The sequence below is a fragment of the Lissotriton vulgaris genome, chromosome 10 (genome assembly GCF_964263255.1).
Source record: "Lissotriton vulgaris chromosome 10, aLisVul1.2, whole genome shotgun sequence".
NCBI lineage: Eukaryota > Metazoa > Chordata > Amphibia > Caudata > Salamandridae > Lissotriton > Lissotriton vulgaris.
In genome coordinates, this window is record NC_141698.1 from 888,960,992 (window position 1) to 889,204,784 (window position 243,793).

A 243,793-nucleotide genomic window follows, 5' to 3' on the forward strand; every position below is an offset into this window, starting at 1 on the left:
GACATAGTGTAGCCTGAGGATAGTGTTAGAGATGCTTATACTTGTTGTTGTCAATGGTAAGGACAAGGAGGACAAAGGCCACTTGTCTGTAGTTCCAGGCCATCGTTGACATTTTTGTAGAGGTGTAGGAAAAGTTACTTACCTTCAGTAAAGAAATATCTGGTAGAGATATAGGGCCATATGTATGAAGGGAATTTTGCGATCCCAAACGCCGAAATTCGCCGAATTTCGGCGTTTGCTATCCCAAATCAGCAGTGTCCAATGTATGACACAAAACACCCCTCGCAAAATAAGGAATCGCAAATTTTCTGATTCACTATTTTGCTATTGCATTTAAGGAATTGCAAATTGCGATTCCTTAAATGCAATGTAAGAAGCACAGAAAAAGTGCAATTTGGACTTAAGGAATCGCAAATTACCACCAACTTCAAATTGGTGGTAATTTGCAATTTCTTTGAAAAATGCACTTTTTTAGCATTTTCCGAAGAGCCAGGTGAATCACATACATGCCCTTAGGACATGTATGTGCGTCACATCTGCACCCATGCTCATTTCAGCGGTTCAACAAGGTGTCCTTTTCTTACCCTGGCACCCTTGAAATTGCATTCTCAATTTGCAAATTGAGAATGTCTTCCTATTCATTCCTATGGGCCTCAGAGGCCCATAGGAATGAATGGAGAGGTATTCCTTAATTGCAAATTGCAATTTGCGATTCACAATTGAGGAATATGTAGGATTCGCAAAATTTATTGCAAATCCTACATACATAGCGTTTTGCGATTCTCAAATAGCGATTCGCAAATAATCGCTATTTGAGAATCGCAAATGGACATTTTCATACATATGGCCCAAAGTCTAGCCGCAGATTCCTTAACTTTTGAATTCCTCCCAGGCATTAAACTGGATCAGGAAATATTTTAGCAGTACCTCTGCGCTGGGGCGACAGTGTCGTATGGCTCCGTGATGACGTGGACTCCAGTTGTGACATCAGTGGAGCCATATAAGCCCCCTCCGGCGTGCAGACATCAGTTTCTTCTGTGAAATAACAGGTCAGGTCCTGTACCAACAGACACCCACACTTACTGAAAGGAAAAGGCAAGAAGCCTACTGCAAATGTTTCTACAAGCAGGTAACATAGGTAATCAATTTCACATGAGAAGAAACCCTAGAACCAAATTTCTCGAGTGAGGATCTCCTTAGCAGAGATAACCAAAAAACCTACCAACGGATAGGAAAAACCCCATGTAGGGTCTCAAAGAAGGACAACCTGTCATCGATAGCAAACATACCCTAAAAAATAAGAGCACATTTGGTGATGTTACACTGCAAAAAGCATATCATAATTCAGTTTTGAGCCAAATTACAAACCAAGATGATCCTTCTGTACACGATCATCTCCCCTAAAATAAAACACAATTTGAAAGAAGGGAACAGGGCTAAGGGTCTGAGCCACCCAGACTGTCCCTAAACCTACGCAGGCAGCATCTGCATGGGCACCAAACAAATTAACGCCATCAAGCGGCATGTCAATTAAAACTGACTGGACTGCCTCTGAAAATCCAGTAGAACGAAGCCAAGCTAGCTGGCATAACGCCACAGAAGACACCATGGCTCGACCAATCGAATCAGTGGTGTCCATTCTACACCTAGTGATTAATCTAGCTGCCTGTTGTCTATCCGAAATCGGTTGACTCAGTTTGCTCTATTGGCCTCCGGAAACAATGGCAATAGCTGTTGCAACAAATCCCTAAGGCATGAGATAAACGGCCAAGGACACAAGTTGTGTTAATGGAACGTAACGCCGCTATGATGGAAGAGAACATACATTTCCCACAAGAGTCTTGCTTTCGGGAATCATTATGAATCGGTGTATGAGGAAGATTATCCACATCCTGGGAAGCTGTAGCGGCCTGAACCATAAAATTGAGTTGTGTCAGTTGACGAAAAAGACCAGCAGGATCGTCGGGCAGGATGGTGCTTGTGGGCAATAGCAAGGTCCACAGGCGCCCTAGTATCCTGTCTAGCCCATGCCCCCAGTAAAATATCATATAATGTCTCACAATAGGGTAACCCTGGCTCAATCCCTGACTGACCTGGATAAAGAACCTCAATGATTTCTAGACCAAAGACAGAGTCAAATGTAAAACATCAGCCACCCTTTTTAACATATCTGGCAGGGAAGAGTTGGTCCCCAAGGCAAGGCCAGTAGGAGATAGAAGGCCAGAAGCCGGGGATGATTCTAACCTGCTTGCTTTTCCTAACACAGAAATCCAGCTATCCATCAAAGAAGGATCTGTTGGCACTGGTTGCCCAAAAATACACCTTCCTCATTTCTTTCCACAAACTGTTCTTGTGAAGCCCCCACAGAACCATGAATTATGGGCTCCATAAACGACGTAGATCGACGTTGACAGAGCGCCATATCGACCTCGGAATGAGAAAGTGGAAGGGTGTCGGACAGCGGCGATGCCGACAAAGTGAGTTGAGGGGATGTCAATGCCTCAAGACTCACAGCAGGGTTGTGCACCGACCCCGGTTCGGACCCCACCGGCGCCATTAATCATATTCTGGCGGAACAACCGGCGTCGCTCCAGAGTCAGTCGGCGCCACGGGTGTGAACCCTGAAGGGCTGTGCACTATCGTCACTGTGTCCAAGGGTCTAACTGCAGCAGAGGATGAATCTGCTGGCTAGGACACAGTCAGTGCACCCATCATCTGGAATTCTGCGACAACCCCGCTATCAGGAGCTTCATTTGTTGCTCCCGCAGCTCCTTTAGTTTCAGCCTTTGTCGGGCGTCACACTCTTCAGCGTCGTGGTGCTCGCCCAAGCACCACATGCAAATAGAATTGGGATCTGTACCCGACATCTGTTGAGCACAAGATCCACAGAATTTAAACCCCAAAGCACAGAGAGCTGGCACACTTTCAGATGAAAAATCGTCACAGCCGGACAAAATACGGCCAGAGATACACTTCTCTGGATCCACATTACAGCGAGGGAAAGAAGAAATTGACGCCGGCCCGGAGGGGACTTACACGGCTACACTGACCTCACAAATGGAGTCGACGTCATCACGGAGCCGTAAGACGCCATCTGCCAGTGCGCAGAGGTACTGCTGAAAAATGTAAGGAATCTGCAACTAGAAGTCTCTTTCAGGTAGTTTGTTACTGCATAGAAGCATAAGCCATTTTTTAGGCTTGCAATGGAGATTTATTTTAGAGCTGCAGTAAAACTGCTTTGTGATAATGTTGCCTAGGAGAGGGAGGGAAGTAATGGGCTGATAGTTTGCATGAGCATCAGATTCCAATTTGTGCTTTTTTGAAGGTGTGTCTCGTATTCAGCACTTTTAGTAAGGTTCTCATCTGGAGGAGGGTGGGAGAGACAGCTGTGTGACAGGAGGATTTGATAGTAGATGAGGCAAGTACATCATCATACGTTGTTGCTTTCAGCAATGGAAGGATGTCTGTTAGATCATCTTTGGTAAAAAAAAAAGTATCAAGGATTGCCATCGTAGGGTATTCCAATCCTGGTGTGTGTGGTGTGAATGAGCTTGACCAATTAAAGAGCTCAATGATATTGCATATGGTTTTAGTTTTGAGGCTGCATAAGTGTTTTTCTAATGTTGGTTTTCTTTTCAATTGAGTGGGTGGATGACAGAGCGTTTTACAGCTTTAAATATAGTTTTGCTATCATTTTCGACTTCCGTATATGTATGTATTCTCTATATGTATTTATTTTAATATTTTTTATCTTTCCTCCCAGGCTCAACTAGCGTTCACAACCAGGTGCACCATGTGACAAGAAGATAATGAACATCCAGCACTTGTAGTGGCATCCTACGATTTGCCTTTTGTAAATGTGTGCTTCTGTTTATTGTATTATGTGTATATTGTGGGACCAACATGAATGAACACAGGAGTACTGTTGACAACAGATCCTTTAGGAATATTGATGCCTGAGAGGACTGGAAATGATGTAAATAGACAAAAGGGTTGTTGTGTTCATACAGAATCAGCCATTAAATTACATGTACATTTGTGGAATGCTAATTTAAATGATTAACTTATGTATTTATCAAACGGGTGAAACGACGACACTTTTGTGGGTTACTGAATTGCTGATTGTGTAGCCTCGCATGTACCGCTCTCTTCATGCAAGGCTGCCAGAGTTACACTACTCTGTCCTAATATATTTGCTATGGCGCTGCGGACGGAGTATATCCTTTGTAGAGAACTATTTTTGTAATGGTAGAAGTTTTGAATTTTATGGGTATTTTGTCAAGCAACTGAAATAAAACTGAATTCCACCATTTTATCTTTGTATTTGTTTAAAGTTTTAAATGTGTTAAAGAATGTGATTGAATTTAGCTAATTACCTATTCGCGGCCAACAATTGCTCAACATAATAAAATCTGAACTTCTAAAATGAAAACCACTAAGGCTCTCATCTTGAGGAAGAATCTTGAGAACGGTGAAAGGCTGACGGGTAAGATGCAAGGTTAGTTAAGGCAAAGTCAATCTGAGGAACGTAAGGAATGGATGATCCTCCGGTCTCAGATCTATTGAGGAAAATGATCAACAGTTTTACTTTTGGAACTTTCTTCTAGGTAAGGATGTGGCATACATCATCCCTGGGGTGGCTTCATACCATTCATGTTTTTTACTCTCATAAATGCATATAGTGCACCACGGTTATTTAAAATTTACTGAGTGAAAAAAACTAACTTATGCAGGTGAATCTATGAAAGATCCTGTGTTGGAGAAACATTATCAGAGAGAAAATACTCCTAGCCTAGTATAAACATTCCTGGTCCATGTTCCTCATTCCCCAGTGATCAATAAAAACTTGGCAACTCTTGGTCACTCTGTTTTTCCAGCTGGCCCTTTCCCTGCTAAGTGATTTAAAAGCTGTGGTACAACAATTTTCAAGACTAAAGGCTTCAAAGTGAGTCCAGCAGATCATATCCTCCATTCTCCGTGTGTTGTTCGTGACACTCAGCGTTTTCTACATGGACTGCTCATTGAATGCTGATGGCACATTGAGGTAAGCCCTTGCAGCTTCACCCCTTCCGTGTAATAAGCCCATGCCTTTTTGTGTCACTTGATTGGATGTCTGCCCTTAATATGCCCTACGTGCTGCCTATGATCTTCAGTCGGGAATTACCCTCTTTTCCTCCTTCTTCATGTATTTGTTTCTCTATTCCTCATCTCATACCTAAGTACGCTTACTTGCCCTACATGTTGTGACATCCTTCTCCCCTACTTCTGCTAGGCCTCGATCCACAAGCAACTTCTCCTCCTTTCAGACTTCCACCTAGCCCCCTACCTTGTTAATGTTCTATTTCTAACCTTACGAGTAAGCACAGCTTTATTGTACAGCCATCATATTGCAGAGAGCAGTGCCCTCTAAGGGGTCATGACTGGATGATGGAGCTCAATTCATCATCAGAATTTACTTCTGCTGTCAATTTGAAGATGATCATTTTGTTTGCTTATCAGCTGCCTGAGCCAGCGAACAGTATGGCTGCCTTGAGAAGTGGAGCTTGACATTTCGAGGACACACACAGCAATGTAATGCTGTTAATGTGTCTTAATAAGAAGATAGTCTACTGTGTTTGGTTTTCTCTAGCAGCAACACAGATGGGAGGAGGGCTATGAGAAATGTATTGCTGTTTTCCAATCCTAGCACTTTCCCTTTCCCTTTTTAGAGCTCGGCCTACATCCCACGAAGTGGGTGTGGCTTCAGAGTCCTTTTGAGAGGACTTCAAAAATCTAACCTACGAATTCCAGAGAAGCGTGTGAATTTTGTTAGTTATTTATGGCAGCTGCATGGCAATTGGCCCTCGCATGGCTGTGTTTTTACAAGGCAGCACGCAATAGGCCATAGTCTGTAGAGTTGCTCCACTTCCTGCATATTCCGTGCGGACACGTGCAGCAGAAGGCTATAATTCATCAATTACCAGCTGTCAGGGACCGCCGCGCATACACCTCTTTCCAGTTAATTTTTTTTTCAGCTGTGTGTGCGCGCATGCTGGCTCCCTGCCAAAGCTTGTGGACCCGTGGTAATTGAAGCCAGATGCCGGGCGCGCAGAGGCCTCTGACATCGCCTCTCCCAGCCTGCTCCTCACTGCAGCCCCCACCACTGGAAACGACAGGCTGGGAGCTCACAGAAGCCTCTGACATCGCCTCTCCCCGCCTCCTCGTCCTTTCAGCCCCCACCACTGGAATTCGAAGCCGGACCACTACTCCTCCATGTGGACGGCCTCCCAGACGAAATCCCCTCAGCCAGGCAGACACTCACTCACCTTCGCCCCTGTCTCGCAGGAAGGCACACCACACCACATCATCTGGCGTGACTCTCGGCCGCAGTCCTCCCACTTCTCAGGGCTCACTGCGGCTCACTGTTCCTCAGTGGCACCGGGGGCCCAGCGCAGAGCATGGCCGCGGCTGCTCCCCACGGGCCAGGTGGGTCGGATCCCTGGCCGCCATACATGTCCTTTCCGCTCCTCTCTGAACCGCCATCCAGCAGGCTCACTGCACACTTCACCGATCCGCAGACAGTGCAGTATCCCCCATTTAGCTTAGGCACTCCAGCCCACCATCTTGGTGCCAGAGGCCACACTCGCTCTTCAGCTCCCCTGTGAATTTCGCCCTCCTCAGTCCGCCACCATCGACAAAACTGCTATCAGCCGCTTCACTGACAGGTCAATTACATTTCCTGTCTTTTTCAGGTGCTGTCAGTGGCCCGATCTGCAGGATAAAGTGTGGATGATCCGTCCAGCCAGCAGAGCCTCACTAGGTGGTGGCCATCTTGCACCTAGTGACAAGATGCCCCCCAGTCAATGACATCCTTAATGACATCACTAATGACATCTCAAGTGACATCCTTGATGATATCAATGATGGCATCATCCGGAGAATGTGAGTGCAGAGTTCAGAGTGCAGAGTTCAGAGTGCGGAGTGCAGATTCAGAGGGAAGAGTGCAGATTGTGAGTGCAGAGTGCAGATTGTGAGTGCAGAGTGCAGTTTGTGAGTGCAGAGTGCAGATTCAGAGTGTAGAGTGCAGATTCAGAGTGCAGATTGTGAGTGGAGAGTGCAGATTGTGAGTGGAGAGTGCAGATTGTGAGTGGAGAGTGCAGATTGTGAGTGGAGAGTGCAGATTGTGAGTGGAGAGTGCAGATTGTGAGTGGAGAGTGCAGATTTAGAGTGTAGAGTGCAGATTCAGAGTGCAGATTGTGAGTGCAGAGTGCAGATTGTGAGTGGAGAGTGCAGATTGTGAGTGCGGAGTGCAGATTTAGAGTGCAGATTGTGAGTGCGGAGTGCAGATTTAGAGTGCAGATTGTGAGTGCAGAGTGCAGATTGTGAGTGCAGTTTGTGAGTGCAGAGTGCAGATTGTGAGTGCAGAGTGCAGTTTGTGAGTGCAGATTGTGAGTGCAGAGTGCAGATTCAGAGTGCAGAGTGTGAGTGCAGATTCAGAGTGCAGATTGTGAGTGCAGATTCAGATTCAGAGTGCAGATTGTGAGTGCAGATTTAGATTGTGAGTGCAGAGTGCAGATGCAGAGTGTGAGTGCAGAGTGCATATTGTGAGTGCAGAGTACAAAATGTGAGTGCAGAGTTCAGAGTGAAGAGTGCCGATTGTGAGTGCAGAGTGCAGATTCAGAGTGCAGAGTGCAGATTGTGAGTGCAGAGTGCAGATTGTGAGTGCAGCTTGTGAGTGCAGAGTGCAGATTGTGAGTGCAGATTCAGAGTGAGAGTGCAGAGTGTGAGTGAAGAGTGCATTTGTGAGTGCAGGGTGCAGATTAAGAGTGACTGTGAGTGCAGAGTGACTGCAGAGTGATAGTGACTGCGGAGTGACAGTGACTGCAGTGTATGAGTGTGCAGGGTGAACACATGGATAAAACACATTGCCATTTACAATGCCATTACCTCTAACTCAAAAAAATCCGAGACCTATTGCATTTCCAATGCTTGTTGTCACTTACTTTAGACATCAGAGTGCAGTTTTGTGTTTGAGAGCAGTATGGGATTCCCATGGCTTCACTAATCTTCATGCATTTATACGTTTGGCTTGACACTTAGCTGCTGCTGACCTTACCTAATCAACAAACGAGTACTTTTAATGTACTGCTGAGAGAGGGTCTTAGTCTCCTCCCACATATGGGTTCCCCTAAGTACAGGATTTGATTGGGCCAGATATTATGTCTTTCCAATATAAAGAGGTCTTGTATTGCACTTTTTGGCTTGTGGCAAATCTTATACTCCATGCAGCTGGAGTTGGTTATGGTGGTAAGACAATGATCGTTGCTATAGGCCTGATCTGTTTATTATAAAAAGGTACGATAAAGCCCGTAGGCCTCACATATTGATTGTGAAAAGCAATCCAAGAGTGGGGTGTTATTACCCTGTATTAGAACATTAGAATGTGGAGCATACAATGGAGTGCTCCATGCTTCTGCGGCCCGTAAAAGCATACAGGACAACATTCAATGTTGTGTTTGTTCACCGTTGTTGCTGTGAACAAAGGCCTCTCGGAGCCCGAGGGGATTTAAACCCCCTTGGGCTCCGAGGGGCGTTTGTTTTATTTGTTAAAACATTCTGCCCTCCAGTGGCAAAATGTTCTAATAACCTTATAGCCCTCTGTAGCTGGGCTATACCAGCCATTAAAGTCTGCTACCTTGATAAAGGCCCTTGCCTTCGGCTCGCTTTAACGCTGGAGCGGGCCTTTAATGACCGGTATAGCCCACTACGGCGGGCTATAAGGCTATATCAAAGCCATCAGATAGGTATTTAAGGCTGGGTTGTTATTACTCTATATTAAAGGCTTCAGATAGGTATTTTGTTACATGGAATCTCAGAGATTACCGCCGTCGGCAAGGGTTTTGGTATTGGTTACCCACTGTGACAAAGAATGAATTTAGAAAATTTGTTTAGTGATAATCCTTGTTAGGACTTCTATGTGGAGATAGTAATTATGACTGTGTGCTGGATGGGTGCCTTTTGGAAAAGCATAGCTAAAAACAGTGGGCCTGAGCTTGTTATGGTGACACGTTATAGCCCTCTAACAATAAATTGTTCTACTATGATACAGAATGTAGACAGGTATTTTGTTACATGTAATTCACAGATTACCGTAGTAGGCAAGGGTTTTGCTGTTGAACTCTCACCTGACAAATCTCGGGAGTAGACGGGTTTCACTGTAATGATTCTTGTAGGGCCCTATTGAGATATTGAGAGGGGTTGTATATTGTTTTGCCAAATTAAATTCTGTACGTATTTGTAATTTTATAGCTGTATGCATGATGGGTACCAGCTTGTACTTCAGAAGGCCTTTGTTGGATATAGTGTTAAACCAGATGTAAAGGCTACATGCCATATGAGTACTCTGGGAAAAAGTTATGTCACATTTCTTCGATGTGATCTGTTTATAATGAAATGTTATGACAAAGCAATTTGGCCTGACTTACTTTTTGTCAAAAACATATGTTAAATATAATACAATTTTAAGGGTGGATTGTTATTACACTGTGCTAAAGTGTGTAGGCAGGTGTTTTGTTAACTACTTCGATGCTGATGACGGAACCGCTCCGTCATCAGCTGCGGTTGGGCTGTGCTGATGACGGAACGGTTTCGTCATGGTCCGGCCGCCGCGCCTGAGCGGCGCGTTCTATTAGGCGGGCGGGGCCATGACGGAACCGCTCCATCACGAGCACAGCCCAACCGCGGCTGGTGACGGAGCGGTTCTGTCACCAGCATGCGGTTGCCGCGCGGCTGCCCCGCCCTTTTAGCGCTGCGGCGCGGAATAGCAGAATCTTGCAGATTGCAGTGGTAGATATGGGTTTTGATGTTGGTGGCATACCCAAATAAACAAGGGGTAAGAAGATTTGCAATGTGTTAATCCTTAATAGGCTGTACAAAAAGGAATTTTATATTGTTTCGACAACTGTCGTTTTGTATGTATTTGTGGTGTTATGTCCTGTAACAGACCGTTGACAAATTCCAAATGTTTGGATAAGTACAAATAGAAGAAAAAACACAAGCAGTCCAAGCTGGCCTAGTTCCAGCCTCTCCACTCGATAATTCATGAGGACATCACATCAGTGTGTCCTGAGGTTGCGCTCCTGGTCCCCTGCCGAGGTGCTGATTCTTATGCATGCACCCCGAGTATCCGGTTCCATCAGCGCTGATGCAACAAATGTAGGCTTTTAAGGATGGTATGTTTTGCATCTTTGGCACCTCTGGTGTGCCATCGGGTTCCATGGTTGTGTGGGGCCTCCAGCGAGATTGCCACTAGCGGGTCCCCCGTCAATAACGGTTGTGCTTCCTGGCATCACACTTCATAACAGTTCTTGTCACAACCGTCACTGAAGGAGGATGTCAGGTCATAATTCTCTCCGACTCCAAGCACAAGTCATTCTAATCTCAAACGAAACTGCATGCAAGTTCAGTTACTAGGTGCCCGGACCACTTTTCTTCAGACACAGATTAGACAATGCCTTTGCTAAAGGTCACCCTCCAGAACTCCAGCAACTCTTTGGGTAGGAGGAGGCCCTAGAAAGTCAGGCTGGAAAATGGCTGTCCTCAGGGTCAGGCTCTTCTGCAAATTGTTAATCCAGCATATATCCTGCATTTTCAGTGCCCACTGATGCACATAAACATGAGTGACACTTTTTATGCTGGTGATGAAGTGATATTCGACTTGCCTCGGACCTCTCGGAGTTGTAGTCCGCTGTAGAAGGAGGCCTGGGAAACACTTGAGCCTGGCCTGCATGCTGTTCTGGGCCTGTGGCGTGGAAATACATCAGCCTGCGCCTGGAGATCAGCGGGGGAGGCCCTATGCAAGAGAGTACAGACCCCAACGCTGCTGCGACAAAGCCGGTAAATAGTGGGATATGCTGGTGGGCTGCATTGACCGGAGGCTTGGTCTGCCTGTTCTGATGTATACTCCTAACTGCTGATTCCTCACCTCTTGAATACCCCCAGGTGCCAGGCGAGAATGAAGTCATGCGGCTCAACGTTGAGTCTGTCCCACAAGAGAAAGAAGAACAAGAAGTCAAAGAGGTTTTAGACTTCACCCCATCTATCAAAGTCATCCGATGAGACGATGGAGCATTGTCACTGGAGGCCTGAGTCTTCGGTTGAGCCCTTGTCTGGGCCGTCTCTACACCTCCCTGAATTTCCAGAAGCCAGAGTGACCCCTCCTACCTCCAGGAATTTTATGACACCATGCACCTTATATTTGGGTGTCCCGTCCCGGCTGGAGCACCTTCGGGCCCCGCTGGTTCGGGAGGGTTTCCTAATGGATACCCTCTGATGCACCCCTCCCCGCCCCCCCACTCCCCAGACAGGACCCTTGAATTTATAGATGATCTGGACTGGGTCCGGTCATACCACCTCCAGTGCTGTCCCCACTCTCATCCCCGATTCTGACACGGAGCCGGAGGGGCGTCACCCAATGCCAACTAGGGCCATACCCTCCAGACTGGAGCATGAGCCCTATTCCTATGGGCTAGGACTTAGGGACTATTGGGAGGGGCCATTGGACCCTGAAGAATACCAGCCCCAAACCCCAACATACACTGGTGTGAGGAATTGGTGGACGGTTCACCTCCCCAGATACTGCCTTCCTATATCCTCTAACCATGGAACCTCCTTTACTATGGTGGTGAGAAGGGCAGCTGAAGTCCTGTACCTTAGCTTGCCCTCTGTGGCAATCAAGACTAACGTCTTGTCAGAGGTGCTTTAGCCGGGAGTTATCCCCTCAGAACCTCTTCTCCTGACGGTAGTCCTGCTCTGGGACTGGTGCAAGTGCTGCACAGGGGCTCCTGTGAACAGGACAATTTCGAACCACCATTGCCCTCCCCGGGCACCTCAGTTGCCACACCCTATCCCGGAGAGCTTGGTGGTCCAAGCTTCCACTTCCTGTGTAAATCCTGGTGTATTCCCTACCACCCCACCTGATAGGGAATCCAAGAGGCTGGAGACTTTAAGCAAGAAAGTGTTTTCATCTGCCAGCCTAGCACTGTGTGATCACTGCTTGCCTTTTGGGCCGTTACTCCCATTCACTTTGGGATTCGGTTGCGCACGTGCTGCCCATGGTCCTGGAGGTGGTCCAGGCCATACTCTTCCAAGCTGTGGCAGACAGGAGAGACTCAGCTAAGTTCACCATTCGATGTGGGCTGGACACAACCTACTCTCTGGCCAGAGCGGTTTCATTGTTGATGGCCTTACGGCACCACACCTGGCTGAGGGCGACTGGCTTTTTAGGCGATGTTCAAGCTTCGCCTATGGACATGCCCTTTGATGATTCCTGTCTCTTTGGAGACAAGGTAGACTCAGCTCTGGAGCACTTCAAAGATAGCAGAGCTACGGCCAGGTCTTTGGGCTTTTCATGGGCCCCGCCAACCCCATTCTGCCTTTCACTTCTTCCTGGCCACGGAAAGCGTTTCCAGCTGCATCTTTACCCACCCAGCCACCACGCCACGCAAGCTTCCCAGCCTCTGCGTGGCTGATGACTTCGTACCCCAGACCTCTAGGTCTAGCAGCCAGAAGTCGGGCCAGTCCACCATTTCTCCTTCGCCTCCCCCACAAACCCCTTCCCCCGGCATACACAGCCTCCAGACCTCTTTAGTTCGCTCTCCAACTATCATGGGCAATCACTGGGAGGCAGGATATGCCATCACCAGCACCACTTGAGGTCGGTCACATCATACCGTTGGGTTGGAGCTACTCTTTCCCTTTCATGACTACCCCTCAACACATGTCACCCACTTGCAACAAGCTGACAGAGGACCATCTCTCCTTATTCTGTCAAGAAATGGCAACTCGGAGGAGCTTCGCGCGGATCCAAGATGGACGCGTGAGCACAGGGCTCCCGAGACTCTTTCCGCCTCCCGCATTTATCCTGCCACATATCCTGATTCTGACGACAGGTTCTACTAGCTGGCGCCCTGCTGACACGATATCTTCTTTAAAAAATCAATTTGGCCGCCGGGAACCGGACTCTCTGCATCTTGAAACTTAGAGGCCTACATTGACGATTATCCGCGGACTCGAGTCTTCGAAGTACCCAGGTGGCAATTGAACAACAACGGTCACTAAGATCCGACCGTCGCCCCTGTGGTACTTTCGGTTTCGTTTTTGGTCACCATCTACAGCGACTTGCTGTCTGTTGACACTGCCGGTATACGTGCGCTTTAAAAGTACTTTTAAACTCAAACTCAAACTGCTGGCCTGTGCCTTGCTGCCAGCCCCAGGCCTATCTCCTGCCTCTCGCCCTCATCCCTGACTTCACAAGTTGGTTCTGTGGAGAGCCATTCTCACCAGATCTCAAACGGCCCGGCTGGGCTCGCTACCCAACATGGCAGGCAGGTCGTATGAGTGAGAAGCGGGCCACCAGGGGCACTTTCCGAGGGGGTGCCGCCCAAACCAATACTATTGATCGCTTCGCCCGCCCGAAGGGATCCCCTGGTGGAGTGGATAAAGTCTCAGATGAGACTGGAGATGGCTCTCCTGGAACGGAATACTTGACATTGCGGGATGTCATGGGCGCCATTGCCAGTGTGAAGACCTCGATGGGTCAGCAGTATGAGACCCTGGCTTCAAAGATAGACACTGTGGCGATTGAAGTCAACCTCATCAGGACGGATCTCGCAAGGACCAACGAGCGGGTCAAGTCGCTGGACATTAAGACTGCAAGTCTCACTACCGATGTCTCGGACCTTCAGGCGGAAGTTCGTAATCTCCGGACATCAAATGACTTGTTTGCCCGTCGGCTGGATGACTTCGCGAGCCGGGCCAGGCGCAACAACCTTCGCATTATTGGTGTTCCGGAAAACTCCTCGGAATTATCTACTGATCTTTTGGTGGAGGACCTTGTGCTGCATCATCTAGCTCCTAAGAGCCTCAGCAACTTTTTCACCGTGGAGCGCGCCCACAGAGTTCCAGGTGGTAGGCCTAAACTGGGCGCCGCACCAAGACCTATCATAGCCAGGATTTTTAATTTTCGGGACAGAGACGCTATCCTGCAAGCATCACACACCAATGGACCCACAAAATTTGACAATGCGTCGATCAGTTTTTATCCAGACTTTACGCAAGCGGTGCAAAAACAACGCATGGGCTTCACTGGGGTGAAACAGCGCCTTAGAGACATGGGACTAAAGTACGCCATGCTTTTCCCGGGTCGATTGAGGATTGAATACGAGGAGCGTGCACTCTTCTATGACCGCCCAGAGGTTGTCACTGACTGGCTTGATACTCTGCCGGCACACCGTAACCGACCGGAACAATCAAAAGGCGCTGAAGGTTGCCTGGAGGAACAGGTGGAGTGAGTCCCTACCGGTGTGCCAACTATACGGACTTACGGCGGGCGTTTGATTATTCCTATGTACATAAATCGTTGATTACCCGGGGGTGGGAGGGCTCGGGATTCTTCCTCCTCTAGGTAGATTAGTTTAATGGGGCGACAAGTTGGGGTGGCTCTCGGGTCTAACGCAGGGGTGCAGGGTGGGGGGGGGGGTGTTCTAGGGACTTTCCTGGGGGTGGGGGGGGGCTCTTTGTTTCCTTGTTTACTCCGAGGCTCTATTTCGCTGCATATTTTGTCCATTGTGCCTGTTTCTTTGTGGGGGGAGCACAGTTCATGTTTCTGGAATGGGGGGTCGGGGGCTGAGGGTGCTGAGTTGGAATGTTAATGGTCTGGGTGATAGGATCAAGCGGGGGATAGTTTTACAATATTTGAAGCGTCTTTCACCGGATATAGTGTTGCTGCAGGAGACACATCTGATAGGGAATGCTTGCCATGCATTGAATAGAAAGGGATATCGTCTGGCGGCACATTCAGGTTTTACTACTGGGTCGAGGGGGGCGGGCGTCCTGGTTAGGAGTTCCCTCCCCTTGGAGATAGATGATACTGTGCTGGATGATAGAGGCTGATATGTGGCCATTACGGGCCGCTGGGAGGGGAAGACGGTCTCCATACTCTCTGTATATGTCCCGCCGGGTTTACAGTCCACCACGTTCTCTGATTTGGGTAGGGTGGTTTTGCACTTCCCTGAGGGTATGTTGGTTGTTGGTGGGGACTTTAACTCGGTTGTTTGTGGCAGCGAGGATCGTAGCCCCCCAGGACTCTTTTGAGATCACAGTTATGGTTGGGCAACTTCCTGGATACGCTGGGTTTAGTGGATTGCTGGAGGCAACTGCACCCTGGACAGGCACAATATACTTTTTATTCGGGAGCGCATGGGAGTCTCTCGAGGCTTGATTATATCCTTGTGCCAGCAGTGCAGATGGTCTCTGTGAGGGAAATTCGACATCTAGCTAGAGGGGATCTAGCATCACTCCCCTCTTTGGCTTACAATTGATGTGCAGCTTGGAACTGAGGGGCGGGTTGCTCCAATTAACCCCTGGCATCTACGTAATCCGAAAACTAGGGCTGAGGTGGTTAAATGTATGGATCATTACTTTGCCGAGAACGTGGGGTCTGTGTCCTCCTCCATCTCCTTGTGGGAGGCCTATAAGACAGTTATTCGGGGTCAAACCCTGTCCCTGATTGCTAGCGCGAAGAAAAGCAAGAATGAGGAAGTGGTGTGTTTGGAGAAGGAAATCACAGCTTTGGAACAAGAGTTGGAACCTGGGGTTACATCTGAGGGGTTGCATGTTTTGGCCCTTAAACAGGCCGATTACAGAGCTCTGGTGACGGATGCGGCCAGGATGATGAGTCGTGAGCAGCAGGGGCGTTTGTATGATGTTGGTGACCAGGCCGGGAAGTTGATTGCGTGGTTGGATAAGAGAGAAAGGTTGAATCGGGTGGTGCCTGTTGTGGAAAGAGAGGACGGTGCGCGGGTTGTGGACCCGGTTGAGATAGTCGCGGTCTTTGCTCAGCACTTTCAGAAGGTCTACGTGCCGGTCTCGGACAGGCCGGAGGAGGATTCACATTTGCTACTTAGGGATATCGCGTTGCCTAGCCTTTCGGAGTCAGACAGGGAGCTTATGGAGGTGGATTTTTCCACTGATGAAATAGCGCTCGCTATCCGCTCCCTTCGCTCGGGGAAGGGCTCCGGCCCGAATGGTATCCCGATAGAGCTGTACAAATTGTGTCCAGCCAAGATGGCGCCGCACCTTCGCCAAATGTTTCTGGAATCGCAAGATCTTAGAACCATTCCCAGGGATCAGAGACTGGCGTCCATTGTAGTCATCCACAAAGACCGGAAGCCCCGTGACCAATGTTCGTCATACAGGCCGATCTCGCTTTTGAACGTTGAGCCCAAAATTTTGGCAAAACTTTTGCCAAATCGTCTGATTACAGTGATCAGTGATTTAATGCGCCCATATCAGTCTGGGTTCATTCCTCATCGCAATACTGCTCTCAATCTTCGCCACCTTCATGGCGTACTGGCAAGGGCGGGGTCACTTCGTGAGCCGGCCATCTTGGTTTCTTTGCAGTGAGTAGTGTTGGCCCTTTTTAAATTCATTTATTTTGATCGCCTTGAACACATAAAAGAAAAAACCAGCTCCACTGTAATCAGGTGTCGCAGCACACCCTATAGGCACTCGGCCTATGGGGTGGGACCCCGATGATGAAGCATGTCACCAACCAGGTTGGTGAGTGAGGGGTCTTCTAGTAGTGCGACTGCTGCCACGGGATGGACGGACAAGCTGACCAGAGCCACCCCGCTTTACGCGGCGGAGAGACTGGGCAGTCTTTGGACGACGAAGGGATTTGACAAATGGGATCTTATTGGCATCAGTAGGGTTGGAGACCTCTGGGTCAAGGATAGGATCAAAACCTTCGCGGAACTCCAACGAGAATATACACTGAGCGATAGGGAGCACTTCCGTTATATGCAGATTCGTCACGCACTTGAATCGGTATTCCCTGCCGGTACCGCTATCCCAGAATCCTCTCCCCTGGAAGACAGAGTGCTTGACGGGTATGTCCCTGATAGTATCATCTCTCTCATCTATAAAAAGCTTATCAATGACCGCTCGGATCTTCTTGTACAGCTTCGTGGGGCCTGGACCGGTGATGGGCTGGAGTTGGATGATGAACATTGGCAGGCCGCAATATCATCCCCTAAGGAAGTCGCGATTCCGGCGCGTCTCCGGCTGGTGCAATTGAAGATTTTACACCGCGTGTATGTCACGGGTCCACGCCTGATGAGTATGGGTCACTCTATGGATGGGTTGTGTAGACGCGGCTGCGGTATGCTTGCTACTTTTCTCCATATTTTGTGGGAATGTCCGGACGTTGTGGTATACTGGAGACGTGTGCATGCTGTTATGGAAGAGGTTACGGGTTTTTCATTATTGCCTGAGGCCAGAAGGTGCCTGTTGAACGTTTGGGAGCCGAATGATTACAGCGTTGCGCAGACTCAATGGGCCACCCTCGGCAACATGGTAGCGAAAAGAGACATAGCCCAGCTGTGGGGGTCTCAAAGGGCACCTCTGGTTTCAACATGGAAGGAAAACATGGACTGGTGCATGTTTAGAGAAAAAACTGTATACATCGCCCGTGGTAGGCCCAAAAAATGGGGGAGGATATGGGGTCAATGGAATTCGTATCGTGGAGAGATCTTCACCCCCCCTTTTGTAGAAACCACTGATATTCCTCTGTCCCCGTGACCGAGCATTCCACACATCCATATCCTATTGTATATGGCTTGCTTGCCTACTCTCGACCCCCCCTTCCCTCCTTGAGACTCCTTATCCTTTCTCACATCAGCTTTTTTAGCTGGGTCACTCCCCCTGCTATCTGAGACAGCCACTTATATTATAGATATTACCTCGGATTTTTGTTGGTATGTTTATTTTAAAAAATGTAAAATGTGAAACCTTTCATTTATCCTCTTACCATCACAAGATCATCGCATTGGCATATAATATCGCTCCCGGACCCACGGGTTGTCGACTGATGAGCTGTGTACTATTTTTGGTTTCGATATTTACTGCTACTGACCGGCCCCTGTGGTTGTAGGTCTGTATTTGTATTACTTTTCTTGTTATAAAGGTTTTCAAAAAAAAAATGGCAACTCTCTTGGCAAACGGAGCCATAGAGAGGGTGCTGATGCCAAAAGTAGGTTGTGTTTATTATTTCTGCTACTTTCGGGTGCCCAAAAAGGACCGAGGCCTTCGTCCTATCCTAGACCTGCCCCCTTTTGATTTCTTCCTGAAAAAGAAGAAATTCAGAATGTTCACTCAAGTTCTGTCTGCCTTCGACCCGGGAGACTGGCTGGTAACATTGGACTTGCAGGATGCATACTTCCACAATCCCGTCTTGCCTGCCCACAGACGTTATCTGCGGTTTACGGTGGGCCACGAGCACTTTCAATTTGCAGTGCTGCGTTTTGGCCTTGCCAGCACCCATTGGTGTTCACCAAGGTGATGGTGGTGGTTGCCGTTTATCTGCAAAGATCAGGGGTACCAGTTTATCCCTATCACGATGAATGGCTGTTGAAGGTGGGCTTGCCCCAGGCAGACGACTCCCACCTCCAAACTATGGCGGGCCTCCTGCATTCGCTTGGGTTCACTATCCATGTGCCAAAGTCACACCTGACTCCCTCTCAGAAGCTTCTTTCCATTGGAGCTGTTCTGAACACAGTGCACTTTCTGGCTTATTTATTTATTTATTTATTTATTTACTGACATTTATAGAGCGCAAACAATTACCCGTGGGCGTCTCGGCGCTAGACTGCAATAATGTCTCTCCCTAAGCAGAAGAGGATGTGAACTCGAGAGCTATATTTACTGGTTAAATAGCCACGTCTTCAGTTTTTTCCGGAACTGAAGGAGTGAGGGGCTTGTTTTTATATGGTGTGGCAGAAGTATTCCAGATTTTAGGAGCCGCAACTAGGAAGCGGCGGTCGCCCCAGGAGACTGTTCTGCTGCGTGGGACCACTAGTTGGTTAAGTGATGTCGATCGGAGTGTTCTGACCGGGTTGTAGAGTATTAGTTGATCTTTAAGGAAGCGAGGTCCTTGATCCTGCAGTATTTTGTAGACTGTGCACAATGATTTGAACTTTATCCTGTTTTGGACGGTTAGCCTATGGTAGCTTTTCAAGGTATCCGAGATGGGCACAAATTTAGGTTTTTTAGACAGCAAACGTGCAGCCGCGTTCTGAACAGTCTGCAGCTTTTTGGTGACTCTGTTTTGTGCATTAAGAAAAAGTCCATTGCAGTAGTCTAATGATGTCAAGACCAGAGAGGTGACTAAAGTCTTGGCGGCCGTGTCTGGTAGAAAAGGTATGATTTTCCTTATCATTCTGAGTTTGAAATGGGCAGTGGCTGCCACCTTATTTGCATGAGCCATAAAATTGAGCTGGTCATCAAATGTAATGTAAGGGGTTATTTATACCGCGCAACTATCGCTCCAAGGAGCATCTTGGCGCCCACTTGTATGGCTGATCAGATAGAATTCTTACACTAGGGATCTGGCAGTAGTGTCAGGTAGGGTAAAGATCCAGGTTTTTAATTGTTTCCTGAATTCAGTTTCTCTATCCAGAGCTCTTATGTAAGGTGGAAGGGTGTTCCAGGCTTTTGCACCTAACACCGCGAGGGACTTACCTCCGCGGGTCTTAAGCCTGAATGATTGAGCTGCCAGAAGATTGGCATTGGACAAGCGGAGAATTCGGGTTGGATGATAGCTGGTGAATTTTTTCCGCAGATACAATGGTCCTCGTTTATGAAATGCTCTGAAGGTGATGAGCAGTATTTTAAATAGAATTCTTTTAATGATAGGTAGCCAATGTAAAGTCTTAGGGCTTCTGTCGCTGATGATCTTCTGGGCCACTTTAAAATGAGTTTGGCCGCCGAGTTCTGCACCATTTGGAGCCTATGGATGACCTCCTTATTGGTACCTGCATATAGTCCATTACAATAATCAAGGTGAGATGTAACCAGTGCGACCACTACTGTTTTCCTGGCCTCCAAAGGAAGGAGATCGAAGAACTTTCTCAGACTCTTTATAACACCAAAGCACGTACCTGCCACTTTCAGTGCCTGCTGTTTAAAGGACAGATTCCTATCAAAGGTCACTCCCAGATTGCGGGCCGTGATAGCAGTATTGGGTGGTATTTCTGCTTTCTCAGGCCACCACAGTCTGGGTATGAATTCATTGTTTGGGCCCATCGGTATTATCTCCGTCTTCCCGGTGTTACATTTCAAATGATTAGTTCGCATCCATTCAAAGGTCGCCGTGAAGCAGCCCTTGAGTTTCTCTTCCCAGACCTCGTTGTCTTTATCCATGGTCAGGATCAGTTGCGTGTCGTCGGCATAGGCTATAGCTTCTATGCCAAACGATGCAATCAAACTGATTAGGGGTGCGGTGTAGACATTAAACAATGTCGGGTTAAGACTCGAGCCCTGAGGTACTCCTGTCGTGAGTATTCTCTCCCCAGATTGAAATTCTCCTAGCGTCACTACCTGTCTCCTTCCACTCAGGAAGTTCTTGAGCCATTCAAGTACCACGATCCCGTGATGCCAAAGGATTTCAGACGGTCTATCAGGATGATATGTGAGACCATATCGAAGGCCGCCGATAGGTCTAAAAGAATCAGGACGGCCTTCTTCCCTTGGTCTAGGGCTGTACGGATGGTATCTGCAGTATGCAGGAGAGCAGACTCCGTTGAGTGCTGTGCTCTAAAACCAGCCTGGTTAGGATGCCATACTTCACTCTCTTCTAAGAACCTGGTCAGTTGTTGGTTGACCATAGTCTCCGTAATTTTACATAGAGCAGGAAGTAATGAAATGGGACGCAGATTAGATAATGTGGTGGGATCAGGGAGCTGTTTTTTTTGTAGGGGTCTCACTGCTGCAATTTTCCATTCTGAGGGGATATTGGCTGTGGCCAGGGAACTATTTACAATGTCGTTAATGACTGGGTTGGCAGCCTCCACAATAAGGTGCAGAAGTTTAATAGGGCAGGGGTCAAATGGAGAACCTGATTTGGTGCAGAGTATAGCCCGCCGAGATTCCTCTAAGCCGACAGGTTGGAAGCGCATGTTTCCCTCTGCCAGCATTGCTGTCCGTTCTGCCAATTCCAGCTGTCGACCGTCTGCTATTGCGGGAGACAGCACATGACTCTGTGATGCTGTACATGGCAATAACAGAACTATAAGGACCCTGGAATGTGAGTTGCCTACAGCTGTTCCTGGTGTGAATACTGCTTTAGTGGAACACGTAGTGATGTTTACCTTCTAGAAGAAAGTGTGGATTTAAAAACCACTGGACTGTGATATGATTAAAGTATTTGGACGCACACCACTTGTGATCTAATCAGGAGATATACACAGTGATCCCTGAATGAGACATAAAAAAAACATTTCTTCATCAGAAACTAATTTTGAATTGCATGTGCTTTTAGAACGCTTATACTGCTAACTTCTTACCCAGGGTTTTTCTCACGCTCCCAGTGATTCAGAGATTTTTTGGCCCTGATGAAGCCTTTGTAATGTGAAACGTGTTGACAGCGCTATTTTGGAAATATATACTAAAGAACAATTCTGCATCAACACTCAAGACTTTCGATTTTATTATTATACTAAATGTGTTCACCTATAATCATTCCTGTTGCCTCTCATTTTTTGGTTCATAAACGTTCTGCCAATTCTAGCAACCTCATGGGTCATTGTTCACATGCCTTGAGAGACATGGTGGTGGAGATTCTGCCTGCAATCCTGGAGGAACTCCGATCAAACCTCCAGCAGAACATTTGCAATGTGTAGGACTCATCAAAGTTAATCACTCTGGACCAGACACTACTAACTGTTTGGGTAGGGTAGGTGGGACCAGTGTGCTGCTCCGGCCCCACACTTGAATATGTTCCACAGAGTTCTCCAGTGACGTTCAACAATCCTTGATGGACATGCCACTTGATGGCAGGTGTCTCTTCAGAGAGAAGGCTAGCTCAGTTTTGGAGTGCTTTAAAGAGTGCAAGGCCACATTGCGCTCACCTGAACTGACATCTCCTTTGCGTAAATTCCCACAACAATTTCACCTCTTTGATGCTTCAGAAGAAGGTCCCATCTAAGCCCAGACTTTGCCTCAGTAACAACAGATGTCCCGGGCCTTTTGAGGCAGAGACCAGTAATCAATCCATCAACATCTAGATCCCAGGAGCAACAAACTACCCAATCCGCTGCCCCTGCCGCCTCAGCCGTCCAAAAAACACTTTCATTTGCCCGTAGCAGCATACAGTCACCCGTAGGAGGTCAAACACCTTTTAGCTCCCAAGGGTGGCAGAGCATATGATCAGACCAATGGGTGCCCCAAATTGTCCACAACTGATACGCCTGTCAGTACTTCTCCACCCCTCAAAAAATGCCTTCTACACCTCCCAGAGGACCACTTGACCATTCTGAGAGGGGAGGTTCCGGCTCTTTTGGAGAAGAGAGCTGTAGAGAGGGTACTGACATCAGAGGTTGGTCTGTTTACTCCTGTTCATTCCTGGTGCTGAAGAGGAAAGAGCCCTCTGTCCTATTCTCAACTTTTTCCTTCTAAATTTCTTTCTCAAGAAGGACCACTTCAAAATGTTCACCCTGCCCTGTGATCAGGTGTCTGGGTGGTGGCGTTGGACCTGCTGTACGCCTATTTCCACATCCTATCCTGCAGTCCCCTAGGTGTTACCTGCAGTTTCAGGTAGGCCATGAGCATGTTCAGTTCTCAATGCTCCCCTTCGGCCATAACAGTGCACCTCAGGTGTTCACAAAAGTGATGGTGGTGGTCACTGCCATCCTTCGGAGGTTGGGAATACCAGTCTTCCCATAGCTTGATGACTAGTAGTTGTTGGAGGCGCATTCGCCTCAGGCAGTCATGGAACACCTCCAGAGGACAATACACCTGCTGACATCACTATGGTTACCATCAACATGCCAAAGTCACACCTGACTTCTTCACAGAGGCTATCCATCCTGGACATGGTGTGCTTCTGAGCCTTCCACCTCAATGAGTCCAGGGCATTCGGGCTATGATCCAGATGTTTAACCTCTGACCTTAGGCTTCTTGGCCTCCTGCATCCTGTTTATGGACTATGCCAAGGGGCACATGCAGGTTGTGCAGTTAGTTCAGCACCAGAAGAACCTTTAGGGTTCCACCCAGGTGTTGGAGGGGACTGGTGGAAAACCATCTCCCTACACCACCCAGAGCTAATGGTTGTGACAGATACAACATTGCTGCTTTGGGGATGTCATCTGGGAGAGATGGGGATTAGAGGCCTCTGGTGGAAACATGCTTTCACTTCAGCTTGTTTTCTTGACATTGAAAGCATTCCTCCTTTCCATCAAAGGGGAACGGATACAGGTGATCATGGACAACACCACTGTCATATGGTACTGCAATAAACAGGGATGAGTGGGGTTTGTGCCAAGAGTCTCGGTACCCTCGAAACTAGCTTAATCATCATGGCATCTCCCTGATCATACAGCACCTGGCATGATCTTTAAATAAAGTACCAGGGCCGAAAAACTCAGCAAGCATTGCCAGCGGACCACGAACATTGACTACATGGGGAGGTGTTGCTTTGGTATCTATTCACAAGGTGAGGACTTTGTGGTTAGAAGTATTCATCAGAAGAACAGGTTACTTATCTTCAGTAATATTCTTTCTAGTGGATACTCTATTTAACCACAGATTCCTCACCAGCCTCCTACCTCCCCATTCTGTGGAATGGACTATAAGGTTCCAATTCAAAGGTTTGGACACTGGAACAATCTGATCACATAGGCTCTGTGTACGAAAGCGTGGACAAATATCAGTAGCAATCTGACCTTAGCGTGCAGAGGTGGTGACTATGTGGGGGCCTTGACATTACATCGATGGCAAGACGGGCCCGACATGAAGCCACACGCCACCTACCATTGAGCAAAGGAAATTTCTAAGGAAAATCTCTCTGGACCCAGTATAGCATCTTGTGAGTATTTATAAGGTAACAAATCTGCAGTTAGAGTATCCAGCAGAAAAAGCATTACCAAAGGTATGTGACTTATTTATCTTGGGCAGGGTGGTTTGACGGAGGGGTTGTGAAAAGGGACCAGACTCCTCCTTTGGTTGTAGCTTTACCAGCTTAGGGCCAACTTGTTCAAATAAATTGCTGATCTATGCATCCTTCCACTCATTTGCACATGTGTTCCAGTTTCTCATCTCCTGAACCAAACAGCAGAATCTGGACAGTGCGGGGTCAGAGACTGGTCTGTTTCCGCCACCTCCATCTGCTTAGGACTAATGTAGTGAAGCTTGCACATTTCCCAGCCCGCACCGTACGGTGGTGCAGGGGCCATACATGTGGCGCTTGATTTGATTGCAGAAGTTGCATCCACTAGTGCTGAGCTATGCACTTGATAGGGCGGTGAAACAAAGCAAACACAAGGAGATGATGGACGGGCGCTGAAACTTTTCAGACCCTCACCCCCAGTCACAGATCTGGTTTGAATCGATCATTGTTCTTTAACTCACTGGCCACGCTAGTTCAGACACAGCTATATGGAAATCAGTCTTGACCGTGTCCCTTCAGGGAACAGTCCAGCCCGAACTGCCAAGCCAGGTCTTCCCTGGACCGGAAACAAGCCTCTTGGGACTGGTTTCGGGGTAACACCTCAGCAGCCAGGCTAGCTTGAATCCAGTGGCAATGTTATCAAGGGACCCACGTCTGGGCATACCCTGCCAACATAGGGCGAACAAAGCACACACAAGGAGATGATGGACGGAGCGAGACTGATTTGCATATGGCTGGGTTCAAACTGGAATGGCATGGGGAGCAAAAAAATGATGGATTGTGGCCCAAATCTCTACTGGGGTAAATGTTTGACATTGTTCAACATTCTGTCCATCAGGTGTTCTTTTTACACTTGACAGGGCGGTGTACATGCTTTAACACAGCATCGCATTTTTTACGACGCTTTGTAAATTAAAGTTTATTTTTTATTTCATGCTTTTACTGTCGGTACTTTTTAAAACTGTTTGCTTTCAATTTAGGGGAAGAATTTGCTCTGTTTAGTTAATAAATATTATTTTCTAATGAAATATTGTCCCTTAATTGAACGCTAACAGTTAAAAAAAGTACTGACAGTAAAAGCATGTTCCCCACAATTTGCCCCATATTGCTTTAAAAATTCCAAACAATAGAGTCAAACTCTAATTCAGATACATTAGAAATACTTAAATAACTTGCTTCCAACCCTTTGCCCCTAGCAATTTTATAACTCAATTCTAAAATGAATGATATTCTTGAATAGATTATAATATTAAACATTAATTGAAAGCAAATAACTATGAAATTTCACAGCATTGTAAACATTTTAATGTGAGTCTTTGTAAATGTTTGCGATGTAAATGGAATTTCCATAGAGGTACATTGCAATGCGATGTAAATGTCGTAGTTGATGTGTCGTAACATACCTGTATTTAAATGCTTTCGTTGAAACATCTGACAACCTGCGAGGTGGGGGATACCCCAATGTATACCTGACCGCAAGACCCGGTGCATGCTGGGATGAGGCTACTATGTCTCAGCACGCGCGTTGAGGGCTGTGCGTGCCCCCTGCATCACTCGGGTTGGCGGACCTGGACACCTGGTCCTCTTGTGGTACGAACACCATCTGCCTGCACCTTTGGAGCACAAGTTGAAGAGGTTATCTTCATATAGGTCCCCCAATACAGTTTTAACGATGAGTAAAAAGGACCACAGACATGCCAAGCTGGTCTTTGAAAATAATTCCAGACGAGGTCTACAACTTCTCTCTGTCGAGACCCGGTGATGAGCCCACTCTGCACCACTACCTGGCCTGCGCAGTCTACTAACTGAAATATAGCAACTCTGATAATTGATCCAAGATAGCTAGGGGCAAAAAGAGCTGGATCATATGAAAGAACAGACTGATAAGCATGATGGGCCGTATCAGATGCGGAAAATAACATAACGTGTATTTGTACATTTGTTATCCAACTTAATAGTACTCATTTTATCGACCTCCGAAGGATGAAATTCCGAGTGGACCCACCGGGATTTGAACCTGTGACCATGAGGTCGAACACATGCCCTTACATTGGACACGTTAATGCTCCCTCTCCTACCTGATCAAGCAAAAAAACTGTTGGTCCAGGCACTAATTCTCTCCAGGATTGATTATGGCAACTCCCTTTATTTAGGAGCCCCAAACACATTGATCACGAAGCTGCAGATCGTACAACACTCTGCAGCAAGACTGCTTATGGGAACCCACAATCGCTGCTCAGCAAAGCCAGTGCTACGCGCCCTGTGTTGTCTACCGGTGCAAGAGAGTTAATTTTAAAGCCCTCTGCATTGCCCATAAGTCTCTGGGAGGAAATTGACCTCCTATTATCAAATCCATGATCTGCCCTTATAAGGCTAACAGAAGACTCCGCTCAGATGAGCTTCATCTCGCAGTGGTTCCCGGGATTAAGACAGCCAGAAGTGGCGGTCGGCTTTTTTTTCATACAATGCTGCGAAACTCTGGAACACCCTCTTGCTGCATCTTCGTAGGGAATCCAACCATTTCACATTCCGGAAACAGCTAAATATTTGGCCTTTTCCGTAGGGGGTCTCGTTCTTCTCCAGTGGCCGCTTCAGCGCTGGGATGCTCCTGGGTAGCCATGCGCTACATAAAAAAAAGTTTTCATTTCATTCACTAAGCTACTAGACCCAGCCTATAGAATGAAATTGACAACCGAAATTAACTAATTGGTGTGCATGGTAAAGGTAATGAAATCAAAGACTAAAGACCTCGAAGAGCGCACATATCTTGGGCCTCCTGCAACTTACTGTTATAGATTGTATGTAAACGTATGTACAAAGCATGCTCCATCTCATGTTCAGGAGGCAGTCACTCTTATGTTTTCAGTGAAGCACGTCCACCATTCCTTTGGCCCGCACCGCCCTCCGTAGTCTCCATCCCGCCCTAACATTGCTAAGCCTTATAGATCGTGATGCAATCCTCCGGCTTGGAGGAAACAGGGGGATCGCTGGTACTGTGGCAATCGTATATCCATCTGCCCAGATTCCACCCTGTCGCTACACCCAGAGAACTCCTCCTGGTCAAGGGCACTGACGAAGGCTGGAATATCATATGCACCAGTCTACCCAGCGGAGCTGCGCATTACAATCCGTGTTAAAGCGCATACCTTCGTGGACACGAAGCAAGCCACCAAACTGTGTTGTAGGCATGCCCAGAAATCACCACAGGAGATGGGGAGGAAGCCTAGGACTCACCTCAGTAACCATGACTGATGCAGACCACTGATGGGAGCGACAGCCTGCTAATCAGTCTTGACCCAGTGCCTCATGGGAACAGTCCAGACCGAACTGCCAAGCCATGTCTTCCCTGGACCGTAATCAAGCATCTTAGGACCAGTTTCGGGCTTTCAGCCCGCATCAGCCAGGATAGCTTGACTCCAGTGGCGTAGTGAGCAGATCAGTTGACTGGGGGTGAGTGTTTGATTTGCTCCAATGCTCCTTCCATCATCCCCTTTGGTATCGCTTTATTCGCCCTAAGTTGGCAGGGTATGCCCAGACGTGGGTCCCTTGCTCACTTTGCCACTGGATTCAAGCTAGCCTGGCTGATGACGGCTGATTAGCCAGAAACCAGTCCCAGGATGCTTGTTTCCGGTCCAGGGAAGACATGGCTTGGCATTTCAGGCTGGACTGTTCCCATGAGGCACAGGGTCAGACTGATTTGCATATGGCCATGTCTGAACTGGGGTGGTGGAGTGAGCTAAAGAATGATGATGGATTAAACCCAGATCAGTTGACTGGGGGTGAGTGTTTGATTTGCTCCAACGCTCCGTCCATCATCCCCTTTGGTATAATCTTTAAAACAGCAATGCAAGGACGATTTGTCTTTCATGACGGCTTGTTTGGAAAAATATGCCAAAGCCATTATGTTCTCCATTGTTGAGCAATTTGGCCTGAATCCTGACTGATAAATTGATAAGATTTCTTTTTTTTACCCATGACTCTCACTCCTTTAGTAAAATACAGGCCAATGCCTTAGCTTCTACGTCAAGCAGGACTACCAGCCTGTAATTAGCTGGGTTTGCTCGTTCACCTGTTTTGTATATGGGGTGTACGATTGAACCTCTTCAGGACTGCGGTGTGGTTGTTGTCAGACAAGCCTGTACAAATAATGGGGTCAGAAACAGAGTGAAAAATGCCTGGGCTGTTTTGAATACTGGAGCTGGGATACCGTTGGGACCTGGGGCACCATTGTTCCTCATTTTTTTGATGAGTTTCGGGACTTTGCCCTCAGTGATTTGAGTGCCTTCGGTGTTGAGGGCAGCTGCTCTCTCGCCGCTACTATCTGGATTGGTGGCTTCACCTTCCGTAGTTGGAATGCCTTCGATGTTAGGGCTAACATCTTCTGGCCTACTCCCATCAATGGGCCCCTCGGCAGGATCTTTTATTTAATGTGTCTTTCCCAGTCTTTTTCGGCTAGACCATTCTCCTTTGACCAACCCTGATTTTGTAGCCAATTTATATACCTCCACATTCTGGAGTTTTTCTCTTCTTTCAGCATGAAAAAAGTTTCAACTATTCCCCATCCAGGTGTTCCTTTTTGTTCTCTCATAATTTCTTTTTATATGCTGATATTACAGCAGCTATGGAGAGCCCCTCTAGCGCTTTGCCTCCTTTTTTGTTTGCTCTCAATGCCCTTTGGAGGGCACGTTTGCTCTCAACCAGGCCTTTATGTTGACCGGGCCCATGATGTGTCATTTCCACATTCCTTCTCTGGGTCTTGCTTTGAACTTTCCCCAGGTTCTGCTGCAACTCTGCATTTCAAGGCTTCCCATTTGCTTATTGCTGAAATTAGAGTGACTTGCTTTAAGCAATTTTTTCGCGTTTCTAACCACACCTTCAGGTTATTTCCGAGATTAGTTGGCCATTTGATTCTTCTGAGAACATTTTGCCGCTCTTCACCCGTTGGACCCCCTATCACTTGGAGTGTGACCGCTTGGCTTACTGTTATTCCACAGTGACACGCAATGGCCTGTGATCACTTTCACCTCTGTCATCCACTTCAAAGTCCCACAGTCTATCTCCTAACTATTCGCTGACTAATATATAGTCGATTGTGGATGTGTCTTTAAACGTGGGTTTGTAGCGCCATGACGGAAAGACGAGTAGACTGCCTGGCTACCTGGCCTCTTAGGATATGAACCCCCTAGATTCTTGCATTGTAATTGCTCGGTTGGTACTCTCCATTGAGCGATCGCTTGACCTTATTGTCCTACACTTTCATGTTGGTTTGATTATGTGCTCATTGTTGTCCTTTGCTCTCATCTTGTCTGCGGGCGTGGGAGGGGGGGGAGAGGGTGGGGGGGGTCTTAGCTCTGTGACAAGTTGGAGATGGAGTGGGAGGGGGGAGGAATTTCTGTGTGACTCACAGAAATGCATGTTTAACATTATACCACATGGACCAGGCATTTCAAGACTGCAGCTGGATAGTCCTATACCCTCCCTTTGCTGCTCATAGGTCAACTGCTTGTGCCCCATGTTCGTTTACACCCTTTAATTCATTTCCTGGAATATCAATGTTATGAAAGAGCCCCGTAAAGCACAATCTGTATTTACGTACCTGAATAAACATAAAATAGACTGTGGGCTCCTCCTGGAAGGAATTCCACCTCGCCAAGGATATTCCATCTGGAGTGAGGAGACTCACTGCCTTAATGCTTTTGCTGGATAGGTACAGAGTGGCGATGCACTGGGACAGGGTCCTTCTCAAGTAAACCATTGTTCCACAACGTTACAAATCGCCATTAACAGCTTGATTTTCTTGGTGAACTGGTACAGACTCTGAGACATCTGGGAGCCTATCAGAGTGTAACTGAGTCCTGGAGGAAAGAGGGGAGCCTTTGAAGCTGGATGCGGGGTCGGAAGCATGCTTATGAAATCAGTGACCACCTGATTCATTCATTCATTCATTGACAACCTATTGTGAAGCTGACTTGGAACTGTTGCATTGGTAACTTAAACATAGGTCCAGGGTAGTTATTGATGTGCCATCTTATCACTGATGATGGGCATGGGTGGGAGGTAATGTGGAGGCCGTACTTTGGGATTTATCAATGTTATCAATGTTCTTCACTTGCTAATTACATTCTACCTAGGTAATCTGACGTCCAGTGTTGTACGGTGGTGTTCAATGTGGATTTGTCAATCTTGTCATTTGTTGTAATACATGTATATATAAAAAATGTCTGTTGGTCGGACACTGGTGAGAGCTAACCTGCATTTGGTGGAGATGAACTTTTACCACAATACGATAATAACAATTTCTATATGGTCTTACAAGATGACAATGGGCTAGATGTGAACCCCTAACACAGATATTGTGTTCCCCTTGTACTTCTACAGAAGAGTCAGCGTTCTAAGCCATTGTGTACAGAAGGGCAGCCGAATCCCGGATTTGCAAGATTAACATACTCACAGAGATCCTACAACCCGGACAACTTTCCTTGGAACCTCTGTTACCATTTAAAGAGGCAATTACTGATACCCTTATGGGCACTTGGTCACAACCTTGTTCATGCCCACAAGTTACGAGACAAGTGACCCTGCCTGCCTTACACAGCACCCTATTCCGTCGAGGCTGGTGGTACATGCCTCCACCAACACTGTCCATTACAATTCCTTACCCTTGACCCTGCCAGACAGTCAAGTAGGATGGAGGAGTCTTCCTCAGCCAGCCAATCCCTCTGGTCAGTCAGTGCTGTCTTCTTACTAGAATGCTACTCCCATTCATTTTGGGACTCTGTGCCTGAAATGTTGCCAGGAGCTCCTGAGGAGTTTAGGGCCAATTAGGCTCACACCGTTCAGGATGGAGAAAATGCAGCAAAGTACTTCATCTGCTTCTGGGCTGCACACCACTGACTGCTTAGGCAGGGTGGTCAGTACCAGTGTGGTGCTTTGGTGGATTGATTCCAAGGGCTTCTCGGGTTATGTTCAGGCATCATTAATGGACATGACATTTGACAGCACCCATCTCTACAAAAGGAGTTAGACTCAGCCAAAAGCACTCCAAGGAAAGTAGGGCCACAGTGTGCTTCCTTTGCCTTTTTGCACACATGCAATAGTATCCCAAATAAATTTCTCCCTTCCAAGGCTTCGGAAGTGGCAAGGCTCAAAGACAACACCTAGGCCCACCTCCACAGTAACAGACCCCTAGTCCATTCAAGGTCATCGCTGGGGATCCAGCGGAGAACGTCTGGGCCCTTAGGGGCAGTGCACTGCTCAGTTACAAGTATATGTGAAAAGAGCGCTATCACCAAGCATCTGGGATAGTGGTTAAAACATGACACTAGACTTTTGGAAAACATGGAACGCAGTGTCACTTGGAATGCTCTGCAAAAAAGGTTTTTTCCAAGTTAAACAAAGATTGGAGTGATATTGTTTGTATTTGCAGTGATTCAGCTACGTATATAAAAAAGTTGTGTGATGACCTGTCAAAATTGATACCTGAGCTGAAGTGCTTCCCTGTATGAGATCCTTGCCACTTGTTAGATGGTATGCTGAAAGCATCTTTACAATCTTCAGAGTTAATTAGGAATGCTATTGACTTTTTAGTCCATTCTGGTGCACTGTTTTCTTATGCACAGGAACTAAAATGCAAATATTTATCATTTTGTGCAGCATCAAATAAAGAGTCATCTCAACTGTGTCCGTTTACTGATGGTGCTCAGTCCAAGGGGCTATGAATGTATATTATCCATGTGGCAACCGTTTACAGAATTTTTGCTGAGTGATGATGCCAAAGGCAAGAAATGTGAGGATTTGTGGTCACATTGATTGGGATCTGAAAAAAGTACACTCTACTGCATTCTTAGACTTTTACAGGAAAACCTAACTGCTGCGGTGGACATAATAAAAAACTAGAATCTGAAAACACCCTTGTCTGCCAAGTGTTCAGCATAATCGGTGTAGATGTGAAACATCTCCTTGAGAGTAGACTGGGCGACACCTTTAGTGACTTTGACACAGCAACATGTTCCGCAGTTAGAGTGCTTGCCACTTGGTAAGCAAAGTAATGACAAAGAGCAATTCAGGAACTTTTATTTAACAATGTATGAGAAATGGCTTGCAATGATGCATAGAAATGTCCCTTCATCACCAATGGCATTTGAAGTAAATGAAACCTCACTGTGGTACTCTGTTCTAGCTCCCTTCTGTAAAGGGTAATTTCCTCAGTAGTTTCAAAAGTGCTACTTCATTTTTGATCGCTTCAATAACTCTGAGGACATAAGTGCTCAGATCAGCGCACATGCCTGAGAACATGCCCTGAGAATGGCAATCTTCAAGTGAACCAGTATTGACATGGAAAACTATGTTAGTGGCCAGAGTTAACAAATTGTGTACTGGCTGTTTTGGCATTTCCCATCTCAAGTGCCAATGTTGAGAGGGCCTTTTCACAGAAGTTTACATGGGAAGGAAAGAGCAAGCACACATGACCAAAGACTCACTGAAGAAGTATTGTATGGTGTACTACAATAAGTTTAATTTGCAAAAATCTGTTTGGACCTCATATACACTATACTTACACTGTCTATGTACCAGGCCCTATCGGTGCAGAAAACAAGCAATAATAAAAGCGAAACGTTCTATAAACACCGGAAAAACACTGTTTTTAATGGCGCGAAAATGTACAACCACTGATAACCACTGTTTTTTAAGGTATTGAAATCACTTGAAAACACTGAAAAAACCCCACCAGAACTTACCAAAAATAGAAACTGAAAACAGGAAAGCCTAGGTATGCCCTACCATTCTTCTCCAATCGGCCGCATCTTCCACCTGCATCAGAGCAGATACCAGAGGACTGTTTGTCCATTTTGCTGCAGGATGTCCATGCTCTTTTGAACAGAGGCGCCAGAGAGAGGGTCCTGGCATCGGAAATAGGGACTGGATGTTACTCCAGTTATGGATGGAGGTCTTTGTCCTATCTTAGATAATTGTCCTCTCAATTTCTTCCTGAAAAACAACAAATTCAAGATGCTTACATTGGCCCAAGTTATGCCTGCCATGGATCCCGAAGACTATACTAATTTCACATTTCTCTCCTGCATTTCCACATACTTTACAAGGTGGGCCAGAATCGAGGGGGGCATGGTTTCACCGGCTGCAAGATGGCTGCACCTTGAGTGAACTCTGCCAGCCAAGCGAATAATCCATCATTATTTTGGGTGCCTCGCAGCTGCGATACATGTCCTGCTATTCCAGGGGGCACGAACCATATAAAATCGGCTGACGACTGGCCTGTGAGGTGATAGTAAAATGACTCTGTGAAGGTGAGGGCTTGCATGCTTCCTGGATGGCAAGATGTGAGGGTGGCGGGCAGAGCGGCAGCGGCACTGCTGTCGGGCCAGGGGTGGCCTACTGACCTCGCACGGTGTTGCCATCCTGCGGGCTGCGGAGGGTGTTGGTGGGCCTGCGGCCATTGATCCAGTTGCTGGTATCCCAGTGAAGCGAACGCTGGTCTACAGCCTGGTGGGTGGAGCCGGGCCGGCGGCGGAGCGTCTGCTGAAGCCTGCAGGAGAAAACTGCTACCGGAGAGACTGTGGCGGTACGTCAGACCGCGCAGACGGCTCAAGAAGAAACACACCGGGTCTGAGGCAGGCACACAGCAGGTGAGGAGCTGTGGCCCGAGGTGCAATGAGCGGAGGTGCTGTGGGGGGAGGAGAGGGGGGCGAGGGAAAATATGTACCCCAAAGCAGTGGCCCGTTGTAGGTGGCCTGTGCCTCCCCTCCTGCCCTGACAGGCCCCTGTTGCTGCGGTTTCTCCCCCCCTCACCTGGTTGAGGCACAAAGGACTGGGCTGACTCGCCATGCGAGAACATGGGCTCTGGACCGAGGTGGAGGCTGGTGATGGGCAGGTGCTCGCTGATGTCCCACGACACAAAAGCAATCTCAACGAGAGCGGCCTCTACATCCGAGGGTTACAATACCAGTCTAGAGGAGATCACCTAAGGGTGCGTGACCTACTGGGCTGGACAGATCTGAAACGCACACATAGCACTACCTCACCTTCCTGAGTATCCTTGTTGGGTGAGGGGGCAGGAGACTTCCGGACCTGGATGTGGCCCTGGAGGAGACCCCCCCCAAAAAAAAGAGTAACAGACTAGACCCCTGAGCTATTGCTGCCCACCCACCTTGACATCAGGCGGTGATCGGGGAGAAAGCAGAGCACCCTGCCTGATTGGCGTACAAATTTCTGGCGATCCGCTGGCGAGTGGTTTGCCCTCTTCTAAGGAGTACACTGCTACCTACCATAGGGACAGCTGACACCAAGCAATCCAAGCTCTCATTTGAGGGTAGACGACACATGCGGCAAGAGGAACCTCCTACAGAAGCTGAAGAGTTGGCCACACAGACTGACAGCGAAGCAACTCGTGACGACGAAATTTGCTTCTACTGGAGGTCAAAACCAGCCTGAAAACCCTGGATTCCAAACTGGATCACTTCACTGCTCGTCTCGATCATGTAAAGCAGTGGGTGGATGAACATGATACTAAAATTACGCAGCTAGAATCCAGAGTGTCTGATACCGATGACATGCTTACGTAAGATAAGCAGTGACTGTTAAAAATGGATAAAGTGCTGGAGCTTATCAAAGCGAAAATGAGGTCCTTGACTCACGCTCCAGAAGGAACAACCTCCACATCCCAGGAATACCTAGGCCCACGACAATCTCTTGGATGGAAGACTATATGGAGACATTGCTCCAAGAGCTCTTTGGGACTGAACTCTCCATGTTCTTTATTGTGGTGCAAGCACATCGATCGCTGGAGCCGAGGCCACAGTGGGCGCCCCAGCACGTCCAATAGTTGCCATTCTACTGAACTATCAGGACCATGATGCAATCTTGAGAAAAGTGTGTGAAATGGGCGAGGTCAGACACCATGGAAATACCATCTCCTTTTTCCTAGACTTTACTTTTGTTATACAAGCTGCGAGGTGAAAATTCCTGCAGGCTAAACGCATCCTACAGCAACACGAAGTGCCTTACACCCGCCTCTACCCGGCTGAGCTACACATCAGCCGGGGTGGCAGGATGCAGTTCTTTTCGGATCACAAGGCTGCTCTAATCTATGCAAAAAAAACTTCATAAAGCGTGCAGGTCTCCGTCCAAATCCCCAGGGCAGTTTGAGGAAGGCCTTACTAGTGACAATGACTAATGAAACTTGAGACCCCCCTATACTCCCTATTGGACGCTTTCCGGGCCGGCCGGCTTGCAACTACACCTAAAACTAACCCCCAGCAGAGCACCTTAGGAGGGCGGGACACTTACTACTATGTGACTTGGTCTTCATCAGTCCCCGCAAGCCGCTACCTCTTGGCCACCCTGTTCTCAGAGACTGGGATGTCTGCTGGAAGAGGCCGTGTCCCCCTGAGATAATTCCCTAAGTTCTTGAGATGTTCCTTATTGATTGGGTTAAAGTCAGGGGTGGTGGAGGGGGCGCAGATTGTCACAACGTGATTGAGGGGTTGTTGTGGGTGGAAGGGTGGCTGTTGGAGGTTTGCAACTAGTTCTTAGTGAGGCTAAGTTGGGTGGATGGGAGAGGGAGGGGGGTGCTTCTCTGATCATTTGGGGGCATTCTGATTCTTATGGCATACTGTCAAATTTGCTGCCTTTGTCTGATTAGGACACTCGTCACACGTCGTACAAGCGCATCACTACATCCAGCGATACACTGCGCATCTCACTGCATCGCAACACATTATTGCTAACTTTTTGGCGGCATGGCTAGCGTCACATACCTGACATGGAATGTCAGGGGCCTCAATGACCATTAGAAATCCCGCTTAGTGCACGCGTACCTTGCTTGGCAAGGAAGAGGTGTATGTTTCCTGCAGGAGACGCACCTGAAAGAGAGCCCTGCATCTCACCTCCAAGCTCAATAGTGCAGCAAATCCTACTCGTCAATATACTGTAATTACTGCAGAGGCGTCACAATCCTGCTCAAGAGGGGACTGCCATGGCACAACACACTCTCTTATAGATAAAGGAGGACGCTACGTAATCCTGGTGGGCACTCTGTACAAACAACCCATGACCTTGGTAGCAGTATACAGGCCAAACTCCGATGACCTCAACTTCTTTCTAAGCATCTGGAGACAGGGGGCAGACTATGGCCCGAGGACGGCAGTTTGGGGTGGAGATTTCAATGTGGTGCTGCATGGGAAGCTGGACTGCTCGGGAGCCAGGCAACACCACCCACAGGCTCCAGACATCTTAAACACACTCATCACTGACAATTCATTGATCCATATCTGGCAGCTTACTCAAAGATATGCGTGACAGCACCTGCTATTCCTCTTATCACTGTTCATAGTCCCGCATTCATTCCTGGCTGGTGACCAAGTATGTATTTACTTGGACCATGGCAGTGGAACATCGCCCAAGTACGTTCTCTGGTCATGCACCAGAGTGACTGGTCGGGACGATCCCGCAGACCCTTCTACAGGCATTCATTTTTTTTTTTTTTTTGAAAACCTTTATTTCAACAAAGCAATACAAATACAGACCTACAACCACAGGAGCCGACCAGTCGCAGTGGATATCGAAATCAAAAAAAGTACACAGCTCATCAGCCGACAACCCGGGGGTTCGGCGGCGATATAATATGCCCATACGATGTACTTGTGATGATAGGAGGATTAATGAAAGGTTTCACATTTTATATTTTAAAAACAAACATAACAACATAGTTCCAAGGTAACATTTATAATGTATGTGGCTGTTCCAGATAGCAGGGGGAGCAACCCAAGTGAAGTCAGATGTAAAAGAGGATATGGAAACACGAGGAGGGAATGGAGGGGTCAGGAGCGGACAACCAAGTAAAGCACATTAGGATATAGACGCATGGAATGTCCGGTCACGGGGACAGATGAATATCATTGGTTTCTACAAAAGAGGGGGTACAAATCTCTCCACGATATGAGTTCCATTGACCCCATATCCTCCCCCATTTCTTAGGTCTTCCACGGGTGATGTACACAGTTTTTTCTCTGAACATGCACCAATCCATGTTTTCCTCCCAGGTTGAAACCAGGGGTGCCCTTTGAGACCCCCACAGCTGGGCTATGTCTCTCTTCGCAATCATGTTGCTGAGGGTGGCCCACTGAGTCTGCGCTACACTATAATCATTCGGCTCCCACACGTTCAACAGGCACCATCTGGCCTCAGGCAACAACGAAACTCCCGTAACCTCTTCCATAACCTCATGCACTCGTCTCCAGTACACCACCACGTTCGGACATTCCCACAAAATATGAAGAAAAGTAGCAAGCATACCACAGCCGCGCCTACACAACCCATCCATAGAATATCCCATGCGCATCAGGCGTGGACCCGTGACATATACGCGGTGTAAAATCTTCAATTGTACCAGCCGTAGACGCGCCGGAATAGCGACTTCCTTAGGGGAGGATATCGCGGCCTGCCAATCTTCCTCATCTAGCCCCAACCCGTCACCAGTCCAGGCCCCACGAAGCTGCACAAGAAGATCCGAGCGGTCATTGATTAGCTTTTTATAAATGAGGGAGATGGTACTATCAGGGACATACCCGTCAAGCACCCTGTCTTCCAAGGGGGAGGACTCTGGGATAGAGGTACTGGCCGGGAAGACGGATTCAAGTGCATGACGAACCTGCATATACCGGAAGTGCTCCCTATCGCCCAGTTTATACTCCTGTTGAAGTTCCATGAAGGATTTGATCCTATCCTTGACCCAGAGGTCTCCTACCCTACTAATGCCGATAAGATCCCATTTGTCAAATCCCTTCGTCGTCCAAAGACAGCCCAGTCTCTCTGCAGCATAAAGCGGAGTGGCTCTGGTCAGCCTGTCTGTCCATCCCGTGGCAGCAGTAGCAGCGCCCCACACTCGTACCGCAACCCCAGTGGGACCGGTGAGATTTTTGCCCGCCGACCTAGAGTAGAGCGATCTATTGTAGTCTCCTCCCGGCAGCTGCCATTTATCCATCGCGAATGCCGGATTCGGGACCGGACCATACATCGCATGATTGATAGCACTCAGTTGCGATGCCCATAGTACCGTTTTATATCGGGCAACGCTATACCACCGTCGTACCAGGGCAAAGTCAATTTCGCCAGCGCAATGCGAGGCCGCCCGCCCCACACCAGCTTTCGCTGGAGGCCCTCGATCTCCCGGAAGTAACTAGCAGACACCAAGTCAAGCGTGTTTTGAAGGGCATACAGAAATCGAGGGAGGGACATCATCTTAAACAGGGCCGCTCTTCCAACCGGGGACAGCGCAAACCGCACCACGCTGTGACGTCAGACCGAAGCCGGCGGAGTGGCGGAAGCAGATTCCTCGCATACCGTACGGCTGAGTCCAAGGAAATCTAAATCCCTAAGTATTTAAAGCCGTCACGGGATACCGGTATTGGACAGACACGGGGCAACAGTGGCATTTCTGCAGTCAAGTCAAGTCAAGTCAGAGGATTTATATAGCGCACTACATACCCAGAGGGTCTCAAGGCGCTTAAGGAGGGGTGGGGAATTACTTGTCAAATAACCACGTTTTAAGTTGCTTTCTGAATGCTAGGTGGTTCTGGGTGAGGCGAAGGTAAGTGGGAAGTGAGTTCCAGGTTTTAGCTGCCAGGTAGGAGAAGGATCTACCTCCCATGGTGGTCTTGTTGATGCGAGGTACAGTGGCAAGGGCTTGGTTGGAAGATCGAAGCTGGCGGGAGGGGGTGTAGAAGGACAGTCGTGTGTTGAGGCATTCTGGTCCGATTTCGTAAAGTGCTTTGTGTGCGTGGGTTAGGAGCCGGAAAGTGATCCTCTTATTGACGGGGAGCCAGTGGAGGTTTTTCAGGTGACCAGAGATATGTTCTTTACGCGGGATGTCTAATATGAGCCTGGCTGAGGCGTTTTGGATTCGTTGGAGTTTTTTCTGGAGTTTAGCGGTAGTCCCGGCGTAGAGGGTGTTTCCATAATCCAGTCGGCTCGTGACCAGAGCGTGGGTGACCGTTTTCCTAGTTTCGGTGGGGATCCAACGAAATGTTTTTTTGAGCATGCGAAGAATGTTGAAGCAGGATGAGGAGACGGCGTTGACTTGTCTGTTCATTGAAAGTGAGGAGTCCAGGATGACGCCCAGATTCCGTGCGTGGTCTGTCGGGATGGGTGCTTTTCCAAGGGCTTCAGGCCACCAAGAGTCGTCCCATGCGGAGGGGGAGGTACCTAAGATGAGGACTTCTGTTTTATCTGAGTTCAGTTTCAGACGGCTGTGTTTCATCCATTCGGCTACTTCTTTCATTCCTTCGTGTAGGTTAGTTTTGGCGGTGCTAGGGTCATTGGTGAGTGATAGGATCAGTTGAGTGTCATCCGCGTAGGAGATGATGTTGAGGTTGTGTTGGCGGGCGATGGCCGCGAGGGGGCTCATGTATACGTTGAAAAGGGTGGGGCTGAGTGAAGATCCTTGTGGTACGCCACAGATGACTTCAGTGGCCTCCGACTTGAATGGTGGGAGGCGGACTTTCTGGGTTCTTCCGGAGAGGAACGAGGTGATCCATTCCAGTGCTTTTCCTTGGATTCCGATGTTTCTGAGGCGTTGTAGAAGGGTGCTGTGACAGACTGTGTCGAAGGCTGCGGAGAGGTCGAGGAGGATGAGGGCGACTGTGTCTCCATTGTCCAGTAGAGTTCGAATGTCGTCTGTTGCTGCGATGAGGGCGGTCTCAGTGCTGTGTTTTGCTCGGAAGCCGGATTGTGAGGAGTCGAGGGATTTGTTGGCTTCGAGGAAGGCGGCGAGCTGGTTGTTGACAGCTTTCTCGATGACTTTGGCCGGGAATGGGAGGAGGGAGATGGGGCGGTAATTTTTGAGTTCGGTGGGGTCCGCTGTGGGTTTTTTCAGAAGGGCGCTGAGTTCGGCGTGTTTCCAGCTTTCCGGGAAGGTGGCGGATTTGAAGGAGCAGTTGATGACGTCTCGGAGGTGCGGTGCTATGATGGAGTCTGCTTTGTTGAAGATGTGGTGAGGGCATGGGTCTGTGGGGGATCCTGAGTGGATGGAGTTAATCAGGCGGATGGTGTCCTCAGTGGAGATTGTGTTCCAGTTATTAAGGATGTTTGAGGGGGGTGAAGGTTCATCAGATGGTTGGGTGGGTTGATCTCCGGGTTGGTTGTCGAAGCTGTTGTGGATGTCTGCAATTTTGTTGTGGAAGAATGAGGCTAGGGAGTCTCAGAGGGCTTGAGAGGGGGTGATGTCGTTAGAGTTGGCCGATGGATTGGTGAATTCCTTGACGATGTTGAAAAGTTCCTTGCTGTTGTGGGCGTTGTTATCTAGTCGTTCCTTGAAGGCGGTTTTCTTGGCTTTTCGGATCAATTGGTGGTGTATGCGGGTGGCGTTTTTGAAGGCGTCCTTGGTGCTGGTGGTTGGGTCTTTTTTCCAGGCCTTCTCAAGGGAGCGGCAGAGTTTCTTGGATTTCTTAAGATCATCGTTGAACCATGAGGCCTTCTTGCTGCCAAGTTTGTTTTGTCGTTTTTTCAGTGGTGCTAGGATGTCGGCGCTGTTGGATAGCCATTGGGTGAGGTTGGTGGCGGCTTGGTCGGGGTTTGAGGAGTGGGCTGGGGGGTTTAGAAGAAGCGATGAGGAGATCTGGTCGATGGTGATTTTGTTCCAGTTTCTTTGCAGAGTTGGTTGGGGGTGGTTGTTGGGTTTGGGCTTGTTGTAGGTAAAGTGAACGCAGCTGTGGTCAGTCCAAAGGAGGTTCGTGGTGTGGTTGAAGGAGACATGGTTGCTGGAGGTGAAGATAGGGTCGAGAGTGTGACCTGCGATGTGGGTGGGGGAGGTGACCAGTTGTTTAAGTCCGAGGTTGGCGAGGTTGTCCAGCAGGGTGGTGGAGTTGCGGTCGTTGTTCTTTTCAAGGTGAAAGTTGAGGTCTCCCAGAAGGATGTAATCTTTGGAGGGGAGCGCGTGTGGAGTGATGAAGTCCGTGATGTCTTCACTAAATTGTGCGCGGGGTCCTGGAGGCCTGTAGAGGAGGGTGCCTCTGAGTGTGGTCTTGGGGTCGATGTGGATCTGGAAGTGAAGGTGTTCAGAGTTGGCGAGGTTGACGTCAGAGCTGGTTGAGATTTTGATGGATTTCTTATGGACGATAGCGATTCCTCCTCCTGTGTGGTCGGTACGGTCCTTGCGTATGATCTTATAATCTTCTGGGATGGCAATGGTGATGTCAGGGGCGGAGGAGGCGTTCATCCATGTTTCAGTAAGGAAGGCGACGTCCGGAGAGATGGTGTCTAGTAGATTCCATAGGTCAATGGCGTGCCTGTGGACCGAGCGGGTGTTGAGCAAGATGCATTGTAGATGGTTGGTGTTGGGAATCTGAGGTGTGATCGTAGCGGAGTGGTTGACGGAGCAGAAGAATTTGCAGGAGTAGCATGAGAAAGGTCCATGGGTGTGTCCAGGAGCGGCTTGGACGCAGTTGGGGGAGCGGCCGGGGTTGAGGGCTAGGAGGGTGGAGGAGTCGTAAGTAATGCGGGCGGGCTGGGCATTGCGAGGGGCAGGGGGTCTGGCGCTGGGCGCGGTCCAGGCGCGGACGGGCGTAGACGGGCTTACCTTTGGCGCACCTTCGGCGCGAATGGGGCGCGATCGCTGCGCGTAAACGCTGCGCGCGGGAACTACTGTCATATATGGAGAGAGGAGGGGGAGGGGCGAGGGCGGCTCAGCCGGGAGCCGTGGCGGGCTCAAGGGAACGGAGCACAACAACAACAAAATCAAAATGGAGGGGAGGGCAGAGCAGGGCGCCGGGGGATATCACACAAACAATGCGCAGGTCAAAATCACAGCAAGCAAGCAATGTAAACGCTATAGAATCCTGGCGCTATTAAATCATAAAACTTTGTCACAATGCAGCTTCTAATACGATACCACGTTGCAGAGCGCAGACAGGGGAGCGATCACTCAAGGCAGAAGCGAGGAGTGAATCACAGCGCTGCGAGGTCCGGGGACGCTCTTTATTGCTAGTGGGAGGGCGGCTCAGCTGGGAGGCGTGGCGGGCTCAAGGGAACGGAGCACAACAACAACAAAATCAAAATGGAGGGGAGGGGAGGGCAGAGCAGGGCGCCTGGGGATATCACACAAACAATGCGCAGGTCAAAATCACAGCAAGCAAGCAATGTAAACGCTATAGAATCCTGGCGCTATTAAATCATAAAACTTTGTCACAATGCAGCTTCTAATACGATACCACGTTGCAGAGCGCAGACAGGGGAGCGATCACTCAAGGCAGAAGCGAGGAGTGAGTGGGTAAATGCAGGACTTAGACCAATTGATGGCCAAACCCGAGTTCCTCCCAAAGGAACGTAACACATCGAACAACACTCCTAGTGACTTACGCGGGGAAGTAAGGTATAACAGAATGTCATCGGCGTACAACGATATACGGTCCTCGAAGCCAGAGGACCAACGAATGCCCTTAAGCGACAGCTCCCACCTAAGCCACGTGGCAAGGGGCTCAAGAGCAAGCGCGAAGAGGAGCGGTGATAACGGACAGCCCTGTCGCGTGCCTCTTCCCAGGATGAAAGGCTCCGAGGCCCTACCATTGACAACCACCTGGGCCATCGGTTGTTCATAGAGGAGTCTGACCCAGCCAATAAAATGAGGACCAAAACCAAATTTTGCGAGGGCCGCCCACAAATACGGCCATTCTATCGTGTCGAAGGCCATTGAGGTATCTAATGAGACCAAAATGGCCGACTCACGAAGTGACCCTGCCCTTGCCAATACACCATGAAGGCGGCGAAGAGAGCCGTATTCCAATGAGGAATGAACCCGGATTGATCAGGGTGTATCAAATCACCAATAACCGTGATCAAACGATTCGCTAAAAGTTTCGCCAAGATCTTGGGCTCGACGTTCAAAAGTGAGATCGGCCTATATGAAGAGCATTGATCACAAGGCTTCCCATCTTTGTGAATGGCAACAATGGATGCCAATCGCTGATCCCGGGGAAGAACCCCGAGATCTCGCGATTCCAAAAACATTTGGCGAAGGTGTGGCGCCATCTTGTCTGGACATAACTTGTACAGCTCTATCGGGAGACCATTCGGGCCGGAGGCCTTCCCTGAGCGAAGGGAGCGGATAGCAAGCGCTATTTCATCAGTAGAAAAATCCACCTCCATAAGTTCCCTATCTGACTCCGAAAGGCTAGGCAGCGCGATATCCCTAAGTAGCAAATGTGAATCCTCCTCCAGCCTGTCCTAAACCGGCGCGTAGACCTTCTGAAAGTGCTGAGCGAACCCCGCAACTATCTCATCTGGGTCCACAACCCGTACACCGTCCTCTCTTACCACAACAGGCACCACACGATTCACCCTTTCTCTCTTATCCAGCCACGCAATCAACTTCCCGGCCTTATCACCAACATCATACAAACGCCCCTGCTGCTCACGACTCATCTTCGCCGCATCAGTCACCAGCGCTCTGTAATCGGCCTGCTTAAGGGCCAAAACATGCAAACCCTCGGGTGTGACCCCAGATTCCAGCTCATCTTCCAGAAACGTGATTTCAGTCTCCAATCTCACCACTTCCTCATTCTTGCTTTTCCTCGCGCTAGCGATCAGGGAAAGGGCTTGACCCCGAACAACAGTCTTAAAGGCCTCCCATAGGGAAACCGAAGAGAACACAGACCCAACATTCTCCACAAAGTAATGGTCTATACATTTAACCACCTCAGCCCTGGTTTTCGGATTGCGTAGGTGCCAGGGGTTAATTGGGGCAACCTGGCCTCCGGCTTCCAGTTGTACATCAATCATAAGCCAGAGAGGAGAATGGTCTGAGATCCCCCGAGCAAGGTGTCGAACTTCCCTCACTGAGACCATCTGCGCCGCTGGTAGCAGGATATAATCGAGCCTCGAAAGGCTCCCATGTGCTCTCGAATAGAAGGTATATTGCGCCTGCCCAGGGTGCAGGTGCCTCCAGCAATCCACTAAACCCAGCGCATTCAGGAAGTCGCTCATCCATAACTGTGACCTCAAAAGAGTCCGGGGGGGGTGACGATCCTCGCTACCACTAACAACTGAATTAAAATCCCCACCAACCACCAACATGCCCAGAGGGAAATTCAGCACCACCCTACCCAAATCAGAAAACGTGATGGACTGTAAACCCGGTGGGACATACACAGAAAGAACAGAGATCGCCTTCCCCTCCCAGCGACCCGTAATGGCCGCGTACCGGCCTCTATCATCTAACACAGTATCGTCTATCTCCAAGGGGAGGGAACTCCTGACCAGGACACCCGCCCCCCTCGACCCAGTAGTGAATCCCGAATGTGCCACCAAACGGTAACCCCTTCTATTCAGTGCCTGGCAAGCATTTCCTATCAGATGCGTCTCCTGCAGTAACACAATATCAGGTGAAAGACGTTTCAGATACTGTAAAACAATACCCCGTATGATCCTATCACCCAGACCGTTAACATTCCAGCTCAGCACCCGCAGCCCCCTACCCCCCATTCCAAAAACATGAGCTGTGCTCCCCCCATAGAGAAACAGACACAGTGGTGAAAGTGTGCAGCGAAATAGAACCTTGGGATAAACAAAGAAACAAAAAGCCCCCCCCCCAGGAAATCCTTAAAACACACCCCCCCACCCTGCACCCCTGCGTTAGATCCGAAAGCCACCCCAACTTGCAGTGTGCCTGTCACCCCATTAAACTAATCTACCAAAAAAGAGAGAAATACCCCTTAGAGGAGGAAGAATCCCGAGCCCTCCCACCCCCAGATGATCAACAGGTCATGCACACAGCAATACACAGTAATAATCAAACCCCCGCTGCAAGTCCGTATGGGTGGCACGCCGGTAGGGACTCACTCCACCTGTTCCTCCAGGCCACCTTCAGCTCCCAACGATTGTTCCTGTCGATCACGGTGTGCCGGCAAAGTATCTAGCCAGTCACTGGCAACCTCCGGGCGATCAAAAAAGAGCACACGCTCCTCGTACTCGATCCTCAAGCGAGCCGGGAACAGCATGGCGTATTTTAGTCCCATGTCTCTGAGGCGCCTTTTCACACCGGTGAAGCTCATGCGTTGTTTTTGCACCGCTTGCGTAAAGTCTGGATAGAAGCTGACCGACGCATTGTCAAATTTAGTGGGTCCATTGGTGCGTGATGCTTGCAGGATAGCGTCTCTATCTCGAAAATAAAAAATCCTGGCAATAATAGGTCTTGGTGCGGCGCCCAGTTTAGGCCTACCACCTGGGACTCTGTGGGCACGCTCCACGGTAAAAAGGTTGCTGAGCCCCTTAGGCGCTAGATGATGCAGCACGAGATCCTCCACCAAAGGATCTGTGGAGAGCTCCGAGGCACTTTCCGGAACACCGATAATGCGGACGTTGTTGCGCCTGGCCCGGCTTTCGAAGTCATCCAGCCGACGGGCAAACAAGTCATTTGATGATCGAAGATTACGAACCTCCGTCTACAGATCAGAGACGTCTGTCGTGAGGCTTGCGGTCTTAATGTCCAGCGACTTGACCCGCTCGTTGGTCTTTGCGAGGTCCGTTCTGAGAAGGTTGACTTCAATCGCAACCGTGTCTATCTTTGAAGCCAGGGTCTCATACTGCTGGCCCATCGAGGTCTTCACACCGGCATTGGCGCCCATGACATCCCGCAATGTCAAGTCGTCCGTCACAGGAGAGCCATGTCCAGTCTCATCCGAGTCTTTACCCGCTCCACCAGGGGATCCCTTCGGGCGGGCGAAGCGATCAATAGTATTGGATTGGGCGACACTCCCTCGGAATGTGCCCCTGGTGGGTTTCTTCTCACTATCCGACCTGCCCGCGTTGGTGAGTAGCGAGCCCAGTCGGGCCGTTCGAGATCTGGTGATAATGGCTCCCCGCAGCACCGACCAGTAAAGGCAGGGATGAGGGCGAGAGAAGAAGAGATGCAGGGCCAGCAGCAGGGCAGGGCCAACAGTCGCAACAGACAGCGAGTCACTGCAGAGGATGACCGAAACCGAAAGTACCTCAGGGGCATCAGAAGAATCTCAGTGGCCGTTGTTGTTCAATTGCCACCTGGGTACTTCAGAGACTCGAAGCCGCGGAGGTTCGTCGGTGTAGGCTACAAAGTTCCAAGATGCAGAGAGTTCGGTTCCCAGGGGCCAAATCAATTTCTGAAAAGAGATATCATGTCAGCAGGGCGTCAGCTAATAGAACCCGTCATCAAAATCAGGATATGTGGCAGGATAGATGCGGGAGGCGGAAAGGGTCTCAGGAGCCCTGTGCTCACGCGTCCATCTTGGATCCGCGCGTAGCTCCTCCTCCTCTACAGGCATTCTTTTTTTTTGTGATAAATTTTTATTTGGAAAACCTCAGCATTACAGCATGTGCAAAGCAAGTATAGGCCAAGGGGCCACCAAACAATATCATTCCAGATGTCAAAATATTGTGCAACAAAGGGAAACAATACGGTGTACCCCGGCCCGACCAGCCACATTAAATCAGGATCGACGTGCAAAATTGTCCACATTATCACAGGATATGGGAGGATTCCAATTTATAATAGAGTTGAAGGATCAAACAGCAGGCAATAGTACGACGTCGCATACCAATCAAACCACATGACAGGATATTAGCCTTCAGTCGAACACATCATTGGGAGAACAATAGGAAGATATTAAGCCAAAAACGATCGAACTGAACCACAGTGCCCCACTCATGAAAGCTAGCAACGACAGCAAAATTCCGTAGCTTTAAAGGACACAAGCAATGATCCTCCCAAGGAACCCGAACCCCCGCCTCCAACTGTAAATAAATATATAAGAAAGGAAGATACACCAAGAAAGAACGAGAAAAGAAGAAAGAAAAGTAGGGCCATAGAGACAAAGAAAAAAACAGAAATACGTCCCGCCCCCACCCTGCATGCAGCGGAAGGCCACGGCCCACCCCCCCCCCCCATAGGCATGCCTGTCGCCCCAGAAAACCCCGAAAAAGGGAAATTAGGAGGAGGGCCCTAGCTCCGGCCCCAGGCACGCCCCCCCCCCCACCCCTCCCGAAAAACATGTAAGCCCGCCGTGATGGAGGGCAAGCAGCAATGTACAGTCATCCCAATCACCCCAAATCACTGTCACAAGCCATGTTACAGTCCGGCACCAAGAACATCCAACAAGTACATAAACAGCCCAGGTTCAGCCCTGGCCGGTCCGAACTGAGTTAGTAAAGCGCCGCACATCATGGAAAGGCAAGTACAATGAGTCCACAATCTCTGTTGGAGCCAATCTGACTGCGAGTAAGAACAAAAGCATCGATGCGTTGATGCATCTCCATGTCACACTAGCCATCGGGAAAACTGGGTGTTGCAAAGCAGGAGAGGAAATAACCAGCTGGAGGGTAGGAAAGTCAGCAAACACAGAAACTCGGCCACATGATCCGCTAATTCCACTGTTCAGTTTTACGCACTCCAGGGAGTCCTCAGCATCGGCAAACTGGGAAAGATCGGGCTCTCGATCGACATTTTGTCCGCCCATCATTGTATAACTTGCTGCCGCCTGCAGGTCGTCCACGACCATCCATCGACATCTCAAAGCTGAGTGCAGATCTGTGAGGGCCAGCAGGATGTCCTGCACTGTGGGTTCCATCGCCATTTTAACGATTTACGTAGCGCACCCCTCTTCCAGGGAACCTCAAAGCAGGAGAGGAAGCAAGCCCCACAGGCAGCCGAAAGAGCAAGCGCTGTCCGTAACACACGCACGGGTCATATCAGGCACACTCGAGTCCACGAACACCCACCGCGCTGCCAATCGCTTACCAGCCGTAGCCGGAGACTCCCATAAAAAACAGCATTGCAGGGAGATCGTTCGGCCGCCAGTAGTCCCCGAGGTAGGTCAAATCCTGACAGTGTGTCGATAGATGTAGCTGAGTTTGCACGCAATTACAGGCACCAACGTAAACCTTAGGTGGGCTGCTCGGGGGCGCCAGCGCCAAGCTCCGATCGACCGTCTATGGCCGCGTACAGTCACAAGTCCCAGTCTGGGTCACCGGACAAACATGGCCGACCGGAGCCGATGTTGATCAATCCTGTGCCGGCTGCTGCGTCACTCGAGGTCCCGGCTCGCTCACTCCAAGGGCCAGAAAGTTTGGGTCGACGGATCCCGGCCATCAGGGGTGGATTTCACGCCGGAGTCACACAGCCGGGCCCCACACGCCTTCACCAATACGGAGCCACAATCGGGATGCAGGATATACGCCAGGATGGTGCGGGAGGCGAGGGCGAGCGGCGGAGCCGGGCGTCTATGCGGCCATTTTGGCCGCCGTCTTGGCTCCTCCCCCCTCTACAGGCATTCTTGAGGAGACTGCCCCTGCATTCATTCCAAGATGCGACATTTAAGGAAGACATCTGCTTTGCCATTATAGACTATTTCGTCTACAATGTAGAGTTGGTCCAGTCGCCATCTACTTAATGGGAGGCGTTCAAAGTGGGGTTGCGTGGGACTTGCATTGTTAACCAATCCAGAGTGTTAAAGGCGATTAGGGGATTCTTGAGCAGGTTGGAATCTCAAAGTCGCAGCTTGGAGCAGATGTACATTACTGACCATAATCAGACTGTGTTGGCTGACATCAGAGACAAGATATTGCAATACAGCGCAGAAGCGGATAGGAAGGTGAAATATTTGGGGAAAGAGGCACAGGCACGGCGTAGGCCTCATGCCTCTACCTATATGACCGAAATGATGAACAGTAGTTTCCTGCTAGTCATGCCTTCTTTCTATGCTCACCTTTATACTGCTTGGCCGACGGGTGACCTGAAGTCCCTATTAGATTACTTTGATACTATCTATTCCCTGTGTCTGGCAGAGTGAGGACACAGGGAATTTATTGATGCCCCGATAACGCCAGAAGAGGTTGCCCAGGTTATAGCAAGTCTGCTAGCCGGTAAAGCCCTAGACTCGGATGGGCTCACACCCACATTGTATAAAGAATATGCAGACATACTTATCCCACATCTAATAGAGAACTAACCAAGTCACTGACATTGGGACAGCTTCCTCCATCCCTCATGGAGGCTATTATTGTAACTATCCTCAAACCAAAAAACTCACCAATACTCTGCGACTCCTACCGACCCCTGTCCCTAATAAATATAGATAATAGGATTTACGCGAAAGTCCTGGTGAACCGCCTGCTGCCACTCATGCTCCTAATCATCAGACCGGTCGGAGTTTATGCCGGGGCGCGCCACGTCACATAATCTCCGTACCATGTTGTCCGTCGTGCATCATATCCACCCTTCCAGGTGCAACAGCTCTTCTCAATGCCACAAAGGCATTCGATTCCCTGGAGTGGCCGTTCCTTTTCTCATTACTTAAACAACTGGGTTTCAGGCCCAACTTCATTCGAAAGATTCAAATCCTTTATACCCTCCCCACTGCTCGTATTAGATTGAATGGACATGTGTCCGAGCCAACTGAGATTACTTTTGGCACTAGACAGGGGTGTCCCATGTTTCCACTTTTGTTTGCTGTGGTCATGGTGCCACTAGCGGCCAGACTACGCCAACAAATGCTGAACATGGCATCAGTTTTTCCACCCGGGGACTTGTGTCAATGTACGCTGATGACATTACCCTCTATATCCGGGAGCCACGCAAAAACCTCAAGCCCATGAAGCGTGAAGTAATGCAATTTGGCGGATATTCAGGAATACAGTTCAATTGGGGGAGGTCGATACTTTTCCCGCTCACGGAGGCCACCACGCCATACCAGACAGAATACCCCTTAAAATGGGCAACAGAGCCCACTAAATATTTAGGTATCTGGCTGAGCAGGGACTCGGAGGTGCTCTGGAAGGTAAATTATAGGCATGCAATGGACTGGCTGGACTCGCACATTCAGATATGGAATAAACTACCATTATCACTCGCCGGGCGACTGGCAATCTTAAAAAATGGTTGTGCTCCCGAAATTCTTATACCTATTTGCCACTCACAACTCTGTTCTTCAAGCGGCTGAGATCCAATTTATTCACGCTCATATGGGCCGGCCATCTGCCCAGAGTAACATATGAATTACAAATATTGCCCCTCACGCGCAGTGGACTTGGTGCGCCAGACTTACGATTATACGCCTTCTGCGCTCAGGCAGGGTTCCTGCATTGGCTCCATCCCACCCCTTTCGAGCCGCATGCGGCAGGGGAACATGACCAGGTGTCCCCATGGCCATTGGTAATGGCATTGTTTCATCCATACAAAGCACCCAAGGCTGAAATAAATGCAGTAGAATGCATTCGATTGGCATGGGATGGTTTCCACCGGCGCTCTCTACTTGCAATATTATATGCAACGTCAGCTCAGCTGGCAGATAATCCCATGTTCCCCCCACTGCAGGACAGGGGTGCGGCGGGTCGAGCTGCCGCACTCAGAGTGAAAACGGCTGCGGATTTATTCCCAGATGGCCAGTTCCTCCCCTTGCTTACCAACTCCACCACGTGTGTGCTCTCAGCGGTGGACACACTATTGTACTATCAAATCAGAGCCACTTGCAGCCCGACATACAATACATTACCGACCCCCCGCCTCCACAGCACTGGAGTACATTTACACTAGTACGTCTCCGCGCAAAATTATCACAGACTCTACTCAATAACAATGACGGCCTCCATTCTTGGCAGCTTGGGAAAAGGAGCTGGGCTATGAAATCCCAGTGGACAAGTGGGAATACTGTTGTGGCCAGACGGTGCGACTATCCCCCAACTATAGGCTTCGATTAATACACTTCAAATAAATACACAGAATGTACAGCATACCTTCTTAACTACACAAGAGGGGTCTGCTACGGAACTCGAATTGCTCACACTGCTCTGCGACCAGGGCCACGTTCTTACACTTGGCCTGGACCTGCCCGTTGGTGACGAACCAAGCCAATCGGTGTGGCATTATAGGTGACATTATAGGGACTCCTATCCTGCCAGACCCTCTGATCTGCCTCCTTGGCAATGTAAAAGAAGCACTTGCCATCTTGTGGTAATGATGCTTCTGCTCGCGAAGCGCAGGGTGGCAATGCACTGGGGTTGGAAGCCAAAACCCACCTGCACTGCGTGGCTGATGTCTCCAACTGTCAGGAACAACTCACTATATACTGGAATTGGGGGTGGGGTCGCACACTACTCACACACGATGCATCTTCTTTCGATTCTCTGCTATCTTCGTTATCTTCGCCATCCCTGGACACATGTTTCGGGGTATTTACCCCTCATCAGCAGGGATTAGGCCGTGTTCTGGGGTTGCCGGTGGCTGCCAAATATTGCCAGGTTTAGTACCACTCAGGCGCGCAGGTGCGGGGTCCCAGGCTCGTCAGCCAACTGCTCGAGGGAGCTTTAACATTACAATTGGGGGTGGGGTCGCACACTACTCACACACCAGCGGGATCGCCCCTAAGGACTGTGGTAAGTGTAGTTCGTGTTCCGCGATGCATCTTCTTTAGATTCTCTGCTATCTTCGCCATCACTGGACACGTTTTTCGGGGTATTTACCCCTCATCAGCAGGGATTAGACCGTGTTCTGGGGTTGCCGGTGGCTGCCAAATATTTCCAGGTTTAATACCACTCAGGCACGCAGGTGCGGGGTCCCAGGCTCGTCAGCCAACTGCTCGAGGGAGCTTTAACATTACAATTGGGGGTTGGGTCGCACACTACTCACACACCAGCGGGATCGCCCCTAAGGACTGTGGTAAGTGTAGTTTGTGTTCCGCGATGCATCTTCTTTCGATTCTCTGCTATCTTCGCTATCTTCGCGACCCCACCCCCATTTGTAACATTAAAGCTCCCTTGAGCAGTTGGCTGACGAGCCTGGGATCCCGCACCTACGCGCCTGAGTGGTACTAAACCTGGCAGATATTTGGCAGCCATCGGCAACCCCAGAACACGGCCTATCCCTGCTGACGAGGGGTGATACCCCGAAACACGTGTCCAGGGATGGCGAAGATAGCAGAAGATCGAAAGATGATGCATCGCGAACACGTTACTACATTAACCAGAGTCCTTAGGGGCGACACCGCCGGTGTGTGAGTAGTGTGCGACCCCACCCCCATTTGTATCAATATATACTGGGACCTTATGCCTGCAAGATCCAGGTCCATAGACATTTGGGAACCTTTTATTACATACCTCAGACATAGGACTGCCACGGCCATGGATGGGCCAGATCAAGCTGTGCCTGGTGATCTGACTGCCTCCTCGGAGCACCCCCGGAGTGGGCTAGGAGACCTCACAGTGTCGCTGGCTGTATGTTACCAGGCCTGAGTAAAGTTACCTGACATATTGTGTTTCAATTGCAATATTGTAAAATGAATATATGCAGTGGGTATATAAGGTGCTTGAGAACCTGTAACATCAATCCGCTGGATGTTATGATGCTGGGGTGACCTGTCAAGCCTCAATCTTGTAATGTATGCCCTTATTTCAGCTCAATAAAGTTAAAATAATTTTTAAAAAAATGTGGGCCAGAATCATTTTCGGTTTTCTGTGCTCTCCCTCGGATGTTCAATAAAGTAATGGCCATGATTGCAGCACATCTTCAGAGGTTGGGGATACCAGTCGTCTTCTACTTAGACGACTGGCTGACTGTCTCACCCTAGTCAGTCGTAGATTCCATCCAGACCATGGCGAGACTCCTAACACCTTTGGGGTTCCGACTCAACACGCTGAAGTCACACATGACTCCGCAGAAGATCCAGTTAGTCGGAGCCATCCTGAATACCGTGCAGTTTCAAGCCTTCCCGTCGGTTCAACATGTCTAGGACATTTGGGTTACGATTCCAATGTTTCAGCCGCTTTGGGTCTCAGTGAGAGTGGCTTTGAGACTTTTTAGCCTCCTGCATCCTGATTGTGGCACATGTTTGCTCTGCAGTGGAATCTAAAGTCTTAGTGGGCTCAGCACCATGTAAACCTGTCAGATACCATCCAGATTTCTCCAGAGATTAAAACAGAATTGCAGGGGTGGCAGCTCTACCGATATAAGAACGGCAGTAGATCCATATTCCACCCAGAGCTGACGGTGCCGATGGACACGTTGCTGTTGGTAGGTCATAGGGGAGAGGTGGAAATCAGAGGCTTCTGGTCTCTGGGGGAGACCCACCTCCACATCAGTCTGTTGGAGTTGTAGGCCATTCACTTGGCGTTGGAGGAGTTTCTACAGTCCATCAAACTGAGGTTAGTCCATGTTCCCACGGACAACACCACTGCCATCTAATACTGCAATGATCAAGGCAGAGTGAGGTTGTGGGCCGGGTGCCAGGGGCTCTGGAGCTGGCAGGGTTGGCTGTACATCTCCCTGGTTGTAAACCATGTGAGTCTTTAAACACCAGGGCAGAAAAGCTCAGACGGTGACACCTAGTGGATCATGAGTGGCAGCTTCACATGGAAGTGCCGCATGGTGTCTTCCAGCATTGGGAAGAACCATGGATCAACCTGTTCACCACTGCTGAAAATGAGCAATATCAATACTTTTGCACACTGGAGTTCCCAAAAAGCTGCTTTATCTGAGACAAATTCCACCTAGAGTACAGCTCAAGACTTCTGTATAGCTTTCCACCTCAGCTTCTCCTTCCCAGAGTTCTGAAGATCAGGATTGACCATCCCAAGTTATCCTAATTGCTCCAGACTGGGCTAGGAGAGTGTGGTAGCTAGAACTTCTGGGGAGGACTCCCTTTTCTCCGAACAGGGTTCCACTTTTGAAGGCTTTTCTGTTGCAGCAGCAGGGAAGGGTGCTGGACCAGGGCCTGCGCAATCTACACATGCATTCGAAGAGATTGAGTGGTAACGTTTGACTGCCTTTGATTTCCTTCCTGAAGTGGTGGATGGCATTCTAGTAGCCTGCTGTCCATCTACGACAACTATTTATGCTGGACACTGGGATACGTTTTTTCCTTGCTGTAACTCCCAATGGAGAGACCCATTACAGGCAAAGTTGTCAGACGTTTTGCTTTTTGTGCTGTGGGAACTTATTTTGGGTCTGTGTACCCTATTTGAGCCGATTCGCACCTGTTGTTTGCACCTAGTGACTTGAAAGTCTTTCTCATAGCAATAACTTCAGCTTGTCACGAGTTATTTCTAGGCTCTGTCCGTTCATCCATCATACTCCACATTTCCCCCCCCCCCCCCCCTAACAAAATGGTGCTGCGGACGGGGGTAGCATTGTTGCAGAAAGTTGTGATGCCTTGTCGGAAAATCCAGCATACTTTTGGCTTCTTTGCTCCAACTCACCCCTCGAAACAGGAAGAGAGAGTCCATAAGTTAGACCCCAAGAGAGCTTTGCCCATTCAGTCCTGCAGGAATTGTTGGTCTTGGCCATTCCACAAATCCAACAACTTGGCAAATGAGCACCACCCCTGTATGCTGATGTCAGTTTTTATCTTCTCCCTTTCTGCATACTCAGAGGTGGCGCATGAGAAAATGTTGGTTACAGTGTGCTAAGTACCAACACATGAACTTTTTTAACTGTTAAAAAGAAGCCACTCCACTGACTGGGGCAGTGAGGAATCTGCAGGTAAAGTATGCACCAGAAAGAACACTGCCAAAGGTGAGTAACTTGTTTTTCTGATGGATACTTCTAACTGCAGATTCCTCACCTTGTGAATAGATACCAAAGCAGTACCTCCAAAGGAGTTGGGAGGTACTGCTTTGGTAGCTATTCACAAGACGGTGGGGGGTACTGCTGTGGTATCTAACTTTCTTTAACCATCACTAAAAAATCTTATCTATTTTTTTTTCTCATCCAACCAGCAGTTAGTTACATATCATGAAATGCATCATACTTTGCATAAATTAGCATTACACATCACATGAGAGTACAATCTGTGTTATATACACGTCATGCATCACTTCTAGCCCTTCATTTCCGGCAGATGGCTACCTGTTTCATTGAGGAGCCCCCCACCGTCTTTATTCGCGACAGCACTCCCAAGTATATGCGCCGTCTACAATTTTTTTTCGCCTATCTCGTTTGGTTTTTTAAAGTGCGGTCTGGTAAGTCAGTCTGTGGGCGCGGGCTCCGAGTGCGACTGCAGATATGGGGTAAGTGGTTCCCAGAAATCCTTGGGCCTAGAAGCTTCTTGAACGTCCTCTGCATAAGTCTCTAATGTCGCCTTGCAGTAAGTCATATCTCAGTGGCGTAACGAAACATGAGGGGGCCCCCCTGCAAACTACATGGAGGGGGCCCCCCTCCCATTCTCCGTGCCAGTCTAGAGCTCTCAGGCCAGCGACCCGCCATACTGCAGGGGATGCGGGGCGATTGTTACGCCACTGTTACCAATACAGCCGTTATAAGTAACACTGGATGGTGGAGTCAAAGGTTGGGCTTAGTCTGCCCGCAGGCTATCATATGTGGTGGTCCATTCATTACAGGGTCCCTGCCATGAGTAGGCCGGGAAAGTTTGCCCAATTTTAGGTGGGTTTCCTGATGCAGACTCCTGTCATGATATACAACATCGGGCCCACTCATCGTTTAGTTTTGATAAAAGTGCATCCACTGCTCCTTCTCGTTTCCGTTTTAAGACATTGGACAAAGCTTCAATGCAGTATTTCAAAAGCAGATGTAACCACAAAGAGCACATTTTGATAATACATTTTTATTTTTATTAGACAATAGCAATCTTAAGAGGCATTGCATAGCTTCATACACACTTTGACCCCAATTCCATCACAGTCTCTCTCTCTCTCTGTCAGTCACTCTCTCTGTCAGTCAGTCAGTCTCTCTCTCTCTCTCTCTCTCTGTCAGTCTGTCAGCCAGTCAGTCTCTCTCTGTCAGTCAGTCTCTCTCTCTGTCAGTCAGTCTATCACTCGCTGTCATTCAGTCTCTCTCAGTCAGTCTCTCTCAGTCAGTCAGTCTCTCTCTGTCAGTCTCTCTTAGTCAGTCTCTCTCTGTCAGTCAGTCTCTCTCTCTGCCAGAGTCTCAGTCTCTCTCTGTCAGTCAGTCTCTCTCTCTGTCAGAGTCTCAGTCTCTCTCTCTGTGTCAGTCAGTCTGTCAGTCAGACTCTCTCACTCAGTCAGTCTCTCTGTCTGTCAGTCTCTCTCTCTGTCAGTCTCTCACTCAGTCAGTCTCTCACCCAGTCAGTCTCTCACCCAGTCAGTCTCTCACCCAGTCAGTCTCTCTCTCAGTCAGTCTCTCTCTCAGTCAGTCTCTCTCTCAGTCAGTCTCTCTCAGGCAGTCTCTCTCTGTCAGTCAGTCTCTCTCAGAGTCAATCAGTCTATCTCTCTGTCAGTCAGTCTCTCTGCCTCTCTCTCTCAGTCTCTCTCTCAGTCAGTTTCTCTCTACCTCAGCCAGTCTCTGTCAGTCAGTCTCTCTCTGTTGGTCAGTCTCTCTTTCTCTGTCAGTCTCTCAGTCTCTTTCTCTCTCTGTCAGTCTCTGTCAGTCAGTCAGTCTCTCTCTGTCAGTCAGTCAGTCTCTCTCTCAGTCAGTCAGTCAGTCTCTCTCTCTCAGTCAGTCAGTCAGTCTCTCTCTCTCCCAGTCAGTCTCTCTCTCTCTCCCAGTCAGTCAGTCTCTCTGTCAGTCATTCTCTCTCTAACCCAATCAGTCAGTCTCTCTCTCTCTGTCAGTCAGTCAGTCTGTCAGTCAGACTCTCTCACTCAGTCAGTCTCTCTGTCTGTCAGTCTCTCTCTCTGTCAGTCTCTCACTCAGTCAGTCTCTCACCCAGTCAGTCTCTCACCCAGTCAGTCTCTCTCTCAGTCAGTCTCTCTCTCAGTCAGTCTCTCTCAGGCAGTCTCTCTCAGGCAGTCTCTCTCTGTCAGTCAGTCTCTCTCAGAGCCAATCAGTCTATCTCTCTGTCAGTCAGTCTCTCTGCCTCTCTCTCTCAGTCTCTCTCTCAGTCAGTTTCTCTCTACCTCAGCCAGTCTCTGTCAGTCAGTCTCACTCTCAATCAGTCTCTCTCTCTCTGTCAGTCAGTCACTCTCTCTCTCAGTCAGTTTCTCAGTCAGTCAGTCTCTCGGTCAGTCAGTATTCAGTCTCTGAGTCAGTCAGTCAGTTTCTACTCTCTCTCCACTCTCTCCATTCGCTCTCTCAACTCTGTCCACTCTATCTCTACTGTCTCTCTCTCCACGGTCTCTCCTCTGTCTCTCTCTCCACTGTCTCCCTCCACTGTCTCCCTCCACTCTCTCTCTCTCCACCCTCTCTCCCTTCTCTCTCTCCCTACTCTCTCCACTCTCTCTCTCCACTCTCTCGCTCCACTCTCTCGCTCCACTCTCTCGCTCCACTCTCTCGCTCCACTCTCTCGCTCCACTCTCTCTCCACTCACTCTCCACTCACTCTCTCTCCACTCACTCTCTCTCCACTCACTCTCTCTCCACTCACTCTCCCTCCACTGTCTCCCTCCACTGTCTCCCTCCACTCTCTCTCTCTCCACCCTCTCTCCCTTCTCTCTCTCTCTACTCTCTCCACTCTCTCTCCACTCTCTCTCTCCACTCTCTCGCTCCACACTCTCTCTCCACTCACTCTCTCTCTACTCACTCTCTCTCCACTCACTCTCTCTCCACTCACTCTCTCTCCACTCACTCTCTCTCCACTGTCTCTCTCTCCACTGTCTCTCTCTCCACTGTCTCTCTCCACTGTCTCTCTCTCCACTGTCTCTCTCTCCACTGTCTCTCTCTCCACTGTCTCTCTCTCCACTGTCTCTCTCTCTCTCCACTGTCTCTCTCTCTCCACTGTCTCTCTCTCTCCACTGTCTCTCTCTACTCTCCATTTTCTCTCCACTCTCTCTCTCCACTCTTTCTCTCTCTTTCCACTCTCTCTCTCCACTCTCTCTCTCCACTCACTCGCTCTCTCCACTCGCTCTCTCTACTCGCTCTCTCTACTCTCTCTCTCTACTCTCTCTCTCCACTCTCAATCAATCAATCAATCATCGCATTTATATAGCGCACTACTTACCCAGAGGGTCTCAAGGCGCTGGGGGAGGGGGATCTGCTACTGCTCGAACAACCAGGTCTTGAGTTGCTTCCTGAAGGCGAGGTGGTCCTGGGTCAGGGGGAGGTGGGTGGGGAGGGAGTTCCATGTCTTGGCGGCGAGGTAGGAGAAGGACCGTCCCCCTGTGGTGGCTCTACGGATGCGGGGGACGGCGGCGAGGGCGTGGCTGGTCGATCGAAGCTGGCGTTTGGGAGCGTAGAAGTTGAGGCGGCTGTTGAGGTACCCTGGACCTTGGTTGTGTAGGGCTTTGTGTGCGTGGGTGAGGAGACGGAAGGTGATTCTCTTGTTGACCGGGAGCCAGTGCAGGTCTCTCAGGTATCCGGAGATGTGGCTGCGACGGGGGATGTCCAGGATGAGTCGTGCTGAGGCGTTCTGGATCCGCTGGAGTCTCTTCTGGAGTTTGGCGGTGGTTCCGGCGTAGAGGGTGTTGCCGTAGTCCAGACAGCTGGTGACGAGGGCCTGGGTGACCGTCTTCCTGGTCTCGGTGGGGATCCACCGGAAGATCTTACGTAGCATGCGCAGGATGTTGAAGCACGACGAGGAGACGGCGTTGACTTGTCTGGTCATGGAGAGGGAGGAGTCCACTCTATCTCTCTCTCCACTCGATCTCTCTCTCCACTCTATCTCTCTCTCCACTCTATCTCTCTCTCCACTCTATCTCTCTCTCCACTCTCTCTCTCTCTCCACTCTCTCTCTCTCTCTCTCCACTCTCTCTCTCCACTCTCTCTCTCTCCACTCTCTCTCTCTCTCCACTCTCTCTCTCTCTCCACTCTCTCTCTCTTTCCACTCTCTCTCTCTCTCCACTCTCTCTCTCTCTCCACTCTCTTTCTCTCCACTGTCTCGCCATGCTCTCTCCACTCTCGGTCTCTCCACTGTCTATCTCCACTCTCTCTCCACTCTCTCTCTCTCTACTCTCTCTCTCCACTCTCGGTCTCTCCACTCTCTCCAGTGTCTCTCCATGCTCTCTCCACTCTCTCTCCACTCTCGGTCTCTCCACTGTCTCTCTCCACTCTCTCTCTCTCTTTAGCCACTCTCTCTCTCCACTGTTTCTCTCCACTGTTTCTCTCCACTGTTTCTCTCCACTCTCTCTCTCTCCACTCTCTCCCACTCTCCCTCACAAAGTAGTGTGCGTTCCATGGGTGTCCGCAGAAATGTTTCCAGGGGGGCAAATTTTTAACTTCATCACCATCCCCCTTGCACCCTTCTCCCCTCTGCCTTGCACCCTTCTTGCCCTCCCTCTTGCACCCTTCTCCCCTTCCCCTTGTACCCTAGTCCACCTCCGCCTTGCACCCTTTTCTACCTTGCACCATTCTTCCCTCTGCCATGCACCCTTCTCCCCTCTGCCTTGCACCCTTCTCCCCTCTGCCTTGCACCCTTCTCCTCTCTGTCTTGCACCCTATTCCACCCCGCCTTGCACCCTTCTCTAACTTTCACCCTTCTCCTCTCTGCCTTGCACCCCTTCCCCCCTCTGCCTTGCACCCTTCTCTACCTTGCACCCTTCTCCTCTCTTCCTTGCACCATTCTCCCCTCTGCCTTGCACCCTTCTCCCCTCTGCCTTGCACCCTTCTCCCCTCTGCCTTGCACCCTTCTCCCCCTCCGCCTTGCACCCTTCTCCCCCTCCGCCTTGCACCCTTCTCCCCCTCCGCCTTGCACCCTTCTCCCCCGCCGCCTTGCACCCTTCTCTACCTTGCATCCTTCTCCTCTCTGCCTTGCACCCTTCTCCCCCTCCGCCTTGCACCCTTCTCCCCCGCCGCCTTGCACCCTTCTCTACCCTGCATCCTTCTCCCCTCTGCCTTGCACCCTTTTCCCCTCTGCCTTGCACCCATCTCCCCTTTGCCTTGTACCCTTCTCCCCTTTGCCTTGCACCCTTCTCCTCTCTGCCTTGCACCCTTCCCACCACTGCCTTGCACCCTTCTCACCTCTGCCTTGCACCCTTCTCCCCCTCCGCCTTGCACCCTTCTCTACCTTGCACCCTTCTCCTCTCTTCCTTGCACCCTTCTCCCCTCTGCCTTTCACCCATCTCCCATCTGCCAGGCACCCTTCCCCCCCTCCGCCTTGCACCCTTCTCTACCTTGCACCCTTCTCCCCTCTGCCTTGCACCCTTCTCCCCTCTGCCTTGCACCCTTCTCCCCTCTGCCTTGCACCCTTCTCCCCTCTGCCTTGCACCCTTCTCCCCTCTGCCTTGCACCCTTCTCCCCTCTGCCTTGCACCCTTCTCCCCTCCGCCTTGCACCCTTCTCCCCTCCGCCTTGCACCCTTCTCCCCTCCGCCTTGCACCCTTCTCCCCTCCGCCTTGCACCCTTCTCCTCTCTGCCTTGCACCCTTCTCTCCTCTACCTTGCACCCTTCTCCCCCTCCACCTTGCACCCTTCTCTACCTTCCACCCTTCTCCTCTCTTCCTTGCACCCTTCTCCTCTTTGCCTTGCACCCTTCTCCTCTTTGCCTTGCACCCTTCTCTTATCTGCCTTACACCCTTCTCCCCTCTGCCTTGCACCCTTCTCCCATCTACCTTGCACCCTTCTCCCCTCTGCCTTTCACCCTTCTCCCATCTGCCATGCACCCTTCTCCCCCTCTGCCTTGCACCCTTCTCTACCTTCCACCCTTCTCCTCTCTTCCTTGCACCCTTCTCCTCTTTGCCTTGCACCCTTCTCCTCTTTGCCTTGCACCCTTCTCTTATCTGCCTTACACCCTTCTCCCCTCTGCCTTGCACCCTTCTCCCCTCTACCTTGCACCCTTCTCCCCTCTGCCTTTCACCCTTCTCCCATCTGCCATGCACCCTTCTCCCCCTCTGCCTTGCACCCTTCTCCCCTCTGTCTTTCACCCTTCTCCCATCTGCCATGCACCCTTCTCCCCCTCTGCCTTGCACCCTTCTCTACCTTGCACCCTTCTCCTCTCTCCCTTGCACCCTTCTCCCCCCTGCCTTGCACCCTTCTCCCCTCTGCCTTGCACCATTCTCCCCTCTGCCTTGCACCATTCTCCCCTTCACCTTGCACCCTTCTCCCCTCCACCTTGCACCCTTCTCCCCTCCGCCATGCACCCTTCTCCCCTCCGCCTTGCACCCTTCTCCTATCTGCCTTGCACCCTTCTCCCCTCCGCCTTGCACCCTTCTCCTATCTGCCTTGCACCCTTCTCCCCTCCGCCTTGCACCCTTCTCCCCTCCGCCTTGCACCCTTCTCCCCTCCGCCTTGCACCCTTCTCCTCTCTTCCTTGCACCCTTCTCCTCTTTGCCTTGCACCCTTCTCCTCTTTGCCTTGCACCCTTCTCTTCTCTGCCTTGCACCCTTCTCTTCTCTGCCTTGCACCCTTCTCCTCTTTGCCTTGCACCCTTCTCTTCTCTGCCTTGCACCCTTCTCTTCTCTGCCTTGCACCCTTCTCCTCTTTGCCTTGCACCCTTCTCCTATCTGCCTTGAACCCTTCTCCCCTCCGCCTTGCACCCTTCTCCTATCTGCCTTGCACCCTTCTCCCCTCCGCCTTGCACCCTTCTCCCCTCCTCCTTGCACCCTTCTCCCCTCCTCCTTGCACCCTTCTCCCCTCCGCCTTGCACCCTTCTCCTCTCTACCTTGCACCCTTCTCCCCCTCCGCCGTGCACCCTTCTCTACCTTGCACCCTTCTCCTCTCTTCCTTGCACCCTTCTCCTCTTTGCCTTGCACCCTTCTCCTCTTTGCCTTGCACCCTTCTCCTCTCTGCCTTGCACCCTTCTCCTCTCTGCCTTACACCCTTCTCCTCTCTGCCTTTCACCCTTCTCCCATTTGCCTTGCACCCTTCTCCCCTCGGCCTTGCACCCTTCTCCTCTCTGCCTTGCATCCTTCTCCCCTCTGCCTTGCACCCTTCTCTACCATGCATCCTTCTCCCCCTCTGCCTTGCACCCTTCTCCCCCTCTGCCTTGCACCCTTCTCCCCCTCTGCCTTGCACCCTTCTCGGCCCCCCTTTCCCTCTCCCTGCGGACGCCCATGGTGTGTTCTAACAAGCGTGCTTACCTGAGGGCACCATTTTGCTGCCTTGTCCCTTTTCATGTGAGCTTTGCCCTGGAGAATACTCTGTCTGGGGGCCCCCACTCCCACCCTTGTCAGGGTCCCGAGCACTGCTCTGTGCTGTCTCTTGCTCTTGCTCTCTGAGGCCCCCATCCCATCCTTGTCCCTGTCTCTTCTCTTCTCTTGTGGGGTGGGCCCCCCACCCCATCCTTGTCCCTGTCTCTTCTCTTGTGGGGTGGGCCCCCTACCCCATCCTTGTCCCTGTCTCTTCTCGGATGGGGGCCTGTCCCTGTCTCTTCTCTTCTCTTGTGGGGTGGGCCCCCCACCCCATCCTTGTCCCTGTCTCTTCTCGGATGGGGGCCTGTCCCTGTCTCTTCTCTTCTCTTCTCTTGTGGGGTGGGCCCCCCACCCCATCCTTGTCCCTGTCTCTTCTCTTTTCTTGTGGGGTGGGCTTTGTTTATCGAGAGGAGAGAGTGGGGGCCGGGCTCTGTGCTGCCTCAGAGGAGCAGTGGAGACTGCTGTCTCTGGTGCCCCCATCCTCTTTCCGGGACTGCCTCTGGCTCTGACTGAAGAGAAACAATGTATATTGATACTTTGTTTCTCTTCAGTCAGAGGGAGGGGGCGAAGGGCTCCGAGCAGGCTGCACCTGCTTCAGATGCAGAGGGAGAGAGGCTTGCTTCAGCGCAGACCTCTCTCACAGGAGAGCTGAGGGGGCCGGGGCCCCCTGGGGCCCCTTTCATTAACTGTAGAGTGTGAGGCCCCCCGCACAGCAGGGTCTGCGGGGGCGTTTGTTACGCCCCTGCCCCCCACCCCATCCTTGTCTGTCTCTTCTCGGATGGGGGCCTGTCCCTGTCTCTTCTCTTCTCTTGTGGGGTGGGCCCCCCACCCCATCCTTGTCCCTGTCTCTTCTCTTTTCTTGTGGGGTGGGCTTTGTTTATCGAGAGGAGAGAGTGGGGGCCGGGCTCTGTGCTGCCTCAGAGGAGCAGTGGAGACTGCTGTCTCTGGTGCCCCTGTTCTATGATCCGCTGCTCCCATGATTGAGCGCACCCCCTGTCATTGTGCGCATGCGCACAACCTTTGCGCATGCGCAGTTCCATTCTCATGACGTTTACACTACGTAGCCATAATTGGCTGCTTCCCCCTTTTCTGCGCAGTTTGTCGCAGACAAATCACAAGTCGTCTTACTGACAGTCCATCAGTTGTTCTACGTTGCCATGTGTAAACACTTCATTCATTGGCTCATCAGCTTCTAGTCAGCGCGCTCTCTTTAGACGCCGAACTTGTAAGGGTTGGAGCTGTGAGTGAGGCGCCGCGCGCGCGAGCGAAGGTGCTGGCACTCCAGGATACTGCGCCTCACACCTCGGTTACCTGGGCACCGGGCTAAGGCAGCTAAGAGACCGAATCACCAGTGGCGGCGTGTGGCCTGGGGTGGCGCGGGCGTCCCTATCCTCTTTCTAATAAATTGGTCCGCCGGGGAGAAGGCTCCAGTGTCGCCCCAATATGCAGCGCAGCGGCGGCTGCCCTGAGCGTGTGGCCTGGGGTGGCGCTGGCGTCCCTATCCTCACGCCGGGGAGAAGGCTCCAGTGTGTCCCAAACGGCATCCCCCGACCTGTGTCTCCTACTCGGGGGATGCCGCCGTCGTTCTATCTGCGGACTGCGCCTAGCGGCGTGCACCACTCCCGCCGCCCCTGCACACTCTACACCCCTGCCACAAATCGTGCGCCCTAGGCCCCTCACTTTAGAATCCACACATTTTGTTTATTTTATTACTCAGCGGGTTAATGCATCTACCGCAGAGATCAGTCTCCACCAAGAAGATTACAAGGTTAGACCTGGGTAAGATAATTCGGGATCCATAGGCGCTGGCTATATAGATCAGCGTGTACCCTGCAGGACACATGAGGGGTCCCTGCAAGGCACCACTTCCCACCTAGGTCGATGAAATTAATACAAAACACGCATTTGGTCAGGTTCGACAAACTTTATTAAAAAGACAAGGATGCTTACTGTGTCTCATATATTAAGGCCAGGTTTTGAGGTAGAATAACAAGCAATCACCCCGTCCACCCTTGAGTGCCATACAATAAGTATGCAGACTAAAACATAGATGGGAAAGTTGATCAACGGGTATAGTCAGCACAATGATGGAAGGCTACTTAGGCAGTACGTGCATATTATATTCTTTTTGCAGCGTGCACAGAGCTACCACGCCTAACAACTCTGCATACAAGATGTAAAGACGCCATCTTGAGGCGTGTCAGCTTCAAGAGAAGCGCGAGTGTCTTTAAAGTGGAATACTAGGGGAAGGCACTGTTTAGGTGTAACCAGGTCACAAGGGGCGCCAAACCAGTGACATTTTTTTTATTTTGTCGTTTTAGCTATAGCACGGTAGGCTGAGACACCAAGGAGGAACCAGTCTGCTAATTGTTTGCAAACCTTGAGAGCCAAATCATGCTTTTAGCTTTCCAAGGTCGATAACATGTGGACAACCCAGCAGGGTTTTTATATATTATTGAAGACACCTCAATTACGAGTGTGTTCTTCCGGGCAGGGGCCTGGCCAGTCCTATCCGTGGCACTGGCCCAAACAGCATCTCTCTGCAGAATCCTAATCACCCAAGGAATACTAATATTACGCAATAAGGAGGGTGCTTTCAAGACACAGGTAGGCCTGGGCAGCCCAGGTTTAATATACAAAAAGGTGCATTAAGGCCACAACAAGGAAAAGTCAAGAGCACATGAAACGAGGAGATAATGGAGTGCGTAAGACAGGGAAATGTCTCCACACTTCGACATCTCTAGCTGCCCATATCTGGGGGAAGTAGCCCACAGAAGCCAGAAATCGTAATTTAGCCTGGGTCAGACGTGAGTAGTTTAAAGAGCCTGGAGCTTATCTGAAGCTGTTCAAGGTATGTATGAGCAGTCCATACCAGGCCAGACATCAAGCCAGCTCTTGTCAAGTGTGAGAAGCTCACCCAACTTGCAGATCTCAGACTGCCCGAGGTCAGGCCTGTGTAGCTCATTCATTCCAGAGGCCTCGAGCATAATGAGTTCACTCGATTTTTCTTTACATTTATAGAATTCAGAAAAAGGCCCAATTAGCAGGGAGTGTTGTATGAAGAAACCCGGATGTGTGTCCTGCATGAAGGATACAAAACGCAAGTAATCTACGTGTCATGAGCAGAGCAGGAGACCTAGAAGTAATTATGCGACGAAGACAGGGAAGATCAAAAGAAGTGTGCTGGATCTAACCACCTGACGACCAATTCCTCCTTCATCCCCTGGGCCAGATTTCTAGGTCACATGGCTCTCTTCATGCTATTTAAACGGCTTTGATGCCACCCAGTACAGAGTGCTCTAGTTGCTCCATGTCAAGTGTGAGCTGCTGCCTCCGTCCAAAAATCTCAAAGGGGTCTCCTATCAGGTATGAGCAGCGCAGCCACACCACAGAGTTCATGCTTACACATGTCAAATAGAAGTTACTCTCTGCCCCCTCGGGAGGCTAAGGTGTTCTGAAGCGTGTCCTCTGCACCTATAACCGTTCTTGAGCCCTCCTCCCTCCCAGCACCTAAGGCATGTATAACCCTTTAATACAAAGGCCTCATTGCTGCCTTTTGGATTAAAGGATAGAAACAGTAAGGCTCCTTGCGTGTATTCCACAAAAGTATCAAATAAGATAACTCAACAAAACGAATGCCACCTACAGAGGTATCCTCCTAGGGCTGGCTCTGTTTTTCCTCCTTATGAGGTTGGTAATACATATGGGTGGCAAGTGACTATGTCACGAAGACACAATCTTTTTAGTACTGGGCTTTCGTGCATGTGTAAAGAAGCATCGCAGTTCAAGGAAGGTGGTCCTGTTTAGGCAAGGGGCTGCGCCTTCTGCTCATTGGGCACTACCACCTCAGCCGCCCCTTGCACACACTGCACATTGCCACTAGTTCTGCGAGCTAGGTAAGGGGCAGCGTGCGGCGTATGCAACACTCGCCTTCTGCACACGGGGCGCTAACACCAGCGGCACGCAGCACCTCAGCCGCCCCTGCACACTACACCCCTGCCACTAATCCTGCGAGTTAGGTAAGGGGCAGTGCGTGGCGTGTGTACATGTGGCATGCCGTGGTACTCACTAACCTCCTGCACCAGGAACACCAACTCCAGCAGCATGTATCATCCCAGTCACTCCTTGCACACTTTAGGTGTTGCACACTTTAAGTATTTCACACACGGTGTGTACATGTGCATAATAACATTCTAACGAGAGGCGCCTGCCACTGGTTCTGCGAAGTAGGTGAGGGCTTGCACACTGTGTGTGTACACCTGGTATGTCATGCCAGATTCCAGCCTCGTAGCACACTAAACACTAGTCATCCCTCAACAATACTACAGCTGTCTATGCGGGACAGTTAAAACCATGCACTTACGCACATGCAAGTTGTAATACTTTCGACATACCGTCATCCTGCACACGAACACTACCCCTCAGGACAGGTCCAACATGGAAAGATTTGACAGTGCACACCGCCACCCGATGCTTTCCATCATGTGTGCACACGTCTACCATGTGTGCAAACGTCCCATAAGTGTCCTCTCTCTATCGCCCTCCCTCTATTTATCTATCCCGCTCCCTCTATCTATCGCCCTCCCTCTATCTATCGCCCTCCCTCTCTATCAATCGTCCTCCCTTACTCTATCGCCCTCCCTCTCTATCTATCGCCCTCCCTCTATTTATCTATCGCCCTCCCTCTATCTATCTATCCCCCCTCCCTCTATCTATCCCCTCCCTCTCTATCAATCGCCCTCCCTCTCTATCTATCGCCCTCCCTCTCTATCTATCTATCGCCCTCCCGCCCTCTCTATCGCCCTCCCTCTCTATCTATCGCCCTCCCTCTATTTATCTATCGCCCTCCCTCTATCTATCGCCCTCCCTCTATCTATCTATCGCCCTCCCTCTATCTATCTATCGCCCTCCCGTTATCTATCTATTGCCCTCCCTCTCTATCTATCGCCCTCCCTCTATCTATCGCCCTCCCTCTATCTATCGCCCTCCCTCTATCTATCTATCGCCCTCCCTCTATCTATCTATCGCCCTCCCTCTATCTATCTATCGCCCTCCCGTTATCTATCTATTGCCCTCCCTCTCTATCTATCGCCCTCCCTCTCTATCTATCGCCCTCCCTCTCTATCTATTGCCCTCCCTCTCCCTCTATCGCCCTTCCTCTCCCTCTATCTATCGCCCTCCCCCTCCCTCTATCTATCGCCCTCCCTCTATCTATCGCCCTCCCTCTCTATCTATCGTCCTCCCTCTCTATCTATCGCCCTCCCTCTCTATCAATCGCCCTCCCTTACTCTATCGGCCTCCCTCTCTATCTATCGCCCTCCCTCTATCTATCTATCGCCCTCCCTCTATCGCCTTCCCTCTCTATCTATCAATCGCCCTCCCTTACTCTATCGCCCTCCCTCTCTATCTATCGCCCTCCCTCTCTATCGCCCTCCCTCTATCTATCGCCCTCCCTCTATCTATCGCCCTCCCTCTATTTATCTATCGCCCTCCCTCTATCTATCTATCGCCCTCCCTCTATCTATCGCCCTCCCTCTATCTATCTATCGCCCTCCCTCTATCTATCTATCGCCCTCCCTCTCTATCTATCGCCCTCCCTCTATCTATCGCCCTCCCTCTATTTATCGCCCTCCCTCTATTTATCTATCGCCCTCCCTCTATCTATCTATCGCCCTCCCTCTATCTATCGCCCTCCCTCTCTATCTATCGCCCTCCCTCTCTATCTATCGCCCTCCCTCTCTATCTATCGCCCTCCCTCTCTATCGCCCTCCCTCTCTATCTATCGCCCTCCCTTACTCTATCGGCCTCCCTCTCTATCTATCGCCCTTCCTCTATCGCCCTCCCTCTCTATCTATCTATCGCCCTCCCTCTCTATCTATCGCCCTCCCTCTATCTATCTATCGCCCTCCCTCTATCTATCTATCGCCCTCCCTCTATCTATCTATCGCCCTCCCTCTCTATCTATCGCCCTCCCTCTCTATCTATCGCCCTCCCTCTCTATCTATCGCCCTCCCTCTCTATCTATCGCCCTCCCTCTCCCTCTATCGCCCTTCCTCTCCCTCTATCGCCCTCCCCTTCCCTCTATCTATCGCCCTCCCCCTCTATCGCCCTCCCTCTTTATCTATCTATCGTCCTCCCTCTCTATCTATCACCCTCCCTCTCTATCTATCGCCCTCCCTTACTCTATCGGCCTCCCTCTCTATCTATCGCCCTCCCTCTATCGCCTTCCCTCTCTATCTATCAATCGCCCTCCCTTACTCTATCGCCCTCCCTTACTCTATCGCCCTCCCTTACTCTATCGCCCTCCCTCTATTTATCTATCGCCCTCCCTCTATCTATCTATCGCCCTCCCTCTATCTATCTATCACCCTCCCTCTCTATCTATCGCCCTCCCTCTATCTATCGCCCTCCCTCTATCTATCGCCCTCCCTCTATTTATCTATCGCCCTCCCTCTATCTATCTATCGCCCTCCCTCTATCTATCTATCGCCCTCCCTCTATCTATCTATCGCCCTCCCTCTATCTATCGCCCTCCCTCTCTATCTATCGCCCTCCCTCTCTATCTATCGCCCTCCCTCTCTATCTATCGCCCTCCCTCTCTATCGCCCTCCCTCTCTATCTATCGCCTCCCTCTCTATCGCCCTCCCCCTCCCTCTATCTATCGCCCTCCCTCTCTATCTATCTATCGCCCTCCCTCTATCTATCGCCCTCCCTCTATCTATCGCCCTCCCTCTATCTATCGCCCTCCCTCTATCTATCAATCGCCCTCCCTCTATCTATCTATCTATCTATCGCCCTCCCGTTATCTATCTATTGCCCTCCCTCTCTATCTATTGCCCTCCCTCTCTATCTATTGCCCTCCCTCTCTATCTATCGCCCTCCCTCCCTCTCTATCTATCGCCCTCCCTCTCCCTCTATCGCCCTCCCTCTCCCTCTATCTATCGCCCTCCCTCTATCTATCAATCGCCCTCCCTTACTCTATCGCCCTCCCTCTCTATCAATCGCCCTCCCTTACTCTATCGCCCTCCCTCTCTATCTATCGCCCTCCCTCTCTATCTATCTATCGCCCTCCCTCTATCTATCGCCCTCCCTCTATCTATCGCCCTCCCTCTCTATCAATCGCCCTCCCTTACTCTATCGCCCTCCCTCTCTATCTATCTATCGCCCTCCCTTACTCTATCGCCCTCCCTCTCTATCTATCTATCGCCCTCCCTTACTCTATCGCCCTCCCTCTCTATCTATCGCCCTCCCTCTCTATCTATCTATCGCCCTCCCTCTATCTATCGCCCTCCCTCTATCTATCGCCCTCCCTTACTCTATCGCCCTCCCTCTCTATCAATCGCCCTCCCTTACTCTATCGCCCTCCCTCTCTATCGCCCTCCCTCTCTATCTATCGCCCTCCCTCTCTATCTATCGCCCTCCCTCCCCATCTATCGCCCTCCCTCTCTATCAATCGCCCTCCCTTACTCTATCGCCCTCCCTCTCTATCTATCTATCGCCCTCCCTTACTCTATCGCCCTCCCTCTCTATCTATCTATCGCCCTCCCTTACTCTATCGCCCTCCCTCTCTATCGCCCTCCCTCTCTATCTATCGCCCTCCCTCTATCTATCGCCCTCCCTCTCTATCTTTCTATCGCCCTCCCTCTATCTATCTATCGCCCTCCCCCTCCCTCTATCTATCGCCCTCCCTCTATCTATCGCCCTCCCTCTCTATCTATCTATCGCCCTCCCTCTATCTATCGCCCTCCCTCTATCGCCCTCCCTCTATCTATCAATCGCCCTCCCTTACTCTATCGCCCTCCCTCTCTATCAATCGCCCTCCCTTACTCTATCGCCCTCCCTCTCTATCTATCTATCCATCTATCGCCCTCCCTTACTCTATCGCCCTCCCTCTCTATCTATCTATCGCCCTCCCTTACTCTATCGCCCTCCCTCTCTATCTATCTATCGCCCTCCCTCTCTATCTATCGCCCTCCCTCTATCTATCGCCCTCCCTCTATCTATCGCCCTCCCTCCCTCTATCTATCGCCCTCCCTCCCTCTATCTATCGCCCTCCCTCTATCTATCTATCGCCCTCCCTCTATCTATCTATCGCCCTCCCCCTCCCTCTATCTATCGCCCTCCCTCTATCTATTGCCCTCCCTCTCTATCTATCTATCGCCCTCCCTCTATCTATCGCCCTCCCTCTATCTATCGCCCTCCCTCTCTATCAATCGCCCTCCCTTACTCTATCGCCCTCCCTCTCTATCTATCTATCGCCCTCCCTTACTCTATCGCCCTCCCTTACTCTATCGCCCTCCCTCTCTATCTATCGCCCTCCCTCTCTATCTATCGCCCTCCCTCTCTATCTATCTATCGCCCTCCCTCTATCGCCCTCCCTCTATCTATCGCCCTCCCTCTCTATCAATCGCCCTCCCTTACTCTATCGCCCTCCCTCTCTATCAATCGCCCTCCCTTACTCTATCGCCCTCCCTCTCTATCTATCGCCCTCCCTCCCTATCTATCGCCCTCCCTCTCTATCTATCGCCCTCCCCCTCCCTCTATCTATCGCCCTCTCTCTCTGTCGCCCTCCCTCTCTCTATCTGTCGCCCTCCCTCTCTCTATCTGTCGCCCTCCCTCTCTCTATCTGTCGCCCTCCCTCCCTCTATCTGTCGCCCTCCCTCCCTCTATCTGTCGCACTCCCTCTATCTATCGCCCTCCCTCTATCGCCCTCCCTCTATCGCCCTCCCTCTATCGCCCTCCCTCTATCGCCCTCCCTCTATCGCCCTCCCTCTATCGCCCTCCCTCTATCGCCCTCCCTCAATCTATCTCTCGCACTCCCTCAATCCCTCTATCTCTCGCACTCCCTCAATCCCTCTATCTATCGCACTCCCTCTGTCTATCGCCCTCCCTCTCTATCTGTCTATCGCCCTCTATCTATCTATCGCCCTCCCTCTCTCTATCTATCTACACCATGTAACTTGCCTTATCTGCATACTCTCTGCTAATTTTATGTTATCAATTTGCAGGATTATGGCGGTATGCAGAGACCTGGAATTGTTGTCGACTACCAGACAAATCTGGTATTTGGTGGGACTGCTGGAAGGTGGATGAAAAGAAAGATGATGCAATCGCTTAATAAACCCATTGGAGGGGCGTTTGTCGGCAAAAAACCTAAATTGAGAAAACCTGGATCAAATGGCAATGCAGTCAAAAAAGGTATGTTTCTAGATAGAGGTTTCGCCTGGCGATCCGCTGCACAGCAGCGTTCGCGCAGGCGAAAACTTTTGTTTAGCAGTATGGGTTCTTTGTCCCACCTGCTCTTCCATTGGCTAGCTCCATAAATGGAGGCTAGCCATTGGAAGGGACATCTGTCTGTTATTGCCCTCCCTCTATCCATCCATCGCCCTCCCTCTATCTATCTATCTATCGCCCTCCCTCTATCTATCTATCGCCCTCCCTCTATCTATCTATCGCCCTCCCTCTATCTATCTATCGCCCTCCCTCTATCTATCTATCACCCTCCCTCGATCAATCTCTCGCCCTCCCTCGATCAATCTCTCGCCCTCCCTCGATCAATCTCTCGCACTCCCTCTATCTATCTGTCGCACTCCCTCTATCTATCTATCGCACTCCCTCTATCTATCTATCGCACTCCCTCTATCTATCTATCGCACTCCCTCTCTATCGCCCTCCCTCTCTATCGCCCTCCCTCTCTATCTATCGCCCTCCCTCTATCTATCTATCAATCTATTGCCCTCCCTTACTCTATTGCCCTCCCTTACTCTATTGCCCTCCCTCCCTCTCTATCTATCGCCCTCACTCTATCTATCGCCTCCCCTTCCTCTCTATCGCCCTCCCTTCCTCTCTATCGCCCTCCCTTCCTCTCTATCGCCCTCCCTTACTTTAACGCCCTCCTTCTCTTTCTTATCTATCGCCCTCCCTCTATCGCCCTGTTCTCTTCTCTTCTCACGTACTGATCTGCTGCTCTCTTCCACCCTGCCTCCTTCTCTAACTCCCTGTTCTCTTGTCTTCTCACGTGCTGAACTGCTGCTCTCTTCCACCCCACCTCCTTCTTTAACTCCCTGTTCTTTTACTGTGCTGATCTGCTGTTCTTTCACCCCGCCTCCTTCTCTAACTCCCTGTTCTCTCACACACAACCACACCACACACAACCAAACCACACGCGCTACCAGACCCAACCACACACATGTTTATAAGCATTTTATCTTCTTTATTTCTCAACTCACTAATGCAAATGAAAACCTGTACAGCAGTGTCCTTACTGCAGTTTTCATAATTGTAGCCAAGAAGTATCTACACCTACCAGAATGGCAACAACTGCTGCTTAGCCTACGAATTCCTTGACCACCCAACATTGGTTCTTGGATTATGCCTGCCATTATTATAAAACTGTTAACACATTTTTGCACACCATGTAACTTGCCTTATCTGCATACTCTCTGCTAATTTTATGTTATCAATTTGCAGGATTATGGCGGTATGCAGAGACCTGGAATTGTTGTCGATTACCAGACAAGTCTGGTATTTGGTGGGCCTGCTGGAAGATGGATGAAAAGAAAGATGATGCAATCGCTTAATAAACCTGTTGGAGGGGCGTTTGTCGGCAAAAAACCTAAATTGAGAAAACCTGGATCAAATGGCAATGCGGTCAAAAAAAGGTATGCTTCTAGATAGACAGCTTCTGGTTTTTAGGTTTCGCCTGGCGATCTGCTGCGCAGCAGCGATCGCGCAGGTGAAACCTTTTGTTTAGCAGTATGGGTGCTTTGTCCCGCTTGCTCTTCCATTGGCTAGCTCCATAAATGGAGGCTAGCCATTAGAAGGGACATCTGTCTGTTATTGCCCTCCTTCTATCTATCGCCCTCCTATCTATCTATCGCCCTCCCTCCCTCCCTCTATCTATCGCCCTACCTCTATCTATCTCTAGAGATTGGCTCGTAAGGGAGAATGCGGTTCCAAGTCTAGCCGGTGCCATTCAGCCGCCGCTGTGTGGCTGGCACCAGAGGGTAGGTCCGACGACAGGGTATGTGGGGTCCGGTTAAACAGTTTTCGTTTAGCTGGCACCGATGGGTGAGGCGCACAGCCTGGGATGATGACGGGCTGGGTAGACTGGGTGTGTGCGCTGCTACCAGAGGGCGAAGTTCGAAGATTATGTCGCTGGCGGGCAGAGATGGGGTCTGATGGCCAGGGTGCAGCTGGCATACGTCTGTGGCTTTCACTCGATTATTGTGCACCCCCTGCCTGCCATGCTCTTCTGCGCTCTTCTCCCTGGCAGGCTACGGCAGCCAGGGCAATGCCTCATTGTCTTTTGGGAGTGGTTGGCAGGTTGGCGCTCTCTTGTAAACGCCAGGCGCGCCGCCCAGCGGCTGCTCTCTGAACTGCCTCCTGTTGAGTTCAGACGGAACCAGCCTTTCCCTTTTCTGCCTGAACCTGGTGCCCAGAGCAGGCGCCCGTGGCCCGCCCGCATCCATCCCCCCCGAGGCCTGGGCCGAGGCTGCGCCGGTGGAGCCGCATTCCAGAGGAGCCAGACCCGGCCGGCTCCGAGCTCGGATTCCTTCAGAATGCAACTTCCGGTTGGGCGAAGTTTGCTGTGATGGAGCGCAGCAGGCAGGTGTTGTAGTTACTCAGTGAGTGTTTGTCTGTCGGAGGCGTCCTTAGCCGGGATATGGCGGACAGAGAGCTCACCCCCTCGCTGCTACCCCTTCGGCTCACGAACAGGTGGGCGCTGGATTATTTTGTAATACTGGGCGGGTGAGATGCGGAGTCGGTGCTGGATGAGAGCGAGGTTTAGACGAACGAGTGGCTGGGATGAACCTGAATCTCTCACCCTGCACTGGACCTCCACACCCGTCACTCACACTGGACCCCGGCACCCGTCACTCACACTGGACCCGATCACCCCTCATTCACCCCCGCACACGTTATGCACCCCGCACACGTTATACACCCCCGCACATGTTATTCACCCCCGCACTGGTCCTCAGCACCAGTCATTCACCCCTACACTGGACATTGCCATCACCACAGGACCTCTGCAGGAATCACTCACAACTACACCATGTCTGCCTCCCGCCACTAAACATTGAATCTGAACACCCCCACTCACCCCTAGATCTGAGCACCTGCTACTCACCCCTGGACCAGAGCACCCGCCACTCACCCCTGGACCAGAGCACCCACCACTTACCCCTGGACCAGAGCACCCGCCACTCACCCCCTGGACCAGAGTACCCCTACTCACCCCTAGATCTGAGCACCCGCTACTCACCCCTGGACCAGAGCACCCGCCACTCACCCCTGGATCTGAGCACACGCCACTCATCCGTGGACCAGAGCACCCCCCAGTTGAAAATTAACTTAGGTGAATCTGAAGGAGCTACATTTTAAGGTGTATTTCAGAGTGCACAGTCTGTTACGATGAGACCCAGGGGCTTATTATGTCTGTGGTGCATTGAACCTTGGGGGCAAGTCAGAAGTGCTCACTATATCCTCGTTGGCTATTCTTACTAAACCTTAGGCTTGCATTAGAGTCTAATGGGCCTCTTTCACTTGGACGCGACGTGTTGCTTGTATCTGATTTTGGATATTACATAAAATGTGACAATCGTGGCAGATCTGGTATTAACATTGGTAAATATTTCAGGAGTTACTGGCGATTAAATTGTGGAAACATGATTTCTGGTATTTATGATGCAACTCTCCCCCCAGCAGCAAAGGGAAACTGGAAACCGTCTCGTAAATTAGGCACGTTTGCTGTCCTACCTCCAGGCTATTTCAAGCAATAATTGTTTAATAAATAGTTGAAATATTGATTTGTGACAGGAGGAACACGCTGTAGAAAATGTGACTCTAGTATGTAAGGCATTATGTATTGCGATAGGAATGGGGAGCTCACAGAAGTCCGCACATACTTCTTATCCTTTGAATACACACACACACCCACTAAGCAATCTGTATCCTGTGCTCTACTCATTCCCAACACGCCAGATTTCTACTCACCTTTCACCCTCAGCTCTTACCCCTTTGCCCTCAGCTCTTACCCCTTTGCCCTCAGCTCTTACCCCTTTGCCCTCAGCTCTTACCCCTTTGCCCTCAGCTCTTACCCCTTTGCCCTCAGCTCTTACCCCTGTGCCCTCAGCTCTTACCCCTGTGCCCTCAGCTCTTACACCTGTGCCCTCAGCTCTTACACCTGTGCCCTCAGCTCTGACCCTGCCCTGTGCCACACATTGAATTGGAGATCTCTGCCTCGTTCACAGTTGCTAGATGGACCATATCAGTAATATTCATTGGCAGTCTGGGATGGGACAAAAACCTGACTGGAGGTGGTAGGGGTTTTTTGGGGAACTTGGACGATCACATTGTCACTGTTAATGTGTACTCTCCAGCCTGGCACGCTGCTGCAGCCGGTGACTGCTCCTCTGAACTCTTCTCTCCTTCCCAGAGCTTAACACCAAGAAGCTTGGCTTTGACGAGTTCTTGCCCATGCTGCAGACAATTGCGAAGAACAAGGACCAGGGTACCTACGATGACTTTGTGGAGGGGCTGAGGGTCTTCGACAAAGAAGCCAATGGCTCTGTGATGGGCGCTGAGCTGCGACATGTACTAGTCACTCTGGGTAAGAGGCCATTTTGGCACAGTACTATTTTCAAGGCAGAGAGTAATTGACTGCTGAACTCCCCAGCCCCCCTGCAGTATTCAGGGCCCCCCTTTCTGATTCCGAGCTTAGATTTCTACCCGCGTCTGGATATTACAGTTAATGTGCCCTGTTTCAGCCTTACAAAGTGTCCTATCAATCTCATTTAACTGTACATTCTTTTGGGGCGAGGGAGGACGGGGACATGGTTGGGTTACAAGTGGTTTTTGGATTGCCCATTCTACAGGCTAGAGCTTTGACTGACTAATAGTTAGTCTTGGTGAGCCATGTCCTGGAAATTGGTGGCGCCCTTGTCTTGTGGGTAGCTGCCTCTTCAGAACATCTGCTCTGTCTGGTTTTACCCTGGTGGCTGGCTAGTCTCACCAGCCAGTGCTGCTTCTGTGGCGGAAGTGTATTTGGTGGGTAAGTGCTGGGTCTGAAGCTGTGCGTGCTGCTGCATTCTTGGCAGTTAATCTGGAAGGTGTTTGATCGAAGCCTGTGTGCATTTTTGTCCTTTCCTTTGTGCAGGTGAGAAGATCTGTCTGTGTGTGTGGCTCTGTGTGTGGCTCTGTCTGTGTGTGTGGCTCTGTCTCTGTGTGTGTGGCGCTCTGTCTGTGTGTGTGTGTGGCGCTCTGTCTGTGTGTGTGTGGCGCTCTGTCTGTGTGTGTGTGGCGCTCTGTCTGTCTGTGTGTGTGTGGCGCTCTGTCTGTCTGTGTGTGGCTCTCTGTCTGTGTGTGGCGCATAGCGCTCTGTGTGTAGCGCTCTGTGTGGATAGCTTCTTTTGTCGGCTCTGTGTGTGGGTGGCTCTGTCTGTGTGAGAGTGGCTCTATATGAATGTCAGTGCAACCCATCACGTCATTAACAATTACAGACCTTCACATCGCCAACACCTTGGCATTGGTTTGATAGTTGAAATAATTGGGCAGTGTGGTGGTTATAATATTAATTATGGGTATCTCAAATAAAGGCTTTGTCAATGTGAAGGGCATGTCTTTGAAATTGGATGGCTTCTTCTCCCTATTTCATTTTTTTCCAAATCCTTGGGCTCTCTCATTGACCAATCTGTGTCCTTCAAAGGGCATGTCCTGAAAAGAGCACAGACATCGGAGTCCCAGCTTACATTAAAGCACATTATCTGCTCGCCTGGTCTCTTGGCTGTGCTCTTTTCCCCTTGGGGGTTTCAGGTCACGGCCTGCTTGGTGGGGTTTGATTGCTTGCTTGTGGAGGGAGCGAGATTGCGGGTCATTCCCTAATAAGAGTCCCTGGTGTTTTTTAAACGCTTATCTGGCACACCCTGGTGGCAGAGTAGTTTCAAAAGGGTTTCTGTCCACATTGAATGCCTTCTCTTCTAGGTTCCAACCAAGTTATTGTAGTTGAACTAGCAGTATGTGTATAAATTAACGTTTATTTATCTAAAAAAAATTCCAGGCTTACAAGGAACAAATAAAAAGGGAGAGCGTACTCACTGCTACAAGTATCCTAAACAACCCAACAGTCAAGTCCCGGTACGAACAGTATGCAACTGTAAGATTTTTAGGAGCCATATCTGAAGACATTGAACCTATTGACTCAAGTTGAATAATTGCTTGGCCAGTTAAATCGGCAGTCCAACTTTTTCTATGAGAGTTACCACAATGGTGAGTGACCATGCCTTCCAGAATTATTGTTCTGACTACTCAGATGTCTGTCACAATTAAAGTTTTACAACCCACTGAAAATGCCAAAGGTTCCAGGGACGTTAGTTTCATTTTTACCCACACAACCATAGAAAAGTCAGCACTTAAAATTTTAATAGGTTTTTAAAAAAAAGCAATTGCCCATGAGGGGGTCCCTCCATGTGTCCTATAGGTTCAGGATACCTGTATCCTGACTCGTGTTTTCACACTGTCAAACCCCCAATCTTCCAGGGTATTGGTGAGCTGCCAGTAGATTCAGAGCTATCCGTTGGAGATGTCTGCTTTAAATATAAATGTAATCCAGCAAATTCTTTATTGGTATTTCTAGTAAGTATATTTCTGTTGCAGTCTTGTATTCAACCAGAAATATGGCCATTCTGCAGTTCTACTTAAAAGCGAATTTCACACCACACATGGGTAACCCTTCAGCCACAGGCATAAAAGCATCAACAGCTTACCTTCTCTTTCAATAAAACTTCTCAATCTGCCCAATCTACCTTCTCTTTAGGAATGCTGGAAATCTGACTGGATGGAAAGCAATTTCCTCCAGCTGAACGCTGCAAAAACTGAGGTTCTGCTCTTTGGAGATGCCCCCTCCTCTGGTCACCTTCCTGGTGGCCCCCAGAACTAGGCACACCCCGACCCCGGCAACCACAGTCAAAAACCTCTGTGTTCACCTTCAACAGTCCCTAAACATGAAGAAACACGTTACTCACACAGTCTGATCCTGCTTCCACACCCATGGCTTACTAAGGAAAGCTTTTACTTATGTCCCCGACACAACAAGGAAAACCCTAACACAGGCCCTGATACCAAGCAAGCTGGACTATTGCAACGCCCTATTGATTGCAGCAAATGAGTCCTCCTTAAACCAATTGCAAATGATACCAAACACAGCCGCCTGCACGGTTCTGAATGCTCCCCCCAGATCAGCTTCCTCTCCCCTCCCTCATCAGCTACACTGGCTGCCCATACGACAGCGCGTGAAATTCTAGATCTGCTGTCTCACACACAAAGCTATCTGGGGCAATGGCCCTCCCGATGTAGTAGAGAAACTTCGCCGCTATTACCCGGCTCGGACTCTGCGCGCCAGCTCCCAATCGCTCCTCAAAAGCCCCAACATAAAAAAGGCTAGACCCGGAGGCAAGTCCTTCTCGCACCCTTCATCTGGAATCAACTACAGCTGGCCCTAAGACAGTGTCTGGACCATCTTAAATTCGGAAGACTCCTGAAAACTGCCCTGACAGAGTGAGGGAGTGAGAGTGGGAAAGGGAGACAGTGAGGGAGTGAGAGGGAAAGGGAGGGAAAGGAGGGAAAAGGAGTGACAGAGTGAGGGAGTGACAGGGGGAAAGGGAGACAGTGAGAGGGAAAGGAAGGGAGGGAAAGTGAGTGAGGGAAAGGGAGACAGAGTGAGGGAGTGAGAGAGGGAAAGGGAGACAGAGTGAGAGGGAAAGGGGGAAGGGAGTGAGTGAGAGAGGGAAAGGGAGACAGGGGGAGGAAGACAGAGGGAGGGGAACAGAGTATGGGAGAGGTAGGGAGAGTGAGGGAGGGAGACAAAGAGAGAGCAAGAGATGTGTGTATCCCGGGTCTGGTGGCTCAGTGGACGAAGGTGTCCGCTGCAGGGACCAGTGATCAACCTCATGGTCAGTTGTTTTTTTTTGTTGCTCTAGCCCTGCCACCTCCCCCACTGACCCCGCCCCCACTGGTGCGGCCCTCGGACACAAACCACAGTGTAAATTTGGCCCCTGGGAGAACGTTTGTGAGTACCCATGACCTATGCTGTGCTTCCAAGCGCTGAGATACCCCCCTGGGGGTGATTCAAGAGCTATACAAATTAAATAAAATCATTAATTAAATCAAACAGGTACACATGCTGCAAACTGATAAGTTAATTACCATCAACAATTAGCTTGCAGCCTGTAATGCTGTGGATGCACTTCCACCCTTCCTGCCTCCAGGGCTCACACTGCATATTGAATGTTCAGATCTGTTTACTCCTAACTCAGCTTTGCAAATAACACTTCTTCCGTACTGAGTTTCACCCAAAAAATTGTAGTTTCGCAGGAAATTAATTTCTTGGAAATGTGATGCCCACCCTCAATATTCCAGTCATCGCCCCCTCTGTACAAGGACTCCTCGGAGCTCATGGGCGTTCATAGACCTGGCATGGATTTTTCCATCCTATGGCCTGTCTGGACATACTCTAAAATTTAGAAGTCCTGCATATGTTCTCCCCGTTGTAAGATGCCTTTTCTAATAATACATTCTTTCTGCTTTTTTGTGATCTGAAATCTGAGTTCTTTACTTGCACTGTACACAAGACTTTTGCTGTTACTTTTGTAATAGTTAGTGTGCATTTGTTCTGCAAAATTTTGCTAAAGATGGTTTAAAACTTGTGTTTACTTTTAGGGTGAGAATCCCTTTGAAATCGTTGAACAAACAGGAGAATCGGTAGTTGAGGAAACAACTGATGCGAATGATGAAGACAATGAGCAAAACGAAAAGGAGGACATTGATGGTGAAAACGATGAAAATGAGGAGCAGATAATGTGGAGGCAGAAAGTGCAGATGCGGATGATGCTGCTGACCCAAATGATTACTCTGGGGACTTAACCACCACTGATGAAAACTAGTTGAGAAACTGCCCTGAAAGACCAAACACTTTAGCACACTGCGAATTTTTCCAGTTTTTAGCGCCCAATGTAGTGTTGTATATAATTCAAGCTGTTGTAGCAAAGAAACCCTGATTATGTCCTGCAGAAATAAAGGCTTACAACAAGATTATACACTTATTTTGCACCTCTCCTATATGGTACTGTCTACCTCAAAGAACGGGTACACTCAAGGTGGTGTTGTATGCCCGGAGGTAGCGCCCCAGGGGGGAGCACTTGCCTGTTTAATGCTGATCAAAGGCTCTTTGCTGAGGTGTGAGATTGGAGAGGGTGCCGAGGGTATTCTGGGTGACGAGGTGTCACTGTAAGGCCTGGTAGCCTCTAGATAATCAGCAGAGGTGGGAATGGCAAGAAACATCCGCTCTGCCTATGGGGGCCTTGTGACACCAGCTGGGTGATTCACCCACCAAGGTGTTCCTTTCTTGCTTTAAAGCGTTCGATTTGTCTTGTGTTTTTTCTGCACTTTTATTTAGCGCGAACTCTTTCGGAAGGTATTGCAGCGCTTTAAATGAACACTACTTACATCACACAAGGTCACTTTTTAAACAAGAAAAACAAGCATTTTCGGAAATTATGTAGAATATTCCATTTGTGGAGTGCTGCAGTCGGGGCCGGAGCTGAATTTTAATCAGGGGGGACTGCAGTGATGGACTGCAGTGTGTCTGCTGTTATACCAATGGCATAAATCACGCCGAGCCAGACTCTGCACCCACAGGCACCAGCTCCCGAATGTCAGGGTGGTCCGGAAGCAGCAGGAAAGGTCAGAGGTGCCAGGGAGAGGGGGCTGGACACACAGGAACGGAGGAACCAAGGAAGCAAGAAAGAGCGGGGAAGACGAGGGAGGAAAGGAGAGGAGGAAGAAAATAATATGATAAGGAAGAAGGAAGAGGGGCGAAGACAGGGATAAACGAAGGAGGGGGTTATGAGGGAGGAGAACAGAAGTGGATTGACAGAATAAAGACTACGGAAGTAAAGCGCGAAAACGAAGGAAGCAGTAGAGGCGGGCATGCAGGGTGGAAGGAGTAGAGGGGAAAGATCAACAGGATAGAACGAAGAGAATGGAAGGAATAAAGACTGGAAGCTGCACATTGGGGACAGAAGAAATAATGAGCAGAAGTAGAGACGGAGAAAGGCAGACGGACAGAGAAAGAGACTGAAGAGGATGGGGCAATGTTGGAAAGAACGAGGAATGAGGTAAGAAAGAGAAAACCGGAGCGAGAACAAGGAAGGTGGAATGAAGAAGAGGAAATCAAATACGGAAGGCAGTAATAAAGAAGATATGAGAATACAGGTGATGAAGTTGTAGAAAATATGGAGGAAGGGGAAGAAAGGAGAAAGTACACCAAAGCATGTAAGAAAATAAGAGATGCATCGAAGATGAAGAATGGGAGACAGGGAGATTGACAGAGGAATACATGAAGGAGGAGACTGAGAGAAGGAGATAGAAATGGGAGGAAAGTGAACAAGTCGGTGTAAAGTGGTAGGTGGAATGAAGCATGGGCCGCAAAGAACACCAAAAAAAAAGCGAGAAAAACGAGCTCTGGCATTGCGCGGAGTGGGGCGGGGGAGCGGCTTCCTTTCAAGTCTGATGCCGAGGCATGGTGTGGGATGTGGCTGGCGATGCGCACGCGCCTGGCTCACATGAACTGAATTGAATCCGCAGTTTGGGGAGACTTTTCGGAAGCCTTACTATAATCTCGCCGAACAATGCTTACGCATTGGTTTAGCGAGACCTAACAATTAATGTGTTCGTCTGTAACACAACTGGTGCTCATGTAAAGCGCTCTGATGCCTTCAGGTCTAGTTCACACCCCCCCACCCACAAATGTATAAACTTCACACAGGATGACTTCCTTCAGGATGTCCTGCACTGCTGCAAGCTCCTCAGTCCAGGGCGGCACCTCTGAAACTCAATTCTTGCAAGAAGAATTGACAACCACCTCAAATTGTGAAAGCCTTCAAACCTGGCTGTTTATAGTTCCTTGAAGCTGTGAGACAGCATGCTGCTGAAGCACAGGGGGCACGGGTTTTCAGTCACAGAGGTGTAGTTTGGTCAGTAAGATTGGGGGTGTGAGCTTCAGATTTCCCAACAATTGCGCTGGCATTTAATGTTATAGTACATTATACAACAAGCAGGGTGCATGAGAGGGGCTAAAGTGGCAGTGGAAAGGGAGACAAATGAGGATGGGTAGCGGTACTAAGTGAGAGAAAACACAATATTTTGTAAAATAACCAACATTTATGAAGACTTTTAAAACAGAGAGGGAGACAGTGTATTGTTTGTCTGCATGTATGCAAACATTCCTGGTGAAATCCGACCGACACCTCACCATACCAGACTTAAAGCATCTGTACCCAACTATTTACCAGAAAATGCATTTATTAGGGAGCTGTAGCACCACAAACACCCCTCCTCCTGAAGGTACGTCCCTGTGCAGTTGCATGCACGACCCTATCTGTACTCACATCTTTCTCCAGAATTTCAGATTTAAGGGCAGGTACATATTTGCCGCACAATGATTTTACAATGTCTCTTATTCTCACACAAATCCCGCTCAGTACTTCCCGTAAAAGCCAGATTACATCCCACATTCTTTCAGCCATGCACACAGAAAGAGCCTCCCTAGACCGTGTTGGCAATCAGAGGGCATCTTACATCATCGCTAGTGGTATAAAGTGCTACATTAATTCTGCAATACAGAACAAATCAAGTCAAGTAGCCAATAACCGAGGTAGAGGGATAGGGGCAGAGAAAGAACAAGAACATGAGAGAAGGCAGAGAGACAGCCAGATAAGCAAAGACAGAGAAACTGAAAAGTGGAGTAGAGCAAGAGAGATAAGCGTTAGGGAGAGGCAGAGAGAAACAAAGTGAGGGGGTGAGTGCAAGGGAGGCCTGGACAATAGGATTCCTGCCTGGAGAGGTGGGAGCACCACCCCAGACTGGACTTTCTGTATTGGGACAAGGAGGGTTGACAAGAAACAGACACTGCCTGGAGCAAACTAGGTGCTCCATGCATAGCCCCAGCTCTGGCGCCAAAACTGGACGAAGGAAAGGGGGTGTAACCACCGCCCTTCCTGGTCCCACCCATATCAATCAATCAGGAGTTTGTTAAAGCGCGACTACTCACCCGTAAGGGTCTCAAGGCGCTAGGGGTGGGTGGGGGGGGGGGGTGCAGGTTCCATTCCATCAAGGAGGGGGTCTGTCGAAGAGCCAGGTTTTGAGGTTTCTTGCGAAGATGGGGAGCGATGTTGTCTGTCTGAGGTGGAGCGGAAGGGCGTTCCATGCTTTGGCCGCGAGGAAGGAGAAGGAGCGGCCTCCCGATCTGGTCTTTCTGGTGCGGGGGACCACGGCGTAGGAAAGCTGGGCTGATCGTAGGGTCCTTTGTGGTGCGTGGAATTTGAGTCTGCTGTTCAGGTATGCTGGTCCGGTGCCGTGGAGGGCCTTGTGTGCGTGGGTGAGCATCTTAAAGGTGATTCTCGCCTCGACGGGGAGCCAGTGGAGTGTGCGCAGGTGCTGGGAGATGTGGCAGTGTTTTGGCAGGTTGAGGACCAGTCTTGCGGCGGCGTTCTGGATGTTCTGTAGCTTGCGGATGAGGTTTTTGTTTATTCCGGCATAGAGTGCGTTGCCATAGTCGAGTCTGCTGGTGACCAGGGCGTGAGTGACTGTCTTTCGGTGTTCGAGGGGGATCCATTTGAAGGTCTTACGGAGGGTGTGGAAGCAGGAAGATGAGACAAAGTTGATCTGGTGGTCCATTTTGAGCTCGGAGTCCAGGATGATTCCCAGGTTGCGTGCGTGGTCTGTGGGGGTTGGCGGGTTTCCGAGGGCGGTGGGCCACCAGGTGTCGCTCCAGGAGTCGGGGTTTGGGCCCATGATGAGTACTTCTGTTTTGTTGGTGTTTAGTTGAAGGCAGCTGTTTTTCATCCATTTGGCGACGGCTTCCATGCCTTCTCGAAAGTTGCGTCTGGCGGTGTTGGGCTCGTTGGATAGGGAGAGGATGAGCTGGGTGTAGTCTGCATATGACACGATGTTGAGTCCGTAGGTTCTGATGATGGGGGCAAGTGGAGCCATGTAGACGTTGAAGAGCGTCGGGCTGAGGGAGGAGCCCTGGGGGACTCCGCAGGTGATCGGTGTGGGGTCCGAGAGGAAAGGGGGGAGTCTGACCCGCTGCGTCCTGCCGGAGAGGAAGGAGCAGATCCAGTCGAGGGCCTTGTCCTGGATTCCTGCAACGTAGAGTCTGCGTATTAGGGTGCGGTCAAAGACTGTGTCGAACGCCGCTGATAGGTCGAGGAGGATGAGGGCTACTGTTTCTCCTTTGTCCAGTAAGGTGCGGATGTCGTCTGTTGCTGCGAGGAGGGCGGTTTCCGTACTGTGGTTTTTTCTGAAGCCGGATTGGGAGGAGTCGAGGATGTTGTGTTCTTCAATGAATGTGGCAAGTTGGCTGTTGATGGCTTTCTCGATGACTTTCACTGGGAACGGGAGCAGGGAGATGGGTCTGTAGTTTTTGAGGTCGGAGGGGTCCGCTGAGGGTTTCTTTAGGAGGGGGTTGACCTCGGCGTGTTTCCAGTCGTCGGGGAACGAGACGATCGCCAGGGAGCGGTTGATGGTTTGGCGGAGCATGGGTGCGATGGTGTTGGCGGCTCTGTTGAAGATGTGGTGGGGGCAGGGGTAGAGTTTTAGATTTGGAGGCCAATGACCTAATTTTAGCGTGATGAGTGACCACTTGCGCAACAGAGGAGCCTTGTGATTGTGTTAGTTCCTGATTATGTGAGGCAGAAGATATTGAAATCGGATCAGGCTGATCTGTGGGTATCAGAGCGTGGGCATGAGTACTACCAGGTAAAATGTTATCTTGTGCCCACGCACTGTAGAGGGTTGGATTATCTACACGGGGCATTTCATGTTCCCGAATGGTTCTGACAGCACTACTTCCCACAGTCCCTTGCCCTTCAGTCCCTTGCCCTTCGACATTCACCTGAGCTGAAGACTGAAGACTCTCCCTTGTGGCCAAGGAGTGACCACCCTGGGCAACCAGGCACCATCCAGCGTTTAGTTGCTTCGACAGTGAAATGGATCCCAAACAAAAAAAATAAGCTCCTGAGTGGCGCTGTGTCTGGCTGCCATAATTGAAGACACATGGGCTTTGGTGCGCATAACAAACACCAATAGGCCGTAGGCGGAGTTAAGCGACCGCCTATGGCCTATTGCGTGTTTTGTTATATAACAGCACGCATGCAAAGCCCAATCACAATGGACCTTGAAATGCACATGCACGACCTATGTGGAATTTCAAGGTCCATTTTTGAAACCCTAGTAAAAGTGCTTTTCGCTCGCTTCGCTTGCAAGCCCTAAACAGGTGAAAAAGATATCGTACCTGATGAGAAGACACTGGGGTAACACTCTTTTGTCCAAAACTGAAAAGATAGTGCAGAAATTATATGTTAGAATGATTAAGGAGCTGCAAAGAGGGTATACAAACACCATCACCCTAGTCAACACACACTGTCAACCAAGATTAGGCCTGTATACGTTCCCTTTTGACTTAGGGAGTACACAAAACAACGGGGAGCAGAAATACTACCTGCTACCCATCAACGCCAGCAAAACCCTAGTCAACGCACACTGGCAAACTAGAACAGGCCTGTATAAGCTCCCTTTTGAGTTAGGGGGTACAGGAAACAACAGTGAGCAGAAATACTACGCCAGCCAAACCCTAGACAACACACACTGGCAAAGTAGATTAGGCCTGTATAAGCTCCCTTTTGAGTTAGGGGGTACACAAAACCACGGGGAGCAGAAATACTACCTGCTCCCCATCAACGCCAGCCGAACCCTAGCCAACGCACAACAAACAACTTAAACAGGCATGTATAAACTCCCTTTTGACTTAGGGGGTACAGAAAACCACGGGGAGCATAAATACTACCTGCTCCCCATCCACGCCAGCCAAACCGTACACAACGCACACTGGCAAAGTAGATTAGGCCTATCATCACTGGATAGTATGTATGAAAAGGCCATTATCAATAAGGGAAAGTAGGGAAAAACCCTTCCCCTGAGGAATATTCTGATTTGGGAGGGAGTGAACGGAATACCTAACGAGAAATATTGGCTCAAGCCTATCCATTCACCCTCTGTTGGAAAATAATAGTCTAAAACCCGGTCCATTGGAAAAACCGAGCGAAAAATCAATATGCACACATTTGGTATAAGAGCGCCCGCCATGTGGGGAAAATTAACCCCACAGCAGAGTCGCGTGTCATATATCCACCAGCTAACCTGGCCCTCCCACGTTGAATGAATCGCAAGGGACTGAAGAACCTGGAGTTATAGGGGAGCGCCAGCAACGCAGTTAAGCGCCTGACAATTTTCAGTTGTTATCGGAAACCCTGAACCCAAAAAAGGTGATTGCTTACTTGACGGCGGACATGCCAGAAACCTTGGTAATCAGGACACAACCCTTGGCCATGGGTGTTGAAGTCGGCATGGAGGTCTTCATACATCAGAAATGCTAGGATCTGTTTCTGCTGACAGTGAAGGTGTAATAATAATTCACATTGGCAAAGCGCAAACGATCACCCGTAAGGGTCTCGAGCTGTAAATGTAAATGTAAATGTGTTTCGATTTATATAGCGCACTTTAACCCAGGGGCCTCAAGGCGCTTGCTTAGGGAACCCGTCCTGGTATTCCCCTGTGAGATACCCCGGCCGGGTATCCACAAGGTGAAAGCCAGGCATCCCGCCGCGAGGGGCCGTAGTGGAGATTAAGCAAGCTATTACCCAGAGTCGCAGAGTGTGACCCCGTGAGTCGAGTAGGCACCAGAGCGAGAATTGTAAGCACGGGCGAATTTTGCGAATCTCGCGTTTGCGAATTTTGCGGATTTGCGAACTCGCAATTCGCAAAATCCGCGAATTCTCACGAATTTGCGGATTTTTTTTGTGTGTTCGCGCGGGTTTCTGCCAGTTCGCGAGGGTTTTGTACAATTTCGCACACGCGAACTTACCTGTCGGCTCGCAAGTTTTGCGAACTTGTTGTTTCTACGTGTCCAGCCTGTTTGGGACACTCTTCTTCATCACTGCCACTCTCTGTCACCACTGCCACTCTCTGACTACTCATGCCACCCTCTGGCCCACCCATGCCACCCTCTGTTTCATCACAGCACCCTCTGGTTGTCCAGTCAGTGTACATTATTGTGGCAAAGCAAAGCACACCTTCCCTGCCTCAAGTGACCTGAATTAATTTGGGGCTGATTAATGTGTCACAGAATATTTTTTTAGCTGGCACCTGCTTCCTTAGTGCTTCCTGATTAGTGATCTTTTGCACTTGCTAAGTGCTTTCATTGTTGCAAAATTAGTTACAACACCTGCCCTGCCACAACTGACAATAATGAATTAGGGGCTGATTAATGGATTTGAACTTCCAGCCTGGCTCCTGCTTGTCTCCCTTAGCTGTAATTCAGGACCTTTGTGGCATATGTGTAACTATTCTGAGGTTCAGAGCAGGGTCACATAATAGTTGCAAGTAGGCAACTGAACTCTGGAGGGGCCCCTCAGGAAGCACTACAGGAAATGGCTACTAATGATGAGCCTGAACTTTTGAACCTGGTAAGTAGTTTCAGTTTTGCTAAGATCGTATTTCTGCAATTTAGCGCTTATTCGCGGGCGCGAAGTTGTACTGGGAAGCCGCGAACTCACGCGAACAGTGCGAGCAAAATCCGCTGCTCGCGGATTTGCGGATTTTGCGGGAGATTCGCGAATCTCGCGGATTGCGAATTTACCGAAAATCCACAAAATCCGCGAGCGAAACGGATTTTCCGCCCATGCTTAGAGAATTGTCGACTCCGTGGAATTTTTTTTTTTGAGCCCGAGACCCGCCGAGGCGGGGAATCGAACCCTGGTCCACGGCTGATCTCAGCTTCTAGGTCTGCCGCCTCTAACCACTGAGCCACGCTTCTCCACTCCACCCCTCCACTGTAGGGGTCGTCAGGAAGATTAAGCAAGCTATTGCCAGAGTCACATGGTGCCAGGCTAATCTGGCGCCGAGGATCGAACCGTGATCCCCAGATTCCAGCGTCAGTCGCCTTAACGCCACACCCCTTTCCAATATAAGGCCTTAGAAGTGTGTCTAAGGGAAAAGGAGTCAACCCCTCCTTTAGTAGGAGGAACAGGAACCTACTAAGTTGGCGGTAGCTCCGTTTACAATATATTGGAAAGAGCCAAAGAGGCTAATGGGAACGAAGGTAATAATACCAGCACACCAAGGCGCCTGAAGGAACCCTTGCACGGAGAGCTCCAGAGTGAGCTTCAAGGGGAAGTATGTGAAGGATTGCACCCTCAGACAATGCCAGAGAACGAGATAATGGATGAACCCCCTGAGGCATAGGGGAACGGAAGTGCAGCTGGAACCGGCCCTGATATTGTGTATTCCCGAAAAGGGACCGGAAGCAGAAACCCTGAAGCATAAGGGGTTATAGGCGAAAATGGCGATAAGAAGGTGCAAACGTAAAGGACCGTTATTATGACGTATCCCCGGGGGTCTAGGGGAAGGCTAAACTTGCCCCAAAAACTCCAGATACCTTGCCACAAAGTTAATGGTGAACGACCCCCCATGTGGCATGGATAAATCATCCATTTCCCAGAAAAGGGATTTACATCTCTTGGAGGAGAAGGGGCGAAAAACGTACCCAAAACCGTATCGTGGACCCTGCAACCCGCGGAGTCCCCAGAGAGACCGAACTATCTAGTACGACAGTGCTGGATAAATCCATCGTATTTAAGATCTAGAATCAGGCGGGAGTGGATGTCAATGGTAGGAAGAAGACCGACCTTGGCGGTAGGAGAAATGAAATAGGAAAAAAGAAAAAGGATAAGAAACAAGACAAAACAACAACGCCCAAAGGATATGCGTAAATAATAATGATGGGCGGTCATAGGGCTTACCACACCGTGTTGAGGACTGTATACCTGGGGCCCTGGTGACCGACACTGGGATGGAAAAATCCCGATTGGCACCAAGTGCATTCTGGGGCGAATGCTCCTTTAATGTACGTTTCATCCTCCTTGTAACTCACCCAGCCTTGTAAGGGTGTCCGAATGTAATATTGTAGTGCCAAGCACCAATCACGCCCGTGTAAGGGTGTCAGAATGTAATATTGTAGTGCAAGTCACCAATCACGGAGGAGTAAGAGGGGGAGCCAACCCTTTGCACACCAGAAGTGAAATTAATAATATAACCGGCTCCTCAGCAGAGCTGTAGTCAAAATCATTGCAGCCCACAAGGGCGTAAGAGCCATGTCTAGTTATAAGGAGCGTGTGCGCACTCCGAGGGCCCTCCTGTTGTTACAGCCGGTAAGGCGTAAGTCAAAAAATTGCTCCGTCTGAACTTGAAGCATTAGGAGCCTAGGAGCAATTTGGGAACACAAGCGAAGGGCGTAATCCAAACTGGTATAAGTGGAACCTGATTGGGTTACGCCCCCCGGCTCGTAATCGTCTCTAATCCGCACTCAGCCACTTGGGAAGGCCTGTCGCGGATAAGCGAGAAACTGCGCCATGATAGGAAGTAGTCCCCGATGTACTCATGGAAGTACATTGTGAAGGTACTAGTTTGGGACAATATATAGTACCTACCTGCACTGAATACGTAACCCTTGGCATTAGTAAGATACCTTACCATCACCCGACAGTGGTGTAGTAGTAACGCTGGAACCCCAGAGCGGGGCCAAGCTCTCCCAGCCCCGTCTGGATTTAGCGTCCAGTTGGGCCATCGTATGTAGAGTCAATCTATAACATGAGAGCACGCCATCTCCACACCAACGTGAGCGTCTTAAGGCTGCGTGACTGGAAGTGTTAACCATTTCGTGTTATGACACAAAGACATCGTCTAGGCAGTTGAGGCATGAAGCTTATAATGCAAATTGCACAGGCATTGCAACTAGAAGCACACATTGGTAAAACCCCACCGGTCAAGGAACATTTCAAGTATCCCGCCCGTGGGCGAAAACAATTCCTGTCGGGAACACTTAGTAAGCGTGAGAAACCAAGGCACAGTAAATAACACAGAAAAGCTGCAAGGTCCCTTCTATTACAGGTGGAAATACATATGAACACATATAACAGAGATCCGTCAGGCCTTTATTGTAAAAGGGGTGTAAAACGGGTATAAAAACTAAGTCTAATAAGCCACCCGCGTTGAGGATAGACCGCCGTATTTTGATCTTAATTTGATTTTGATTTTGACTTAAGACTGACTGCTCCTCCAAAGACACCTCCAAATCTAATTCACACCCTCGCTATCTTCTGAAGGAAGACCTCCCATTATCGAAAAGTCTATTGTCCTGGACTATGGAAGTTCCTTCCGAGTGTGTTCTGGTAGTTTGAATGTTTACCATTTTTTCCAGTATTATCCTTGTACCGGTGTATGGTACCCTTTTGTAACTTGCACATGTCACTTTTCTCTTGTAACACACTGTTTGCTACCTCGCACATTTTGTTTGCTTTAGATACTTGCACAAGTGCCACCATTGCCTACGTAACGTTTGTTCTTGTGCTGGAGTGTCTGTCATTTATTGCAGTATTATACCTCTACTTGTACTTTGTATGCTTTTGTAACCTGCACACATATCACTTTTTAGGTTTCGACCTGGCGAGGGGCACACAGTGCCCCTCCCAGATCGAAAACTTTTGTCTACAGTAGGGATGTTCGGACCGCCTCTGTTTCCCATTGGCTAGCTCCATAAATGGAGGCTAGCCATTGGGAGACAGAGGCTGTCAATCACGCTTTCTCGGGAAAACGCGATTCGGGGGCGTTTCTCTGGCTTTTTTTAAGTCCCGCCCCTTTGTCCCGGGCCGCGCTGTGATTGGCTGCCGGCCCGGGACACCCCCGTGACGTCATTTCCCGGGCCGCGCTGTGATTGGCTGCCGGCCCGGGACACCCCCGTGACGTCAGCCAATCACAGCACGGCCCGGGACCTGACTTGTTTTATTATCTCGCCCCCTCACCAAAGCAGGACCACCTTACACTTATGACACATCTCTAGTGTGTTAGGAACTAGGTTTAGCGCCATGCCTCCAGAGGACTACAAACTGGTAGAACATTAATGCATGGCCAGGGATTGTGAAATCCACTGATGCGAGTACTTTTGAGATGGCCCCTGAGGCTCGTAACAGGCCATCTCCTACGTAAGCGATTGCTTGGCTTACTGTTCTTGACAAGTGACCACGCCCACCTTGTTTCATTTTGGTTCCTGGTTGCTGCGCGTTTGGTGTATTGTCCAGCTCTCCGTCCCGTCTTTAATTATGAGTTTATCCAGCCTTGGCCCCGGACTCCTGCGGACCTCCTTGGCCCCCTTTCAAGAGAGGTACATTCCTGTTGGCGTGCACGTCGCTGTTCCGCTCCGCCCGCTTCTACGCCGGTCAGCGCACCACACCTTTAATTTTGGCATCTCCCTTTCGCCTTTATTCGAGTTGCTGCTCCGCTCCTGTGAACTTGGAGCCGGCCAGCACGCGACCCCCCCAGCCTCATATTTCTTTGCTCGTGAGCTCTGCCTGCACGCGCATTGCTGCTACGCTCCTAATTCCTGAGCCGGTCAGCACGCCGTGTCATAGGTGTCACTCCTCAGAGTTCCCATCATTTCTTTTTATCGTATGTTTTGCTGCTCCGCTCACGTACTCAAGCTGAGCCGGCCAGCACACTACGTTTTGGAGAATTGTTTCCTGTACACACTCACGTTGTTGCTCCGCTCTGCCCGCTACTTTGAGCCAGTCAGCACATGATTTTTCAAAGGCACTTTTTGTGTAGTTTCCCAGTCATATTATCCCATTCCCTTCGGCCCTATAACTCATCTATAGAACCTTGAACCTTCCCTATCCCTCTCAGTTGTTTTATACACCACCACCCAATATCCTCCTACAAACCTGGCAGAGTGATGGATGAGAGTATCCCCTTAGTGTAGTACATGCAAAACAGAAACATCCTAGATACATCAACTACTGGCTCCTGTTTCTTTCACGATGTTCAGGGATTTTCCTCTCTCCCTTGGCCTTGTTTTTTTAGCCGTCTCTCTCCCGCCCGCCCACTGTCCGTGCCTCCTCCCTCCCGCCCGCCCACTGTCCGTGTTCGATGCCTTCATAAATAAAAGAAATAAATAAAATCCCCCTCCCTCCCGTTGTCCTGCCTTCTCCCTCCCGCCCGCCCACTGTCCGTGCCTCCTCCCTCCCGCCCGCCCACTGTCTGTTTCCGATGCCTTCATAAATAAAATAAATAAATAAAATCCCCCTCCCTCCCGTTGTCCTGCCTTCTCCCTCCCGCCCGCTGTCCGTGCCACCCCCCGCCCGCAAGCTGTCCGTGCCACCTCCCGCCCTCCCACCCACTGTCTGTGATGCTGTGAGGAGAGGGGAAGGTGTGTGGGAGGGGCAGGCGCAAGACGGCGCGTGCCGTGCCTGGAGAGAGGAGCGTGGTGCGCGAGACCGGGGGACATGCACTTCTCCATCCCAGAGACCGAGACCCACAGCGGGGAGGGCGGGTCCTCCTACGTGGTGAGTGATTGGGTCCCTGAGGGCGCCCGTGCCTCTCACCTCTCTGCTTTACTCTGTGCCCTTCTCACCCCACCTATCTCTGGCTGTCCCGCTGTCTGTCTGCGGGTGTTGTCACCCTCTCCTCCTGTGTCCAGCTGGCGGTGCTCCTTTTGATTTTGATTATCCTGCATCTCTCGTGCCTGTCACCCCTCTTCTTACCCCGCCCCCATCATGCCGGTACATGAGCATCCTCCTGTCTGTACCCCCACTCCCCCTCTGCAGGGCCAGTCTCCCCTTCTGCCTACAATAGACTAGAGTCGACTCTGCACTGGCGTGGCTTCCGTTCTGTTGTGCCCGAACACCATGCAGCAGCCGGTGCCCACGTGAGGGCCACAGTGCCCGGGAGGCTCTCAGCACATCCCTTGGCGCCTACCTACCGACTGCCCCCAGTGCCACGTTAAGGAGGCGGAGTCATCCCCCACCTGCCCCCCAAGTCTGCCCCGTTCGTCAGAGCATCAGATGCATTTTTAATATTATTTACATAGCGCTACCCGTACCCCCTTGTGGCCTGAAGCGCTTCCTCACTTCTTAAGTGGCTACTCCGTGTATGTCTAGCGCTTCCTGGCCCTGTCCTGGTCACGGAAGCGCTACCGTTTTCACTGACCCCCTGGGCGCTTTTCGTGGTGCAGGATTCGTAGCGTGTTGCTTGTACATTGGCCTCTGTGGGGTAATTGGGTGCAGCATGGAAGGTTTTGTATGTAGTGCTCGCAGCTACAAGTTTTATCTTTGAAATGCTGCAAAGAGCGAGTCATCTTATAATACAAACTCGGAGCGCAGCATTTTATTAGCCTCAGAAGGATGAAAGGCCCAAGTGGCTCCTCCAGCGTGTAAGCTGCAGGTTGCAGATACGTCTCACTTTCAGGCGCATTAACCCACTGAGCTATGCCGACGGGCTTTCCTGCTGTTTCTGTTTAGAGATCGGATGCCTGATGGTGAACTTTAACTGCAAGTCCTGCCTGGCTTCCTCCCGCCACACTGGCCCCGGGGATCTCACGGGCCGTTTACAAAATATGAACCAAACAATGCAATCCACTAAATATACCATAATGCACCTTGACACCGCGATCTTCGCCCTGCTCACCTGGCTCCGGCCTCCATCCGGAAGGCCTGTCCTGCAGCGCTCCGTGGGCCCCCTGCCGGGGCTGCCCCCCTCCTTCTGAGCGCCTCCCCCCGTCACTCACCTCTTGGTGGGAGCTGATTTAGAGGCTGTTCCAGTTTATTTACTGCCTTTCACTGAGTGAAACGCAACCTTTGACCCTGCGCACTCGCCAGGATCAGCAGGGGACGACCCTCACCTGGGAGGGAAGGAAGGAACAGGGGGCTATAATTACAAGGAAATGGCGCAGCGGGGTGTTGCGGCCAATTTAGCTGTGCCATGCCGCGTCATTTAAAACAAGCGCTGGCGTTGCCAATAGGTTTCGCATTTGGAAATTTGGAGCTATTGGTTTTGTAAATGACATTTTATATTTATATATCGTTATTGGCATTGTCAATAACAATATATAAATATAAAATGTCATTTACAAAACCAATAGCTCCAACTTTCCAAAGGCGAAACCTATTGGCAACGCCAGTGCTTGTTTCTCCTGTAATGTACCGATTGCTACCTCATGTATTTGGGTTGCTCACTATTGTCATTTTTTATCATGTAACTTAACGTTTGCTTTTGTAATTTGTTAATTTGCAATTGTTTCCTCTTGTATCATTACTGGTCCTAAAGTGAAGCGCTCTGACACCTTCGGGTAAAGTCCGCGCTATATAAAATCGCATAAATAAATAAATACATAAATAAAATAAAAATAAATGCCGAAATTGCAACTATGCCGAAAGCGGGATTGAACCCGGGTCCTCCTGCTCTGCAGTCACACGCTTCTCCTAACTGAGCTATTGAAGCGTGCTTGAATTATGACGACGCACGCCTGCCCTTGTCTGGCTCCGCCATGAAGCCTCGCGCACCGAGACTTCCACAGACTCTGCAGCGGGAGAAGGCGCAACACCAGTACGCCGCTTCCCCGGAGCACTCCACCACGCAAGCAGGCCATGGGGGGAGTTAAACCTGGTCGAAGGGGCCGCACTGTCAATGTACGCAACGCTCTGCGGACTACACCGCGCGGGGGCCGCTCCGCCCTAATTAATCATAAAAACCAATAGCGCCCGCGAGCGCTGTACACTAAAGCACCTGAACAGCTCCTCCCCCGTGACGTAGGGGCAGCAGCCGCTCACGGGGGAGCGACGCATAATAGCTTGGTTCTGAGAATCATTGCACCCTGTGACGTAGGGGCAGCAGCCGCTCACGGGGGAGCAGCCATTCTCAGAACACCCCCATCCTCTTTCCGGGACTGCCTCTGGTTCTGACTGAAGAGAAACAATGTATATTGATACTTTGTTTCTCTTCAGTCAAAGGGAGGGGGCGAAGGGCTCCGAGCAGGCTGCACCTGCTTCAGATGCAGAGGGAGAGAGGCTTGCTTCAGCGCAGACCTCTCTCACAGGAGAGCTGAGGGGGCCGGGGCCCCCTGGGGCCCCTTTCATTAACTGTAGAGTGTGAGGCCCCCCGCACTGCAGGGTCTGCGGGGGCGTTTGTTACGCCCCTGCCCCCCACCCCACCCCATCCTTGTCTGTCTCTTCTCGGATGGGGGCCTGTCCCTGTCTCTTCTCTTCTCTTCTCTTCTCTTGTGGGGTGGGCCCCCACCCCATCCTTGTCCCTGTCTCTTCTCTTTTCTTGTGGGGTGGGCTTTGTTTATCGAGAGGAGAGAGTGGGGGCCGGGCTCTGTGCTGCCTCAGAGGAGCAGTGGAGACTGCTGTCTCTGGTGCCCCCATCCTCTTTCCGGGACTGCCTCTGACTGAAGAGAAACAATGTATATTGATACTTTGTTTCTCTTCAGTCAGAGGGAGGGGGCGAAGGGCTCCGAGCAGGCTGCACCTGCTTCAGATGCAGAGGGAGAGAGGCTTGCTTCAGCGCAGACCTCTCTCACAGGAGAGCTGAGGGGGGCGGGGCCCCCTGGGGCCCCTTTCATTAACTGTAGAGTGTGAGGCCCCCCCGCACTGCAGGGTCTGCGGGGGCGTTTGTTACGCCCCTGTCATATCTGTGATACAGTCTTTAAGTCTTGGGGGTCTTTTGCTCCCCCACTGTATAGCTATACGTCTCTTGGCTAGCAGTAAAGCAACTGCCAGAAATTTCCTGCGCCTGGCATATTTGAGTTTTCTAACGCCTAATATACACACCAAGGGGGTGTTGGGAATCTGTTCCGACAGCATCTCAGTTAGTGTGGCCGTGACGTCGCTCCAATATATCTGCAATTGGGGGCATGACCATGACATGTGCAAAAAATCAGCACATGGTGCATTACATATTTGGCAGTTATCGGTCTCTCTAAGACCAAATTTGTGTAGTTTAGCCGGTGTATTGTATAGCTGATGGAGGAACTTAAAGTGGATAATCCGCAGGTTGCAATTGGACGTGAGAAGCGTGAGTTGTGTACAGCTGTATTGCCAGTCATGTTAGTCTATTGTACCACCCAGTGCTATTTCCCATCTGTTTTCTGCAACATTGGGCATCTCAGCCTGTTCTTCTTGGGCTGTATTGTATAGGCGCAACATTAAATTCTTACCTGTAGTTGCAGTTAATAGTGTTTGTAATGTGTTCAAGTGCATGGGTTCTTCTGGAAATGTAGTGTATAGTGTTCTAATTGCTGCTCGTAGTCTCAAATACGCAAATTTCTTCAAGGGGGATTGATGTGCCCCAGATGGAGGGGTCCGCCGAGTCGATAAATTTATTATGTGGAAACATATTGCCCATAGTGGTCAGCCCCATTTCAGTCAGTAGCGTACACATTTTCTTTTCCTGCGTGACCGTAAGCTTGGGGTGTCGCGCCAAGGGTAACGTCCGTGCATAAATCGGGAGCTTGTGTGCTCTGTGTGCCTGTGCGAGCCACACCCTGGAGGTGCACTGAGCAGTTTGTATCGTATCACGTGGCGTGTACTTCATCGGGTCCGCTATAAGAGCAGTCAGTGGCCTGGGATGTACGTTATCTTTTTCTACCGCAATGTGTGGGATATGCGCGTGAAGTTTCATCCATAATGTGCATGCTGAGCCTGCGCACAGAGGTAGTATAAGTGACGGTCTGGCGCCTCGAAGCCCCCTAGATGGTATGGTTGGGTCAGAATCTTCCAACTAGTCCTGGCCTGCTTACCTGCCCATGTTAGTCTTTGCAAAGTAGAACGTATACGGACAAAGAATGCCTTATTTAACCATATTGGTATATTCCAAACCAGGTATAGAAACCTAGGCAGTATTATCATTTTCTGCAGAGCTATCCTATCCGCCATGGAGAGAGGCATTTTAATCCATTTATCCACTTGCTCCTCTAGTTTCACCATCGCTTTACCATAGTTCTCTCTGACCACTAGCTCTGGATCACGGTGAATCCAGATTCCTAGATATTTCACTGGATCTGTGCGCCATTTTAGTAGATATTCCAGAGTAGGTTCTGTGGTGTCAGCAGTGAGAGGTATCACAACTGATTTGTCCCAGTTTATACAAAGGCCTGAATATTGCTCATATCGGATATATTCTCTTATGAGCGGATTTAGATTCTTATCTGGGTGTGTGGTGTAAAGGACCATGTTGTCCGCATAAAGCGATATTCCGATAGGTCGGAGGTCGAATTGCAGGGCTGTTTCTGCCTGATTTTGCAAGCTAGTGGTTCCAGGACTAATGCAAATAACATTGGTGATAGGGGGCAGCCCTGTCTGGCGCCTCGTGCTATCGCTATTGGGCTTGATGTGTTCCCATTTATCCTAACGCACAAGTTACTACTTGTGTAACAATATATCTGTAAGAAACATTAGTTAGTGATAGATTCCTTACCTTAGAATATCCCCAGGCGTCAGACTGGATCCGCAAAATTTTGCGTAGCAATACCCCTGCGTGCCGGCAGGCGTCGTCCGCGGCTCCGCGTCCATCGTCGGCGTCGTTAGCGCCGGAATGACGTCGTCGGAGTACATAGACGCCACCCATGCGCGCTGACGTCAGTTCTGATACACAGCTTTTCCGCGCCAGATGTGCAGAGCCTTGATAGAATCAACACTGGTGCCATGAAATTAGGGCCCTGAAAGGGGATGACCTTAACCCTAGATATCGGTTCGCAGAACGGGGAGGATGGGTGGGTCGGTAAGGAATCTATCACTAACTAATGTCTCTTACAGATATATCGTTACACAAGTAGTAACTTGTGCATCTGAAAGAGACACGTTAGTGATAGATTCCTTACCTTAGAATAGATACCCCAGCAATACCAACCCGGGTGGTGGGTCTGCGAACCAATAATCACACTAGAAAGTCCTGGAGGACGGAACGGCCAAAGAAGCCATCCCTACGGACTTGGCTATCCAGGCAATAGTGTCTTGCAAACGTGTGCAGCGAGGCCCACGTAGCTGCCTGGCAAATGTCCTGCAAGGGCACTCCCAGGGCAGTTGTAGTCGCCGTGGCCCGAGTGGAATGAGCCCTCAGTCCAACAGGGTGTTCCTTCTTAGCCAAGGAGTAACACGCCTGAATACACAAGATGATCCACAGCGAGATGGTCCGCTTGTACACCGCCTTTCCCTTCTTAGCGCCCACGTAACCAACAAAGAGTTGGTCATCCACCCGGAACTGGCGTGTGTGATCCAGATAGTAAGAGAGCGCATGTTTTGGGTCCAGACGGTGGAGCCTCTCTTCCTCTTTCGAGGGATGCGGAGGCGGAAAGAAGGTGGGCATGGTAATGGACTGCCCGATGTGGAAGGCCGTGACAACCTTGGGCAGGAAAGAGAGTCTTGTCCGCAACACAACCTTGTCCGGATGAACAGAGAGGAAAGGAGGTGTAGAAGAAAGAGCCTGGAGCTCACTCACTCTCCTGGCAGAGGTGATGGCAACCAGGAAGACAGTCTTCAAGGTAAGAAGATGGAGAGGACAGTTGTGGAGCGGCTCAAAGGGAGCACGCATTAGGTAGGTAAGCACAAGATTCAAGTCCCACTGGGGCATCACAAAGGGAACGGGAGGAAACATGTGAGTGATGCCCTTTAAAAACCTGTTTACAATCGGGGACTTGAACAAGGAAGGTTGATCGGGTAGCCTTAAGAAGGCGGAAAGGGCAGAAAGGTAGCCCTTGATAGTGCCCAGAGCAGAGCCCTGCTGGGCAAGAAAAAGAAGGAAGAGGAGAACCTCAGAAAGGGGTGCAGAGAGTGGATCCACAGCCTTTGCTGTGCACCATGCCACAAATCTGTTCCACCTGCAGGCGTATACCGACTTCGTGGAGGTACGCCTGGCTGCCAGAATGACATTTACAGACTTCGGGAGGCAAGTCAAATGGCCTCAACTGTCACCGCTCAATCTCCTAGCTCGTAGGTGGAGACTGGACAGGTTCGGGTGGAGGACCGTCCCCTGCTGCTGCGACAGAAGGTCCTCCCGAAGAGGCAGACGAATCGGGGGATCGACTGACATGCTGAGTAGCTCGGGATACCAGTATCTTCATGCCCAGTCCGGAGCCACAAGGATAACCTGGGCCCGATTGCGCCTGATCTTCTTCAGCACTCTGGGCAGAAGTGGTATAGGCGGAAAGGCGTACAATAGACCGCAACTCCACTCGCGACGAAAAGCGTCTCCGAGCGAGTGTCGCCTTGGAAACTCCAACGCGCAGAACTGATGACATTGCGCGTTCTCTTCTGTGGCGAATAGATCTAACCAAGGCTCTCCCCACTGCTGAAAGAGGCCTTGCGCCGGTCCGAGTTCAGACGCCATTCGTGATCCATCATGCACCGGCGGCTGAGTTCGTCCGCCCTGGCGTTCAGAGAACCTGCCAGGTGTTGAACCACCAGGGTCACGCCCTGATGTTCCAGCCACTGCCAGAGGCGCAGAGACTCCTGGCATAGGGTCCACGACCCCACCCCGCCCTGTTTGTTGCAGTACCACATGGCGGTGTTGTTGTCTGTGAACACCTGCACTACACTCCCCCGGACAGAGGGGAGGAATGACTTCAGTGCAAGACAGATCGCCCTCAGCTCCAGAAGGTTGATGTGGAGCCGGGACTCCGCTGGAGACCAGAGGCCTCTGGTCTCCGCCTCTCCCATGTGGCCCCTCCCCCCCCAGCCCAGGAGGGACGTGTCCGTCACAACTACGTGCTCCGGTGGGGTAGGGAGAGGGATCTGCCACTGACCCAATCGTGGTCCGTGAGCCACCACTGCAACTGTCTTGCAGTGCCCTCCGAGATCAAGACATGGTCGGACAAGTTGCCCTGATGCTGGGCCCACTGAAACTTCAGGTCCCACTGCCGAGCCCGCATCCGCCGCCGGGCGTGATGCACCAGAAGGATGCAGGAGGCCATCAGCCCCAGAAGCCGCAGCGTCAACCTGACCGAGACTCGGGATAAAGGCTGAAAGATCGGAATCATAGCCTGAATATCCCGAACCCGCTGTTCGGGAGGATAAATCCGAAACTGCACCGGGCCAGAACCGCTCCGATGAAGAGGAGCTTCTGGGAGGGACACAGGTGCGACTTCGGCACGTTGATGGAGAACCCCAGCAGGTGCAGGAGATCGGCCGTAGTCTGGAGGTGGCTGACGACTGTCTGGGCCGAGCCCGCCTTCAACAACCAGTCGTCGAGGTAGGGGAAGACTGACACCCCTAACCTGCGCAGATGGGCTGCGACCACCGCCATCACTTTCGTGAACACCCGTGGGGTGCTGGTAAGGCCGAAAGGGAGCACGGTAAATTGAAAGTGCTCGTGGCCTACCGTGAACCGAAGGTAACGCCGGTGGGCCGGCAGGACAGGGATATGGAAATAAGCGTCCTGCAAGTCCAACGCTACCATCCAGTCTCCGGGGTCCAGGGCAGCTAAGACCTGAGCCAGAGTCCGCATCTTGAACTTCTCCTTCCGGAGGAAGCCGTTGACGTTCCGTAGGTCCAAGATAGGGCATGGGCCCCCTTTGCCCTTCTTGGGTACCAGAAAGTAGTGGGAGTAACAACCACACCCTACTTCCGGCCCAGGAACGCGCTCGATGGCCCCCTTGGCCAAGAGGGCCGTGACTTCCTCTTGCAGAAGTTGCAAGTGATCCCCCGACACGCGGTGGAATTGCGGTGGCATGGCTGGAGGGGTCGCCTCGAAGGGGAGGGAGTAGCCCCTTCGGACGATTTGCAGCACTCACCTGTCCGATGTGACAGTGCGCCAGTGGAAGAGGTGATGGCGAACCCTGCCCCCCACTGGCGTCACATGGGCCTGAAAGCAGGGACTAGGAGGGTTTTGAGACAGGTGCTGCGAGGGAAGGTGTGGACTGGCCTCGCCGTGGTCCCCGACCGCCGCTACAGCGGTTTCCACGGCCGCCACCGCGCTGTTGAGCGTTCTGCGGCGCGTGGCTGGCGGCACGTGTTGGGGGCGCCCCTTCCTTGGCCACGAAAGGAGCGAAAGGCACCCGTTTGCTGGCGTGGGGCCGAGAGGCCCAAGGACTTGGCCGTAGCCCTGGAGTCCTTAAAACGCTCAGGCGCAAGGTCCGCCTTGTCGCCAAAGAGGCGACTGCCATCGAACGGCATATCCAGAAGGGTAGCATGGACATCGGCCGAAAAGTTGGCGGACCTCAACCAGGCGTGGCGTCAAACCGCCACCGTCGTTGCCATCGCCCTGCCCAGTGAGTCCGTTGTATCCAGCCCACACCGGATGGAATACCGTGCTGCATCTCGACCCTCCGCAAGGGCTTGGGCGAGTTTTTCCTGGGGACTCCTCCGGACATTGTGGCAGCACTTCCGTGACCGTGTCCCACAGGGTGTGGGTGTAGCGGCCCAAGAGGCATGCGGTATTGACTGACCGCAGTCCCAAACTCAGGGACGAGAACACCTTCTTCCCGAACTGTTCGTACCTCTTGGATTCCTGATCGGGCGGGGCCGTCCGGAATGCGGTCTGGGAAGTGGATGCCTGGATGACCAGGCTCTCGGGGGTGGGATGGGTGGACAAAAAGCATGGGTCGCCCGGGGCCAGGCGGTAGCGTCTGGCCACATTCCTATCCACAGGCGGACCTGTGGGTGGCTTGGACAAAGTGCCCACAAGAACGTCACACAAGGCCTCATTGAACGGCAGTAGAGGCTCACTGGAGCCTGCCTGCGGTTTAAGGACCTCAGTGAGGAGGTTAGTCCTCACGGCTACGACAGGGAGCTCAAGGTTTAGGGCCTTGGCTGCCCTCGTCAACACTACACTATAAGCAGCCCCCTCCTCCGTAGCCACGGTTGGAGGGGAGACAAATCCAGTGTCTGGCCAAGTGTCAATTCCACTGGTCTCCCCAAGCTCATATGTCCAGTCCTGTTGAGACTGGCACTCCAGTGCCAGAGGGTCCTCAGACCCCTCCCAATCATCCTCGTCACCCATCTCCTGTAGTTCAGGGTCAGCAGATGGGGCCAGTTCATGGAAAAAGAAATCCCCAAAGGCCGTCGGTAGCGGCGCCCAGCGGCGCCGCTCCGACGCCGGAACCGGACCGAGATTGGATCGGGGAAGGCGCCCATAGCAGGCGCCGGGGTTGACACCCGCTGGGCCGGCGCCGGTGAGGTCGTGAGTTCGACCGGCGACGACCCGGATCCGGAAGCGGATCCAGGGAGGGCCTGCGGGACCGGGACCGAAGTCGCCGGCGGCGCCGGGGCCGAAGCACCCGACGGCGTCGGAGCCGAAGCACCCGACCCGCTAGGCCTTCCAGCCGGGGCCGTTGGGCCCGGAGGCGCCACGGAACCCGGCTGAGGAGGGAGGGACTTCATGGCCATGAGGTACCGCTCGACCTCCTCAGGCGTCGCGTCATGCCCAGGGACCCGAAGGTGTGGGGCAGGCGGCGACGTCCGCGACTCCGTTGGAGCCGCGTGGGTGGTGTCACCCGAACCCCCGGCCGCATCGCGCAAGCGTCGGGGTGGGTCAGAGGAACGATGGTGTTTCTCCGACCTCTCATGCCTCTTACCTGAGGACTTGGATCCTGACGACCGATGTCCACTCCCGGAGCTGCGAGGGCTCCGACCCCGCGACCTGTCCCTCGACCTCCTGTGGGACCGGGACCCGGCGCAGGCCCGACTGCCGGAGTTCCAGTCGCTTGCAGGACTGCTCCCGCCTAGCTTTAGACGTCAGGGCCTGGCAGAGCAGGTGCGGTCGTCGTGGTCGAGGCCTAAACACTTGAGGCACCGGCGATGGAGGTCGGTAACCGACATCAGTCGGTCGCACTTGGAACAGGGTTAAAACCCGGGCATCCCTACCTGCACCATAGGAGTCGAAGACTCGAGCAAAGAAATGATCAAAAAGTTTAGTCAAAAAAGACTAAGGGGTAGAGCTTCTCCGGGTCTGCGCTAGCTGGCGCGGAAAAAAGAACTCCGACGACGTCATTCCGCCGCTAACGACGACGACGGATGTGGAGCCACGGACGACGCCTGCCGGCGCGCAGGGGTATTGCTACGCAAAATTTTCCAGATCCAGTCTGACGCCTGGGGATATTCTAAGGTAAGGAATCTATCACTAACGTGTCTCTTTCAGATTCGTGCTTTAGGTGCAGCATATAACAGTAATATCCATTTTAGAAATGGTTCTGGCAACCCCATCCTCCGAAGAGTGACAAACATGAAGTCTCACTCCACCGAGTCAAATGCCTTGGCTGCGTCTAGAAGAGCAGCAGCTGCTGGTATTTCCGGATCTAACTGGTGGTATAATGCGAATATAGTACGTCTATTGTGCGTGGTGGATCGTGTGGGCATGAAGCCTGCCTGGTCCGGTAGCACTAAATTACACACTAGCGGTTGTATTCTGGTCTCGATTATTTTTGCCAGTATCTTGGAGTCTATGTTTATCAGAGATAACGGCCTGTACGAGTCACATTCAGTAAGGTCCTTACCTGGTTTTGGAAGCGCTATCAGGAGTGCCTCATTTAAGGATGCCGGGAGTGTGCCCTCCTCATAGGCCTCTTCATACATCTCTGCTAAATGAGGTATCAGTAGATATCGGAATTCTTTATAGAATTCTCTGGGGAGGCCATCAAGGCCCGGAGCCTTATTATTGGGGAGCGAGTTAATGACATCTATAATTTCGTCTTTAGTAATATGTTGGCAGAAGTAAAATGGTGTGTATCTGATAACCACTCCAGTGCCACGTCATCGAGATAATCATGTATGTCAGGTATAGGGTCAGTTCCTGGGCGGTGTACAAGTGAGCATAGTATTTTGTTAAGCAGTCTAGGATAGCTGGAGTGTCATATACTGATTGACGCTGATCGTTTCGGATCTGTGTAATGTACGCCGTGGCATGGGCAGGTCTGATTTTATATGATAGCGCTCGACCAGGCAGCCCGCCCTCTCCATAGTTCCTAGCCGTGTAGTTGCACGAAATGTATTTTATTTCATCGTCTGCAAACGCTGTTATATTTATCTATCAGCCTCCTAATTTCAGCCAGTAGTTTTTTATTGTTAGTGTCCCCAAATTCTTGTTCAAGTCTGGTGATGTCGGCTTCTATCCTATTCAGTTGTTGTTTGATGTCCTTTAGAATGCCTGCGTGTTTACTGATATAATGGTCCCTGATAGTTACCTTGAAAGTCTCCCAAAGTGTCTTTGTGCTGGTGACCGAGCCTGAATTGTGTTCAAAGTATTCTAGTATCGCCTGCCGCAATTCCTCACGGAACACCTGGTCCTGCAGCGCTGACTGTCTCAGTCTCCAAGTGAATTACCACGGGGTATGTGTTGGGATCGCCAGTCCTGGGTGCCTGAGCCTCCATAAATCTGCCATGTTCCAGTCCGCCAATCCCTCCCTTAAGTCTTTAGCCGATTGTTTGCCATATCTATCATTCCCAGTTGACCTGTCTATTGTAGGGTCTAAACAAGTGTTAAAGTCCCCGCCCCATAATATGGCATTGGGTTGTAAATCCCTTAACTGTGCCCAGATTTGTACGAAAAAAGAGGGGTCATCATTATTTTGGCCATACACATTGACAATTGTTAACACTGTGCCGCCAAAACAACCCTTTACTATGACATATCTTCCCTGATCATCTGTTAAAGACTGAATGATTGTAAAGGGTGTGTTACGTTTCACTAATAAAAGGACCCCCCCTAGCATATGAGGAATAAGACAATGAGAGTTTGTATGCAGCCCGTCGGACACCTATCCTTTGCCCTCTGAGGTCTGTCAAATGTGTCTCTTGTATACAAGCTACGTCCACTTTGTGCTTATCTAAATATGAAAACACTTTCCGTATTTTCTGTGGGTGGTGAGGTCCTCTGACGTTCCAGGTCAGGAACGTCAATGTTCTGTGCTGATTCAGAGTGCGGCCATCAGCCATATCTCTACCTTCTGTCCAGTCGTGATGTACGAAGTGTCTCATATAATCTGCCATGTGTTCATCTGCCTTTATGCTGCTGGTTGGAGATTTTTGCTTAACTCCCTTACCCTCCCCTGCCCACTCCACCATTCCCTTATCAGTGGAGACAATCCCAGCGAATGCAACAAACATTTCCCAGTGCAAAAAAAAGGGCAAGGAAAAAAAAGAAAACCGTAAATAACTTGTGTGGTTCACACAAAGGGGCCAGAGTTGCCTCCCCGTTTCTTGTGGCAAAAGCCACATGGGTAAAAGCCCAGTCAAGGCATATAACAGAACTCAATAATGTACTAAATGTTTTAATCATTACTTGGAGGACATCATCCATATCAGCGGCCAGTAACTCCAAACATGTCTATAATACGTGTGAAGTTCTGGTATTACAATTGGAACGTTAATAAAAATATTGTCTGTCGACTTATCTGATCCTGCAATGCGAAGTCCGTTGTGCATCTAAGCTTCTTCCAAAAGGCTCACCGCTGTCCGCTCCACAGAAAGAGCACCTGCGCTTCAAATCGCCGAGAAGTAAATGCAAAGTCCGCTGTGCAATTATGAAGCGTCCACTCATTCAACATCTGATGTAGTAGATTGGTCGCCTTGCTCCCCTCTCGGCGATCTTCTCCACATGTTCGTCGGACCTCTCTGCTGTACAAATTTCAGGACTTCCTGTGGTTCGGTGTAGATCCGCAATTTACCGTTGTCTGTGATTTTCAGTTGTGCTGGGCACAGCATAGCATACGGTATGTTTAAGTCCCTCAATTCCTGTTTCGCTACGCAAAACTTCTTCCTCGCTTCTTGCACCGATGCTGTAAAGTCTGGGTACATGGAGATGTCCATTCCTTCATGGGTCAATGTGCCTAGTTCTCTGGCCTTACGGAGCGCTGCGTCCCTGTCTCTGTAATGTAAGATTCTGGCTATGATCGGCCTCGGTCGGGATCCAGCTGGTGGCTTTGGCGCCAGTGATCTGTGAGCCCTTTCGACAATGAAGATGTCGGAAAAGGTGTCTCGCCCCAACATTTTTATGAGTAGTTGCTCCACACAGCGTTTCATCGGATCGGTGTTTGTCGTTTCTGATACTTCCGTCTGGCGGATGTTGTTTCTTCGGGATCTCGCTTCTAAATCCTCCACTTTCGCCGTCATTGCCACCAGTTGCCTCTCCATTCTGATCCGTTTCGTGTCCATCTGCACGTGACCTCAGCTTCAGATATCCTGCACTCCGCCATGTCTATTCTCTCGGTGTGTTTGTCTATGCGTTCAGACATTCTGTCCACTCTGTATGTCAAAGAGTCTATCTTACCATCGATGTTAGTCAGTGCCGCTTGGATCGTGGTACACATAGTTTGTATATCAACATTCGACACCCCGCCCGATGCCCCTGCCGTCGATTGCGCCGCTGTGTGTTCTTCTGGATTGTGGTCTTGTTGCTTCTTTGCCTGCTCAAAGTTTATTTTGGGCTGGGTGCGGTCAATCTTACCCATGATGCGATTCGTTTTTTATCTTGCCCGCAGTACCCTGGTGACGCCGATGCAATAGTTGGGTCCTGCCAATCTTCTGTGGTTGTCCAGTAGTACCAATGCAATGTATTCCGTTCAATTTACTTGTCTTATATTTGAATGCCTGTCACAAATTCAGTTCCGTGCCAGAGCGTAGTCCCTGAGTACATCCCTGGGTAATGCTACCCGAGAGCGCTATAGATAGAGTTTCTTGAAGTACTTAAATTAGTCTCTTACGTTAGGTCGCTGCCCCAGCTGTGTCTTCAGTGCCCAGATTTGACGAGCTACGTCCGGCACACTGCGTCTCTCATCACTCAGAATCGCAGCCCCATGCTCACTCTGCTCACGCGACACCCCACCAGAACTATGGTTGTGCCCGGTGTATTCTCTCTAGTTGTTGTCGCTGTTTCATAGTACACTGGCTAGTCAGGGACAAAATATTTAAAGCTGTCCCATAACTCCCGGGAGAGTTGCTGCATTGGCGTTCTTTAGATGGGTGAAAGCTGTGCCGCATTTCTGTTTCCTGTGGCGTCCATTCTTTTGCTCTCTCTCTGAGGAAGCAGTGAATACTCAAGCTGAGGCACGTTTTCTTCTGACTGCTGTTAAGATGATGGAATCAGGATTTGGGTCAGCTTTAAGGAAGTCGTGTCTTGCTGGGAAAGCTTCTACTTCTTTAGAAGTAGCACTTTTACAGTTGCAAGAGTGAGACATTTCTCTTCCTCAACATCCTGAAGATCTGGTACAAGAGGCAAAAGGGGTCTCATTGTTGCTCTTAAATGAAGTTTTTTTTAGAATAACAGACTGCTTGTTGAAGACTGCCTAAAATGATGTTTAAAATATGTAGCCGCTCTAATTAAGGCATCCTAGAACGTCAGTATGTCCTCTATGGAAGATAGTCTAGACCGCGACTCTTCTACTGAAGTCAATGTATAGGATATATGCGTTGACTCCATTTAAGGTGATCTTGATCTAGAGCGAGGGTAGGATCAACCCCTCCTATTGGAGGATGTTCTGGGCTGCATAGTTGAAATTGGTAAAGGGGGTTTCAATTTTCTGATTGGAGACATTGAAGTTGCTTTTGAAGCCCTTCTGATAACCGAATGAAGTAATGGTTCTAGATGTGTTTGCCTAGGATCTTCCAGTGGTTTTATCGGGTTCAAAGGGCAAAGCAGTAAAAGAGCTGAATCTTGACTTTCATCCACTTGCAAGTTCTGTTCACTGGGATATTGTTGTGAAGCTGCAGAATGGGTGGAAGGCGATGCAGGCAATCTTGGAGAAGAAGGTAATATAACTGGAGTGCTTCTCAACATCTGAAGGTGGTCGAGTTGACCACGATCTACATCATTTTGACTTCATAAATTGCAATGCTGATGTCGGCCAATGACTAGGCAATTGTAGGAGAACGCTGTTGTGATCTTTGGTGTTGCAGATTGTCTTGCAGTCGACATAAGAGTGCCTTGAGGGCGCGTGTTGTTGACATTTATGTTTTGCTTTTGATCCATCTCTAGATCGCGAGCAAGTAGCCGTTGATCACCTTTATAGTGACACTGTGGGTTTCGTCTTTGTTGATCTCTAGATGACGATAGTTTGTCTGAAGATCTCAGTCTGTGGGAAGCTTTTTCAGATTGAGGAACACTTACAGAGGAAGGATGAAAGGCAGATCTTTCCAGCCTTTTCCTTTTTCTGCTTTCATATTTTGCAACAGACCTCTAACTTTTATGACCTCTCTGTCTTTCAGTGGCCTCTTAGACATGTTTCTATAAATATTGCAGCCTTTTACCTGATGAGATAAAGACAGACATACCACACATACTTTGTATGCATCAGATAAAAATAGGCTTTCTCAACAGGAGAGGTGATCAGATGTCGAGTAACACTAGTTTAAAAATATTCCTGACTTGAAAAGTGTATTCCTTTAGAGCTGTGAAACCCCCAGAGTTGCACTGGGGTCCTCCCTGAAGCAAGCTAGAAAAAAGAACTGGATCTGGCAGGTAACTGCGGGTACAAAGTATAGTGAGTAGGGGTTCATCAGAAATCCTAAAGGAGCAGTCTGTTTTTTAGGAGCATCCAGAGGTGAGTTTAATTCATCTGTGCATGTGACCAGGCCACTGGTGTTTTATAGGTCAATGTATAAGCCAGCATCAGTGTAATGAGGGACAAACAGATCAAACGCCTCCTCATCATTTTCTTTATTGTGGGGATGATGCTCAAAATATTGTAAAGCATCAGAGAAAGAGGAAAAGAGGAATTCCATTCTTCTGAAATACTCCCTCTAAGACAATTGAACAGTAGGGTACCACAACATGGAGCACACTCTAACCGAAGGCGGTTCCACAGTGAACATCATAGCAAAACCGGTACTGGCACAAACAAAACAACAACTAACAGCAATGCCTGGTGCCAACACAGGCTGCGGTGGCACATGAAATGTCGGGTAGGACCCGGCGGCAGAAGTTAAACTTGATCCATGATGGATCTGTGGGGTTTTGGAACCATTTTGAAGAGCTGTAGCACAGACTCTTTGAGGGCTGTGGTTTGCTGCAGTCAATGATGGCCTAGCGAAATCGGGTGCATCAGCTCCAGAACGGGATCCCAGTCTGATATTGTAGCCAGAGTTTGGCCTCTTGAGCGCTGACCATGAGAACTCTCCCTGGAGCAGGATTATCAAGGCAACGAAAAGCCTTGCCTGGACTTTTAGGAGCATAATTTGAGCCCCAACTAAAATGAATAATTTGATTTATGAAGCCAGGCAAGGTCACCTTGCTTGGCTTCATAAATCTCCAGCAATTTAACACAGCACAAATTGCTGTGTTGCTTTACACTGCTCCAGAGAGGTGTTTCTATGCATGTTCCCATGCAACATCAATGGTTTTGAAGCATTCCCAGATTTACAAGAACGTGTAAACCTGGGAATGCACCAAAAAGATTCAACTCCCAAGGAGAGGTGTAACAAGGAGAAATATCTCTATTTCGCTCGTGTTTTTTTCTTTCTATGTGTGCGGCAGTTGTGCTGCTCCTTTCTGCACAAAAACAATCCTGTATGCAAAGCAGGCAACCTTGCACTGTGGTGAAAGGATGCCTGCATTGACACCCTATTGTGCACCAGCGAGGGGGAAAGGACAGGAATGTGCCGGGTTGCCTTTAATACGGCACATTCCTGTCCTTTCTCAGAGACGCAGCACAGCAAGGTGACTTGCTGCGCAGTGCCACTTTTTCATAAATATGCCCCCTTGTGTTTTCTTTTCATTTAGTCTCTCAACTTCGGCTTGGATTAAGTCGAAGATGGTAAGTGGGATTGGAAACAGCCTCAGGACAGAGAGGGACCAGCCACATTTCTTATGCTCTATCGTGTTTTGCTTTTTCCTCCCTACAGGCCTTCTGATTCACCAGAGAGTAAATGTTGCAAGACTTGGCATGGGAATAGAGAAACCTATGTCAGCATGTAGGGGGAGCGATATAAGCAACTCAGTCGTAATGTCTGAAGTGGAACAGAGATGCAGCAGACACAGGTGGATGGCATGCAGGAGCTAAAGATCACAAGAGTTCCCGTTGCCAGCATGGGGAGTATACACCAGAAAGAGCATTAGCAAAGATAAGATCAGACTTGTTCATCAAGCAGTTTTTTTTTTTGATCAATCACTTTGCTCATCCTCTCCAAATAAAATAAGATAGTGAGCTCTAAACTGTTATTTTCATCTAACAGTTGTCTTGTAATGTGGCTCAATCAAATATTAGTATTTTTAAATCAATACCACACACATATTTGTTCACAAAATCATTTAATACATACAAAATGAACAACCGTGAACGTAACCTGCATCAATTACTAGATTAAGTAATGTATAAAGCAAAAATATTTGACTTCTTTACCCAATTTGCAGGTGTAGTTCATTGTACTCAGTAAATCAATACTCGACATAAAACTGGCGTTTAGCACTCATTCAACATACTATTTTTAATAAAAAAAATATTTTGCTTCAAATGCCAATATTCAACTCAGAACATTTGATGAAAGCCTTTGTGCCATTTAAGGAAACAATCCATACATATGAGAAGTTGAACTTACATAATGTACACTGCATGAGGAAAGATCATGAAAGATCAATTATTTTTGTCTCAATTATTTTGTACACATATTTACAAAACATTTCCTTGAGGCTCTACTTTTTGTTCGAGATACAATGCACTTCTAATACAAACCAATCCTCCCCACCAATATCTGCAAACTTCACCATCGAGAAATAAACATTTGTTTGTGAGATAGGTGGTGTATCAAGACAGGATACCAAAATATTGAGGAAGGTTTAACTTTTGAGGAAGCTGTGTGACAACAATAGGAAATACTCATTTCGCAACTGAATTCTGTATTTTACTAGGCAAAATACATATCAATATACCTCACCTCTTCTAGTACTGTACTAACAAAAACTACATTTCAGTATTTTCCAACATTTTTAGAAAAGGGAGCTAGGACTTGCATGTTGATAGTCATATTTAAGTAAGTAGTAACTGCAAAAAGTTTGTTTTCAAAACAAGTTACTAAACATGTCCAGGAAGGTCAGTCACATGCTTTCTTCAATGGAAAGAAAACCATGAATGGATAGCACATACGAGATATTATCCATTCGATGTTCAGCTTGTCAATACAATTGTAGTTCCAGTGGAGAAAATGTTCTTGACCACGTTCTCTGTTGAAGAGTCATTTTATTTTCACTCCTCAATGTGACCTCCTCTTGTATCGGATGACAGGGTTGTTGGGTGTATGGATCATTGTCGTGTAGTTAATGGTAGGGAAATAGCCATCTACAAGATCAAATTCATATAAGCGAAGCATAGTAGACCAGATTGTCTTTATCTGGGTGTATGCAAAGTTTTCCCCAATACATCGATGACGACCTACAAAATAATAAAATGAAGATGTAAAACAAGTGAAGACACACATTATCTATAGTATTAATGAAGTGATCATAATGAGATTGTTAGGAGATGGGGAGTGTGTGCTGTCTGTAGGCTGCAACTTTAGAAGTGATTGCAAATAGAAATTTGAAATATATTGATCTGCAAAAGAAAGTACACAGGAAAAAACAAATAAAGGTTACAGGGACGTGATAGGTAGGTTCAGATTTTACACACACAACACCATATACATTCAGCAGTAATTAACTCAAGTAACAATAACTTGTGCACTAAGGTGATTATAACTTGGGCCCTCCCTGCACATTTTCTCATCAATAATGTCAGTGCAAATGTGGGAGTGATATTATTAATGATGTCATAGAAGATGTCATGAGTGATGTAATATGGGAGGTAATTAGCAGTGCATGGCTTTTTTAAACTCTATTTCCTAACTATAACATCCCTGTAACTTTTGTTTTTTGTGTGTGAATTTCACTGTTTTATTTAAATATAAATTGTATTACGATTTGACCTATAAGTTCAGTTTACTGATATACATTTCCACAAGCTTATAAATACATTTTATTCACATATTTATTCTTATTATATATTTTTTTTAAACTAAAAATATAAAAATGAAGGTGAGGTAACATTTAGTCTTTTTATAAATGTAATGCATCAAGTTTGAAAAAAAAACTTTTAGGGATCCGCCGAGAATCCTCAGACAATTAAGGGGCCTGCCGGTTATATTGCATGCATTCCATACTAAAATAGCAACACATTTAATGCAAACTAGAAGTGTATCACTGCCTGTATGTGGATGTGTGAGTGGCTGTGGGTTTGTGAGTCTCTGTGTGGGTGTGTGGTACAACTATCTGATACTGCCACAGAGTGCCCACCTCAGTCCCTGGAAGACATGCTCTGAATATTCCACCCATGTGCCAGGAGTAAACAACCCAAGCTACTCATCCTTAAGGTTGTACTCAAGGCTTATCGTAGAAGTTAGTATACTACGTGCACAACAGTTCTGTATGCTCCGGCCCTACCGCTACAGGGTACACCTCTCTGAGACGGTGGAGTGACCGCTGCAGAACTAGTAACATGGCTAACTGCAGGAGTGTAAATGCTGCAAGATCTTTATCAGGAAGGGGTGCTTATACCATATGAGGACCTGGTGGATATGAACGACCTACCGCCTGGTCAGTTTTTACAATACTACTCTATCCTAGCAGCCCTCTTAAATGGGTAAATGGGGTGAAATGAGCGCGGAACAGCCCACAAATCTTACCATACAATACTTGCATGTTATGGGCAGGTGTAGGCACCTTACCCGATGATTTCCAGAATCGCTACGCTTCCACACAGCAATATCGATGACACCTGTTAGACAGAGGTGCGATGGCCCTTTTTCAGATAAGGAGTGGAGAGAGGCACTAAATAGTCCCATTTACATCCTGCGTAATTCACGCTTTAGGCTCATCCAACATTATGTACTCCAGTGGGCCGACCTCACTCAGGAAAAAAATTAATTAACATATTCTATAGGAAGACAGATGTGTTGTGCCCCAGATGTCAGCAAACAGATGCAGACTTACTACACATGCTGTGGGCCTGCTCATCTTTACATATTATTGCCACCAAGTTTGTGACACCCTGGCAGCGTTCACCGACCGCCAACTGGAGTGCACATGAGAGGAGGGCATATTGCACCTCTACCCAAGAGGCTAAAGGTCAACTCCAGCTTCCTTGATTTAGGCATGCTGACTGTTAAGCGTATGATTACAAAAAGATGGAAGAAACCTGATCGCCCTGTATTGTTAGCGTGGAGTCAATCGCTACTAGTGTGGGCCACGGCGGAGGGCAAAGCTCTTCAAACCTAAGACATCTGAGGCCTCCTCAAATAACCTATCGCAATGCACTGGGAGGCCATAGTACAAGAGTTTCAGGGGTTGCAGATAGATGACATGGGGGCCCCCGCCTGGCCTGCTCTGATGTTCTTGATAGCCGAGGTAGGGAGTCACAGGCCGTAGAGCCCCCTCGCTCAACAAAGGGTCCAGGCTGCTTGCCCACCACGCCCTTTATAGACGTGCCTTGTATATCTCTGTAATGGGTAGGAGGGCTTGTGGAAGCAACTCATGTCACCATGCTCCCAGTGTGCATTCATATAACAAGAGCACTGTATTGGGTCGACTGTAGGCCGCTAAACATAATTGTGGTGCAACCCACACCCCCAAAAATGCAAATTTCCTGGAACATGCCTGTCAACAGTTGGTTATGCAGACAATGCTGCACATAACACCTACTCAGCTGGTATAATATCTAGAAACCAAAGGGGGGGAAATTGCATGCCAAAGATATCCCACAACATGTTTTGAAGGGAAGTCATTGACAAATGCTCCGATGTTATTGTTATTTATGTTAAAACATGTTGTAACAATCTGTTTAAGTGCAAAAAAACAACCTAGACTTACTCAGACATTGAAAGCATGCTGGAATACACAATATAGGGACAGCTGTGGCAACTTTAAGGCGTGTCTATGTAACAAGTCCACAAAATGGCCTAACACTGCTACCCTCCTGTAAACTCAATAAACAGATGTTGAGGCCACAGAGCTGCCAAGCCCTATTTTCCCAGATAGAACAAACGCGCCCTCTGTACAAGTTCTGACAAACATCAACGATGCACCAACAGGGAAGCAAGCCCCACAGAAATTAATGATAGATCAACCAGCGAGTAGGCTGGTAACTGTAACTGCACAGGTGCACCAGTTTAAGTCCACAACAAATGTAAGGGAAACAACTAGAAGCTCAGTAATCAAGGGAAGCGTTGAGGAATCCACGGAGGAAAAACTAAAACTAAACAAATCAACTAGAGCCGTAGCAAACAGAAGCATAGTAACCGAGGGAAACATAAATGTAAAAGAACCTATGGGGGAACCTTCAGAGGAAATATTAAAGTTAAGTGAATCACCACAGCGGGTAGCCATTGCGGAAAAACCCTGGTCAAACTCATTCTCCTTATCCAATGACCCCAACTTTTTAGAAATCATTGAAATTATAACACAGCAGGACGTTCCCTTGGGGTTCTTTTTTCTATCAGAAACTCGTATGGGAGCACAACAGAGCAGACTGGGAATGGCGGTATCAACCCCACGAAGCCCGTCGCCCAGTAATGATCAACAACAGATTGCACCAGAAGATAGCAGAAGTTTTTCAACAAATGTAAACCAATTAAACCTGTCAGCACCAATAACAATCCCATCTGTCAGTATGATAGATCGCGAGTCAGGGGTTTCGGGGAAGTGCCGTGAATAACAGCCAAGCACACAATGGAGTCAGACCTTGCTAAGCACATTGGACCAAGCAATAAGGGTACTGAATTACCAATCCGATAAAATGGAAGTACAAATAGACCTCATAAATCTAATTGCTGCCCACATCTCAGGCATAAACGCCAAGATGGACTTAATTACGTCCCTACTAACACACAGTGGAAACCCGGAGCAACAAACAAGTAAAAGTAAACAACTGCCTAATTGCGGCTGTGGGAGTATAATTGAGAAATCGGCAAGTCTCCCTGATATTTTAAAGGACATTCTAGGGGCAGTAAAACTAACCTGTAACAACAAGCGGAACATGGAAATTCAACATATGACTGATATGAAGGTAACATCAAAAATGTAACAAATCAATAACAAAGTCAAGTAGCAAAGTCAATGGTGAACTAGAGCAAGTGTAATTTGATGAGCAACCAGACATAACAGATAACCAAATGGAAGCAACACAGAATTCCCTTAAGATCTCGCCTCCTGTAAAACCAACAAAAAGGCAAAGAAAACGTGCAAGGAAGGAAAGGCTTAAATATAAAAAACAACAAAGCATAGGTTCAGAGAAAAACTTTTCAATATTTACAATCAAAACATCCCAAGGGGGAAAAAAAAAATCACTGAATGTGTCCACGTGTGGGGCAGCATTAACAGACGTAGATCAATTGAAACATACTCCAGAACCCAAGCCAACGGAAGAAAGTTCATTCTTCGCTGTTCACATCGTCCCCATCCTCCAAAAAATTAAGACGAATCAATGTCTCCTTACAGATGCAGGACGCCCACCAACAAAAGAAATAGATCAAAAGCATAGACAGGAAACTCAAGGTACCTGAAAGAACTGAAGCTATTAAAGGTGCAGGGCAAGTAGCAACATCTCAAATCGTAGATAAAAACGCTTCTTGGAGTAATACAAGTCCAAACACAGATATAGGAGACAAATCTTCATATCAGAATGAGGAAAGTAAAATAAGGAACGAACAAGGAAGACGGGAAGATTCAATAGGCAATAGGTGGCCGGAGAAAACAATAATCAAACCTCAATTCCAGCATAATCCGATAAAGGTCACAATAATTGGAAAGGACCAAAGATGCATGCTTCCTCTCATGGAATCAGAACCTGAGCCAACAGGGATAAGGATAACAAAAAACCCCGGAAAAATAGAGAAGAAAAAGGAGAAGGTGAATGAAGAACTAGTGGAACAATAAGTCCACGTTGTGCATGACTAACCCTGCAGCTGGTAAAGACGAAATCTTACAATCTCCCGGTAGCTTCCAAAACCAGTCAGATGTGTTCGAATTAAAATTGACATTCGTGCCTAAATATATCCTATCAAAGGGAGGCAGGATATTCTGAACCGGGGAACTTGTTAAAGTTGTTTAAAGAAATCCCAGAACTAAATGGAATAGCCTCACAAGACTTAATAGCTGTTGAATTTCAACAAAAAAAGATCAAATCCAGACATTGAAGAATCCTTGACAACTTGGTCCTCAAAGGAACTAGTGAACAAGATATACTCAACAAGATCAAGATTCGGAGCCTGGGGAATCATACTGATGCTACACAAACATCCAAGGTACCCCTACCCCCTCTTAAATAGTCCAAGAAACTCAAACAAAAGAAGACAGACTCGGGAAAAGCCAGAATATATGCTTACGTGGTGCTCGATCCACTACGCCTGCATGCCTTCCATCGGAAATGGGGCTAATATATCAGCAAGCCCACTAAATGCGGGAAGCCGAACACTGGACAGGCTGGATTGGTCTTGGGTGCCAAAGTCGTTAAGTAAAAAGCATACCTAACGAAGAGTTAAAACCCATAACGCATGACCGGACCTCGGAGGAAATAAGGCCCGATAGTATTACCATCTGCTCATGGAAAGTCCACGGATTTAAAAATATGGACCAGAACTATGAAACTCTAGCCTTTATTCCAACAACAAAACATAATCCTGCTTCAGGAAACTTGGAATATGACTCCATCTTCAATTCCAGGATTTAAAGAACACCACATTCTCTCAGAAAGATTTTCAACTTTTGGGCACCCGCGAGGCGGTTTATCGATATATGCCGCCCAAAAGTATGATTGGTCAATAGAAGAACTGGACGCTGGGGTTAATTGGGTACAAGCGATTAAAATTAGTGTTAAGTCCCCGCTTAATAAATGAAAGTGGCAACTGCTACTGATTAATGTTTACATTCACCCAGAGAGAAAGAACCAAAAAGAAAAATACTCTACTTTAATGACCTTGATAAAAGCAATGCAAGATCTCATGAGCGATGCTCTATGTTCATCTCCGGAAACTTCAATTGTAATCTCCCAACCAAAAATCGGAATGAAGGAAAGAGGCTAGTGAATCGGGGAGGATGAATAATAACGAACAAACTGGAAGACCTTGGATTGACAATTTTCAATGGTAACACAAAGGTAGACTCACCAGTGGCAATAACACACTTGAGTGGTAAAGTTCGTTCAACAATAGATTTTACAATTATCAGCAATAAGTTAGTCCCTTGTACTGATACATTTCATATCGTCCAGCGTATAGAAAGTGATCACTTCCCCCAAATTACGAGAATGAGTACCCCTCTCACAAAGGGCCCAAAAAATAAACTCACTTACACGGCATGCAGAAAAGTTTAACCTAAGATAATTAAAATGGCGAGGTGGGGACGTGAAAAGCATTCAGGAGACCGCAAGGTATTACGTGAGCAAATTGGGGCCACAGACAGAGGATGTACGTGTAAAAAACTGGAAACAGCTGGCCCAGGCCCTCATCCGTAAATTTCCAGCCTTGCCGGGTAGCCAAAGAAGAATAAACACCAGGAGGGAACCATGGTTCAATATTGACCTACGAGACCAAAAGAGAAGGATCGCAAGAGAGGTACGATTACAAACACGGGCGAGAAGAATGGGGAAAAAATCCAATAAAAGTAAATTGAAGGAAATAAGGAACAACTGCAGGAAGATGTTGAGGAATGCTAAAACAGCGTATAAGGAAACCATCTGGACTAAATTACTGTGTGCAAGTAAACTGCCAATTAGCAGGCACTTCTGGAGCATCATAAATAACTTGACTAAAGGAGCAACACTTCAAGAAGAAGCAGGAATTGGAGAGGAAATGTGGACTCAACATGTGCGAAATATGTACAGTAGTACGGAATTAGAGACCATAGAAGGTTCCTGAGGGCAATCGTGGTAGTGGGAAAAAAAAAAAAATCCAGTCAGGACAAGGCAGAATGCGAAGACTCAGACAAGAGAAATGTGGTAATGAACAAAATACCCTGACCGACATTAAACAATTACGAGGTTTAATACAAAAACTTAAGACTAAAGGAGCGGCAGGTCCAAATGGGCTGCCCAATGCGCTTTTTAAGAATGACCCAGATTTCTGGTCGAAGAATCTTATGCCTCTCTTCTATCACATTTATACGCAAATCGACTTTCCCGATTCTTGGAAAGGGAACATAATCTACCCAATATTTAAACAGGGAGATCACCGCAAGCCAGGGAATTACAGGCTGATATCTCTAATTGATGTAGAGGCCAAGCTTTAAACTTATTGTCTCCTAGTTCAGCTGCGAGACTGGATGGACGAAAAGAACATAATTCCCAAGTTCCAAACGGGCTTTAGACAAGGGATGGGTACAATAACAAACTTGGCTATCTTGGCGCTTTTAACCGAAAAAGCAGTAAAAAAGAGAACACGCCGGAAGCTGCAAAAGAACTGGAGGGTGACCTAACGATAGACGAGCTGCAAGCAGCCATCGGGGCGCTGCAATCGGGCAAGGCTGTAGGTCTGAACGGAATCCCGATTGAATTTTATAAAAGAACGGCAGACACCACTGCACCGCACCTGTTAAATATGTTCCTTGATAGTTTTGAGAGGGGAGAACTACCCCCAGACCAACGCACGGCCACAATAGTGGTGATCTTAAAACCTGGTAAGCCGGCGGATAGGTGTACCTCGTACCGACCCATCTCCCTAATAAATGCGGAAGCCAAAATCCTCGCAAAATTGTTGGCTAGCCGACTCACACCGCACCTAACAGCCCTCATACACCCGAACCAATCTGGCTTTATGCCGGGCAGGAGCACGGCCTTGAATTTGAGAAGGCTGCGGAGAGGAGGGACCCTCTCTCCATACTATATGGGAATGTCCCAGAATAGCAGAGTACTGGACACAAGGGATGCGTACTATGTCACAACCACAGGGGGTGTCACTTACGCCAGAACCACGCAGATGTCTGCTAAATATATGGGAGCCAAATGATCTCACACGCCATGGGCAGAATTGGGTTACAATCGGAATAATGATAGCTAAGAGGAATATAGCACAAAGGTGGGGGGGGTGGAGGTGCCTTCTCTTGCAGTGTGGGGCAGAGACATGGATGAGGCTATGATAACTGAAAGAGCGGTGTTTAGTAATAGAGGAAGCCCCAAAAAATGGACTAAAATTTGGGGGACATGGAATGACTACAGGGGGGGGGGGGGGGTATTTGCGATCCACCAACAGATAACCAGAATGATACCTCGGGGCTGGATGAAGGGTGAGGAGTGGTGGTGTGGGGGACGGGGCTTGACATCGATTGCGAATAATTGGCAGAACAATGTAATTGTGCTATTTGAAAGGCTGTGTATTGTTGTACTGTGGTATAATGAGGGTTTGTTATGTATAAGACTGACTCAATTTGTTGACAAGATGGAAAAGAATAAAAAGTTTAAAAAAAAAAGAGAACACAGCTGTATGCATGTTTTGCTGATATAAAATCCGCCTTTGATCAAGTGAGTAGAAAGCGTCCCTGGGAAAAACTAAACGCATGGGTATTGCCAAGTTAATTACTAAATGCAATAATTGCCCTGTACAGTGACACCTGTGCAAGAGTGAAACTAGGCGATGGATGCTGTACAACTTCGAGCATCGACACGCAGCAAGGCCTAAAACAAGGATGCGTGTTAGCGCCAAGCCTATTCAACTTGTTTCTCTCAGATATCAGCAACAATATGGAAGCAGACGATTGTCATCCGCCAAATATGGCCAACAAGCTGATCTCTTTTTTACAGTACGCGGACGATATTGTAGTGTTAAGCCAAACCCCCCTTGGTCTAAAAAGAGCGTTAAATAACCTAGTATCCTATTTGGACCAGGAAAACTTGGAACTAAATAAAGAAAAAACAAAAGTCGTTTGCCTAGTGGATTCCCAAAAAATTAAGTTTAAATGGTCGGTGAAAGGGGCAACGGTGGAAGAGCAAGGGTCCTACAAATATCTTGGCATAACAATAGGGCAGGGCATTACACACAATAAGCACAAATTGGCCATAAAAGCCAAAGCGCAATCTTAAATGTTTGCATACAGACTACTAAAAATAAAACTGGATTGCCTGAATTATAACCACCTTTTAAAAGTGACACTACTTGCGGTTAAAAGTAGGATTGGAGCACTTCCAATGTGTTGTGGTACCCTTTGCCCCTACCTTGGCCTCTCATGTTCACAGAATTAATAGCAGTGGTTGTAGCTCATCTTTGGGGATAGAGGATACATATATTCCAATACTTCAATGACTAACTGTTTAAGTTGGGTTTGCTGCAGTCAGTCACATTCTACCTCCAGATGACAGATGCTCTTCCTTTGGGATTTTCCATCAGTATGCCGGCATCCTAATTGAGCCCTGCACAGAAATTCCCTTCATCTGCCTATCCTGGACACAGTGCAGTTCAAGGCTTTTTCACTGGGCACCAAATCTGGGAAATAATCTCACTTAGTGCGGGTAACAAGATCAAGTGGCTAAATAGCCTCAGACAGCTGGTTCTAAAACTAGGTCTGAATGACGCATTCAGTAGCCCCTTGGAAAGGGTTTGTGGGTTCCACCACTGCAGAGAGTTGTAGGCACGACTGTCTACCAACACTAGGTCTTTTAGTAGTCCTTGAGCTTGGTTCCACTGTCTTGCAAGGCACTCTTGCAGTGGACGCATTTGAAATCGGGCATGGGGGACAATGAATATGCAAGAGGCCATCATGCCTATGAGCTGCATGGAGACTCGAGCTGGCAAAGAGTGTTGTGGCAGAAATTTGCAAATGAGCATCTGCATGCTGGCTATCCTTGCCGAGTTTGGATATGCCTTTGCCACTGAGGTAGCTAAAGTAGCTCTCAGATATTGTTGTGTGTGGGATGGTTGTAGGTGGGATTTTGGGTAGTTTATTGAAAAACCTAATCAGTGTAGCAGCTGAAGTGTCTGAGACGTGTCTCTTAGACACTGTTTGTACGATTTTGCTTGTATTAGCCAATCGTCTAGGTATGGAAACACGTGGATGTGTTGCCTCCTGAGATGTGCAGCTATTGTCGCTAAGCATTTTGTAAACACTCTTGGAGTCGTGGTTACCCCGAAGGGAAGAACCTTGAATTGGTAGTGTTAACCTTAGATTGTGAACCTGAGATATTTTCTGTGAGCTGGATGGATGGGTATGTGAAAATACGCATCCTTGAGGTCCAATGTTGCTAGGAAGTCTCCTTGCTGGAGCAACAGGAGCACTTGCTGTAGTGTGATCATGTGGAAGTGCTCCGACAGTATGTATTGATTTAGGGGTCTGAGGTCCAAAATTGGTCTGAGGGAACCGTCCTTTTTGGAATAAGGAAGTATAGTGAGTATACTCCTGTCCCTTGGTGTTGGAAAGGGACTGACTCTATGGCCCCGCTTTCCAGCATGCATTTCACCTCTTGTTGTAGCAGGGTGATGTGTTCTTTGGACATTGGACGGTGTCTGGGTTGTATGTTGGGTGGAGTAGAAGTGAGTTCTAGGCAATAACCATACTGGATAATTTGTCTCACCCACCTGTCTGTGGTAATTGCGTTCCAGACTGGTAGGAATTGTTGGATTCTGCCTCCGACCGGTGTTAAATGGTCTGGAGGTAGTGTGATGAAGTCACTGTATTGCGGCAGTGGAGGCTCTGGTGTTATTGCCTCCACGTCCTCTTCCCTTATTATTGTTGCCCCTATAACCTCATCTGTTGGAGTTCTTGTTAAAGGAACCTTGGGTGTTGCTTTTGTATGTAGACGAGGTTTGTGAAGTATTGCCCCGTGTAGCCCCTCTGTATGAGGAGCGTCAAAAGGAACCTCCATGTTGTTGAAACTGCAACGCACCCATTGATTTTGCAGTTTCTGTATCCTTTTTCATTTTGTCTAAAATGGTGTCGACTGCAGTGCCGAAAAGGAAGTCTTGATTGACTGGTTGGTTGAGAATGGTGGATTGCACCTCGTTCTTAAAGCCAGAAATACGTAGCCATGCATGTCTTCGTAGTAAGACGTAGTGTTAATGGACCTGGCTGCAGTGTCAGCTGCGTCAAGCGCACATTTAATGGAGGCGTTTGTAATAAATTTCCCCTCTTGTATGAGGTCATTAGCTTGGGCTTTGAAAGGCTCAGGCAGGTGTTGCATTAAACTTTCAAGCTGGTCATAGTGTGCTCTGTCGTAACGAGCTAGTAGAGCTTGTGTATTTGCAATTCTCCATGAATTGGAAGCCTGTGATGCTACCCTTTTACCCGAGGCCTCTAGTATTTTGGACTCCTTATCAGGAGGTGGAGCTTCTCCTGTTGTCTGTGAGTTGGCCCTTTTGCGTGCATTAGCCACTACTAGTGAGTCTAATGGTAACTGACCTCTGATATAAGTAGGGTCTGTAGGGGCCGCTCTATATTTCTTTTCAATCCTGGGATTGATTATGCGTGCCCTGGCTCTATTTCTAAATATATCTGGCGCGTGTTTTATACTCCTTTCAACATAGGAAGTGTTCTGACATTTTTCTCTGAAGTAGGGAATGTGTCAAATAGAAAGTCTTCTTCTTTAGGGTCATTGTGCATGTCTACGTTGTGGTACTGCGCTGCCCTATCTATTAGCTGGTTGAAGACAATGGTGTCGTCAGTAGGTGACAGCTTTGTTGGGTATGAGGAGGTGTCAGGGATGGGATGCGTGTCATATGGATCAGTCTGATCATCCCATGGTTCATTTTGAGGGATAGGATCCTCTGGATAGTCATAATCATATTGAGGATCTTCCCCTGTGTCGTCCTCATTCTAACCAGAGTGTATAGGAGAGGAAGGAGCAAAATGCGTAGTAGGCATAGTGGGATAGAAAGGAATGAAAGGTCTAGAGGGAGAAGTCCCAAAGTCCTTTTTCTTTAGAGGGATGGGGGAATGAGAGTCTGTGTCCAATGGTCTTCTTCCTGTGTAGGATTGTGACTTTACCAGTCTCAGGGTTTATATATATTTTTGCCTGATCCTCTGATGGATCTGGATGGAAGAGTTCTTCTTCCACTGTCCGTGGCTGTGTCGTTGACTTCTTTGGCTTAGTCTTTTTTGGATCGACCATTGCCTCTGGGTCGATAACCTTTTATGGTTCGACGTCTTTCGGTGCCTTATTGCTCTTTTTCGGCTCTGCCTCTTTGTCTGGGTTGACCAGTGATTTCTGATCGACCGGATCTTTAGGTTCGATACGCTTTCTGTGCTCTACAGGTTTTTTAGGTCGACTGTCTTTTGTCGAGTCGATGACTTTTTTCGGATCGACCGGTCTTTTAGGAGCATTTGTCTTTGGTTCGATGCCTTTCTTTGGTTTGATAACCTTCTCTGGCTGGACCACAGGCTTCGGTACAACGCCCTTTGTGTCAACGACCTTCTTCGGTTCGACGACCTTCGGCACAGCGGCCTTCTTTGGGTCGACGGCCTTCTTCGGTTCGGCGCCCTTCGGGTTGGCGGCCTTCTTTGGGTCGACGGCCTTCTTCGGTTCGGCGCCCTTCGGGTTGGCGGCCTTCTTTGGGTCGACGGCCTTCTTCGGTTCGGCGCCGTTCAGGTCGGCAGCCTTCTTTGGCTCGACGGCCTTCTTTGGTTCGGCGCTTATTGGCTCGACGGCCTTCTTTGGCTCGGCGCCCTTTGGCTCGACAGCCTTCTTCGTTTAGACGCCCTTCGGGTCGACGATCTTTTTGGGTTGTAGAACCTTTTTTCGGATAACGTTACTTGGACCTGGGGTCTCTGAAGGCTTAGTCTTTGTTTTCGGAGCCGAGCCGGACGGCCGGGCTGCTGAATGATGTTTTGGATCTTGGCTAGGCCTTTAGGCGATGCCTCGACTGGAGCCTTCTGTAACGGGGTAATTGGTGTCAGGGGCAATGTACTAAAGCTTTGATTCCCTCCATTCGCCTTGCTAGAATCGGAGGATGCTCCTTTCGTTTTCTAGCGCCTCAAGGTTGGAATGATTTGCCTGTCCTGCTTAGGAAAGCTGATGATCTGCTCTCCTTTAGAAAAGGACTTAAAACCTGGCTTTTTGCTCAGTAACTGCTCTCCTGCTTTCTTCCATTCTGCTGTGTTATGTTTATCTTCTTCCTAGGGCTGTTTGCCAAAGCGCCGGGACACTCCCAGGAGTAGCCGTGCGCTATAAAAGAATATTTTTAACATACCGTAACATAACATAACTCACGGTTTGCCCCGGTGGGATTTAGTCATCGGAGTCCGAGTGGTCCTCGACGGTGACGATCTCTAGATCCAAATCTTCCGCTTCTGGAAGTTCTTCATACTCGAAGATGGTGTCTGGTTCCGGTGCCTGTCGCTGCATCTCTTGCCTAGCGGCCCGTCAAATCCGGATGGTTTTCTTCGATCGGAATTGGGCACAGGCTGGGCAGGTTTCATCCTTGTGGTCTTGTGATAGGCACTTGTTGCAAACTGTGTGTTTGTCAGTATGCGGGAACTTGGGAGTGGCATTATGGGCACCTTTTGAACGGGCTCCTTTCGATCGACAGCGGGCCCACGTGGCGTCGAAAAAAGCCCAACGGCCCACGTCGACGACCGGGTCGAGATGGAAAGTTTGATTGAGTCAAGAAGTACCGAGCAGGAACAATACCGTCGAAGTCGAAGGCCTTTTGGCCTTTAGAAAAGTTTAGTTTTGATTCCGAAGTTGGAGTATAGGAATAACATCCGAACCCAATGGCGGAAAAAAACAATCTGAGGATGGAGAAGATGCCCATGCACACTGTAGTCCAGGGGAGGAGTCACATATCTTGTGATACTTCGAAGACTCTTCCAGGACAACAAGGTGCAATCATCCAGACCCAACAATAGGCGGTGATCTATGCACAGATTGAATTCAGCAGCCCACATGCCTGGAAAAGCTTGTTCTGAAAGCCCTCTTGCTAATCATCAAGGGGGGTGTAGGTCTTCACTAACAACAAGACTGACGTGCATGCAAAAGATGGTGGAGTATGTTTCTGAATCCTGTGCCTATTTTCAGAGAGTGCTAAAACCATACTAGATTATTCTGGTAGCCAACCACCTGGCAGGCTCTCTGAATGTCAAAGTGAACAAACAGACCATGTTTAGAACAGCGGATAAGGAATTGTGTCTCTATCCGTTACCATCCGGAGGTAGTATAAAGGATCTTCGAACAGTGAGGCCTTCCCCGCCTAAATCTGTTTGCCACCGAAGAGCACACAGTATCTAAATGTTGCTGTGCTGAAATTTCCTCCAAGATAGCCACTGAGAAATGTATTGTGTCTGCAATGGGACATGGGTCTCATTTAAGCATTCTCACTATTACCTCTCCTGACAGTTCTGAAGAAAATTAGGACTTTTGGGTACAAGTCCTCCTCATAGCCCTACACTGGGCCAGGTGGTTGTGGTACCAAGTTCTTTTGAGCCTAAACATTTGCCCTCTGATCTGGCTACATCTTTGGGTGCAATTCCTCCCTCAGCAATAGGGTAGGGTCCTAAACCCAAATCCAAGCAACTTCCATTTTTGAAAATTAAGCAGTGAAAGGCAAGTTATTTTGATTTGCCACCTGGGATAGTGGATAGCATCCTTGTAGCTAGACGTCCTTTTAACTAAAGCCATTTATACTGGATGCTTATACTGGATGCTGGGAAAAGTCTGTCGTCTAGTGTAGGACTAGTCATTTTATTAGTTTTAGAACGCAGTAAAATATTAGGGTGAATCCAGGTATTGTCTGGTCACTCCACATTCCTAAGCACACCAATAGAGGTGTGAGGCCTATCAGAATCCCGAAGACCTGTCTAAATATGTCTCCTACGTGTCGCCAGAAGGCCCGAAGTTTCAGGCAGTTCACAGAGTGTGCAGCAGTGTGCCCTTTTGGTTGCAGCCACAAAGGCATCGATCAGTGGCTGCCTTGCCCATTTTGTTAAGTCTGATGCCTGAGAAATAAGCTCTATACAGGATCTTGAGCTGTATTAGTCTGAAACCAGCCTGGATTGCAACCTCCCTTGGGTACCTACAGGCCTCTTCCTAATCAGTGATGTCAATAATCCTCAGGTCCTGCTCCCTTTTATCATTGAGCTGGTCTAAGGGTTTCAGACGGTTTCTGGTCAGCATAAGCCTGCGAGACTGCATGGCTATGCAAGGATGCCACCAAGACCCAGTATTCCAACTGGGTTTCCTCGGGCAACTCACCCATGCATGGCCAGAGCATGTTGGACGTGGAGGTAGCAAAATTGATGCTCAGTCATTTATGACAGTCAGTTGTGCCACCCAGTAATTCAGCTTCAGGTTGGGTAGTGCAATTCCCCTCTTATATGGGCCCTGCATGAGGTTAGTCAGAGCGATTCTGGGCAGGCCACTGTTCCATAACAGCACCTGGTATTCTGTAGTACAGCGAGAAACTGGATGAAGTAAATATTTTTATAGAAGGCTGCCCGCCCCAACAGGGACAACGGCAGCTGTCTCCTTCGGGACACATCTGTTCTGTACTGTGTAAGGATCCCTCCCAAGATCCTACGAATTAAATCTGATGGAGCCTCTGTAATATGAATATCCAGATATCGGAAACCGGTAGTGACCCATTGCACCAAGCAGACCCATCCAGCCAGCGGCTTCCAGCCCATGGGAGAGTACGCTACCGACTTGCCCCTTTTTATTTTGATCCCCAAGAATTCCACACAGATATTTGACACATCCAGCACTCTTTGTATCGAAGGCACGGGGTCAGCAAGATAGAGAAGCAGATCATCTGCGTACAGAGAAACTAGGTCCTCCTAGTCACAGTCCCATCTCAGACCCCTCAACTGGGCATCCTTCTGCACCCTCTCCGCAAATGGCTCAATGGCCAGGGTAAACAACAGGAGGTAGAGTGGGCAGCCCTGCTGAGTACCTCACCCCAATCTGAATTCCTATGATTGTGTTCCATTAACTCGCACTGTGGCTTTTGGGGCTGTATAGAGGAGCCGAAACCCATGCCATGAATGCTGAGCCGATGCCCATTTTATCAAGTACGGCCATCAAGTAGGTCGATTCGAGGGAGTTGAACGCCTTGTCAGAATCCAACAATAGGATTACCGTCAGTTCCTCAAGGGACTTCCTACGCTCAAGAACGCCCTATAGGCACCCAATACTAATTTTTGTTGCCTGTAGGGTATAAACCCAGATTTATCTGCCCTTATTACTGTGCCAGTATACTCCAGGACACGGTTAGCCAGGACTTTTGCAAGTATTTAGGACCAGTCATCTTGATCTGCTTTAGGCCAAACTTTCTGATGTACTGTTGTTGGTTTTGTCATTTGCCCAGCAATGTCTTGCAGTGGTCACATTCAAGGGTTAAATGTCAGCCATTTCAGCTTTTTTATGTTTTCCAGATCAGCCTTCCTTTTTCAAATACCTGCTGTGATGCACTTGATGAAAGGTCAGACTCAGAGGTTTTTGCTGTGCCACAGTGGGGCTTCAATGTGGTCTCCAAATTTCTCATGTGAACACCATTTGAGCCCATGCATAGTTGTTCCCTACAGCTCAAAACTTTCTTTCTCGCCACAATCACTTCTATGAGCAAACAGCTGCAGCTGTTGATGCAATTTCTGTACACCACCTTCTTTCCAGATGAGGAAGAGATTTCATCAGCATGACTCTAAAAGAGCACTGACCTTTTACACTGACAATATAACGGATTGACAACCAGCTCTTTGTTGGTTTCACTGGAACCAAGAAAGGCAGAGTGGAGCAGAAAAGAACTCGGTCAACATGGCACAGTTTTTGTGAAGCTATTGGCCGGAAAAGAATCCCCTGAAAAGTAGCAGACTCATTCCACTAGGGTAAAAGCTGAAACAGCTGCACTAGCAGGTGAATTCCGGTTCTGTCCATGCTGTAACATAGGTGTCTGCATATGTTCACAAAGCTCCTACTGTCTTGACAGCCAGGTCCACATTGAGGGCTATTTGGCCAGCTCAGGCCTGCAGGTTTGAGCCCACCCCCATACTGTTCGGGTAACTATTTTAAAGGTGAGGAATCTGTCTGTAGTTATAAGTATCCATAGGAAGAACAAGTTACTCATCTTCAGTAATGCTCTTTCTGCTTGATAATCTAACAACCGATTCCGCAATGCCCTCCCTCCCTGTTCGGTGGAATGGACCACTAAACAGCCTCTTAAGGTCCAAACGTCAGATTTGAAAATATTGCCACACATTTTGTTTACAATGATCTGTATCGGAGGGCATGGATGCAGAAAGATTAAGAAACTGATCTCAGTGTGCAGTGGTGACTCCTAGATGGAACCCTTTTACATAATTTTTAGGGCAGCACGAGATTGCCACACAGCAACACAAAGTCACTTTCAGCTCAGAGAATTTCACGGATCTAGTCTAGCACCTGTTATATTCTAAAAGCTAGGATTCTGCAGGTAAATAGAATAAGCTTTACCAACGGTAATTAACTTCTTTTCGGTGCACTTCACATAAAGATCATCTAAAATGCAAGTTGGTTTATAGGTATGTGTTAGACCTGACATCATTGGCGTGAGTCTCCCTTCCATTTTTTATGGATTGCCTCCTCTGTTTTGATATGTTTTTGCTGTATTGATGTTTTGGGCACTGTGCCACTGCTAATCAGTGCCACAGTGCAAGTGCTCCCTATGTTAAATTGATATACTAATTGGATTCCATGATTGGGTTATTTGATTTATCTTTCAGCCCCAAGTACCATGCACCATGTGTGCCCTTTCTCTCCTTCCATGCCCCCTCCCCTCTACGCTCCATTTATTTTGCCCTCAATGCTTTCTTTTATTGTTTTTCCCATTGAGACCGAGCTTTTTGGCCAATGCCCGGTGGAGCTACCTGATAGCTATCGTGGAGATGGGTTTTGGGACTTCCCCTTGACCGTCACCTACCCAGCCGGACTTTGGACAGACTTTCCTTTTGCCTCCCTGCCTTATCTCCCTCATATCCCTTTTCCCTTACCCCCTTCCCCTCTACATTTCAATTTTCTCGTCTTTTATGCTCTTGCAATTGTTTGTCTAGCAACTGATGTAAATTGGAACTGATGTAATCTTGTAATGCAATTTTTGTGGAACCTCATGTAAAGCGCTTTGATACCTCTGGGTCTAGCCAGGGATATATAAAACTCTTAAAATAAATAAATAAAATGCTGCTGGTGGGCTTGCACCACTGGTTGTGCCACCCACAGAAGCAGCTTGTAAAGTGTGTCTCAGGCCTGCCATTGCAAGGCCTGTGTGCAGTCTAGCACTGCCATGTCGACTTGGCCAAGTGCACCCGCTTGCCAGTCCCTAAACCTTCCCTTTGCTTTATATTAGACACCCCTATGGTAGGCCCAATGACAGGGTGCATTGTAAGTATAAGGTAGGACATGCTCTGATGTGTGTAGCATTTTCTAATAGTGAATTACAGCCATTTTCTAGTATTGAAGGCTACCTGTTCTCATAGGCTAGAATGGGCAGTTAGATTATTACATTCTTATAATCCTAACTGACTCAGGGAACATGGTAGAAATTCGAGTTTAGTATGCCTGGACTCAGAATAATAAAATACATCTTTTAGTAAAGGTTATTTTAATATTCTGTGTTTGCAAATACCACTTTTAGAAAGCAGGTATTTGCTTGCCTAACCATTTGAGCCTGCCTCTGCTGGGTTGTGTATTCCTTGTCTAGGTTTGTGCGTGACAGGGCTGGGTGATTCCAGGAGACAGGCTGGGGCAGCCCAGTGGTGAATAGAGAGATCTGCATCTAGATGGGAGGGAGGAGTTGCACCTGGGGCCTGAATAGGGCTGGGCCTTCCCTCTACAATGCTGGCTCCACCCCCTGTCGCTTGTCTGATGTCTCTGCCCTACACTGTGAAAGGAGAGGAGGAATCATGTCAACAGAGTGCTCCAGAGCTGTATCTTCCCTCCCCTGTGCTGGCTCCACCTCCTGTGGGGTGGCTGATGTCTCTGCCCTGCACAGTGAAAGGAAGAAGAGAGTCATGTAAACAAAGTGCTCAGGAACTGGTTTGGACAAGGCAGAGGCCTCTCTGCCTTCAGAGAACAAATGATTTTGGGGTATAAATATTGGGACCCTGATCCCAAGAGATTAGATCACTTCTGGAACAAGAAACCTTTCTGCCAAGGAGAAGAACCAAGGAAGCTGCAGGAGTTTGGACTGCCCCTCTGCCAGTGTGCTGGGTTGCCCTACAGTGGTTGCTTCATTGCCAAGGTAAAGGAGAAGGAACTTTGTAAGGACTTTCATCTACAGAATATTCTCCAAGGACTTGAACTGTGCTTGCCTCCTGCTGGGACAAAAGACTTCACCTCCAGCTCCCTCCTGAATTTCCTTGCTGGGAATTCTGACTCCAGTCACTTGCATGCCGCTGGGAGCTGGAAGCGCGAAGCATCGAGAAGAAGCATGTCGCTGCCGCAGCTGAAATCATCACAACGCCGGAGAAGCGAGCCTTCGTCGCATCTCCCTGGAAGCGTGTGTTCATCGAAGCTGCCTGCTGTCGCATCACCGGAGAAGCGTGACGCCATCGAGAGAGTCGCTATCGCATCACCGGAGAAGCGTGTCGTAGGGCCTGACGCGGCTCCAAAGTACAGAGTCGTCGCAAGGCTGCCAGGGAGTCATTGCATCGTCATCGCATCGCCGCATCAAGGGCGCCATCTTTACGCATCGCAACCGGATCATCGCATCGCATCAGGGCGCCATCTTGCGCACGGCAACGGGCCCGCAGGCCGAGAATCTACGCATCACCTCCGCACTGGTAAGGCTCACGACGAGTCCCCTACTCTGCGCAAGCATTGAGGAAGGACGCAACCGTTCCCCCGGGTCACGGAACCGACGCATCTCCCCTTTTGCGAGCCTTTTGTTCACTTTGCGTTACGCATCCAGGTACTTTGTTGAGAACTTTGTCGCATTTACCAACAACTTGCACTAAGAGACTTTAATCATCTTTTAAGTAATCTTAAGTGTAGTATTGTGGATTTTTGTAGTTTGTGGACTTGTGTTTAAGCCTATATAAAGAATACTTTATTTTTATAAAACCTGTATTGTGTCCATCTGAAGTGTTTTCACTGTATTACTGTGTGTATTCACAAATGCTTAACACACTGCCTCTGAGATAAGCCTGTCTGCTCGTGCCAAGCTACCAAGGGGGTGAGCAGGGGTTATTAAGAAGTGTAAACCCCTTATCCTGACTTAGAAGTAAGGGTCCCTATTTGGACAAAGGTGAATACCATTGCCAACTAGAGACCCCCAGATCTAACAGTATGCTATTCTTGTCACTCGTTCCACAGATACATTTAATTTTGTTAGGAGGCTCACTCACATCTCTGCAGTTATTAACATTATGTCTATGCTGTCTTTTAAACAAATGTTTTTAAATGTTTCTGTTAATTTGGTATTAGAGACAAGAGAACAAGAAATAGAATCATGAAATGGAAAATACAATAATGAGGTCAATCAAACTAAAATTAACTGGCACCGGCCCAGTTAGAGGAGTGACTGAGTAAAACCTCTCCGCCTATTTGAAAGAAGGATGACTGAACTGGCCTAGGCCACTAGCCAACAAATAATTCTTATTCTTCCATCGCCAACATAAGACCACCTGAGCAGACTCGAGCGTCGCGGTACACTGAGCCTATCTAACAGAAGGGGTCCACCACTCCACACCTAAGCTTGACACTTGAGTTTGTTGTGGAGTATTAGTTATGGGGTGACAGATGCTTCTCGGGGGAAAGTATGGGTGTGGGGGAAGTTGGGGGCGTGGAAGTTAAATGTTCAGATGCATGCACAATGCTATTCTTGTTTTTTCTGTGTTCTTGCTTTTTTCCCCCCCTAGGTTGTCTCAGTCATATGATAATATATCAATGGCAGCAGCCTATATTCACATGTCCCTTGACTGGATTTCTTCCTTGTGGATCACCATGGACCCTGCTCCTGATTTACTGTCCTCGCACGCCTCGCCATGATCCCTTGTAGTATCATGTTCTGGAACGTTAATGGCCTTCTAGACAAAATTAAACGCTCCGCTGTGTTACGCTACGCCCAATGATTTGCCCCTTCAGTCCCGATGTTGCAGAATTCTCATCTCTTAGAAATAAAATGCTGTTCCTAGCTAGGATGGGCTATGACAGGGTATACCACGCAGCGTTCGCCTGCGTTTCTTGGGGTGGGGAAGGGGGTGTAATCATGCTATGTCAGGCCTACCCCCTGGTGGGGTTCTCCTGCGTTTCTTGGGGTGGGGAAGGGGTGTAATCATGCTATGTCAGGCCTACCCCCTGGTGGTGACCCAGATGCTGACCGACCTCCAAGGTCGGTACTTTGAACCTGGTATGTATTTATGCAGCCTCCAGTAGCATTAGAAGTCTTCCTGACATTTCTTCTTGAGGTGGTGACACAGCTTCCTCCTAGACTTACCATTATCGGGGGTGACTTCAACACAGTACCTGACCCTTCTATAGACTCCACTGGCCCCTTTTCCGACGTCCGTCGCACTAGGGCCACATATCTACAACAGCGGGTAGGTACCCTGGGTCTATGCGATATATGGAGGATATGGAACCTCCAGCAGAGCCAATATATACAAGCATCACAATACAGCACTGTGCACCACCCCATGTGGTGCTTAAACAATTAACATCTCAAGGTTAAAACCTACCGAGATGCGGTGGGGCAAGAGATCACACGCTACTTCCAAGAGAATGAGGGGGTTGGTCCATTCCCCGGCATCCTTTGGGTGACATGTAAAGCAACTGTACGCTGGCATGCCAAGGGTATCCTCAGCCAAAAAAGACACTGTGTAGTGCAGTTAGAATCGTGAGCCCTTTATTTACAGTCTCAGCTTACTACTGATCTACATGAAGACATCACCTGACAACTAGGGGTGAGGCTGAATCGGGAGGAAATTAAACCTCTCTCCCTGGAGGCGTCAAAGCAAATCTGGTGCGCATCTACAGCACGGGTGTACGTGTAGGGGGATAAAATTGGGAAACTATTGTAATGGCTGGCCTCCAGACCCCTGGCCAATAGAGTTGTACTGGAAATTATTGATGGGCTTGGCCAGACCCACTGTACCTATTCAGCCATCGTGCAAGCTTTTGCAGACTACTATGCATATGCGGCTTTCCCATCTCTGGTGGAGGAGATGGCGGCTCCCCTTCTACATGAGGTACTACTGTCTTGTCTATCACATGCCAAATGTCGGGAGCTTGAAGAGCCTATCACGGTTGAGGAGGTGACTGGGGCCATCACATTGATGGCACCCAGAAAAACACCCGGCCGCATACCCTATAGAATTTTATGAGGTTCTCATCTCTCACCTCTTGCACCTTTACAACAAAGTGGCAAAAGTAAGCTCCTTAAGGCTACATACAGAGTGCTTTACCACACCACAATTGTTGTGATACCCAAAATGCCTCTCCCATCCTTGTCCTCCTGCGTGGAATACCGCCCCATATCTCTCATAAGCTGGGAAGTAAAAATGTTTTGTACTGTTCTTACTTCTTGTTTACATACGGTTCTGTGGTTGCTAATTCATCCGGGCCAATATGGTTTTATGCCTGCAAGGAGTACGAGCCATTGACGTAGGGTCTGTCCCACCTCCTTTTTGCACTAGCTACTGAACCACTTGCACAACTTATCCGTTGTGACACCCGGGTGCAAGAGTAGGAGTGGTCGTTGGGCCATGAGGACTGTAATAGCACTGTACGCAGATGATGTCTTCCTGTACCCGGCGAATCCGGCTATTAGTGGCCCTCGATGTCTCCAGATCTTGAGTCTTTTTACAGATGCATCAGGACTCTGGATAATCCTGCGTAATCTGTGCGGGTACCCATGGCTCCCTCGCGGGACTGGCAAGTGTACATCTCCATATGTCGCCCTAACTTCTGAAAACTTGGGACTCCAGGTCGCTCTGGACCCAGCAATGACATGGTTCCTTAATATCACGCTCCTCACCCGTAAAGAAAAAGAGGACCTAGTGGCAAAAGCTCTTTCTGAACGTCTCAGGGAAGATAGCCCTGTACGGGATGATAGTTTTACCACGATTTCTTTATCTCCTTCAGAACTTCTGCTTATAACTACCCATCACTGGGACCAGGAGATGAATTATGTGGCAAGGTCCTTCATTTGTCATAACTCTAGGCCCCGTTTGGCATTCGGAACTTGTCAACATGCACCCTATGATTGTGGGTTGGGCATGTCCTACCTTTATCTGTACCATGTGGCATCCCAACTTTTGATTATTAATAATTGGCTCACTGGTGGCTAGCCTGACCCAGTTTGAAATTCACTTATTGGGTCTTCCACCAACACCCTCCCCCCCCCTCCGACCCGAGTCATGACAATGCTGTACGGCGGCACAATTCCCACCTCAATCCCTCAAGTGATTTGCTTGATATTTCTTGGATGGAGAGCAGCCCAATGACACACTGGGTGGGGTCCAAGCCAAAGCAACAGCCCCCTTGTGGCATGGTGCATACTTAAAAGAGGTGGCTTGGCTGGAAGGGTTAATCTGATGGGACGCCATTGGAATCACACTGCTGGGAGATATTTGGCCCATATGTCTTTCTTTCAGGAGCAAAACAGGAAAGTTGGAAGGTGCACAACCTTAGGTGGTGGTTTGGATTCGTGAATGTTAAGCAGGATTGGGTGCTCTCCAGGGAGGCGGTTCCGTCCAGCGCCTAGAAATATAAGACTAATACGTGTATGCAAGGGTTTGCAGATACATCCCCTGAGTGAGGCACTCCTTAAAAGTTCATTGAAATGACTCCAGAGTTTAGCGATGCAGTTTCTATTTATTCATCAATTTTAAATCATTGGAATAGTATTTCAAAGTGATATTGTCGTCATATCATCGAGTTACATCCACAATACTGTGTATAGGTGTACTCCAATGCATTTCGGGCTGCTCGCCCTTTATCAAGGAGAACTAGAGGAAAGAAGAAATAAGCCCATGTTAAGGAAAGGAGATGGGTGTGCGTGGGACGCTAATGGCCAGTAGTACTGTTTAAAAGTGCCGATCAATAAAGTGGTGAGGGTTTTCGTCGGATTTAAAACAATAGGATGTGCAGTTTGCTAAAGTGAAGGGTGTGCACGGGTGATCAATTAAATTAACAGGAAGGATTACTTGGGACTTAAAGGAGGATAAAATGATAGCGTAATGAACGAGGCCGGTGAATGGGTTAAAGGCTGGCGGATCCCAGTAGGGAAGCTGCGTGCGTTTGACAAGACTTACTTCATGGCGTGAAGCCGTTTCGATCTCCGGTGTGGCGATCCGAGTGTGACAGTGTGCGGTCGGCGTGGGAGGATATAAATCAGGAGGATAAAAGACGGACTAGGAGGAATTGAACATGGGGGCCATCTTGGAAAGGGTTGGGAAACCGGGCGAAACGTGGGGGCCATCTTGGAGTGGATGGAAACATAGGGAGTGAGGAAAGGAATAATAAATCAAGGGTAAAATGAAGAATATAGAATAAAGAATAAAGAGCAATGTGAAGGCATACAAAAACGAATTAATAAAGGTAACAACTGTATTCAATGCGATCATTCAATCCATGTGGTTTAAGTGTCTGCAGCAGGTATATCCATTGTAGTTCTTTTTTCAATAAACATTTCCGATTGTCTGTTCCTTCAGTCCGGGTGATGATTTCCAATACTGTGAATTGGAGTTGTGCGATGGTGTGGTGAAATTCATGAAAATGCATAGCAACATTGGACTTCTCTTGTTTAGTGCGGATGTTTGACTTATGTTCGTTTATGCGCACTTTGATTTTTCTTTCAGTCTTACCAACGTACATTTTTCCGCAGGGACATTTCAAAGCATAGATGAGATTCGTAGAGTCGCATGTAGCATTTACTTGTAATTTGATGGAATGGCCTTTCATAGGGTGTTTGATGTAATTGCCTTTGATGATGCAGTTACAGTTGCAGTTTAGGCATGGTTGGGTTCCTTTGTAGTTTTGGTTCATGGGAGTTTGAGTGGACAGTATTTCTTTAATGTTCTTACCACGAGTGTGGGCAAACAGTGGGGGTGTGTGAAAAATGTCCCGAAAGTCTGGTTCTAGTTGTAAAATGGGCCAGTGGGTAAGGATTATCTGTTTGAATTTGTGACTAACTGTGGAGAATTTTGATACAAGGACCATGCGTTCTTGGGGTTGTTTAACACTTTTGGAAAGGCTCTGTTGACGGGTGATATTGGCAACTCGTGTTTGTGCTTGACTAAGAATGTTTTCAGGATAACCTCTGTCGAGAAAACGTTGGTGCATTTCCTTTACTCGAATGTTGTAGGTTTGTTCGTCTGATACGATGCGTTTTATCCGTAACATTTGCGAAAAAGGTAAATGTTTCTTAAGAGATCCCTGGTGAAGTGCAATGTATTAATGCGATCAGTGCTTTTGCGGTGTAGGTCGGTGGTGATACCTTTTTCACTGATTTTAATGAGAACACCTAGAAAAGAAATTTCTGTGTTACTGGTTTGCCATGAAAGACTGATGCGTTCGTCTTTAGAGTTGAGTTCTGTCAGTGCTTCATGAAGTGTTTCTTGTGAATCGGTCCACATGATGAATAGATCGTCTATGTACCGTACGTACATCTTGATTTTGTCAAAAAAGGTTTTGTTGGCTTATATATGAGCTTTTTCAAAGTTTTCCATATAGATGTTGGCATACGTGGGAGCCGCACAATTCCCCATCGCCATTCCAGACAGTTGAAGGTACCATTTGTCATTTTCCTGGAAATAGCTATGATATAGCGTGTACATCATGAGTTCCATGATGAAGGTCTGCATGAGAGGATCGATGTTGCTTTCCAGCAAGGCTTGTTCTACTGCTTCAATACCTCCCTGGTGGGGTATGGAGGTGTACAGCGAGCTAACGTCAGCAGTGCATAATATCAATTTTTCAGTGGAATCAACTTGGATCTGAGCCAGTTTAGTGAGGAATTCAGTAGTGTCCTTTATGTAACTAGTAGATTGAGTTACCAAAGGTTGAAGGTATTTGTCGATGTATTTACCCGTGGGTTCATGTATTGATCCTCTGGTTGATACAATTGGTCGGAAAGGTGGATCAAGGAGGTTTTTGTGTATCTTAGGACTCATTTGTATTCTAGGACTTCTAGGATGTTCCTTAAGTAGATAGTTCTTTGTGCGGTCTTCAATGACGCCCGATTCGTGTGCTTTAGTGACTATGTTGAACAAGATGTTTTGGAACTCCTTGGTGGGATTATTATCAAGTTCCATGTAGATGTTAGTATCTTGTTTATGTTCACGTAAACGTTGGGTGTACATCGTGCTGTTGATGATCACTAAAGCGCCTCCTTTATCGGCTTTAACACATTTAATGTTAGGGTTGTTAGCCAAACTTTTGAGGGTATCACGGTCTTTTTGTGTCATGTTCCGATGTTTGTTGGAACTTTTGAGGTTTAATTTGGTCAAATCATTGCGTACCAGGTTTTCAAAAAGGTCAATACATTTATGGCTGTTGGGAGCCTGAAAGGTGCTGGGTGGTCGTAGCCCTTTGAGTTGGTCGCTTTTTGGAGGTAGCGTGTTGTCAAAGAAATGTCGAAGTCTGAGTTTTCTGACAAACTTAAAAGTGCTCACTTCGAGTTCCAGGAGGTTGGTTTGAGTTACAGGGACAAACGATGTACCTTTTTCAAGCAGATTCATTTGGTGTTTAGATAAGTTAGTGTCAGAGATGTTAATGACTAAATTGTTTTTTTGGTTTTGAGGTCCTTCTTGGTAATGGTGCTCCGTGTGTTCGGAGGGCTTTTTTCCTGCTCTTTTCTTCTTGCTCCTCCGGGGTCTTCGATTGTTTCTGGGCCTGATCCTAAAAAATGTGCTGATGTAGATTGGTCTTGTCCGGCTGAAGCGACTCTTCTCACTGACCTCCACAACACACTGCCAAGACAACTCCCTCTAGCCAACCACCTACCAGCGATCAGACAACTGCATCTACAGCCGGACAAGACCAATTGATCGGCACTTTTAAACAGTACTACTGGCCATTAGTGTCCCACGCACACCCATCTCCTTTCCTTAACATGGGCTTATTTCTTCTTTCCTCTAGTTCTCCTTGATAAAGGGCGAGCAGCCCGAAATGCATTGGAGTACACCTATACACAGTATTGTGGATGTAACTCGATGATATGATGACAATATCACTTTGAAATACTATTCCAATGATTTAAAATTGATGAATAAATAGAAACTGCATCGCTAAACTCTGGAGTCATTTCAATGAACTTTTAAGGAGTGCCTCACTCAGGGGATGTATCTGCAAACCCTTGCATACACGTATTAGTCTTTCTTTCAGGAGCTCCAACAGATGTACTCCTTGTCTGACACTCAATTCCACAAATGCCTACAACTACAGTACGCACTGCGAGTACACATCTCTTTAGACACCTCAATCCCAAAGTTCAGCCTGGTGGAGGCAAAGGTTATGATGGGAACAATGGGTAGGGGCGGAGTCTCTCAGATTTAGCGAAAATTAATTATTAATGCCCCAGAAACGAGGAGTTGGGACCTAAGGGATGAGGGTTAGGCAGGGCGTATAACATTGAAAAAGACAAAATTGCCTAAGCCTCAATTTATTTATAAGCTTATACGATTTTCGTTTCATGGCCAAACACATTTTTTTTTGTTTGTACCGGCATTTTTATTTATACCTTTTGTTTTAAACTTTTTATATTTTCATTAAATTATTTCCGTTTGAAAAGGAAAAATAATCCACTCTTTTGTACAATACATATATAAACAATTACAAAAAAAAGTGAAATCCACATATTCATTAGGACATACTTGACTTGCTACATCACAGTACACAATTTTACACAAAACTAAAAAGACAAATACTCGTGACTTTGTTCATAGGTTGCAATGAATGAATTAATGTCCTAAACTTTTTAAGACTAAATATCTTTATATCCATAGGAGCAACAGGACATTAATGACATCAAAAATAGAAATAAATTCTAGAATATTCGAGGGCAAGATCTCAAATTGTTATCCTTCTGTGCTCCTTTGTAAAGGAGCACAGAAGGATAACGATTTAAGATCTTGCCCTCGAATAATCTAAAAATAGAAATTAATTCTAGATTATTCGAGGGCAAGATTCATTCATACATACAAATGAGAGTCGCTATTAGGAAACGACGCCCTTGGCACGCCCCTTCCTAATAGTGAGTCGCAAACCTCATTTTGTGAATCAGTCAAATTTACCAATTTGCAAAATTTGGTTTGTTCATGGCCATGCTCTAAATTGCAGTCGCAAACGGCCCGATTGTCCGTTTGCGACCGCAATTTAGGGTCGTACATCTTCCCCCAAGGGGTATATTTACAAGCCCCTATCGCCCTCAGAACATCACATTTGTTTACGTTGTGGTGGTCATACAGGCTATGTCTTATTTACACGGCAATGTTAAGCCACTTAACGTGGCTTAATGTTGCCTTGTATATAAGACAGCCTTTCACTCTATACTTAGCGTGAAAGGGGTGGACAGTGGGTGCTGCAGTGGGCGTTACGCTACAACACTCATTGATTTTGACGCTGCTCCATATAAACAACAGTTGGGTAAATATGGGGCAGCGCCAAAATTAAGACCAGGGAAAACCTGGTCTAAACAGGGCGCAATGAGGAGAAATGCTTAAATTCTCCTCGTTTTTGCTGTTTATGAGTGCAGCATCGTGCAGCACAAATGATAACAGCAAAACGCTGTGCATGATTGTTTAAGTGCAGGAAGGTGCCCCTTCCTGCACACAGACAATCGTTTTAAAAATGAAGAGTTGCGACTTCTATGTGTGCTGCACAAAGCAGCGCACATAGAAGTTACAAATTGCCATTTAAGATTGTTTATGTGCAGGAAGGGACACATTCCTGCACATAAACAATCATTCCCCACGACACAGGCACCTTTGCACTATGGTGCAGGCGTGCCTGCGTTGGCAGCTAAATTTAGCACCAGCACAGGGGGAAACGCAGGGCTGCACCGTATTGTTGTAAATACAGTGCAGCCCTGCGTTGTGCTAAGCCAAAAAGGCTAATGCCATGCTCTATCACTTCTTTGTAAATATGCCCCTAAAGCTGGGGCTTTTATAGTATGTAAGCCGTCTTCTCATAGGTGGGACATGACTTTAAAAAACCTATACTGTCTTACAAAACACTGCTTCAAAAATTGTAAAGAAAACATTTTTTTTTCGCATTAAAAGTTTAAAATTTCCAATATGGAAGAAAACATTGAGATGCCATCATGATGGGGGGGAAGTTGGAGTGTAGAATCAATGGATGCTACAACACAGACTTCCCTGTTGCCATAGTCATATATATCATCATCAAAACTAACTCTTCCACCTCATCATCATTATTATTATTATTATCTTCCTCCTTCATATTGTCCTTGTCCTCCAAATGTTCTAGCATGTCCTCTTACTCCATCTCCTTCATATCCTCCTTTATATCCTCCATTCTCTCCACTCTTAGCAAAAAGAGGTAAAGGAGCCACAGTATGTACGCAGGAGGGAGCAGGAGGGGCTGCTGATGGAGCGAAATTAATAAAACAAGGCAAGATGGTGCATAGAAAGGTGTTTTCTGATAACTACGATGACAATCGATCCGTCATTTCTTAGACTAACAGCAACAGATTTTCTGGCACTTATACTACTGCAGATCAGACAGAAAGACCTTTGTAAACTGAGGAAAATGGTGGTGATTGGGTAGTAGGAACGCTATTCTTTCTCGTAATGTTTTTCCTCTCGTCTTCCGGAAGGAAATGGATCAAGTGGCCAGGATTTGAAAAATCCTCAAGAGTACTACCTTTAATCTTCTTGTGCTCTTTCTCCTGTAGACTCTGTCTGGGTATTTTATTGAAAAAGATATGCGTCATCAGGAAGACTGTTAGCAGTACAGGGCATAGTCCTGATGCTGAAGAAATAATAGTTTTGGGTGAGATTGCCCTCAATGGTCCAGTTGTTGTTAGTTTTGCAGTCATCGAAGAGGTTATTGATGACAAAGATCTTGTGGTTTGTGTTTCATACATTTCAAGGTTGTTTCTTACTTCACCTGGAATCTAGGCCTTTGGCATAGAATACTACGAAAAGCAGCACAAGCAGAAATCATGTTCTAAATCTGCAGTGCTTTCCCATTTGCAGCCTTCAATTTGTGAGCCATCTTACTTGGTAAACTAATCTTAGATGTTTGAATACAATGTATACTCATCGATACACAACACTGGATCAGCTTACCCGAACAGTTGCATAGACTTCCACCAGCCTGTCAGACACCTATGATCTGCCTCACCCTCATAAAACCCCCGTATTCACATAAGCAGAGCAGGAGGTCGCTCATTCTTCTACACCGCACCCAAAATATGGAACGACCTCCCTCCATACAGAGCTCCCTTTTGGAGTTCCAAAAGAAGCTTAAGACCTGCACAAGTTCCTGGATACCATCATGGGCGATTTGAACACTTGCCATAGCACATAACATACACAGCACTCTTCTCAATGTAATATGTTTATAGAATTTCTATTAATCATGTGTTGTACTTGCTTACTGGTAAAAGGGTAACACTTTAATGGGAATGATAGAATTAGGACAACGATTAAATCAAAATAGGATTTACTGAGAAACTTTCAACTTACCAGCACCAAATGGCACATAAGCAAACTTGTCTCCTGCTGCAGGGTTATCTTGAAGATAGCGGTCAGGATTGAAGTCTAAATTTTCCAACCATGTATCTCGAAGCCTGTGGTTTACCGTGGGTGAGACGCACACCTGGTGCCCAGGGGGAATGGTGTAACCAGCAACAGTCTAAACATAAAGAAAGCACTTTGTAAATTCAGATAGGCAAAAGTGTTTTCTGTAATTCCCAATATCGGGGATTTAGGAGCTCATAAATATGCACTACAGAAGTTAAAGTTGGCAATTAAATCTAGTGAGTTATCTCTAATTGTACTTTATTAAATAAAGTGAGATGCTAATCCCTTTTTCTGCTTCATTTTGTTTTATCTCACATATTTTTTAGTCGTCAGTCTAAGCACGGTGGCCAGAAGAGACTAACAGAAGGAAGGAATACAGAATCTGCTTACACCTGCCATATACTTATAACTTGGAAAAAAAGACAAACAGCATGTGGTATATTTTAGCAGTTCACAAACCACTGTGAGATGCTGAACCAGTCATAAGCTGTTTGTGCCATGACTTCTCTCATTGTTTGAAGTATTTCACACCAACTCAGACTACAATTTGAGAGGTTGGGAGAAATGGGCGACCTGAACACACAAAGTATTTGAGCCTTTACCTGAGAAGTTTAACAAGGCAGCAGATTTTGGTGGTTTTCCAATTCAAACTGCACTGCACATTCAGATTATAAAAAGGGCAAATTTATACAAAATGCCCACACCTTATCTTCGGAAGACAGTAGGAAGGGAAACCAACTGGTGGAAAATGTGTGCCTTCAAATATTTCCTGACCTGTTTGAGGAACTATGATAGTTGTAACTCTACGCATGAGAAGCATTATTTGCATCTCGACATGTGATAATCATGGACATTTTAACATACCCCAAATAAATATAACTTCCCACTGCTGGTAGAGAAATGATATAAGATAAAAAATCAACATTTTGTCAAAGGTACATTACTTTTTAGTTACACTCTCAACAAAGGTGTCTCAATTACGCAAGCAGCTAGTAGAGACATTTCTCATCATTCACCTTTTTTTACTTTGCATATAACTTATAAACATTGACGGGACAAGTTGGACTTTCCTTAATATAACAATATCAATGTAGGTTTTCTGTAGTTAAGAGTGACAGAAGGTGCTTATGGTTAGGACACATTTAAGGATTATTATTTTAGTGGTCTGACAATTGCATTCAGTACAATAAGCAAAATGATGCTGGCTGCACCTGCAACATTGCTAAATGGGGATGTTTTAAATTGACATAGCGCTTCACTAGATGGAAATCCAAATGGAAATGTAGCTCGATAAAGTATCACAAAAGAAGAATGAAAACCAATATGAGGAAGTAGAACATTGATACTGGGTCATATAGGTAGCACCCATTTGAAGAATGTAAAAGGTGTGCATCTTTATTGGCTTTGCATTTTAAAGAGAATTTAGTTAAGAGCAGTATCAGGTTACACCTACTGCAATAACTGGTTACTGATATAACTGATAAAGGTCCTTCAGAGCTCCACCCCATTACCCTTCCTTTTTTCACTTAATTATGTAGTTACTGGTGGTCATTTCTAAGACCCTTTTGGTAATTTGTCTTGATTTGATGATGTTTATGATGCATTACACCGTAGTTTGACGTTGGATAGCTGAAGTCATAAAAAGGTTTACAAATAAACGTATGAGGATTTCAACAGCTTTAAGGACTGGGCACCATTGCTTCTGTTTTGCTAGAAATGTAGATAGAAAAGCACACACTCACCTGTGGAGTTCTTGCCATCCTCATCATTGTCATTATGGGTGGTCTAAGCCGTAGCGTTTCCTTCAGGCACCGATCGAGTACGTTCATATCCTTCAACTACAAGCAAGTTTGAAAATATCAATTAGTTTTTCTTTTCAAATAATATGTGTAAGAGAACAACTGGTTAATATTGCCTAATTTTCAATTTTCAAACCTTGCTCTGTTATTTGCAATTTCTTATTCAATATGAAGCATAATTGAAAAGTAGACTTAAGCCTTTAGAAACTTTTTATTACCAGATCCATTAGACAGCTAGGACTGGGCACCAAGCAGTGAGGGTAGAAGCAGATAAAAAGTGAATGAATAGAGTTCTCTTAAAAAAGACGAAGACAATTCCTGTCTGTGTTTAAACCATTGTGGTACCCAAAGTATCTTCTCCACCAGAAGCCATAATTCACATGATACTACAAAGATTCAAAGCTCACTATAAGGCAGTGTGACAAGTACAACAAAAAATACACAAACATAAAAGAAAATGCAATGAACAAAAAATACTTAGACTGCACTGTGTTTCCTAAGCTAACGCACATGCCCCCAATAATAAAAGCAAGCCATCAATAGGTGAAAAAATGATATAATCTTAGATCTCCCATTTACTGGGGTGAGTAGCACAATGAGGTAGGAACACATAACCCATCTGTGGCCAACCCGACCCTAGGCAAATTGGTGCTGCTTGAACCACTTACAAAATCTACAAAGGATGGTACAAAGCATTGAAAGGGCAGTTCAACAGAGAAAAACTCCGGAGCAGATCCACAAAAGTGGAGAATGCCATGCAGCGACTCGACCAAAACAAATCCTAGAAACAGAATTAAAGGTTCTTTAAAACAAAAATTAATTCTAGCAACAAAATCCTTTCAAGGACTGAGCAACTTAGTTCGTATTACAATAAGAAGCAAATATACAAGTCCAAAAACACACTGAATAACAATACTGGATGTCTCCGCTGCCCCACAGAGGAAGACATGAAAACTGTTCTACCTCCCCGTTTATACTCCCCCCTCCCCCCCCACACACACACACTATGCACATCAGCCTGTGCACAAAGTAACTACATTGTCATCCATAGATTCTAGAGTCCAAGCAGCAGGTGCAGCACACCAAAGACCGGTATCAACGCACCTGAGAGACAAAATATAATATGCACCTGTAGAACAGTAAAATACATACATACTCAACTTGTACCACCCAATTACAGAAATAATAACTCCAATTAACACGCAAACCTAATAGGTTTGAAACTTGCACTCCAGCGCTCATAAAAGCAATAAAAGATGTGTCCTACAGTACACAAGAAACAAAAAAAAGTATTGCTTTGTTTATACTATTCCTGTGTGCCTCCGAAGACCATGGTTTACTAAAAAGTAAACAGTCCTCATATATTTAACATTTTGGATAAATTAATTAAAAAAAGATGCCAATATAGGCTCCAAAATATTGCAGGTCACAACAGACAATACTGTTTAAACCTAACAAATGGATTTCATCACTTCATCTAGCCCCTTTAGAAGCAGTTCAGGTCATGGATCCAGTTGTACTGTCACTGCATTATTTTATTTGGAAAGGGTTTATTTAGTCTGAAGAAGCAAGGTCATGTGGGTCTAGTTTTACCTGACATTCTTTGAATCAGGGGAAGTCTTAGTGACTGTATGAAAATTAATGTAGGTCGGTGTTGGACTTGGCCTTCTCCCCCGACATTTTTTGCTTTTGACCCCCTTGACTAGGATGTCTCCCCCATGGTAGTAAACCTGTATAGGCCATGTGTGGTAGGAGTTGCCCCGTTTTAAAATTGTAATGTCACGAAATGGTGTGCAGGAAATGTTCCCCCATTTTAGAAATGCACCTGACTGAAATGTTCTGTGTTTAAAATGGATGCCATGGCTATGGGTTTTGCCACCTGACTGCCATAGGTCAGCAGGTCTAGATATTATTACCCAGTCACCCCTAGCTTTTGGAGGGAAAGCCTGGCACCCACGGTGCTCAACCCCTCCCCTTGAGCCAGTTTAGGCCAGCTTTGCCAACATTCTAGAAGATTCTGGCACTGCCTGGGAGGAGGGTATAAGTAAGGGGGATGTGCCACCAGAGACACACACACAGAGCTGGGACAGGAACGTGAGGGGGCCTGCTGCGAGGTGTTACCGCCACATGGGCCTGTGAGCTGGGCCCTGCACCCCTAACCCCCCCCCCCTCTGCTGTCCCCTGGGCCCCTGAAGGAGGGCCCACCTAGGTCTCTGTCACTATTGGGACCTTGAACCACGCCAGCGCTGCGCGAGAGAAGCGTCCAGGAGGTGAGGAGTGTGCCCCTGGGGCTGGCTGTGGAACTGTTCGCCCCCTGTGAGGTGTGCCTGCCAGACGCTGTGCTGCGAAGCGCTGTATGGGGAAGATTGTACCCCCAAGAAGCTGAGCTGTGAGGAGCTCCATGTTAAGCGCTACAACCCTCTAATGCTGTGGATACTGGAGGAGTGTGCCCCACGGGTTGTGAAGTGAAGCTCTGACCTGATGAAGCGCTATAATGTGGAAGCGCTGGACTGTGAGGAGCTGCGTGTGCAGGGCCCTGGAGCTGTGGTCCTGAACTGCCTAAAGTGCCCTTCAAGTGCTCTTCGGCCGTGCCCCTGAGAAGCACTGTACTGTGCAAACCTGCTGTGGCTCCAGAGACCATTGTTGTGCCTCCAAGCGCTGGGTGTCCCTGAGTGCTATTCTGGCCAAGCGCTCCCCTGCCCTTCGAAGCGCCACTGGCCCATCAAGAGCTGTGTGTGTCCTGAAAGCGCTGCCCCTTTGAAGCGCTGCTGACCCCCACTCACTGCTGCGGCCTGGACGTCCGTGCAGCTGAGTCTGCCCTGTCAGGCGCGGTGACCTGTCCTGGGCGGCCCTCGGTGTCAGGAGAGGGCCGCCGCCGTGGTGCTGTGGGCCGTTCCAGGCCCGATAGCGGGCAGTTCTTGCGGAGCCCCCCGGAGCCCGCCGCGATCGCCTGGGAGACTCCTGCCCTGTGGAATGTCCTGTTGCGCCGGCTCCCGGTGTGAGGAGAGGGCAGCCGGAGTTTGAAGTGGGCCGCGCTAGGCCTGAGGAAGCCGTCCCGCCAGCCTCACGTGACGGGGGCGCGTCAAGCCACGCCCCCGCTGCGCATTGATAGGCCGCATGGCCGAGCCCCCGGCAATCGAGCCTCGGATTGGCTCTGGGGCTCAGTACACGCCAGACCGGCCTACCATTGGCTGCCACCCACGCGACTTCCCCCTATTGGTCCCCGGGCCCGGCAAGCACCGAAGAAGGCCCGGGACCGGGAGAGACACCAATACGGGGGCTTTGGAAGTGCACCGGAGCCCCCGCCCGCCACGGACATCGCCGGAGGGCTCAGGAGGAGAGCGTGAGCCCCCATCATTTCCCGGAGACGTTGCAAGGTGCCCGGAGCGACCCCGAAGAGTGAAATAACTCCCCGGGGAGGCGGGCGGTAGACCAGGAGGAAGAGCGGGCCCCCAAAGAGCAAAAAGGGAGCCCCGCGGCCACCCCTACCCGGGAGAAACTGTAGTTGGGCCCCGTTGGCCCCCCATCGGCCCATGTAAGTACTCGAGACTGGGCCGAGGCCCCCCAGAAGGCGCTAGGGGAGGGCCGCAATTGATAAAAGTTAACCCCTGGTTGGGGAATAGTTCCTGACAGGTGGAGACCAGGTTTATTTATGGGAAGCAAACAAGGACCCCCTGATACGGATTGATTTCCTGGGTCAGGGCAAAGAGCAAGTGTGAGTAGATTACCCAGGCAAATTTTTCTGAACCAACTAGCACATGAAAAGTAACTCAATACACATTAAAAAAATACACTATTGCATGTACATATAAAGATACAAATTTAATAACATGATATTCAATAAAATTGGTACATAATTATACACAAAAGATAAAAAGATTTATAGCATTTTAACATATGCATATTTTCAATCATATAAGTAGTTCATTGATAAAAAAGATTAGATGGTTTCCTGTTTTATGTCTACGCGTTTCGACACTTATGTGCCTTCCTCAGGACTGTACCATCACACTATTATAAGCAGAGAACCGGATTGATGCGAGGGAGATAGATATCAATGTGCCATCTAGGTCTGTGTAAGTATTGGTAAAAGCCGTGTCTGATTCTAGAATGACGCTCAGATTGACAAGATTTTCAGTTAAATAATTCGGATGGTCTCCTATACAGTGGGCTACTTCATATCGCAGCGCAGGATTACTTTAGTAAAGTTGAATAAAAATGTCACATATGTTTCTAGATATTCCTAATTTTCGTCTGTTTGTAAGCCGTGTTCAGAATATATCTTCTAACGATATGACTGGCTACAATCGCCCATCAAATTAATCTGTTACAGTCCACGACCTACTTCAGATAATAGCTTCAGATGTTTTCGGCGGTTAAGCGGTTCTTGCAATCAGGTTAGTCTTTCGTATTTCAAGACCTGCTTCAATAATGACTGCGAGTAATTCCAGCGGTTGGGCGGTTCTTGCAATCTGTGTTTGTATTATTCAGAGCGGACCGCACATAGCGGCGTTTCAGCGGTATCCGATAATTCGGCAAAGAAGGAGGCCAGGTTTATGCCTGATGAAATGCTTGATTCCTGGAGAAATATTGGGATCTGAAGAAGTGTTTGCTTCCTGTCTATTCCTGCCTGATGAAAGGGGCATTATGGCCTAATGAACTGAGGCCCCATCTTTAATGAAATGTTCCGGCCCAGTAACATACTCATCCTTGCCTTAATGGAATGCTTGCTTATCTGTTGAAATGGTTATTACCTCATGAAATGGTAGGCCTGATTAAGCAGGGTAATGCACGGCTTGTTCCTGAGTGAGGACATGTTAACTACCTGCCTACATGCTTACGGTGATATTCTTTAATGGTTGCTCCCCATGAAATGTTTTACTCCTATCTAATGGAAGGGAGGGCTTTACCCTACTGAAATGGTGGTCCTTTCTACTGAGTGGGTTACTTCTAATTAAACGTTTATTCCAGCCTGACCAGTAATGTAGTGTTTTACCCCCATTTAATGACCGGCCGATTCCTGCAGCTAGGAAATATTGATGGCTGAGTAATGCAGCGTTTGTTTTCCTAATAAGATGTTACCTGAATGCTAAAGAATTAGGACGGCAAAAGGTTACCTGATTTTCACTAAGGTGTTTAGGCCTGCCTAAAGGAAGCTGTTGACTCACGGCCTACAGTTATCTGAGGTTACTGTTTTTATGCTAATGGTGTTGCCAATGTACTGCCTGACGTTTGTGTGCAGGGTTGGGGCCTGGAGAGATTTAGGCCCTACTAATGTGATTTATGTTGATGGTATAGGCCCCCAGGTTAAAAAGAGTTCATGCAGCACCAAGGTTGATGATGGAGTAAACCTTGATGTGCCTTTAATCGCTGGTGTCCTGCCCCTATGCTGGCCTGACGTGTCATTCCAGGCCCCTGGTTGCTTCCCATGTTAATGAGCAAGCCTTGCTGCTTTATAACAGGTGCTCCTGTCTATTATCATGTGCTGAGATGCCATGAAGTTCTTCCTTACAGGGGTCGGGTTGGAGTTATAGGTGTGTACTTATGCTAATGTTGTGTTCAGCAATTCCAGCCCACTACTAAGGATGAGAGCCTGAGTTGGCCCCGCCATATTGACCCCAGGTTTTATGTCAATTCAATCACATTCTTTTCATTTCAGCCACGGACTCATGGACTCAACAATTTCTCCCATTGTCCCCTTGTAAATAATCCCCCCCCCTCGGATATACTTGGCTCTGGTGCCAGTTGGCGCTCTGTTGTGATTACCACTGTTTTGCATTTTGCCTTGCAGGTTGGAGATAAACTAAACTACTTCTTTTTCCAACTCAAGTTGGTGTCCTGCCTCTTTTGTGGCCTGCCGGTGTGTCGTATTAGGGTACTACGCGTATGCTTCATATGTCCTCCGAAGTTTGACCTGCCCGCTTGGTCCCATACTACCACCTTGGAGATTTGGTAACCCCATAAACTCACTCACAGTTACTAATTGAAAGTCGGGGTTAACTACCAAATGGACAGCTCCGGGTATTTGGGGGCTTTATACACAAGAAACTGAAAAAATAATTTTTGCGAACCCTCCTCCCACACACTAGACATATGGCACAAAGCAAACTCCCGCCTCGGCTGGGCAGCTGCGCTCAACAAGGCAACGCCACTGTGGTATGCCCAGAAAAGAAACTTGGCAGACTGTGTTTCCAACCTGGGTTCGACAAGTGGGACATGATTGGTATTTCAGTGGTGGGAGATTTGGTTAAAAAGGGCGCAATTCTCACGTTTGGGGAACTCCAGAAACACTATCAGTTGAATCAGGGTGTGGTCTTCCAGAACCTACAAATACGACATGCACTGCAATCGGCCCTTACAAACTTAGAAGACATACCAGAATCGTCGCCTCTGGAGACCGCTTGCTGGACAGGGTACTGCCCTCCAAAGCTATATCTTTAACATATAAAAAACTATGTAACAACCTCCCAGATGCGTTTGGTAAACTTAGGGAGCAGTGGCAGGGTGACCTGGGACAGATTGACGACGAAGACTGGCAACTGGCTCCCATGTCCCCAAGGAAAGCAGCCATTACACAACGATATAGGCTGATACAGCTTAGAATTCTCCATAGATCATATTCGACTGGGAAACTAATGGCAAAACTAGGAACCAGACCGGACGACCTTTGCCTGAGGGGCTGCCAACAACAGGCCAACTTCTATCATACGATCTGGAGTTGCCCTGCCATACGCCACCTCTGGGAAGAAGCCACACAACACATGCAGATGACCTTAGGGAAGGAGAGGACCCTGACACCACAGTTGGAGTTATTGAACATTTGGGCCGTAACTGACCTGACTGAGACGGAGCAACAGATGGCGACATTAGGATGCACACTGGTTAAGAGGGAATTGGCAAAGGGCTGGGGGGGGGGAGGGGGGCACTGCACCCTCCACATCCGTGTGGGTGAAAGAACTTGACAGATGCATGCTGGCGGAGACGGAGGTCTTTGTAGCCAGGGGATGCCCCCAAAAATGGGACAAAAAGTGGTCCAAATTGAACAGTTATCGTGGAGATATATGTGTGTCTCCCATGGTGGAGTTAGAGATGCGCAGAAATGCAGACCGAGAAGAATTGATTGATGTAAATGTGAAGATGACCCTTGTAAGAACTGTTATGTTATGAATAATCTGATGATTACGGCCTAATGTTTTTCCTTGTACAAATGTCACCGAATTAAATCAATAAAAATATTTAAATTAAAAAGTCTGGGTTAACACATTAGAATTTATCAGTCCATATGTTAGCTTGCAAGGGGAGGTGATTTACATATTTTAAACCAGAAATACTACAAACCTGATCATAGGTTAATGCAGGCAGGTCTTCCCCACGGACAGCTTTCTGTTCTGCGTAGCACTTTCCCTGTAGGGATTTGTCTCTCGCCATGAAGAAACCCATCCATGCACTTGTAGTGGAGGAGGTATGCTGTCCAGCTAGTAGCAGCCCAATAAGCATTCCAGCAATCTCGTCATCTGACAAAGGGTGCCCATCTCTAAATCAGGAAACAAGTGGTATTATCCAAGAAGCACCAGGCAGTCAGGTTAATATTTTAAACGCAGACTTGACCCCAGAGGGATGTGATTTGAGGAGCAGCATCACAGTGTAATCTAAATAGAGCAGCAGAATATTTGGTGGAAAAGAGGTTATTATTAAAGTCAATACACAGCAAAATCATGAATGCTTTAGCTTAATCCTGGTAGATGAGTTAAAGCATGAAGGTGAAGAGTTGGAAATCATGTATGTGTCCACCAAGCAGAGCGCAATCACTGCATGTTTTTCCTTTGTGTGTTTCAGAGTTTTCAGTTATTTTAAGAAATTATAAGACTTACCACACTTGATTAGATGTTATCTGCTGCTCATTCTCCCGATTGGCAATAACGGAATAGCATCAAACCACTTCATTTAATTATTCTAGTTTCTCAAAGTCATTAGGGAGCAACATTTTGTTTAGGTCTTTAGAATATTTAAGGTTCTATAAAATGACCAATCAGGTGTAATCTTACATTTTGTTTTGTAGCAGGCAGAGTATATAACTACGTCTCATTAAAAGTAGTCAAATAAGGTCCAACCAGCATTAGTTAAACAATTACAATACATAAATGGCTAGGCCAACCCATGGAAAAAGCCTGGTTAGTCAACGAGGAGAGAAACAGGGACCAACTGCTAAAGGAAAACAACTCTTTCAACATGGCACTTTCTGTAGCATGTCATGCAATTAACATAATAAGAAGTGGAGCACTGAAAAGCAGGTGCTGCCTAACCATGTTTTTGAGAACAGACTGAACATTTGAGCACCCTTATACTCTGTTTCCAGACTTTAAAACGAATACAGTGTTCATTTTAAAACTAGTTTCCTAAGCCATGGAAAACGAGATTGTCTTACAGATGGTTTAACCATATCCTATAAATAATTTATATCCATTTGAGTGTCATAGAGGTGCAAAAAACACCCAGCATGAGGTGAGAGAAGCTTGAAAGAGAATTCAACATCTTGACACACTAAAGTCCAGATTACGAGTGCCAGGATGGGTTCCCCATCGGTCTATAGCGCCAGGATGCCTCCGGGTAGCAGTGCGCTTTACAAGACACACACATTTACATTTACATTTACGAGTTGGGCAGAATTTCATGAAGAGATTCCTGGTGGATTATTGTTACCGGCTGGTATGGTCTCCTATTAACATTCTGTATGGTATTCCCTAGCTCGAAGTGTTTTATTCTCTGAAAAGGTGGGAAACTGGAGAAGCATGGCACGGGTGGAGGGACAGGGTGGGTAGGCAACGTGCCCTGTCATGGGGAGAACTGCATGCCTCCCCAACTTTGTTGCAGAAAGCTGTCGGGCAGTGACCAAGGCTTGGCTGCTACCTCAACCAAAGCATCAAGCAACTTACAGCCCTTACCCCTCATCACGAACACCCACTACATGGGCCGTACCTACTCTGCCCACAACCCGCACGTATTGGATATAACATGGGAACGCCCGCACCCGCCCATTCCTACATGGAGACTACAGCCCGCTATGCTCCTGGATGCTCCTTTCCGGGACTCCCTTCTTACACAGACCGCACAATACTTTGAGGAAAACACGGGTACGGCGTCCAGCCGCCAGATCGAATGGGACGCCTTCAAGTTCGTGATCAGAGGACATTGCCTGGGTACACAAGGACACATGCGGACACAACTAGAGAAAGACCTAAGACGAGTAGAATCTGACTGGTTCCAGCAGGAACAGGAGGCAGAGGACGGAGATGAGGGACCATTCCTCACGGCTCGTGCAGAACATGGATGATTGCTTGAGCGACTCCGCCACATCAACTATGCAGCACACTCGGCACGCACAAATCAATACAGTGACAAACCAGGGAGAATGCTGGCCTGGCTCATTAAACAAGAAGATCGCGCAGCACCTGTGACTGCAATATGTCCTGATGAGGGCGGGGTGGTATACACACAGAGCAGAATACACGAGGCATTCACGAACCATTACCGTACTTTGTACCGCTCCCAGCTGCGAGTACCAGAGACGGATATCTCTGAGTATCTCTCGGGCATACAGACACCACATTTGACCATCGCGCAACAAGGCGACCTCGGAGCGCCGCTCACACCTGATGAACTGTGCACTGCTATCTTTAACCTATCTATTGGCAGATGCCCTGGCCCGGACGGACTGCCTGCCGAATTTTATAAAGCCTGCTCTGATATCCTGATTCCCGAACTGCTTAAAATGTACACGGCTGCGGTGGAAGACTCCTCTCTCCCCCTCACGCTGAATGAAGCCAATCTCATCTCCATCCTGAACCCCGGCAGGGACGGCGCATGCCGGGCTCTTATCGCCCACTGGCCCTGCTTAATACAGACTATAAAATACTGGCCGCCGCCCTAGCCCAGAGACTAGCTCCTTTGGTTACCGCCCTTGTTCACCATGACCAAAACGGCTTTATACCCACACACAGCACCTCTTCCAATATACGCAGACTGTTCAGAGTGCAGACATATGCCACCCAACACTGGCCGAGATCCGGGTGCCTAGTACTGGACCTCGAAAAAGCATTCAACTCTGTAGAGTGGCCCTACCTCAGAGCAATACTGGAAAAATATGATCTTGGAGACGACTAGATCGAGATGGTTGGGTTACTATACCGGCGGCCCACTGTGCGTGTACGCACGGGACAGCTACTATCTGACACTGTCCGAGTGTGCAGGGGGACCAGACAGGGCTGCCCCCTATCTCCGTTGCACTTTTCCATGGCCATAGAACCTTTAGCAGCTTTGCTAAGAACGCGAGGCGCAGAGTGGGGAATCCCACTAGCGGACGGTACACATGTGGTCTCATTGTACGCGGACGATCTGCTCCTATATATCAGAGATCTGACATGTGTTCCCCAGTCCTTATCGACAATTTTTAGCACCTTGGAAGCCATGTCGGGATTGAAGGTCAACTGGGCCAAATCAGGTGCATATCCATTCGGTCCGGAAACGCAGGAATGTGAAATCAGCCTTAGCGATGGAAGACTCGCTTGGTACCCAACCACATTTAGGTACTTAGGGATACGAATCTATAGGACTCCGCCAGATATACTGGAGGGGAACCTGACTCGAAACATCTCCTCGCTGCGCGCACAGATGGCCTTCTGGAAGACTCTTCCTCTGAATGTGCCTAGCAGAGTAGCGCTGACGAAGATGATAGTCTTACCGAGACTATTGTACTACTTTGCCAATATTCCGATGTATATACCGGCCCGGACGCTTGGACCCATGCGCAAATATGTACACTGTTCCACCCCCTGACCAGAGTCCCCTGCCCGTCACAACTGCACGTGGCAGTGGCACGGAGGTGCTTCCTGCGAAGCCTGAGACTGACTCAAGAGGTGCGACCATACGCCCCGGAGCTCCCCTTGCTGGGCACCCCCGAGGGGGGGGGGGGGTTGCAGCGACGGAGGTTGCGCTGGAAAGATGGGTGCAAGCGGGGGTAGGGACAATAGGAGATGTATACGCAGACGGCGCCTTGCTCTCCTTTGCAGAGCTGGCCAGGGACACTGACCTACCGGCCGGACAATTCCTCATCCACGCGTCCATAATACGCACGCTCTCGGACTCATGGGGTGACATATCTGAGGAACCACCAATGCATCATTTCATACAATACCTCCATGTCATGGGCAACGGCTCCCATGTAATTCACTGGCTAGCACAAGCCCTATTAACCCATACACAATACTCTACCCAACAACTCCGAGATAAATGAGCGACGGACAGGGGACGGGAATGGACAGACAAAGAATGGAAGATGGTACTGGCCAGCCCCGTTAACATCCCACGCAACGCCCGCTTTAAAACTATACAGTACTATATCTTGCATCGAGCGCACCTGTCGCGGGACAAGATTAACAGATATTTCTCGATTACCAATACTGCGTGTCCGAGATGTTTTTTAATCGGAGCGGATCTTCTACATATGCTCTGGACAGGCCCCTCTATTCAAACATACTGGACCACGGTCACAACTCTACTAACACTCAGCATTGGTGAAGAGATACCACACACATGGGAGGCTTGCCTACTGGGGCTCTACAAAAGGACCAAACTGAATAAGGTACCAGCAAAATTCTGGGCCTGGGAGCTGTCACAGCCAAGCGCTTGCTCACCAAATGCTGGAAACAGACTGAACCCCCTCATGCTAAACACTGGTACGCTTCATTTACCAACTGGGCAAGGGCAGAAAGCAACACCCTCCATCGAGAGGAGACGGCGGGCATGAGGAAGTTCCCCATAGCACAACTCTGGGATGACACCCTGCTATCCTTCCAGCGGGCGAGTCTAGACCAGGGAATAATGTAATCACAGCCTTCTCAGAACCGGCCATGTACACAAGGCATAGCAGCGAAGCGCACAACCGCGATGCCATCTGCACAACCTGAGCGCGATACTGGAAGTGATGTCTACCTTCACAGAGGGACACTCACACGGTGTTGCATCACAATCACTGCTTAACACCCCGATGCCCACGACCCCGGCACCCTGACTACAACTGGCCGCCGATGGCCCCTTTCCCCCCCCTCCTGAAAGAGACCCACACCCCGCAAGACCCCCACCGCACAGCAATCTGGTTAAGGACTTAAAGACAGATCTCCACGGCCACTCATTGACATTCATTATGACTCATTCACTTCTTAATATCCTCCTATTTGTTTCATATTCACAATTTTTTTCCCTTTTTGTTCATACCCCCCCCATTATTTCATGTTGTTTAAGCGGATATTTTCCTCTCTTCATTTTCTACATTTGGTCCCAAGCTGCCTCTTTTCTAGCATTCCTTGTTGAGGCATTTTGACATCCCCATCATGGACAGATTCGCTATAATCTGGTATATATTGAGTTAATTGTCGAAGACTATCTGACAATTGATACCCCTGCATCACTAATACACTGGAAAGCGAGCCACATATGGCAGGATGGGGAAGACTAGGGGCAGGGGCGTCGCTGCGCGACCATGCCATCTCTCATCCTCATACTCCGGACCGAGATATTAGTAATACAGAGCAACACCACATGATATGCACTACACACCACCTTAGGTGGCACTCCGCCAATTACATTGAGGTATAAAGTGAGATGGGAACGTTAATGGGATATGATTTATTGTAACCCTATAATGTGATTATGCTGCTAAACTGACTGAATGATTTATCTTTCATTTACAATATGCATAATTGTAAGTTGTTTCTAATTGTTGAAAAAACTAATAAAAAACATACAAACAAAAATCAAGCAACTTACAGCCCTGAGTTTCCAGCGAGTAAAATCAGTTTGGGTGTTCCCGCACCTGGGAAAGCTGGGTGCAAAAACAATAAGCCATTTGTGATAGGGCAGAGTAGAATTCTAAAAGGGAATTTGGCTCCACACGATTGTTAATCGTGTTCACAGTGTTTAAACATCCTTTGACAGACAAAGCTGAGTTCCAAAAAACGACTTTATCTTTATAAAAACAAACTTAAAACTGTAGTCAGTAATCCATCTAGCAGACGTTCTAATGAAAAAGTAAAGTGTCTTTCAAAAGATAAAACAAGTATCAAAGGGCACTTCTGGAGACTAGAAAGTAATCCATTTAAGCTTAGCTATAGAAACACTGTGCTCCCATGAGGAAACAGATGATAACTGGGTGGAAATATTTCAGTACATGGATGAAGTCAATGGTACTTTGAAGACCGAGGGTTGGTTTGGCTTACTATGAAAGGTTGGAAAGACAATGAGCAAGCACTGAAGATCTGTGTTGAGTATATCCAAGAGAAAATACTAAATATTCTCAACAAAATAGCATAAATGATAATCCATTGTGTAAAAAGACCTTCTGCACTGTTACTCAAGATGATCTAGACCGTCCCATCATCCGTGACGAGATTGAGGAAGCGATTGCCCTTATTTCCTCCGGCAAGACACCGGGCCCGGACGGCCTCCCTCAAGAATGTTACGTGCACTACTGGGATATTCTCACCCCTCATCTTGCAGAACTGTTTCGGGAAGCTGTTGAAAAAGGCTCCTTCCCTCAGGAGACGGACATGGCCACCATTGTGGTTCTTCCTAAATCCCAGCCGCCCTAGTCACAATGTGCAATCTACCGCCCTATCTCCCTCATTAATACCGAGGTTAAACTGTTCGCCAAGAAACTCGCCCAGCGGCTCAAACCCCACTTTTACACGCTGGTTCATCCGGACCAATGCGGGTTCATGCCCTCACGCGGCACCCAGCATTGTCTCCGTAGACTGCAATCAGCCTTGGCCCACCGCCATTTCCTCACCCCGTATCTTGCGATTCTTCTTGTAGACTTTGAGAAGGCCTTTAATTCGGTGGATTGGGGTTTTCTAGAGGAAGTCCTTGATAAGATGGGACTCGGTCCCCGCTTTCGGGCCATAGTCAAGGTTCTCTATGCCCTTCCTTGGGCCTGTGTCCTGGTGAAGGGGGTCTTGTCAGAGTCCTTCTCGGTTTGCAGGGGAATGAGGCAGGGTTGTCCCCTTTCCACCCAGCTCTTTGCTTTGGTGATGGAGCCCTTGGCATCCCTGATGCGGTCATGCAAGCACGTGCAGGGATTGGAATGGCCCAGCACCGAGCCAGACAAAATTGCCCTCTATGCAGATGACGTCCTCATGTATTTAGCAGATCCTGCCCGATCAGGCCCCATTGTCTCTGCATTCAGCATTCCTTCGAACGGGCCTCTGACCTCCAGTTGAACCCTGACAAATCGGTTCTAGTTCTCCTCCACCTATCCCATGAATGCTTCGAATGGCAATCCGATATACCTCTTCGCCGTCAATCCTACAAATACCTGGGGATATGGATGACCTTACTCCCTGAGCTTAGCTGGGCCCTCAACGTCACTCCCCAGGTGAAACGGGCCAAGGCGGACCTCCAGAAGTGACAATCATTACCCCTGAACCCCATGGGGAGGGTTGCCATCTTTAAAATGATGATGCTCCCCTGCTTCCTCTACGTTCTTCAAAACACCCCCATGTGCTTTCCCAGGGCCTGGTTACGCGAACTGGATAGCATGGCCAACAAGTTCCTGTCTGTAGGATCCCCTCGTTTGATGGGGGTCTAGGGATGACTCACCTTTATTTATATTACCTTACCACACAAATTCTCTCCCTACATGATTGGTTCAACTGGGGATGATCTGACCCGGCTTATAGGCTCGAACTGGGGGAATTGGGCCTTGCCAGGATTCAATCCATGTTGTACGGGGGCCTCTATTCCTTCTCGCCTACCAGAGGTGACACGCTCTGTGTTACTGGCCTGGCAGGCTGCACTGAGGCACACCAAATGGAGATACACACTGACCCAATGTACTCCCTTGTGGCAGGGGACCTGGCTCAAAGAGGTTAACAAGCTGCAGGGCTTCAGGGCTTGGGACCTTATAGGTATTACACAATTAGGCGTTGTGTGGGTGGGGGAGCACATGAGTTCATTCAGCGACCCGCATTTATCGCACACTGATCAACAATACCCATACTTCCCTAGACCGACTTCGGGCTCGGTGGGAAGGTTGGGTGGGGACCTTGGAGGAAGAGAATTGGCGCAATGCCCTTAAGGCCCCTAGAACATTCACCGCATCCGCTAGGCTACGCTTGGTGCAGCTCTTTTACTTACACGCCGCATACCTCACCCCGGTGCGCCTTAATCAAGCGGGATTCTGCCGGGCCACTGCTTGTACTAGGTGTGGTCACAACCCAGCTGACTTCCTCCATTTGGTGTGGGCATGCCCCCGCTTGACGCGGTTCTGGGGGGAAATCGAGGAAGAACTCACCGAGGTCTTAGGGTGGGAGGTCCTCCATGACCCACAACACACGATCCTGGGCATCACTGATGGGTTGGATGGGTCTCGGAAAGAGAAGTTGTTTTTCACTACAGCTATGGTGGTTGCTAAAAGGGACATTGCGGCCTCCTGCAAATGCCCTGAACCCCTGAGTGTTGAACTATGCCGGACTGGGGTGAACTAGTGCGTCACACAGGAGAAAGTCATGTATGAGGCACGTGGGTGTCCCAAGAAATATCGTAGGGTCTGGGGAAAGTGGTTGGGGGGTGTGGTTTAATCATAAAGGGAATGTCCAAATTCATGCTGTTTTGCTTTTACTAGTGTCTGTAAACTGGGTAGCACAAACTCTTCTATGTAATCCTAGATTTTCATGGTGTTATGCTGAATGGCTGGTGTATTCTTTCAATTCATCAAAATCAATAAAAATGTGTTTATAAAAAAAAAAGACCTTCTGCATAATATTTTCCATTTGAACGTTTAGCACAGTATTTTCCATTTGAACATAAATGGCACACTATGAGCAAAAATTTCTCAGTCTCTTTTAGACTGAACAGATTTGAGTGAGCTGCTTGAAGTCAAACGTTTCATAAACCAAATAGTCAACTTCTTTAGTGCTGAATTATATGATGCACCGTATTCTCTTTATTTGTTAGTACAGTTCATACTTTACGAAATCTGTGTGTATTAGATATGAACTGTGGGCAACGAGAAGTTGGTGAATCGGTCTATTCAAGGTCCAAACTTTGAGGCTCTGGTCCCTTGGTACTTCACAAACTGGTGGTTTATTGTGTATGAGTCCTGCTCGAAATGGTTGAAAAAACAAGATAATTAGGAACAATTTTCACTAACGGACAAGACCTGACATCAGACAGTAATGACTATAGGTGAACATCGTGCATGGTACTTCACGAACTGGTGGTTTATTGTGTATGAGTCCTGCTCACCAAGTTATAGGAAGTGTAGAGTCCATGGACGTGGAGTTCATTTATTTGGTTGCACAGTTTAGACGTATTGTGTTTTCTACATTGCTAATGTTCACTGTGATTTGAAGACCTTGACCAAATATATTATTTTTCTCTGTTGTGAGCAACCACCAATTGTAGCAACAGTCATGTATATGACTTGTGTTAAGCACCGCAAACCCCAAGTTTCCTCTCAAAGGTAGTACTGCAATTCCCCTTCTTCCTCATTGTGCTGTCTTTTCAAATTTTAGACTGTTTTCCTTGAAACACTGGTAGGAAAAATGGAGAACAGGACTAATGACTACCCTGAACTGTTGCAATCAACTCTTGTGGGAAACATAGGCTTGTAGGTGAAAACCAAACCGGAGGAGAATCAAAAAATGTCACTTTAGAAATTTCACAAGAAATATGAGAATCTCACTGGGGTGAGGCATCCCCTCTAAAGCCCTCAACCTTGAATCTTTCTTCTCATATAGGAAGCAAGATGTCAACTTTAATTCAGGCATATATTCAACTTTACACTCTTTTCTTGCCTTTTGAGTTTTAGGCTTTAAACCTTTATGAACTCCCCATCTGCATGTCTCATAATTAGTTGAAAGATATGAAGTAAAGGATTTCAATATGTAGTTACCATAATTTCTTATCAGTTACCATAATATCTGAAATAAAGGAAATCATGTAATGGATGTCATTTTTGTATCAGAGGAGTAAAAGTAAAATGCTTAGCAGTGAATAAAGTGTCAAGCACCCAACAAAAAGGAGGACAGTAAGTGGAGAAAGATGATGAACACTTGCAGCGAGTAGGATTATATACTACTGTCAAAATGTGCGTTGATTCTAAAACAATAGGGTGCCAGAAACCTTCCTGAACCACAGGTGCCACTTGGTTGTAGGTCTTTTGATGCCATTATTATCTAAACAAATGAGCTGTCCTTTACAACATTAAAAGGCTAAAAACATGTGTTTCCCCCAAAATCCATGCCCGATAATTGGTTGTAACCTAAGCAAGCAAATCTTTAATACCATGAAGGTAAACTGTAGGCCTGGTGTAGTTAAATCAAATATTTACATGGAAGTTGCCTACCCTAAAAACATGGCGGTCGCTTTGTGAAGAGCTCCGCAGAAAGAGCAGACAATCTGACGACACCGCCGCTCTCAGGGGCTATCTAACTCGGGTCAAGCTTTGAGGCGGTGCTGATCTGTTGTGCCATCACGGACATGCTGCTCCAGCGCGTTTAACCCCCCCCCCAGGAGTGCTGAACCTGAAGTCTGGCACGTGGCCGCTATTGCAGTGGAGGGAGCGGAGACCAATGGCGGCCTGAGCACTGAAAGGATGGAGTGACGGGCACACTGGGAGCCACTCGGAGGGGCGTGGGGACACCACTGGCTACGCTGTGCTGTGGGCTTGCAGCCTGGTCTTGTGTGGCATCTAGAGAGAGAGAGCGAAGCCCAAAAGGCCACTGCTAAGATGCAGTGAGGCCCGCAGGCCAGCCAACCCTCGGCCTGGGGCGCGGCTGGGGATGCCGGTGTTCAACTGGGCCCTACCGCGCTGGAGCAGCCGACAAGCAGGATAGGGATTGATGGCTGCCTGGCCCCGAGAGTGGCGGGACTCAGAGAAACACTGCTTCTGCCCTTCCAGTAAGTTTCAGGGGGCCACCCGGCATGGAGGTGGAAAGGAGTCAGATGGGAAGGCCACCCTATGGTTGGAGAACGACAAGAGATGGTGCTAGGACTGCCCCCGATGATCCTGGGGCCACTGCTCTGGGCCATATTCAACCGGGCAGTGATCTGAGGCCCAGCCCGCGTCCTTTCCCTCGGGCCAAAAGGAGTCCGGACAGGCCCCACAGGAGGCTGATGGTGTGTAAGTTGGACAGGTCTCCAGAGTATGAGATTGGCACTGCTGCCCGAGACTTAGGGGAACAGAACCTGTCCCATCTGCCCGTGCAGCCCACTATAGCCTTGTGCAAGGTGGCGGTGGCCACTGGGAATGCAGCCTGCCTGGGGGCATACGAATGGCCTCGGCTGGAGCTGGAGCTGGGATCGGCCCTCTTGGTCAGTTCGGGGTGGTGGCTTCTGAGGGGCACCGGAGAAGTTATAGGATTGGGCCTTATCTGGATTAACCCGAAGCCTGCAGCGTGAGGGGGACAGGTAAACCACTTGAGGTTCTCCTTGGTCCCTCCAGACAGTTACAAATTCCTCGGAGGTCAAGAGAACATTGAAAGGGCTCTGGCGGCCTGCTTTTGAGGCGCGACCCCGACTGCTATCGGGGTGTCAGCATGTTACTCACCCCCTGAGTGGAGAGGTTCTGCTCCTGCAGCTTTGGGATCTCGGAGACACGTCCTTTGGGCTCCACCGTTATGGCGAAAGACAAGCTGATCTTTGCGGCCTCCCAACAGAAGATGGGGAAAAACACCAAACAGCAGGCCCCCGCAGGGGTGGGGGGGGGAGGAGCAGCAGGGGGGGTCTCCTGAGTCAGGTGGTGGGGGGGGGTGGGGTGGGGAAGAGAACCTCGCCTATGCCATTCAGGGACTCACAGCCACAATGGAGGGCAGGATGGGAGAACTAAAAGGTAGACCTGGCATTGATCCGCCAAGACTTACGAAATACAACGCACAGGGTGACAAAGGTGGAAGCAAGGGAGTCGGAGGATGAGGACACACTCAAATCACACAGAGGCCGCTTAGCAACCCTGCAACGCCGGGTGAGGCAAGAGCTGAGGATGTGGAGGGGAGGTTCGCAGGAACAATCTCTACATGCCAGAGGGGTAAGAGGGCTAAGCCCCAACAAAGTTCATGTGGGACTCATTGAGCAGCTGGGTGCCCAAGGACGAGGTCTCAAGCTGCTTCATTGTTGAAAGGGCTTATACAGCATTGATCGCCAAACCACCGGTCTGTACTGCTCGGATTTGCTGGGGCGGTATGCACTACTACACGATAGCCCTGTTGGCTCTGGTCCCTTGTCGCACCACAGCAGGTACTTCTAGTTTACGAAGTATTGGAGGGGGGTTGCGGGACGGTTTTGGGGTGTTTTGCATTTTATTTCTTTTTCAGGTGCAGAGAGTGAGCGCAGGTGTAGGCAGAACACACACAAAATACATAGACTCAATATGATTACACTCACGGGCTATGACTGATTCTAACTCTCAGAGGGACCACTCATGGGGGAGGAGCAAAATGGAGGGGGAGTGGGGCAGGGTACATTGTCCATCCTGCCGTGGAACATTAATTGGATCTTGGATGAGATCAAACAGGGGGCGGTGTCCAGGGTGGAGCAGAAGTCCAACACAGATATTGTGATGCTTCAGGAGACTCATCCCATGGGCAAGAAGTGTACTTTTCTGGCCTGCAAGAGCTAGACGTGTTTGAGTGTGGCTGCATTTCTTGAACACTTCTTGCGCTAGCTTCCTATGTCATAACATAACCTTGCTGATTTTAAACTTTTTTTTTTTAAAAATCGACTTTCATGATTGTGTGTGCACTTTACCTGACCTGATTAATAGTGTCATTCCGTGCCGGTTTCCCTTCCCCGGTCCACCGCAGGCTCTATCCCGTTTGCGTGGAGGGAAGAGGCAACTTCCGGGTGGCAGTTAGCGATCTAGCTTCAGACCGGGCCTCATTATAAAAGGGGCATGAAAACCGTAGCACGCAGCGGACGCGGCTACAGCACGCCAAAGGCAAGCCCGTCTGCGCCCGTCCTCGCCAGACCGCCGCTAGGAGCCAGGGACCCTTGTTGTTCCTCCACAGAGTACACCCCCCACGTACCTCTATCCTACACCAGACAGGAACTGATAAACTTACACATCAAACTACCTCACAGCTGTAAGACAGAACCTTGGCCATGCCCCGAAGGACCTTTCTCATGCCGAGGCTGCCATTTTCAAACAAATTGTGACCAGGGCAGTTGCTCCCGCGACCTTCACACAAAGACCCCACCATAGAGTATGGGGAAATATACTGTGTAATATCAGGTCCTTACCAACACACTCAACCGATGTTTGGGACATTATATCCTCTATTCAACCTATGATTAGCTTTTTTACGGAAACCTGGATGAAACCCCACTCGGTCCCCGCTATAACTCTGGGCCTTCCGGAGGGATATAAAATGTTCAGATTAGACAGGCCCTTAAAAACTGGGTGGGGGGGCCCTAGCTATAGTACATAAAGAAAGTGTAAATGTCTCTGCTGTAGATCAACGTTGCGACGATAGAGATGCTGATTTTTAGATTTGACTTACCCCAGCAGGATACTTGGTAAGGGGCGCTCGTCTAGCGCCCTCCAGGACCCCTCTTAGACTTCTCCCTTAAACTGGTAGAATGTCTTGCTCCCCACGTGAAAGAGGGAAGCAACTTTCTACTATTAGGAGACTTTAATGTTCACAGTGAATGCCATTATAACCCTGACGTCCAGACTTTTCTGACGGACCTATCTCTCTTAGGTCTATGTCAGCTCAATAAGGGGCCGACCCACATAGCAGGCCACACGCTAGATATTCTTTTTTCCAACTCTTCTAAGATCAAGTGTAAACCGCCCAAAAACTCACTTGGTCAGATCATTCTGTCATCGAATTTGACATCCAGTACCTTAATAAACTGAAAATTCATACCCAAACTACACCACATCTACGGAGACAATGGCAGAAGGTATCTGCAGATAGCTTTCAAAGCAGATTTAAGAAACCGCAATTTCTCACATCAGACCACATTGAGGAAGCATTATCAAAATTTAACACAGCAGTGACTACAACCATTGACTATCTTGCGCCGCTCAAAACTTCTTTGAGCCGCCCCAATCGTCTGCAAGCTGCCTGGTTCACTCCTCTCCTACGTAATCAGAAACAACTATGCAGGAAGCATGAAAAAGCTTGGCGCACATCACACAATGAAATGGATAGGGAAAAATACTGTACCTCCATGATTAGCTACCATAAAAACATAAGAGTAGCACATAAAACGCACCTCCTGTCTCAACTGACGCAGGCAGGCAACTCCTTAAAAACACTATACCCAATTCTCCATTCGTTCACCAATCCAGAAGCTTGTGAAAGCCCGAAGACCTCATCCAAGGAATTGTGTGATAATATTTCCGCATTCCTTACCTAGAAGATTGAACACATATATAAGAAAATAATTGCAGACGACAACCCACCACGGATCCCTAGGACTCTGAACCATTTGGATGTGATTAATCAGAACAAACTAGAGTGCTTTCCTCCTATCACTTTAGCAGAAACTAAAATATTGATCCAGAGAATAAAATCTGGATCCCCTATGGATCTCATCCCAACTAAGCGGATTCCATCTCTGGAGAATCAGTTGTCCCCCGTGGCACAGTCTGTCATCAACCTCTCCCTCTAAGAGGGCACGTCCCACGGGAATGGAAACTTGCCCAGGTCAGACCCATTCGCAAGAAATCCAATATCCCATGGACGGATCTCTCCAACCTCCGTCCCATCTTGCTTCTCCCTTTCTGGAGTAAAATAATGGAGAAACATGTGAACACCCATCTGTCTAACTATGTCGAACAATCTGGATGTCTAGATCATTCCCAGTCCGGGTTAAGGCCCAAATACAGCACTGAATCTGCGCTACTTACAGTAACTGATAACATCAGAATGACCCTAGATAAGGGTCATTCAGCGATTCTGGTGCTGTTGGACCTCTCAGCGGCGTTCAACACGATCTCCTATAGTGTTTTGCTCACAAGACTGGAAGAAGCTGGATTAAGTGGCTCAGCTTTGGCATGGATGAAGAGCTTCTTGACGGATAGATTCCAAACTGTCAAACTAGGCTCATATCAGTCGAAGCCGATGGGTATGACCAAGGGAGTACCTCAGGGCTCATGTTTGAGCCCTACTCTTTTCAACATCTATGTTGCTCCCTTGGCCAACCTCATGAGGATGTATGTGTTCATCCCCATCTCCTATGCGGATGATACTCCGCTTCTCTTTCCCTTCGATAAATTTTCATCTCATGTTCAACTAGCTTTTTCTAATGGAATGAGGGTCATCTCGCACTGGATGCGGAGTAACTTTCTCCAGTGCATTGTAGATAAAACAGAGGTCATGCTTATGGGAGAAGCTCCCCTCCTATGGACACCGGACTGGTGGCCAATAGATCTGGGACCTCCCCCCCTGCCCAAACTCTTGGTTACAAATCCGGGGATTCACCTCGTGAACTCAACATGAAAGATCACGTCAACCTAACTACTGGTTCCTGCTTCCATGTAATTGGCATGTTACGCTGAGTCTTCCCCCTCCTCCAAGATTCCGCAAGAAAAACCATAGTTCAGGCGATGGTTCTAAGTCGCCAGGACTATTGCAATGGCCAGCTGTTATCAGCTAATGATGCCCTCCTTAACAGATTGCAGGTGGTGCAGAACACGGCGGTACGGCTGGTTCTTAACGCCCCACCTTGAACCTCCTCCCTTCCTCTCCTTAGGGAACTGCACTGGCTCCCAATCCGCCAAAGCATTCAGTTCAGAACATGCTGTATAACCCACGAGGAGTTGGTCAATCTAGGTCCCTCATATCCCACTGAGAAATTTGTGGCCTACGTACCCCCAGATCCCTACGCTCAGGTGCCAAACACCTTTTGGTGGCACCACGAATTAGAAAGGCCAGACAGGGTGGAAAACCTCTCTCCTCTTCTATGGAAAGAACTACCGCTGCACCCGAGACAATGTGATGAACATATGCAGTTCAGAAAAATGCTCAAGACATTTCTATTCTGCCGTGACTGATCAGTGTCCTCCCCTCTCACAGTTCCGCTAAAGCGCAGAGATACCCCTCCGGGGGGATTCTAGCGCTATACAAACAAATACAAATAAAAAAATACAGATATTACTCTGGTTGTCACGGAGACTCTCGGGCATGGCAATACTAGTTAGGGGCGTACCCCTTTGGAGGTAGCGAATTGCATGATAGTTTGAGTTGATATGTTTCAGTAACAGGCATTCTCCATGGCGGCGCAGTTTCCCTGATCAGCATTTATGCCCCACCACCCCTCTCCTCAGACTTTTTGATTAGACTGGGGAACCTTATGCGGGAGTTGCCAGGTGCCCCATGGTTAATTGGAGGGGACTTTAATGGTGTGTGTGAGAAGCGGGCCTGGGCCGTTCTTCTACTTCTGCAGAGTTGGGGCGTGGATCCACTCCCCTTACGACCTTCACGTGTAACTGGAATCTGATAGATGACTGTGGAGCACACGATCCTGGGGAGAGGTGCTTCACCTTCTACTCAGGGGCACATCGCTTGCTCTACCAACTGGATAATTATTTTTTCATGCAGGGCCGAGAAGGACAATGGTTATAGATGTTAGGATGCTGGCCAGGGGACACTACTCGCTGGTGGTGGAGGATCTGGCTTGGAGCCCTGGGAGAGTAGGAGCATGATGGTGCTTAGACCACTGGTGTATTCAGGTGGAGGATTTCAGGGAGCTGTGCCAAAACACGTGCTAGCAATTTCTGACCGGCCGTAAGGGTTTTTTTATCTTCCCACATTACATTGTGGGAGTCTCAGAAAGCGACTGTGAGGGGCTGATTCATTAGCTACTCAAAGTACCAGAGAGACAGGGATCAGCATACAGTTAGGGACCTTGAGGAGCGCATACTCGATTCAGAGAGCCAGTATGCACCATCACAGCAAGAATCCCTCCTGCTGGACTCAAAACATACCGCAGACTGGCCTATTACAACTAAAGGCTTTTTGGTAGGCTGTGAATGGGGGCAAGTTGCCCCCTGATCTGCGGATGGCAGAGATTTGAGTTGATTCTGAAGCCGGGCACAGAGGGCACGCTTTGCGGGGATTACCGACCAATCTCGCTCTTAAACTATGGGCTCAAATGCTAGGCACTAGTCTTGCAAGGGTAATTACATGCCTCGTCCACCTCAACCAGTCTGGGTTCATGCCTCAACGGGCCACCCAACACAATTTGCAACTGGTTCACAATGCCATCGCCATTAGAAGGGACTTCTTTTGTCATAGGGCCCTTCTCTCCATTGACTTCCAGAAGGATTTCGACTCGATGGACTGGGTGTTTTTGTTTGCCCTTCTTTCTCAGGTGGGGTTCGGCCCTAAGTTTGTGAGCTATGTGCGCCTTCTCTTTACTAACCTGGTAGTGAGGGTGCAGGTTGGAGGGGTGTTTTCGGAGTGGTCCCAGTGGAGAGCGGCAGCCGTCAAGGTTGCCTCGTGTCCCGCCTACTTTTTGCAACCGCAATAGAGGGTAGGTGCACTCAGAGGTTTTTAGTGGTCTCAAGTGGTGGGCGATAGAATTTCATTGTATACATACAATGCCCTTTTATTCTTGGATGACCCGAAGGTGTCAGGTCCTAGGGTGCCCCAGACCCTGGATGTCTTTGGTTTCTACTCCGGTCTTCAGATGAATCCCCCCAAATCTGAGTTTATCCCATTGCTCCCTGCCTGATGGAAATGCTTTGGCTGGCGGGGATACCGATTATTCCCCTGGGCTTTAAATACCTAGGAGTTTTTGTTACTGGTGACACAACAGACTCTTTTGAACGGAAAGTGGCACCTCTGTTGGTTGCCCTTGGACGGGATGTAAAATTCTGGTCACTCCGCCTCTCTCCCTCCTAGGCCGCTCTGCAATTTTTAAAATGGTGGCCTTCACGCGCCTGCTCTACCACTTTCAGAATCATCCATTCCCGATCGATAAAATGTCCTTTGCAAGGTTAATGCACAACTCAGACTGCTGCTATGGGGGAGGTGTGCCACATATCGCCTTGGCGAAATGTTTTCAACTGGCAGTGGATGAGGGACTGGCCACTCAGACATTCTACTATACCATTTGGCAGCACATCTGCTGAATGAGTGGTTGTTTAGGAGATTTTGTGACCCACGTATGCGACAGAGGATTGTCTGTTGGGCGGCTGTGACCTTCCCCATTTGCTCTATGGGGGAAGAGCCACTGCAGCATTTTCTCCAGCCACCCGCGTTGTGCTGGAAATAAAGAATGCAGCAATGAAGACTGTGGGATGGGCGGATCGTCTCACTTTGGAAACCCCATTGTGGCAGGGTTCCAGACTTCCGCAGGTGGCAGCCCGAGTGGATTTGTGGCCTGGGACGTTATAAGTATCTCAACACTGGGGGGGATATGCTGCATGGGGGTGGGGGAGGCGATCAGGTCCTTTCAGGACTTGCAGGAGGAATATGACCTGCACCATACACAGCTCCGTCATGCCCTCCTCCCTCTTATACCGGCTGTGGAGAATATCCCCGAGTTTACCCCGATGGAAGGCAAAATCCTTCTCACAAATCATACAGAGCATAAACTAACGGAAATATATAAATAGTTGTTGCATAATGTGCTGGGACCGATGGCAGGAGTGCGGTGGGCATGGGAGGGTGACCTTGGCTGTCTGGAGGACAACAACTGGAGGGAGGCCGTGGAGGCCCCCAGGGAGGTGGTAATAGCTGCTCAGTTTTGATCGATTCAACTTAAGATAGGTCATTGAGTGTATCTCACGAGGGCCAGGCTCAGGCGCACGGGCCTGATCCCAAAGGTGAGCTCTCTGCAGTGCAATGAGCCGAGAGGGGATTTACCTCAAACGTTCTGGCAGTGCCCGGGGCTGGCCCACTTCTGGGGGGGGGGTGCTGGGCCACCTTGAGGGGGTGAGAGGCTGGAATATCCCCTAAACTCATTATTCTGCATAACACGGACAATCTGGGGGGGTGGCACTTCTTTGGCTGGGAGTCATTGTAGCAAAGAGGATATCACCAGGACCTGGAAGGCAAAGGAGGCCCCACTTGGACACCAGGGCCAAAGGCAAGGATCATTGCATGGGAATGGAACGTCCGATTTACTCGTCACAGGGCTGCCCCAGAAACACTTTAAGATCTGGAAAAATGGGCGTCCAGACAGATACAGTTAGAGATGTGCACTGAGATGCCATAGGCGGATGTTGGGGTCTCGGATCTATGTGTGGTGGACAATGTCAAGGAGTGAACAGGAGGATCAGATCCTGCCCTGCTCCGGTGTCAGTAGATCAGTTGTGAAATACAATGTGATGTATTTTCTGCCTTCTTGTAATAATGGGCTCTATGTCAATTTTTCCGGTGAAACCAGGGCTTGCAATGGCACTGCTGAACTGTCGGTCCCTACCTAGTCATGCGACTGAAATTAACTCCCTTATTATGAACTACGACCTGGATATGTTATTCCTCACCGAAACCTGGATTTCTGCCAGCTCGGGCCCCGACATGGTAAGAGCACTCCCTCCAGGCTTTCTAATTTTTCATCTTGATAGACCTGTGGGGAGGGGAGGAGGAATTGCCATCCTATACAGGGACTCGCTTGTTTGCAAGGCTCAGGATGGGGGGGTGAGCGACTGTGAGAGCTGTCAGTTTTCTGTTCGCATATCCCCTACTTCATCTTTGAAGGGACTGTTGATTTATCGCCCACCCGGAACTATGGGTAATTTCTCTAACTCCCTTTTGGAAACTATCGCACTTCTCGCTTCCTCTACAAGCAACTTTGTTGCGCTTGGCGATTTTAACATCCACCTTGAGGATCCCTCTAACATCCTGGGAACTGATCTGCTAGGCGATCTCAAAGCTTATGGGATCAACCTGGCTAATTCGGGTGCTACTCATGTGAAGGGCCACCTGTTAGACCCCATATTCTCCAACTCGGACAACCTGAAGTCGGGTCCTGCGCTGGCCCTGCCCTGGACAGATCATTTTATGGTGTCTGCACGGTGGCAGTTTGACATCTCAGCTGCGCCGGCCCCCAGAGTACACACCGTAGAAAGAGCTTGGTCTAGACTCCCAGTGGATACTTGGGCGGCTCACCTGGAGGCATCTCGGCCCCCGTTAGGGTCCAATCCGCTGGTCGCAGATGAGAAGTTAAACTCCTGGCTCACTAGCTCGCTGGACGCTCTCCTCCCCAAAAAGAAACAACTTACTAGAGGGAAGAGAGTGGGATCGGCGCCGTGGTATACTTCTGAGCTAAGGGCATTGAGGAAAGGTTGTAAGAGGTTTGAGCGGACCTGGAGGAAAGACTGGAGCGAAACGAGCCGCAGAGATTATCGGGCGGCTCTAAGTACCTACAAGTCTGCTATTCGGGTAGCAAAATCTGGATTCTTTGAGGAGAGAATAGGCATGGCGGCCAACTCCTCGAAAGAATCGTTCAGGGTCATCAAAGAACTCCTGAAAATCCCCGAACCTCCGGTCAATCACGAGGACCCTCGGGAGAAGTGTTCAGAACTGGCCACCTTTTTTAAATCCAAAATTGATAACATCTTGGCATCTCTCCCCCAGTCATCTGAGGATGTTTCCTCTGGTTGCACTACGAGCCCTCAGCCTAGGGTGCGAACAGCAGAGTTGGTCTCTTTTGGCCCTGTCACTGTGGAGGAAGTTTTGACAATTATGTCAACTATGAAAAGTGGTTCTCCAAAAGATCCTGCTCCTATGAAATATCTGAAGCAGGTAGCCCATACCATCGGTGGCCCAGTGACGGATCTCATAAACCTGTCTCTTTCCCAGGGTGTGGTACCCCCTGGTTGGAAAGGAGCGGTAGTCAAGGCTCTTTTAAAAAAGCCTAATCTGGACCCAGCAGATCTTTCCAACTTTAGGCCTATATCCCTGCTCCCCGGCATCAGTAAGGTGGCGGAGAAACTGGTGAATAGTCGCCTATCGGGCTTCTTGGAGGCCAACTCCCTTTTGGGCGACTCCCAGACAGGCTTTCGTCCTGGTCAGGGGACCGATACCGCCCTACTGGCAGTCGTGGAGAACGCGAGAAGCATTTTGGATTCAGGGGGATCGGTGGCAGTGATCCTTCTGGACCTTAGTGCTGCATTTGATACTGTAGACCATCAAGTGCTTCTCCAACGGCTGTCAGGGGTGGGGGTCTCCGGGTTGGCCCTTAAGTGGTTTGCTTCCTTTTTGGAAGGCCGGTCGTTTGAGGTGTGGGAAGGCCACGAGAAATCATCTTCGTTACCTCTCCAGTGTGGTGTGCCACAGGGCTCATCGTTGAGCCCTACCCTTTTCAACGTTTATATGGCCCCCCTGGAGAGTGTTGTACTGCCTCTGGGTATCAAGATAATCAGCTATGCTGATGATACCCAGTTGGTGGTAGGCCTTTCCCAGTCGGCTTACTATCCCGACCGGCTGCACACGTGCCTGGATAAGATCTTCAAGTGGATGTGCAGCTCAGCCCTCAAGCTTAACGGCTCCAAAACGGAACTGATGCTGCTGGGGAATTCTTTGTCATCTCTTTCTCCCAGCAGCTGGCCCATCTGTCTGGGACCAGCGCCTACCCCCAAGCAGGAGATCAAGAGCCTGGGGGTATGGCTCGAGCAGGACCTTTCTTTTAAAACACATGCTAAGAAGACTGCTGGCGTGTGCTTTGGCCTGCTTCGATCAGCCCGGAAGATCCTACCCCTCCTTCCAGTGGCTTCCAGGAGGTTGCTCATTCAGGGGCTTATCATCTCGCGGTTGGATTTCAGCAACGCGTTGTTCTTGGGTGCTCCAGAATCTACCCTGAACAAACTGCAACAGGTGCAGAACGCGGCCGCCAGGCTCCTGATGGGCCTTCCTAAGCGTCAATCGGCTCGCCCTGCATTGAAGGCGCTACACTGGCTCCCGGTCAGAGACAGGGTGAAATTCAAGTCACTCTGTGTGGCCCACAAAATCCTGCAGGGGAAAGGTCCACCCATTCTGGGGGACATGGTTCAGCCGTATAAGGCCTCTCGTTCCCTTCGCTCAGACCATCAATGTCTGCTGCAGGTTGCGAGGGTGAAGAAGGCAAGAACTGGGGGTAGAAGATTCTCTGTGAATGTGGCCATGCTATGGAATTCTCTGCCTTTGTACTTACGCTCGGAAACGAGTCTTCTTCGCTTCCGTAAGCTTTTAAAAACCCATTTATTTACTGTCTAGTTCTTGTGTTTCAGTGGCAGTGTCTTCCCTTGGATCAGCGCGGGGATGCCCAAGGGTAACCGGGCGCTATATAAAACTCGTTAATAATAATAATAATAATAATAATAATAATAATAATAATAATAATTTTTAGGTCTCGCGACCTATCGATGTGCGCAAGCGCATCGAGCGGAGCGAGAATTCAAGTGGCGAAAACATCGTCAAACCAAAGGGCTTTCAGCCCCGCGGTTTTCATGCAGTTCACGTGAACCACGTGATTAAACATGCATGCGCATTCAGGGCCAGCCCAGTACATCAAAGGGCTTCTCCTCCCCTAATTATTCATGGCCGGCCGCAGGCCGGCCGTACTTTCAGTTTCCAGAAACGGCTTCTCCTCACCTAATTAGGGGAGGAGAAGCCCTTTGATGTGCTTCACACCAATGCGCCTCACAGTCATTCCTAAGTCAGTACTCTGCCTCTGCCCAAGACCTGCCTTCTAACACTTTGAGCCTCGCAGGCAGGCCGTGGCAAATTGCTGCTTGTTTGTATTTGCTTCGGCTGCCATTCTTTATCTTCTTGGCTTAGCGCGGTGTCCACGTCCCTGTGTCTGCTTCATGGTGTATCCGTTTTATTTATTTCATTTGTTGCCACAACTCTTAGCGGGATGGCATAAGTCCTCAAACTCCACGATCTGCTCATGTGACATGGTTGCTCCACAAGACGCTTTACACATTACACTCATCTGCCTGAAGTGGGAGAGCATATGTCATAAGTACATATATCCTCTTCTTTTGCCTCTGAGTTTTAAACAAGCAAAGCTGGTCCTTCTGTACTTGCAGTTTCACTTCTAATGTGTGTTGTTATTTATCATGATTTTTAGCTGAGGTGTATCACGCTCGTTCATGAGTTTGATCTTTTCATACTGTGAAATGTTTTCTAAGTTGTTTTTGATTGTCTTACCGCTGGAGGTCTCCCTGTGCTACATTTAGCCTCTGACACATGCAACGCCACTCACACACGCAACGCCACTCACACACGCAACGCCACTCTAACACGCAACGCCACTCAACCACGCAACGCCACTCAACCACGCAACGCCACTCACACATGCAACGCCACTCACACATGCAACGCCACTCACACATGCAACGCCACTCACCCACGCAACGCCACTCACCCACGCAACGCCACTCACCCACGCAACGCCACTCAACCACGCAACGCCACTCAACCACGCAACGCCAGTCACACATGCAACGCCAGTCACACATGCAACGCCACTCAACCACACAACGCCACTCAACCACACAACGCCACTCAACCACGCAACGCCACTCAACCACGCAACGCCACTCAACCACGCAACGCCACTCAACCACGCAACGCCACTCACACATGCAACGCCACTCACACATGCAACGCCACTCACAGACGCAATGCCACTCACACACGCAATGCCACTCACACACGCAATGCCACTCACACAGGCAACGCCACTCACACAGGCAACGCCACTCACACATGCAACGCCACTCACACACGCAACGCCAATCACGCACGCAACACCACTCACACACGCAACACCACTCACACACGCAACACCACTCACACCCACGCATTGCCACTTTTACCCACACAGCACCACTTTCAGACACACAACGCCACTCACACCCACGCAAGCCCACTCTCACACACGCAACGCCACTCACACACGCAACGCCACTCACACACGCAACGCCACTCACACACGCAACGCCACTCACCCATGCAAAAACACTCACACATGCAACGCCACTCACCCACTCAACGACACTCACTCAAAGCCACTCACACCCACGCAGTGCCACTTTCACACACACTGTGGAGTGCACAATAGGTCTCGCAGTAGGAAAGTTGGAGATATTGGTTTTGTAAATGACAAAGCCCTTTATGTTTTTAACATGCAAAATAAAAGGCATTGTTATTTGCAATTGTAATAGCTCCAACTTTCCTACTGCGAGACCTATTGGCAACGCCAGTGCTTGTTTGTATTGGTGCTGCACTCATTATTCTGCTTTTTCACTGAAAGCTGTAAAATCAATAAAGTTTCAATAAACAAAATATATTCCATACATATATCTATATATTTACCCTGTAAATTTTGCCTTGTGTGGTGCAAACCAGGAGGACTAATCATTAGATTAAATGAAAACAAAATTCCTTCTTAAGGCTAAGAAATCATAGAAGCTTTGCAGAACTTTAGACCAGAAGAGTTTTCTAAAATACCAACCATGAACAAATCAAGAAATGCATTAAGATTGATCACCAAAAGGTCAAGACAATGGGAGAGACTGCCCTTTACAAGTATCTTCTACTATAACTCAATGCATGTTTTGCTTTTAAAAAGTCTATACCTATAATTAATAGCAACTCTCAGTTCACTCTTGTTTTTTTTAAGTGACATGAATGCTCAAACTGCCCGTTTTTAGTTACAAGTTTCAGAATACTGTTCCTCAATCACAAAATTAGTTTCTCACAATCACTGTGCAATCATCCAAGTTCTAAAAAAACTCTTTATAACTTACTTGTATGTGGCATCAAGCAACGTCTGCAGCATATCATCTTCCCTTTTTCCAGACTGCTTCCGCTCCCGGATAACCTCATAGAAAATATTTTTGATTTCTCTATGTGCCCTGTCTCTTTTTCTGATTAACAGAAAACAAAAATAGAATATAAATATATATAAGTACATTTGCAGTTACCTAATTTTGCAATGCATACAAAATGTACAGATCAAAGAGCTATGCATTAAGCTGAAATATTTCCTGCGATGAGGTATTGTAGAGAGTAAAATCTAAAATAATGGCGAAAAGGGAACCATTTTATTAGATTGAAATAGTACATGGTAAGGTACTCATGGTGGGAGAAGTATTGTATTGTATTGTATTGAAGCTAGATTTATAATGCGCACAGCTACCCACATGGGGTCTCCCGGCGCAGCAGAAAGTTAGTAGTGAAAGGGTCAGGCAATCGTCACTGAGGAAAAAGCAAGGTTTTAAGCTTTTTACGAAATTTCGTAAGGGAAGGCTCATGTTTTAGTAGGGCATGAAGAGAATTCCACAGTTTAGGGGCAAGACAAGAGAAGGAACGACCACCCATTCTCACGAGTTTAAAACGTGGAAACGTGGAATCGAGAAGTTCCCTTGAGACGAGGATCTGAGAAAGCGGGGAGGAGAGTAAGGTTGGACGAGAGATTGGAGGTAGGCTGGGGCTAGCCCCTGCTTGATCTTATGCATGAAGCAGAGGGCCTTGAACTTGATTCTGCTTTCTATGCGGGGCCAGTGCAGATCCTTAAGATAAGGAGAGATGGGGGATCTCCAAGGAACTTTGCAATGTAGACGGGCGGCCGAGTTCTGGACAAGCTGGAGTTTCCTTTGAGATTCCGCCGTAGCTCCAAGGTAAAGTACGTTACCGTAGTCCAGGAGCGAGATGACTAAAGCCTGGACTACAGTACGCCTTGTCGAGTCCGGGAGCATCCAGAGGATTTTACGAAGCCACCATAGAATGGAAAAACAGGTGGCTGCCACTTTGACTACTTGGTACCGCATAGTTAGTGACTCATCCAAAACAAAGCCAAGATTCCGTACCTGTGTAACAGGCAGGGGTAGTGGGTCCATTTCTGGTGGCCAATGTTGAGGGCCCCAGAGGTGTTTGTGTTTGCCTAGGATGACTACCTCCGTCTTGTCTCCGTTCAATTTTAGGAGATTGGCCTGCATCCACTCCGCCACTCGGCTAAGCCCTAGTTTGAGAGCAGACGGGGCACACGCCTTAGCCGGAGAAAGAGAGAAAATGATATGAGTGTCGTCTGCGTATGAGTAAAGGGAAAGACCAAAGTCTTCCACAATGCTTGCCAGGGGCCTCACATAGATGTTAAGGAGCATAGGGCTCAGTGAGGACCCATGGGGCACCCCATGCGCAGACGATCGAACAGAGGAGGTAGAGTTAGAAGAAAAAACCTGGAATGTGCGACCGCTCAGAAAGGAAGAGATCCAGGCCAATGCAGAGCCAGTCACCCCGGCAGTCTTCAATGTATTCAAAAGAACATGGTGTGAAACCGTGTCAAATGCGGCGCTTAAGTCTAAAAGAATAAGCGCCGCGATATCACCCTGATCGAGGCGGGCGCGCACGTTCTCAGTGACCCCCAGAAGTAGATCCACTTATTTAAAAATAAATTTAAAAAACAAAAGGTTCAGCAGCCTGTTTGCCACTGTGTTTTGGAGCATGGCTCCATAGTAGCTGATGGCAAGCAAGAGGTATTAAACAGAAATACGTTTGTTGACAAATTAGTGCAATCTGAACATTAGAGCATGGTTCACATCCCCAATGTGGTTCTTTTGCAAGCCTGAAAGATATTGGGCCTACAGATGAGGAGTTAAATGTCACAGCAGCTATACAATCTATACCTAAAGCCACATGCAATAAAATATAAATGTATTGCCTCCAAATTATCATTGCTATTCTTCCAGTTGAAACTAATTGCTAGTTTCAACATTGCAAATGCCTATAAGCAGGTGTTGGAGCTGGAATACAAACTTAAAATGGATATCACCAGAATGACTTAATCAACGCACCAGTTGAAGGTAATGTCTTTGGTGAAAAGAACATATATCTTTACAGGTTTGTCTATGTATGAAAGCTAAGTTGACTTCCTCGGTAGTGTTGTCATAAGCTAGAACAGTTGACGGTAGAGACGTATAAAGCAAAATCAGTGAGACATCCTGCCTTGAAAGGATCTTGTACAAGTAATGTATTTGTGAACTACATTCATAACTAAATTACTGAACAAATGCATTAATAGATTTTTATTGAATAAATGCTACAGGATGCGGAGACTCAGAAGTCACAATACTAAACTAAACATATAGCTGAACAAGGAGAGATGACAATAAAAAAATATTATTATCTATTCTCTGTAAGATCAGACACAAATTACTGGCCATGAGTAAACTACTATCAGTGCACTTTAACTTTGCTCTTCAGGGTCAGAAATGTTAGCCACCGTCAAGAACTCTAGAGAACATGAAAGCACAAAGATGGTCTTGTATAATATGTCTACTAATGAGAGTTCACGGAGTTGCAATATGGAAATGTATGTGCAGAAAAAAACAGAAAGTACTATTAAGATGCTCAGAGCCATAAGTCATATAAGCTATTCATGCATTTACTTAAGTTTTCCTGGTTGTAAATAAGTATGTTTATCTAGTGTTCCCACCCTCCATGTTAGATATGCATTTAGGTGGCAAATGCAAACAAAGCTAAATTATTTATTAAAGGCAAGGATTCTCGCCACTTACTCTTACCCATTCTGTGACAGAGACACCAGCTCTTGTTTACCATACAGCGCTATGTAAATTAAATAATGGGAAAGGAGTCCATTGGTTGTGACACACAACAAGCTCCTATGTTTATGGTAAAAGGTAATGAGGAAGTAGACTGCTGCACTCAAACGAAGAAAACATTACCCTAAGCTGTTGCAATTAATACAGACCATCTTTCTTTAAAAAAATACTTTATGTTAGCTAACACACAACAGTAAATCTGTAATATTTCCAGGCAAGTTGTATACATGGGGATAAAAATAAGCATTTAGCATATACTTGTAGCACAGTGAAATGAAGTGCTATTGTATTGTGACAAGGCAGGCTATTACATAAATGCAAGTAGTAGCATGCAAAATATTTAACTATCATTTTACATTTACAAGTTAGGCATGTATATATGTATGCTTTAATCGTCTTCAGCATTGCAAGGTTCTGGATAATGTTATGTTGAGGGCTTGAAATCTCACTAGTAGTTATAGGTCCTATAGCTTTATATGACTGACCTCAATGGACCTTATAAGTCTTTTGGTCTGTTTTTAATAGATAGGTTGATGGAGTATGCTTCTCCCATGTCATCACAATAGGCCTCATCATTTTTGGACCGTACGTGGGAGACCACACATCCATGCCTTCGCAATTCTATGCTTAGCGAGGAGCAACAGCATAGGAGTTAGTTTTATGATGTGGAGGGGGAATCTTACCCACCAATACTAGCAGAGCAACAATGAGGGACATATTCACTTGATGGTCAGTGATATTACTGATAAGGAGCATTCTTGAAGTCAAAGGAAAAAGTCCAGCTGAAGTCCACAAAGTGAAGAAAGGTGTTCAGAGGAATTATTTACGGACACGTAATGGGGTTGATTTAGGTCAAGGGACTACCCCCATATATTCCCATATACTAACCACTCTTATTATTGGCATCTGATCTTTCATTTCTGCATTTAGCCCTATGTTGGGAGTAAAAGAAATGGGATTCCTGGTTTATATGAAAGCTATGGGTGTACGATGATTAACACGAATAACTGATTAACCTTATATATTTTCAATATTTCAAACTGGGCTGAAACATTTACATCCGTCCCCTGTGTTGGAAATAACATATCACGTGTAGTGTTGAATTGACCAGGGTTTATTGATACAGCTGGCTTTTCAAAACAGCGCCAGAAGCAAGCTCTGTCCTTTCAGCCCCAAACTCTTCTCTTGCAAGGTGAGAAACAAATGCTGTGCAACAAAATCTGCTCAGTCAATTGTATAATTACAGTATAGCCAAATGTGATTTTACCTGAAGCTGGGCAAAGGAAGCCAACCTGGCAGGAGCCAAGCTGCGTGAGAAAACCCTCCATCTAGATCAGCATAGAGTTGGGCCACCTTCTCATTAAGCCGCTTTCGGATTTCTTTTCCGTGCAAACATCGGCTTGCTGTTAAGATGATTAGTTCTGAAAGAGCTTCAAACAGGTCTAGGGGGAGAAAAACAATTGAATTTGCCTGTGACTTACTGTAATAAAGTGGAGATTTTGCCCATTTTCCAGTGGTCACCTGGCTAGATTTTCGCATCACTTTTTTGCTTTATTGAATTGAAAGGAATAACTTAAAAACATAAAGAGGTTTGCCAAAAAACTTGTCGACACCTCAACGGCAATTACAATTTTATATATTATATAAGCTTACTTTTCTCTCCGCTGTCTCCCCACCGTTTGAAGTATTCTATTGTTTCTTCTTCGATAAGAGGAACGTGAGTTTTAAACTGAGCAATGTTGAGTCCAGTCTTCAACATTTTCTTCTGCTCCAAAAATATCTGAAAATGTTAAAAAACATGAAACTATCCAAAAGGTAAACAATGCCTTCAGATTTCAAGCAATCATACATTTACTACGAAAATGCACTAGTGTCAAGTCTTCAGTTCGGGTATCTGTTTATGCTGCATTCTTGATAGAGTGCATTCAATTGTATGACCAATGTAAGACCTCTCATTGGGCCAGATGAACAAGTTACTTACCTTCGGTAACGATATATCTGTAAGAAACATTAGTTAGTATTAGATTCCTTACCTTAGAATATCACCAGGCGTCAGTCTGGATCCGGAAACTTTTGCGTAGCAGTACCCCTGCGCGTCGGTAGGCGTCGTCTGCAGGCGTCCCCTGCGGCACCGCGTCCGTCGATGGCGTCGTGCGCCGTGATGACGTCGCTGGAGTATATAGATGCCGCCTCCGCGCGCTGACGTCAGTTCTTTGCACACAGCTTTTCCGCGCCAGAACACGCAGAGCCATGTGAGAACCAACACTGGTGCCATATGAAACTAGGGCCCTGAAAGGGATGTCCTTAACCCTAGGTATCAGTTCGCAGAACGGGGAGGATGGGTGGGTCGGTAAGGAATCTAATACTAACTAATGTTTCTTACAGATATATCGTTACCGAAGGTAAGTAACTTGTTCATCTGAAAGAAACACGTTAGTATTAAATTCCTTACCTTAGAATAGATACCCCAGCAATACCAACCCCGGTGGTGGGTCTGCGAACCAATACATTCCTACACCAGAAAGTCCTGGAGGACAGAACGGCCAAAGAAGCCATCCCTCCGGACTTGACTGTCCAGGCAGTAGTGCCTCGCAAAGGTGTGCAGCGAGGCCCACGTAGCCGCCTGGCAAATGTCTCGCAAGGGGACTCCCCGGCCCAGGGCAGTAGTAGCCGCCGTGGCCTGAGTGGAATGGGCCCTCAGCCCAACAGGAGGCTCCTTCCGAGCCAAAGAGTAGCACGCTTTGATGCACAGAGATGGTCCGTTTATGTACCGCCCGTCCCTTCTTCGCACCCACGTAGCCAACAAACAGTTGGTCATCCACCCGGAACTGGCGTGTGCGATTCATATAAAATGAAAGCGCACATTTTGGGTCCAGACGATGGAGCCGCTCTTCATCCTTTGAAGGATGCGGAGGCGGGAAGAAGGAGGGGAGGGTGATGGACTGCCCGATGTGAAAAGCAGAAACTACTTTGGGCAGGAAAGAAGGTTTAGTCCTCAGAACCACCTTGCCTGGATGAATGGACAAGAAAGGAGGCTTGACAGAAAGAGCCTGGAGCTCACTCACTCTCCTGGCAGAGGTGATAGCAACCAGGAAGGCCGTCTTTAAAGTCAGGAGACGGAGAGGACAGGAATGAAGTGGCTTAAAGGGAGCACACATCAAGAAGGTGAGAACCAGGTTCAAGTCCCACTGAGGCATCACAAACGGAACAGGAGGATACATGTGTGTGATGCCCTTCAAGAATCTCGTTACAATAGGGGACTTGAACAAAGAAGGTTGATCAGGCAGCCTCAGAAAGGCCGAAAGGGCAGAAAGGTAGCCCTTGATAGTGCCCAGAGCAGAGCCCTGCTGGGCAAGAGAAAGAAGGAAGAGAAGAACCTCAGAAAGAGGGGCAGAGAGAGGATCCACAGCCTTTGCTGTGCACCATGCCACAAACTTGTTCCACCGACAGGCGTATACCGATTTCGTGGAGGAACGCCTGGCTGCCAGAATCACATCACAAACTTCAGGAGGCAAGTCAAATGGCCTCAACTGCCGCCGCTCAATCTCCACGCATGGAGGTGGAGGCTGGACAGGTTCGGGTGGAGGACCGTCCCCTGTTGCTGCGACAGAAGGTCCTCCTGAAGGGGCAGGCGGATCGGGGGACCGACTGACATGCTGAGTAGCTCGGGATACCAGTACCTTCGAGCCCAGTCCGGAGCCACAAGGATGACTTGGGCCCGGTCGCGCCTGATCTTCTTCAGCACTCTGGGCAGAAGTGGTATAGGCGGAAAGGCGTATAACAGACCGCAACTCCACTCGCGCCGAAAGGCGTCGCCGTGCGAGTGCCGTCTTGGAAACTCCAACGCGCAGAACTGATGACATTGCGTGTTCTCTTCTGTGGCGAATAGATCTAACCAAGGCTCTCCCCATTGCCGAAAGAGGCCTTGCGCCACGTCCGAGTTCAGACGCCATTCGTGATCCATCGAGCACCGACGGCTGAGTTCGTCCGCCCTGGCGTTCAGAGAACCTGCCAGGTGTTGAACCGTCAGAGTCACGCCCTGACGTTCCAGCCATTGCCAGAGGCGCAGAGCCTCCTGGCAAAGGGTCCACGACCCCACCCCGCCCTGTTTGTTGCAGTACCACATGGCGGTGGTGTTGTCCGTGAACACCTGCACCACACTCCCGTTGACAAAGGGGAGGAACGCTTTCAGTGCCAAACGAATCGCCCGTAGCTCCAGCAGGTTTATATGGAGCCGGGACTCCGCTGGAGACCAGATGCCTCTGATCTCTGCCTCTCCCAAGTGGCCTCCCCAGCCCTGGAGGGACGCGTCCGTCACAACAACGTGCTCCGGTTGGGGAAGGGAGAGGGAACTGCCTCTGACCCAATCGCGGTCCGTAAGCCACCACTGCAGTTGTCTCGCAGTGCCCTCCGAGATCAAGACATGGTCGGACAGGTTGCCCTGATGCTGGGCCCACTGAAACTTCAGGTCCCACTGCAGAGCCCGCATCCGCCACCTGGCGTGATGCACCAGAAGGATGCAGGAAGCCATCAGCCCCAGCAGCCGCAGCGTCAACCTGACTGAAACCCGGGATAACGGCTGGAAGATGGGAATCAAAGCCTGTATATCCTGGATTCGCCGTTCCGGAGGATAGACCCGAAACTGCAGCGAGTCGAGAGCCGCTCCGATGAAAAGGAGCTTTTGAGAGGGGCACAGGTGTGATTTCGGCACATTGATGGAGAACCCCAGCTGGTGCAGGAGATCTGCCGTCATCTGAAGGTGGCTGACGACTGTCTGGGGCGAGCCCGCCTTCAACAACCAGTCGTCTAGATAGGGGAAGACTGAGACCCCCAGTCTGCGCAGATGAGCTGCGACCACCGCCATCACTTTGGTGAACACCCGTGGGGCGCTTGTAAGGCCGAAGGGGAGCACGATAAACTGAAAATGCTCGAGTCCTACTGTGAACCGCAGGTAACGCCGGTGGGCCGGCAGGACGGGGATGTGAAAGTACGCATCCTGCAAGTCCAACGCTACCATCCAGTCTTGTGGGTCTAGAGCAGCCAAGACCTGAGCCAAAGTCAACATCTTGAACTTCTCCTTCCGGAGGAAGCCGTTGACGTTCCTTAGATCCAAGATAGGATGTAGGCCCCCTTTGTCCTTCTTGGGTACCAGAAAGTAGTGGGAATAGCAACCACGTCCTACTTTTGGCCCAGGAACGCGCTCGATGGCCCCCTTGGCCAAGAGGGCCGTTACTTCCTCTTTCAGAAGTGCCAAGTGGTCCCCCGACACACGGTGCTTCTGCGGTGGCATGGCTTGAGGTGTTGTCTCGAAGGGGAGGGAGTAGCCCCTTCGGACGAGCTGCAGCACCCACCTGTCCGACGTAATTGTGCGCCAGTGGGAGAGGTGATGGCGAACCCTGCCTCCCACTGGTGTCACATGGGCCTGAAAGCTCGGACTAGGAGGATTTAGTGGCAGATGCTGCGGGGGGAGGTGTGGCCTGACCTCGCCGCTGTCCCCGACCGCCACCACGGCGGTTTCCACGGCCGCCACCGCGTTGATAATTCTGTTGCGGCGCGTGGCTGGCAGCACGTGTGGGACCGCCCCTTCCTTGGCCACGAAAGGAGCGAAACGAACCCGTTTGCTGGCGCTGGGTCGAGAGACCCAAGGACTTGGCCGTGACCCTAGAGTCCTTGAAGCGCTCCAGCGCGTGGTCCGCTTTGTCGCCAAACAGGCGACAGCCATCAAACGGCATGTCCATCAAAGCATTCTGGACATTAGCCGAGAAGTTGGCGGATCTCAGCCAGGCGTGGCGACGAATCGCCACCGTCGTGGACATCGCTCTGCCCAGCGAGTCGGTCGTATCAAGACCACACCTGATGGAATATCTTGCTGCGTCTCGGCCTTCAATCATAGCCTTGCCGAGCTTAGCCCGTACCTCCGCGGGGCATTCAGGCAGCAGGTCCGTGACCGTGTCCCACAGAGAGTGGGTGTAACGGCCCAAGAGGCACGTGGTGTTGCAAGACCGCAGTCCCAGACTCAGGGACGAAAAGACCTTCTTGCCATACTGGTCGTACCTCTTCGATTCCCTGTCGGGCGGGGCCGACGGGAATGCGGTCTGGGAGGTGGAGGCCTGGATCACCAGACTCTCAGGGGTGGGGTGGGTGGACAGAAACTTAGGGTCGTCCGCACACGGACGGTGGCGTCTGGCCACGTTCCTATCAACAGACGAACCTGAAGCGGGCCTGGACCACGTGCCCAAAAGAACGTCCGTTAAGGCCTCGTTAAACGGCAGCAGTGGCTCCCGTGGGCATGACTGCGGTTTGAGGACCTCGTGAGGATGTTAGTCCTCACGGCCGCGACGGGGAGCTCAAGGTGTAAGGCCTTGGCAGCCCTCATCAACACCACTGAATAGGCAGCCCCCCTCCTCCGTAGCCACGGTAGGAGGCGAGACAAAACCAGGGTTGGGGGTGTCATCCAGACCACTGGCATCACCCAAGTCACCTGTCCAGTCCATGTCATACTGACACTCGCGTGTCAGAGGGTCCTCGGACCCCTCCCACCCCTCTCCGTATTCTACATCCTCACCATACTCGGAGTCAACAATGTAGACCGGCTCCTCGGGGTTCACAGGCCCCATCGGCGTCGAGCCCGGCGTCGCTCGATGTCGGTCCGACTCCGCGTCCGGATTCGGAGAGGGAATGGGGACGGCGCCGCCCGGAGCCGGCGCCGGAGCACCAGCGCCGCGCGGGGGCGGCGCCAAGGGTTGCCCCGATGGAATCGGCGCCGGAGAGGCCGGTTGACCAGCCGGCGTCGACCCCGAGGGTCCCTGCGGCGCCGGGATCGGAGCCGTCGGCGGCGCCGGGGCCGGAGCACCCGACGGCGTCGAGGCAGGGTCACCCGAGCCGCTAGGGCCCCCAGACGGGTTCACAGGGCCCGAAGGCGCCGCGGAACCCGCCGTAGGAGAAAGAGCCCTCATGGCCACGAGGAACGCCTCTATCTCCTCGGGGGACGCGCCATGCCCAGGGACCGCAGGGTATGGAGCAGGCCGCGTCGGCGACTCACGCGGAGCCGTGGGTGTGGGGCTACCCGAACCCCCGGCCGCATCGCGCGAGCGTCGGGGGGAGTCGGGGGTACGATGACGACGCCCCGACTTTTTGTGCTTCCTACCTGAGGAACCAGAAGAATGGTGACGACTCCCGGAGCGCCCGTGACGGCTCCGCGACCGCTCCCTCGATCGCTCCCTCGACCGCCGGCCGGACCGGGACCGCTCTCGACGCGGGGCCGACACCCGGAGCTCGAGCAGCTTGCGGGACCGCTCTCGCCTAGCTTTATTAGTCAAGGCCCGGCAGTCGACGCAGGCGTCCACGTCGTGGTCGGGGCCCAGGCACCAGAGGCAGAGTCGGTGATGATCCGTGACCGACATCGTCCGGTCACAGTCGTCACAGTTCTTAAAACCGGGCATCCTACCGGCACCGTAGAAGATTCAGAGATCAAAAAAGATCAAAAAACTTGGTCAAAAGACCGGAGTACTGCTCTTCGGATCTGCGCTAACTGGCGCGGAAAAAAGAACTGACGTCAGCGCGCAGGAGGCGGCGTCATCACGGCGCACGCCGCCATCAACGGACGCGGAGCCGCAGGGGACGCCTGCAGACGACGCCTACCGACGCGCAGGGGTACTGCTACGCAAAAGTTTCCAGATCCAGACTGACGCCTGGGGATATTCTAAGGTAAGGAATCTAATACTGATAATTATTTTTGGAGGGGGGGGGGGGGATTACTAACAGTCAACTGCAAATTTGTATGTAAATAGGCTTGCTGCAAACAATTTCCAAGTCGCACAAAAACAAATCACATTGCAAATCACACTTAGCACTTGGCAAATTAAGCAATACATGGAGTGACAGACCACAGAAACCAGAGACCATTTCCACATTCAAACAATGCAAATTAGGAGCACACCAGTGCAGTGATGCAGAGATCACAGGAGGCCAGGTCAGTCCAATATACCCAGCCTGCACAGCGTACCTATACAGGAGGAACAGCGTAACTGGACGAATCAGTTTACTGAGAAGCAGCTGCACCTAGTGCTAGAGGATGTAGGTGAAGAACATGGTGGGGAATCTTTGCAAAACAGAGTGTGTATTTAAGAGCATAACTGCACGGTAGCAACCAACATCCATGAGCTTTTAAATGCACTTAGCTCAACCACACAAAATCACAGGGTACATATTTCAAAATGGAAAAAAAAATGCCTTAAGCGCACAAACCGAATGCTTCTTAAAATGTAATTTACGGATTCAGTTGAGCTTAAAAGATACAAAGAACAATGATCCCAGTATACTTTAAATGTTTTAATATTCGTTTAAGAAAGAAATTTTAGAAGAAATGGAGAGCAGTGGAGGCCCCGACATTGGGGGATTGGAGGGCTGACCTGGACTGGTGTATGCAAGCGGAACAAAGGATTTACGAGAGTAGGGGATGCCCCCGAAAATGGACAAAAGTCTGGGAGAAATGGAATAGCTATCGGGGTAGGATATGTGACCCGTTGACTGTACATGATCAGTAGGACGAAAATTGGGGGGGGTGGGGGAGCTGGTAACTGAACAATTATTATTTGCTAATGATCATGACATATCTGATTTGTGGGTAACCTGTCGGTCTATTTTGCATTATGTATCCTGTAAATACAGATGATGTGTAATTGTTTCAATAAAAAGATTTAATAAAAAAGAAATATGAGAAAAACACTTGAGTAGCGAGGAGGAACACTAGAAGAATGTGCTGAAACATGTTGTGTAGTTTAAGTGTCTATTCACAAACTGCATTTTGTAGTACATTCAATAGCACTACAACAGTGCTACCCATATACTATTTGGTATTCACAAACCTACATGTGAAAGTCTACGCATCCGCCTCTCCTATCTTTTCTGTGCGGAGATGCAGCAACCTCTGGATCCATATGCCAACGTTTCAGTAGTAGCTGTGGAAGGGATAGGGAAGTGGACAGAAAATGGGGAATACTTACAATTAAATAGGAGGGATTTTGGGATGACTAAGGAGGGGTGAAGGAAGGGCTACTGTCAGTTTAATTCACAAACTGCACTTCTAAAGTTACCACAGCCAACAAGCATTGTTGGTTTATGAAAGAAAGTACCTTTTTTTTCAGTGATGGGTGCAGACACTCAATGCTTCATCAAACAAGCACTCGTCTTTGCACTCATTCATCCATCCATTGGTCAATTCTTGCATTCACACTCTGATACAACCACAATAAAAAAACAAAAACTTAATAATACAGGCAAGATAAATTAAAAGTATACCGGTAGGAAAAAGAAAACATGCTGCTGTTCAAACACGGCGGGCATATGCTTGCAGTAACTAAATTAAACATAGTAGCTGGTGTCTGTCTTTTAGTGGTATTGAACATAAACTATCATTGTTTTAAAGTTCAAGCATGGTTATTGTATTTAGAACTAACATGTTGGCCATTTTGGAATGGTAAAACAATGATATACTGGTATGGACCACAGCATTTGATAATGGTCACTTGATTTACAGAAAGTGGCCATGTGCAATGCGGTGCACTACAGATGAAATGAGTAGCAAGAAAGTGGCCTGTAAGCACTGCCTGAGATCTGTGGTATCCTCTTAAGAAAATTTAAAATAAAATGAGGAGAGGCAAAGAAATGAAAGTTGAACTACAAAAAGAGTACATTGAAATTGAAAACCAAAGGACTGTTCAATGAGCCCCCGAGACTAAAGTGCTCTCATTTTCAGTGTATGTGCACCTGATCAGAAAATGGCGTAATTCACAGGGCAAAATAGCTAAAGACTGATGTGGACTAAACCCTTTCCCCATGCAGTACACTGCCATGCATAGAAGTAGAGTGTAAATGAAACTCAGACAGACTAGTGGGCAGAAGAAGGCTTCCCATAGGCCCTCTTTGCATCTACATGGAGATATATATATCACAACCACAGTCCTGATGCCAAGCGTTCCTTTTCCCAAACACGACCAGGAACGGACCACCACACAGTAAGCCTTTTCTCAAGTGCTTTGTTTAATCTTCCAATAGCATCACACATTTCGACAGGGTTGCCCCGGTCTTGATCACATGACATGCAGAGACCCAATGCATGGTTAAATACTATTACACTTACAATAAGCTCCTCCTATTGCACTCATAGAATTGAACAACACACTATATACAGAGAGATATATTTGGCTAAAACCTAATACAACAAACCATATCTAAAATATAAAAAAAAAATCCATAAGGTAATCATTTAAATATCTTATAATTGTTATATCTTGGTTATGGCCTAAAAGCAAAATAATCATGATTAAATACATGTCAGACATACTTGGCAAGTGCCCCTGCACGTAATGGAATAAATATTACCAAAACATGGATATATCATGATACCAAAAAATCCAATATACTTTCTAAAGTCTGAAGTACGAGCTAAGTGTATAAAAAATTATTGAAATTAAAAGAAATGTGTACCAACCAAAAAATAGTGAAATAAATTAAATAAATGCAACTCTACTATTAAATTCATAAGTAGCTAGCATATACTTAATAATAAATAAATGAAGCAAGTGTCAAGGACGCCAATAATTCAACTATTCAATATACAGTAAAGTGCTTAATGCAGAATTATTTCAAAATCCAGAATCAATCAGTTTATAAAGTGCTGATGCAATGTCATATCCAAAAGCAGACAATCATATAGACATAATCGCGGAGTCTTAAATATGTGCAAAACTAGCTCAGAATTGGAAAAAATCTTTTTGATCTAATTAATGTTCATTATAAAATCCATTAAAATAGAATAATTTTAATAAATACTAAACTCGTGCACAAACAACAATCTACCGGAACCCCACTCCTCACAGACACCGAATAAAAACCAGTAAAACCAGAAAACCAGTTAAAAAAACAATAAAAGTAAAGATAAAATTCCAATAAAAAGTCATTCATCCATAAAAAAGTATCACAGTACAGGAAATAGCAGCAAAATGATAGATGATGATGATGAGATGGATATCATAAAAAATTGTATAAATCTTCTCCAGTATTCAATCCATTAGGCATTTTAGTATCAAGTTGTAATATGTACTGGCTCTCTAGTTGTCGCAGCTTTTTCTCTCTATTGCCCCCTCTTATTGATTTAGGGACTGCGTTAATTACAAAAAAACTTAGATCTTTCAAGTTGTTCTGATGGACTAATTCAAAAAGACGCGCCACAGGATAACTAGAGTCCGAGTTAACAATAGCAAGTAGGTGCTGTAAAATGCGATTAAAAACCTGGAGCTTAGTACTACCTATGTACTTTAACTGACATGCATTCTAGGACATAGACAGCATAATCTGTCTTGCATGTAAAGGGTCCTTTGATACTAACTGGGGTAGAAGAAAAGGCATCAAGGAGTTCTAGTTTATTAATAACAAATTTACACGCCCTACAGGAACTACACTTGTAGAATTCTGTTCTATTGGACAATCAGTTGCCTGCGTCTCGTACTTCCGGACTAGATTTTACTAGGGGATCCCTCATCGTGGGAGCCCTTCTAAATGTAATGGCTGGTTGAGCATGTAGTTCAGGGGCAAGTGTAATGTCAGACTTCAGAATTCGCCAATTTTTATTAATGATTTTTCTGACCTGTTTTTCATGACAACTAAAGGTAGTTATCAGTCTGACCACTGACTTTTCAGTTCGAGAATACCTTGTTTCACTAGGTGTTATACACCTTTCTTCATTGATCATTGTCACTTCACTTATTAAGTACTTTAGATAAAGCCATCTGTAGATCACCCATCTTATAACCCTGTGAGAAAAATCTCTGCACAGAATCATTCAAACAGTCAGTTAAGCCATTATCATTGCTGCAAATCCTTTTTATCCTTAAGAACTCCCCGTAGGGGATGCTCTTAACCAGGTGTCTAGGATGGGTACTACTGGAATGCAGTGTTTAATTCCCAGTAGTAGCCTTCCTGTGCAATTTGGTGTGGACAACATTGTCCCTAACATATATCTCCACATCCAAGAATTCAACTCTCTCTCTGCTAATGGTAGCGGTAAATTCCAAATTAAGGTTGTTTCTATTGATAATATCTACAAAATCTTTGGCAGACTCAACCGATCCCTGCCATATCACGCACACATCGTCTATAAATCTCCACCACCTGACAATGTTGTTACTGAAGAGGTCACCCTGGATGAGGCCTAGGACATGTTCCTCCCACCAGCCAACATGCAAGCATGCATAGCTGGGGGAGAAACAAGCCCCCCATAGCCACACCCCGGAGTTGTTGGTGCACCTCTTTGTTAAATAAGAAGTAGTTGTTTGTCAAACATATTTGAATCATTTTCAATAGCATTTTGTTATTTTCATTAAACCTAACGTCCCTACTGGGAAAAAAACTGTTGGACAGGACCTAAACCATCATCAAGATTGATGCTTGTATACAGGGAGCATATGTCCATAACAATAAAACAGTATTCCTCACTCCAAATGATCTCTCTTAGCTTGCTTAAGAAGTGGCCAGTGTCTTTAATGTATGAAGGAAGGCATTCCACAAAATCTCTTAAAAAGTAATCCACATATTTCGACATGGACTCTAGTAACCCACGTTAAGCAGAGATGATGGGCCGACCAGGTACAGGCCTAATTTGCTTGTGCACTTTCGGTATAAAGTACAATGTTGGCGTATATGGATAATCTGTTTTCAAAAAATTATACTCTTCTTTATTAATCAGGCCTTCCCTTTTCCATTGCGGCAACTCCTTGAATACCAGATCTTTCACGAATTTCAGCTCACTGAACGTAGCCTTCCTGTAACATAAGGGGTCACTGAGGTTTCACTGGCCTCTTTCAAATAGTCATCACGAGGCCAGAGCACGATATTCCCCCCCCACCTTTATCTGCTTTGTTTACTATTACATTATTGTTCTCATTGATCTTACACATTAGTTTGGAATACTGCTGTTTATTGTAACTTCAATTTTTATTTTGACAAACAACACTTCTATTCAATTCCTTTAGGTCTTCAGTGACACAGTCACTAAAAATGTCTATGGCATCCCTCGGCATGACTGGGATGAAAGTTGATGGTGGACGAAATGGGCTTAATGCTGGATTTGTGCTGGCAATCCCCATTTGGTGAAGCTCATCTTGTGTGCTAACAACATTATCTTCAGTATGTCCAGCCAGCGAATACACTGTTTTCAACATCGACACATCTGATGCCTGAAATTGATTCTCAGCCGCTATCCTAGTACCAGTGCCACTCGATTTGTTTCGTTTTTTGGAATTTGATCAATTTCAATTTACGTATAAATTTAAAAAGATCGATTCGTGATTGCACGTATTTAAACCCATTCTTTGGGCAAAATGAAAGACACAAGGCCAAAAGTTGGACTTCAGCAGCGTCAAGGTCAATATTGGTCAAGTTAATCACCGTGTTATTTGTAGTATCAGCAGCTGCTTCTATCACTCCGGGTTTGATTTTCCCCTCCCTCTCTTTCGTCTTCTGCTGCCTCCTCCGTTTGCGCCTCTGCTTTCTGCGCTCGTTTGGCCAGCCATTTTGGTTTTCTGGGGTATTCTTTGTCTCAATGTATGCCTCCGGTCTTCTATGATAAACCCCAAATCCTCCGAAGGGGTGACATTTGTCAGTAATGGTAACCGTTCAGCTGGTGGTCAGCCTTCATCCGACTCACCACTACTAACCATTGAGCTGGCATCAGTATCAGATGTAATGATATCCTCTTTGTCTTGTGCCCGAACAGTTATCGTTTTGGTGCCAAGAGCTTGCCTTTTAACAGATTCGATTTTTTTAGAGAAAGTGAAGATTCTTCCTGCCTCATAATCTTTTTTATCACGTGCAAAATTTAAAACTTTGCGCTCCTTAATGATGTTTTCATGTTTGTCCAGGTGCTTTTTGATGCCTTGCCTTCCTTTCTTCACTGCCTCTTGTTGTTCCAAGGCATCCAATTCATGATTGAGTGTATCGATCTGTTTCACAATTTCTACCCTGTAAATCTCTGCATATTTTATTAAAATGCAGACCATATTCATCGAGGCATCCAGGTAATTCAAAGCCCATTCTTGTAACATTAGGGGGTTGGGATTTTCAAAAGATGACGCAATTAGAGCCCGCAACCCCCTAGGGATTTGACCTACTTCTTTGCACTTCTCCAGGGATTTTTTTCTCCCACCACTTTGTAATCTCAGTGCACTGAAGCTTCTCCAATTTCTTCAACATAGCTTTCATGTCAATTTTGTCCCCTGTATTTATATTAGTGTCTTTTTTATTCCCAATCGATTATGGTAGATTAGTAGATTAAGAAATAAAGAGTCCGCCACCGCCTCGCGGTCTCAGAGCACGTCCGCTGCTGTCACCATATCGGCTCGAACTTAAAGAAACAGTTATCCACTTATCGAACAGAGCAAAAAGAATGTTAGTCTGGCTCAGAAATAAATCTCAAATACTGCAAATCTCCTCACCCGTGTTATAAAGTCAATGATCGCATAGGCTGCAACCGCGGCTCACCTCCGATTTACCGGGTTGCTCGCAGAGTCCTAGCGGAGTCCTCCGACTCCTGGATCCCTCCACTCCGCTCCAATGGGATACACCGGAGCAGCTGTGAAATTCTTCCTCTTGTGACTACGGGGACTGGCTCTAGTTACTCTTTCCGAGTTGAACACCAATCGTCGATGACGATATCCGCTTTACTCAGTCAGGCAACTTACGAAGAGGGGTCCGTTTGAAACCGCGGTAACAGCGGAACCGCCGGAATAGTATCACAACCACAGTCCTGATATCAAGTGTTCCTTTTCCCCAAAACGACCAGGAACGGACCACCACACAGTAGGCGTTTTCTCAAGTGCTTTGTTTAATCTTCCAACAGCATGACACGTCTCGACCGGGTTGCCCCGGTCTTGATCACAGGACATGCAGAGACCCACTACGTGGTTAAATACTATTACACTTACAATAAGCTCCTCCTATTGCACTCATAGAATTGGACAACAGACTATAGACAGAGAGATATGTCTGGCTAAAACCCAATACAACAAACCATATCTAAAATATTTTAAAAAAACATAAGGTAATCATTTAAATATCTTATAATTGTAATTTTCTGGTTATGGCCTAAAAGGAAAATAATCATGTTTAAATACATATATATATTTATATTTTAATGATGATCCTTAACTATAAGATCCCGAAGGACTGCTAAGCCCATCAGGCCTTCAAAAGATGTTATGGCAGAATAATTACAGAGCAAATAGTCTATCCCTTGGGTTTGTCAAAGGAGGTAACTAACGCCAAAATTCTTCCATACTAAAGTAATATGAGAAGTTTTATGTAATAAAATGTGTGACTGCATGTTTTAACATGGTGAAAACATAATCCACATTTAAAGACCTATTGGTTTTAACATATGTGCTACATGGTAAATAAATCACGCCTACTGCCTTTGTTAAACAGATCAGACCTATCGAATCTGGCTAATTCCAACACACCAATCATGCCTATAACTGTTATTGTTAGCTTGTCACCATAACCAACTCAGGCCGACTGTACTGAGTAAAAGCCTTCTAACAAAGCAACCATAAGGCACTGAGTCATAAAATTACAAAACAATTTAAAAAAATTACAATTGGCAAAGCAAAATACAATCGCCTAGGAGGATCTAAGAATTCTCATTGTGCAAATCTATACCACTGGTTTGTAATAGGGGTTAACTAAAACCCTTGCCTAAGGCAGTAGTTTGTAATTGCATTGAAATGCCTATCTGTAGGCTGTAATACGGAGTAATAACAATTCACCCGCAAATGCTTACTGATTTAACATAAGCTTTTCACAATCAATATGTTAGGCCCACTGCCTTTCTCATAGCATTTCATACTAAACAGTCATGCCTATAACCTTAACATTGGCTTGTCACCATAACTAATTCTGACCTACTGTGTTGGGCATAAGCATTCCCACAAGGCAACCATTAGATATACATACAGTAATAAAATTACAGATATGCAGAAAATTATAGTTGTCAAAACAACATAAAATCCCTTTTTATTTAGTCTAATAATGCTTATCATAGTGCAAATAGTCTACATATATGGTTTGTTCAGGTGAGTGACTAACACCCAAACCCTTGTCTACTTCTGTAATTTGCAAGATTCAAAGTACAAAATAACTGCCTATAGGCTTTAGGACAGTGTAATAGCAATTCACCCATAAAAGCCTATGCTTTTTACAACAGGTAGATCGGGCATACTGGCTTTGTCATAACATTTCATAGTAAACAGACTAAATCTATTAATCTCTCAAACCATTTCACAGTGAACCGATAACAGCTAAAGCTTTTACCATTAATTGACAACCATCATGCAGTTATAAAATAACAAATGTGTAAAAACATACAGTTTGAAAACAAATATACAACTTCTCTCTATAGGGCCTAACAGGAATCATCATAGTAAGAACAGCCAGCGTTTGTCAGAGTGAGTGGTCAACACCAAAACCGCTGGCTACTACTATGGTAATCTGTGAGATCTATGGATAACCCACTGTTAGAGGCTTACTGGCTTTAGCAGATGCTTTTCACAATACATAAGCTAGGTCTACTGCCTTTGCCATAACTTTATAATATTTACAACAGACATCAATTTACCCAGTGCATCAATCAAAAAAATAGCTTGTCAACATAACCAACTCGCTCCATTAGGGTCACGGAATGGGATGCTCTTAGGGTGGTGCGGCACAGAAAATATATGGGCAAGATCTATGGGGTGCAGATTCAACAAGATCTCAAAGGGGAAGAAGAAACATTATCAACACTCCATGCGCTAATACCCAGACTCAAAAGTGTAGGTTGGTGGAGACAGGACAGTTAGTGAAAAGTTGGAGGCCCTCGACAGGTTCATGGGATAAGACTATGGGGAACAATTGCACATGGAGGGCGGCAGACCAGGTAAAATACTTGCTTGGCTCCTGTGCAAGGAGCGCCCCCTGACCAATATCTTGTCTGTCACTGGTCTGGATGTTTCACAAGTCAACACGCAGGTGGCTAGCACTGATACTAAAAATTAATACTTAAACACACCCTCTACACTACAACCTTTAAAAGCCACATGTACATATATAGAGGACTTTCAGCGGGCTCTCACTATACCTGCGTTGACAAGGGACCAAACGAGGCCTACAATCATTATAGACTTCCAGATTTCATGCGTGAGGCCCTGGTTCTGCTGCTGCTGAAACCGGATAGGGATCCAGTGGAATTAGGGGTTTATAGACACCCTTTGATGATAAATATGGATGTGAAACTGTAGGCTAAACCATTAGAGAACAGGCTCCTTCCAGTGATGACCTCCATGGTGCACTCAGATAAGTGACGATTTATACCAGGCTGGAGTATAGAAATAAAATTGAGTAGCTCCACCTCGTCATGGACGTGGTGGCAGAAACCAACCTAGAGGCAGCCTAGGTGGCTTTGGACTTAGAAAAGGCTTTTGACATACTGGAATAGTCTTATATGTGTACAGTGCTGAACGCCATGGGGTTTGGTCCCAGATTCCGGGATTGAATCTAATTACTATATACAGCTCCGGTGGCCAGAGTCAAGAGGGGGTCATATATTTCAGAACAGTGGCCAATAGCGTGAGGTACTTGTCTGGGCTGCCTGATTTCCCAACTGCTGTTGCACTAGCGATGAAACCTTTGGCTATATGACTCCAGGAACATATGAAGTGCTGGGGAATGGTGATAGGTGACGCATCGTATTTAGTGTCCATGTACCTTGACGATACCTTGGTATACCTTACCAGTTTTAGAGAGGCCATCCCAAAGCTGCTCCACAACCTGCAAATGTTTGGGAGCCTGTACGGATTGGAACCTAACAAGCGCAGTACCATTTCCACTGGCATCATGTGCTCGGCTACTTCCAGAAAAGCTCGGATGAATGCCAGGATATAAACAACATTTGTAGGGTACATACAGGGCTGGAGAACTCAATTAGATTTTGGAATAGGCTTCCAATATCAGTAATGGTGGAAGTGGCATTGGCAAACTTGGCCATCCTCCCCAGATGCCTCTACACTACAATCTCCAGAGTTCTATTAACAAAATCCATCGGGCAACATTCAGAGAACTGGATAGACTACTGATTTCCCTGGTATGGGTGAGCAAAAAGAGCAGAGTACAGTTAGCGCACATCAAATGGGATAAGACATAGGGAGGTATAGGACTACCAGATATGGAGCTACATTATAGAGCCGCACAACTCCATCTTGCAGCCCAGTGGTGCAAGGAGGGGGATAACTGGGAGAAAACTTGTACTGAGCAGTTTGACTGAGACTGATAAGTTACACCATTATTTAATACAAGGCCAGAATAAAACCATGAAACTACTAGCAACAGTTCAATGAGTAACAACAGCATGGGGTACGGCAGTCGCCAAAGTGATGCAGAGATCGCAGTTTTCTAAAGCACTGACTTTGGAGTGGATAAAACCATACACATAGCCCTGGACATGTCAACGGGGCAGTGGCAAGAGGGCCTCTCTCTGACAGATGTGTGCCCAGAATACTCCTTTATCACATTTAAGGAAGAATGAGAGACCTTTGGGGTAGGACAAGGCCAATTTCTACAACTTGCTAAATTGAGTAACACTGAAAGAGAAATCGGGACAGCATTTCCCAACAAACCCAGGGTGTAACAGGGAGTAAACAACACCAAAAGCCTTGCCTACAACAGTAATCTGTGAGAATTCACATAACAAAGTCATTCCCTGCGGGCATTCATACAGAGTGATAACGGACCAAGCAAAGTTATTGGCTGTCTAAAACATGGGGAAAATAGCTGGGGCTGTCATTAAAGGACTCAGGGGACCAAATCCCAGAGCCCTGTAATGGCTGTGACAAAATAAAAAATAAAAATATGGAGTATGGACTCTCTAGCCTTTATGGGCCAAGGGGCCATTTTTTTTTAACATACTTTCGGAGTCATCATGGTCCCGCAGGAGCCATCACTGTGCTTCTGAAGGAATCCCACAAGGGAGAATGTTGAGGGGGGTGTGGGGGAGGTCCATGGCTGTTGGCCTCTCACAGGGGCTTGACCGCCTGAGGAGAGTTGGGAGCACGGGGACAGGGTTTTAGGAGTCAAAGACAAACAAAATATCTCCCCTTTGTGACACTCACTTTTAATTGTATAGGTCTATTTCAAAACAAAGCTGAACTTTACATGAGAGGGATTAGTAAACCATGCCTAGAATGATGATGTGTCCCTCTGAGTCACAGAAGAGGCCCTGGACTCACTTATTTTCAAGCATAGGCCTAGGCCTGTTCTGATAGATTTGTAAAGCGCACTATCACCTGCAAAGGTATTTTGGTGCTGAGCAGGAGTGTGCCTAGCCCTGCCTACGGAAGGTTGGTTAAATGCTGGGTTTTCAGCTTCTTGCTGAATGGAAAAAGTGAGGAGGATGCTCTAATGTTGAGAGGGAGGCCGTTTCACGCTTTAGTTGCGGTGCAAGAGAACACCCCTCCTCATGATCTGGTTGCGTGTATGCGTGGGATGTGTAGGAGGAGTCCTACGGAACGGAGGTGTTTAAGTGGTTTGTGGAAGGAGAAACAACTGTTAAAGTAGGTGGGGCCCATGTTGTGAAGTGCCCAAAAGTCTGTGTGAGGAATCTTAAATGCGTACATAAGTGTATCAGGAGACAGTGGATCTGACGGCCGCGTTCGACACGGTCGACCATAACATCTTGGTCGAGAATGTCGGACAGGCCGGCATACAGGAAGGTAAAGTCCTTCTTAGAGGATCGCTCCCAAGCGGTGCGCCTGAGGGATCTAACCGGTGTCAAACAGCCTATCCCATGCGGAGTGCCACAGGGCTCCTCCCGGTCACCTCACCTCTTTAATATATACATACTACCTCTTATACAAACCTTGAGGGATAAACAGGTGAGAGTATTTAACTATGCAGATGACCTGCAGCTACTCTTCACCATTGACAACTCAGAAAAATCCATCAGTCACTTCCAGTCAACCATGAGGTTTATTAAATCCTGGATGGATCAAAATCAGCTGAAATTAAATCCAGGTAAAACCGAACTGGTATTGACTGGGGACAGTGCTAAGTACTGGGGTCCTCACTATTGGCCATCAGATCTGGGTCAAGCCCCGCAACCATCATCATCGGCCAAAACGCTTGGAGTTATTGTGGACAGTGACCTTTCATTAAAAGCACAAGTGGGCCAGGTGGTTTCCAAATGCTTCTACCAGCTAAAAAAAATCAGGAAGGTCCGGCGACTACTAACGCCAGAAGCTATTACCCAGGTTGTGATCGCCACTGTTCTGTCCCATCTGGATTACGCGAATGCCATCTACTTGGGTCTCCCAAGCTATCTACTCAAGCGTCTCCAGATGGTGCAGAACTATGCTTCTAGGTTGATCCTGAAGCAACCAAGGTGGCAGGCAGCGACCCCCTTCTCATCAAATTGCACTGGCTCCCGGTTACACAACGCTGTACCTTTAAAGCAGGCTGTATGATTTTTAAGTCGCTGCATGGTAAAAGCCCTATATTCATAAATCAATTAATCACCAGATATGTTCCCTCCCGCAACCTTCGCTCACTCCACCTAGGCCTTCTCCAGACTCCCCCCTTCAAACTCAAACGCTCTGGTGGACGTAGGTTTGCAACATTTGCCTCTTGCTTATGGAACACCTTTCCTTTGGAAATCCGGTTCTGCCAAGATCTTCTATCTTTCCGGAAAGCGTTGAAGACCTGGCTTTTTAGACAAGCTTTTTAACCTACCTTCTCCTCACCTCCGATTGTGTTATTGCTAATTTTCAGCACCAAGAAACTAATCAGTGTTAGTGCGCTCAATAAATGATTTAATACATAACATAATAACAGTGTAGCTCCCTAAGGAGTGGTGGGAAGCGAGTTGTGTGTGGGAGGTTGAGGATGAGGCTATCTGCCAAGGTCTGTGAGGATCTTAGTAAACCCAGGGTAGAGGATGTTGTAAGGAACAGTTTTTTTAGTGTTGCTTGGGAACCATTTGCTTCCACAGCATCTTCAGGGTGTGGAAGCAGAATGCAGTGATGGAGCTGACTTGTGCGGTCATGTCCAGTTTGCTGTTGTGTATGGGAAACAGCCTTTACTCCAAAGTTTTTACTGCATATAACATTTACCCTGCATTTTTTACATTGTAAAGACTATTGGCACGCAAGTCTCTACATGGCAAAACGTTAACACGCATTTGAACAGTAGGTGGCAGTGTTTCTCAACGGGACACACTTTATATATTTTTATGGGTAATTGAAAAAGGGGGATTAGGGGGTCTCCTCCCAAAAATTAAAAAAATAAAAATAGTACCAAAATTGTGAACAACAAATGTAATTGGTTCCAAAAAATAATATAGTGTTAAAAACGTATTAAGAATTAATGTGTAATTTTTTAAACAGTAAGTGGCAGTGCTAGACTGTGAGATAATTTTTCAGTAACAGTAAGAGTGGTAAAAGTATGGGTGGTGAAGGTGTTTCAACTGTGAGCGAATTTAACGGCGTGATAGTGATAGGAGTAAAATCTGCAATGTTAAACCGTGCATGGTGAAGGAAGTGTGGTAAAGTCATACAGCTGGTGTGTTTGCAAATGATGTTGGCCAAAGGAATCATACATGCTTGAAGCACTCTGCAGATACGTTTGCAGGGATTTCTAAGGTGCCAGGTCTGCGTCCATGTTAGGCCAACATGACACCTGGGGAAAATACAAGTCAGCATACCAGTTTACATGCTGGGGAACTCGGAGCAGGAGTACATGCATATTTATCATGCAGGGGACATATCCGGCCCAAGAAAGTGGTAGATGTCTGGAAGAAGTTTTAGAAGAGCAGCAGTATGCCTCCTCAGGCAAAAAGAAAAAGAGCAACAGTATATGGATTTGTTTTTTTAAATAAACACCTAAAGTAAAATATTCATATTTATTAGGTAGTAAAAAATATATAAAGTTATGTACAGAATTTAAATTGGTTATTTTTTAAACTAAAGTTATTTGTTTTTAAATTAAAAATTATTAAATTATTTTATAATAAAATAATTATCATTTTCTTTTATATATTATTTTAACTTTTAGATGCTTTTATATAATCTTCAAGAACTCAAAAGAAGTTTTTATTTTAACATTATTTCCTATGTAGTGTTATTTTAAGTCCCATCTCTATTATTTTCTATGGGACGGTGTTGCAGAACCAGTGGCTTGTCTTGTGTGGTGTTGGATGTACTCCAGGCCTGAAGCTAAATTTTTGGGCCTTTTGAGGCTCTAATTACTTTAGGAGTGTGCTTTTTGTGTAGGAATGGGCTCACTCTTTTGTGGGTGCATAAACCTCCTTAAACGCATCCCTAACCGTCTCGTAACACCTTAACCCCTCTTTATTTCTCCATAAACCCCTCACATTTAGTAGAACATATTCTCCTTATTCCAGCCACTCCCCTGTCCCTCCCATATTTACTAATAAAAATTAGGCATACATGTGTGGAGAGTTCTGCACATACAAGATAGGAGAGACTGAGTCGCAGACCTCCGCATGCAGGTCTGTGAATAGCATTTTCAGTGGCGTAACGAAACATGAGGGGGCCCCCCTGCAAACTACATGGAGGGGGCCCCCCTCCCATCCTCCATGCCTGTCTAGAGCTCTCAGGCCAGCGACCCGCCACACTGCAGGGGATGCGGGCGATTGTTACGCCACTGTCACCAAAGCAGCCGTTAATAGTAACAGTGGATGGTGGAGTTAAAGGTTGGGCGTAGTCTGCCAGCAGGCTATCATAGGTGGTGGACCATTCATTACAGGGTCCCTGCCATCAGTAGGCCGGGGAAGTTTGCCCAATTTTAGGTGGGTTTCCTGATGCAGACTCCTGTCATGATATACAACATCGGGCCCACTCATCGTTTAGTTTTGACAAAAGTGCATTCACTGCTCCTTCCTGTTTCCGTTTTAAAACATTGGACAAAGCGACAATGCAGTATTTCAAAAGCAGATATAACTACAAAGAGCACATTTTGATAATACATTTTTATTTTTATTAGACAATAGCAATCTTAAGAGGCATTGCATAGCTTCATACACACTTTGACCCCAATTCAATCACAGTCTCTCTCTCTCTGTCAGTCAGTATCTCTCTTTCAGTCAGTCAGTCTATCTCTCTCTGTCATTCAGTCTCTCTTAGTCAGTCACTCTCAGTCAGTCAGTCTCTCTCTCTCTCTCTCTCTCTCTCTCTCTCTCTCTGTCTCTCTCTGTCAGTCTGTCAGTCAGTCCCTCTCTGTCAGTCAGTCTCTCTCTCTGTCAGTCAATCTATCACTCTCTGTCATTCAGTCTCTCTCAGTCAGTCTCTCTCAGTCAGTCAGTCAGTCTCTCGCTCTCTATCTGTCTGTCAGTCAGTCTCTCTCTGTCAGTCTCTCTCTGTCAGTCTCTCTCAGTCAGTCTCTCTCAGTCAGTCTCTCTTAGTCAATCTCTCTCTCTGTCAGTCAGTCTCTCTCTCTCTGTCAGTCTCAGTCTCTCTCTCTGTCAGTCAGTCTCTCTCTCTCAGTCAGTCTCTCTCTCTCAGTCAGTCTCTCTCAATCAGTCTCTCTCTCTCTCTGTCAGTCAGTCAGTCTCTCTCAGTCAGTCAATCTCTCTCTCGCTCTCTCGCTCTCTCTGTCAGTCTCTCTCTGTCAGTCTCTCTCAGTCTGTCAGTTTCTCTCTCTTAGTCAGTCTCTCTCTCTGTCAGTCAGTCTCTCTCTCTGTCAGTCAGTCTCTCTCTCTCTCTGTTCGTCAGTCTCTTTCTCTGTCAGTCTCTCAGTCTCTTTCTCTCTCTGTCAGTCTCCCTCTCTGTCAGTCAATCTCTCTTTACCCCAGTCAGTCAGTCTCTCTCTCGCTCTGTCAGCCAGTCTCTGTCAGTCAGACTCTCTCACTCAGTCAGTCTCTCTCTCAGTCAGTCTCTCTCTCAGTCAGTCTCTCTCCAAGTCAGTCTCTCTCCAAGTCAGTCTCTCTCTGTCAGTCTCTCTGACAGTCAATCAGTCTATCTCTCTGTCAGTCAGTCTCTGCCTCTCTCTCTCAGTCTCTCTTTCTCAGTCAGTTTCTCTCTACCTTAGTCAGTCTCTGTCAGTCAGTCAGTCTCACTCTCAATCAGTCTCTCTCTCTCTCTGTCAGTCAGTCACTCTCTCTCTCAGTCAGTTTCTCAGTCAGTCAGTCTCTACTCTCTCTCCATTCTCTCTCTCAACTCTGTCCACTCTATCTCTACTGTCTCACTCTCCACGGTCTCTCCCCTGTCTCTCTCTCCACTTTCTCTCTCCACTCTCTCACTATCTCTCTCTCCACTGTCTCCCTCCACTGTCTCCCTCCACTGTCTCCTTCCACTGTCTCCCTCTACTCCCTCTCTCTCCACCCTCTCCCCCTTCTCTCTCTCTACTTTCTCTCCACTCTCTCTCCACTCTCTCTCTCCACTCACTCTCTCCACTCACTCTCTCTTCACTCACTCTCTCTTCACTCACTCTCTCTCCACTCACTCTCTCTCCACCTACTCTCTCTCCACCCACTCTCTCTCTGCTGTCTCCCTCCACTGTCTCTCTCTCCACTGTCTCTCTCTCTCCACTGTCTCTCTCTACTCTCCACTCTCTCTCCACTCTCTCTCTCACCACTCTCTCTCTCTCTCTCTCTCTGCACACTCTCTCTCTCCACTCTCACTCTCTCTCTCTCTCTCTCTCTCTCCACTCTCTCTCTCTCCACTCTCTCTCTCTCCACCTCTCTCCACTCTATCTCTCTCCACTCGCTCTCTCCCCTCTCTCTCTCCACTCGCTCTCTCCACTCGCTCTCTCCACTCGCTCTCTCCACTCGCTCTCTCCACTCGCTCTCTCCACTGTCTCTCTCTCCACTGTCTCTCTCTCCACTCTCTCTCCACTCTCTCTCTCTCTCCACTCTATCTTTCTCTCCACTCTTTCTTTCTCTCCACTCTCTCTCTCTCCACTCTCTCTCTCCACTCTCTCTCTCTCTCTCCACTCTATCTCTCTCCACTCTCTCTCTCCCCTCTCTCTCTCTCTCCACTCGCTCTCTCCACTCGCTCTCTCCACTCGCTCTCTCCACTCGCTCTCTCCACTCGCTCTCTCCACTCGCTCCCTCCACTCGCTCTCTCCACTCGCTCTCTCCACTGTCTCTCTCCACTGTCTCTCTCTCCACTCTCTCTCCACTCTCTCTCTCTCTCCACTCTATCTTTCTCTCCACTCTTTCTTTCTCTCCACTCTCTCTCTCTCCACTCTCTCTCTCCACTCTCTCTCTCTCTCTCTCCACTCTCTCTCTCTCTCCACTCTCTCTCTCCACTCTCTCTTTCTCCACTCTCTCCAGTGTCTCTCCATGCTCTCTCCATTCTCTCTCCACTCTCTTTCTCTCCACTGTCTATCTCCACTCTCTCTCCACTGTCTCTCTCCACTCTCTCTCTCTCTCTCTAGCCACTCTCTCTCTCCACTGTTTCTCTCCACTCTCTCTCTCCACTCTCTCCCACTCTCCCTCACAAAGTGGTGTGCGTTCCATGGGTGTCCGCAGAAATGTTTCCAGGGGGGGGCACATTTTTAACTTCATCACCATCCCCCTTGCACCCTTCTCTCCTCTGCCTTGCACCCTTCTTGCCCTCCCTCTTGCACCTTTTCCCCCTCCCCCTTGTATCCTTCTCCCCCTCCCCTTGTACCCTAGTCCACCTCCACCTTGAACCCTTTTCTACCTTGCACCATTCTCCCTCTGCCTTGCACCCTTCTCCCCTCTGCCTTGAACCCTTCTCCCCCTCCACCTTGCACCCTTCTCCCCCTCCGCCTTGCACCCTTCTCTACCTTGCATCCTTTTCCTCTCTGCCTTGCACCCTTCTCCCCCTCCGCCTTGCACCCTTCTCCTCTCTGCCTTGCACCCTTCTCCCCTCTGTCTTGCACCCTTCTCCCCTTTTCCTTGCACCCTTCTCCCCTTTGCCTTGCACCCTTCTCCCCTTTGCCTTGCACCCTTCTCCCCTCTGCCTTGCACCCTTCTCCCCTCTGCCTTGCACCCTTCTCCCCTCTGCCTTGCACCCGTCTCCCCTCTGCCTTGCACCCGTCTCACCCTCCGCCTTGCACCCTTCTCTACCTTCCACCCTTCTCCTCTCTTCCTTGCACCCTTCTCCTCTCTGCCTTGCACCCTTCTCCCCTCTGCCTTGCACCCTTCTCCCCTCTGCCTTGCACACTTCTCCCCCTCCACCTTGCACCCTTCTCCCCCTCCGCCTTGCACCCTTCTCTATCTTGCACCCTTCTCCTCTCTTCTTGGCACCTTTCTCCTCTCTGCCTTGCACCCTTCTCCCCTCTGCCTTGCACCCTTCTTCCCTCCGCCTTGCACCCTTCTCCCCTCCGCCTTGCACCCTTCTCCCCTCCGCCTTGCACCCTTCTCTTCTCTGCCTTGCACCCTTCTCCCCTCTACCCTGCACCCTTCTCCCCCTCCGCCTTGCACCCTTCTCTACCTTGCACCCTTCTCCTCTTTGCCTTGCACCCTTCTCTTCTCTGCCTTGCACACTTCACCCCTCTGCCTTGCACCCTTCTCCCCTCCACCTTGCACCCATCTCCCCTCTGCCTTGCACCCTTCTCCCCTCTGCCTTACACCCTTCTCCCCTCCACCTTGCACCCTTCTCCCCTCTACCCTGCACCCTTCTCCCCCTCCGCCTTGCACCCTTCTCTACCTTGCACCCTTCTCCTCTCTTCCTTGCACCCTTCTCCTCTTTGCCTTGCACCCTTCTCGGCCCCCCTCCTCCCCTCCTGCGGACGCCCATGGTGTGTTCTAACAAGAGTGCTTACCTGAGGGCACCATTTTGCTGCCTCATCCCTTCTCAGATGAGCTTTGCCCTGGAGAATACTCTGTCTGGGGACCCCCCACTCCCACCCTTGTCAGGGTCCCGAGCACTGCTCTGTGCTGCCTCCTGCTCTTGCTCTCTGAGGCCCCCACCTCAGCCTTGTCCCTGTCTCTTCTCTTCTCTTGTGGGGTGGGCTTTGCTTATGGAGAGGAGAGCGTTGGGGCCGGGCTCCGAGCTGCCTTAGAGGGGAAGTGGAGAGTGCTGTCTCTGGGGCCCCCACCCCACCCCATCCTTGTCCCTGTCTCTTCTCTTCTCTTGTGGGGTGGGGCCCCCAGCCCATCCTTGTCCCTGTCTCTTCTCTTGTGGGGTGGGGCCCCCACCCAATCCTTGTCCCTGTCTCTTCTCGGTGGGGGGCCTGTCCCTGTCTCTTCTCTCTTGGGATGGGGCACCCACCCCATCCTTGTCCCTGTCTCTTCTCTTCTCTTGTGAGGTGGGGCCCCCACCCAATCCTTGTCCCTGTCTCTTCTCGGTGGGGGCCTGTCCCTGTCTCTTCTCTTGTGGGGTGGGGCTCCCACCCCACCCCATCCCATCCTTGTCCCTGTCTCTTCTCGGTGGGGGCCTGTCCCTGTCTCTTCTCTTGTGGGATGGGGCACCCACCCCATCTTGTCCCTGTCTCTTCTCTTGTGGGGTGGGCCGGGCCCCCACCCAATCCTTGTCCTTGTCACTTCTCTTCTCTTGTGGGGTGGGGCCCCCACCCCCTCCGTGTCCCTGTCTCTTCTCTTGTGGGGTGGGCTTTGCTTATCAAGAGGAGAGAGTGGGGGCCGGGCTCTGTGCTGCCTCGGAGGAGCAGTGGAGACTGCTGTCTCTGGGGCCCGCTCGGGCCTGCCTCCGGCTCTGACTGAAGAGAAACAATGTTGATACTTTGTTTCTCTTTAGTCAGAGGGAGGGGGTGAGGGGAATGGAGCAGCCTGCACCTGCTTCAGACACAGAGGGAGAGAGGCTTGCTTCAGCGCAGGCCTCTCTCACAGCCCTCAGAAGAGCTGAGGGGGCCGGGCCCCCTGGGGGCCCCCTTCATTAACTGTAGAGAGTGAGGCCCCCCCGCTCTGCGGGGTCTGCGGGGGCGTTTGTTACGCCCCTGAGCATTTTACGGAACTACAAATGGCATTCTCTTAACGATCCGCATTCTGCATGGTGACTGTCCCAGATACTTGAAGGCATGTAGATTACAGGTTTTAATAATAGTGCACTCTTGAAACTTACTGGATTGGGGACATCATATGCCACACCCTTGCCAAAAACCGGTGTTGTCAACTTGGAGTAAACATCCTCTGCATTCAGATCTTCATTCTTACTGTTAAAGAGCAGAGTGGCTGCATCGCTGCCTAGAAGATAGGTGAAGGTCTTTCCCACCATGGTGAAACTAAAAACAGGTCCGTACTGAAAAACACACAAAAACAGAAGAGCTCAGCAATGACAAAATGTTATCTTCTTTACAGAGCATGGGCATAGACAACCAAGTTATTCACAGGTGTTGCTTTACACCAGAAATGTGTGTATGTGCACAATACACTTATTGGCCAGCAGATGCTCTTCCTTATATCTCTAATCTTTAGAAGTAGACCCCGGATCACAACGGGGAAGGACACGGAGAGAGATTTCTGTAGACACCCATACTGAATAACTAGTATTAAAGTTAAATAACTTCATTCTAAATGTTTGACTATGAGAACACCTAAATTGCACAACTAATGTCACAGGCAGATAATGTGTTATGGTTATTGGTATGTTACTTTTTACTTGCTTTAATCAGATAGCAACACAGGATGTGCATGCATGCAAATACCATGACATTTAAAATAAAAGTCATTTTTAAGAAAGGGCTTAAACCAAGCATATCAAAAACATTTTTGACAAAAAATGCTGTAGCTGGACATTTTTGACACTTAAAGTAGTTTTGATGTGGGTGCAAAGCTGCTTGGTAGTCGTTTTTGAAAAGAATGGCCCTGGTTTAAGTAATATGATTAGAACAATGTTACAGAACAAAGAGGGCCATCCCATGTAAGGATTCCAAGCATGGTGGAGGGTGTGACCCAAGAAATGCTCAGTTTGTATAGTAACAAAAACTAGATGTAAAGGCAATTAAACATAAGCAAAATAAAAAATGATTTCTTCAATTTAATTTATAGCTAAGAATGTGCGAGGAAATTGATTGTTAGAATAACAAATAGCAAGAGCTGCTCCAGACACTATTTGAATCCCATACACTGTGCCAATTTTACAATATTCTTGAAATTGTAAATCGGTCAAGTTGCATGGATCATGATTCAAAATGGCATTTGAAAGCTCATGTAGAAGTGTTAACACCACTCAAGAATATAGAATAATTAGTGTTCCGCACCAATAAGTATAGCTTGTCTTGTCTGGGTCTTGCTTGCAACGACATATCTTTTGGTCCGCATTAGTCACTTCCTCACCCTGCTCAAGGTTTTGGGGTCCGAGTTCTCAGCTCCACTGCTGCGTTCCCTTACCACTGATGCCTCTTTTTTTATTTGTATTTTTTATTCCTGATCATTACTGCCCTTGAGTCTTCTTACAGCATGTTTGTTATGGTGTGGCATACAGGCAGAATTCACAAAGCTAATCCCATGCTTAGTTCCAACTCACAAGCGCAAATAGCCTATTTTAGGTGTGAAAAACACTTTTGTAATTGACAGAACTTTGTTTTAAAATCATAAGCATTTACCCACATAGGTGTTTCTATGTGAGTAAATTTCCTCCACTAAGTGCGGTGTGGGTTTTCCAAAATGGGCAGGTCCTGACAATTTGTCAACATGATCCAAATTACGCTTTTGTGGGTATTTACATTTCTAACCATAGAAATGTTTGGTGATATACGCATGTCAAGGGCAATATGAAAAATGTTCGAAAGTACCCATAAACGGACGATTTTGTGTGATTGCAATGCATTTCATAGGCCCACCTTTCCACTTAAAAGACCCCTTGGTCGTCCATAACCTAAAATTAGCATTAGTGAATAATTCGCTCATAATGGTGAACTTTCCACTGCTTTAAGTGCACTCTACTCCTCATTCTCCCAATCAGGATGTGGAATTTGCAGTTTTTCACACCTGTCACCACTAATTGCAAAATATCTTTTGCTTGGGCCCTTTTTTTCAACATTCGGTAATATTTGATCTGTGACTGGGTCCCTCTCCATCCCCTTACCTCAGGTAGGTTGCTAATGCCAACGCTTTTGGATGTCATTTTCAAATCAGTCCCTCATTCATGAAGTTCGTTAGTTGCACTATTTATCCAATTATAAATGGATGTGCACCAACCCTATAATCATATGAAAAAAGGAAAATGCACAACCATAATTTGAATAGATCAAAGCTGTTAAATTCTACTGCCTCAAGACAAAAATAAGTTTGAGGATGTCTGCCTACTCACACATTCACAAGGAGGCATTGCCCAAGAAGAGCAGCTGCTGTCTTTTGTAAAATACTGATGCAGCCATGCAGTTTAAAATAACAAAAAAATCTATACTCTGTTCTTCGCTGCCAAGAATCACCTACATAGGCGTTCTAGAAAGTTGCTTTATATAATGACGACTGCTGGGGTTTTGAGATATATTTTAACATCATTCACGGGATCGCCCTTGTAAAGCCATCGTATAACTGTTTCTCCTATTCCCCTCTTCACTGTAGAAAACAGTCAATATATTGAGTAGTATACAATGATGGGGAGGGATCAAATAAGTTTAAATTGGGGTTATCATCAATGGCACTCAGCAGCTTGCTATGGCCCTGGTCCCTGTACCCCCACTGTAAAGAGCCAAAGTCCCATCTGGCTACGTAGAGGAGATGGTGTCCAGTAGTTACATTTTCCACACGTTTGTTCGTAAACAGTGTATCCTTTGACATTCCTTACTGTTTGGCATCTATTTCGAAGCAACCATATCTAAATAAGGACAGAAACTTAGTCATCAGAAGGGGTAAAGAGCTCGTCTCACCTTTTCATAAGCATTTTCAAGAAATTCGATAGGGCTCTTTCCAAAAGCAACTGCATGTCCCAGAAAAGGAACCGGAGAGGAAATGAAAGGCGGGTAATTCTGGAAAGAAACAAGAGGAAAGGGTCAGAATGTGCGGGAAAACAGAAGCAGGGTTCCTTTTAAAACCAATAGCCAAGGCTGGCTCAGTTGCAATTACATTTGTGCCTTTTCATCTCCCTTCTCGTTTAATATAAAACACCTTCTTTGAGTGTGCTATATAAGAACAATGTCTAAAATGCTATTGTGCTAAAAGCAAAAATCTACATGTGGTATGAACGTAAGAGGTGGGGTACATGAATAATTATCCCTTGGGACTTAAAGTTAACATTTCGAGTTCTCATTCCGAGATGAAAATTGATGTGCGCTATTCTGGCACCACTTAGCCTTTATTATTTTTGAGATCGAGCCTAGCAGCAGCGTGCTCGCTCTGTGAGACTGCTGTAGTAGAGTATGGGAGAGAAGCAGCTTCCACTCTCCCCTCATATTTTTCATTGGCTTGTATCATTGTCTTTCATAAATGCTGCCTTCAGATTCGTTAATAGGCTTGTTAGTCCCTCCTTAGTACGGCCTGGTCTTCATTTGTAACCTCCCATGGCTACTGGCCCCTTTACTCTGTTGCTACACGGGATCTGTTATTCAGTCTGTAAGCACTATTTACTTTATTGAGTTTCAATTACTGCAGGCCAGACATGAGCTGCTTCATCCGAAACCGCTTGTGTTTTTTTAAGCAGCATGTCCGCCCCATAATATGGGTGCCTGCTTTCAATCACTTTAACCCGGCATTACCTTGTGTCTGTTTAAACCCCCCCAAGTAAAATGGATTTGGAAATGATTAGCAAATTAAGTCATGTGAATTCCATGTAGCACATAATCATGTCTAATGGGCTGAAGCTGACAACAGCACATCTGTGTTACATGTCATCTGCACTAAAGCCACCTGATGTTATTTTTCTCAAAAGCCTGTTTTATTAACACCACCATCACCAATACCACCACCAATATCACCACCACCAGCAATACCACCGCCAATACCAATACCACCGCCAATACCAATACCAATACCACCACCAACACCAATACCACCACCAACACCAATACCACCACCAATACCAATACCACCATCAACACCAATACCACCACCACCAACAACACCACCAATACCTCAAAGCCTCTCGCTCAATAGTAATAGCAGGGGCACTGTACGAGGCCGGAGCTGAAGCCGAGACCATCCCTCCCTCCTTCCATGCCTGCCATAAAGCATAGCCCGCCCTGCACCAGGAGATGAAGCCAGGGCCCTACTACAGCTGGAATGTTTTTTATTAGGTCAAAGATAGCAATGTCATTAGCCCCACCCCGCCCCCGCTCTTCCCCCTGAGCCGCAACAGTGTAATCACAGAGCGTAAGATGTTGGAGTGCTTTGTTAGTGTTTATATCTTGGATCATATGTAACTCTCACTTCACTATTTGGGTCTGTGTAATTTACAACACTTACATATCTTCTTAACTGCACTATTTATCACTATTTTGAAGATGTCGTAGGCCGGTCTCTTCCTCGGATATTTACAATCGAACAAGCAGTCGAGAAAGCCCTTTATAGCAATGCAATAGGTCTCGTATTTGTGAGAGTTTAATTATTAGTATTGTAAATGACAATGCCTTTTATTAAGGTTTTGAAACCCAAAACATAAATAAAAGGCATTGTCATTTACAATGCCAATAGCTCAAACTTGCGTGAATGTGAGACCTATTCCATTGCAAATGCTTGCATTTAATGTAAAGAAACGGCTAATAAGTGGCCACAAGCGTGTGAACTGCTGAGTATTACCACTAAAGTAACATTTTCTCCTATGGCTAGGAACAAAACACTTCACCTGCACATTCCTATCACCTCCTGAAGAACTTTGCACAGGGTTCATGCTTCTTTTGATATACCAGTGACCTGATGAGCTTTACAGGCCCAGCTGGCACAACAGAAAGGAGATGCATTCACGACAGATGATGGAGTGGCAAGTCTCTTTGCTCTGATAGATTACATCTGGCCATAGATGTAGAACTCCCCTCCGACTGCACTCCATGACAGGACATCGCTGCAGGGCAGTGTCCAAGAGGGAGAGGCAGATGACTGCTGGGGAGGTGACTTGTATGATCCCTTAGTGAACAAAGTAAAGAGGAACCAAAGAAAAGACTCTATAATGGAAAGGTTGCCTCCATCCAATAGCCACCCCATAACATCCTTTCTCAAAGGAGGGAGTAGAAGCGATGATTGCATCACTGAAGGCACAGCTCAAAAATAGCCATCATCTATCCTACACCCACAACAGCTAACAATGAGAGCAAGGCAATTTTAAAAGGTACAAGGATTAAATCCATAAATAGCCATTTACCATACATGAATTATGGGTCCGACTGAATGCGAATGCTTTCAATCATCCTATTAAGAAAGAAAAATTCAGGCATTCTTGAATTTCACAACAGAGAAAGTGGGGTTAGAGAAAAACAACTCCATGCACACATTTTAGGTTACTGGTTATGCCCTGCAGGTGCCATTTGTAGTGATATGTCCCCTTCTACATGATTTGCTAAAGTCATGGCTGCAGATTGAGGCGGGCAACCTCTCCCCAGGAAAATTACTCACGTTTACAAAATGGCACTGTCAAAAATGGCAAAGCCAAATTATCTAATTTTAACGCGCTTATTCATTCAAATACTAGCTTAAACAAATGCTGTATGCATGTTCTCGTTCATTAAAAGCCATAACATTTGACTTTGCCAGTGCTTGTTGCCTCTGCATTTGAAAGTTATCGGAATTATAGGGCATCCGTCTGAGACAAGAAACTTAATAATTTTTCATTTGCAATTTGGAGAGCTAAAAAAAAAAACAATATAGATGGCATCGAAGAATAATCTAATTTGCATATGTAGAAAACGTACTGGTTTATTCCACTAACGCCTCAACCATATATACATATTGAAAACATCAAGTTCTAAATAAGGGGTATTGGAAGATTCTTCTTGCGCAGGGACTGGAACTCTTGAACATTTGACTCAAACAATTAGGTGAAAACATCAGTGCATGGAGTTCATTCTTCACAAATCTAACCTCGTCCTCTCTCTCTTACTCTCTAAATAACCTCCATTGTTTTTCTTGCACCCCTTCCTTACGACCCATCCTAATCAATCAAGGTCACACACTTTTGTCACAGACCTAGGGTATGCACGGTTTCTGTCTCTTGTAGAATTGATGCAAAGATATTCCCTTTTACTACGATTTGCAGATAAGTGACTACTAGTGACGATTTTGCTTACATTGATCTTCTGCGGATATTGTAATTCTTCAAGGACAAAGAAACAAAAAAAATCTACCCACGGTTTATCATACTCTCTCGTTGCAAACACAGAGAGGCTCTAACGTCTTAACACGGTTGTAGATGACTAAACAATTTAAAACGCTCATGCAGAGAAACGAATAATAAAAAGAACACCGTGTATATACGACAAAAAGAAAGAAATGTGGGCCAAATGCGTGTACTTCTCCATGCAAAATAGTTAATCGTGCATTGCAATCCAAGCACTCTATAGGAACTGGAATTATACATATAACAACGAATAGCATGAGGTAAGAAAGCAATACTCCTCTGCGGTGGAGCCAAAAGACATGCTATGTGAATATTAAACAATTGATAACTCTCTGTCAGCAGACAACTGTGCGATCAAGGCACATCTGAAGGAAAAAAAACGTGCTGACACACCAACACCATTTATATAATCACTTGTGGATCGGGAGGAGCTATAACAGAGAACAGTAGTGTGTAACCTGACAGTCTGAGATGACAAAGAACCCCATTTTCACCATTTCTCCCACTCTACCCCTGCCAGATCACATCAAAGAGGGAATTTTGTATGTACAGAGCGAACCCGGCATATTCCAATTGCGGTGTGGGGCTCGCTCCTGTCAAACACCATGCAACCACAGAACACACCAGTTATAGTAAGAGATGACAGGTGCTACAACCCTCACCTCTGCTCACATTTCCGGGGCTCCGTAATGCAAACCACCGCACAACCAACAACTCCCCTTACATGCGGGTTCCCACTCATCACCTCAGGTGATCATCCACTTAATTCTGCCACATTGGTTCAAAACTTGTTATGCTGAAAGTGTATAATTGTGCTTTTGTAGTGACCCTGCACATATCTCCTTAGACTTAATAAAATAGTTTGCAAATGCCAAGCGGGAGTGTGACTTATCTGTTTTGTTTGTTGATGCTTTTAAATGGGTGAAGGAGAAGTTCAACCAAACTCTTTCATTGGGTCTTAAAACCCCCATAATATCAAAATCACCGAATCATCAAGAGATTTTATTTTTTCCAATGTAAATTCTGTCACCGTATTCAAACTATAATGACTGAAAGTTAAAACTTGGCAAACACCAGGCATGTGACATACTTTTATGAAGCATGACACTGGTAGGCTTTTATTATAAGTGTGACTACCCACATCCAATAAATGAATGAGTGACACAGAACAGTAAGATATGTAAATACATAACACAGCGATTTTACATAGACAGGGGACAACGTAAGTAATTTTGCAATAAAGCATGGAAAGCAGCTTGAAGACGTGTACAATAATAGTGATGGGGAGCGAGATATAGTTGATATATATATATATATATATAGCAGCAACTGAGACCATTAAAGTTTCTTTGGATTATAATTCACGGAGTCGGTGCCATTCTTTATGTGGATGTTTGGACTGGTTTTCAATATATATATATATATATATATATATGCCACGAATACCTTCTCCACAGAAAGTCAGAAGCCACAGTAGGGGAATACAGCGGAGTCTCTTTATTGAGGTTGAAACAGACGAGCATGGGCGTATGCATTTCGGCCGTGTGGCCTCTTCAGCGCCCCAGGTGTAACAGGTGAGATTTGCCGCCCAACAGTTCCGCCCCAACTCAAATAGTTCTAGTTGGCTCCACCCACAAGCGGAGATCAGTGTCACCTACTTCGATGTAACGGGGTGAAACAAACTACATGTCCCAGCATGCAGTGGTTCTTGCCAGGATTGTCGCCAGTATGCGTGTAGGGCAGAGTCTGCAAACAGCTTTCACCCGATGTCTCGCACTGTCTTTCCACAATGTTGAAGCTCCTTGTGTCCCCACCTGCACAACCGCCACAAACAGGTAAACTTCCATGGGGGAAAAAAATGCGGCAGTGCGCTTCTCCCAATGCAGAGTTGCACCACTTCTGTTCCTCCTGAATGCAGTGGTGAGCCTGGTCCTTCCGGTACCTCGGACTAAAGAAAGTTCTGCCAAGACAGAACAGCGCCGGTGATGACCAGGTCTGTTTGCGTGCAGGGGCTTCTGTTGCACGTCGCTGGCTAGCCGTGCAGTTTTATGCCACGAATACCTTCTCCACAGAAAGTCAGAAGCCACAGTAGGGGAATACAGCGGAGTCTCTCTATTGAGGTTGAAACAGACGAGCATGGGCGTATGCATTTCGGCCGTGTGGCCTCTTCAGCGCCCCAGGTGTAACAGGTGAGATTTGCCGCCCAACAGTTCCGCCCCAACTCAAATAGTTCTAGTTGGCTCCACCCACAAGCGGAGATCAGTGTCACCTACTTCGATGTAACGGGGTGAAACAAACTACATGTCCCAGCATGCAGTGGTTCTTGCCAGGATTGTCGCCAGTATGCGTGTAGGGCAGAGTCTGCAAACAGCTATCACCCGATGTCTCGCACGGTCTTTCCACAATGTTGAAGCTCCTTGTGTCCCCACCTGCACAACCGCCACAAACAGGTAAACTTCCATGGGGGAACAAAATGCGGCAGTGCGCTTCTCCCAATGCAGAGTTGCACCACTTCTGTTCCTCCTGAATGCAGTGGTGAGCCTGTTCCTTCCGATACCTCGGACTAAAGAAAGTTCTGCCAAGACAGAACAGCGCCAGTGATGACCAGGTCTGTTTGCGTGCAGGGGCTTCTGTTGCACGTCGCTGGCTAGCCGTGCAGTTTTATGCCACGAATACCTTCTCCACAGAAAGTCAGAAGCCACAGTAGGGGAATACAGCGGAGTCTCTTTATTGAGGTTGAAACAGACGAGCAAGGGCGTATGCATTTCGGCCGTGTGGCCTCTTCAGCGCCCCACGTGTAACAGGTGAGATTTGCCGCCCAACAGTTCCGCCCCAACTCAAATAGTTCTAGTTGGCTCCACCCCAAGCGGAGATCAGTGTCACCTACTTCGATGTAACGGGGTGAAACAAACTACATGTCCCAGCATGCAGTGGTTCTTGCCAGGATTGTCGCCAGTATGCGCGTAGGGCAGAGTCTGCAAACAGCTTTCACCCGATGTCTCGCACTGTCTTTCCACAATGTTGAAGCTCCTTGTGTCCCCACCTGCACAACCGCCACAAACAGGTAAACTTCCATGGGGGAAAAAATGCGGCAGTGCGCTTCTCCCAATGCAGAGTTGCACCACTTCTGTTCCTCCTGAATGCAGTGGTGAGCCTGGTCCTTCCGATACCTCGGACTAAAGAAAGTTCTGCCAAGACAGAACAGCGCCAGTGATGACCAGGTCTGTTTGCGTGCAGGGGCTTCTGTTGCACGTCGCTGGCTAGCCGTGCAGTTTTATGCCACAAATACCTTCTCCACAGAAAGTCAGAAGCCACAGTGGGGGAATACAGCGGAGTCTCTTTATTGAGGTTGAAACAGACGAGCATGGGAGTATGCATTTCGGCCGTGTGGCCTCTTCAGCGCCCCAGGTGTAACAGGTGAGATTTGCCGCCCAACAGTTCCGCCCCAACTCAAATAGTTCTAGTTGGCTCCACCCATGCTGGGACATGTAGTTTGTTTCACCCCGTTACATCGAAGTAGGTGACACTGATCTCCGCTTGTGGGTGGAGCCAACTAGAACTATTTGTGTTGGGGCGGAACTGTTGGGCGGCAAATCTCACCTGTTACACCTGGGGCGCTGAAGAGGCCACACGGCCGAAATGCATACGTAAAGAGACTCCGCTGTATTTCCCTACTGTGGCTTCTGACTTTCTGTGGAGAAGGTTTTCGTGGCATAAAACTGCACGGCTAGCCAGCGACGTGCAACAGAAGCCCCTGCACGCAATATATATATATATATATATATATATATATATATATATATATATATATATATATATATATATCACTGAAAAAAACAGAGGTAAATAGTTAGGAAATATGTGTGTGTGTGTATATTTTTGCTCAAAAACCAAAGGTAACAGGGACGTTCTAATTCGGCTCAGATTTCATTGTTGACATCTCAAATGACATCACTGATGGCATCATCCACAGAACCACAAACACACCTGTTAGCTTACGAGGTCTCTAGTTGGCAGAGGTAGGAACCTTTGACAAATAGAGACCCTTGCATCTAGTCAGGGTAAGAGGGTACACTCCTAAAATAACCCCTGCTCACCCCCTTGGTAGCTTGGCACAAGCAGGTAGGCTTATCTCAGAGGCAGTGTGTAAAGCATTTGTGAACACATACAGTAACCCAGTGACAAAACTACAGATGGACACCACACAAGGTTTATATAAAAAATAAGTGTTCTTTATATAGACTTATCACAAAACGACAAACAACAAAACTCCACAATACTGTACTTAAAATGATAGAATTAGCTTAGTTCTCTTTAGATGTTAAAAAGCAAAACTGAGTCAATGTACCTTAGGATGCGTAACGCTATACAACAAAAGTGTTGCAGGGAAGGTGATGCATTGGTCCCTTACTCGCAGGGACAGTGCTGCGTCGGTTTCTTACTGCTCTTCCGTGGCGATGCGGCTCGCAACGCCATGATGCAATGAAGATCCGGTGCAATGAAAACAAAGATGGAGTCTTTTCCTTGATGCAATACGATGCGTGCATGCCCGACGGCGACTCACCGATTCTTCTGAGCCACGACAGACCCTACAACGCACTTCTCCGCTGATGGACGCTCCGGCGCGGCGAGGCGATTAGACAACTGCAGCGGCTACACCCTTGTTCAGTGATGCGACAATAGCGGCTGCAGCGGCGGCACTCTTCTCTTCTCCGAGGATCCGAGACGCTTCTGCGATGCGACCGCTACAGCAGCGCCATCCTTGTTCAGTGATGCAGCGGCTGCGGCGGCTACACGCTTCTTCCTCGTGAGTCACGCTTCCAGCTCCTTGCGACACGCAGTTCCTCAGAAAGCCCAACACAACGGTAGGCACTTCCAAAGAACTCTTGGGGAGCTGGTGGGTGAAAGCTGTTGTCCCTGAGACCGCTCTAGCCTAAGGAAGCAGAATGGACTATAATTTCCTTTCCCTCTTCATTGACTTTTTAGTACCTGAGACATCAGCAGGAGGCAAGCTCTTTCTCAAGCCCTTGGAGATCCTTTACAAGTTGATGAAAGTACACACAAAGTTCCCCTCGCCTCTCTTTGGCAGTCAGGCAACCACTGCAGGCCAATCCCCCAAGCAGCACTTCAACTTAGGGATAGTCTCTCCTCAGTCTCTCTGGTTCCTCTCCTCAGCAAAAGTTTCTTCTTGTTTCCCAAAAGTGATCTAAAGTTCTGGGGACTGGGTCCCCTCTTTTATACACAGCTTCTCTTTGTTCTCTGAAGGCAGAGAGGCCTTTGCCTAGTCCAAACCAGTTCTGGTCAGTCCTGGAGCACTCTGTTTACATGACTCCTTCTTTCCTTTCACAGTGCAGGGCAGAGACATCAGGCGCACCACATGAGGTGGAGCCAGCATTGTGGAGGGAAGGCACAGCCCTATTCAGGTCCCAGGTGCAACTCCTCCCACCCATCTGCATGCAGATCTTTCGATTCAGCCCTGTGCTGACTCACCCTGTCTCCTGGAATCCCCCAGTCCCTGTCACTCAAACTCCAGACAAGGAATACACAACTGAGCAGAGGCAGGCTTGGATGGTTAGACAAGAAAAGACCTACTTTCTAAAAGGTGGTATTTTCAAACACAGAATGTTAAAACCAACTTCACTAAAAGATGTATTTTATCATTCTGAGTTCAGGCATACTAAAATCTAATTTCTACCTAGTTCCCTGAGTCAGTTAGGATTATGAGATGTAATAATCAAACTGCCCATTCTGGCCTATGGGGAACAGGTAGCCTTGCAATAGTGAAAAATTAAAATGGCTGTAATTCACTATTAGGACATGCCACACACATCAGGGCTTGTCCTACCATTTACTTACAAGGCACCATGCCCTTGGGCCTACCATAGGGGTGTCTTATATGAAGAAAAGGGAAGGTTTATGGGACTGGCAAGTGGGTGCACTTGCCCAGTCAACATGGCAGTACCACACTGCACAAAGGCTCTGCAATGGCAGACCTGAGCCACACATTTACATGCTGCTTCTGTGGGTGGCACAACCAGTGCTGCAAGCCCACCAGCAGCATTTTGTTTACAAGCCCTGGGCACACAGTGCACTGTACTATGGTCTGACAAGTAAATCAAATCAGCCAATCATGGAGTCACTAATCCATACATCAATTTACAATAGGGAGCACTTACACTGTGGCACTGGACAGCAGTGGCACAGTGCTCAAAGCATCTAATACCAGCAAAAACACATGAGGTAACAGTAAAAATGGAAGGGAGACCCACGCCAAGATGCCAGGTCTAACACTTGTCCCCTCCAGCTGAAATGTAGGGAGAACTGCCCTACCTCCTGGGAATGCTCATCACTAAGGCGGAAAAATCTGGACAGACCATCAGCATTGGCGTGTTCTGTACCGGGGCGGTGTTTCACTGTGAAGTCCATCCCCCGTAGGGAATTGGACCACCTCAACAGCTTTGGATTGTTACCCCTCATCTGCATCAGACATCTGAGGAGCCTGTGGTCTGTCTAAACCCGGAAGTGAGTCCCAAACAAGTATGATCTCAGTTCCTTCAGTGCCCAGACCATAGCAAATGCCTCACGTTCAATAGCACTCCCCCTCTGTTCCCGTGATAAAGGCTACAGGTTGATCTAGGCCCTCCTCATTCATCTGAAACAAAACAGCCCCCACACCATGCTCTGAAGCGTCTGTCTGAATGATAAATTCACTGGAGAAGTTGTGTGCCAGGAGCACGGGCGCCGTGCACATGGCAGCTTTCAGGGCCTCAAAAGGTTTCTGACAGGTGTCAGTCCAAATCACTTTCTTGGGCTGCTTCCTGGAAGTCAGCTCTGTCGAGGGTGCAACAATGTTGCCATACCCCTTGACAAACCTCCTGTAATACCCAGTGAGTCCTAAAAAGGCTCTCACTTCTGTCTGGGTTTTGGGGGCTCCCAAGCCAGGATGGTTTCAATCTTGGTCTGTAGGGGTGCCACCTGGCTGCTCCCAACCTGGTATCCCAAGTGCACCACGGAACCCTGCCCGATCTGGCACTTACTCGCCTTGATCATGAGGTCTGCCTTCTGCAGCACCATCATAACTTCTCAGAGGTGACGCAGATGTTCTTCCCAACTGGTGCTGAACACTGCGATGTCATCCAGGTAGGCGGCAGTGAACTCTTCCAGTCCAGCCAATACCTGGTTGACCAACCTCTGAAAGGTGGCAGGGACATTCTTCATCCCAAAGGGCATAACCCAAAACTGGTAGTGCCCATTAGGTGTGGAGAATGCTGACCTCTCGTTTGCCCCATCAGTCAAGGCGATCTGCCATTACCCAGACGTTAGTTCAAACGTGCTGAGGTACCTTGCAGCCCCTAGCCGATCAATGACCTCATCCACTCTGGGGATGGTGTGTGCGTCAGTCCTCATGACTGAATTGAGCCCTCGGTAGTCCACACAGAACCGGAGTTCTGGTGTAGTACCCGGTGCGGCAGCCTTTGGGACCAAGACCACTGGGTTGGCCCAAGGACTGTTAGAGGACTCAATCACCCCTAACGCAAGGATCTTTGAGACCTCCTCCTTGATGCAAGCTCTCACCCTGTCAGTCACCCTGTAAGTTTTATGCTTCACAGGAAGACTATCCACATCATAGATGTACCAATTAGTGACACCGGGAATCAGGGAGAACAGATCAGAAAAGGGTCCCAGCATCTGGCGGCAGTCATTCTGTTGCTCAGGGGTCAGGGTGGAAGAGAGGTTCACACCATCCACTGACTCATCTTGCTCTGCTGCAGACAGGTCAGGAAGAGGCTTGGTTTCCTCCTCCATTCCAGCATCTGTCGCTAGGAGCATGCCTACTTCGGATCTCTCCACGTGGGGCTTTAGGCGGTTGATATGCAGGACCCGCAAGGGGTTCATGGGAGACCGCAAGTCCACCAAGTAGGTAACAGGACTTTTGCGCTCCGCCACCTCAAATGGCTCGGTCCACTTATCCTGGAGTGCGCAGGGCCCTACTGGGGCCATGAACCACACTTTCTGACCAGGCTGTAGCTCTACCAGAGTGGCATTCTGGTCGTACCACCGCTTCATCTCCTCCTGGCTGGCTTCCAGATTCGCCACAGCGAGTTGTCTGAAACGCCTAGTCTGGTTCCTGAAGGCCAGCATGTAGCTATATACATCCTGGGGAGGTTTCCTGGGAGATTGCTCCCAGCCTTCCTTGACCAGACTCAGAGATCCTCTCACTGGGTGACCAGAGAGATGCTCAAAGGGATTGAACCCAGGAGATTTCTGTGGCACCTCACGGTATGCAAACACCAGTGGCCCCACAATGACAATACCCACCTGCTCAAAGGGGGTGCTGACCATAGGGAATGGCTGGAGAGGAGCCTTCTGCTTCCTCCCACTCTTTCCACTTGCCTTGCAAGTCTGACATGTCCTGCAATGAGTGTCTGAACTCTTGCACATTTGGGGCCAATAAAAGTGGGTGACAAAACTCTCAAAGGTCTTGTCCTGCCCCAAATGGCACATCATGAGCCAGCCCCAGTAGGAAGGCTCTGAAGCGCTGGGGTACCACCAGCACAAGGGTTGACCCAGGCTCAGCAACCTTAGGCTCACTATACAGGAGACCATTCTCACAGTATATCCAATGTGATCCAGGCTGATCACCTGCTGCCTGGCACGCAGCCTGTTAACCCACAAGAGAAGGTCATTCTCTCTGCTCCTTGCAGAATTCTTCCCTGGAGGGACCTCCTTCCTGCGGCCAATCGGTCAGGCTCAGGCAAGTCCCTCAGTTCAGCTAACTGTTCCCCTGTAGGCTCCAGGGCATCCCCCTCAGGGTCTACCTCCTCCTTGACCGTGGAACTTCGGGGACCGGTTTCCCGCGCCTCGCCTCTTCTCTTTAAGGCCGGTCCCTGGGCCTCCCTCTCAGGCTCCAGGTCCTCTTGAGCAACCCCTCTTGGCTGCCATGGACCATGTGGTTACACAGGCCCAGTCAGCCAGACCCAACATCTCCAAATGAGTACTTTGCTCCTCCTTCCCCCAAGGTGAGCTCTCCAAATCATTTCCTAACAAACAGTCAACAGGCATGGCAGGCCTCACAGCTACCTGAAGAGTACCAGAGAACCCCCCACTCAAAGGGAACGTGAGCCATTGGACTGTGACTCTCTGTGTTGTCAGCGGAAACAACTCTGCAAAATGCATGGGGGACAATCTGCTCTTGAGACATCAGGTGACACTTGATAGCTGTCACACTGGCTCCTTTGTCTCTAAGAGCCTCCACTTTATGGCCATTGATGGTCACCCACTGCCCGCATTTCTTAGTGTTGTTAGGCAGTTGGGTCACAGGGAGCAACTCACAGTCTACAAAGGAGACAAGGGACATCTCTGCGGGACCCCACCCACCTTGGACACCCATCTCCTCCCCCAGGGCTATATTCGCCATCTGCCGGGGTGGAGCGATGCGACAGCTACAGCGGCGACACCCTTCTTCAGGGATGCGACAGCAGCGGCGACACGCTTCTTCCTCGTGAGTCGCGCTTCCAGCTCCATGCGACATGCAGTTCCTCCGAAAGCCCAACACAACTGTAGGCATTTCCAAAGAACTCTTGGGGTGCTGGTGGGTGAAGTCTGTTGTCCCCGAGACTTCAACAGGAGGCAAGCTCATTCTAAAGCCCTTGGAGATCCTTCACACGTTGATGAAAGTACACACAAAGTTTCTCTCTCCTCTCTTTGGCAGTCAGGCAACCACTGCAGGACAATCCCCCAAGCATCACTTCAGTTTAGGGATAGTCTCTCCTCAGTCTCACTGGTTCCTCTCCTCAGCAAAGGTTTCTTCTTGTTTCCCAAAAGTGATCTAAAGTTCTGGGGTCTGGGTCCCCACTTTTATACACAGTTTATCTAGTCCAAACCAGTTCTGGTCAGTCCTGGAGCACTCTGTTTACATGACTCCTTCTTTCCTTTCACAGGGCAGGGCAGAGACATCAGACGCACCACAGGAGGTGGAGCCAGCATTGTAGAAGGAAGGCACAGCCCTATTCAGGTCCAACTCCTCCCACCCATCTTCATGCAGATCTGTCTATTCAGCCCTGTGCTGACTCACCCTGTCTCCTGTAATCCCCCAGCCGCTGTCACTCAAACTCCAGACAAGGAATACACAACCTAGCAGAGGCAGGCTTGGATGGTTAGACAAGAAAATACCTATTTTCTAAAAGTGGTATTTTCAAAACACAGAATGTTAAAACTAACTTCACTAAGAGATGTATTTTATCACAGCTCCCAGGTAGTGGAAGCACTGAGCTAGGACGGATGTTGGCTTGAATGGCCTTCAAGCCCAGACAGTAAAGAATATAAACAGTCATTAGGAAGTGCTTCAAGCAGAAGTGAGGAATTGGGTGACATTTCTCAGATGCAAAGGGGCCTGATCTTGGCCCAGAAAAAAGAGATATTTCAATTACAACATAAGATGCACTGTACAGCTTGAAGTCGTCCTCTGCTCCTTTTCACACAGTTCATCCCTCCCCACCTCCCCCATTAATCTCATTTCAGATGTCACTCCAATCTCCCCTTACACAACTACACCTGATAAGTCTGTAGGCCCACATTATCCCCCTCACACAACCCACACCAATCCCTCCTCACATCCCCCACCTCCCAGTGACTACCGTTCTATATCGATGCAGAATAACAAATCAAACACCCCTAAAGAACACATAAATACCCCTTCTCGTCTCCCATCCACCCCTCTCGTCCCCACAGACTACCACACTGAAATACCACCACCACTCAAACCAGCTCTCCTCACTCCCCGGGACACCAAACAAGTCACAACCCCTCCTCAATTAACCACAGGCCAGGCTACTAATTTGATAACGTCTACACATGACCCCAGATTAGAGGAGATACTACTATCTTTACAACAAATTAAAGAGGACATCCAAACTCTGCATGTCCTGATCCGGCAACAACCCAAACCACAAGTGAAACCCATTCAGCGGTCATGTACTATCCCCCATCTCAATTGCTCCCCAGATGGAATACAGTAACTTACCCCAATGCTTCAACCCGTCCAGTAAGGGAAAAGCAAACCCTATCACCGAATGACCTTACTTCCCTACTTCATTCCTACGAACCCCCTTCCCTACCATCTAGACCTGCGTGTACGGAAAATACACAGATACTGTCCTCAATCCAACCCATCCATTCCATTGCACCCAGAATTACAAGACACACCCCAGAGGTATTGTTAAAAACAACCTCAAAAGAGTTCCCATCTCCCACAACCAGAACACCACCCCAACCAAGACCCAGATAAAATGTATCCTTCTAAATTGTGGATCGGCAGCACGTCATGCTGCTGATATAGCGGACCTCATTATAACCAATAAACCCGACCTGATAATCTTAACGGAAACTTGGCTAAGTGAATCATCCACACCCATCTTCGACATACTAGTTCCTCCAAACTATCACATCACCAGACTGGATAGACCAGATAGGCTTGGTGGTAGTATTGCCTGCATCCATAGGAACAACCTCTCTGTAAACAGCTCCAACAACACAGTGTACTCCTCCTGTGAATACCTTTGCCTACACATCACCAGCAATAATAAGCCAATGTGCTCACTACACTCTTTCTACCATCCCCCGGTAACAACCTTACCTTCATCGAAAACATGATGGATATCCTAGCCACAAACAACAGAATACACAGATCTTCCTGGGGGATTTCAACCTTCATTGGAACGATCCTGACGACCCAGAGGTCAATAGCCACAAAACTTTCTTGTCCGACCTAAACTTGTCCAAAATCTATAATAGCCCTACACACGAAAAAGGCTCAGTCCTTGATCTGGTAATTTCTAAAGCAGACTCTATCCAGCTGGAATCGATTCTTCCTTGCGATAGGTCTGATCATTACATAATCACTTTCCATATCAGGGAAGTAGTTAAACTACTCTCTGTACAACCATCGAGGACAAAAATCTGGAAGAGGAACCTAGAAAACATCAATCCTGCAGATCTCGGATCTGCTAGTCACATCCTCACACCCCCACCGATGGATCCAAGGATGTACAGGACATAACCACTCACTACTTTAACTCTTTGAACAGGGTACTTGACAACTTAGCTCCCATGCAACTAAAAAGAGTCACCACGAAAATCTCAAATCCCTGGTATGATGGTAGACTAAATGAGGACAGAAGATCACGGAGAGCCATTGAAAGGCAATGGAGAACCGCCCCATCCGCTACCCACCTCAAAATGCTAAGAAGCACCAGAAATGCCTACTACAGAAGGATTAGACGCGCAGAAGCTGATTTCATATGCAAACAATTAGACCAAGCAAAAAAACGCCCCCAAAAAACTGTTCGAAATAATCAAAGTTCAATCTAAGGATGTCTCGTACTCCCCCAAAGCTAATCCGGATACACTCCCCAATTGCTAAGATCTTGCCTCCTTTTTTACAACAAAAACTGAAAACTTAAAGACTGACCTTCTGAACGACCTATTATCCCTGACTGACCCACACTCAATCTCCTCGCTGTCCACACCAGGGACACCGCTTAACTGCTCTACAAAGCTTGACCTCAAGAACAATGCCTCCTGGACCACTTTCAACTACTACAGCGAAGAAACTATCCTAAACACGCTCACTACTTTGAATCCCTCCAATCATTTCACTGACCCTCTCCCAGCATCCCACTTAAGGACCTTCATTCCACTGCTTGTTCTCCTATGGACTAAGATTATAAATACCTCTCTTCTGCAAGAAACCATCCCAGACATCCTCAAAGCCGGTCAGGTTTCCCCCATCCTAAAGAAAGTAACAGCAGACCCCTCAGACTTGAACAACTTCGCCCAATATCTAAAATCTCAACCCTGGCCAAACAGCTCGAAAAATGGGTGCACATGCAGCTTAGTAACCACATAGACCATTTCAACCTTATTGATCAAATCCAATCAGGCTTTCGTTCTGGGCACAGTACCGAATCAGCCATGACCCACGTAATAGATGACACACTACAAATACTGGATCAAAACAAAGCCTGCTTGCTAATCTTACTGGACTTATCCTCAGCCTTCGATACAGTCAAACACAACAACCTACTGGATCTCTTGAAGCAAAGAATGGGACTATCAGGATCGGTATTAAACTGGTTCACCTCCTTCCTCCAAAATAGAACACAAAGATTCAAGATTAACCAATCCTTATCGAACCCCACCCCAGTCACTTTGGGAGTACCCCAGGGATCTTCCCTCTCCCCAACACTCCAATTTATTCATGGAACCACTCACTGAGCTTCTCAACGCCGCAAATATCAATTACCACATGTACGCTGACGACACACAGCTCTACATTAAGGTCCATTCTCTCGAACGCATCAAGTCTCTCAACTCTACGCTCCAAAAGACACAAACCTGGCTAGCTAGGAACTGTTTAAAACTAAACACACTAAAGACAGAAGTCCTCTTAATCGCTACCTCCAAACAAACAACCATCATCCGTGATTGGATGAAGCACCTAACCGCATTTGACGGTCAACATCTCATCATCGATTCCGCCGAATCCCGAGGAATAATCCTGGACAATAAACTAAATATGCAAAAGCATATCAGCGCTGCAACTAAAGGAGCAAATTTTCAGATAAATACCCTGAAAAAACTGAAACCCTTCATACCCGAAAATGACTTTAAACAGGCAGTCAAAACTCTAGTAATTCCCAGAATTGATTATTGGAGTGTCATCTCTCTGAGGCCTTCCTAAATCAACGACCGCTCCGCTAAGAGCTGCAATCACTACAGCTTCTAGACTAGTCACCGGCAAAAGAAGAAGCTGCCACATTTCACCTGGCCTGCAGGCCCTCAACTGGTTACCTTTTGAGGCCAGAATCCACCTAAAAATCGCCTGTATGACTCGTAAGGCATTGCATCACAAAACCCAGAGGTACCTAGCGGAGAAACTAGTACTAACCGATCTACCAGGAGTTCGGATAACCTTCTACTTAAACCACAGCGTTTTTCCAAGAAGAAAACATATAATTGTACCTTCTCAGGAATGGCTCCCAGGATCTGGAACGCCTTACCCCCAGAAACAAGACTAATTCTGTTCGCAGCATTTTTCAAAAAAGAAGTGAAATTGATACTCATTTCTAAATTCACTTGAACTGTTACTTTTACATTTGTGTAGATATATGCTAATTTTTAATAGTTATCAGTACTGTACTCTCATAATTCTGTGTTTTATTTGTATATGTCATCCTATATTTGCCCTATAAAGCGCTCTGATGTCCGCAAGGGTCTTGTTCGCGCGATACAAAACCGTCAAAGTAAAAAATAAATAAAAATAAAATTCTGAGTTCAGGCATACTAAACTCGAATTTCTACCTAGTTCCCTGAGTCAGTTAGGATTATAAGATGTAATAATCAATCTACTCATTCTGGCCCACGGGGAACAGGTAGCCTTGCAATAGTAAAAAACGAGAATGGATATTAGGACATGCCACACACATCAGGGCTTGTCCTACATTATACTTACAATGCCCCCTGCAATTGGGCCTACCATAAGGTGGTCTGATATGAAGAAAAGGGAAGGTTTAGGGACTGGCAAGTGGGTGCACTTGCCTAGTCAACATGGCATTACCAGACTGAACACAGGCTCTGCAATGGCAGACCTGAGACACAGTTTTACAGGCTGCTTCCGCGGGTGGCACAACCAGTGCTGCAAGCCCACCAGCAGCATTTGGTTTACAAGCCCTGGGCACACTCAGTGCACTGTACTAGTGTCTGACAAGTAAACCAAATCAGCCTATCATGGAGTCACTAATCCATACATCAATTTACAATAGGGAACACTTGCACTGTGGCACTGGACAGCAGTGGCACAGTGCTCAAAGCATCTAACACCAGCAAAAACACATGAGGCAACAGTAAAAATGGATGGGAGACCCACCCTAAGGTGCCAGGTCTAACAACACCCAAACAACCCTTCACACACCAACTCACAGATCAATACAACCATTCACACACACCTTTACAGACTCATACAACCACTTGCACACCTACAACTACTCACAGACCCATACAACCACTCACACACCAGTACAGCCACTCATATACCCACTCATACACCCATACAACCACTCGCACCCACTCACAGACCGATACAATTACTCATATACACTCACAGACCCATACAACTCACACACACCCTCAAAAACACATACAAATACTCACACACCCAAACAACCACTTACATAACCATACAACCACTCACATAGCCACCTACACATGCAGAACACCAGACAAACCTATCCACAGACCCATACAGCCACTCACACACCCACTGACAGATCCATACAGCTACTCACACACTCATGCAGCCACTCTGACATCCACTCACACACTGATACAGTCACACAGCCACTTAAATTACATGTTAGAAATAGTATCACTCATCAGTACCTCAGAAAGAATAGAAACTTTAACTTATGCAGTAGCTTATTTTATATATATATATATTACCTACTGGCGGTCGCCAGTAGGTATATATAGTTAGGATCTAATTACCATAGGAAATTCCGAACATTCTATTGGGAATAACTTTGGCGCCGATGAGGGATCTGCCTGTAATTTTCCTTAAATTTGCCTCGCTGCGCTCCGCTCCTTCCCTGAAAGTTTCGGGGGATTCGTCAAGCGGGGGCCGAGAAAAAAGGGGGGTCCCAAAACGTGTTTTCCCCATGAAAATTTCCATAGGGACATTCTGACAAGGCTACAGCTCGAACGGCTGAACGGAATTACACCAGATTTGGCAAAATGGCAGGGACTGGTATGCAGCAGTGCCTTTTGTATGTTTGGTGTAAATCCCTCCAGTAGTTCTTGAGAAAATTGAATTTGAAATTTTTCAAATGCCATTTTCTATGGGACCTTTAGACACGGCTACAGCCCGAACGGCTGACGGGGAATTACACCAAACTTGGCAAAATGGTAGGGACAGGTATGCAGTAGTGCCTTTTCTATATTTGGTGAAAATCCCTCCAGTAGTTGTTGAGAAAATTGATTTGAGCAAATTATATATCTATATGCGCTTAACATTCTATTGGGAATAACTTTGGCGCCGATTGAGGAATCTGTGTGTAATTTTCCAGAATTTCGGCCAGCTCTGCTCCGCTCCTTCCCTGAAAGTTTCGGGGGGATTCGTCAAGCGGGGGCCGAAAGGGAGGTCCCAAAACGTGTTTTCCCCATGTTAATTTCCATAGGGACCTTTAGACACGGCTACAGCCCGAACGGCTGAATGGAATTACACCAAACTTGGCAAAATGGTAGGGCCTGGTATGCAGATGTGCCTTTGCTATGTTTGGTGAAAATTCCTCCAGTAGTTCTTGAGAAAATTGAATTTGAAAATTTTCAAATGGCATTTTCTATGGGACCTTTAGACACGGCTACAGCCCGAACGGCTGAACGGAATTACACCCAACTTGGCAAAATGGTAGGGACAGGTATGCAGTAGTGCCTTTTCTATATTTGGTAAAAATCCCTCCAGTAGTTGTTGAGAAAATTGAATTTGAGCAAATTATATATCTATATGCGCACACCGTATGCGTACGTGCGCGAGCTAGTTTCTGATTGGCTGGCAGTCGACAGTCAACATTCCAAACTGTCCAAACCAGGAAGTGTTGGCCACCATCTTGTTTTTCAGGAGAACTGAGGCACAAGAGAGCCCAAAACAAGAGTGGAAAACACGAAACGGGGGCAAAGTAGAGACCCCCCAACCCTCTAGCCCTTCTCAGGGGGTCCCAAAAGGACCACCAAGGGCAAAAAAAACAAAACCTTTTAAAAAATTGCGTACCGTGCACGTATTCCGCGATTTACAACAAATTACATTTTTGCACTTGGTGGTCCTTCTGGGACCCCCTGAGAAGGGCTAGGGGGTCAGGGGGTCTCAACCCTGCCCCCTTTTCGTGTTTTCCACTCTTGGTTTGTGCTCTCTTGTGCCTCACTTCTCCTGAGAGACAAGATGGCTGCTCAGGTGGTCCCAGAAGGATAATAACATATATAAACGTTATCCGCTAATAGAATTAGCATTTACAAAACCTTTGAAATTTATTGAAAAAAATTATAGGTTTCACGCCTGATATAGTTAGGAATTAGCATTTAAAAAACCTTGCAAATTCACTGAAAAAACCATAGGTTTCAAGCCTTATATAGTTAGGAATTAGCATTTAAAAAACCTTGCAAATTCACTTAAAAAAACATAGGCTTCAGGCCTTATATAGTTAGGAATTAGCATTTAAAAAACCTTGCAAATTCACTTAAAAAAACATAGGTTTCCAGCCTTATATAGTTAGGAATTAGCATTTTAAAAACCTTGCAAATTCACTTAAAAAACCATAGGTTTCAGGCCTTATATAGTTTGGAATTAGCATTTAAAAAACCATTGAAATTGCTCCTATATATTTAGTTGTACTAACTATATTTCGCGCACCCGCAATCCACAGCTGATGATGTCACATATTACATCATTCATGACATGTCTGTGTGTGGTTGTGTGTGGGAGTGGTAGTGTGTGTGTGTGTGTGGTTGTATGTGTGTGTGTGTGTGGTTGTGGGTGTGGTTGTGTGGTTGGGTGTCTGTGGTTGGGTGTCTGTGGTTGGGTGTCTGTGGTTGGGTGTCTGTGGTTGGGTGTCTGTGGTTGGGTGTCTGTGGTTGGGTGTGTGCGGTTGATTGTGCGGTTGTGTGTGCGGTTGTGTGTGTGGTTGTGTGTGTGGTTGTGTGTATGTGGTTGTGTGTGTGGTTGTGTGTATGTGGTTGTGTGTATGTGGTTGTGTGTATGTGGTTGTGTGTATGTGGTTGTGGGTGTGTGGTTGATTGTGTGGTTGTGTGTGTGGTTGGGTGTGTGGTTGTGTGTGTGGTTGTGTGTGGTGTGTGTGGTTTTGTGGGTGTGGGTTTGTGGTTGGGTGTGTGGTTGGGTGTGTGGTTTTGTGTGTGGTTGTGTGTGTGTGTGTGGTTGTGTGTGTGTGTGTGTGTGTGTGTGTGTGTGTGTGTGTGTGTGTGCGTGTGTGCGTGTGTGTGTGTGCGTGTGTGTGTGCGTGCGTGTGTGTGCGTATGTGTGTGTGTGTGGTTGTGTGTGTGTGGTTGGGTGTGTGGTTGGGTGTGTGGTTATGTGTGTGTGGTTGTGTGTGTGTTTGTGTGTGTGTGTGGGTGTGGTTGTGTGTGGGTGTGTTGTGGTTGTGGGTGTGGTTGTGTGAGTGTGGTTGTGTGAGTGTGGTTGACGAATTTTCAAAATGTTTAAAAACTAATGGGGCCCTACGATCAGCTCCAGTTTGAAAGTTTCGGGGAGATTAGTCAAGCGGGGGCTGAGAAAAAAAGGGGGGGTCCCAAAATGTGTTTTCTCCATGTTCATTTCTGTAGGAAAATGTTGTCTCGCCTACAGCCCGGACTGCTGAACGGAATTACACCAAATTTGGCATAAAGGTAGCTCTTTGTCCAGAGTGCACTCTTTGCTTTAAATTTCCATTCAGTAATTCATGAGAAATTAAACAAGCATTGGCATAGCCAATAGGTCTCGCTTTTGGGACCTTCTAAGTATTTAGTTATGCAGCACAATATCCTTGGTGAAACCACATCCACTGTTGCTTGGCTAAGCACTTATAAGGTCCCAAAGGCGAAACCTATTAGCTATGCCAATTCTTGGTGTGGTTGAGTGTGTGGTTGTGTGGTTGTGTGTGTGGTTATGTGTGTGGTTGTGTGTGTGTGTGTGTGTGTGGTTGTGTGTGTGTGTGTGTCGTGTGTGTGTGTGTCGTGTGTGTGTGTCGTGTGTGGTTGTGTGAGTGTGGTTGTGTGTGCGTGGTTGTGTGTGGTTGTGTGTGTGTAGTTGTGGATGGGTGTGGTTGTGTGTGGGAGTGGTTGTGTGTGAGTGGTTGTGTGTGAGTGGTTGTGTGTGGGTGCGGTTGTGGATGTGTGAGTGGATGTGGGGTTGGATGTGTGGTTGTGTGTGTGGCTGTGTGTGTGTGGCTGTGTGTGTGGTTGTGTGTGTGGTTGTGTGTGTGTGGTGGTGTGTGTGTGGTGGTGTGTGTGTGGTGGTGTGTGTGTGGTGGTGTGTGTGTGGTGGTGTGTGTGTGGTGGTGTGTGTGGTTGTGTGTGTGTGGTTGTGTGTGTGGTTGTGTGTGGTGGTGTGTGTGGTTGTGTGTGTGTGTGGTTGTGTGTGTGTGTGTGTGTGTGGGTGTGTGTGTGGTTGTGTGTGTGTGGTTATGTGTGTGTGGTTATGTGTGTGTGGTTGTGGGTGTGTGGTTGTGGGTGTGTGGTTGTGGGTGTGTGGTTGGGTGTGTGGTTGGGTGTGTGGTTGGGTGTGTGGTTGGGTGTGTGGCCGTGTGTGTGGTCGTGTGTGTGGTTGTGTTAGGTGTGGTTGTGTGTGTGGTTGTGTGTGTGTGTGTGTGTGTGGTTGTGGGTGTGGTTGTGAGAGTGTGGTTGTGTGAGTGTGGTTGACGAATTTTCAAAATGTTTAAAAACTAATGGGGCCCTACGATCAGCTCCAGTTTGAAAGTTTCGGGGAGATTAGTCAAGCGGGGGCTGAGAAAAAAAGGGGGGGTCCCAAAATGTGTTTTCTCCATGTTCATTTCTGTAGGAAAATGTTGTCTCGCCTACAGCCCGAACTGCTGAACGGAATTACACCAAATTTGGCAGAAAGGTAGCTCTTTGTCCAGAGTGCACTCTTTGCTTTAAATTTCCATTCAGTAATTCATGAGAAATTAAACAAGCATTGGCATAGCCAATAGGTCTCGCTTTTGGGACCTTCTAAGTATTTAGTTATGCAGCACAATATCCTTGGTGAAACCACATCCACTGTTGCTTGGCTAAGCACTTATAAGGTCCCAAAGGCGAAACCTATTAGCTATGCCAATTCTTGGTGTGGTTGAGTGTGTGGTTGTGTGGTTGTGTGTGTGGTTATGTGTGTGGTTGTGTGTGTGTGTCGTGTGTGTGTGTGTGTCGTGTGTGGTTGTGTGAGTGTGGTTGTGTGTGCGTGGTTGTGTGTGGTTGTGTATGTATGGTTGTGTGTGTGTAGTTGTGGATGGGTGTGGTTGTGTGTGGGAGTGGTTGTGTGTGAGTGGTTGTGTGTGGGTGCGGTTGTGGATGTGTGAGTGGATGTGGGGTTGGATGTGTGGCTGTGTGTGTGGCTGTGTGTGTGTGGCTGTGTGTGTGTGGCTTTGTGTGTGGCTGTGTGTGTGGCTGTGTGTATGGTTGTGTGTGTGTGGTTGTGTGTGTGTGTGTGTGGTTGTGTGTGTGGTTGTGTGTGTGGTTGTGTGGCTGTGTGTGGTTGTGTGTGGTTGTGTGTGTGGTTGTGTGTGGTTGTGTGTGGTTGTGTGTGGTTGTGTGAGTGGTTGTGTGGGTGGTTGTGTGTGTGGTTGTGTGGGTGGTTGTGTGTGTGTGTGGTTGTGTGTGTGTGTGGTTGTGTGTCTGTGGTTGGGTGTCTGGTTGGGTGTGTGTGGTTGGGTGTGTGTGGTTGGGTGTGTGTGGTTGGGTGTGTGTGGTTGGGTGTGTGTGGTTGGGTGTGTGGTTGGGTGTGTGGTTGGGTGTGTGGTTGTGTGTGTGATTGGGTGTGATTGGGTGTGTGATTGGGTGTGTGATTGGGTGTGTGATTGGGTGTGGTTGTGTGTGTGATTGGGTGTGTGATTGGGTGTGTGATTGGGTGTGGTTGTGTGTGTGGTGGTGTGTGTGTGGTTGTGTGTGTGTGGGGTTGGGTGTGGTTGTGTGTGTGGTTGTGGGTGTGGTTGTGCATGTGGTTGTGCGTGTGGTTGTGTGTAGTTGTATGTGGTTGTGTGTGTGGGGTTTTGTGTGTGTTTTGTGTGTGGTTTTGTGTGTGTGGTAGTGTGTGTGTGGTAGTGTGTGTGTGGTTGTGTGGTTGCGGGTGAAGGTGTGGTTGTGGGTGCAGGTGTGGGTGGATGTGTGTTTGGGTGTGGATGTGTGGTTGGGTGTGGTTGTGGTTGTATGTGTGTGTGGTTGTGGTTGTGGGTGTGGTTGTGTGTGTTCGGTTGTGGGTGCAGGTTTGGTTGTGGGTGCAGGTGTGTGCGTGGTTGTGTATGGGTGGTTGTGGGTGGGTGTATTGTGGTGTGTGTGGTTGTGGTTGAGTGTGTAGTTGTGGTTGGGTTATGGTTGTGGTTGTGTGTGGTTGTGTTTGTTTGTGTGGTTGTGGTTGTGTTTGTTTGTGTGGTTGTGTGTGTGGTTGTGGTTGTGTGTGTGGTTGTGTGTGTGGCTGTGTGTGTGGTTGTGTGTGTGGTTGTGCGTGTGGTTGTGCGTGTGGTTGAGTGTGTGGTTGTGTGTGTGTGTGGTTGTGTGTGTGGTTGTGTGTGTGTGGTTGTGTGTGTGTGTGTGGGGCTGTGTGTGTGTGGGTGGTTGTGTGTGTGTGTGTGTGTGTGAGTGTGTGGTTGTGTGTGTGGTTGTGTGTGTGGTTGTGTGTGTGGTTGTGTGTGTGGTTGTGTGTGTGTGGTTGTGTGTGTGGTTGGTTGTGTGTGTGGTTGTGTGTGTGGTTGTGTGTGTGTGGTTGTGTGTGTGTGTGGTTGTGTGTGTGTGGTTGTGTGTGTGTGTGCGGCTGTGTGTGGCACCGTGTACAGTAGGATATTAAAACCTGGTCTCACATGCCCCTGTCTACATATGCGATACCAAAGGAGATGACGGACGGAGCGTTTGAACAAATCAAACACTCACCCCCAGTCAACTGATCTGGGTTTAATCCATCATCATTCTTTATCTCACTCCGCCACCCCAGTTCAGACATGGCCATATGCAAATCAGTAAGACCCTGCCAAGCCATGTCTTCCCTGGACCGGAAACAAGCATCCTGGGACCGGTTTCTGGTTCATAACCCTCATCAGTCAGGCTATCTTGAATCCAGTTGCAGAGTGAGCAAGGGACCCACGTCTGGGCATACCCTGCCAACTTAGGGCGAACAAAGCGATACCAAAGGGGATGATGGACGGAGCGTTCGAACAAATCAAACACTCACCCCCAGTCAACTGATCTGGGTTTAATCCATCATCATTCTTTAGCTCACTCCGCCACCCCAGTTCAGACATGGCCATATGCAAATCAGTCTGACCCTGTGCCTCATGGGAATAGTCCAGCCCAAACTGCCAAACCATGTCTTCCCTGGACCGGAAACAAGCATCCTGGGACCGGTTTCGGGTTCATAACCCTGATCAGCCAGGGTATCTTGAATCCAGTGGCAGAGTTCGGGCACGCCGCCAACGCGTCTTTAAAGCGACAGGAGGCGTTTTTAAGGAGCACAGAGCTCCGGTGGTGCGGGAGCCCTGTTACAGCCATTGACCGGACACTTTGCTTGCCGCCACAGTGGGACCACATCCCCCAGCAGCACACGCGGCGCGCACGCCGCCAACGCATCTTTAAAGCGACAGGAGGCGTTTTTAAGGAGCACAGAGCTCCGGTGGTGCGGGAGCCCTGTTACAGCCATTGACCGGACACTTTGCTTGCCGCCACAGTGGGACCATAGCCCCCAACAGCACACACGGCGTGCACGCCGCCAACGCATCTTTCAAGACCCAGGAGGCATTTTTAAGGAGAACAGAACTCCCGCATCGGGGGGCGGCGCCAGGCGAAGCCCGGGCCAAGGGCGGGCCCGTCCTAGACCGTCAGTGCCCGGAGGAGGCCTGGCCGGGCCACCCCTCTAACCTAATGAACGGTTTGTGACCTTTATGCAAGTCTGATCATTACAAACCTGGGTAACCGTTATTCATGCCCCCGTTGGTGCTCTTTCAGGGCTAATTACTTACTTTTTATTTTGTCCAGCTCTATTTGTTTGTAACATCATGGCAAGGAGGAAGACCGCTAAGCTGTTCATTGATAAATCCTGTACCACGATTGACTCATATTTGGTTAAAGCTGTTAATGTTCTCTCAGAAGAAATAGACTGTACTGAGAGGCGACTGTCTATGGGTCCTAACTATATTGAGGGAGAACAGGGGAATGAGGTTAGGGCCCCTACCAGTCCTTCTAGCGAGACCAGATTCGATAAATCGATCAATCACTCATTGTTAGTTGAGGAGACAGGCACCGACGCCAATAATGTTGGAGGTATTAATGGGGACTGCACTCTAATATCTTTGACCCCTACTTTGACTATCCCTGAAAGCCTCCCGCCTTTGAAAAAGACCAGGGGATGTAGAAAGAATATCCTAGAACGGGGGAATTCTAATCCTAACCGTAAGACAAAAAAAGAATACTCATATTGGGAAACCAGGTTTGCCTGCTGCTAATCTGAGTAGACTAGACTCCCCACGTGTAATAGTGTATATTTGCTCTCATTACCTTGGATAACGGATCAGCCAATGAGTGATCATATTAGCATTTCTCTTTATTTATTATGTTGGGGGTCTTAAAAATTCAACTGGTGCCTCTTTTAGCCCGTGCATTGCCCCCATTAGACCGAATGGTGTCTGGATAAAATGGGCTGGCCTGGACCCATCCAAAATTCAGTACGATGTCATTATGAAATGCCAGAATGAAATCCAAGCTTGTTTAGGTGATGAGGTTGATCCACAATTGATGCTTGCCAATTTTACTAAGATTAATAATGTTGTTGAGAGCCTATTGACGAAACTAGTCTGAAGAAATAAAAAAACCTAAGGTGGGCTGGTTTGACTGTAATTGTACAGCAGCTCTACATCGCCTTAAACAAGCCCTGGGGTGTAATCCAAGATACCCAGATTCAATTAAAGTTTTACGTGCAGAATATGCTTCAGCCCTAAAAGCCAGAAAAGTAGAGCTTCAAGAAATAGCCTGGGAAGATTTAAGTCAGGTAGCTGACACTAAAAATAGTAAATTGTTCTGGGATACGGTTAATAGTACCTTCTTGAAGGATGACTATATACCAGAACTCAATTCCCATATTAACTGCAATTCCTGGGTAGAACACTTTAAAATTTTTGGGAAACGAATTGATAGAGACGCCCCATCCTTTTTGCCTTCCCAATTTTCCACTCACTGGCCAATAATACCCCTGTCAATTAGTACAGAGGAGGTCACTAAGGGTATAATTAGTAGTAAAGGGGGTAAGGCACCGGGACCTGACGGGGTCCCGATAGACCTTTATAAAAGTGAAATGGTCCTATGGTCCCCGCTTTTAACAAGAGTTTTTAATGCCGCTGTTGAGACCAAATTTCCATTAACATGGGGCCAGTCAATAATAATACCAATCCATAAGAAAGGAGTAAAAACCGACGTCCGTAACTACCGTCCAATTTCCTTACTGGACTCTTCGATAAAGATCATGAGTAGGGTCATGCTATCAAGATTAGAAGCTTAGGTTACAGAGAAGTCGATCCTCACACAAGTGCAATATGGATTTAGAAAAGGAGTTGGCACACTAGAGCAGTGTGTCAACTTGGATCTCTTGATCGGCAAGTATACCCTAGCAAAGCAGGGTAATTTATATCTATGCTTTGCTGACCTCAGCAGTGCTTTTAATTTGGAAGACCACTATTTTATGGCCCTTATTGCTAGAAATGGGTGCTCCCAAAGAGATAGCTTATTTTCTGGCAAGATTATATTGGGAGCTCTCAAGTAAGGTGCGGTACGGTTACTCAGGTAAATATACCCCCCTTTTTAAAGTTAAAAGAGGCGTCCGACAGGGCTGCGTGCTAGCACCACTAATTTTTTCATTGTTTATCAATGATGTAGATGCAGCCCTGAAATCTTTTGAGTCGGATGCACCGAGGGTGGATGGGAATCCCATCCCAATCCTCTTGTACGCTGATGACGCGGTTTTACTTTCTCGTACCCCTATTGAGTTACAGCATCTTATTGATAATTTTACTGCTTTTATCGCTAAAAGCACGCTTTTAATTAATAAAACTAAAACTTTTGTTATGGCTTGCGGCAAGAGCCCAATTATATCTAGATCTTAATATACAGAAGGTTCTAAGGTCCAGACAGTTAAAACATTTTGTTACTTGGGTATTACATTTGCAGGGAACAGGTCATGGGCACAGGAACAGGAAAATGCCTGTTCTAAGATGATGAGAAATATTAATGGTATTTTAAGATTTGCTGCTAAACTAGGCAACCGAAGTATCAAAGATATGATGACAATCTATGAGATAAGATGTGTTACTGCTGCACTTTACGGTGCAGGTGTTTGGGGACATTGCCAAAGTAATCTATTACAACAAACTGAAAATTCATTTTTAAAACGCTTGTTGTGTGTCCCACCATCGGCCTCGACATAACTCATTCATCGTGAAGTGGGCATTACATTTATTTCACATTTGACTTCACTACGCACTGTCCTACTATGGAAATCTATATGGTTGAAAGAGGAAACAATGTTTACCAAACTATAATACGGGACTGCCTCAAAATGGAGATCTGTCTAAGAATACCGTGGCCTAATTATATTTCTTACTGGTTTAAATCCTTATTTAATTGCGATGTCCGGCTGGATCCTGGGTGTGCAGATTTTGTTGCCAGAACGGAGATAAAATCAATCCTATTAGCCCATAAAATAGAGGCCCGCTCCCGTGTAATTAAGAACCAATAAACTTTTATTTTCTATCTGCAACTAGATCTTTAACAGGGTTTTCAAACTTACCTGTCAGTCGTGACAAGAGCATCACATCCATTTGTGTTGACGCGCCTAACATTGGGTACCATACATCATCTTGTTAATTTTCCAGTTATGAAACAGTGTTCTATTCAACCATGCCCATGTGATGGAGTTTCCCGACAAATCTGCTGCCACATGTTATTATTTTGCAAATTTTATTTGCATTTTAGCATATTCTATTTAAAACCATTATTTTTATACTATAATATAAGATCTACTAAAGATGCCATGAAACTGCTCTTTAGATTAGAGGACCCAGGATTGTGCTTTTATCTAGCTACATTTCTTTTGAAATCTATTAGTATTAGGAAATCGATGATCATTGACACTTGACTGTAAGATTTTTAGGGCATCACATGTAATTATCTGCACTTGCACTTTTTGTATTAGGACCCATACATGCTTATGTAGATCGCTAGGGTCCATACACGAATTATGTACCTGCACTTTCTGTATCAGGATTATTATATGTTCATGAATTTCTATGTGTATACATTTTATAATCTGTGTGAATGTCTGTATCAGTCTGTCAGTTGGTATGTAAGTGGCTGCATGGGTTGGTGAGTAGCTACATGATTGTCTATATGGGTTAAGGATTGGTTTTCAGAGTACCTGTATGGGTGCCCGAGTGTCTGTGTGGGTAGGTGGGGGTGTAACTCCCTGCATGAATGTGTGAGTGGGTGATTCAGTGGGTGTATGGGTTCATGAGTGTATCTGCGAGGGGCTGTATGGATGAGTGAGTGTGCGTATGGCTGTGTTGGTGAGTGAATGGATGTCTCAAATTTCAAAGGTTTTTTTTAATGCTAATTACTAGCTATAATGTCACTGAAACCTATGGTTTTTTCAATGAATTTATAAGGTTTCTAAATGCTAATTTATAACTATAACATAGTTGCGTTTGCAGAGTGGTGCAAAAAGGGGGCTGGGCCTTCGACCAGCACTCGGCAATTCCGCTGCGTAGGACTTACAGGAGGTACCAGGAGGGCTACTTGGCCCCCCAAAGCCCCTCACGAATAAAGTGGACTTCATCCCCCAGCCCGTAGTGTGCCAGGAGGCGCGTTTGCAGAATGGTGGAGAGAGGGGGGCGTGGCCTCCGAAGACCTCTTAGCAATACCACTGTGTGGGACTTACTGGAGGTAACAGGAGTGGTAGTTGGTCCCCAAGGACGTCCTTGGGTCCAACTACCCCTCCTATTACCACCAGTAAGTCCCACACAGCAGCATTGGTAAGTTTTCATAGCAGGCCACGCCCCCTTTGCCCACCATTCTGCAAACGCACTCCCTAGCATGCTCTTGGACGGGGATTATAGTCCCCTTCGATGCTGGGGGTACTTAGGGGCCAACTAGCCTACCTGACACCTCCAGTAAGCTCCAGATAGTGGGATTGCTGAGGGGTGAACACATGCCATGCCCCCTTTCTGCACCACTCTCCAAGCGTGCCTCCAGGCGCACTCTTGGTTGGGGGATGAAGTCTCCTTGTCTCCTGAGGGTCCCTGGGAGCTAACTAGCCCTACTATTATCTCTAGTAAGCTCCACACAGCTGGATTGCTGAGAGAGGTCCAAGGCCACGACCCCTTTTTACACCACTCTGCAAACGTGCCTCCTGCCGCACTGCTGCCCGGGGGATGAAGTCCACTTTAGTTCTGAGATCCTCAGGACACAAGAGGACCTCATCGCCCCACCAGCAGTGCGCCAAGAGGCATGTTTGCAGAGTGGTGTAAAAAGGGGCGCGGCCTCAGACCACCTCTCAGCAATCCTACTGTGTGGGGCTTACTGGAGGTACCTGGTGGGCTAGTTGGCCCCTAAGGACCCTTAAGATTCTAGGGGACTTAATCCCTTAACCCAGAATTCGCCAGGAGGCAAGATTGCAGAGTGGTGCAAGGAGGGGGCGGGGCCTCCGGCGAAATGCTGGCTTTTCTTTTTTATTGTTAGAACGGGGACTGTGTGGCCTCCCATTCTCTTAATACTTTGTGGGGCCCAGGGATCCCATCCCCCGGGGCATGGCCACATATGTTTATATATATATTTTTTGTTAGCATTAAAAGGAGGTGGGCCATGCAGCCCCCCTCCTGAGACCATTATTGGCCCCAGGGATCCCATCCCCTGGGACTTTGCCAAATTTCTACCTTTATTTTCAAACAAATTTTATTTGTCAAAATATCACACATAAAGCAGAGCTCTGTGTCCCAGAAATGTCTGCAGCATCAACATACACCAATTGACTTTGACCATTTTCATGTGTATTCAGGAGAAAATGAAAAGCAATACAAATGAACCATTAACCTTACAACTGTAACTCCTCCAAACCACCCCCCATTGCACTGTCGTCCATTCCAGAGCAACAAATCATAACAATAGCTTCATTTATACAGTTGTGATGTGTCATCACCTAAGAAGCGACTTTTCTGCCGCACATCAGCAAAAGGAGATCATATTGGGTCCTGGTGTCGGGCCAACTGTGCAGGCTCTAGCTCCACAATACGGTAGTCTGCCCAGCGATTCCAAATTTTAAAGTGCTTCCGGGGACACCCCCTTGCCACAAACATTGGGGTCTCTAGACCCATACCGAAGTCCAGACCATTTTTCCAGGCAGAGACAGAGTGTGCCATCGCCGCCTTCCAGGCCCTAGCAATATCCCTTTTAGCTAGGGTGAATCCCAGAAGCATGAGATGGCGCTTGTAGACATTGCCCCCAATCCCATCTATGACATGCAGGAGAACCAGCTTCGGTGAATGAAACAAACACTAACACACTCGATATCTCCCTCGAAAGCGCCATAACCACTTACTCTTCCTTTCTCGCCCTTTCGGTCTCCAGCAGTAGTACTTCATCTACCCAGGGCACGAGTCGGGGGTACACGCACCTGGACGGCGTCCTCCCACTTTTTTCACAGGGTGAAGACCAACCACCCTGCCAAGAAGTTGGGCCCCACTGAAAAAGATGCTGAATTCGTCTCGTGTATTTTCCAAACACCAGGACACTTTCAGCAGCGCCTGCTAAGTTGTTATCTGCTTTCGATCTGCAACAATGTGCAGGCAGGGACGGGATGGGGCTCTCATTTCTGACTCCTGCTGGGCCCATAACAAAGGCCGAATCTCTGGGGTCATCAGGCCTCCTTTTGTTAGAGTCTCATGGCTGGCAGGAGTCAGGAACCTCACACCTAGAAGCAAATGCAGCAGAGGGGAAATAAAGGCTCACACCTTGTTTGCCCTTCACACATACTTCAGAGGCAGCTTTTCACTTTGTTCAGGCTCTGTTTATGAGATGTGCATGCACTGTAAGAACCTCAGATGTGTTGATCTTTTCCAGTATTTGCACAAAATAAATAGCATTTATAAAGACTCTTACTACCCCTGAGGAGGCGTTGTAATAATTTAAATATCACTATTTTTTCTTTTAAAACACTATGGCTAGAGAAAGCTTAACGCTGACAAAAGGTAACATTGTATTTGTGAGTACCGTACAAAAGTGTGCCCCCTTCTGCCTAAATCGGGAGGGTTTGCATATATACTCGAAATGTGCTCAAATGTACTCATGATACACCTGTTAAACATATATGTGAGGGCTTAAGATCTGATGTCACTTCTTGTGATGCCAGTTCTTATGAGGTCACGCGCTGCGATGCCACTTGCATACTGATTACTTAAGTTAGTTCCCCCACTTCTTTTTTTAAGGACTTGTGTCCTGCATCTACCTTAGAATGTGTCATTCGGGTGAAGGGGCAGAATTGCGTGATAACTGCCGCATACATCAATAGAGTCAAATTGTGAAAATATTTGCTAGTTTGTAATCTGTAAAGTCGTTACATATCAATGTTTGCTCCGCCGTGCTCTGTATTATACAAACCAAAGAACATACATCTAATTATACGTGTGTCAAGACAGTCTATTTACTAACTTCCGTATAAGTTCCTGACTTACAATGATGTGTCTATATAACTCATTACCTTTTACCTTGAATTTGGTGTTGCGTGTTCACAGTCCCTGCCCAGAACTTTCCATTGGGTGACCACCACCCTACCTAACACCCACCATCGACCCCACCTCTGCCACTCACCGTATGGTTCGTGTCCTGCTGCAGATGCCTGAAGGCCAGCTTGGTCAGGTACGCCAGGCTGAGGAGGAAGGCGCAGGGCAACAGTACCCGGGAGACCTGGCTGCCACCCACCACCTGCTCCACGGCGCCCTCGAGCAGGGAGCCACCAGTCTCCCACAGGGACAGCAGCATGACTGGGACAGCGAGCGGGGACCGCGGGTCAGGGCTGAAGTAAGCTCTTTTGTTGCTCCAGATAGGATTTCTGCGCTGGGTGCAGGGGCAGCTGTAATTAAGGGGGTGCTCTGAGAAACAGCTCTAGGAACACTGCGGGATGATGCAGCTGCTCAGGCTGTGGGGCACCTACACCGCTGTCACCGATTATTGGCCATAGGGGCGTGGACTGGAGCGGGGAAAGGCGGGTCCTGGGTGTTACGAAGGCGGGCCTAGCGCTGAAGGGCGGGTTTGTGTGGGCCAGTATGACTAGCGCCAGTTTATCACTGTTGGCTGCTGTTATCTGGATGGGCGGGGCGGGAACTCTGAAGAGGAAGGAACTGACAACGAGCGGTGAGCCGTTCTGTTGCGCTGCGCCACCATTGGCCACCTTGTCCTGAACCGATGTCTGCCTATGTGACGTCACCTGGTCAGCAATCCAATCCGACAGGCTCCTTTCCACGTATCCATGAGGCATAATGAGGAACGCTCGTGCAGTTTGTGATTGGTGAGGGGTGGTTTGGGGCGGATGATACTTTTTGGGGCGCGGGGGTATCCTTATACACCTGTAGTAGTGGGCTGTTAATGATACCATTAGCATTCCATCCTCCTACAACTTAATCGTAATCATTTTTTCAGCAGGAGAATGTTCTCCGTTTGACTAGTTTGTATTTCATTCCATTTATTAATCAATAATATAGCATTTGGAGATATATTTGTAATGTGAATATAATTTAGAACTTTCTTATGTATAGTCGGTAAAATGATTTAATAAATAAATATGGCACCAAACTCGACCAGCAGTCTGTAAATAAAAATAAAAAAATTAAATACACTAGAATACCAACATTGATCTGTCCTAGATAAAGTATTAAAATTAGTAAAATAATGACTATTTAAAAACGTTATAACAATCAGAATCAATATACAGCGTTCAAAGAAAATCAAGTGCATAATTGTATTTATATGGCACTTACTACCCCTGACGAGGCTTTGTAGCGCTTTTCGGCGAGTAGTAGCAGGCTACTCCAGAATCCAAAAAAGGATTAGTGGTTAATTAGTATAGGGAAATATGAGTTAATTTGCGTGGCAGACATGTAAGTCTGTTAGGTGTATTGAATAGGATAATGGAGGGATGGACGAGCGTTATTTACACAATCGTAGTAAGATGAGGTTTGGGATGAGAACAAAAAGAGATAGAGGCATTAAGCGCCTCTATAAAGGGATTAGGGAGATCATAACAGTAAAATGAGATTTGGGATGACTCAAAGGAGGGATACACGAGAGAAGAATTTAGAAAGGGTTATTTGAGAGTCATATTAGTAAAATGAGGTTGGGGTGAGTTGAGGATGGAAGAGTCTAGAAAGGGTTATTTCGGAGATCACAGTAGTAGAATGAGATTTGGGATGAGTGAGAGAGATGTGGCGCAGCGGCCAGGGTGGCTGACTCTGACGCACGAGGTTCAGGGTTCTGATCCCCAGCACCGGAGGCAGATCAGCTCAGCATCATGTGACTCTGGGCAGTAGCTCACGTAATCTCCTCGACGGCCCCCACCCGCCTTGAGACCCTTACAGTGGATTAGTTTGTGCTTTACTAATACCAGGATGAGTCAGAGAGTGGAGGTAGAGAATATATTGGGAAAAGTATAGGGGGAGACAAAGTAGTGGATTATTGAGAGTCAAAGAACATATATTTTTTACTTCTACAGTAGGAGTAAAGTAATAAATATATAGATACATAACTACATAGAAGGGGTATACATGTATAAGGAAGGTAATATATCAAGATTTATGTACAAATACCATAGAGCACTTGTTGCAGGCCTCGTACCACAGTATTGCATAGATCACAAACACAACTAGTTCTGCTAAACCCATGCATGCCAATATTCCCATTTACATTT

The 243,793-nt window shown here is 48.0% G+C and overlaps 3 protein-coding genes across 5 annotated transcripts in view; 2 read left to right on the top strand and 1 right to left on the bottom strand.

The window, feature by feature from the left end:
* AKAP9 (A-kinase anchoring protein 9) overlaps positions 1–4,315 on the top strand; it is a 1,796,561-nt gene extending 1,792,246 nt beyond the window's left edge. For all 3 annotated transcript variants that reach the window (XM_086941844.1, XM_086941845.1, XM_086941846.1), the window contains one exon: positions 3,764–4,315. In XM_086941844.1, the coding sequence (XP_086797970.1) occupies positions 3,764–3,810 (47 nt within the window). In that variant the 3' untranslated portion in view covers positions 3,811–4,315. The remainder of the gene's footprint in view (positions 1–3,763) is intronic.
* Positions 4,316–63,145: 58,830 nt separating this feature from the next.
* On the top strand, positions 63,146–79,843 carry LOC147688948 (uncharacterized). The gene is made up of 6 exons (XM_086939846.1): positions 63,146–63,161; positions 70,930–71,119; positions 75,363–75,536; positions 76,983–77,078; positions 77,403–77,548; positions 79,640–79,843. Exons 2-6 carry the CDS (start codon positions 70,942–70,944, stop codon positions 79,841–79,843), a joined length of 798 nt encoding a protein of 265 aa, XP_086795972.1. The 5' UTR covers positions 63,146–63,161; positions 70,930–70,941.
* A 30,235-nt stretch (positions 79,844–110,078) lies between these two features.
* On the bottom strand, positions 110,079–242,083 carry CYP51A1 (cytochrome P450 family 51 subfamily A member 1). The gene is made up of 10 exons (XM_086941847.1): positions 241,702–242,083; positions 208,664–208,762; positions 205,912–206,088; positions 179,477–179,603; positions 179,091–179,265; positions 175,010–175,129; positions 150,601–150,796; positions 143,206–143,301; positions 141,407–141,575; positions 110,079–111,212 (listed from the first exon to the last, which is right to left on the bottom strand). Exons 1-10 carry the CDS (start codon positions 241,870–241,872, stop codon positions 111,034–111,036), a joined length of 1,509 nt encoding a protein of 502 aa, XP_086797973.1. The 5' UTR covers positions 241,873–242,083; the 3' UTR covers positions 110,079–111,033.
* Positions 242,084–243,793: the final 1,710 nt, after the last annotated feature.

Excerpts from the sequence above, each read along its gene's own strand:
- LOC147688948 (XM_086939846.1), top strand. The coding sequence starts at position 70,942 with ATGCAGAGACCTGGAATTGTTGTCGACTACCAGACAAATCTGGTATTT. Across the intron at positions 77,079-77,402 it reads GGTACGAACAGTATGCAACT|GTTCAGGATACCTGTATCCT; the intron begins GTAAGATTTTTA and ends TGTGTCCTATAG. Across the intron at positions 77,549-79,639 it reads ATCCAGCAAATTCTTTATTG|GGTGAGAATCCCTTTGAAAT; the intron begins GTATTTCTAGTA and ends GTTTACTTTTAG.
- CYP51A1 (XM_086941847.1), bottom strand. The coding sequence starts at position 241,872 with ATGCTGCTGTCCCTGTGGGAGACTGGTGGCTCCCTGCTCGAGGGCGCC. Across the intron at positions 150,797-175,009 it reads TTGCTTGATGCCACATACAA|AGATGGGCACCCTTTGTCAG; the intron begins GTAAGTTATAAA and ends TTCCTGATTTAG. Across the intron at positions 141,576-143,205 it reads GGATGGCAAGAACTCCACAG|ACTGTTGCTGGTTACACCAT; the intron begins GTGAGTGTGTGC and ends CTTTATGTTTAG.